Source organism: Ceratotherium simum, chromosome 13 (assembly GCF_057802395.1).
Source record: "Ceratotherium simum simum isolate JZ-2026a chromosome 13, ASM5780239v1, whole genome shotgun sequence".
Lineage (NCBI taxonomy): Eukaryota > Metazoa > Chordata > Mammalia > Perissodactyla > Rhinocerotidae > Ceratotherium > Ceratotherium simum.
In genome coordinates, this window is record NC_141912.1 from 42,962,179 (window position 1) to 43,250,536 (window position 288,358).

A 288,358-nucleotide genomic window follows, 5' to 3' on the forward strand; every position below is an offset into this window, starting at 1 on the left:
AGCTCCCTGGGCCTTAGCGCTGATTGTTCGTGCTGCTTGGACTGCTCTTCCCTCAGGTCTTCACATGGTGTCTCCTTCTCGATGTTCTCCCCTCCTCAGAGAGAACTTTCCCAATCCCACTCAAGTAATTCTGATATTATCCTATTTTATTTGCTTCAGAGTGCTTAACTGAATCTGAAACTATCTTATTTTTTCTCTACTTATTATGTCTTCCCCACTAGAGTCCAAGATCCTTAAGGAGAGAGACTTCGCCATATACACTGCAGAGTTCCCAGTGTTTACAACAGTGCCTGGCACATACAAGGGATTCAAATGCTTGTTGGGTAACTGAGCAAAGTGCTCAGCACACAGTCAGTGCTGAACTAATGTGAGCTATTACTCCGTAATTTTACAAGACCAACTGCTCTTGACTCCTTTGAGAGTGCCTGGGTTAGCAGATATTTGTTGAAATGAAAAGATAATGGGATTCTAGAACTGGAAGAGGCCTTGAAGATCATCTAGCCCAGTGATTTTCATCTTTTCTCCATCTCCTCACATCTGAAGACAACATGTGCCCATCAGCCAACTGTGGCTCTGTACCAACAGCACCTCAACCGGCTTGGTGTGAAGATGGTGTCATCTCTGTCCCTCTCTTCATATTTATCAACGTTTAAGCAACATTGAGGAGTGATTAAAGGATGGTACCTGTGCTCAAGAAACTGTATGAATGAAATATAACTTGACTTAGCCTCTTGCCGAGGAATTTAAAATTCAACTGGCTTTCCATGTGGGTCAGTTGCCCATGACCTGTCCTTAAATACCGCTGAGCTGTTGAGGTATAAATATATCGTTTTAAAGAGGATTAGGACTCCATAGAGAGAAATGATAGCTTGAAGTGAGTAACAATAGTAAGGATTTAAGGAGGGCAGGGTTAGGAATTGAGTGGAGATTTGCAAAGAGAACCCTGGGGATCTCAGGCAGTCAGCCATAAGCCTGGCTCCGGGAGTAAAAAAATGCCTGAGAGCAACAAACCAGGGTCTGCCAAGCCCCAGCTGGGACTGGCCCAAAGCCCTACTGTAAATGGTCTCCATGCCAGTGTCCTTGTGATGCAGTAGGACGCTCCTCGCTGAAGCCTGAACTCTCCTGTTGCCTCTCAGACACTCAGGACCAGTGTCAGCCTCGAGACCACAGGACTCACACTGTGTATTACGCTTCTTGCCTCTATTCATACACATTTACATCTTTTATTCCTTGGATGTTTTCCCCTTAGTCAACTTCTTTACTTCTTAGCTGTAGGGGAAATGAGTGCATTTTGCTAATGCGCAAGGGGAAATAAATCTGGATTTTAGGTTTGAATACTCTGCATTGACTATGTAGACATCTGAGTACCTCCTGGCCTTTGAAAATTAGGCTGCGGGGCTGTCCCTGTCACTAACCTGAACTCAGACAAATCAGTTTCACCTTTTTTGTCTCAGCTTCATCTGTAAACTGAAAGGGTGATTGAGTCATAACTTGGTTTTCTCCCCTGTAGATCAGGAATAACAGTAACTACTTCATCACGTTGTTATAAAGATTAAATAAAATAGTATCTGCAAATGACTGTTTATGTAAAATGCTTGGCATAATGTAGGGTGGGGATTATAATAAGCACGTTACATGTTTTCTCATCTAAATTAAACTTCACAGCCATTCGAAGGTATTATCCTCACCTTGGAGATATCCTGAGGTCCTTTCCAGCTGGTTTTTAAACAGTACAGCACACAAGCATCTGGAGTATCATCGAATTTGTACTGCCATCTAGTAATAGATATTATTTATTGAATGTCTATTATCTGTCTGGTACCACGTGAGGTGCTTTATAAGTTATATAAATTAATACACCAACTGTAATAAGTAGCTACTATACCCTACATTTTACTAATGAGTAAACTGAGGCTCTGATGGGGTTAAATATCTCGCCCAGTTTACTGCAGCTGGTGGTTTTGAACTCTTACCTGACTCAGGCCTGTCTGACTCCAAAGTCCACGTTGTCTCTACTCTGCTGCTCATTAGTGTTGTACTAAAACGAATTTAATAATCTAATGTAGGAAAGGAGGAATGGTAGCTGACAAGTAGAAATGTTAAGAAATTAGACTACTGGTTTAAAATAATTGCTTTAGGGCCGGCCCCGTGGCTTAGCGGTTAAGTGCGCGCGCTCTGCTACTGGCGGCCCGGGTTCGGATCCCGGGCGCGCACCAACGCACCACTTCTCCAGCCATGCTGAGGCCGCGTCCCACATACAGCAACTAGAAGGATGTGCAACTATGACGTACAACTATCTACTGGGGCTTTGGGGAAAAAAATAAAAAATAAAAAAAAAAAATAAAAAATAATTGCTTTATGTACTTTCTGTGGCATGTCTAAGTGGCCAAAGGAACATATAAGTAATTCTCTTTGAAAGCATCGAAACTAGGCACTCAATGAGTTTAATCTATAGAGGTCTACCAATAATTTTAAACAGACCATAACACAATTTTATTTAATATGAAAAGATACTTCAGATCAGAGAAAGCACCAATGAACTCAGGATTATACCTCAATAAAAAAATGATCTCACTTCTTACCTGCCTTCTGGTTCATTCTACCATCAGGTCCACTTTTCTCTCACTACCTCCCATCCCCCCCATGGACAGAAAGTGAGACTTAATTCTAATTTTCAGAATATGCATTTTACTCAATTAAAAAAAACTTTCTCAGCCTATCAGGATAAAAAAACTACCTTGTTTATACCAAGAAGTACACTTCAAATACGCCAAATTCTTTTGTCAAAGTACCACTAGTTTTTGTCATGTGTAGTTTATTTGCATATTTATCTGCAACAAGATTTCAATGTATAATTCGAAGGGCTAAGCTAAGTAATCTGGTTTACAGGGTAGTTTGGTTTGAAAACAGCTGGAAGTGGACGCACACCTTTAAAGGAGCTCACATGGAGAGTCGTTGGAGGTTGAGTATGCATAAATCATCCTAATACAGTGATTCATACCGTCTGTAAAAAAATCAAAGAAAAGCTTAGATGTGGGTCTATATTTATTTTTATTTTTATTTATTTATTTATTTTTTTTGGTGAGGAAGATTACCCCTGAGCTAACATCCAACACCAATCCTCCTCTTTTTGCTGAGGAAGACTGGCCCTGGGCTAATATCCGTGCCCGTGTTCCTCCACTTTATAGGGGATGCTGCCACAGCATGGCTTGACAAGCAGCACGTTGGTGCGCGCCCGGGGTTCTGAACCCCCGAACCCCGTGCTGCAGTAGCAGAGCACGTGCACTTAACCACAGCGCCACCGGGTAGGTCCCTATATTTATTTTTAAAAAATTATTTCTTTTAAAGTAGAAATGGGTCCCAAATTGCTGCTTTGCTAGATATAGTTAAACTCTATCGCTCTTGTTTTATTGACTAGTTCTTAACCCTGAGGCTTATACCTGGGATAAGCATGCTTTAGGCATTCGTGAATGACTGTCAACAACCAAGCTACAAACAGAATGAGGTCATGGGGCACAAGGCTGTAATTCTTCTCGTGTTAATGACAGTACTGGAAGTCTGATACATTCCCAGTATGCATTCAAAACACTGATACCCGATAGTAGGTTGGGAAAAGAGAACCGGGACTCTAGCTTAAGGGGGGAAAAACTGAGAAGTCATAACTACTCCAAAGATGTGAAGGAAACCATAAAAGACACAGACTTGATTCTGCTGTAAAAAAGGAAACGAATCACTCCCTTGGGGTTGATACACTTAACCGTTTCAGCCCATTGGAGTCCTGCCTCTTTCATGGCTTTAACTACTATTTAATGTCGTGGAAAAGGAGATGTCTCCAAACACAGAGTGCCATTTACCAAAAGAAACAGGCTTTCTTAGCAATGTGGAACTTAATAAGGAAAAATATTTATCCGTGCCTTGCACAATTTTCAAAAGCCATTATTTCTATTCAGTTTTTGGTATTTACTATAGTACTAGATACAAAGTTAACAAAATAAAAGCTTGTTGAATGAATCCCAAGATGAATGAAATGATACAGCAGTAATTTCTTGAGAGCTCAAATGCCATTATAGTGACCCTGGGAGGCAGTCCTGTAAGGGTCTGGGCTACAAGAAGAGGGCAGTGCACGGCACAAATGGGCCTGACCTGCTGCAAAGAATGCTCATTTTCAAGAACATGATGCTTAAATGAGGTAAAATTTGGAGGTCACCACCCCAACTAGCAGATGCTAGCCCGCACCAAGGTAAATATCAAAAACTTTCACTGCTCAGTGTTAAATCAACCAAAATAACCACAGGTTCCTTCTGGGTACCTCAAAAGAAAAAAACATGTGTGAGGAATATTTCAAACACTCACTTTCAGATTAATGAAACGATATAAATTAAAATCAGTATCAACTAATAATTGAACAATAGCAGAATAACAAAATATAAACCTGACTCTTCTGGTGTATAGTAGTCAAAATGGTTTGCTCACATTTGTTAAAATCAGAACCGAAACAATGACATGTACAAAAGACTAGATAAAGTGGTCCTGCACTACAGTCCAGTGTATCATTCAAGTTCCATTCCCTGATTTCAACTGATCACGTATGTGGACTCAACAGAGTGTCAGGGGGACTCAAAATCATCTCGCCTGGAAGCACTCGCCATTTCAGCGAACACTTCTGGCCCATCCTCATTTCAAACGCCAGCACAAGTGGTCTCTCTGAGACTTTGGGACTTGCTTTCTTCTTTTTCCTCTGGTATCGTCTCCCAGATTGGCTCCTTGATGTGTTCTGGCAACCGTTCTAATTTTGTCTAAAAAGAGAAAAACAAAACTATAATATAATGTGGACTTAACTGAACCCTTAGGCCACAAATTAGATTTATTAATTTTGATCCCTTGAGTCCTCTTTACTTTTTTTCTGTTACTCCTCTCATCTTTTTGTAGGGTTTTGAACCAGAGAGGACACTTGACGGTATATAAATCAACACTCTCATATGATCTGTTTGATCCTCAATGATCTCAAGGGACTACCAATTAACGTGGTCCCCATGCCTAGACAACTATTAAGAAGGAGGGAGACTTCAGAGGCATCTCAGAAAGGATGTGGGCTATAGTAGCAGGATTCTGTTGAGCTGCCACCACTACATAGGGAGGCGGAGACCCCCAACCACTGTGGCAACTCTGCCTCCAGGCCCCCCACAGGCCCTCCCCTCCGCTCAGCAGGCCAGGCCCAGGCTACAATGTATCAAAACAATAATACAGATCTCTCCCCAACAGAGGAAGAAATTCAAGTCATACCTTTGTAACTTCCATGGCTACTCCTTCAGGTAAGTTTCGCTGAATATATTCCAAGTAGACATCTGCTGTACTTCCAGTTAGACGTTCTAACTAAAATTTCAAACACGAAATTGGTTCATGCTATGCTGTTAAAGCAGAAATTTTAAGTTTTCTTTCATAAAAGTGGTAGGGCCTTTTCTTCCTCTATGAAATCGTACACAGAATCCCAATTTCAAAGGAAAATAGTGTAGATCCTCTGCTTGAACTGGATGAGGAGAGCATGGCCCTGAAGGCCCCTCCTCCCAAATGCCTTAAAGCCAGGATCTGTGGAACCCAGCTGGCAAGCATGGTATCAAAGCAGTACACTTATAAGAGTTTCACAAAACAACGTGAGACAAAAGGGAACAAAAGACTACATTATAAGGCAGAGTTAGTATAAGATTTTTTGTGTGCTACATCACAATGTGTTTCTGTCAGACATGCGTGGATAAAATCTGAGATTTTTCTTTTTTTTTTCTTTTTTTTTTTTTTGTGAGGAAGATCAGCCCTGAGCTAACATCCATGCTAATCCTCCTCTTTTTTTTTTTGCTGAGGAAGACCGGCTCTGAGCTAACATCTATTGCCAATCCTCCTCCTTTTCTCCTCCAAAGCCCCAGTAGATAGCTGTTATGTCATAGTTGCACATCCTTCTAGTTGTTGTATGTGGGACGCGGCCTCAGCATGGCCGGAGAAGCGGTGCGTTGGTGCGCGCCCAGGATCCGAACCTGGGCCGCCAGTAGCGGAGTGCGTGAACTTAACCGTTAAGCCACCGGGCCGGCCCGAGATTTTTCTTTTTAATTTAAGGGTAGGACTATGTCTTAACCATATTTGTACCCTCAATGCCTAGTACAGTGCTTCCCATATAAAAGATGCACAAGCACTTGTTTTAATAACATTTGCCATCATTTACGATGCAATGGAAGTATTCTAAGTGCTTTAGATAAACACCTCATTTAATCCTCAAACTAACCTTATGAGGTGGCCACCCTTTTTATTTCCATTCTCCAGATGAAGGAATTGAGGCATGGGTCACACAGCTTGCAAGTGCCGTACTTGGACTTGGCTATCTGACTCTAGAACCCATGATCTCCTTAACCACATGACTATGCTGACCCTAATGGATGCACAAATGAATAACAGATGAAGGAAAAACCTTAATGCTGCCCATCATGGACGTGGAAAACCCAGTTAGCATGTGAAATGAATTATTAGAACTGTGTGAAAATGTAACTAGAATTTCTGAAATATAAGCAAAATTATTCCAATGCTATCTTATTGTATAAAAACTAGTCAGCATCATCTGTATTACTGAGTTCAAGTATGAAATACTCTAAAGGATGGCTTTACGTCAGTTTAATTTTCCTATCATGTCAGTTCCATAACCACAAAAAGACATTTACCTTCTTTACAACTATCAGGCATGGCTCACTTAAAGGAAGTCAACCCAGTCAGTGTTAAAGGAAAGTTATGATACGCTAGTGTGAAATTTGGGCATTTCAAAAATGCCTGAATGTCTGAAATAAACTCACCTCTAAACATCTATACAGTGTTCTCATCTCATACTGAACTCTGTGCTTCTTGAAAATATGCACTGATTTGAGAAGAGTAAATCGTTCTATTTTCCTTGGAGGTTCATGTCTGAAAAATTAATAGGCAAAACAACATACTTAAGCTAAGCGATGTTAAAACCTGAGTCACTGATATCAAAGTACAATGACACAATCTTGTAGGTCAGGCTCACACTCAATTATAGGCATTAAGTACCATTTATAGACTTCCATTTGTCAAGACTGTCATCTATAACAACTGCTGTCATAAAGCTCAAGCCAAAACAAACACCACAGATAGTAACAGGAACATTTTTCCACGGACCCAAAAATGAGCCTTGGCATGTAAGCGCAGACACGCACACCTCCAGGTTTTACAGGCTTGAAGTCCCTTACTGACCAAATATATGAATGGTGAAGAGTAGCACCAGTGTTGGACAGTTACCTCTCCTGTATGTGTTATTTTAGGAGAATCTACAGAATCATTGATAATCATGAAACTACAGTCTGTTATGGGAAATGTGTGGGTTCCTTTGGTTTTGTTAGAAGAGTGGTAAAGCCCCAAATGGGCCTTGTTCAATAGCAGAAGGAGCAGGTGACAAGACAAAGGAGGTAGATATACTCGACCCCGCAGTGACCTCAAGGCCTCATGCTGTTCGCCTTGCTCATGCATGAAATTACTGGGTGAGAGGTGGTTCTTAACGCAGTTTTGAAACAGTGGATATAATATTAGCCCAGATCATCAAATCCAAAGAGTCTAAAAGGATTGCCTGTTCACCTCATCTACCTCCCTGTCCCATGGAGATCCCAGACACAAGGGCTTCTTGGGTTCCCCTACATCTACGTAATTTCTAAAGTCTTTCCTTCATTTTCCTTGCTCACTCTTTCTTAAAAATTCTAGTGGACAGGAAGGGATGATCCTGTGTAGGATAACATGACAAACCTAAACTCTACCTATCTTGAGTTTCTATCTAATTTTAAGGGGTCAGACCTAGTCAAAATCAGCACCATTGTCCTGGTTGAGTTGTTACAGCAGCTAACAGGTCAGATTAGGAAAGATCATACTCACACTTTAATAGAGATACCAAGTTCTTTAGCAGCAAGCACGACAAAATATTCATAACTGTCCAATACAGCCTTATCATGGCCCTTTACTAAAACTGACAGGCGCTTATATAACGTGTCTGGTTCATCAGAAACGGTTATCTACAATTTTAAAATCAAAAAGAAAAGTTTCAGTTGTGGTTCCTCTAACATTTATAACTGGAAAACTTAACATATTACCGTCAATTGAACAACTTCAGAGTTTACTAGCAGATTGGGAGAAAAATGCTGAGTAACATCCTAATGCTGTTAGCTTAAGTGTCTAGATACTATCACATTCAGATCCCCACAATGACCCTTAGAATCTGTTAAGATACAGTTTGAATCAAAAGGGCTTTCAAGCAACCTACAAAACCACTAATGGAACCTCCTAACTTAATAGTTATTGAGCACCAAAAACACAATGGGAAAGGGTTTTTGGGTCTGTTAACAAAAGTAGCCTGGTCAGAAGACCTGGACTGAGAATTAAACTTCTGGCTGAGTGACAATGGGAAAGTCACATAATCTCACTGCACCGCAGTTTTCTCATATATAAAACAGGATAACACCTATGCCATAGCTCACAGCATTTCTGTAGGGAACAAGAAAACACACATTAAAGTGTTTATAAATTATAAAACATTGTTACACAAAGGTGAGCTAGTGGTATTCATATTCTTTTTTATTTGGTTTTATTCATGTATGTTTTGCCTGCCTTAATAGAAAAATTACCCATTTCTAATTAAAATGTTATGACACTGACTGTACATATAACTTCTACCTCTTCTACCCTAACACTTAAAGATCTTAGAAATAATGGGTTTGACATTTCTGACTTTCTTCCAAGAGATGAATTATCTTCATTTCATTCATCCATTAAACCAGTAATTTCTATTACTAATGCAATGATTCAGGGGTAAATTACTTCACCCTGAAAGCAGGTCTACTTACTAACCAGGAAGCTAGACATTCACTCTCAATTACCCCAAGAGGGTTCTTGGAAGAACAGAATATACTGATATCCCACCTCATAAGTTGGGGGACAAGGGAGGGGGAATATAGCCCTAAGATGTGTTCTGATTAGTCCCTGTAGGGTTTTAGAGATATTATGAATCTGTTACAAATAGGAGTTATTGCATAAAAATTAGGATTTCAGCTTAGCTTGGAAAATTTCGACAATCTGACATCACTAGGGCTGATTTCCCACAAGGCAACAAATGGCTAAAGTAGCAGCTGTCTTGCTTACAAAGGGCACAGCCTGACACTGTGCCCATCCTGTCACCTCTCCTTTCCTGGCCCACACCGGCATCTGAGTTAGAGACCCGAGGTTTATTTGTATTGTTGTGAAAATGTATCTAGTATCTATTAAGTGAAAAAAATGAAACAGCAGTACTTTATGTATAATACGATTCCATTTTGGTGTGCACGTGCATAGATATAATGATTACAGAAAAACGTCTAGAAGGATGCATACCAAACTGTTACAGGGGATTATTTTTGAGGGGTGGAACTGAAAGGATTTGGAATTTGTAAGGATTTTTAAAAATTACAAATAACACAAAAACTGGGTTGACAGAATCATGGCTCTTACTTAAAGGAAACACGGTTACACAGCCACCTCCGGATTTTCTTCACTTGTGGTAATGTTCTTTCTCACTGTGAACAATAAAGCATTGTCCAGGCCCAGGCTCAGTATCTTAAATGAAAACTGACTCAAAGGCTATAAGAAAAAAATTCTTCTATGACATAATATCAAATATTCTGCATCATTAATTATGACAACTCTTCACATCATGCTGAGCTAAAAGCAAGACTGCTCATTCCCACGGTTATTTGGGGTATGTAATTTTTTCCTTTAGAACTTAACTTGATACTCTGAAAATTAACAGGAGCCCCCAGGGCCATGAGATACTACTTTACTCAGGCACGCTGCGCATCTGCCAGTATTCGGGAACAAAATTTTTTTGTTCATAGTGTTTGGGAAACAGCCTCAAGTGAAATAATGAGGAAAATGTATTGCTAATGTAGCTCCTTATGCCAAGAAACAGGGAGTACATACCGTAGGCTTAGTCACATCCTTGGGCACGTCAATGTGTAGGTTTGAAAACTGTACCCACTTCATATTGGTACTGCTACGTGTGGAAACAAAGAGACACCTAAGTAAAACGACACAAGAGCCCATTTTCATATTCACTTTAGCTCATCCAACTATACTTACAGAAGAAAGCCACCACTGTTGGCTGTACTGCTCTTAGGACTGTTTACAGAAAAGTTCCTCGAACCCTTAAAGAAAATAAAGGGGGTACATGCGTTAGATGAAAGTCAATCCATACACCATTCATAGTTTCCACTAAAAATCAAAAGATGCATGATGCTTCAAATAAAGGGCTACCTCATTATTTCAGACGAAGATATTAGGGTAACTAAAATACCAAATTAGATTTCATTCAAAAAAAGAGGACAATGGTAGAGTTGATAGTCAAAAGGACTCTCAAAATACTAGAGATCAAAAATTTTTTTTTTTGCTGAGGAAGAATCACCCTGAGCTAACATCCATTGCCAATCTTCCTCTTTTCTTCCTTTTGTGTGAGCCACCACCACATCATGGCCGCTAATAGATGAGTAGTGTAGGTCTGTGCCCAGGAACTGAAGCCAGGCCACTGAAGCAGAGTGTGCTGAACTTAACCACTAGGCCACCAGAGCTAGCCTGGTTCTATATCTTTTAAAGCTCAGAAGCAAGAACTTTTTTTTTTTTTTTTTTGGTGAGGAAGATTGGCCCTGAGCTAACCTCTGTGCCCATCTTCCTCCACTCTATATGTGGGATGCCTGCCACAGCGTGGCTTGATGAGCACTGTGTAGGTCCGTGCCCAGGATCCAAACCTGTGAACCCCAGGCTGCCAAAGCAGAGCATGCGAACTTAACTACACCACTGGGCTAGCCCCAAGAACTTTTTAATTTTTATTTTTATTTTATTTATTTTTTGTGTGTGAGGAAGATCAGTCCTGAGCTAACATCTGATGCTAATCCTCCTCTTTTTGCTGAGCAAGATTGGCCCTGGGCTAACATCCGTGCCCATCTTCCTCTACTTTACATGGGACGCCGCCACAGCATGGCTTAACAGTGTGTCAGTGCACACCCAGGATCCGAACCTGCAAACCTTTGGCAGCCGAAGCGGAGCGCGCACACTTAACTGCTTCACCACCAGGCCAGCCTCCACAAGAACTTTTTTAAAAAAGCAAGTCTCACATTAAAAGAACAGCTATGAATTAAATATGTGGACATCGAGGAACAAAAAATATATGACTTCATTTTCCCATTATTTTCTACAGATTAAATGTACTTCAATATAATACTTATTTTGCCTGAACAGTTTTGAGCAATAAAAAAATTCGTCTTTATAATTTAATTTAAGAGTTGGAATAAGAATTCTCAAGTACCATTCTTTTGAAACGTCCATACGTCTTTTTCAGCATATGTATTTCTTGGCTTGGCTGGGATAACTAGCTTATACATAAATTGAAATACACACTGGAACTTACACCCATCTTACATCACTACTGCGCTTCATAATACAACCCAGAATTTCCAAATCCTTTATCGTCAGCTCCCCCTGGTGGAATAAAACTTCTAGTTGTAGGAAACCCATGGTACTATATACAATATGTAATTTGCCATCTGTTTTTCACTTAAACTTTCCTGAGGTCTAAAAGTGTAACCTGAGAAAATGGAAGCACAACAGGATCCTTAAAAATACTTTGAAGATGAGAATAGCAGTTTAGTACAAGTGAAACTTAATTAAAACAAGTGAGGGTCACTTAAGTATGTTTAAAAAAAGCTTATTCTTAGCTTATTGTCCTTCTCCCCCTCTTCACCCCGAGGCAAATCAAAACTTTCATACTATCCCTTGGATCAAGGGGGAAAAATAAAAAGAACAAAGGAAATCAGGCACAATACAAGGCAGTAAGAGATCTGTGCCATTCTCCACACATAATCACAGAGAGAACTCCCTCCCCACATTTACGCCAGTGACCCCACAATCCAGTTGTGTTACGCCAGTGACCCCACAATCCAGTTGTGCAAAAGCACCACAGGGCTAAAGAATATGGCACTTCCCAGTCACATTCTCCCAGTATAAATAAACCTCCGCTTTTAAAAGTTGGAGCCTAAAGTGCTGTTACATCCACAAATCAACCTTAAGTAAGAAGTTCTTAAGTTTTCTTTTTTTTGAGGCCCTGGAGTATGGTCTAGGTAAGTGTGTCTTAGAAAATTTCAACCTCTAATACCATCTGACTTAAGATCAGTGGTTCTCAAAGTGCAGTCTAAGCACCTCTGATGGGCCGGAGACACTTTCAGGGGGTCTGGGAGATTAAAACTATTTCCATAATAATAGTAAGACGTTACTTGCAACGTTCCCACTCTCCTTCTCTCACCAGTGTACCGTGCCGTTTTCCAGAGGCTGCGCGAGGTGTGATGTAGCAACAGACTGCAGAAGCAGATATGAGAATCCAGCTGTCTTCTATTAAGCCAGACATTAAAGAGATTTGCAAAAACACAAACTATTGCCACTCTTCTCATTAAATCTGTTTTGGAAAATTTGGTTATTTTCCATAAAAATGTTAATTATGTTAACACCTAATGAGTTTATTAGTGTTATCTTTAAATGAATAAGCATTTTTAAGATTTTCAGTTTTGTTTTCTAATAAGCTAAATATGGATAGCTAAAACCCAAAGCTCTTTGGAGTCCTCATTTTCAGAGCATAAACAGATGCTGAGGCCAAATAATATAAGAACCGCTGCTTACGTTTTTGCTTTTTCTCCAAAGAACCGCGCAGAGGACATCTAACCCGCTCCTCTGACTTCAGCGACTCTCATCCAAACCTCAGAACCCCGGGTATCAGGAAGGTATCTCAATTCGGTTCCGTGGTAAGCGTCTAAGATCTCGTGCCAGCTCAGCCCCCCATTTTCGCGAGGCAACCTTCCTGTCTTCTCTGAGCCTCAGTTTATTTTGCAAATGAGAAAGGAGAGGTATGGAACACCTGATCTTCAATCCAGCCCTGACACTCTACGATTCTTCTTGTTCCTGTTTGTGCCCTGACTCATTATGTTTTATCCCATGGGAGAATTCGACATAAAATCAGCACCAACAGCCAAAGTGCGGAATAAATATCGGGAAGGCTCTCGATGGGCAGAACGACAGGTGGCAGCCGGATTTAGTGGCAACCGTCCCTGCTGGCCCGCCTAGTCCCCCCAGCCCGCCGGGTACCTGCCAAAGACGCCGGCACACAGCTCCAAACGCCACCCGCGCCGCCATCTTGCCGTCTCAGCCTCCAGGATCGCTTCCGGGGTCACAGGGGCATCCTCAGACCATAGAGTTCCGCAATAGGAGAGAGTATATCTCTGTGTTCCGGCACAGGAACAACCATAGAGACGCGACTTCGTGCTTTGAGGAGGCCGTACCGAGGCGACCGCTGGCGTTCGTGGGATCGGCGCCCTGGCTGGCACTGGTGTTGATAAAGTTGCTTCAGCCCGTATCTAGATAGTTACCAGATTCCATCAGTGTTTTCTTCTTTAAATCGTGTTTGTCCTATGTGGTTACTCTTTTGTTGGAGGCAAACATAACAAACACATGCTTGGAAAAAGTATATAACTATATAATGATGGCGGTTATCTCCGGGGTGGATTAAGGATTGATTTCTTTTTTGTTTCTGTATTTTTCAAAATTTTAACAAAATCTGTGTTTCATTTAAAAGAAAAATAGAAGTTTACCACTCCGTTGAGTCCAGGTCCCATCCCTTTACCTCACTAGTAAGTAGCCTTGTAGTTCCTTCCCTGCACTAATTGGCATTTTTATGCTCCAGCCGTCCTGCACACGGCTGTCCTACTGATCTTCCTAAGTCCTCATCTGCTTATGTTACTCTAGTATTTCAGAATTTACAATAGCTGCCTTCACCTAGTACCACAAGCCAAAAAGTATTATAACCAAAAAGGGTCTGGTTATTAATGTCCACCATAATTTAGCTGCAACTAAAAGGCTTATAACTGGGGATTGCTGTAATAAAAATTTCTTGCATTTGTGCAGTTCTCTAAGCTTTATTTCCTCCAAGTGCTTTCACATATGCAATTTAGTATCATGGAAAACTCGAGGCTTATAATCAGGAGATCTGGATTGTAAAGTCAGGTAACACTTAACTGAGTGTTAAGTGGGCAAGTTACTTCCCCACCCTAAGCCTCAATTTTCTCATATATCAACTAGAGATGACAATAATAGTTCCTACTTCAAGCAGTTGCTATGAGGATTAAATGAGATACTAATGTATGATGTACATTAGTACAATGCCTGACACATAATAACGGAAGATAAATCTCATCCACTATTTGTAACACAAAGTTGCTTCTATCTCACCTGTCTCACAAGATTATTGAGAAGATTAAAAATAAAAAGATCAAGTTTATGAGAACATTTTGTAGCATACTGTGCAAATGTAAAGTTTTTTTTTCTCCTCACAAGTAGGTGTTACTTATCCTATTTTGCCGGCAAGAGAACCAAGGAAGGGGTAGAATGATTTACCCAATGTCAAACGAATTGATGAAAGATCTGGGACCAGAAACTAGTTTCCCTGCCCCTCAGACTGGTTTCTGTTCACTAGAACCCAGGCCACATGGAGGTGTGGTAGAGATGCCTTGTGTGGTCCTACAACAGAGTGTGGAAACACCCCACTTCACCTGTGTGCACCTGTGCGGTGCTTGGCTGTGGCCCACCTTGGCAGGCTGCCCAGTCCCCTTTTTGGAACTATGCTCTCTGGATTGTGACACTCTAAGTTGGCTGGTCTCTCTCAGCCAATGGGGTTTTCCAACAACCCTCTGACTCTGTTGCTGCTTCTGAAGTTTGCATCAGTCTGTCTATATGGCATTTCTGTGATGGCTCCTCAGCCTGTCTCTGCCCGCTTTGAGTAGCCTTAGCTGGATGAGGGTTCTGTGGCCACAATGACGGTGACATTACAGCTTGCAAACAACTTTCACCTATGTTACCTAATGTGATCCTCACAAGAAGACACAAGTTTTATCCTAATTTTATAGGCAAGGAAACAGGCTCAGAAATGAAACGACCCATTCAAAGTCATATGGTGGGTGAGGTCGTTACAGCTGAACCAATAACCATCTTCAAAATCCTAGTGTAGTGCCTTTTCCACCTCTGCAGCAGGCTGATGCTGACTCTATGATGAGGTCCAGTTCTATTTACGTCTCTTTTGAATGCAAGGAATAGAGATCCCCACTTCCCTACCCTCCCACAAGAAAAGGAGTTTGTTTTTTATTTTTAAGAACACATGTAGCCTGGACTGCTCCTGCAACTGGAAAAGTGGGCTCAAAGCAGCCTTAGGGACTGGATGCCCTCTCTGGGGCCCAATGTAGTCTCTTTATTGATGGGCTTCCTCTGCTTACAAATAGTTTCTGCTCCCTCAGAACTCTGCCTGGTACATGGCCACAGCTTGCTGCCTTCGGTTCACCAACTTTCTCCATTCATACTCTCAAATGTGGGAATTTGATTTGATCTTGTCATTTTCCTGGGCTAAGCATGTCACATGTCATCAGACAACCTATGGGCCTTGTAGCATGGGGTCAGGTGCCAACCCTGGTCCAATTAGCTGGGGGCAAGGTGGGAGTCATTGTGAGGGGCAAACCCAGGTTTTGCCAACAGTGGGGCTATGGCCAGGGCCCTTTGGTGTGGTGCGTGGTCGTGGACAGTGTTCTGAATCTTGGCCTGTCCATTATGGGTCTCTTCCCCACCACCTAATCTTTCAGACCTCTGACATAACGTAGATGAGCAGGAAATCAAATGATTCTAGATAGTTGATGCAAGTACTCTTTGCTTTAGCCAGCCCTGGTGGTCTAGTGGTTAAGATTTGGCACTCTTACCGCATAGCCGGCGTTCATTTACCAGTCAGGGAACCACACCACTCGTCTGTCGGTTGTCATACTGTGGTAGATGTGTGTTGCTGTGATGCTGAAAGCTATGCCACAGGTATTTCAAATACCAGCAGGGTCACCCATGGTGGACAGGTTTCAGTGGAGCTCCAGACTAAGACAGACTAGGACGAAGGACCTGGCCACCCACTTCTGAAAAAATCTGGACATGAAAACCCTGTGAATAGCAGTAAAGCATTGTCTGATATAGTGTGGGAAGGTGAGAGGATGGTGCAAAAAGACTGGGCAGGGTTCTGCTCTGCTGTACACAGGGTCGCTAGGAATTAGAATCAGCTTGACAGCACTAAAAACACCTTGCTTTATACCCAGGAAAAATGAAAGTAAATGCATCAAATATTTCTAAGTTAAATCATATTTTGATTGCAACAGATGTTCTGTCTTGAAAGACCGCCCTTTTCCCTTGATTGTGATGGTTTCATAGTTATATACTTATCTACAAACGCATCCAGTTGTATACAATAAATGTGTATGGCCTTTTATATGTCAACCATCTCTCAATAAAGTGGTTAAAAAAAAAAAAGAATTGGCAATACTGCCCAAAATAAAATTACACAAGCAGAGGAAGTAATGACCCAAAACAGCTCAAAGTGAGATCAGTGTTGTATGTAACAATGTGTGTTGGGATGCAAAGCAAGCATGTATGGCTGCTCTGGCCTTTACAGAAACATTAATCACTTCCCTTGGGGTGGGTGGGGGTGGGAAGACAGCCCTTTTCAAAAGATTCTCTCTCTTATATAAAGGAAATAATCAGCCCTTTGGCTCTTTTATACAGGAATATCTGTGATCCAAAGATCACTACAGTCCACTAAGGAATATATTATTCAATTTCTTAACATGACTTCCTTATTACGTTTTGCCTAGGTCAACATTAATACTCGTCCTCATTCCTAGAGCACATCTCAGCTGCTGGCTGTGGCTGAGGAAGATAGACTGGGAGTCCATTCAGAATTGACTTTGGGTAAACTCAAAAGAGGTTTTATTTACACACACACATGAATAAGCATATCTGGAAGATCAGAGAGAGAATTAATGTAACAAACAGTTGCTGAGCACCTGTTATAAATTGCTATGTATGTCTGGTTGATGGTGAGGAGGTTCAGAATATCAATGAAGCATGACCTTTGCTCTTCCCACTGGTGGTATTGGATCAGTTCCCAGGGCTCCCTATGTTCTTTCTAGGTATTAAATTCCTAGACAGGAAGGAATGATGTCACAGTCATCTTTATATAGTCAACTCCCCCATGTATAATACAGTGTGGTCTAGTGCCTGATACCTGGGGCTCATGAGTACTGAATGAATGAATATAACAGTAGGAGAAAGTCTTCAGATTGGACACTCAAGCTCCTGGATGCAGAATTTAAATTTACAACACTGGCTAAATGCACACTGCTTCCAGAGGAATAGCTATTTCATTTGATACAGGACTGCCTAAATTTGAGAGCTGGCTAAATTTGAGAGCTAAAATGAAAGCAAAAAAACCCCACAAAGGAACCTAGAAGATCAAGCACTTGAAGAGGTTTGTTTGCCCCATCGAAAGCAAATTCTGTATAAAACCCAGAATTTCTGATTTCTCCTAAAGTTGGTTGTTGACCATTAAAAAGTCAACACACTCTTTAGAATTTGGAAATCCAGATGAGCAATGCATATAAACCAGGAAGGATGGGGCTTTGTGGAGGGTTCACTGTGAGATGCCTGTGTGTAATATTGAGTTTCCCTAAACTGCTGTCTGAGTTCAATGGGTAGAGACCACCAACACTTCAAGGGGCTCGTCCACTTGTCAAGTAGCAGAAATCTATGTCCTGGCCCCCCAGGTGGGGGTGGGGGCACTTTAATGAACATTAAATCTGATCAGCAGACCTCTAAACTACAGGTCTACAGAAACCAACAAACAGGTAAATTAGCATTTATCCAGCATTGAGAAGTCATTTCAGTGGCTAGAAAGAAGGAATGTTTAAGCCAAATGAAACTCAAAAAAGATAACATTTTATTTTCAGAGCAGCTGACGCAATGTTGAATCAGGTTTTCACAAATAAATACGACAGTGTCTATTTGGTTACATCTCTATTTGATGAATGCCTATCTATAGGAACTGTAATAAATTTCCGAGAAGGCTAATGACTGGAACTTTGTAAGTAAAATTCTCCTGGCTTTCTTTCTGAAAAAAAGTACTGTGATAATTTAGAAAAATGCTTATCACTTGGGGGAAAACCAACCTAGAATGCCCCAGTTGTTTTTGTTTTTAAGGAATGCACCTTTTTAGGACAAGTCTATAAAACATCTTTATTTATTTGTTACATATGATGTTTAAATATAACTTTGCTTTCAAGCTTCAAACTTTTTTAAACTCCTGGTAAAATAAGACTTTTGGTTCACCTTAACAAAAACTGACCTAGGAAGAAACATTTTTAGCAAAATGTATTATAAAATTCACTAGAAAATACTGTCTTCTTTTTTTTGCCAAAATGTTACATAAAATCCTTATTAAAAATACACACATTACAAAAGAAAAATTATGAATATGCTATACATAGTGCTTTTGATATGGACCAAGGGACCTGCATTCCGGGGAAAATACAGTTAAGCACACTAGATATTATGAATGTCAACTTATAATAGTGCAAACCTGAATAAATTACATCCTGAAATGGGAAGGCATGCAAGTCATTTGCTGAGAATAGAACATAACGAAGCCAGAACAGGAAGCAATCACAACCACTATTTAAAAATGTTTTCATTTTTATTACATTAATTTTTTTCAAAAATACTTTTCTTTACAATAGAACTCCTAGAAAATATTTACAACCTTCCTCTAATAAAATATAACAGCAGTTAAATATATTTGAAAATAAGATGAGTTTTTCCATAAAATATATCTGTTAACTTTTTATATACAAGCTTTCTTAAAGAGGTCTAAATTCACTAATGAAAAACCATCTATAGTAAACAGTAACCGTGTTGAAGACATTAACCATTAGGAAGAAAAGTTCTTTGGGGTGGGGAGCAGTGGGGGGAAGCTAAAACACATCACATACATGCAGGCAGAATCATTTCAGAAAAAAAATAAGTGCAATATTTTACTATGAAGTCATTCTTTAAGTTGATATTGTCAAGAAATACTAATTCAGGAATTTGAACTGTCTCTTTAAGGAGGAGTTCTTTGGTTATTTCAAGTCAAAAATGCTTAAACACTATACTGCATGGAAAACCAAAATTAAATTGTGCATTATATTTTTGCCTTGGCAACTCAGTTTATTTTTAAGGTTTAAAACTGGAACGGCTGGGCAAATCTCCAAACAGAACTAATACATTTGCTTTATAAACATTTTTCTGGGTGTTTGCTCCTTTGATAGATAAGCTTTCATAGATCCAATAGCAGAAGCATTCCAGAATCACTCTCATACACCCGCGACCGGCAGGAAGTAGTCACGGAGACAGATGCGATCAGCCCATGCTACAGTAGGAATGGTTCTGGAATAGCTCTGCCATAAAGTTGATGCACATGGCCCAGGCGGTTCTGAACTCAAAACACAGGATAGAATGACCCGTCTGAAATGGCAGCAAATAAAACGCTTTTTTTTCCCCTAAAGAAAAGATGAAGGAAATCTCCCCAAGACCTCTTTTCTGAAAACAGAGTGATGGAAATGAAAAGAACCTTTGCATTTATCTTTTGTCCATGGCTTTCCTGAGATTCGGAGAACGTTGCCTGTGTGGGGCCGCTGTGGCCCACGAGTGTGCATGAAATGCTTTTGCAGAGACAAACTTAAAAGATGCTCAAGGCTTGTCCTCACGCTTCCACTGACATTCACATTAATGTCAAGCTGTTCATGTGCCAGCAAACTGGCCTGGCATGACCGCCACACCTCCACGAGCTGGGAAACCAGCCTACCTGGGGTGGGGCAAGGCCTGAAAGCCCCCGTCCTGGAAGTCATGCAGCATTAATGCTAAGGGGGAGCCACCAGAAGCAGCCCGCCTGTGCTGGGGCTGTGTCCCAGTCTGAAGGTGCGCACTCATTTGCCCCAGTGGGATGGGGCAGTCTGACTCAGCTCAAAAGCCTGAGCTAAAAGCCATTTTTGAAGGATTACAGGTTTATTACCTTCAAGTACAAACAGCAACCCTGCTATCGGGACAGGAGGAGGCAGAGCAGAATTATGTGGCTTAGAGAATTCTAGAAGTGCTTTGGTAAATGACTTTAATGAATACATTCATTGTTTGAATGCAAACATTGCAGGTAAAGTGGTATCTGAAACCATTTTTGTTGGCCTTTAATGCTATTTCTCTTCTATTTGCTATCAAATTTGTTAGAAAACGTTTTTTCGCATAGCTAGCTTCAAGGTAAACTTCGGTCCAGCATAGGAGAATTATAGCAAAATCCCGGTGAATGAGGTTTCACAGTACTTGCAAGCGGCACAAAGTAATTACAGAACTCCACTGACCACTAACAGTGTTGCAAAAAGGAATGGGCTCTTCTGATTTGGTTTTTGGGGGAAAAAACCCTTGTTGGCATTCCAGATACTTCAAGGTGTGCCCCTCAACCACCCTCCCGAACAACATTCTTAGCAACTTAATAGTTGAGGTTATTTTCCTCCACAAACATCTCCAGATGGCTCACGCTGAAACACGGTTCTGCCAACCCATGAGTCAGAGCCAACCGGTGCCCCCGGGGAACATGGAAGAGGACGCACTTGCTCTATGAACCAGGTCTTTAGTAACTCACTGCTGGGGAGTGCAAGCCAGAAATTATACAGTACTCAGTTCTGAGAAACAGGCCAATGAGTGACATACAAGGTGGGGAGAAAACTTATTTTCACATTTGGTCAACTTTTCAAATGACGTGTGTGCTAGAGGAAAGCCATGGAACACGAGGGCTTGCTTTTTGCTCTCTGAAAAGCTACCCCCTGGCATAGTCTCCTGGCAAAGATGCCAAGTTCACTGCAAACTACAGAATGAGGTGAGAACAGAACAAAAACAACTCTTGGTGGGAGAGGATGGCCCAAGGTCCCAGCACGAAGAGGGTAGCCTGCTTCACACACACATACCCATACACACACTCACTGCAAGCTTTGGGATAAAAGGCAACCAGGACAGTTGACATCTGAAAGCCAAAGACCACGAATGTCAGGTTCATTCCCTGCCAGGAATGATTTCACGGGAATGTAGCCCAGATGAAACACCTCTTAAACAGAGTTGTGCCAATTATTTATTCCCCCCAACCTCCCACAAAAACAAATTTTTTTTAAATAAAAGAAAAACTGGAATTTTTTTTCTAAACCGCAATAAAACGACCACTTTTTAAACAGGTAGTTTAAAATGGTTACAAAACAAGCAAGCAGTCCAGGTTTCCTGATTAATGAAGATGGAGGCCATGGGTTTTTGCTGTCTCTAAGCGACCAACAGGGCTTTATAGTTCCGTGTCACCCTGAAGCAAAACTGAATCTTGATCATCCAGGAGGAGATCGGCGTCCACAACCTCAGCCTCTTCCATGACGCCTCCTAACTGCTGGACCACGTCGTCGTCGAGGATGTCCACGTCCTTGATGGGTTTGATTAGATTCAGCTGGTCCAGGGGCAGCAGCCCTGGTGCCCCCACTGGCCCCGTAGTCCTCTCGATTGTGGCTGCCATTTCAGCCGCGAAAGCCGCCTTCTGAGCCTTTTGTCTCTGCTGTTCCTCTTGCTGCCTGTGAGTTTTCATGTGGGCATTTCGGCTTTTGATCTTGAAGAAGACTCTAAAAATGAAGAAAAGGCAGCATGTGAAATTTACAAGGAGACCTGAGTTCTTGCAAATCCAGGCATCCTATGGGGAATAAAGGGTGTGTGGTCTGACATCTGGTTTGGGGTGGCTCTGACAGAGTCCCCAGCTCCTTAGCTCTTAGGACCTCCTGCCCCCGTGACCTGTCATCTCTTCTCTCCAAGCATTACAAGGGAAAGCGGATGGGGACAGGAGCACATTTACAGTGTGTCAGGCTTCCTCCCTGTGACAGTGGAGGATGACTCCTCAAAGGCCTTCCTGTCCACCTGTGGTCTGGAGCACATGCCCATCACTCAGTAAGCCCTCTTGACCAACCCGAGAATCCTCTAATCATGCAGCGGAGCTCTGACAGTTCCCACCATAAGACAACCCATCACCTGCCTTTGGCTCCTGTCCCTGCTCTTCCTTCCACAGGCAGAATTCTTGAAGGATCTGCCTGCACACACTTGGCATAGGTCCCCTTCCCAACTGCCCTTCTCAAGGTCACCAGGAACTCAGTGTGGCCAAACCCAGTGGCCCCTCTTCTGTCTCTACGTACTTGGCTTCTGAGCTGCACCCTCTACTCCCGTCACCTAAGACCTCTCCTTCGTGGCCATCATATTATCATAACTTCCTACTGTTTGCTTTCGAATGAAATAGTGATGCTCAGCTGGGGGTGCTTTTGCCTTCCCAGGAACATCTGGCAATGTCTGGAGACATTTTTGATTGTCATAACTGGGGGAGAGGGGACGGTATTTCTGGCATCTAGTGGGTAAAGGCCACAGATGTGGATAAACATTCTACAATGCAGAGGGCAGCCCCTTCACCCCAAGCAAGGAATTATCAGACCCAAATGTCAGTGCTGAGGTTAAGAAACCCTGGGATAAGGGGTCTGCAAACTGTGGTCAGTGGGCCAAATCCAGCCGATTGCCTATTGTTGTAAATCGAGTTTTACCGGATCTGTTTGTTTACGGATCGTCTATTGCTGCTTTTGCGCTACGATGGCAGAGCTGAGCAGCTGTGACTGCTTAGCAAAGCCTAAAATATTTCTATCTGGATCTTTTTCATAAAAAGTTTGCCCAGATATGAGACCGCTTGTTTTTGGAGAGGGAGCAGTGTAAGTACTCTGTTTTCATTCCTGTGCTCATCAAGAAAAAAAATAAACAACCTGATTTCTAAGACCCGAGTCAAACAGAATTGATGAATCACAACTGGACATATTGAAAACTTTTTAATGTAATGAACGCAATTTCAGCAGCTAAAAGAGGCTTTCTGCAAACATTTGCCTAACTATATTCCTAGCCTGGAAAACCACAGAAAATATTTCTATTTTTCCATAAAATCCTAACTGGAGTTATGGTAGAAAAAGGTCCCGAGCAACATAAAAACAAGACAAAAACATTTAATGGATGTCACTGCAAGACAGCCAGAAAGCTCGAAATACTAATTTTTGTTTGTTAAAATGTCCTTTGTCTCCACCTTGTGGAGTAAAGACTAGCAGCCTGTTTGAGCGGAGTGAGTGGAGGGTGCTGGCTCCTCTCAGAGGAAACCGACAAGACCCCAACGTGCCCCCTCTTCTACCCCAAGGCAAACAGGAGGGAGAGAACAGAATCTGCCCTGGGAGGTTCCATTATTTCAAGTACACAAGCCTAATAATCAATCCGGGGGTCATTTCTTCCGTGGCACCATGAAGATGACATGTCTAGGCTCTGAAGGACATCAGAGCATGGAGGAAGGACTGACACCTAAATCCGTCTCCCCCATCTCTGCGCTTTAAGGTGGGAAAGAGAGCCGCTAGTTCCAATTCGCTCTGGCGGGTGCCAGCGCACGAGCCAGGTTTACTTAGCAGCTAAGAGCACGGCCTGGCCAGCCTGCTTGGTTTGAATCCCAACTCAGCTGTGCATCATGACCTTTCTGTGCCTCAGCTTCTCTGCTTGTAAAAAAAAGAAGCTACTAAAAGTACCCACCTTATTGGGCTATTCTAAAGATTAATCAATACATGTAAAAATCCTTTAAAACAGTGCCAGGCAAACAGTGAGCACTCGATAAATGGCAGCTACTATTAAGTTGCCTGAAATATCCTATGAGGATGTGTCTTACAAGCAGAAGTCCCAAGTGGCCTCACTCATACAACTGGGGATGTTTCCTTGGTAGAACGTCAGCAGCTACCTGGTCGGCACCTCTCCAGGTAACATTTCTCTTTATGTTTGAGGCACTGAGATTATGGGAGGAGAAACACTCCTGACAGTGTAACACCCCTCCACGTCAGGCAGACTCCCTGAGAAGTAAACTGGAATTCTATACCAGAGGCTGTGGGAGGGAACCGTGCGCATCTCACCATCAATGGTATCTTCTACCTAAAGTAAATAAACAAGCAAAGCAAACCAGTGGGATGGAGCCTGGTCAGAAGCCCAGGCTCTGCATCTGAATACAGCTGGGTTCAAATCTCAGCTCTGCTCTGACTGCTGGTGTGACCTGGGACAAGCCGTTTTACTCACTTTTAATCCTTATTAGTAAAACAAGGATAAAAACAGTATCTGCATCACCTGGCGTTTCTGCGTGAGGATTAAATGAGCTCATGCACATAAAGGATGCAACAAAGTAAGTGCTCAGTAAATGGCAGCTGTTATTATGACTCCCCACCGTCTTAGTTGTTGTTTTAAATTATACTTAAAACGGCAGGCATGACAAATAGGTTTTATCTCATGAGTGAACTCTGATCAGTTGGTTGTGTCAGCTTGAAGCATTTGATGGAAAGGATTTGAGGTCTTGTTTTAATGCGGTAACAGAGAGTGTAGCAATTGATTAGTGATGTCTGCCCCAGGTGCAGGAATGAGCAACAGTAGTAGGGAAGCCACCTCTGCTACGCAGAGTTCCTGATTAGGTATTTTAGAGCCATTCTGCAATCACTCAGCAGGGATGCGAAGAGAGCAACACTAGTGAGTATGGTTTGGGTGTGAAGAGAAGTGGGAATCAGAGGCCCATCCACTATTTTTGGAAAAGAGTGAACTTTCACAACTAGAGGTTTGCTCACTGAAGATATCCATCCTTATTAGGCTTTCAGACATCAGAATGACCATATTCTGAAGTCAGAGACAGGATCCACCCACCCTGAGGCATCATGCAGACCCCAAAGATGGTGTGAGGGAGAACCTGGAGAGTCTGGGTTCTTTTTCTAGCTGAAGAAACCTCAGACCATCTTGGCATGGGCCCCACAGAGCAATCATCTATCACGAAGTTAGATTCAGTCCCTGGTCCAGTTGCACGTACTTGCCACACTCCTTGCAGGGGAAGATGGTGGTGGGGTCTGTCTCGCCGCTGGTGGTGCTGTGAGAGGGCGAGCTCTTCACCGAGCAGTACCCGCTCTGGGCGCTGCCAGGCTTCTGCTTCCCAGGGGGGACAGCACCCCGAGCTTTGGTCACCTGGTTGGTGCCACCGTGGATGCGGGCGTGGCCGTTCAGTGCCTGTCGGGAGCTGAACACCTGGGGAAGAAAGGGAGTGACATGACATCTACAGTCCTGAAAAGGAAATTAGGGTTATTAGTTACTCAGTGGTAAAACACGTGATACTTGAAACAGTCTAATGACAGGGCGCAGGGGTCTGACATAAGCAACCTTTGGGCGTGTGCCATAGAAAGTAGAGCTCAACACCACGACCACAAATGCTGTGCCAATAAAAACCCCATCGTTGTCATAACCAGAAGACGAGAAGGGATGAGGCACAGCACGAAGGACAAAGCTGCCATCTAGAAGTCAGGAGACTGGGGGGCTAGACACAGCATCTCTATTTCTCCTCTGTACATTTTTTCCATCTGTAAAATGAGGGTGTTGGACCAGCTTTCAAACTTTTTTAAAGCTGGAAACTACTTCCCCCCCTTTTTATTTTCTTTTTTCACTTTTTTTTTTGTTTTTAAACAAATCAGGTCTTATTCAAAAGCTCAAAGTTAAAAGCAGAGGTGCTCTGGCCGAAAAAGACAGCACCCCAGAATTGAGTCTATTTGCCCGGCTCTATCTCCCCCCAGGAAGCCCTAGAGCCCCACAAAACACAGTTTGAAAGACACTGATCAGCTGCTCTGACATATTCTATATTTTAGGTCCAAGCCTCAATCAGTAGCCTATGGGTGAAGCAATGTTTCAGACCCCCCAAATTTACTGCAGGATGATACAAAGGAGGAAGACCTGGACAGTCTTCTGAAGCTTGCCATAAAGCAGGGTTTCCCAGCCTCAGGACTACTGACATTTGGGGCTGGATAGTTCTTGGTTGTGGGGGGCTGTGTCGTGTAGGATGTTTATCAGCATCCCTGGCCTCTACCCACCAGATGCCAGTAGCACCTCCCCAGTCCTGACAAAAATGTCTCCAGACATTGCCAAATGTTCTCGAGGAACAAAATCATTCCCAGTTGAGAACCACTGCTGTAAAGGGATGTAACATGCACCCTTGAATTCCAAGCCCCGACTTCTAGCTTCTTAAATGCATCAGGTGACAGCGGTACCCATCGAGCTGCCCAGGTGTAGGGGGTGCCTCTCTGTTAAGTCCATGAGCTCTGTTTACAGTCTTTCAGGGAAAAAAATCTATCGCTGATGTAGCAATGCAAACCTCTATGGTTCAGCAAGGATTAAAACTAACACACTTTTTTCCCTGTGATTTTTAAAAATCATTAAAAAACATCCATCTTGCTGAGCCTTTCTGATTGGGAAAAGTAAAAGATGACTTCCCACTTGGTAAAGAATTTACTGTACACCAAAACTATGAATTGAGGAAGCATCCAATTTCTAAACAAATTCACCCAGAAATACTGTCATTTAAAGTCACATCTTAATCACCCCGGAACGGAAGCGCTCTATACAGAACGGCAATGATGGAGTGAAGTATCCAGGTCATTAACCATCAAAGACAGAAACAAACTAGCAATTTCTTATGCTCTTCAAAGCTAATGCAAAATGCATATATCTTTTTTTTTTTTGCTTTTTCATTTTTTTCTTAAATGCAAATCAAGTGAATTTCTGCTTTAGGATCTAAATATTTTAAAGATTTTTTCTTTCTTCATCTAAGTGACAGACAAAGCAGCATTCAATACACTACGGAAAACAGTATTGTTCTATATAATTTACAAGCAAAGATAAGCACCAGCTTGAGCAAAACGGGCTTCTTGTGAAAAGAGCAACATTCTCATTTTTTGAGTAATTCTTCTAGAACTTGCCTCTATAGGTGTGCCCGGCTTTAATAAACCTGATTTGGGAAAAGCTCAATAATTCAAACTCATGGGGGACCAGTGGGGGACTGAGAGTCCAAAGTTAACAACTTAAAAAAAATATCCTTTAAAATACACAGGGAGCCGTAGACGAGGCAGTGCAGAGCCTGTAAAGCCTTCCTTTAGTGCTAAGAATGATCAAATGGTGAACTGGTTTTATTTTAGCTAAATGATGTTTTTAACATACTTGAAAAGTACTAGGTTAATTACACAGACTCCCTTTTAGCCCGTTTACATGATTAATTTGCTTAGTAAATCTTTTTTGTTTTCTCCAAAGAGTACAAAGATAAACTTTAGCTAAATCTTTGTAATTATGTTATAAAAGGACAATCCATCTCTGTGGGCTCCTCCAGCACATGTAAATGCATGTTTACAGGGCATGACCTGGTGTGACACACACCCCAGAGGAGTGGAGAGGCACCAAGAAATGTACAGTGTAAGTTCCGGAGGCCAGGGCTCACTGTAGAGCCAAGGGCATTGGCACCGAAGAGCTCTGAATCACACGCTTCCAGAGGGCAGGGACCTACTTTGTGTCCTCCGAGCACACAGCACAGCGCTTGACACAGAAGACACACTCCAGAAATATCTGCTGGCTGAGTGAATAAGTGAATGGAATAAAAGAAAGAAAACCAGGGAAACATGGAATTCCTTCTGCCAAACTTTCACTGCTGAAAGTGCACCCTTTCCAAAATGCATGGTCTCTTAAAGCCGGGCATAGCTGTATGGCCCTCGCTAGTCCCAGATCCTGGAGGACGCAGAGACACTTACAGCCCCGCAGTTGGGCATTTCACAGATGAAGGAGCCCAAGGGCTGGCCGAGGGCCTGCAGGGGCGGCCCCTCTGTGGGAGCCAGGATGGGGCCTGGTGGTGGCTCCGGGGACCTTGCCACTTCGTTCTCCTCTTCTCTTGTGGATTTCCTATCTTCTTCCGGGTCCTCCTCCTCCTCTAACTCCTCTTCTTCTTCACTCGTCTGGTGTTAAGGCAATAAAAGGAAAAAGGGGAAATCCCCAAAGAGCATTTTTAGTGATGATCAGAACCCGCAGGCCAGGAGAGGAGAGAGGGGCTGGATCTGGGGCTGCACTGGTTTCTTTCCACATAAGGAACGGCTGACAGAGCCCAGGGACAAGGTCTCTACAAGGTTGGTCATTGGACGCTTGGAATTTTGAGATCAAGGAAGTCCCTCTGCCCCACTTTGGGTCTCCTCATCACTTATAGAAAAATATGCTAAGGCAGGGAGGAGAGATTTCTGCCTGTAGAGTTTCTCCCCTTTGCTGGAGACCAGCAGACCTGGAACCCGACTAAAACCCAGGCAGGCTGCTCGCAGGTATGCAGCTCTGTCTCCCCGGAGCAGTGAGGAGGGTTCTCAGGCAATAACAATACTGTGGAAACCCTTGGGAGAGAGACTAAAGACCTATCATGATTTGTTTTACAGGCCTTAAAACACACTTCCATGTGAAATGCCCAAGATATCTGATTCGACCCAAGGCCTGTGGAAAGCCTGTGACACACTGTGTTCCGACGTGCTCCTGCTCTGCTCATCAGAAAATAGAATGGAAGAGTGAGCCACAATGCCTTTGAAAAGGAGAGAAAATGGAAGGGAATATTCCCTTTTACTTATAATGCATTTTTTTGTGGGGGGTGGGGGTGGATCTCTGAACATGGGCTTAGAGAAATGCCCTCCAGAGGCATTCTATGAACTAGGATGAGAAAAATATTTTCTATGAGTAATTATCCTCGCTGCTACTGTGTCCCCTCCCCCTACTTCAGAACAGCAACCAGGCAGAGAATTAAACAGAAAGTCCCCACCTTCCTCAAGGCTAACAAAACAGTCTGTTACTAGAGCATCCGGGATTAGGTACCCAGGGGGGCTTGGGATGGAGAGCAGGGATCTAGGAGGCCCTCGTTCTACCTCTTGTTTAAGCACCTTATTCTGCTCTCCCCATCCTCACTGGGGTGGTGGTGGTTGTGAGGGATGCTGCCTCCTCCAGTCCCAGAAAGGACTGAGGACCAGGGAAAGGAAATTCTACGTTACATCAACCTCATTTCAGCTTCCAGCCCTTTACAGTTTACAAAGCACTTTCACATTTACTGTCATTGAATAGGCTGTAAACAGTCCTCCCTCTTTACACACGAGGAAACGAAAGGCACACCCAGCTGCCTCTAACCCCGACAGGTCGTTTGTCTCTGCCAAGCTCTCTCTGCACACCCACTGCTAGAAGCACACAGGCTCCACTTTGATTTAGCCCAGACAGCTCACCTGGGTGAGCCTATGATTCTTACAGCCCCAAAGGGAGAATTTCCAAGAAGAACAAAGATTTCTGAGCGGAGCGGTACCTTGGGATCCAGAAACCACAAGCTTCCTCTCTGCAGTTGGAGGTGGGGGAGAAAGACAATGCCAGAAAATATGGGGCAATTAGCACTCCCCTCACTGGTTCAATATTGTCTGTAGTTAATTTTATATATATATATATCTATATATATATATATAGATATATATATATACATTATTTGAGATGATATTGTACCAGGGTGTATTTAAGAAATGGTCCCAGTTTCCAGTGGGTTAATTAGGATAAATTAGTAATGATTACATTTGCTGAAAGACTTCAATTAATACAGATATAGGCCTAACACATTTTACAGAGAGATTTATGATACTATAAGCTGTAGGTTTCTTGCTAGTATAGAACATGGAGGTTGATTTCACTTAAATGCTCTTATTCTCATATGAAACCACCATCTTCCAATCTTGAAGAGTTTCAGGTAAAACCACATTATGTCCAACTCCAAGGGTTCACTCCATTCTTTACAGAACTGGAACTTGGTGGTCCCAAATATCAGTTTATTAAGCAGACCATGGCCTATAGCTTGGCATTTAAAACAAATCACATAATAACTTTAAGTGACAATGGCATTTGTTTCATGGTATAATTGTTATAATTACAATTTTCTCACAATGCCATTTTTTGGCTTAAAAACTCTTAGAAGAAACATTTTATATAGCTGCAAAATTACAGATTAAGTTATACTTTACTGTGATAATATATGTCTCAGGAATTTAGATAGGTTTTATTTAAACTGGCAATCTATACATATTCACAAAATGATTTATTATCAAGCCACATGGCTCACCAAAGTGACTAAGAGATACAAAGATAGGAGGACAAAAATCCTAACGTGTAGAACTTTGTATCAACAGGTTGGCCATTTTATGATGTATTGTGTAATGAAACATTTAGTAATATTCCAAAACTGGTAGAAGGTGGGACATACAGGGCGGGGAGGTGGTTATATATTTAACACTCAAAACCTTGAGTGTCCAGAGTAAGAGTTTCTTGAGGAGGATGATATTTTTATTTCTCGGGCATGCAAATGGAATTCATATTATGAGAAATTTGCAAGTTAAAATACAAATGCTCAAACTAAATTTACTCAAAGACACAAATTTGAGTGTTACAGTCACTAACAATGATGATGGTGATGACATATGGAATGCCTGCTATGAATCAGGCACCACACACACAAACACACACACCACACACATTTCTAGTGTTCACAACAACCCTGAACAAACAATTTTTCTTTCTTAAACAAATGAGAAAATTGGCCAGAGAACTAATTTTCCCAAGGTCACATAGCTGGTAAAGAGGTTGAACTGAGATTTAAAACCTGGACTATCTGATTCCAAAACCTCAGCCTTCTTCAGCCTGTGGTCCTGCAGCAAATGTCCACAGGCGCAGGTTTGTCCATTTGCACGTGGTTTAGGTTTTCAGCTCAAACACAGAGATCCTAAATCTCTCAAAACCTTTGGAACGAGCTGCCTTTATTTATTTATTTTTTTTAAAGATTTTATTTATTTTATTTTTTCCCCCCAAAGCCCCAGTAGATAGTTGTATGTCATAGCTGCACATCCTTCTAGTTGCTGTATGTGGGACTCGGCCTCAGGATGGACGGAGAAGTGGTGCCTCAATGCGCACCCGGGATCCGAACCCGGGCCACCAGCATTGCAGCGCGCGCACTTAACCACCAAGCCACAGGGCCGGCCCATGGAACGAGCTGCCTTTAAACATCCAAGGGGAAGAGGATCTTTCCTCAGACGCTCATCAATGGACCATGCTATAAGTAACTTAGGTGCTGAGACCACGGGTGAACTTTGCCCTGGGAGCCCTTCCAAAGTCAGTTAACTGCATCAGTTGGTTTCTTGAATTGTGCTGAATTTTGGTCACAGCCAGACCCACAGATTTGCCCTGCGTGGGAGCATGTGCATGGGCAGGGGACAGGAAGGTGTGGTCAGCACACCTTCCTTCCATCTCCTTAACAGAGCCCACCTTGGTCCCCTTCTTCTGCCCTCAAGGGTGGAAGGGCCTGTGACAGTCTCAGGCCAGATGTCAAACTACCCTGCTGAGTGAGCTGTTGTGTTCTGCTGACCTTCTGGCTACCTAAAAAGCAGTCATTCCTCACAAACTCCCCTTTTTTTCCTCTCTCTCCACAAAAGTCCCTGAGCCACCTGAGCATGTTCCATCTGGGGGGAAATGGTCACCTGTCCCTTTAATAAAACACTGAGGACACATGATCAGCAGAGCTATTGCAGGTGTCCCAGGCAGGCCCAGAGGACAAACAGCAGGACCCCTGTCCTAGGACTGTGCCTTCTGCACCTTCCCCAGTCCTAGCATGGTCCCAATTTTCCTCTCCACTTGGCAAACTATCCTCAGAAGGCTGACTGTACCTTCACAATTCTCAAAAAGGAGCTGTGAGCTACCGTGCTGGCCTGAAATCCAGATTTTCTTGTTTTTGTGGGCCTGAGTCATCTCTGCACGTAGCCTTTTGTTCTCCCTAAGCTCAGGTCATGAGGGTGTGGATGCTCCTGACCCAGCCTAATACTGGCTCCTGGGGAATAAACCCAAGAAGGTGTGGCCGGCCCCTTGGGCACCATCTTAATCTTTCCTCCTCAATCTGAGGCTGCATGCTGGCCGGGGCCTTTCTACCCACCTTCAAAGCCCTGTTGGCCCAAGATGGCGCCTCTGCCTTGTGTGGTAACATCTTCCTTAGCAGCACTCCTCTGATCAGAATCCCCTTGTTCCCCTTGTCTCCCTCCAGTGAGTTCATAGGCAGATTGTTGCTATGACCCAGAGTGAATTCCACCTGGGAAAAATGTTCACCCATTCATTCAGCAAGTGTTTATTGAGTGCCTACATCATGCCAGACACTGTCCTAGGCACTTAGCAACATCCAAGCTGAAGAGTCATCAGTTTGCCTTAGAAAACCATATTCTCCAATTTTTCCCTCTTCCAAAACATGCTCCTGACAGAGCCCAGAACATTCCAGAATTAGAAGGGACTTTCCAAATGATCTAAACCATCTGCCCTATTTTATAGGTCAGTAAGCCTGGAGCCAGGTCTGAGGTCTCCAAGGCCAGGATTCTTTGTGTTTCCTTGTTTATGGTCTATTCTCCTCACGTGGAAGGCAATGCTCTGTGTGACCTTAAGCAAACTCCTTCCCCTCTCTGGGCCTCAACCTTTTGCCTGTAGAATGGTGGAGGTGGATGAGAGAGAGTCCCCAAAGCCATACCTAAGACTTTCTGGTTCTCATCTCATACTGCTTTTAAACACTCCTGGGGTTCATGGTAAACTTTCCACTTGTGTATGCCACATCTTCCCAACTAGAATATATGCTTCTGGGGGTGGGGCCAGAGGCCAGTTAACACCTCAGGGTCACCCACTGCACTACATACATATTACTGTTTACACTGTGGGAACTCAATTGCCTTTAGTTGATTGAACCAGAAGAGGCCACATTACCTTTTTAAACATTAGGCCACAAATGAGAAAAAGGCTACACAGATACAAAACATCACTACTTCAATCAGTCAAACAAAAGCCCTGGTCCCAGGAAACCCTGAATGTAGAACACTGCCATCTCTGATTGAAAAAATGGCAATACCATTCTATTCCACAGATGTCTATTTTTCCTGATAGCTGGGTCCAAACATAAACTTATATATGTGTGTATATTTCATAGATAGAATCAATTCTTAGTTAGGAACGTGGGCTTCGGAGCATTAATGAGTCTAAGTGTTCTTACACTTCTCTAAGAGAATTCTGCATTTGACTGCTCTTAAGTATTACACAAGGTAATCAGGCTCAGACAACAGACTCACAACCATCTGACCATGGCTAAGTTATTTAGGCTGTGTGCCTCAGTTTCCCACCTCACACAATTGGTGTGAGGATGAAATGAGTCACTATTTGTAAAGTGCCCAGCACAATGTCTGGCACATAGAAATGCTATATAAGCGTCTGTTAAAGAAAATGATCCACATATGTGCTAACACTTACAACTGGGGCACAACTGGGAATGAAAGTATAATTACAAATATTTACAACATTCATGAATTCCAAACACTTTCCCTGACGGTGAGACTGGAGTTCAGTAACCTGTTGTAAGATGCAATTTTCACAAACACACACACATGGTAGGTGATGTCTTCCACGGTGTGTGATAAGGAGATCTCCCTTGACTATGGATGCAGAGAAGGAAGTTGACCACAAGAACAAAGTGGTAGTAATTAGCAAAGCCACACACAGGGGTTCGGAGGAGATTTCGATCTTGCTATATCTTTAGTATGTACTCACTCTTAATATGCAGACAACTTGGGACTGTCTGCTAATGAAGGAAATCGATGTCAGGGATAAATGGTGATGTAAGGATGAGAACTATCTACACACTGCTAACCAGTTCCTCAATAATCAAGAGTCCCTGCCATGAGCTAGAGGCCAAAGCTCCTCCTGGGACATGCTTTATGGAAGCCACGGTAAAATCCAAGGGCTCCTTCATCTTTCTGAGGCACATTATGTTCTCTGGTCAGTGGCATCTGTGACACGGAAGGATCAGGAAGGGTATCCCAGGGGATCAGGGCACCCGTTACAAACCACCCCAACCACGTCAAGGCTGGGACCACCCTGGTTTAACCACCTTGGCTCCTATCTGTCTTGGAACTTGAGCCAGCCCTCACCTCCTTAACTGAACACTGAGCTACAGGTCACCAGAAGCCGCCTTCCCTCTGCCTATCCATACCAGGAAGTCAGGGCCTGAATCCTGCCCCTCACCCACTCACCGCAGCCAGCCGCCTGGGCAGCAAAGCCAAGCCAAGCACCAGCCACTTACTGACCCGGGTGTGGAGTGGGCAGTGGGGCCAGCGTAAGCAGTGACCGAGCAGCTTCACTCACCACATAGTCATCGATGATTTCCGCGAGGCGTGTCCGGTGCCTCCGCCCCAACCGCATAATTTTTTTCCAGGTGTAGTAGTACTCCACACACTGAGCCACCGTCTTAGACTTCACCTGCCGGGAAAGCGGTCTCAAGATCAGCTCCAGCAGTGGGCAGTGTGCAAAGCAGCAAGCTTTTGTGAAAATTTAATTTTGTAATAGGTAATAGCTTTATGCAGTTCAATAAAAAAAATAATTTATATACGTAGTGAAAAATCTCCTTCCCATGCCTGTTCTCCATCCATCCAGTTCTCACTCCCCACCCCTACAACACAGCTAGCCCCTCTTATTAATTTCTTGGGTACCAGTCCAGAATTTCTTTATGCATATACCAACAAACACGAAAATATATTCCTCCCAACCATTTTTCCTCACAAAGGTAGCACACTATATATACTGTTTCTCAACTTGACTTTTTTCATGATACAGCCTGGAGATGTTTTCTTGTCCGCCCATAGAGAGCTCATTCCTTTTTTTAACCCATAAAGCAGCATGCTTCTTCATTTAATGTGCTTGAATGCATCTGGCACTCTGACTTGTTGACGTTGAAAATCTATTCATGAAAAACGTTCCTTAGTAATCGAACAGGAATATAAGGCAAAGTTGCGATGAAAAGAACCTAGTTTTTGCAGGAAACAAGCCTTGCCCTGTTCTCTCCCAAAGGGGCAAAGGTAAATGTATTTTAAAGAGAAAAAATGCCTTTGTTTAGATCATAATATCTCTAAGCTCAAGGTGGGGTTCAATGATGTGGGTTTTCTGGAGGCAGACAAAAGGCTGGCTGTACCCTTGCAGGTGGGAACACGGCTACCTACGCAGTGAGATGAGACGGGGATCACCGGACGTCCTATCTCCCCAAAGCTGCCCCTTCACATCCACCTGACATCTTGAATTTCTACATTAGAATCTTACAGGGAGTGAGGATAGTGTCCCAGAGAACCCTTGTTTAAAAACTTGCATTGCCTGGCAAGCAGGACACATGAATCCATCATCAGTCAGCAAGGTGTGGGATCTTCAAGGAATAAGGCCTAGGACAGGTCAGTCCTGGGGGAAGGTAACTCCAGGAAGGCCGGAGCATGGGAGCTGCTGGGCATACAGGGCAGCAAAGAACACGGTGGCCTCCAAGGCAGGGGAAGGCAGGAGTGAACACAGATCTGGAAATGGAGGCAAGTCGGAGAAAAAGCCCACCTATTCTGATTCTCGTCCATCACGGCCCTAGATTAAGGACAGGCGACACACACACCCAGGATACTACTGGGGACCATCGGCTCAGCCTAGAGCCAGTGGGCACTGTCACCTATGACCTTGTTCTCTGTGGACCTGAACATCTTAATGACCTTAATAACACAATACAGCGCCATCATTCAACGGTTTGCTAACACGAATCAGTTTTAACTTTTAGCCTAAACCACCTCTCAGCCAATTAAGGCCCATTAAGTTTATTATCTGCTATGTAAAGTGCTATTTCATCTATGTGAAAGAGTTCTATTTTGCCGTGAAAGGCTGTACATGTAAAGGATTATTTTTATTATTACTGTCATTATGGTTAGGGGCCAACACCAGAAACTCTGTTACTGGCTAGGAGGAGGGCACACATGTTCCCTTCTCCAATTTCCCAGAAACACTTCTGTCAGAAACATGATAGATCTGTCAACTATACATGAAATAGATTATATAAATTGTGAACCAGAAGCCCCAGTTTTATTTATTCTGATAGAATGTATAAATTACACATTTTTATTAAGACAAAAATAACTCCCATCACTGCCACGTCCAAATAATTAATCTATGTCCTCCTTCTCCCCGATATCCCCAACAGTAGGGCCATGCCACCTCTATATCAGATACCATTCTTCACCAGTGATGGGGGAAGATATCCTTCTGGTGAGAGCATTAAACCAGTGACTAAATATTTATACGTATCTTTAGGTGTACAATTTCCCAATTCAATTTCAAGTGAGCATGAGAAAAAGCATGCTTACCATCTTCTGTACAAAAATAAAGTCTTTGCTGTAAGTGGCCAGTGCTTTATTAAACAGTTTTCTTTCTAGGGAGGTCCACTTGTCCGAACCTACAACAAAACACAAACCTCGTAAGAACAGCTCACAGTTCTCCCCACTTTTAGTTGCTGGTTCACTTAGTTAAGTTACAAAATACAACTGTTCAACAAATGACATAATACACAGCAAACTTTCGTTTGAACAAAAAGCCACTGTGGTGTAATGGTCAGCAGCCCTGACACCTGGGTTTCCATCTCAGCTATGGCCTTAACCTTGGCAAGTTACTGAACCTAAGACTCAGCTTTGTGACCTACAAATGGGAATAACTCTAATTGTCCCCACCTCTTAGGATGTTTGTGAAGGTGAAAGGAGGTAATGCACAAAATGTGCCTAGGTTAGTAACTGGAAAATTGCGAGTACTCAACGGATTTTAGCTACAGTCTTTATGTAACGACGATGTTCATGCAGCCAGCGCTCCTCAAGATGTGGCGGATTCAGCTGTCTCCACCCTCGAGATGCGTTCAAGGTGATGACTGCAATGATGGAAGGTAGAAGTCTGGCGCCAATGGGGCATAAAGGAGGAACACCACACTCAGGTTAGCACCAGGGGAGCCGGGAAGGCTTCCAGGTAGAGAAAACACCTGAGTTGATTGTTAAAGGACACAGAAGCATGTGAGGCAAGAAGGAGCTGGGAGGGAATTCTGGGGAGAGAAAGTGGCCCGTGCAAAGTCAGAGGCAAGCAGTGAGAGGATGCATTTCATTCATTCATTCATCCATGCAACAGATATTTACCAGGTGTTTACTACATGCAAGATGCTGTGCTAGGAAAAAAACCCTAACGTTTATAAGTGCTTCCTACGTGCCAGGTTCTAAGCACTTCACAGATATTAATCATTTGGTTCCACCAACAACCCTGTAAGATTAGTATTACTGGTATCCATTTTACAGATGAGGAAATGGAGGTGTTCCACAAATGAGCAGTAATCCACCATGGTTCAACTACAGGGTTCCAGCAGAGGGAAAGCAGATGATGCTTGAGAGGCGAGTGGGACCAGCTCCTGACAGATCCGCAGACCAATGAAGAAGATGCCCCGCAGTGCTGGGCTGGTGCATCTGCCTTGCAGACTAAACTTGATATTTGGGTCTCTTTCCTCCATAAAAAAGAAAGCAGGATATGGAGATGATCATAGAGAATGGTACCGGCCTGTAATAAGGCCTATTTCTAAGGGGAGTCCTATTTCTGGGGGCTCCAGGGAAGGCACAATCATTGTGGCTGGTTTCCAGAAAACCTTGCCTCTTTCTTCTGGTTTTTTTCAATTCTCCACATTTCTGATTCTTTGGATGGTACGTGGCTGAATCTTTGACACTCCTCCACTTCTCAGAACTGTAATCCCCCAAACCATAGTATTTTTCCTCCCAGCCAGGACAAGCCCAAGATTTCCATTTTGCTATGGTTGATTGATGGTGCTGAAGTACAGGAAACCTGAATTGCTTCTTCCCTTGGAAGGTTCAGCCAAAATTAGTGAATCAGGTGAAACCACTCCGGGTAGGGAGGGGATTGGAGATCCTAGGATCCTTGAGGGAATACATGACTCAGTGATGTAAATTCAGATTTCTGAAATAAACACCTTCTCTGTATGACTCCTTGATGCGTCCTCAAGCCAAGAACGCTGGCTCCAGACTCAGAATATGCTCTCCACAACTGGGCTGGTTCAAACTCTAAAAATCAGGGCCATCACCCCATTTCTTTGGTTTCCAAGTTTATCTCTTTACTTCTGGAAGGAAAGCAGCTTTCCAATCAATCCTCAGCAGAAGGCAGCGTCTTCCACATGTTCTGGAGGCCGGGACATCTCTGGCTGTGCAAACCACAACAGGGAGAAGAGGGGCTGGGAGTTTGGAGAAGCTTTTCTGGAGTGGACATGAGTAGAGGAGGTCAGTGAGATTTGTTCCATTACCATTCCTCAAATTCTGTCCAACACTCAAGGCCTTGGGGTCCCAGCTCCCATAGCTCCCCTTACCAGGTGAAGAGAAAGACAGAAAGAATTAACCAACGCTTTAGTTGAATGACCAAAGAGCTGTCATGGTTCCTTTTAGGTATCCATCAAAATAGGAAAGAGGTAAGAGGAATCAAAAAGAGAATGATGGAAGAGGATCATAATGGGCACATGTTATATTAGCTGCGTTCCTGGACAAGCTTATAAGGAGGCTGATGTGCTGCCCTGCTGCAGATCCAGAGTCGGTGCAGCTCATATGGCGAGAAAGGGGACATTCTGCCAATGAAAACTCCCAACTAGATCAATGAGAGTCCTTTCCTCCCTCCGCCAGACCATGCATTTCCTGAGTTAAGAGTGCAGCTCTGACATCTGGGGAGACCCTACCAGGGCCACGCAGCCTTCTCAGCTCAGCACCCAGTCTCTACACTGGACATACTTTCTCCCACCCCACACAAGGCTCATCACCTTATTACTGCCCAAGCAGCAGCGTTAGAGTCCCAGGTCGGTCTACTTTTGAGAAGCATGTTCCCAAAAGGCTTGCCAGTTGCAACCCCACAGAAGGTGAAATAGCTTCCTGGACCATCTGTTATGGGGCATTCCCAAGCCTCAAGGGGAAAGGAGACCTTCCCCTTGCCGACTCCTCAGTGGTTTTTAGGGCTGCTACTTTGTGATAGGGTCTTCGGTCTTCCCAATTCCAGGGTGTTCATTCCGCAGCACCAGCCCTGGATTAGAAGTGGCCTGCACTCTCTCACTCTCCTCTCTGAGCCACTCTCCCACTCTGATGGCTGTAGGGGCAGGGAGCATGTGCTCACAGAGGGACAGATGGCCCCTCTATGTAGTCCTAGGGTCCGTGCTTTGGTGCAAATGATAGCACTGCGTGTGTGTCCGTCCAACAAGGGCGTCCATGAAGTGAGAGGCAGGGCCAGACACGCTCACACTAGAGTGGGCTCCAGCTTCACCGCATCCTGATCACAGGATTGCCCACAGGGCTGAGAAACCACCCCCGGGCTCCTGGACTGAATTCCCGGGTCAAAGCCTGGAAACACCTGAATATGTTCTCCCCACATAATAAGGTCACTATGCTGTGATGAAAAGGGGTGACTTCAGTCAGAAGACCATCGGCTGCAAACATGGTTCTACCATTTACTCCTGTGGCCCCAGGTGACTCGACTTAACTTCTCTGAGTCTCAGTTTCCTCTTCTGTGACTGGCAGCGTTTGGTCCTAAGGAGGTGCACAGTGACTGTTTTGGATCTTAATCGGCCACTCGGAGAGCAGATCCCAAATCAGCCCACGGCTCTGGGACACAGGCTGTCCCCTGCTGATGAACGTGCTAGTGGCCTCAAGAAGCCTGCCTGTCCCTGCCAATGTTCTCCGTTCTGTGCATGTATCATCCCACAGTCATACTGTTGGCTGCTTGTAACTTCCAGTCTTCCACTCCTGCCCCTGACATCCTTCTCTAACCCAGTCAAGGAAAGGCTCAGGCGTCTCCCTCTCCTGGTGTCTCTGTCTGATGGGAGCACTTTCCTCATTCTTAGACAAGGTTCAAGCCAGCCCTTCTTGGATTCTGCGTCTTGGACAAAGTCCAGGATAAAATGCAAAACTGAGGCAGGGGACTGCCTCAAACCCTCCCCTTCCCCCTGCCTGCCCCGCCTCTCTAGGATCCCTGCTGTCCACTCCGCACGCACACAGGGTTAGTGGGCCGACATTCCCCCAGCGCTCACTTGTTCTACCTGGGGATTCCCGGCTATCAGGCTATTATCAGCAGGGGCCCCTAACAAGACGATTAAGGCTAATTACAAAGAGCCTAATTAACTGGAGGAAACTGGTGCTGGAACAGTATCCAGAGGAAAAAATGTTCTGAGCTTTGGTTGCTGGGAAACAGGCTCTGGACTGTGGCGAAATGGGGGGCAATCTATAGTGAACCCAGGCAATTAAAAAGAGACGTGGAGGGGTGAGAGAAAGTTTGGGTACAGTATATTTGAAAGAGGGCCTTTCTGTCTTCCTTTCAAGATCTGAAAAACTTTTATTGATGCTGTTGTTATTGTGTTACACAAGAAAGACATGTTCATTGCAGAAAAAGGAAGACTGTTGTTATACCAGATCTTCGTTTCCCTGAAATGTTTTCCATGGTGAGCGAAGGGTGAATAATTTTTTTAGGGGAGCAGGGCCAAGCAGGTGACACCAAAGATCCCTCCAGAGGCAAAAGAACGGGCGGCCTCCATCTAAATCCAGAACTTGAGGTTGTCCACTAACCCTTTTCTTCACAAGTGCTGTGTTAGGCAAAGCAAGAGAGTAAGTATGAACTTAGTTCCTGCCCTTCAGGGAACCACTATCCAGCTAGACACACGGGCTAAGAATGCCTGGAAAATGACATCACAGCTGTGTTTCTTGCAAGTATTCTCCTGAGAAGGTAATTCGGTCTCCTCATCAAACTGGGGCAGCTTCCAAGACAGAGACCAGGCTTCCCCCAACTGAATGGGTATTTCCTCCAGGTCTCCCCCATCTCTGGAGTCAGGTCAGGGTTGGGGACCCAGTGAGCAGTCGGGCTGTGGTGGGAGCCGATAGTAGCCTCTGTTGAACCCTTGCCAAGATGCTCAGGGCCAGTTGTGACACCCCCTCCACTCCGCACCCATCTGCACGAATGGAATGACCAGTTCAACGGAAAATCCAAGGATGCTGCAAGCCATATAATCACAACCAGGTGTCCTCCTCACCCTGAATCCCCCACGCTCCAGCCTTCCCCACCCAATCCAACTGCTAAGTGGGAGCAACTGCAAACAACTGCTACCCACACACAGGTGGAGGGTGCTGAGAGAGGGCTGGACAGGGCACCTCAGTATGGATTACAGAGCGCCGGGAGCCACTGCAACAGCACCTTCCTCTGAGGATCTTAATAGGTCTCCTCTGGCTTTGGCAAGCAGCCCCCTGATCTGGGCGAGCTACCCACCCACACTGGTATCTCTCCTGGGCCCCAGCAGTGGGCACTTCTTCCTTTTCTTACTGAATTGCTCAGGGTGAGATGGGAAAGGGAAGGGCATGAGTAAAGTAAAGAAAGTGATTTTCACAGGCCTGTGTCTCTTTCTCCCCCAAACTTGCAGCCTCCCTCACTGAGCCCAGGCTCTCCGCCTTCCTCTAGGGCACAGACAGGCCTGGGAGATCTGACCTCTCTCTCTCTAGACAACTAGGAGCCTGGAGTGCAATTCCAGGGCCGGAAGTGGGGGTGGGGTGACACTGGCCACAGCTACAGAGCTGGAAGCCAAAGGAGATCCAGAAGATAGCGTTCCAGCAAGGCTGACTTGAGTGGACAGACAGTCCTACTGGACAGCAACCCAATGGGGCTTGGCACAAAGGCCAAGGCAGGATGGGGCCACGGGGATAGTATTCATTGACACTCTGGAACCAAACCAGGGGCTAAGTGGCTGGTAGCTGGGGCATGTAATGGGGGTAGGCTCTGTGACCTCCCCTGTGGCTTGGAAGGGAACTGTTAAGGGGAGGGAGTCAGGTCAGACTTTAGATATCAGTGACTTCTTCCCTTTTTGCTCATAATTCTAGAATATTCTCTAAGGTTCAGTCTGTGATCACTTCCTGGAGAAAGCAAATGACTGGCAGATGGAGGTAAGCACCTGTTTCTTGGGGACACACAGCTAGCAGTTCAACCCTTCACACCTCAGTTCTACCTCTCTTGCTCCTAAGTGTGGAAATAACTCCAGGAAGCAACAGAGCGCTCCTGGTCTGCCTGTGTGGGAAGAGGGTAGGGGATGGGCAAAGAATTAGCTAGGAACCTCCAACTCTAAAAAACCAATTAATTTTAGCAGAGTTTAGGGCCTTTTAACTTCAAAGTTCTTGGCATTATTTCAGTGTTTTTGTTGTTTTGTTTGGGGATGGGGGTGGCTTCTAGTCCATAGCTTTCCAACCTTTTTTATGTCATGACACATAAAAAGATACTACTACTTGCTTGGCACACTGGGAAGAACTGGAGGGGATCTGGGTCCCAGATGAGGTTGCTCACAGCTGGAGCTGACCAGCCCAGAGGCGCCGGGCACCCTGCCACCCCAAGGGCCGAGGGGGGCTGCAGCAGATGGTTGGGAAGCCCCTTCTCGTCAACAAACTGACCCTCTCACTATGCAAAGAAGCTTGAGACAGGCTCGGACAGCTTGTGAGGGTTTAATGGGCAGCAGATGATACTGGGAATTAAGAGAGGATTGAATTGTTTCCCTGGCAGATTAGGGGGAACTCCCACATCTTTCTGCCCACACTTGGGGTGGACACCAAGCAGGAAATGATGGAGACAACATAAGAAACCAGCTCCTTCAGGCCACTGGTTCAATGATGGGTTTCTTATCTCACGTGTCCATTTTGTGCTTGCCTAGTCCCAGCAGTGGCCTGTGTGCTGACAGGGATCCACAGGCAGACATCCTGGGCTTGCTGCATTCACATGAGTGGCTTCTGAGGCCCTTCGACCCTGTGATGACACGCAGGAAGGCTGACTCATGAGAGGAGCAGGTTAACTGGGGGAAACAGTGGTGGGGACAGGGAGCCCACTGAGAACGCTCTGGTATTTGTAGAGCAGCCCTCACCTTACACCATATCTGGCTGCCTAGACAAGGCATTACCAGGTTGCCAAGCCCACTAAAGTATTTAACACCTACCTATGCAGTGTCTGCTCAAGGCGCCAAACAAACCTTCAAATGATTAACAATCAAGGGGCATTAGAGGATGCAGCCCCCTCTGAAATAGAAAATTCTGGCAGGTTCATGGAGACCCTCAGAATAGATCGATTTACCAGTGAATGGAAATAAAAACGGTGACTTCAACTTCATTTGTCACCCCAGGCTCTCCAACCTATTTCCTTCTTTCTTCATGACTCTCACTCTATTCAACTCTCAAAGGTGTTTTCTCCTTCCTCCTTACTGGTGATGTCATTGTTAATCCACACCCTCATAAGACACACTCATATGTAAATGTATATGTAAATATATACGTATATGCAAATATATGTATTGTATGTACATATAGGTCTTTTCCTAGCATTAGTATGATCTGTTGTTTAATAACTGCCTCCTTCTCAGACTCCAAACTGCAAGAGGCAGGACTCTGTCTATGTCTAACACAGTCATTGTTCCATCTTAATGCTTAGCACAGTTTCTTGTACACAGTAAGTGCTCAATAAATAACTGTTCAATAAACGAATAACAATAGCCTCTAGGATGTGCCAGGCATTGGGCTACATATACTATCTCTAATCTTCACAAAAAAGATTAAGGGATATAATCTGTAAGATTAAGGCTGTAAGGGATGGAGTATGAGCCCATTTTACAGAGGAGGAAACCAAGGCTGCAGAAGGCCAAGGGGCAAGATCTGAACCCAGGTCTACTGATTCCAAAGCCAAGCGGCTGACGAGTGTTGCTGCCTCTGTGCTGCACCCTGTGGTACTGTGGCCCTCTCCCCCGATGCACCCGTCTCACTGTCCACTCTCACCCAGCTCTTGGCACACCCACGAGGGGCAGGAGCTCACACAGACTCAACTGCCGCATCAGCTACACCCCAGAGGGCCTTAAGATCACAAGTGGCGATTAGGACAGAACCGGTGATGTCTATTATTAAAACTCGACACAACCCCACAAGCAAACAGCCTGCTCTCAGGTAGCAATGGGGCACAGGGCTCCTGGCCACCTACCAGCATAATGGTAATTTGCTAAAGGATGACATTTTAACCTGACGGGCTTCCGCAGCAGCAGCATTTCCAGAGCAACCTGCAGACCCAGGGGAGAGAAAAGGCGAGAGTCAGTCACGGGTCTGTGTGTCCCAGGAAGGCTCTCTACCTAACGGGGAAAGGGGTCAGCACTGCAGAGCCTGGAGCCGAGGGCACTGGAAGGAAAACCATAGGGAAAACTAGTTGGGGTTTCCTTTCTGGTCAGCACCCAGGAGGGCTCACTGTTCTAGCTCATGAGTGCAGCTCATGAGTGCAGCCAGTTAGTCACGTTAGTCACGTCTGACACCCCACTCCTTCCTTGGTAAGGGCCCCAGCCTCAGAGAGATGGTGGGGCCTCCTCTGAATGGAGGCTGAGTTTCTGGGGAAGGACTCCAAGGAAATGAGTGGGTGATATGTAACTGTTTTTGCAGAAAAGTCATATGTTTCATTATCATTGAACATAAACAGCTGTATTAGTAATAACCGTACTACACATCGTTCTCCCAGAGAGCCTAGCTGAAGAAATCCTTTCAAATCTGCCTCCTTCAGCCTCGCTGACGTTAAAAAAACACCGTAGGTGGGGTCAGCCCCGTGGCATAGCGGTTAAGTGTGCGCGCTCCACTGCTGGCAGCCCGGGTTCGGATCCCGTGCGTGTACTGATGCACAGCTTATCAGGTCATGCTGTGACAGCGTCCCATATAAAGTGGAGGAAGATGCGCACAGATGTTGGCCAAGGGCCAGTCTTCCTCAGCAAAAAGAGGAGGATTGGTATGGATGTTAGCTCAGGGCTGATCTTCCTCACACACACACACACACACACAAAAAAACCAAACACTGTAGGTGGAGTTGAGCAGTGGATGGTTTAGGGGCAGAGCAAGGTTTAGAGTCTTGCTACTCCAGGTGTGGTCCACAAACCAGCAGCACGAGCAACCCCTGGAAGCTGGTTAGAAATGTGGAACCTGGGGCCGGACCTCCAGAACTGCTGAAGAACCCGCATTTTAACAAGAGCCCCCAGGTGACTTGAGTGCATGTTAAAAGTTTGAGAAGTGCTGCCCTGCAACACTAACCTCAAAAGGTTAGAGAGTTGTCGAACATTCTAGAAAATTCATGAAAGGTATCAACAATCTCACGAGAAGGTAGCATTGGGACATGTGTTTACTTTCACATTTTCATAAAATCAAAAAAAGGAGGAAGCCAGATCTGGTACAAGAATCATGTATTTACTACAGGGGAAACAGGTTAGTGACTGAGTAATCTTGTCAGAAGCCCAGGTGGAGCAGCCAAATGGTCGGCTTGGATTCTGAGAAGATGGCACCAAAGTTCTGGTTTGACCAAAGAACCAAGTGTCAAAGGTGGAAAAATGACACCAGTTGGTGCACAGAAAACACTTCATTTTGGTTAACGGAGAAAACCGTTCTATGAACATCCAACTTTGGCTGATTTTTCTAGTAGGGAAGAACAATCAGCAGAGTATGACAGGCTATTTTAGATCAAGACTTCTTTCAGTAAGACCTTCTACCTCCATCAGTGGAGATCAGTTTTATGATATGAAATACAAGAAAAGAAATTCTAATTTCCCGACAGATGTGTCCATAATTATTACCTAGGAACAGATGTGTAAACAGAAGTCCAACTGGAGGTTTTCCTGTAGCCTTTTAAATCCTGACCTACTCATTGAGATAAGGAACAGGGAGGTCTGTTGCTTGGTCATCATCTTATGAATTGGTTGTATGGTACATAGGACAACACAGGAACTTGGGAAAATATTTTCAGAATTCTAACATGAAGACGACGAACTGTGAAGCCTACTTTTCATGGTTCCTTACCATCACATCACCTTTGGCCTCGAAGAGAGAGTGCAAAGCAAATTCAGAATTGGTCCCTCCACCTGGCAACGCACTTGAACAGCACAAATTCAGGAGATTCTCCACTGTTGGGAACAAGGAGAAGCCACTGTATGCGAGAGAGCTCAGTATCATAGAAAAACACACCCATCCTGGAGCCAGAAATCCCAGTGAGAGAATCAAGGCTTCCCCGCCCAGTTGTCCCCATGGGCCAATACCTCTTTGCTGGAGGTCATGGTTTTCCAGCTCTGGCCAGGGCTTCCATACCAGGGTGGCCTTGTGTGTGTCCTGGGCCAGGGCAGAGACATCCTGGAGTTCTGGGATCTCGGCTTGGAATCTCAAGCCAATGTTGATGCGTCTTTAATGACAAGAAGAAAAACAACAGTGTAGTCTTCGATTTGAGGCCAAGGGCAACCGTCAGGAACTCGAAACAGAAGGAAACCAGGTCCTTTCGCAAGAAGAAGGCAGGGCCATTTCCTCACAGTGTGATCCTAAGATTCCAGGCACGGCCTTTTTACTGGGATAAGGAACAGCTTTAAAATTGGGGAGAGATGCTGTAGGGAGCAAGGGAGAAGTCTGCCTGGGGCTTCATAGCTCCCTATAACTGAGAGAGGGAGGGTGCTAATTCCACGGGAACAGCTCCCAGAGCACAGCCGATGGTACCCCCAGGAAAAATGGGACAAATATAAAGTGCTTATTTCATTTTTTATCCCTTTCAGCCCACTTTCACATAAATTATCCCATCTGAACCTCACCAAGACCTGTGCTGTAAGCAAGGCAGTGATAATTATCCCCATTTAATAGACGAGTTACCTAAAGCCTAGAAAGGTTAACTTGATCAAGATAAGTAACAAATGGGGCTGGAACTCAGGTTTTCTGATTCCTGACTCAATCTACTCGCCACTCTACCTACCATCTGGCCTCTTTTCTGTGCTTATCCATGAAAATAACCACCTTTCTCTTCCATTATACCTCCCACCACCCACTCACAATTCAAGTACTCAACAAGCCCATTTGAAGGACTGGCCAAGAATCTTGGGGATGGGGGAAGCAAGCACATTTGGAAGGAGCCTTGTAGAGAACTGGGCACCCTGAGAGAGATGCTGCAATGTTACTGAGAATGTGAAAGCATGTGGCCACAACCAAACTCGTCCACGGAGCCAGAGATGGGGACACTAGGTTCTCAGAATACAGAGCTTCATGCTTTTACTATGCATTTAGTCTTTGGCAAAGCCCTTGAAACACTGGCAGTTGTAGAAAAACAATAGTACTCGAAAAATATGATGATTCTTCAATTTCTACAACTTCTCCATCAGTGGCCACTCTGACCCCAGAAGCACTACGCTTTTCAAAGCTCCTCATCCCTTTCCCCAGCTGAAGCTTCTATTCTGAAGAATAATTGGCTTTTCCTTACGGTTCAACGTCAACCGTCTGCTCTCCAGGCCCTGGGGTGACCGTCACATTGCTGCCATCGATGCTGTCTGAAGCACAAAAACCAGAGATCACTGGTCAAGAGGGAAGGGGTATTGAGGAAACGGAAGCAAATGAGCAGTTGCCAAACAGTCATAATAGGGTCCCCCTCCTACCCAACCCATGTCCGAGTTACCACCACTAGTCTCCAAGGAGCTGGATGGAGTGTGGTGCTAACTGGTTTAGGATTACCCATTCCTCACACGGGGTAAGGAGAAGCCAGCTGCCCCACTCTGGTCGGCTAAGCTGTCTTGTTTCTGTGAAACTATTCTTGCTCCAGAAAGAGATCCTGGCTACAGGCCTCTCCATGCTGATCTTTATACAGCACGCTAAATGTGGAGGCCTGGTGTTACATATAACCCTATCTGTACATCCACTTAGTACTTTTATTTTGGGTGTCTTACACAATTATCCACTGCACAGTCTTATCATTTAGTGTGTGCATACTTCAACTGTTTCCTTATCCCAAAGAGACTGTAATTATCACTTTATGTGTTTGTCTCCTCAGCTAGACTGTGCTTCCCTTGAGGGTAAGTATTCTCTCCTTGTTTTAAGTATTTCTAGCACCCAACTCAGTGCCTGGTACATAGCAGATGTACGCCACAAAAGTTTGTGGCGTCAGAGACAACTACAGAAAGCGAGACCTCGCAGGGCGGACACCGGCCCAGCCGCGGTGAAACCCCCGGGGTGCGGGAGGGGTCGAGGGGTGACTCACTGGAGCGGCAGAGCAGCACGCGCGGCGTGGGCGTCAGGGGCGTGAGGGGCAGCTGCGGGTGGGCGCCGGCGCCATGCCCCGAGATGAGCACGTTGCTGAAGAGCCCCGAGCCCTGGCGCACCGGGCTCAGCATGGGCGGGGGCGTGTAGGGGGGCAGCTCGTGGGCGGGGTCCAGGAGCAGGTGGTCCCCGAGCATGCGCGGGGAGCGCAGCTGGCTCTGGTAGAGGGTGGCGCCCGAGACGGAGGCGGCGGGGCTCGGGTGGTAGGAGGGCGGTGGCGGGATGAAGAGCGGCTCGGGCCGGTGCCGGCGGCACTTTTTCTCCGGCGCGGGCTTCAGGGGCTCCTCAGCTTTGGCCACGCCCGGCTGATGCTTCCTGGGAATTTCCTAAAACGGGGAGAACGTTCCGATTCAAACACCTAGGCTTTCCCCATAGGCGGTTTCCACAGGTTGAGGGGAGGGGAACTTCTGTTGTACTGGGGACCCCCTTCCACTTATCTGATTCCAGCATCCTCAGCATTAAAGAACAGCCACCTCTATTTCAGAGCAGGCGAGTTGTGGTGCCTTGACTGGGGAGAAAACTTTGGTTTTGGAGGAAATCCCTAATGTCTGGAGGGAGATGGGGGTGGTAGGAATAGTGGGTGGGCAAGAAGGAATAAATTCACATTCTTTATTGCTTATCACTGCATTCCCATCTGGTGAGTGGAATCCAGCTGAGTGGGCTCTTTAATTCCCCATCGCTCCCCAGGGACAGACATGAGGGACAGATAACACATGTTCTGAGAAGGGGACAAAATAATCTATTCAGGGAAGCTGGGCAGAGGCTATGGGGCAGGAAGAGGGGGTCAGGCCTAGCCAAGGCTCCCAGGGCCAGTGACCCACACTGGGCTCTCCTTGAGGTAACTTTCTGGCTGAGGGAGAGCCATCTATGATCTTTAAGGCCCGTTTCATGTGCTCCTCTAAAAATGGATCCAGTTAACCTCCCCCCTCACCACCCCTCACTATTGCTCCCAGCACTGGTGGCTCATTTGTAGCAAGCCCCTCTCCTAGGCTGGCTTCCTGTCAGCAGTGTTAGTTTATTTTATGGCAGCGGAACCAAGCATAGTCTGGAAGGAAGATCTGCCACATGGATACATATACACCAATAAGTAAACATATGCGCGTAAATAGATAAGCAGGGCATGCCAAAGCCAAACAGAAACAGACTTGGGTCGTGTGCCAGCATCAGCCCAGGAAGATCAAGAGCTGGGTGTGGCTGGAGAGGCAGCCGTGCGGTTGGGAGAGGCAGCGGGGATACCTGCAGAAAGGTTCTGGGCAGTCTGTGGTACCCTCCCAGGCCCTGCAGGGCAGTGCCAGTCACAACTGCAGTCCCTGGCAATTCCTGTGCCCCAGGGTGGCGCCTGAGTAGGAGGCAGCAAGGGGTGATGGGAAGGGCCGACCACAGTCACGTGACAGCTGCCTCCAGGCCATGTGACCTGCCTCAGTTGCCCCTCAGCTCTGGGCTCCTCTCCCTCTGGGCCCCTGCTGCTGCCTTGAGCACTTCAGGCTGCCCATTCCTGTCTCTCCCTCAGCTTCATTGTCTTCCAGGGCGCTGTTCCAGCCTCTGGGATGGGAGCCTAGTGAAGCAGAGAGGTGGGGAAAGGAAGAGGGCAGAGGACCCTCAGGCTCCCAGCTCACTCCTAGGAGGCTCTCCTTAGGCCAGAGCGCCCCTACCTGCCTCCTCTTCCCACTAGAGAGAGGGCTCCTCACTGCCTGAGCTGAGGCAGAGGGAGGGGGCTGAGGAGAATGGGGAGAGGATGCCTGTGCCCCCCAACGTGGAGAGCTATCCTGACTTTACATCCTGTGCCTGGGTAACTGATGAGGTCATCTGAGCACAGGCAGACCTGGCATGACCTTAACTCTGCACCAGGATCCGGACTTCTTTTTTTTTTTTTTAAAGATTTTATTTATGTATTTTTTTTCCCCCCAAAGCCCCAGTAGATTGTTGTATGTCATAGCTGCACATCCTTCTAGTTGCTGTATGTGGGACACGGCCTCAGCATGGCCGGAGAAGCGGTGCGTCAGTGCGCGCCCGGGATCCGAACCCGGGCCGCCAGCAGCGGAGCGCGCGCACTTAACTGCTAAGCCACGGGGCCGGCCCAGGATCCGGACTTCTGATCACAGGGCCAAAGGTCCCTTTTGGGCTTCCTCTGCTTGAGCCTCTGGACCTGCTACTCTGGCTCTAAAGCTGGATTTTCTGATCCTCTGAGACCCTAGGCCAGAGAAGCCACCCAGAGTGTCAGACCTGGATGTCACTTGAGGGGAAGCATTTACAATGTTCCACCCCTACCAAGCTATTCGGACCCTCTGGGGGCAAGGCCAAGTGCTGAGAGGTTTTAAAAACTCCCCAGAGGGGTGAGAACCACTGATGAGTCCAGTCCCCTCAAGGTCAGGGGAGAAACAGAGGCTCTGAGAGGGGAAGAGTCTCAGCTGTCTTCATCCCAGCCGGCTAGGAGCAGAGCTGGGATGAGAACTCAGGGCTCCTCTCTGCACATTTTAATTTCTTTATATCAAGTGTCAGGACTTTGCTCACATTTACTCAGTCCCACCTACATGCTTCCACTTCGACTTATCTCCCAAATTATGATGTCGCTCTCACTGTTTCCAGAAAGCCAAGTCCATCTCTGCCTTCAAAACCCTGCTCAGAACTCCCCTCATCATGATCTTCTGATTCTGAGCAAACTCATACCAAACTCTGTTGCCCTTCCCAGTCCCCAATTACTTTAGCTACCCAGGTGTTTTCCCTCCAGCCACACCCAGGGCATCACTGTTTCTCTTCTGCCCTGGTCTTCCTCCCACCGTCTTGAATTGGGGTGGGGGGTGCTGCCTGGGGCTCCGATCACTGTGTTACTGGGAACTTTACGGTCTCCAGCTTCAGGCTGAGAGTTTTCCAAAGGAAAAAACAGTGTTTCTCCCACCAAATTAGGAACTTCTCTGGGCAAAGAGGGAGCTTGGCTATGTCATTTCATCTCTTTGCCTGTTGCTGGCCCCCAAGTCCTGCCAGCTTATGAAAATCCTCATCCCCAGAGGTTCTCCATCAGTCTCTCCTCTTCTGAGGCCTTGATATTACATAGAGAACCAAAAAAGCTCTTTCTGGACTTTTCTAGTTCTCTTAATTATCCTCCCTCCTTCTATTCTGGCCCAGCTCCACCCTCACGCCTCCTGGAATCCCAGCAGCCACCTATCCTCTAGGACAAATATGACCCAGCACACCACTTTGTGGGGAGGGGACAAATTTGATGTAGTCAACCACAGAGGTTACAGACTCCCCCGGGGGAGGGAGGGAGGGAGGGAGGGAGACAAATTGAGGGAGAGAGCTCTGTTCCAGAGCCAAGCTAAGCTGCTTGGGTGAAGCACTTGGAATTTGAGAAAGAGAAGGAGAACTTAGTGAGTGAGAAACGCAAATCTCTTTGCTTTCCTGAGATGGGGGGTGGGTGTCTCTCAGAGGAATTATTTTGGGAACCTTAATGAATTAGGTCCTCCAAGGGTAATTTCACAGGTGTGATACTGAAAACATGAAGCATCTGGTAAGGCTGACCATCAGAATGGATGCCAGGGGTATGGCCTGGAGGCCCTGCTGTGCCAGGGGTTACATCTTTGGTTGCTGGATCTGGGGAGGTCTGGAGATCCTGGAGGAGGGGCCAGGGCCCTGGGCAATAGCTATTTACTGTCTGGGACAGTACTTCCGTATTTTAATAAGTGTGATTACCAGCTGAGTTATCATCTCTGTTTTAATCTGGGAACACTTTGGGCCTCTCAGAATCTAACCCAGACCATCAGCCTGATAGAGTAACAGGTGTTTACTGGGTAGAGGGCAGTGTGAACAAGGATGGGATTCCCAGGGCGGCCAGGGGGGCTCAGCCCTGAGTGGCCACGCCACGTCTGAGCTTAGGCCAGTGACCCTGGAAGAGCTGTCCCCATCTCCAAGAAAGCAAAGGCATGTCCCCACCCCAGGCAGGCAGGGCAGAGCAGCAACTCACAGCAGGCGTGCGGGGGGCAGCCCCTTGGGGTGAGTGTGGGGGGGAGAGGGTCATCCTCACGAGCACGGGCATCTCGTCGTCCGACATCGAGCTGGCTGGCTTGTCTCTGGCGGAGGGGGCGGCAACGACGCTGTTGGCGAAGCCCTGAGAGCTGGGCTTGGGCGGGAGAAGCTTGACAGGGACAGACACGGGCATGACCATAGGCGTGAGGCTTTCTGCCTCGGGAGGGAGCTGCGGTGGCGGCGGAGGCGGCAGTGGCGGCTGGGGCTGAGGCGGCGGGGCCTTCTCTCCTTCCTCCTACACAGACAATAAAGGCTTTGATCCTGGGCTGAGAGCAGCTCTCACAAGGGGGGACACACTTTGCTTTTCTTGAAAGGTTCCAGAACATCACGCATGGGTGACAGAGAACCACTCTATGGTGGTTTCCTTCCTGCAACCCTGCGTCCCTTGGCTCAAGCGATGACCGCTGGTAGTGGACAAGGCCATGCACTCTATTTTCTACATTTAAAAGATCTTGACCATGTATCACTTGTCTATTAAAACAAATATTTAAAAAAATATTTTTTTATGCTTGTCATTGCGTTTAAAGAAAAGGATATGGACTTGTAATCAGGCAAAAAAAAAAAAAACCCACATAAGCGCTTCTGTGGGATCTTTTAATTCTATGGGCCTCAGTTTACTCATCTGTCAAATGGAAGACACAGCTCTTTTATCTGGCATGGTCAGGAGATGGAGTGACCTGGGTCATCCAAAGTTTTGGTGAACAGAGCGTTAATCCCATAGACTTAAACTGAGATCAACCAGATTCAAAGAACTGAGAAAATTCTTTGAATTTTAATCTAACTCTAAAACTGCATGGATAGTTCACTACATGGATATCCTACCTGGATAATCCTGAGGGTATTTAAAGATCTTTGGATGCTAGAATCTAACACTAGTGCAGTGATGAATTGAAAATGCTGGCTGAGAACCTGATGGCTGCACCAGCTCTCCCTGGCCAATGACTATTGATCTGGAAGGCCCAAGTGACCCTGGGCTTGGGTGCTTCAAGTAGAAGTTAAAAATAATACTGCAGCTACGTGTTTTCTTTGCTATCTTCTCCATGAGGTGGAGAGGCTGGGATCCCCTAAAAGGATTTCCAGCACCTCTGTTTTTGACCCTTGTTCATGAAGCCAATGGAAGTGGGACTGTTTGACCCGACGGGCTCCAGCATGAAAGTGTAAGTAAGCACATCCTTTAATTAGGGAAGGACTGTGCCTCCCCAGGTGCCCGCATGGGGCTCATACCCTGTCTGATGGCAGCAAAGCAAAGCAAGCAGCACGTGGCCTGGGGAGGACCAGGAACCGGCTCCTGCTAACCTGTTTGAGGCTGGGGGAGGCCCTCATTCCCCCGTGGGACCGCATGTGGCCATTCAGGGCAGGCAGGCTCTTGAACTCCTTCAGGCAGATGGAGCACGTCAGCTTGTTCTTGGCATCAAATTGCTCCCCAAACACTCCTTTTAGTGGGCCACTGCTCAAGGGTAGGGCCAAATGGAGAGGACACGCACATTGAGGAAGGGGAATGGTGATTTATCACACGACCTCATGCCCCATCTTATTCATCCAGTGCTCCCACACCCATGGCCCCACTTGCATCACCCCAATACCCTTCAGAGAACTAAGCCCAATTTACAGACGAAAAACTGAGGCTCAAAAGTGAGAAAGGGCTTGCTCAAAGTCATCCAAGAGTGGAACAAAATGCCCTTCTTCATTCCAGGCCTTCAGGGGCTGGGTTTTCCCACCTATGGCTCATTACCCTTCTAGGGTCAGCTCGGACCGCCTCTTCTAGAAGCTTTCCCTTAGAGACACATGTCTAAATCCTCTGGTTCAGCCTCCAGACCGCATGTGTGAGCAGTTTATCAGGCTCTGGCTAAGTCTTTAATTATTTACCATGCTCATGGAGGAGGAAACAAGTCTGTACTGTTCACTGCTGCATTATCAAAGCTTAGCGTCATGCCCGGCACATAGTAGGTACTCAATAAATGCTCACCGACTGAATGAGGGGACAGTGGACAGAGGGCTGTGGAGTCAGTCCCAGCATTGCTACTTACTTGATGTGCAACTTTAAGCTCTCTGAGCCTCAGTTTTCTCGTGTGAAATAACAGTAATAGCAAATAATAGTTGAGTGTTGACTATGTGCTCGTTACATAGTAATCCTGCCCACCCTCACTGGGTAACTTTATTACACATAATATAGAGTGCCTAGCACACAGTAAGCACTCAAACACAATAGCTGCTATTATTATTCCTATAAACTTCTTTGAGGAATTGACTTTGAATTTGCAAATGAATCATGAGAGACAACCCAGGAAAACCTCCCAGTCCCCCAAAATGCCAACAAGCCTCCTCGCATCCATCCTACCTTGACTCAGGTGATCCTGGCTGGGCTCTGCCATCAGGTAGGTGCATCTAATTTTGAGCCATGCAGGACACCGGAAGAAAGAAGAGAGAGGAAAAAAATGTGTTTCTGATGGGGATGAGTCCTTGAGTGGCGCAAACCCCAGGGCCTGCTCTCTACCTTCGAGGACTTGCCTGCTCTCCACCTCATGCGACCCTGCTCACAGTTGCTCAGGCCCTTGATCTTCCACACCTGAGACTTCTTTCCCTTGACTGCACCCCAAGTCAGGACCATGCCCCACTCTGGGACCTGCTGCCAGCCATAAGCCCACCAGGACCCAATCCCCCACCTCGTTCCTTCTTGTTCTCCCAGTCCACCCACTCTGTGCACAGACAGGCTCCATTCCCACAAGAGACACAGAATGGAGAGCTGGACGACACAGCATCATGCCAAGAGACCTTCTGCTGGAATTCCTTTTCAGGCTTGGCCATGTCATCTTATTCTTATATTCACAAAGGCTCTCAGTTACTACTGGACCTCAGTCCCAAACAAAATAGGGTCAAGGGAAATTCATGTCTGGCCTTCAACCTCCTTCAGAGCCCTCTCTCCATCTATCTTGGTCCTATTCAGGTTTCCCTCCTCCTCTGACCCTGTTGTCACATGAGTGTAGCACTTGGAACATGTCAAGGCATGAACAGTGGCCAGCACATAGCAGGTTGTTTTGTAGTCAAATACATTTGGGAAACAATCAAGGGTTAATAACCATGGCCCACAGGCTGAATGTCATCTGTAGACATGTTTTATTTGGCTAGACTGTTTTTAAAAATCTTGAATAAGAATGCCATTGGATGGGGCATCTGCTCTCCAGGCCACCACAGTCGCCACCACTCCCTATTGTCTCATACCAGGCCACTTTGCTTGTTCACTTTACCTGCCTGGATCCTGTGGGCAGCTAAGGTTTTCATGTCTGCAACTACACAAGGTAGCCCCTTTGGGAGATTCACAGTGCACATTAGCATATTAAAGGCTCTGAGAAGCCCTACAGCACTGCAACCTGCTCCACTTAAAGCAACTCCAAATTCATTTATCCAGAGAACCCATTTTCCGCCCCAGCAATATCCATTTAACATTCTATGGAACTTTTGTTCTGAGTAATACACTTTGAGACATGCTGTCATAATGTGGTCTCCCTCCCAAAGGGGGAACAATTTTACAGGGCATTCCCTGAGGATACAGATCTAAAAGGGACCAGAAACTCCCACTGTGTGGTCCCTGGGCACATGACTCAGGCCTTGATCATTACATGCATCATTCAGGACCTGACATGGTATTTTGGCCATCTCCTTAGAGAGATTATAAGTTCAATAGGCAAAGGACTGAGTCAAAATTGATTTTGTATTCCAAGTGCCCAGCATAGACAGTGTCTGCCACATGTAGGTTAACATTTACGGAATGAATAAACTAAAGGGTCGGAGGAGTTGGAGAGAGGATTGGGCACTGCATAGACTCTGCTCTGGCTGGCCCTGTAGCACACTAAGACACCAAGAGAAACTTCCACCGTGAGAATACCTGGGGCCACATGGCACTGGGAGACAGCTGCTGGTGCGGAGGCCCCATGTTGTTGAGATGGATCCCACTGGGGGACAGGAGTGGCCGATGGGGGAGGGCGCTGCTGACCCGGTTCAGATCCGAGCTTGCTGGGTCTCCCATTCCTGCATCAGGAGGCCCCAGGTCCCCGTGGGAGCTCAGCATGGCCTGGGCCTGCCTCTCGCTGGGGTAAGTCTTGGGCTGACTGTCCTCACGCTGCTGGTGCTGGGGCAGGTGGCTCTGCTGGTAGAGGGGGTGGCTGTAGGACTGCTGGGGCTCCTGGTAGTAGTACTGGGGCATGGAGCCCAGCTGAATCAGCTGGACGGCGTGCGCCTGCTCCGGGGTGTACTGGTGGGGGTCCCTGTGATAAGAAGGGGGCTGCAGGTGCATCTGTGGTTGTTGCTGCTCTTGCAAGTGCTGCATCATGGGTGGGGACTGATAATACTGAGGTATCTGCATTGAACCCTGCCGCTGCTGGAGCTGCAGCTGCTGCTGCTGCTGCTGCTGTTGCTGCTGCTGCTGAGGCTGTGGTGGGCGAATCTGCTGCTGCTGCTGCATTTCTTGCATCGACATACGCTGCTGCCCAGCTTGCTGCTGTTGCTGCTGTGGGTAATACTGGTGCTGCTGCATCTGTTGCATGTGCTGGGACAGCATCTGTGGCGTCTGCAAGGGCTGTCCTCCCTGCACTGGCATCTGAGCCAGTGGCTGCTGGTAGTCATAATACATGTGCCCCTGGCTAGGGTGCTGCCCAACCTGAAGAGCTGGTTTGGACAGCCCGCCAGTGAAACCAGGGTGAGGCTGCTGGGGCACCTGCTGGTAGCGGGAAGGTATAGCCGGTGCTGGGGACTCCACGGGCTTCTGGGACAGCAGCTGGCGAAGGGCACTGTCAGGGGCCCCATCCATCACTGCTGACTGGGTGTGCAGCACCTGGGCCATATTGTTGACCTGAATCCGCAGGTTTTGGTTGGCAAACACCTGGGTGAAAGAGTCTAGTTTGTGCAGGACACCGCTGGTGAGCTTCTGAGTCCGGATCTCACTGGCCTGGGCGTAGGTGTATTGGTAGCCATCAGTGGGGTCAGCCTGGGCCGGTGTCCCCCACATCATGTTTGAGTTGGTCAGGTTGCCACGTAGCTGGACATGGTTTCCAGGCCCTGAATGGCCTCCCCACCCTCCCTGCCTCGAGGTGTCCACTTGGCCAAGGTTTTTGGAGCCAACAGGCAAGCCTAGACCTTCCCGAGTATCTTGAGGGAAGTGGGGGGAGATGGGCGAGGCCTGAGGGGCATCCATGGCAGCCCCTGTGACTGTATTCCCATAGTTGTGGTTCAGCCCACTGTGGACGCCAAGTGCTGGCTGTTGGTAGAAAAGGTTCTCACCACCGTGGGCCACGTGGTTGGTCTTGTACAGCTGCTGATCCCCCATGGTGCCCACCTTGGTCGTGAATGTCCAGCCACAAAACCATAAAAAAAGGTAAATGAAACAAACCCAAAAGGACTGAAACCCTGAGAAGCTGAGAGATAGCGTCCACACTACTCCACGGCTGACATGTCTGTGATCGTGGCTGGAGCCAGGTGTTCCTGTTGGCCTGTACCACTCCTTTGCAGAGCGGGGGGTTTTACATCCTCACTCGGGCTGAGGTACGGACCAAACACCACTGTGGTGAAGAGATGCCGCTCACACCTGCAAGACAAGATGCAAAGGACAGGAAAGGATTTACTTGGATATTCTGTGACGAGCAATTATATCTACCATGACCAGTTATAGAAATAAATACAAAACAGGAGATTCCTCGATTAGAGATAGTCAGTTTCACACACCCCACACCCTTTACTCTGATTCTGCAGATCTTGACTCTCATGTGAGATGTGAACTCTCTTACTTTCAAGCCATTGCCCAATGGCTCATTAGTTCATTGATTGGTTAATTCATTGTTTTGCTCACTGATTAATTCATCCATTCTTCTGGGACCCTGCTATTGAAAGCCCAGCACTATTCTAGGACCTGTGGGGGATATGAAGATGTTTAACACATTCATTAATCAATTTATCTGCGCAACAAATACTTATTAGACACCTACTAAGTGTAAGGCACGATGCTAGGAAATGATTAAGACATAGGCTAGCTCTTGAGGAGCTTATAGTTAGAAAAGATGATAGGTCACATGAATAAGTACAAGATAAGGAGGAAAAAGATGCATGTGATAAAAGATTGAAAAAACAGACATGGAATTCATAGCCTGGAGAACTTATTTCCCGTAGAAGAAAAGAATTGGAGAAAGTCTCAAGGAGGGGTACTGCACGTGTTAGTCTGCCTGTTAGGTCAGCATAGTTACCTGCTTCCTTGTGGTCCCTGTTCAGGAAAACCTCTGTGCACGGGGCTGACCAGAAACCTATGATGTGGCCTGGCACAAGAAAATAGGCTGGGCCAATCAGATTCCCTCTCTTAGAAACAGGAACTAGGAAATTTGGAGAGGCTGGTCTAGTCTGGTTTGAGTCTATACGAGTTCTTTTGTGGGCTTCAAACTGGAGTACGTAAACCCCTGGGAGTATATCAAGACTTTCCAAGCACCACACACACACTCAAAGTTTTAAGAGAATCAATTTCCATTTCCTCAACTTCCATAGAAATTCTCTTCTAGAACTGACGAGTGATCGAGGTACAAGTCGTCCTTTTCTACCTGCTCTTTCACAATAGCCTTCCTCCTTTACGAAAGAAAGGCAAAGCTCTTCCCATCCCATCCCAAATCTTAACTGGGTTACCACCCCAAGGATAACCCCCCACCCTACACAAGAGGACACAGAAAATTGAGGAAGCGAGCAACTCTACTAAATGAGTAGTCAATCTTCTTTACAAGCTGGGTGGTTTCCAATTCTTGCTTTATTAGGGAGAGCTAATAGAAGTAATTAAAATATAATTGTTAGTGATAGATCACTATGTGATTTTTGGTATATAACTCAGAAGCAGATCAAGAACTGAGTGACCAACTCTGCTTTAACAAAACTTTTATTTCTATTTGTTAGTTCATGTGAATGAGGGGTTTTGGTACTTACATCTATATAAATGAAAATCAGAAATACAATCAATGCTGATCCTTGTCTCATACTAGCAATAAATAATAATCTTCCATGGATAAATTAAAAAATTGAAGAATTTTTTTTAGAAGCAATATTCTGTCCCTGGAGCCGGGTGATAACTGCATGGGTGTGCTCACTCTGCAACAACTCAACCTGTACACTCTGACCTGGTCACATACAGGTGTGCATGTTGTATGTCAATAAAAAAATGTATTTAAAAAAGTCATCCAGCATCACCATCTCACTAAGAGATGCATTTCAATATAATTTTAGTTTTTATGTTTATTGATTATTTATCTAAGTTAGTAATATATTTATATCGTTTTGATCAACTGTGTACTATTAATAATTATAATGATAACTCAAACTGGAAGAAAATTTTAATACTTAGAGCTTTATGATTTCAGGAAATTAAAAAAGTTTTAACCTCATATAAAATTGTTACAGAGAAATATAGGGAAACAAATGAAAGAGTTTTAAGCATAAAAATATATTACATAATTAAATTAGGATAAAATTCCATGGGGAAGTGAAACAAATAAAATTTCAAGGAGAAAAAGGAACACTGACTATTAACAAAGAGCTTGTTCATGCATTTTTAAAATGGCTGATGGTGGGTATCAAATTGCTTTGGTGTTTAGATTCCACTGACTAAACAGTGATGTAATAGTTTTACTTAAATATATCAATGTTTACAGTATACTGGAAATTGCATCTTCTGCAATCGTATGATAAAAAATGTAGATGTAAACTTGAAAATGTGTGAGGGGATAAACAGTTTTACAAAATCCTTTTATGGGGGATTTTAAGTAGCAAAGTTTGAAGACCACTGCAGTAGTCCCCCTCCAGCTGGGAGGTAGCCTGAGTTGGTCTCTGTCCTTTACTGAACGACAATAGAAGGAGATGGACAAATTCAGAGTGAGGGATTTGGTTTGATGGAATGCAGCGTGGGTCAAAGGAAGCAGTGGGAGGAAACGAAGGTTGGCCGAAGATGGCTGGAGCTGATTCTCCATGTGAAGTTATGTGTGAGCCATGGATGGCCGCTGAAGGCTTTCTGAGCAGAGGCAGAAGGATGCTGGGTGTGAGGGCGCTGAGCTTCAGGAGCAGGGAGACCAACTCCCCTCGCTGCTCAAAATGTGGTCCGTATCACCTGAGAGCTTGTTAGAAATTCAGATGCTTCAGCCCAGAGCTATTAATCAGAATCTGCATTTTTATCAAGGCTCCCAAGGGATTTGTGTGTAGATTAAAATTTGAGAAGCAATGGGTTAGCAGGTTCTTGCTGCATCCAGGTGAGACATAATTAAGACTGAACTCAGATAACGGTGACCAGGAAGAGGGAGAAATGAGAGAAGCATCCCTTATGCTGCCAGTGGGAAGTGACTCTCCTTTCCCAAAGTGCTCTGCCCTTCGGGGGGGTCATGACCCAGTCTGAGGACACCCCTCCCTTTCTCACACACGCTCTCTCCCTTGACACCTTCACCCACCACACATACCTTGCTGACACCCAATGACTACCCCCAGCTCAGACGGTCTGAGGTCCTCATCAGCTGCCTACTCCACATCACCACTTCCATGTTCAAAGGCAAACTCAACATCATCTCCCCCAAAACGATGCTCCTCCAAAGTCTCTCCCTTGACTCCTCCCTCTCCCTTAGTCAACCACCACAACCTATCAATTCACTCCCTAATATTTTCTTAACTCTATCCATTTTTCTCCAGTTCCACTACTATCACCCTAGTCCAAGACACCATATCTGTCTTCTGGACTATTCCAAGAGCCTTCCAATTGGGCTCCCGCTTTAAGTCTTGTCCATTCTACAAACTGCAACAGCAGAATGAACTTTTCAAAATGTAACTCTGATCTCATCATCCCACTGTTTAAAGCTCTTTGATGGCATCCTAGCGCTCTTAGGTTAAAAATCAAAATCATTAACAAGACCGACAGGGCTCTGGGGAGGTTTGTCCCCAGCCTCACAACATAGCCCTCTTCTCTTTGCTCTTTACCCACTTGCCATCCCCCCAGCCCAGCCATTCTGGTCTCTCAGTTTCCTGAACCTGCCATGCTGCCTCCCACAACACGACCTTTGCACATGCTGGTCCCCTCACTTCGGAGAGCATTTCCCCTACCCCCTCCCTCTTCCTCTAGCCAAGTCCTGGGCATCCTTCAGTCTCAGCTCAAAGTATACGTTCTCAGAAAGTCTACCCTGACCCCAACCCCTAGGTCTACATCAGAGTCCTTTCTCATATGTTCTCATAAAACCATATTCCTTTGCTTTGGACCACTCTTCTCAGGCTATAATTGTACTTCCATTAGTGTGATTATTTAATTAATGGATCTTTCTCTATTAGAGCAGGGACCATGTGTATTTTCATCTATGATTCTATTCCCAAGCCCAGCACATTGGAGCCCCTCCAATGAGGATTTATTGAAGGAGGGGTAATATTTGTTGAATGAATGAATGAAAAAAAATAACATAACAATGATCAAGTATCTCAATGAATTGATATAGGCAGAAAAAGATACTCAGTGTAGGCTGAGCAGATGTTAGGTTTTCAAGGAGAACAGTTACATTTCTCCTGATGGACAAACAGGCTTACAGAGGTAGAGGACAAGAAAGGGTATTTCAGATGAGGGAACAGTGTGCACAAAGGCACAGAGTGAGGCGCAGGGGTCCATGCTGGGGCACTGTGTCCTTGTCAGGAACTCACCAATGATTAGGCTGAATTTGTATGGTCAGAGATAAATTGTGGGGACCCTAAAATGATGTCCAGCAGTGTTATCCCGTGGGCATTAGGCCTAGTGATTTCAGAATGCCCTGCCAGGTTTAAACCTCACCACTTAACCTACCTTGACAGTCTTGTACAAAGTCACCTCCCCTAGGAGGAATTACTTGTTGAAACTCACCAGACTCTGACCGCGATCTGATTTCGTGTCCCTCTACCACGTCCCTGTGGGTGGAATGGAAGCTAGATAATTTTACTTCTGTTGACATGTCTGCTTTGTTCAGTATTCCCAAACTGCTGGGCAAGAGGGATTTCTCTGTGTTTTGAGCTATAGGAACCTAATCTTTATTAGTTGATATTTTCAGAACTGGGAATGTAGTGTATTCACAAGCACAGAACCCCAGAAACTCAGAGGTAGGCTCCCAAACTGTGGTTCCCTGGGGCCAAGAGCATCAGCAGCACGTGAGAATTATTATACATACAAATTCTTGGGCCCCACCCAGACCCACTGTATCAGAAACTTCGGGAGTGGGACCCAGCAGGCTATATTTTAATGAGTCCTCCTGCTGAGTCTGACGCCTTCTCAAGCTGAAGACTACTTTAGAGGTCATCTAATCTCCCCACATTAAAGATGAGGAAACTGAGGCCCAGAGACGTAACTGCTGGGCCAAGACAGTGCCTGGCTCATCGTAGTGGGCAATCAAGGTCACATGTTGAATGAAAGGGAGGGAAAATGACTTCCCTAAGAAGTCATAAGGAGGTAATGGCAAAACCGTGTGCTATTTATTTCACATTAAATTTTTACATGTTTTGAATAAGTACTATATTCACATGGTTCAAAATTCAAAAGGTATAAAAGAGTATACAAAAGAGTGAAAATCATCCCCAATAAATGCTTGAAAATAAAGTGAAAATTAGAGCTAATTTTTTGAAAAGGGTATATGCGAAAAGTCTTCCTCCCACCCCTGTCCCCAGATGCCCAGACAGCTCCTGGGACGATCACTCAGGTTCCTGTGTATTCTAGAGACATTCTATGCTCCTACAAGAATGCTCGTACACACCTTCGCCCCCACCCCCACCCCCACCCCCACCCCTTTTACATAGACCGTAGCACGCCAGGCCCACAGTTCAGCATCTTGTCAAAAGGCTATTTTAAACATATCATTTAAAACCTAGAAACTGTTCTTCTTGGTGAACTAGTCAAGCTCATAGAACTCAGGATTCAAGTCTTTATTTTTCTAATAAGGTAACTGCTTTGCTCACGACGTACAACATTTCCTATTGGGTAACCGGCACCAGGAGGTTTTTCATTTATGAACAAATTAACAGAATTACTACTTTCACATTTCTTTGGTTAATTCCTTCTTTAGAGTGAGACTCCGGGATTCTACGATGGGCTCAACAAATAAATGCCTGCTCAGAACCTAAGGTGCCCTCTATGCTCCTCCTGAAGCACTACAGTCAAAGGACCTGCTTCCTTGCCCATCTCCCCACTGGCTGTCCAGTCATTCTATGGCTGGGCCAGCATCCTATCTGTGTCATGTCACAGTGACTAGGATACAGCAGATGCTCAATAAAAGCTCATTGAACCGAAACGGTGATCAGGCAAATGAGACCCAGAATCGGGCACTTCATCCCAGGTTTCCACGCTTCTGACGTGGACTGAGGGCCAGAACTTACTATTTTCTATTGAAGACACAGTGCCCTAAAGCACCAGATTCATGCAGGGCTGTAGAGAATCATAAGGCTCCACACAGACTCCCTGCACAAGGGTTTTTCTGTACAAGGGCAGCTAGTAAATATTTCCAGCTTTGCTGGCCATACGATCTGTCACAACTCTACAGGTGGAACGTGAAATTGGCCATAAATGACGTATAATGAGTGGGCGAGGTTGTGTTCCAATATAACTTTATTTATGGACACTGAAATTTGAATTTTATGTAATATTCACATGTGAAGAAATAGCATTGCTGTTCTTTTGATTTTTCTTCGTCCATTAAAAAACGTAAAAACCCCTCTTGCCTCACAGGCCGTAGCCAAGAGTAGGCGTGGGCGGAATCTGGCCAGAGCCATAGTTTGCTGACCCCTGTTCCAGGACATCAAAGTCCTTCTCCCGTCCTTCCACACCCCCAGGGGCACCAGGAGACAGAGCACAGTCTGCAAGGAGGATAGCCGTCCGAAAAGACAATCCTTTGAACGAGAGAGAGAGTGAGAGAGAGACAGAGAGAGGGAGGAAGTTGATTTTGGCCAAGGTCTCAACGGGACTTGTTTGCTTACAATTCAGAAGGCGTAACACCCTGCTCCCGCCAGACCACCACTGCTTGTTTGAGGAAGAAACACCAAAAAGATTTTCCTTTTCCCGACACCAGGTCGTCATTCAGAGACTATATACACAATTCCCCAGATGACTTGGCTTAGGTTTCAGTCAAGCCTTCCTCTCACGTCTGTCAAAGGAGCTTAACTCAGATTCCCCTGGGATTCGCACTCCGGCTCTCTCCCAACTTCCAAAAGGAGGCAGGAGCCAAGGGCAGTTCTCCAAGACGTGGCTCATGGTTCGTGGTCTCCTTTATAGCAACGTTGTTGTTCTAAATGCTTTCTGATTAGTCTTCTAAATAAAGCCGGGGGGCATTTTATAATCCAGTAACCCAATTACCAGGGACGAGTTCTGCCAATGATGGCGATGAGCCCCAAAATCTTCCTCCGAGCAGGGACTGGCTCACTCTTGTTCATTCATGGTCCCGGTGCTCCCTGCCGAGTTTCATGCTGACTCTCAGCTGTGGGAGGATTTTCAAGGCTTCCTTTGGGCAGCAAGGAACATTTATTTCTCCATCCTCAGTCTCACCCTGTGGCGTCACCTGCTCCCTCCAAGCCCTAGGAATCAGGAAGAAGCCTGACTCACATGCCAGGAACCTGCAAAATGCAGAGTCTGGACTTTGCTTCTCCACCAGGCCATGGGGATTGGAGCTATTCCACTTTCTGGCGTGCAGGTTCCCGTCTTCACTGTCATTGCTCTCTCCTCTGGGCCAGCAGTAGTTCTCTACCAGGGAATTAACACTGTCTTCCCCGGGTTACTGCCACACGCCACTTCTTCTCTCCCTCCCTAGCTGGCATGGAGTGGTGTGGATGCTGAGGACATGGGGCTACAGCAGTCTAGGGTGGCTTCCTGGAGGAGGCAGCCATGGTCTAAGTGGGCCTTGTGGATATATTCCTGGATACAGTTTTTCAGACCACCCTCCTCCACAAATGGCTAGGACTGGGTAGGGAGATTAGAAATATGGGAATTGAGTCTGAATATGATGTAGTGAGAGGGGTGCTGGAGTAGCAAACAGGAGCCCTGGGCTTTGGTTCCACTGACTCTCTGTGTGACCTTGGGCAAGTCATTTGCCCTCTGTGGACCTCAGCCATGTTTTCATGCATTCAGATAACTGAAGCAAAGTTTTTCTAGAGGGAGCCTGAATAAAACCCATAAAACCCCTGTCTCATTTTTATCAACTTGTAGAGGCTGAAATTCAGGGTTCAGCATCCAATTACTATTCAAAGTGTGGAGCTGACGACTGTTCAGGGGGCAGATGCTCAGAGCGTGGAGCGGCCACGTGGTGTCCATCTCTCCCAGGACACAGAAGTGAGGGAGAGAGAGGCAATGTTGAGTTGATGTGCCAGAGCCTTTCCTGCGTCCTCAGCACCACTGGACATAACTGATCTGGGAGCCTGGAGTGGGACATGCTCAGACACACCCACCTGGGATCACTGTCCCTCACATCAGTACTCATCAAGTCAGTTAGGGTCCCAGGGGGAAAGTGACAGGATGTAAATGCAAAGATAGTATAGGAAACTTACATCCCAAACTTAGGGCACCTTAGAGTCTAAAGAGAGAGATGCAATAGGCTCTGGGGTACATGCCTGGCTCCTCCATGAAGCCTCCTCCCAATCCACAGTTGGCCCTCACCCTGTCTCCTGGTGATGGTGAGGTTGACTGATGACATGGCCAACAGGTCTGCAGAGAGAAGGCAGGGCGGGGGGGAGACCTGAGCAAACCACACATGAATCCCTGAGTGCCCTTGAGTACTGCATAATCACATGTTTCTCCTAAGGAGGAGCTGCCAGGAGAATTTCAGGATAATCAGCAACCATACCAAAAACCTACTTTGTGTCCGGAGATGTGACTAGGTCATGGCCCCTGGCCTCATGAAGCTTACAGCCCAGTGGACTGGGGACCTCACGGCCAGAGATGGTCATCTGTACCCTGTATCTTTTATATTCTTTCATACAAACTGACAACGACCTACTGTGCCGGGACTCTGCTAGGGGAGATAAAACCCCAGAAACCTGTGCCTTTAAGCTCACAGTCTGAGGGGGATGTGGGAGTGGGGCTTTCTAAAGACTCCAGGGAATTTCACAAGAAGGAGGCAGAGAAGGGCCTCTCAGGGGGATGAGGCCACTCCAGCCAGGGCCCAGAAGGCACAGTGGGCAGGCCCTTGTGTGGGGGACTCAGAGAGGGTCTCAGTGGGGTCCCTGGCTGGAGAGGTCTGGGCCTGGACCCACAGGGAGGAGCCTCCACTCCTGCCCCAGGACTTGAGGCGTGGGCCCGGTGAATCAGCACCTGGGACTGCAGCCAGCGAAAGGATCCCTTCCCGCAGCTGTCCTGGGCAGGGCGGGGCAGGGCTGGGAGAATGGGAGATTTCCCTCCAGCCCCTCTGACGACGCCCCAGGGAGCGTGGGGGGTGACGATGGAGGAGAAGGGGTGCTGGTGGGTAGATCTGGCCACTTTGGCCCCACCCCCAGCCTCAGAGTGAATTATAAATCTAAGAAAACACAAGTCAAGCAGCTGAGGGCTCCGTTCCTACCACTCAGCCCCACACCCAGCCCCCTGGGAGCCCAGCTGCCAAGAGCGCCTCCAGCAGGTCGGAGGCCCAGACCAACGTCCTCTGCAGGGGACGATGGGGAGGGGAGCGGTAGCACTGTCACCTGGGATGGCACCAGCCAGCTGACTCTCAAACCCTAGGGCTCCTGGTAGGCTGCCGTGGTTGTGTGGTTATGGATTCGGTTCCCAAATGGAGCAGCTGGCTTGGCTTTGGTCTCTGGCCTTCAAAGACATTCGACTATACAAAAAACAAATGCTCCTGGACACTCAAGGTCCAGAGAAGGGGTGTGTGTCTGGGGGAAATCAACACCCTTATATCTGGAAAACAGCCACAGCTCACTGGGTAACAAAGTCTGGGATGCTTCCTTGTGTGTAAAATAACCGTGCATCAGCGTTCTTGTGCTCGGGGTCTCTTGGTCTCTCCTGACTCTCCCACCTGCGTTTCAGAAGGGAAGTACCCAGGTTACGAGGTCAGGGCATTCTGTGGACAGTGGCAGCAACACAGGCCCCATCCTGGGGCAATTCCACGGCCCCCAGGCTCTTCACTTCTAACATAAGGGGGCTTAGACAAGCAATACCCACAGCACTTTCTGGCTCAGAGTTCTAAGACTTTTGGGGGAATGCTGGGAGTCAAGAAACAAACAGAAGGACCTCTGGTGTCTGGGGCTGAGGCCTTCCCCATGGCACTTCCTGAGTCTCTCCCTCCTCCAAGACCCTGTGGACAGGGTCTGGCCTCCTCCTAGAGATGATCACCATCACCATCACTCACGCCCCCACCTTCCCAGAGGCGTGAACTCCCCGCCTTGCACATCTCTAGGGCCCAGCCTGTGCCTCACACCTGGCACTTTGAGAGTGCTTGCAGGCATTCGCGCAGTGAAGCCAGACAGAGGGCCTCACGGTCCACCTCAAATTTCCTGTAGCCCTGTAGCCCCCCACTGAGGTTTGACTCAGCAGGTTGGCTGCCCCTGGCGATGTGTCCTTTGTCCTCTGTGCCCTGGGAGCCCGGCCTTCTCAATCACATGAGAGGGGCTCCTCGTTCAAGGGCCAGGGAGGAGCCTCACCCCCAGGGCACCTTTAGCAGGCTCCCGGGGCCCATGGGAAGCTGCTGAGGGAGGGGAAGCAAGGAGTGAGCAGACCAAGGGAGCAGACTGGGAAGATGCCCTGCAAGAGACAAGCCAATCGGAGCTGCTGAGACCAATTTTCTCAGGACGGTCTTGTTCCAACTCACAGCATGCCAAGATCAAGAAAAACTGTAAGCTTTAATTTACACATGCTTCTGAGAATTCAAGGAGTACAGAATAAAGTTGGAAGTGAACATTCCCTTCAAGCCCCCTCACTTGACATTCCTGCTGTTAGGAGTTTTGTGTGCGGACGGGCAGGATCACCAAAGTTGGCTTCTGTCTACCACACGGACACTGAGAGGGCTCAGGGAATCAAGAGGGTATATTGCCCTTTGCCGAGTTTGCTCCCTCCTCTGGTAATCCTTTACATCCCCCATGGGAAGCCCCCAAACCTGTCTGGACTTGCTCAAGACAGATATCCTGTTGGTCACTGGCCCCCGTTATCTCGCTGTCCCAATTTCTTGCCAAAACAACTTCCCTTTGCTGCTACGACATCAGAGGGCTCAAGTGACACATCCACCAGGGGCCCCTGAAGCTGGAAGGAGAGGGTAGACATGGGGTTCCGGAGCCTGGGGCCTTAGGGAGAGTGCGAGGACCAGACCCTACCTACAGGTTTTACAGGCCCACACATGCATCCTTCTATTCGTTGGAAACATTACTTCACCAGGCCAGTCACCTTGGGTGCTCTATTTTTCAGCCAATACTAGATTTTAAGTTCTATAGGAGTAGAATTACGTCTTAATACTTCTGTTTTAATGTCTTTCCCTCCTTTTCGCACTGTGCCACGAGCAGTGTCTGGCCCAAAGTGGATTCACTCAATGTTTATGGAACGCAGCAACCAAGTTGGTCAAACATCAACCCTGTGGGCCTGGGGAAAGATTAGGAGGTGAAAGAGTAAATCCCCTTCTCAAAGAGCCAATGTGGTCCAGAGTTAAGCTTAGGACACCAACACGAGAATGTCCCCCAACACTGCTTGGGCATCCTCCAGCCCTGTGTGGAGAAGGACTACAGAGGGATAGACTGCTGTCAGGAAAGCAGTGGGAAAGACGCCCAGTGCTCTGCTGATGAGCTGGACTAAGATGCTGCTGAGCAAACGGGAAGGAGGAATGAGGATGATGGCTAACATATATTGCACGCTAACCTCAGGCCAGGCACGGTGCCCAGTCCTCCATGTGCCCCTCAAATAACCACACCAGGTGGGAACGTGCATCCATCACACTCTACTATCTTGTCAACCTCTCAATGACACCCTGTGATGAACATTCTCAAATGTGTCCCCTTATGAACCTCTGTGAGAATTTCTTTAGGATACACACCCAGGATTTCAGAATTCCCTTTCTAGTAAGTTGGTTACAGCAGAGACTTATAACAAATGACACATACAAATGATCTATAAACAAGTGTATACACTGCAGTATTGTCTGAATAGCCAAAGACTGAAAACATCCCAAATGCCTATCAATAAGAGATTGGTTAAAGAGAATTATGGAATAACCATATGATGGAATACTATGCAGCTGTTAAAAAGAACAAAGAAACTCTATGAACTGATATGAAAAGATCTCTGAAGTTAAAACAGAATGTACATATGTATGTATGTATGTAAACAGTTGATTCTCATTATTAACAGTAGTATGTTTTATAATGTCACCATGAACACTGAATTAGTGAACAATGTACCACTGCTTCTGGGGGAAAATACTAGGTTAGGTTCCCGTGAGCCTCTGGTCACATTTTCATCAACCAATCAATACATAACCTTGTTATTTAAAAAAAAAAATACATTACCTTGTTTTATGTGTGTTTCTGTTTAAAGATATCTTATTTAATATATTGTTGATTCATTAACCTTGAGCTCATGGCCAACAGCTCTATAATTTATGTCTGAACGAAGCTTATCTAACACATGTTTTCTCTGTAAGGCACATCATAGCCTTCTTACACTTAAGGGCGCTTCAGCACTACATGGGGGCCATTTTAAACATGAAATCAACAAAAAGTGCGAAAATGTGGAAAAATGCGGCACTAAATAGACGGTGCAAAGGACACTTGTTTACAGCATGAGAGCCAAAACAAGAAGGCAGAGCATCGCCTCGATCAACCTGAGCTGGGAACGTGCGTTGGGCGACTCAAATTTGTCATAGCTCTGTGCATGTCCGCCAATGACTTTGAAAGCGCCCTGAGTATTGATTTTGGGGTTACACATACATTTTAGAGAGTAGGAGAATTTGCGAATACGAAATCCCTGAATAATGAGGATCAACTGTATTTTCATAGCTGCTTTTTGTCCATAAAGAAAATCTAGAAGGATCCAAGGAACTAGTAATAGTTGTCTGTGGGGAGGCGGTGTCTCTGGGCTGAAAGGGAAGAAGAGTAGGAAAGATACTCTTCATTTTACAGCTTTTTATATTTTTCTAAATTATTGACCCATGGGAAGCTATTAGTTCTTCAAAAAATAAACAGATGTAATAAAACAGTGAAAAAATATGCATGTACACTTAAAAGCAGTGCATTCCTGCCTTAAAACTTTATTTTAACTTAAAACACAAATATCTTACTAATGTTGAGGCAGGGTACAGGCCTTTTCTTTGCTCACAGGTCTGTTGAATAGAGCTCTGCATCTGTCTTTTTGCATAAACCATCCCAAAATGCATAATCTATCATTTTTCATTTTTGTTTCTGTAAAGAGGAGCAGAAGTAGAGGACACGCGTAAAGGAACCGTGGTGCCGAATCCTCCGCCGTGCTCATCTTCTCTCTCCCTCTAGTGCCGGTCTTCAACAACTGTCTTGCTCACACCTAACTTGGCAGCAATTTTCTCGTTGGTGCCCTGCTCTGATATATTCTTTCCAAAGCCTCCAGTTTACTTTTCATAGAGCTGCATTTCTTTCCTTTTTGCATTCATAGGTCATCAGCTTCTATCACATTTAATTAATTTATGCAATCACAATAACAACTACAATGGGCATAAGCAGGTTTCAGAACACAGCTGGCGCTCGCTCAGCCCGGGACGTTTGTAGGAGTGGGGGCTACGTGTGTGGAGTCTGGGGAGCTGTGGGAGAAGAAGTTGGGTAGAAGTTGGTAGAAGTTGGGTCAAGACAGCTTCTCCCGCGTGTGAATATGCCTTGCGAACTTGAATACACCACGAAAACACATGATGTCGCCGAATTATGCCTCCCTGCACTGTTTGTGCGTTTCACGTGTTAGTCATGTGTCTACGGGTCAGGCACAGACTCTCTGGGGGCAGGGAGCTGGGTTCCCCGCAGTGCTGAGAGCAGAGCTGGGGTGGCGCAGGCCCTCAGCAAACATTTTCGGAAGTGAGCGGACCTTTTTTGTCAAAGGCCTTCAAGGTAGGATTTCTGACAAAGCTGACGTTTAGACATCGCATTTTAGGAAAAGGATGAGGAAAGGCAGGTCTGTGAGATCTCTTTAAGCGCCCTATTAACCCCGAGGGGCTGTTTGGCTTTAAATCCCCAGGGTGAGCCCCCAGATGCTCCTGGCTGAGGTGAATCCCCCTAAAAGTTTACGGACGATGTGGCGCCCTCTGCTGAAAAAGGGGGAAGAGGCCCAAGTCCATGACCTAAACCCAAAAGGCCTTGGCCTCAGCAGACGACCCTGACCCGGCTTCACAGAAAGAAGGGAGGCTGCAGGCCTTTACCTGCTCTGCTTCCCGGCCCCCGAACAAACTTTCACCCCTCCACCCCTGCCCTAACTCTGTCCTCTTCACTCATCTTAAACACTGGAGGAACCTGACTCGGAAGCCTGGGACCCCAAGAGCCCACCTCCCCCGACCTCCCTCACTCCCAACAGGCTATCAACTCCTGTCGGCCTCTCCTCCACAGCATTTCCTGGGCCATCTTCTCCTCTCATTCCCACTGCCCTCTCTATGATACAGTCTCTTCATGGCTGGCCTCGCCCCCTCGAGCCCACTTCACACCTAGCAGCCCTGTCTGTGCCACCCTTCTGCTTAAAACCTCCAATGCTCCCTTCACCAGCAGGAGAAGGGTCCAGACAGCTCAGCTTGGCACCTGAGGCCCCTCACAGTTTGGCTTCACCTACCTTTCCAATGATTTACCCAACCATTCACCATACAAACCTCGAGCACTTGACCTACAGAGCTACGGAGTTTCCAGAATGCTGGTCCCTCTGCCTGAAATCTCTTTCTCTCATTATCTTCTCAGCCTACAAGTTCTTGTTCAAAACTTAACATCTTTTATGAAACCTTCCCGAATTCTCAGCCATTCGTTGTAATAAAATATTTACTGAGTGCCCCCTATGTAGCAGGCACCGTGGAGATCACGGAGGTGGTCCATGACATGGTGTCAGCTCTCATACACGGCTTTCAGTCTGCAGGCGGGAGGTCAGACAGACAAATGTAATCCTACGACTACGATGAGTGGCTACAATAAAGGGCTGTGACCTCAGCAGAAAGGTCAGGGAAGGATCCTCTGAGGAAGTCACAGTGATGCTGTGATCTGAAGGATGAGAGGGCTTAAACAAGGAAAATAGGGTGTGGAAGGCTGCGTTCCAGACAGAGTCGAGGACAGTACAGGCAAAGGCCCTGTGGCAGGTGGGAATGTGGTGGACACAAGGAACTAAACGAAGGCCAGAGTGGCTGGAATGGAAGACCAAGGAGGATGAGGGGGGAGGGGCCAGACCACCCAAGGTTCTTAAAGATAAGGAGTTTATCTTTATTTTAAGAGTAATGGAGAACAATTGAAGTATTTTGAGCAGGGTGTGTGTGTGTGTGTGTGTGTGTGTGTCTGTGCAAGACACATGACTGATCAGATTTCCCTCTGGAAAAGGCCACAGTGTAGACCAGAGGCCAACAAACTTTTTCTATAAAGGGCTAGACAGTATATATTCTAAGCTTTGAGGCCAGATGGCAAAACCGAGGCTATGACACAGACTCATACATCACTTACATAAAACTTTGTCTTACATAATAAGACAAAAAGATATTTCTACCAATTTTTTCAGGAAACTCAAAATATAATAATAATTGAGTACAATTCTTTTGTAATACAGATCTACTAATAAGAAGAAAGGAAATATTTTTTGGAGGGATAACATTTTGCTTAATTGGGGCCCAAAGTCAGTGTTCCCATATCATCAAATGTTCATATGTACATGCCATTTTAAGCTCAGGGGCCATATAAATCAGGCAGTGGCTGGATCAGGTAAGTGATCCTTGGCAACTGTAGTTTGTGGACCTCTGGTTCAGACAATGGACTGGAGTAGGGTGAGTGAGGATATGGGGTGACTTAGCTTTGTGATGGTCGAGGCCAGGCAGCTTGGATGCGGGTGGTGATGGAGGGGCATTTTGGCATGAACCTGACAGACGTGGTGACAGGATGGGCATGGGGTGCAGGAGGTGGTCGTGTCAAGATGACGCCTAGATGTCAGGTTGGCACCCGTGAAGACAGGGAGCACTGCCAAAGTTCAGTTTCACTTTGAGACCTAAAACAGGAGCTGTCACCAAGGCAGGGGACCGAGGGCTCCAAGGCTCAGAGAGGTTTGTGAGTCCCCTGACAACAGGCGGTAAGTGACACCAGGGACATGAGGAAGAATGCCAAGAGAGCTCACGAGAACGGGTCCAGTACTCAGTCTGCAATATACACCACCTAGCACACTGTTCCCAACTGCTTAATCTGCCTCCGCCATCAGACTGGGACCTCTTCAACTCTGTCTTCAGGGGTCAGCATAAACAAGGCACCCACTGGGTGCTAAGGACATGAGACAGGAAGGGAGGGAGGGAGGAAGGGGAGACCTTTGGCTTCCACAGGCTAACACAGAGAAGATGCCCTCAATCCACAGTGGAAGCCAACTTCCCTCTCCCCCTCTGAAGGGCCGACCACATCCTGTGGCTAACCTTCCACAGGAGCTGCTCTTGATAAGGGTCACTGGACCCTCCCCAATCACTTTAAATCATCCAAGTGTGCGCTCGCACACACACATTTACACACAAATCTCCTCCCCACCAACCCCTGGCACATGATTTGTGGTGATGGTGTACTGACAACACACCCATCAGCTGTCAGTTCAACATGTCTAAATATTATGTTCCATCACCCAGAACATCATTTTTTTAAATTAAATAAAAAAAGTTGTGGCAATCCCACTCACAGCAAGGAGGGAGAACAGAAAAAAAGCCACAGGTTAAAGAAAATCAAATTTTTTCCTCCTTCTTTTCTTTCTTTCTCTTTCCTTGTTTTGAGCAGAAGAGTAAAAAGCTCATGGCTCCATCTCTCTAACAGCCAGGGGACGAGGAGGTCAATGCTGAGATGTGCAGTGACCTGCCTTGGTGACCAGGGTATGTTTGCCTGATGTCAGTGGAGCTCAGAGCAGGCCAGTCTCCCTGGGCCACGGCCACGAGTCCTCTGGCCCAAGGGGGAGTCTCTGATAGGGACACTGATGAGTTCATGGGAGGGTGTGCATGTCCTCGTGGCCAATAGGAACATTCCGGAAAGCACTGTACATACACTATTTTATTTGGTCCCCACTACCAATCTGTGAGGTCAGAATCGTTTTCTCTGTTTAAAAGAGGAAATTCACATGCAGAGGATGATCTGCCCCACACAATCAGCGACAGGGCTAGACCTCCAACCCTCCAAAGCCAAAGCACGAGGCTTCCTCCGATCTTCTGCAGCATCCCTTGTTCCCCCACGCGGATCTGATTAGCATGAAGCTACTTCCCCCTGGTTGGATTCTTCCAGCTTTCTCCTTGGCTGCTGAGGACTCGAGGAGAGCTAGTTGACGCCATAGTGTAGACACGCCCCGGGAATCCGGCCACTAGCTCCTCGCAACCCTCAACCCTCTAGCACACAGCCATGAACTTGGAAGTATGAAAAAGAAGCTGAACCATTTTACACCCAAAAAGCGTTCTATTTCTAGGCTTAAAGAGCTAAGCTCCAGCGATCTGGAACATTCCTTTACTCATCAGGAACTTCTCACTGGAGAGGAACAAATGGGTTATGTGGAGGCAGTGTCCTCATAGAATTACCAAGAGCAGTGGATTGGGAGTGAACAGTCCAGAGTTCAAATCTTACTCTTCCACTGCTGCCAAGTGAGTGAGTGAGTCACCCGGCAGGCCGAGCTAAACCCCTCCCCCCTTTTTTTAGAGCCTCAGTTTTGACTTCTATAAAAAAGGAATAAGAATGCCTATTGTTCCCGGTTTTTTGGTGAAGATTAAACAGGAGAATGTACAGGACATGCGTGGCACCCAGTGAGGACTCTCGGCATCTTGCCACCCAGGGTGGGGTTTCTGTTGTTTTGTTTTGACTTGGGTACAGTTTAGATCAGGCTCAATGACTCAGTCGTGATTGAATCGGTTTGGTTATCTGTTTCCTGGGCAACCTTCAGCCCTCCCTTTGTTTCAGTTAGCAGACTGGTGCTCAGGGGCAGGAACTGGCAGAAGTGGACACGATCAGGAAGAGAGAAAAACCATCCCCTTTGGTGTAGGGACCAACAGCCTCACTCACCCTGACTCCCCCTGAAAGCACTATTGCACTAGGGTACAGTCACTGTTCTCCATAATGACGACCCAGAGACATCGTGCAAAGGCGAAAGTACATTTACTGTATTGTTCTCTAGGCAGAGAAATGAACCGAAGAATGTAGATGCTCATGTGACCTGCTCGTTCATTGTTGAAGGAAGTTCTCTGGGGCAGCTCAGCCCCTGCAAGAGAGGCCTGCAGTTCTTCATCGGTCAGTGCAACTCAGGAGGTGCCTAAGAGGGACTCAGAGCATGGCCACGGGTCAGGCCGAGGTCTCCAACGTGGTTACTGGTAACGAAGGAGGTGGTCTGCTCTCCGGGGTCCCAGCTCTCAAGCAGTTCAAGACCCCAGGAGAGGAAAAGAGAAGTAATTATTTAGTGGCCATCTACAGCTTAAGAATATCTCTGGTTATCATTAAAGAAAAAAGCTTAAAGGGGTACGTCCCAGTTACCCGGAAAGAGTCATTTCATTCCCTCCGTGATACCAGATAAGGAGATAGTCTACTTCCTTTCCTGTTTCAAGAGGGCCCCCAGCTCTCAGATTCCAGGAAATTGGCAGTAACTCTGTCCATATCTGTACTTTCCTTACTTTTAGTTACAGCCTCTCGGGCTGCTTAAACAACGGCCCTCTCTGAGGAAGTTGGGACACACTGTCTGGCAGGGCTGTCCCAAGGAAGCAGGCCTGGGGTGGCCTTGGTGGCCTCCATCTGCCACCTCGTCTGACGGGCAAACGAGACCTTCCTTGGCGTAAGCTCCTAACTGCCTCAGAGTTCACGCCAAGGTAGACAACGAGAAGAAAAGTGAGGCCAACCTAACCTTCAACATTTTGAGGGCACTCTGACACCCATTATTTTTCTGTGAAGCAGACCCAGCAGGAGCTTGTATTCCTATTTTAAGCTAAGCTAGGGAAGCTCTGAGGGAGGAAGAGATTTCCACAGGATCACACGTGCCGGCAAGAAGCAAACCTGAGGGAGAGGAGAGCCGGAGCCTCTGGTCTCAGGCCAAAGAGCCCCTGAGAGACCACAAAACCACTTTGAGCAAAACGAGACGAGAGCCTCCATGTGACTTGAGTGTTCTCCAAAAATACAAACAAGAAGGCATCATGGAAGCGCAAAGAAACAGTCTCCTATTTATTTCTAGTCCATCGATAAAAATGTCACAGCCGTCTCTGAATAGCTCTCATTCTGTCCTCCTCGTTTTCCCCTCCACTCTGGGTCTTCTGGACCTAGACCAAGTCTCCCCCTCTCCTCCCGATTATGTGCACACAGATTATCTCCCTCTTCACGGGACACTCACAGGAAATTTAAACATTCTCAGACGGGGTTCTTTTAAGCCCACTTCCCCTGCCCTCCAGCCCCAGCCCCAGCCCCCACCGGGTTGCTGCGTATTCAGGAAATGCAAACCCAATATAAAGATAACCCGGACCAAACAGAAAAGGAGACCGGCCCTGTGACCTTGTTGGGCAATGACTTCCCCTCCCTGCACCTCAGACTCAGCTTCCGCAGAATGAGGAGGTTGAACCCCATGGGCTGCAGGGAGGTCCCTCTGGCTCTGACCTGCAAAGGCTCAGCTGGACGAACCTCCCCAGACCCTGCCTGTCCCAGGGACACGCAACAATCCTGAGCCAGGATATTGAGGCAGTAGAGTTTCCCACCACTGACACCGGATCCCTAAGGATCCCAGCCTACCGAGGGGGAAAGAGAGCTGGGAGTCAGGACACCTGGATTTCTGCCATCTTTTAGAAAAAGGAAGAGAGTGAGTGGGGGAGGGTATCAGAGCAGACTTAAGCTCTAGCTATAGTGTTTTAATTTTTAAAAAATAGAATAATCTATATGACTAGTATAATAAAGATCATTAAAATATTTTTAGAAAGGAGAACGCACTGGGTGCAACAGTGGGAAGGACCTGATGGTCAATCTCCAGAGCAGTACTTAAAGATTCAGGTTATAACATGTTTCCATTGGCTTTTATGTGGCACTACAAGCATACGAGTACTTTGCCTGGGGCGCCTCCTGTCTCTATGCCCACGGTAACCTTGGACCCCCAAACTCCTCCGATAGCCCTGGACATGATGTGTCCCGACTTCCTGCTTCAGGAAATGGTCTCCACATCTGCATCTAGGACAACCCCTTGTTTCATTGTGCAGGGCTTGGCTCACAAGGAGAACTCAAGCTGGAGTGTCACCCGATGAAGAATATTTAATCTACCAGTTGAGCTCCCCACGGGCTAGGCCAGTTGGATGGTGTAAGTAATCAGTCTTGGCTCACAGCTCTAAGTAACCAGAATGGAGGAGGGACAGGAAGCATGAATCATTATCAGGAGAGAAGCTGTTAATAGACTTGAGGTTTGCAGGCGGGGTGGGGGATGTTGGGCCTGGCCCCTCAGCTGGGAGAATGTCAACATCGTCTTGGAGAACAAAGCAGCCCCCCCCTAACTCCAGCAACACAGATGCTCAGGCTCCTAGAAACTCTCACCTTTCTAGGTATTTGAGCAACACTTGGAAAAAAAGACAAGTAGTTGACTCCAAACCATTTTTTGGTATTCACAGACTAAATTTTTTAAAGAAAGTTGCCAATCTCTGTTTTACAAAAGTGAGTTGGTGGCCAAGAGTGAACTGAAGCATTTGCTAGAGAGACAAAAAGGCAAACGCAAATCCATTCAAGACCACCATGTTCATTGGCCATGAGTGGTCAAACACTCCTGGGGATCCTGGTGACACACAGTCAAACACTAACTGCAGGACTTCTTAGGGCTTTTTATATGCTAATAGTACGCTGAAGACCTGCCTGCTGGGTCTGCCGGGTGGCTGCCCAGGAGGGGCCAGGCGGCCATCTGTGGGGATAGCAGCACCATGCTGGGTCTCACTGCCTCATGAAGACGCCCGTCTCTATGTCTCAGTTCATACCACTTCTACACCCAGGATGTATGAGTTCCTTTTCCAGCCACCTTACCCTACCTGCTCTACAGAGTCAGCTCCAATCTGCCTCCTCCAGCCTTCCCCAGGAAGCCTTTCCTGACCACTCGAGAGCACAGTGCTATCCCCCTTGGAAACCCACTCTGAATACCTGACACCCAAGCTTATGAAATAGTTTATCCTTTATGCATTTTTGGGTCATAAAGTCTTTTTAAAGTAATAGACTTTATTTTTTAGAGCAGTTTTAGGTCGCAGCAACTCTATGCTGTGCTGTTTTTTTCTACCACTTGCCCACTGTACATAGCCCAGAGTCACTACAAATAGCAGGTGTTGAAAAAAGTTGTTGCCTGATAGATATCAAATCAGGAAGTGATACAAATCTGAGAGTAATATAAAGCCATTTACTAGAAGGGAGTGTGTGATATAAAAAGTGTTATGTCAGCTATAAGAATGGAAGTAAAATGGACAGTGAAGACCACTGGTCGGGCCTCTGCAGGACATGTGTCCAGCAGAGCAGTTGTGCCATCCCTTGGCCTGGGGGCCCCACAAGGGAACACTCCCCAGTGCGTGGTATCACAAGGCTCTAGCCCCCTCATGGCTCCACGACAGAGGGAATGGCTTACAGGGAGAGCCGAGATGCTGGGGTGCCCCATTTTCAGAACCCCTGGTTTATATGCTCTCCAAACATTGGCCAGACCAGTGTGTTCTGTTTTCCCTCAGATTATTTTTAAAAACGCCTCAGTTTGAAGAACATAATAGTGAGGCTGGGCATCTCACACTGACCCTGGATTTCTGCCTCCGTTGTTGTCACATTTCATAAACCAGCTCTGTCATCTTAAGAGCATCACTGAACAAGGGCACAGGCCTGTTCTCAGTCATAACAACACTGACTAGCGTGGACCAAGTGCTGTGATGCCCCAAGCTCGTGGTACAAGCTCCAAGTGCATCGTCTCACTTGGTCCTTGAGCAGCACCATCCATTGACCCCATGTCACAGATGAAGAAACAGCTCAGAGAGACTAAGCTAGTAAGTGGCAGAGCTAGGTTCAAACTCAGCTCTTTCTCCCTGCCCCCCTAAAGCCCAAAATACCTAACCACTGGGCTCTGCAGCCTCCCCTCTGACGAAAGGCACACCACCAGGAGACAGAAAAACCAATAGCAGGAAGGATGCGGGCGGGGGGAGGCACAGGGAAGGGGGGAATGTGAGAAGAAGGAGAGAGTGGCATGAAGAGGAGAGGAAGCTGGGGTCTGGATGAGGCGCACACGGGGTCTGGCTTTGGGTCCAGGAGGCCTTTGAGAAGTGGGATTGAAGCAAGCAAGTTGTTGGTGACCGCTGGAGAAACAAGCCACAAAATATGCAGAAGCCATTTCCTCTCTCAAGGAAGATAAACAATAGATTCATAAACAAATTTTACAAAGCTGCCTAGCTATTTAAAGCATTCTGGTAGGAGCTCATATCCTTTGTGAGTATAAAGCTAATCCTGAAAAAACGGTCAACGGTTATTTTGGGGAGAGGGAAGGTGGGACAAGTGGATAGGAGAGGGACGTACTACTTTCTGGTCTGTGATCCGCTAGCCCTGTGACTGCAGCCAGTTACATGTCCTCTCTGCCCCTCGCTTCACTCTTCCGTCAACAAGGGATAGTCATTCCTGCCCCCCAGGGCTATGGCGGAGAAGAAAGAAGATATACTTTCTGGCAATATGGCAGACCAGATACACGACCTTCCCCACTGAAACAACTAATATGCTGGATAAAATTTAAAATATAAAAATTGTATACACATTGCTGAGCTGGTATAAATGGAAGGATTCTTCGAAGACCAAAACCAAAACCAAAAGCAGGAACCTTGGGAGGTAAGCTAGAAGCAAAGCTGGCTTCTGCCCTAAGGGTTCCTGCTGACCCCCAGAGATTCTAAGTTTCCCATGAGAGCTGCACAGGGTTTAGAAAACAGGAGAAAAAGCCTAGTTCCTCCATAAAGTTGGGACTCCAAAAGGCTCCACCCTCAATGAATGAGAAATAGACCCACAGCACAGAAGGGGACTGCAAGGAAACCTGAGCTTGGGCTGGATAGAATGGGGGTGGGGGGTGGGATGCTCTCCTGAACATTTGTAACCATAAGCTGGACCTCACACAGGTTTGCAGTTTGAATTCATGCTACTTATGTAGCTGGAAAAGCTTTAGGGAGAAAATTAATGTAAAATGATTTTTGGCTGGTAGTGCTCCCAGACAACTAGCAGAAGTTAACGCAAATCTTCTCTGGGAAAATTAGCTTCAGTCCACACCTCAAATAATTCCCAAAGATAAAGTTCCAGGGAAAAGGAGCAGCTCACAGAAAATAACAACAAGAAAACAAGGCCCTGTGAGTACTAGCCAGCAAAAACAACAGATGGCAGAATCAGACCTGCAAAGATTTCGGATTCTGGAATTACCAGACATGAAATTCTACAATGTCTAAACAGCCACTTCAATATATTAAAGAAATAAAAAAAGAAGTTTGCAAACATGAGCAAGAAATAAGGGATCAGAAAATCACCAAGCAGATTTGAAAAATAATGGACCAGAACTTCAAGAAATGATAAATAAAGGAACTGAAAGGAAAAAAATTCAGTGGATGGATTCAACAGCATTTGAGACACAGAATAAATTAGTTAAATGGAAGACAGATTTGAAGAAATTATTCAGGGTTCAGCACAGGGACAAAGAGATGAAAAATACGAAACAGAGATTAAAGAGATACAGAGAAGAGAATGAGAAGGTCTACCATATGTCTACCTCGAGTTCCAGAGGAGATATGAGAGAGAATGGGAAAGAGGCAATATTCAAAGAACTAAAAGGGTGAGAATTTTCCAGCATTGTTGAAAAACAACCATCTTTAGCTGTAGGAATCCCCACAAAACCCAAGCAGAATAAAGACAGAGAAATTTACACCTAGTTACATGACAATGAAGCTGGAGGCGACCAAAGAAAACGATGCTATCTTGAACATAACCAGAGAGAAATGCCAGGTCACTTATAAAGAAACAGCAATTAGATTGATAGCCAGCTTCTCAACAGCCACATTCAGAGCCAGAGGTAGTGGAATAATGGCTTCAATGACCCAAGAGAACATATCCAGTAAAGCTACCTTTCAAAACTGTGAGCAAAACAAAGACATTTTCGAGTCAACAAAAACCAAACCAAACCCAGACAGAAAAAACACGCAAGTTCACCAGCAACAGACTCTCACTACTGGATAACGCTAAAGGATTTATTTTAGGCAGAAAGCAAATGATCTCAGATTCATGAAAGGATGGTGAAAAAAGATATTGATAAGTCTGTGGGTAAATCTGTACACATACTTACTGTATAAAACAATGACGTCTAACGTGGGGAAAAAACAGGATAGAATGAAAACAGAGGAAATTTGTATATAAATTAGGAGAGGCAGTGGTTAGAATTAAACCAGTTTAGGGTTCTTGTATTGTCTGGGAGGAAGGTAAAGACACTGATTACTTTTAGACTTTGTTAAGTATGCCTGTTAAAATCACTGGGGTAACTACTGAAAGAATAGATATGAAGCATATAACTTCCAAATAAGAAGATGGAAAATGGAATGAGGGAGAAAAACAACACTTCAACCAAAAAGAAAGAGTACAAAAAAATTCAAAGTATATAAAGATGGTAGAAATGAATCTCAATTCATCAATAAGATATACCTGTTCTAAATATCTATGCACCAAATAGCATTCCCTTAAAATACATAAAGCAAAAATTTCAGCACCAGAAGGAGAAATGGACAAATCCAGTGGGAGATTTTTTAACACATTTCTCTCAATAATTGATAGATTAATTAGACAAAAACAGAAAAGGACATATTATAGATGATTTGAACAGCACAACGAACTAACTCATTTCAATGATCTTATATAGAAAACTATATCCAAAAATTAGAGAAAACACATTTTTTCAAGCACTCATGGAACAAATAAGAAAAAAGTTGAAAAGAGATGAAATATAAAAAAAGAGCACACAGAAGTGGTTCAATGCTTATTTCAAACTCTCTCTCAAGATCCAAACCTATTTTGTCTTAAAAAAGACAGAGACCCCATCTTTCTTGATCATTGACGTATCTCCAGAGTCTAGCACGGTGACTGTCACGAAGGAGGCTCTTCATATGCACTGAAGAATGAGCAGTGAATGAGGGATTCTCTGTTGAGGATGGCACAGGTTGAGTGAGCAACTGGCAGGGCTGTAATGGATGTAATGAAGTCCTTTCCAACATGGAGGGATAATTTATACAAAAAACAAAAGCAGAGTCATGACGGCCATCTTCAAATCTGAAGAGAGAGTCATGTTGAAGAGTCTTTGACAACCCAGTCTTGATGGTTCCAAACGGCAGAGCAGAGAAGAGCAGACAGAACTTACAAAGAGGCAGAATTTGTCCCAAGATTAGGAAGAATTTTCTAACAATTCACTGTTCAGCGTTGGCTGGGAATTGGCCTGGCTGATCCTCTAAGGCCCCTTACCACCCCGTATGGGACAGGAGTCTCTGTCCGGGATGTCCTGGGAGTCCCAGACCATGGACTGACCATCCTTCAAATTCCATCCTATTCCAGAGATTCCTTTACCCCCAATTCCCTGGATACTCAATCCCTGAAAGGTCCCAAGATTCAGGAGGTGCTGGAGGAATAACAAGAGCTTCAGTCCTCAGCAACTCAATTCAGTGTCCTTCCTGCTCCACCATCAGCCTCTCCACGAACTGAAAAGAGTACATTTGGCCTCCTTAAGCAGACATGCACTTTCCAAGTCTACCCATGCCCCAGTAAACCCCATTTTTCCAGCACGTGATGAGAGATTAAAAAAGCATATAGAATTAGTTAAAATAAAAATTCCTAAACCTTCCAGGAGAAGGAAAGCAAGCTCACCTTGACCTCCGCAGCAGATGGTTGAGTTGGGGGCCTGGCTCTGGGGGCTTCTCCTGCGGCTGGCCAGTCATGCTGCTCTCATGCTGCTGGGCAGGTGGGAAGAGGAGACCTGGTTCTGTGGGAAAAAGAGAAGGAAGGGTCACTTCATCGTTCGCCTCTAGCTCTCCATCACCAGCCTGCAGAGGACACTATCCAGAAGCCCCAGGAGTTCCCGAGGCTGGCCTCACCCACTCTCATGTCATTGGGGCGCAGGCAGGCATGCATGGGACAAATGTTTCCCACGCCCTACAATGTGCCAGGCAGGGCTCTTAGGAATGAGGCCACAAAGATGAATTAGACGCAGTCGCTGCTCTCAAGAAACAGTCTAACGAGAGAGAGAGATGAACACGTGTTTCATTACAGTATAATTGGGTAAGTGCTGTGGTTTCCCAAAATTCACTCAACAACCTACCTGTCCCACAGGGGTGCAAAGGCAGCTTACAAGTGCTACACAGCCAGGGCTGCTCGAACTATCTGTGATGAAGAACCAGTTGTCTCTGTTTTTGTTTCAATTTCCAATCCATCACAGATAATACTTTTAGAAAATATAACAAAAATGAACTGCTAGAAAAATGAAATGAAAAAATATGTATACAAAGGGCAAGCCTATTTTTTCATTATTTGATTCATAGATGACTCTGTCAAATTGGTAAGAAAGTTTCTAAGTGCTTACTCTCCATTTCTGTACTTATCTTGTGGACCACCGGTAAGCAGTTTGCAGACCAGCACCATTCCACCAACCACACTGAGTAAAGTTTATACAGAGTGCAACTTCCCTAAGATGTCTAGCCGATCTCTTGGTTCAGAGAGGGTGGCTAGAAATAAAAATGACACCAAATTCGCCCTCTGGTCTAGAGTTCAGAGAGTGTCTGTCCAGGAAGGAGAGAGCCACAGCAGGGACTTTGGGAAAGTGTGGCTTCGGGGTGTCTGGACAGAAGTGGTGGCACCAACTTGCTGGTTCAGGTAACAGAGAATGAGGCTCATGCAACCTGGTCCAAATTTGTGCCTGGAGCCCTGTCCTGCTCCATCCCGAACTTCCACACCCACTATGGCAACCGCAGGTGAAGCTACCACCCTGAATGGGAAGAACAAAGTGTCACCTATGAAAATGGACTGGGATATTTCAGAAAATAAATCATTTCCAAAATGTCATGAGGGCTGCTGGTGTTCATTCCTACTATTTAATGCTATAAAAGTCATTTTTTTTTTTTAAATTGAGAAATCCTTTGTCTGTGACAGCCAGCTCCAAAAAAAGCCTTTAAATGCCTATTGCCTTAATACTTGAGGGAGAGATTACAAGTCATTTTCACCCATTTGAATGTTTAACAGAAAGTGCTCATTCCTCTAAACTCTCAGCTTTTAAGTAGTTCCTATTTTAAACTTTAGAAGAAGATAACTCTGTTGAAGAAAAACTTCCCTTTCAAAGTCTTTTTTTTTTTTAATGCAAACACACATACACTCTCATTCCTTCCTTCGAATGCTAAATCATCTACAATTTGGGAGTTTGTTGCTCATGAAATTCTAGCGATAAGCACATCATAAACATTCCTATAGCAACAGAATGCTTTTGAAGCCATGTCTGTGATGTTACAAAGATTGTATATCATTATCTCTGAATGTTGGCGAAGAGAAGGTTATGGGAATAACTATTTATGTACAAATAAGTCAATACAGTAACTGGCAACCTAAATAGCAGATCTTATCGAGAAGCCAAACCACGGCATGGGTGGGAGGCAGGAACGTACTTCCCTCTGTTTTCATGAATAAATATTGCCATCCTTACTCTCCACATGGGAAAGTATCTCTCCAAGCTCCCTGCAGCAGCACGAGTCCTTGGAACCAGTTGTCTCACGGGCAAGAGTTAAGCTTACACAACCACATACTCAACTTTGATTGGTCATCTACTACATGTCAGGTGCTGGGCTAGATTCTAGGGTTCTCATGATGGCGTCTTCCTCAAGAGGCCCAAAAGAGACATATAAACAGGTCATTACAATTCTCCTTCCCTGCTAAGAAGAGTATATTGGCTGCAGTTAAAGGAAAGGGAATGAAGTTAGCTAGCTCAATCCATCTGTCCAACCATCCATTTGTCCATCCAGTGTTGACTGAGTGCCAATATGGACCAGGCAAGTGCGAGGCACTGGGCACACAACAGTTGAGACCAATGTGGTCCTTGCCTTCCTCACGGAGCTTATAGTCTAGTGGGGGGAGCCAACAATAACAAATTAGAAATAACTATAATAGTGACGTGCTCTAAAGAAGTATGGCTACCGCGATAATAGCATCTGACAGGGGGTGGATCCAGCATGGAGAAGGGTCAGTGGTGCTTTCCTAAGGAATTAGTCTTTAATCTGAGCCCTAAGAATAAATTAGTGAAGCAAATAGGGAAGGCAGGAGGGGAAAGATAGAAAGAAAAGGTGTTGCCAGCACAATGAATAGTCTGTGCAGAGGTCCCGTGATGAGAAGGAGCAAGGCACGTTCTCGCTGTGAGAGGAGGCTCTTAATGAGGATCAAGTCAGTTGTCAACCTCACACCAAGCTTCAATCACTGTGGTATTCAGGGCAACCATTACAGATGCACAGGTTTTTCAAAAAGTACCCAAGAAGTTACCTAGGGCAAGCCAGGAAAATAAGGTGCCTATCTGCTCGATTCCCCCTCACCCTAAGCTGGCATGAGGCATCCAGAATAGGGGCCACCTTGCCCTCCCTCCCATTTTATAACAAGTTTTAGGACTCTTACCTATTTTCTTTTCAACAGCGGTCACTTGGCTAAATCCAATCTGGCCAGTGGTAAAAATTAGTTGGTCAATGCTGACATAAGACTGACGGTGAGTGTGGGTTTGGGGATGTGGACGAGCATTCTATTAATGAAATTATGGCTGGAAAAGCCTCATGGTGGATGTTACTTTATGGAAGGTCATACAATTTCAGGCACAGAACACGAGCTTTGGGGCCAAGTAGACCTGGGCTCAAATCGGGCCCCGCCCCTCCCTGGCCATTTGGCCTTGTTCTTCTGTAAACAGGGTTAGCTGTGCCCCCTGGCAGGGATCTCAGGAAGATCAGCAAGAATGCAGGTCCCACACTGAGCACATTTGCTGGCTCCCACCAGGCCCCAGATAAGCAGCAGCACGGCTATTACCACATACCGGTGAGGTGGGGACAGCCATGCCCCTCTCTCAACTGGAGAATCAATAGGAATCCATGAAACGATTTCCCAGCCAGTACTAGGGCTGCAGGGCAGCTTTGCAAGAGCACAGGGGTCGGGCATCACTGACCAGTGGTCCTGATGACTCACCATTTCTTGGTGAGTGTCCTCAAGGGTCCCCAGCCAGTATGCTGCGAGCTCCCAACTGGAAGTCCCACTCCAGCCAGGGTGGACCCTCACTGGGTCACACCCCATCAGCCCCAGGCTCAGCCTCCCCAGAGGGATCCACATGCCATCCCAGTGCTTACAGATAGTTCCACCAGGAGCTCCGGCCCTGCAGCCAGCAGACTTGAGTTCTAGTTCTAGCTCCACCACTAATGACTGTGGTTCTCTTGGACAAACAGCCGAGTCCCCGATGGTAGAGGAGATGGAACAACTACTACATCCTGAAGGGCTAATACAGGCTGGGCACGGTGCTGGGCCCTTCTAGACTGAGCCTTTCTAGACCTTTTTACAAATGAGGAAACTGAGGCCTGCTGACTTGTCCAAGACCACAAAACTGAGCCGTGAAGCTGGGGAGCCCTTCCTCTTTACTCCATTACCACACCGCCTTACGGAGATGGAAATCTTACTTATCTCTTTCCCAAACGACCAGGCAGGACACAGCCCTGGAAGGCTGTGTGACTTTCCAAGGACCCACAGCCAGTAAGCCACCAGGCAAGGCCAGAATCTTCCCACCGCCCCACACTGCTGTCTGGGTCTCAGTTTCCCTTCTGCGCACTAGCAGTGACAAATGCTGCCTTACACTCCACACTGCTGTTAGAGTTAAGGGGGGAATGAAGATTTAAGAGTCTCGGGGAGGGAAATAATTAATATATAGAAACGACCACTTTAAGTGGGTATCGAGAGGTTCAAACCAAAGAGGAAGGGTTCTTCTCAGTCGCAAGGCAGTTGAAATGAAAAGAACAGCTCATATCCCACCCAGACGTGGGGAGGTTCAGCCAGGGGAGGGGAGGGACACAGGATATACACCATGGAGCTTCTGAAACCGGAAGCAGGACCAAATGGAGTGTGAAGAATTCCCTCCATGCCGCCCACCATAAATGAGAAATTGGCACAGATTTTAAAAAGAAGGAAAAGGAGGAAGGGGGAGGAGAAGGAAAATGAGGAGGAGGAAGTATTAAATCTGTAGATTTAACCTCAGAACATTTAAGAAAGAGTGCGGAGAGTAATCAATGCACCGAGAAATCTCAGACTCCAGTCACTTGGGGGCCAACCGCTCTGCCAAGTGAGTTCTCCTATGTAGGGATCAGGGTGCCAAGGAGAAGAGCTAATCTCCAAGTGAGACACATCCCCCAACAGCTAGGGGAGTTTCAGAAGCTTCTTAGATGTGGAGAAACTTCCATTCCCTCTCCAAACATCTCTCCTCTTCTTTTGGTGCCTCATTCCCACCCCCACAGAAGTTGAGAAAAGAATAATTTTCACGCACTGGAGGAGGGGGTTCCTGCCCAGACCATTATTAGTTATAGGCAGACCACTTAATCAGGCCTTCATGCACCTGGTTATTCCAGAACACAGACGCTGGGCCATTCACATCAATATCAGAGCAGCTCAAACACTGAGAGCGTATCAGATGGACCCAGCTGGCATGCCACCATCCACTCTCCAACCTCCTTAGGCCTCCCACTCCCTTGCTCATAGCTCCAGCCAGCTTGTCTTTCAGGTCTTCACACACACCAAGCTCTTTCCTACCCCAGGACCTTTGCACATGTTGGTCCCTCTGACTAGGATGCTTTTCTCCTAGCTCCCCACTCATTAATGTCTAGTTAGCTTTCAGGTTATAGCTTCAGTGAGACTTCTCTGACCCCCTAGAAATTTATGTGTGCAGCAGCACTTATCACAGTTGCAATTAATTAATTATGTGATTAACGAGTTGGTCTCCCCAGACTATAAGCCCTACTAGGGCCTGGGCAATGTCTGCTTTTTTCATCATTACGTCCCATGGGCTAGCACTGCAGTTCTCAGTCCTGATTGCACATCAAAACCACCTGGGGAGCTTTAAAAAACACAGCTGTCTGGGTTCCACCACAAACCTATTAAATAAGTATTTAAAGCCTGCCAGGTGGTTGTAATATGTGGCCAAGGCTGAGAAGCGCTGACGTACAGAGGCCATGGGTGCTGGGCTTACGTCCCAGAGCAATCTTGAAGTGGCCCGGGGAGTTACAGTAGGACCTTGCTCCCTTTGCTTGTGTATACAATGTATCCTTTAAATGTTGTTTTCCACCCTCGAGATTAAATTTGAGGAAATTCCGGAAGAGGAAAACAAAGTCCTCATTGTTCGAGAAGAATACTATTCCTTTCACTCAGGGCTCCCCATGGAGCCCCCTCCCCAACACTCCTCTGCCCACTAACCCTGGTTTACCACCTTATCCTCAGAGCCTCAGGATTAACCTGATGCGTTCCTGAAATACACCTAAATATTTGGGGTGAAATCCCTTAATTTTTTTTTATTAAATCAGGCCCAGCTATACTATGCAGTAGAATGCGAAACTTCACATTAAATTTTATTAAAACAGGAGAGTTCAAAGCCAATTAGTGCTGTGACAGGCCCTCCAGGCCAGCCCCGAGCCGCAGGTAGAGGTGCTTTGTAGAAACTCGCCCATGGGGCACTGGGGCGGGGGAGCTCACTCACGGGGGCACGTCACCTGCGCTGATCTGGCCTTTCCAGGGCAAGCGGAGAGCAAGCTGTCCCTGCCCACTCAGTTACCCTTACTAAATGGAGGGAGTAAGAGCTATGGCCTGAATGCTTGTGTTCCCCCAAAAACTCATAGCTGAAATCCATCACCCTGAAGGTGATGGTAATAGGAGGTGGCAGCTTGGAAAGGTCATTAGGTCATAAGGGTGGAACCCTCATAAATGGGATTAGTGCCCTTATAAAAGAGACCCCAGAGAGCTCCTTTGCTCCTTCCACTGTGTGAGGACAAGAGAAGGTGCCAGCTATAAACTAGGAAGAGGACCCTCCCTAGAACGTGACCATGCTGGCACTCTGATCTTGGACTTCCAGCCTCCAGAACTGCGAGAAATAAATTTCTGTTTATAAGCCACTCGGTCTGGGGTATTTTGTTATAGGAGCCCAAACCGACTAAGACAGTAAGGCGTGTGAAAAAAATCCAACCTCTTAAACACACACGAAGTAGCAACTCCAATTCCCTTCACCAGCCCAACAAAAGCACCGTTCAACCGAGTCCCAGGACCCTATGAGAAACAGACTGTCACTTAACCCACTGCAGGGCGAGCTCTCCTTAATGCAGCGGTTCCCCAACTTTAGAATCCATAGGGACACGCGGGGCACTTAAGAATGAAGCTTCCCTTCGCACCCGCTAGGTTGGCCATAACAATGAAAAAAAATAACAAGCGTTGGTGAGGACGTGGAGAAACCGGAACCCTATGCATGGATAGTAGAAAGGGAAAATGGTGCAGCTTCTTTGGAAAACCGTGCGGCAGTTCCTCAAAACCTTAAGCACAGAGTTCCCATATGACCCAGTAATTCTACTCCTGGGTATATACCCAGAAGAACTGAAAACAGGTACTCGAACGCAGACTTGTTCACAAATATTCACAGCAACTGTATTCAGGATAATCACAAAGGTGGAAACCACCCATGTGTCCATCAACTGATGAACAGATAAACAAATGTGGTCTATCTATACAACGGACTATTATTTGGCCACAGAAAGGAATGAAGTACTGACATGCTATAACATGATGACCCGCTTATGTGAAGGGAAAAGAGTCAGACACAAAAGGTCACATATCATACGATTCCTTTTAACTGAAACACCCAGAATAGGTAAGTCTCTAGACAGAAAGCAGATCAGTGGTTGCCATGGGCTGGGGGGAGGGGAGAATGGGGAGTGGCTGCATAATGGGCACGGGGTTTCCTTTTGGGGGGGTGAAAACGCCCTGGAACTAGACGAGGTGATGGTTGCACAACACTGTGAACGCACTAAATGCCGCCGACCTCTACACCTTAAAATGGTTGGTGGTTAATTTTATGTTATGTGAGTTTTACCTCAATTTACAAACAAACAAACAAACAAACGTGAAGCTTCCTGGGCCCCACCATGAGAGACTCTGACTCAGTAGGTCTGGGCTGGGCCCAGGGACCTGCTTTTTGAAAGAACATCTGGGTGACTCTGACACCGGGTCCCTGGCTCGGGCTGATTTGTGTCAATGACGCCGTTACTCCAGATGGCTCAGTAGCAACTGCGGCTCTTCCCTGAGAGCCAAGCATGGGCCCAGCACTGGGCTCGGTGCTTTCAAACATAGCATCTCAGAACCACACCACAAGGCAAGAACGATCGCTGTTCTATTTTATAGATGAGGAGACGGAGGCTCAGAGAGGTTAAGTAAGTCGCCCAGGGCACACAGCTGAACAACAGTGGGTTCAAACCAACAACCATCTGACTCCACAGACCATGTTTTCCCCATCACCCTACACTACACAACTGTCTCCTTTAACAAGCTACTCCAGGTGGCAGAAAGGTCATTTTTGTGTTTATAGGTGCAAAATGCTCTTTATGTTAGAGACTTAGATCGTCTTACTCAAAGCGTGGTCCTCAGTAGCCCAGGGAATTGACTAGAAAGGCAGACTCCTGGTCCTCCCCCCAGCCTTGCTGACTCAGGCTCTGCTATCCCCAGATGACTTGTGTCAAGTGTGAGTAGCACTAGTCTCTCTAGAGCCGTGCTGTGCGATATGGTAGCCACTAGCCACAAGTGGCTATTGAAATTAAAATTAATTACCGTGAAATAAACTTTAAAACTCAGTTCTTAAACCCGGGTAAGGGAACAGAGGTGTGAGGGAGGAGCGGCATCTGAGTGTCCAGGGAAGGTCACTTGAAGAGGTGATGTCTGGCAGAGACCTGAATGAGCTGAGACTGAACCGGGTAATTCGAGGAGGAAAGAGAGTTCCAGGCAGAGGGAACAGTGGTTGCTGAGTCCTTCAGCAAGACGAGCTTGGTGGAGTGGGAGAGTGCTGGCGGGTGAGGTCAGCGAGGCAGGCAGGGGCCAGGTAGCAGGGATAGGAACCCACCAGAGGGCTCCGAGCAGAGGAGAGATGGGGCTTGATTAACTTTTCACATAGAGAACAACCTGTAGGCGGACAAGAGCGGAAAAGGCCAGACCAGTTACGGGGCTACTATCTTCCAGGCAAGAGATGGTAATGGCTTATTATTAATTAATTAATTAAATCATTAATACTAGCTTTCTAGTTGGCCAATGGTATTAACAGTCTTAGATCTATCATGGGTAGACCAAGCATCATGCTCAAGCTACTTCTATGGGAAAATGCATTATGAGTTCCAAACGATCAACCTGAACCCTTTCCATCCACCCTGGTTTTACGTTGGGGACTGCGGGATCTGGCAGAAGACAGCAAGAAAGGGAGTTGGGGGCTGGGCAGATTCGCAGGAGGAAAAAGGGAGTATTCCCCAATTGTCCCCCTTTCTCCAGAGCCATCAGAGAAGAGGAGTCTGAGAAGAGCCTTCCCATCCTAATTCTTCCCAGGGATGTTGGGCAGCAGATGGATGAGACCCAGATATTCCACTATAGACAGAACAGAAGGGGAAGGCCCGGTTCTCCTGGAAGGATGGCACTGCATCTGTGAATGAAGGAGGTGTGGAGTCTTTTGCAAAAGCCGGGGAGCATCTACTTCTGGGTTTCTGAGGTTTCGGGGCAACACAGGGTTAGAGAAATAGCCACGGAGATTTAGGGCGGAATAATCCAGCTGTGCCTCTCACTAACTGCACAACACTGGGCATGCCACCCATGGAAACAACACCCCTGCCTCTCAGAGCAGTTAGGAGGGTCTGTGCCGAGAGCGATGACAACTTCCGGCCCATATGCTGAAGTCTGGGCACGCACATCTTCTGGAGCAGATGCAGAACCCAGCACCCTCCATAGGCACGGGGTACTCATGTCCAAGTAGTTCAGCTTTACACGTGGAAAGGTGCTTCCTTTTCATTAATTCATTTATTCAACCATATGCACTGGGTCTTATGCAGGGCGTGATGTTTGGAAGAAACAGAGGGTAAGATGCAGCCCCTTCTCCCCAAGAACATACAGGCAGAGGGAGTGGCAGGAGGCATGAAAACAGGTTCCTCTAATTCTCCTTTTCTCTTGATTGTTTTCATGCCTTTAGACAAGAGCCACCAGCCTTCTGGGGCCTGCAGCTCCCCTTGTCAGTAGCCTGTGGAGTCAACCTTGGAGGTAGTGCCCTCTGCTCCTCTCCAGACTGGCAGGCAGGCCTAGTCGATTCCTAGTGGAAAAGGATGGGGAGAAAAAGGCAAGGCTGGCTGGGCACAGGGAAACCGGGGAAGCGTCTGCCCTCAGTAAGGCCCTCCTTCCAGCCCCTACTTCCTCCCGTGGACAAGGCTCCAAGAGACAAAGAAGACCAGACAGGTCAGGGGCCAGGACACCCACTCCTGACCCCCAGCTCCCTTAGGGCACAGCATCTCCCGGCCCTTCCCAAGGAACGTCTTCAAGAGAAAGGCCCAGCTCTGAGTCATCTGAAGCAGAGAGAAGACATTGTAAAAATAACTCCAAGTATGAGGCTCCTGCATTCACATTATTCATGACACAAAGAACAAAAAAGCAGGGCAGGAAGCAGAGGAGGAAAGTGTCGTTCACATCAGTTTTCTGCACATGACAAGCAGCCAGGAACTCACTTGCCGAGCCCCGTCGCTCTCTCTCGCCTTGGAGTGGTTACATAAGCTGGAGAGAGGGTCTTCTTTGCAACCTTCTGACTCTCCCACCCACCCCTCTCCCACTGCCCCCTCCAAAGCTGGGCCTTCCCGGTAACCCCTGCCAGGACTCGAGGGACTCAGGCTGTGCCCTCTCCTGGACGTCTGCCCGCAGATAGGGAATTCCCTTGAAGCCCCAAGAGCCTCCGTGAGCACCACGGGTGGGATTTGTGGCACCATGACCCTGAATCTACAGGGGAGGCCGGCAGGGCTGGCCAGATTCCGGGTGGTGCATGTGGTGGGGCTTCCTTGGAAGACCTTGGATTTCAAAATGTTTGGATATCCGGGCTGTGGCCTTGGGAACTCGCCTGGTCATACTCAGGGCTTCCTGGGCTCCAAGACGGGAGGCGACGCTGACTCACTTCCACTCAGCTTTCTGGAAGATGTGGTCTTTAAGGGTCATGGAGGTAAGGATAGGGATTTTGAGACAAGGAAGAGAGCCCAGTAAGAGGAAACGCAAAGGAACAAGAGGGGAGTAGGGAGCAACGAGAAATAAAGGATCCTGGGTGGTGGGGGACAGGCAGAGTTGTGACCATAAAGCTTTTATTTAATACTTATTAAACACAGCTCTTTACAGGCAGCCATCACAGTGGTGGTCCCGACCTCTTGTGGCTTATAATTAAGAACAAACTAATAACTACTTTTAGACAAGTGCATGGACATGTTAGGAAATAAAAACCTCAACCAAGGCCTGGTAAATATAAGTCACAGCTAAAGTCAGAACTCTGCCTAATGCCAGGCAAAGAAGAACTACCAGCAAATTCATCACGTTGTGCTTTGTCAAAACCCCTATTTACACAAGGAAATGCTTTAGAGTATGATTCTACTCGGACTGCAGAGTCTTCATCAACCTATGTCTCTGGCTCACAACAAGAATCCAAGCTCACCCAAGGCTTTCAAATGTCCACAGTGATGTCAGGGCAGAGACCCTAACGAGCCTTGCAAAATTAAGCTCATGCATCCAAAAAGTGTTTGCCGCGTGTCTGTTACGTGCTAGGCATTGTTCGAGTGATGGGACACAATGGTGAGCAAAGAAGACAAACTCCCAGCCCTCATGGGGTTTTCATTTTAATAGGGGGAAACAGAAAATAAAGTAAATAATTAAAATACACAGTATGTTGGATGGTTACAGATGCTATGGGGAAAAACAGAGCATGAAATGGGAAGTAGTCAAAAAAAGGCCTCTCTGAAAAGGTGACATCTGAAAAAAGACCTGAAGGAGGTGAGCGACCATGGGTAGATGTGGGGAAAGGGCATTCCAGGCAGAGGGAACAGCAACAGCAAAGGCCCTGAGGTGGGCCCATGCCTGATGTGACTGAGGAACTAGGAGAAGGATGGTGTGGTTGGAATAGGGAGAATGAGGAGGAAAGTAGGAGGAAATGAGGTCAGAGGAATTCTAAGAATGATTTGAAAACGAATAAGACAGAAAAATATAAATATCATGGAGCAACTGGGTTGTTCACATGGGCACTTAGGAAAGGCCTTGGTAAGGAGGTGACAGCTGAACTGAGAGCTGGATGACCAAGGTGGGAAGATCTGAGAAGAGAACATTCAAAGCAATGGGGACAGCAAAAGCAATGTCCCCAAAGCAGGGATGAGCGTGCACATGGCAGGTGCACGGGGGGTGTGACAGAGGCAGAGGAGGTTCCCATGGTGACAGGGGGGTTCCCATCATGTAGGGTAATGGTTCTCAACCTGGAGCAATTTCGCCTTCCAGAGGACATGTGACAATGTCTGGAGACATATTTGGTTGTCACAAGTCGAGAAGTGCTATTGGCATCTGGTGGGTAGAGGCCAGGGATGCTGCAAACATTTTGGAATGCACAGACAGCCCTTCTCAACACACACTTACATGGCCCCAAATGTCAATAGTGCCGAGGCTGAGAAACCCTGGTGTAGGGCCTTGCAAGGCATGATAAGAAGTCTGTGTGTACACAGAAGCACAAACTGAGGACTAACTAATATCTTATACCTGGCAAAGTGTGATCCTCACACAAGGCGCATCCATCACACCTGGGTCCAGGGTATGTGTGTAGAGATGAAAGAGAAGGGGGCCAGGATCAGCTCTCAGAACACAGGAGCCAGGGTGGAGGCAAAGAAGCTGTGATCAAGTTACTCCAGCCTGATCTGGAGCTAAGAGAGAGCTCCTGGATCAGAGACAAAGGAGGTCGGATGCGGGGAGGCCATGGAGGCTAATTGCAAGCAGACAGGTGCCATTCAGAGCTCTTTTCAAGAAGTTGATGTCCCTGAAGAGTGAAGGCAGGACCCTGGGTGAGGGTAGAGGAGCCACTCTGTCACAGTGGAGGGGCAAAGGGCTGGAGAATGCTACAGGTCTCACGAGCGTGGAGGGCACAGGTTGAGGCCAGTGTATAGACAGCCCAGGACTCAGGAATGAAATTGCCAGGAGAAACAGCCATGGGCTGAAGAGAAGAGACTCAGGTGGGTGTGACATGGGGGGAGGACCACCAAACCCAACCACACGATACCTAGAAGATGCAAATGAGGAACCAAGAGGGGCCCAGAAAATAAGGAGTGTTTCAGTATGATCTGGAATTTGGTTACTACTCCAGAATGGGTTGTTCTCTGCTCCACTAGGGGTGAGGGCACCTGGAAGTCAGGCCAGTTGGCTATCGGTCAACAGAGAAAGTATTTTAGTTCACAAGCTATTTCATTTCTCCCCCAAAGTCAAATAAGTCCACAGGTCCAGGGAAGTGGCCGAGATGATCAATGACTGACATGCAGTTAACCCCAAACATGCCCCTCCTCCTCACCCCACTGATAATCTCAATGATTCATCCAGAGAAACTGGTCCCACCTCAGTGGAAAGAGAATCTAGATGAGGTTCTCATCACTTAGAAATGAGAAAAATTTTTCAGTGTAGAAGGAGGCCAGACCCCTTCCATGATCACTATGTAAAGAAGCCTATCTAATTTGGGGGAAGGTGGGAGGGAGGGGCCATCTCATAGTGACTTTGTTCCAACAGAATTTCTGGGCATTCTCAGGTCCATGTCTGTGTGTACACAAGTAGGTAGACACCCTCATTAACAGTCTCACTCAGCACCAGCTCCCTTCCTCTATAGTTTTGTAAAATATCATTTATTCTTCTCCACCTATAACACATGTTCACTGTAAAAATTGTAGCAAACATATACAAAATAAAAAGAAAAACCATTCATAATCTCATCACTTTGTAAGAATTTTTCTTTCCCTTTTCTTTTTTTTGCTAAACTTTAAGACATTATGATTAAGATCATATTATATATATAATTTTGTATCTTGTTTCTTTTTTTTTTTTTTTAAAGATTTTATTTATTTTATTTTTTCCCTCCAAAGCCCCAGTAGATAGCTGTATGTCATAGCTGCACATCCTTCTAGTTGCTGTATGTGGGACTCGGCCTCAGGATGGACGGAGAAGTGGTGCCTCGATGCGCACCCGGGATCCGAACCCGGGCCACCAGCATTGCAGCGCGCGCACTTAACCACCAAGCCACAGGGCCGGCCCTTGTATCTTGTTTCTAATGTGAGCGTTTTGTCATGTTATTAAAAGCTCTCTGTAGATATTAGCTTTAACCACTGAATAATAATCCATTGAAAATTACGGTATATTCCCTAATGTTATGAGAAGCAGAGGCCCATATCCTCCAAAGACTTATTTCACCCAATGTAGGTACTTTTAAGTGACCCCCCCAAGCACTGAATATAGGAGTTGTCACCATTTTCTGAGCACTTACTACAGTGTGCCGGGTACTCTGCCTCCTACCACGTCAGGTGGCTGTGGGGATTAGATGTGGGGCTGGCTTCATATTACACTGTCACATGCAAGATGTATTCCCTTCCTCCAGCCCTGGGACCTCTACACTTCATTGGTTGTGGGTCATATCCCATCCCACTCTTCTCACAGAAAAACCAGGAACTCACCCTCCTCATTCAGTTGAGGGGAAGCTCCAGGTCCTATTTAGGACTGGGAATGGAGAAAATGTGGCTTAGGTCCTGAGAAGCTGAGGAAATGTGGACAATGGCAAAGCTCCGGAATGGTCATCAGGTGTAGGGATATGCAGGGGTGGTCAACCACAGCCTGCAGGCCAGCAGCCACCTGTTTATGTGACTAGAGCTCTACTGGAACACAGCCACAGTTATTCACTTAAATATTGTCTATGGCTGCCTTTAGCCACAATGAGCAGAGGTGAGGTGTTGTGACAGAGACCATGCGGCCCGCAAGCCTAAAATATTTACTACTTGGCCCCTTAAGACAAAGTTTGCTGACCACTGTGTTTGGAGGCCAACCACCCTCCAAAATCCATGCTCCCCCTTATTTAGCTGAGAGTTGTCACTGAGAAGCAGCTGCCCAGCCAGGAACTACATTTCCCGGCTCCTCCTGCAGCAAGGCGGGAGCCTGTGACTAATTCTCACCAATGAAATGTGGACCAAGGGATGTGTGCCATTTTGGGGCCAGGATGGTTAAGAAGTGGGTGAGCTTTCACCATCTTTTGTCCTTCCACCTGAACACAGGGTGCTCCTAGGCCCTGCAATAGTGTTTCTCAACCTTTTTTCATCATTATTGCCCCTGTAAGGAGCCTTTTTAGACATTTGTTTCCTAGTCGCCTTCCTCCATGTAATTTTAATACCACAGATATACTGTACATCTATTTATGCACCATATGTATATCTGTGATTAATGCATAAAAATGTAAAATTTTTTTGGCCCCCAAGAACTAATTTTTGCCCTCTTGAGTGTGATATTGCCCCTGTTTAGAATGTATCCTCTAGGGTGTAGAAGAATCACAAGATGGAAGGTGTCTGGGTCCCCGAATTACCTTATAGAGGAAAGCCAGGCACACCAGAACACCTGCATGTGATTGTTATGAGAGCAAGAAATGACTTCTATCATGTTAAACCCCTGAAAATTGGGAGAAGATTCTGGCAGCTAACATTACCTTAATAATGTTAATAGAAGATCCAAATTTGATCATTTTTTTAAAAAGTATGGATCGGATAGGCATGTAATATTATAAACAGGGAATCTCTCCTAAATCCTAAAGGAGCTAAATTTAGGAATAAAAGCCCCTACTTTAGATGGGGGAGAGTTAGCCTGTTAGCTCTTGAAATGATACAGGCTAAAATTTTAAACAGACCCAAGAAAAGTTGAGACCAGTTCATGAGAACAACCTATTAAAGATGGACAACAAATTAACCACATTCATTTATATCTTCTCCATCTGGACACATTATCATCAAGATGAGAGTAAAAGAATTTTTTTTTTTTTTAAAAAGATAATTTCAAACAACAAAGGCAACAGATGAGGGCTACTGGGAAAGAGATTGGGACAACTTTGTAGAAAAGAGACCGACTATGGAGGATTAGAAACTGATGATGCAGGCACAGGAAGCCTCTGGGGGTCCATCAGCCTGGCAGAATGGCCAAGAGGCTCATGACTCAGAGATGTCAGGGCAATGGAGGGCAGGAATCAGATGTGAGGCTGAACGGGGGGAATATGCAAAATCTGAAGTCAGAGTCGTCGAGTCCTCCACAGGTAGCTCATGGGGCAGCCAGGTATCTCCTCTCCCAAGCAAAAAAAACGGAATTTCCTTTTCTAAAGAAACTGAAAGGACCTAAAGAAAAGATATGAGACCCAGGAAGCAGCATAATTAACCTAGCACAATAGTATAGAAAAATCCCCGATGACAGTTATGTAGCAGGCCTAGAGAGTAAGAGGGTCAAACTTGAGGGGAATAGAAAATTCTGGGAGGAAGGGAGAATATATAAAATACCCACTGGCTGGAGAGTTTGGGAGGAAAAAAAATGAGGATTTGATAAAAGCAAATGGTTAAAAAAAAAAAAAAAAGCAAGGCAATGACAAATAAATAGCTGGAAACATAAAATAAAATAAAAAGCTGTAGCAACAACAAGAAAGGATTCATAATATTGGCTCCAAAGAGGATAAGAGATCAGGCATCAGGGTCACACATTTAAATGCCTTCAGGGTCAGGCAAAGAAGTAAATGACCAGAGTAGGCTAGGTATTCGAGCACACACATGCACTGTGTGAGTGGCGGGGACTGAGACAAGCTGCAATGGGCATGCCCATGCTAACGCGGGCAGCCTCCAGCAGAGTGCTACCATATGGGAAGTCAGACTATATGCGCCAGATCTTCCAACTTTTCAAACAACACCCCAAACTCTAAATCGTTTATGAAAACTCTCCCTTTTTTAGAATGTTGGCTGAAATTTTTTAAAAAATCACTAGGCAAACCAAACAAGTATGTCTGAGGGTGGACTATCAATGCACGACTTGTCCCTTATACATTTACAGTAACATAAACTCTATCTGCCGATTTTTCGGTCTTGAGGATCTACAGCTAAAGCATAAAAGATTTAACAGCAGTTACAAAATAAAAATGTTATCACCCTCATCAATGTACAAGTAAAAATAGAGATGACAGAAATGGGAAAGTGGAAGGCGGTTGGGGTAAGGACACTAACATCTTCGTCTTCCTGAGTAGGGAATCAAGAGATACTGTTGCTAATGAGCAAGAAACAGGATAGTAAGACGCTTACTTATAAAGCTAACCAAATAGGGGAACTATAAATAACGATACAACTACGTTGTGAGGATGTGGGGAGGGGAGGTAGAAGGTGGTATAAGTGAGCTAAATCGTCATCCATCACAACAGGAAGTAAGCTGATAATTTCTAAAATAGGAGTAAAATAAAAGCACATTATTTTAAAATACCGAGGTAAATGTCAGAAAAAAAAAAATAACTGAAAGAGTTAAGCGGCTGCCCCAAGAGAGTGGGACTGGGTGAGGGAGAGAAGGGGTCGAGAGACTGTTATTTTGACTATAAATCCTCCCGAATGCGTCCCCCCCTCACCCTGGAACAAAAGCCTTTTGCAAGAAAAGGAAACAGATCAATTCATGGGGTTGATTACTGTGCTAAATAACTAAGCCTGCAAGGTTGACTCTCAGTAAGACACTATAGATGGCATTCAAAAGGGTTTAAATGAAAATAATTTAATGAATGGACCAGTGACAGAGGTGTGGGGAAAGTTAAGGGAACCAACAATATATGGTGCAGCATCCAGAGACTAAGAGCAGCAAGAAGCCCTTACCACCCCTAAGTATGAAGGGCAAGGGGAGGGAATGGTGTTACGGGAGCCCAGTGGAGCAGCGGGATTAATACTCCCACTTCTCTTTCCTCCTGTTCTTGAATCTTCTGCTGTTGTCACCTATTGGCCAAACCCAAGGAAACCCACAAAGTGACATAAAGGAGCCCAGTTGATGCAATCCATAAGGGCCAGCCTCCCAGGACACGGGAGGCAGAGAACGGAGCTGGGAGGAGGAAGCAAAGGGAGAAATACCAGGACATATTCTCACATTCTCCATTACCCATCTGAGAGTGAAAATACAGATTAGATACACCACACATCTGCCCCAGACTGGTAATTTTGACCTTCTCTAGTTCAGCAACAGAACTGAGGGATTGCCAGGAAGAGGTGATAAAGGATGTGTAATTTCCCCCGATTTTCATTAGTAAATATAGATGGATGACTTCCATCTGTAGGCTCTGCATTTTGTCACAGATATGTGACAAGATATATGAAACAAGAATGCCATCAACGTGACAAAAGGAGAGTGAGACAGACCCACACAGAAAGATAGCAATACAGTGTGTTGTGATGAGCAGCCAATGAAGAGTGCAGTCATTCATGCCTCCAAGCCCCAAACCAGGAGGAACATGTCTCCCCGGGCTTTCCCATAACAGGGGAGCCTTGGTCGGCCTTTGAAGGGTGAGTGGAATTAGACAAGAGAGGCAGCATGCGAGACATGTTGGGGGGCAGCAAATAGGTCTGTCTGGTCACAGGAGGAATGAGAAACAGGCTGTTATCAGACTAGGGCAGAGTAATGGAGGGATCCAAATGCCAGGCTCAGGAGCTGGAATTTTATTTTTGGAACGTTGCCAAGGTTTTCGGATCAAGGTTTTACCTGAAGCAGTAGGGAAATTACATGGGTGGGACATGAACCAATGTCAAAGACAGAGAAAGTGGGGACATAAGGTGGAAGACTGGCTCCTCGTAGGTGCTCAATATCTACGGAAGGATGAGAGGCAGGGAGGGAGGGAGGATGGATGGATATGGTAAGCACCAAGCTTGTCTTTTAAGACCCAGCTACAAGGTCATCTCCTCTATTAAATTTTTCTGGACCAAACCCTGCCTTTTCTTGGTAGTGGGAATATTAGGCCCCAACTATCCGAGCTTGGAATACTTCACTGAACTCATGTTTCCTGATATAAATGTATGAATCTCTTAAATGCATGGATGGTGACTTACTCATCTTTATATCCCCAGATCCTAGCTCAGGGCCTGGCCCATAACAAGTGCTCAAAAATAAGTGCTCCACTGAATGGATGGACGCATAGATGGTTGCATGCATAGATGGATGGATGGTGTATGGATGGAGTGACAGGGGCCTGCATTAGGGTGGTAACAGTGCTGATGAATGAAACAGCAGAATCAATAGCATCTGGCACCTGAGTGCTTCCCAGAGTGTGCAGGCCTGATGGCTGTCTCTTTCAGAAAGTGGGAGATTATAACATAATTGCTTTATCACTCTGCAAATATTCCCCAGCTTGTGAGGGCATGTTTGGTTATTAACAGATCGTGCAACAAATTAGATACAGGAAACAAACCATGAAAGATAGAAAGGCGGGTGGGGCACAGAGCAGGAACCAGAGACCAAAGTGCCCTCTTACATACTATTTAGAAGGATGGGGTCAGACACGTTGGCTTGCTTTACTTTAAAGGTTTGGTCGTTCCATCTCAAGAGGAAGACAAGAAGCAAGAATCCCTTTCCACAGGGTTGTTCCCCACCACACACCAACATCTCATCTATTACCATGGGGTTGTTTTTAACTATTGGTCTTGGCAAAAACTATAAAAGCAAAACAGTGCTCTTGCATTAGGTTCCAAAACAACACCAGCTGTTGGAATTAAACAGCCAGGCTGGTAGCCTAACGATAAATAAGAACAACTTCCTTCAAAAAGTGCCACCAGTAGACAGACAGGGGACTTTTGGGGCCACAGACAATAAAACTCACCACTTCCAATCAGACGGGACTGTTGCCCTAAATACCATAATCCTTTCAACCAGTTATATAAGCATAGCATCTCTTACATCGTTAGACCCAAAAAGGATTTTGAGAGTCTAGTTAGAATCTTTGAGACATTTAAGAATCCCTTGATACTATAAAATGCCTACAAATAAGGACAGGGGGTATAACCTGGTAAGAACTTAGTGTCACCAAGACAGAGACGAATGGTGGCTAATTTTCTACTTTTCCTTTATCCACGTAAAAAGAGAGAATGTCTGCTGTCTCCTAGTCCCAGAGTGAGGATGCCCAGTGACTCCCTGCACTGCCCTGTACATGTCCCAAAGTGATTTCACCAACAGATCTCCCAAGAACCCAGAGGAGTAGCTGGGGCAAGTTTCTTTACTCCCATTTTACAGAAGGGAAAATTAAAGCACATACATCTGTGTAAGCAACTTGCCCCAAGGTCTCAGAAAAGGGTCACTGACCCAGCCTGGTGCAAGACACTGCTGTCCTGACGACTTGAAAGCAAAGATGGTGACTTACTCATCTTTGTATCCCCGGATCCTGGCACAGAGCCTGGTCCTGGTCCATAATAAGTGCTCAATAAATATTTACTGAATAGAGGACTCTCAGTGCCAGCCTACTATATTAACCTCACTCAGGACTTGATTTCTTTATCTGTAAAATGGGAAGAACAATATTCTTTTCATAGGGTTAATGTGAAGATCAAATGCACTCATGCACGTAAAGCTTTTACAACACTGCCTGGCACATGGTTGGTACTTGTTAATACTAGCCACTACTATTATTGTTGATGTGTAACCGCATGAAGAAAAGAGAATAAGGTAATATGAGAGAGCATGGTAGGATGGGGGTGGAGTGGTACCTTAAGTGGGGTTGCTGGGAAGGCCTTTCTGAGGATGCAACATAAGAGCAAGACCTAAGTGAAGAAAAGGTGTCAGACCCGCCGGATCTGGGGAAGGGCAGGGCAGGCGGGAGGCACAGCGAGGAGAAAGGCTTGGAGGTGGGAATGAACTTGGTGGATCTGGGGAGCAGAAGGAAGTGGCAGTTGTGTAATTATCACAATCCACTTTATGATGTTTTTTACGTCCCAATTCCTCTCCCCAGTTTTTAGGAGGAAATATCCGTCTGACTACCCACCCCATAGGAGGCAGAGTCTTAAAGGCCATGCTGAAGGTTTGGTCCAAGTATCTCAAATATAGCTGAAGGACCACCTTTGCTGAAAGCTTAAAAAAATCCCGTCAGCACTGTTCACACATTTCTCAAACAGGTCTGACTTTCTAGCCCATGGACAACAGTGGGGAAAATGAGGCTCCAAGTCACCTCGATCCTGGAAGTCCCCGGCTTATGCTCAGCAACAGCTGCCGAGAGCAATTTACCAGCATCCACCCCCAGTCGGCCTCCTCCCCACGGGTCTCCCCAGGAGTAAATCTGGTAAATGTGGAGGAAGGAGGCAAGCCAATACAGTAAGCACTGGGGAGAAACACAAATTGGAAGGCAGAGCCACTGCACTGAAACAACACTGTCCTGTGTCACTTGAGGCTGCTCTATGCTATTATCACAGGAAATCTGAGTTGAACCAAGTCATGTGGGCCCTTTAAAGCTGTGGTCCTAAGCCATGGTCTTGTCCTGACTTCCTGTTAGGCTCAATCAGTCAGAAGAGATTTGGACAGGACCAGCCCTTCCTCTTAACCACCGGATCTAGTGGGCAACTCTGCCCCCGAGGCCAGCTGTCAGTGGCAGGAGGGGCTTACTGAGATTAGCAGCCATGCTTGTCCACACCATGTCCTCATGATATTCACCCTCTGCCTCTGGATCACCCCAATGCTAGGGGGGTCCTGGAACACTCTGACCAGCAGCACCCCAAGTCAGTAATGTGGAGTCCTAGGCAGGGGCTGCCTCTTCCTCAGGACCCATCTCTCACTGTCCCACTCCATCATGCCCTCATCGTGGCTAAGCAGCCCCTAGGAGAACCGCCAAGGTGAGCTTGCCCTCCTTCTGAAGGAACTGAGGACCACAACCTGGAACTCACTCTCAGACACATATGCAGCCAGCCCATCGCTCAGGCCCCACCAAATGAAGAAGTAAAGGAAACCCAAGAAGCCCGAGGTCCAGGAAATTCTGGAAGCACACCACAAGGCACAAGACTGATAAATTTTACTGTTTAAAACTTACCAGTTGTATGGATAAACAAACAAAAAAGAGTAAATAAAATTAAATGTCAATAAAATGAAAAAATAATTTGCCATATGTATATTAATAACCTTAATATACAAAGAAAGCTTAAAAATCAATAAGAAAATGATAAACACACAAAGAAAAAAATGGGTTACAAGCAATCCATGAAAGAAGAAATACAAACGGCACAAATACATGAAAAATTGTCAACCTCAGGAGAAATCAATAAAATGCAGATTAAAATAACCTATCAAACTGGAAAAGATTTTTATATCATACTGCAGTGTTGGCAAGAATGTGGAAGAAACAAGCATGCTCATACTCCGACGATGGGAAAGAAACTGGTAAATTGACCACTGTCTACCAAAACTTGAACGTGCAGGCACTCCGACCCAGGAAACTATCCTGCAGAATGTTCAGATCATATACACAAAAATACATGTTTAAAGATCCCCTGTATTGACAAGAGCATGGAGAGGCAGGCACATTCATATACTGCTAATAGGGATGCAAATTACTATCATATATATGAAGAGAAATTTAGCAATATGCACCAGAAACATGTTAAAGTTTTGCATATCCTTTGACCAGAAATTCCACTTACAGCAATTCACCCTCAGGAAATCATAATGAATGCGCCTAAAGATTTAGCTGCAAGGATGCTCATGCGCCGTTTTTAATGGGGAGGCGGTAGGGGGCACGATATAGATGCAAAACGTGAGACTGGGTACATAGAGGGTACCGACAGAACGGAATACTATGAAGCGATTCCAAATTATGCTGCAGACCTTCTGGTTAAAAAAGGTAGATTGAAAACATGTGTTTATCTCCTTTTCTTTCTAAGACTCCACTAAAATGACAGTAAAGGAATTTTTTAATTGTATAAACTTACAAAATTGAACAAGAAAGAGACAATGAGTAACAAATTATAGGAAGGTAGCAGATGGACAGGAGGCATAACTGAGACAGCAGGACAGAGCGCTCAGAAGAGAAAGTGGACAAGAAGGGTGTGATCTGCTCTGTACACTCCAGAGGGGGAGAGAAGCAAGGATACCAGGAGGGGTGAAGGCAGAGAGTGAGACAAGGCTGATAACGTGGACTAGAGGGCGTCAGCAGACAGAAGATTGACACATACAAGTACGCCTGCATGCACCTTGCAGGCAGGTGACTGGAGGCTCCTTCTCCAGATTAACTGAATGACAAACAGGTCACCCTGAGTAGTGGTCACTTCTCCATGGGTCACCCAAAGAAGCTCCCCAGCTGCTACCGATGAAGTCAGAGAGGACAAAGGTACAGACACAGGAGAATGAAGGGCCACTGGGAGCTGCAGATCCCTGAGCAGGGGAGAGAAGGGATTCAGAGCCTGGAGGAGGCTGCGACCTTAGAACGGAGGAGGGCACCTCCATGGGGTGCTGGCTGCCGGGTCTTCCAGCCCTGACATTGTGGGCCAGTCTGTGTCCCGGGTAAAGCTGGACTAGCAATGCCGCCAAGGGCATGTGCACCCTCAGCCCACACGGGCCACGCGGGCAGTCCCTTCTGCCCTCAGCCCCCCACTTCCCTTGAGCTCAGCCAAAAAGTTGGGAATGGAAAATTTGTTTCCAGGGAAGAAAAATATATGTTACGAGCCATTCTTTTCCTAACAAGTCAGGAAATGTTGTCAACTAGGTGTGACATTCTTGCAAAGAAGGGGCCCAGTGAGGGACCAGGTGAGGTGTAGTGTGTGGGGCTGAGGCCAAGAAAGCTTTGCCCACTATGGCTTTTCCTCAGATCTCTAGAGAGAGACAACAATGGCTCGGGAAATGACTATCCATTACAGGATTCCCTTGGACGGTCAAGGCTCTCCCAGAGATGACGCTCACAGCAAAGCCACCTTACCTCCTTGGACTGCAGGCGATACTGTAAGGGAGAGAGACCTCACGCGGCTCGGGGTTGGGGGCAGGAGCATCTCCTCAACCTTTTAGGCAGCAGACAGTCCCAACTCCCCAGTGGATGGGACAGCCCCATCTAAAGGCAAGGAGACAACTCTTGCTCCTTTTCTGGGCCTCCCTCCTCATCACCGTGAACCTGACCTCTGTAAATGTGCCCAAAGGGCTCTCACAATCACTTAGAGCCTGTCTGAGGAAGACTTCTTCCACTGGCTTCTTAAAGACAGTCAATATTTATTTTCCTGTCACTGTGTTTATTCTTTCTAAGATTCCAGAAGGCTGTGCTGTAGCCATTGAGATCTAAAAAGGGAAAATGTTTCCAGTTGGGTAAGATGAGGGTCTTCTACAGAGCAACTGGCTCAGTACTGCCACGGTTTGGTGCTGAGCCGAGAGGAAGGACAGGGAACCAGCCGGCTTTTATGGATCTGGCCTTCTGTCATGTTTCCAGCAAATACATATAGAGAGAGAGAGCACCCATGATGTTCCAGGGACTGCTGGAAGGCAAGAGAACCAATCCTTGCCCCCAGGGAGATCCTAGTAAGTGATGGGGTTGGACGTTAATACAAGAGTCGGGGTGTGAGCCAGCAGAATGAACTGGCCTCCCACAGCCCAGCACAGAAGCACGCACTCATCAGTTAAGGGCTTGTTCCTTAATAACGACAATCCGGTGTTAGCTGGTGTTAACTCAGATGGTTCCCGATTAAAATCATCAGTAAGGGAAAATGTGTCTTAATTTTCAGAAGCTTATTTCACTTCTTGCTTTTATCTTTCTGGGGTTCCACATAAACTGGGGAGCTAGATTTGAGCCACGTTTTGGGGAGCTCACGACTGTAGTCAATGCTTGAGGCCTTAGTCACATGACTAAGTTACCATCCTCCTCGAGAGAAGCGAGTCGGCCGTCCGAGGGGATGTTTTCCGATGGTTCTCTCAGGCACCTGACTCGGTCACTTAAGCTCCTTCCCTGCTATTGCTCACTTTGTCTGACACAAACTGGCGGCAGCCACGTCAGAGCCAGCAGCTTCGCCTCACTCTGGTGGAGGGAAAAGGGTTCTTCTCCCCTGAGAAGAGCTGATCTTGGTCCCTGAACAAGGATGCAGAGTTCCCGTCACCGTTAGGTAAAAGGACCCCCCCGATTCCAACTGGCACAAGAGGCGGAAAATAACCGCAGATCCAAAGGGGGCCCTGTTACCAACTTCAGCCTCCATGGGAGGAAAATATAGGAGCCTCCAAGGGCCACAGGGGCCCCTCCAGTGCTTACTTAACGTGAAGAGGAAATTGCTCCACAGACACCCACCAACGGATGCAGAGACGCCAAGGCCAAGGGCAATGACGAATCCCAACGGCCACATCCGACCACCTCCCAGCCACAAAAAATGGAAAATTTCAAGGATATAGCAAAGATATTTTTCTCTTAGGTTGGTCGTCCTAGGTGGGCTTTCAGCTGGGGCCATTAAAACAAACAAAATATATATACTCAAAGGGTATATATTCAAATATATATATTCAAAATATATACACACACACATATGTGTATGTGTATGTTTTATATACAAGCCAAGAAGCCCTGGAGGGATAAATGTGGAAATCTAAAAATTAAAGGAGGGCCGGCCCCGTGGCTTAGCGGTTAAGTGCGCGCGCTCCGCTGCTGGCGGCCCGGGTTCGGATCCCGGGCGCGCACCGACACACCGCTTCTCTGGCCATGCTGGGGCCGTGTCCCACGTGCAGCAACTGGAGGGATGTGCAACTATGACCTACAGCTATCTACTGGGGCTTTGGGGGGAAAAGTAAATAAATAAATAAAATTATTAAAAATTAAAGGAAACAAAACTTCAGGAAGGCAGTGGAACCCAGTGACTTGAAGGTAGTTGAGTTGTGAGAGGTTATGACAAGGTTAAGAAGGAACCCCAGGATCTGCCTGCAGTAATGACTGACACACTCACTCACTCCTTCCAGAACAGCTGCCCTCTCAGGCGGCTCAGCAACTTCCCCCATTACTACCCTCATTCAAATTTTAAAGTGACTCAAGTCCCAACTCTAATATTCTCAACAATTATATTACCAAACAATATTATACAGGCCAATCTCATGTATCAGATCTCATTACGAGAAAGAATTGTTTGGATGGCCAAGCCACGGTGATGTTTTGATTTGGTTAAAAAAAAAGTCTCTCTGGGAACTAACCCTATACAGCAAATCCTCTACCTAGGCCTATCCATTTAGAGTGGTCCTCTCTGGGCTGAAAACAGCTGGTTCTGAGCCAGCAGCAGGACAGACCTGAGAGAGGGGCCGTGTGGAGCCTGTCATGGCTCTGCTTATGGCCTCAACTCCCTAATGGGAAAGGGAATTAAACCCTGAGCCACCCCCCACCCCCAGGTAATGGCCACCACACAGCACAGGCCGAGGGGCACTAGAACCAAAAAGGTGAAATGGGGTCGGGGGAGATGCTCCCTCTGATGTTTCAAAGCTGTGCGTGATCCACCCAGCCATGGCAGCAGCTGAGTTCCAACACAACCCACGTGCTCCTGAGTGACACATTGCGAGGGACAGGAACGGGCACTGGGGTTCCAGTCTGATGGACAATACTGGCTCACTCAGATTCATCACCAGAGAGATGCTTCCACCTCTAGGGTCCTAACATTCATAATGACGTGAGTCTGACACCTTAGTGTTAGGGCTGACCTTACTGGATTGTTATTAGGCTATATGGCACATGGGCCCCAGAAATGACTACGATTGATGTGACTTCTGCACAGCCAAACCAAGCATTTATGAGGTCAGCTGTGAGGCTTGAAAGCGGGGAAGAAGGAATTGGGCCAGGTGGGGAGGAGGTGCCAGGGAGCCAGAACTCTTGGCTCACCTGACAGTGGGAGCCAAGAGCGCAGAAGCCCTGTTCCCGGTGTCGGGGGTTAGCTCCAGGTACTCTTGATTCTAGAGGCAGCCGGAGGTAGAGCATCCCTCTGCTGACAAGTCAGGGGCACTGGGAACGACAACAATAATAACAACAGCCAACACTTAACAGTGCTTACACATGCCAGGCACTCCTAGGTGCTTCACACATATTAACTCATTCAATCCTCACAACTCTATCATGCACATATTATTTTGCCCATTTTACAGTTGAGGAAACTGAGGCACTAAAAGTTTAAGTAAGCAGATCTGAACCCAGGCAATGTGGATCCAGTCTGTGCTCACTAGGGATAGCCAGGGTCTGTGCTTCCACACAGTTCTGGATTAAACAGTCAACATGAGTGTGCATAGCTCACGCCATTTACTGAATGCCAGCAACACGCTACATCTAGGCACTTTCACGTGCATTAACTCTGGGATTCTTTCTCTTCTATTCTCCTCCCCAACTTCCCCACCAACCTGGTTACCACCTGGTCCCACTCCAACTCAACCATCACTTCCTCAGGGAAACCTCCAGTTCCCCGCAACTGGGTCGGACTCCCATTATTCGCTGACATGGCTCCCTCCACTTCACCTTCCTATTGCTTTCCACGGCTCCACATTATGTGCTTGTCAATTTTCTTAAAAAGCGCTTCTCTCCCTGGCTAGACTCTAAGCCAGTGCCATCCAAAGAACTTTGTGTGACAGTGGAAATACTTTACATTTGCGCTGTCCAGTGTGGTAGCCAGAGCCACATGTGGCTGTTAAGCACTTGAAATCTGGCTACTGTGCCTAGAGGACCAAATTTTAGATTTTATTTAATTTTAATTAATTTAAATTTAAATATCCACATGTGACTCCTGGCTACTATGTTGGACGGTGCAGGCCTAATCCCCATATGGGTCTGTTCTGTGCTGCAATATCCCCAGAGACTGACGGTCAGGACGCATAAACATTTAAGTGAATGAATGAGGGATGAACAAATGAATGAATGCAAAAACACATGAGAGGGACGCTGATGAGGAAGAAAGAAGCAGTATCCAAGCAGGCACCACGTTTTCCTTTCCCATTCTCTCCATGCTGCCCCGTGCCGCCCACCCCCCGCCCCGAACATCACGCCCCACCCCCGGTCTGGAGAGGCTCCTCCGAGTGGCTCCCTGCTCCACCTTCCAAAGCCTCTGAGGTCCTTTAGTCAGGAGACATATGCCTGTTTCTAACCCTCCCCACCTCTGCCAGGAAGTGTCTTCTGCAAGCTTCCCCATTCCACCTACTAGCGATGCGCTGGGGTCAACGAGCCATCACCGGGAAGAAAGGTTATCCCAAAGGAGGGATCATCTCCTTCCTTCCCCACTCTAAGCTCTGCATCTCCTGTGCCCCTTTGGGGGTCCCCCGCGCATCTGCACAGAACTGAGTGAGGCAAGTGAAGACAGTCCTATCAGACTCCCACCCCCAACACTTGACTGAGAAGCATGACCTGAGGGCACAGTGGCTTATGTGGCTCAGGGCAGACTCACAGCACCCCAGACTGGGCAGTCAGCAGCCTGGGGTCAAACTCCAGTCCTGCCGCTAACATACCATGTAGCTTAGAGAAGCCTCATAGGCCTGTCTCAGCAGCTGGTGCTGGATGTTCATTCAGCTCATATTTACTAAGCTCCTATTGTGTCCGGGCTGTGTACGAGGCACTGGGTATGGTGGAGGATGAGGTGGTCATAGTTCCTGTTTGGTGGAGCTCAAGCCCTAGCAAGTGCCAAAAGAAGAAAAATACATGATGGTCTTCTCTTTTTAAGGAGGGCAGCTGGGACAGCGGGGTCCTGGGGGGTGAGGGAGAATGGGCACCCGGATAGGGGAGAGAAATGAGGGAGGCAGGAGGATGCCAGAGAAACCCCAGCTACCAATGCATCCTTTGGGCATCCTGAGCTGCTCAGTGGAAGTGTGAGCACTGAGGAGGCTTGCGACGGGCCCTGCTTTCTGCAGAGGTGCTGCCCAAGGCCCAGAGGGAAGGCAGCGGGTCAGAGAAGGACAATGGGCAGATGGCCAAGAGACCCATCTCAGGGCTGGGCTGGACCAGCTGAGTACAGCCTGAGGGCAGTGGAGCAAGAACTATGATGCCCTCTACCTTCTCCAACGTCTGAAGCATCTCTTTCCACTTGGCCTTTTCCTCTTGGAAAAGTTGGATTCAAGTTCTAATTCTGCTCCTGCTCCTCAGGAGACTCAGGAAAAATTAGCTGCAGCAGGTCTGAGGCCCCTATGGGTTGTCTCTGGGCCCAGGAACAGTCTGATTCACTCCTGTTTATTGAGTCCCACTGGTAGATGAACAGGTGTGGTCCCCATACTCAAGGCTGGCCTAGTCTACTGGGAGAGGCAGCCATGCTCAGATCGCCTGGGCTGTGAGGCAGAACGTGCAAAGACAGGCGCGCGTGATGTGAGAGCCCAGTGGAAAGGGAGAGTGATATCGTGGTGGGGATTGAGAATGGCTTCAAGGAGACACGGCCTCTGAGCTGAACCTTGAAGAACGTAGAGAAGGCTTACAGGTGGAAACGGGAAAGGTGTAAGTAGGAGGATGGCATAAGCAAAGGCACGGAGGTGGGAAAGTCCCAGAGCAGTGCTTCTCAACCTGGCTGCATATTAAAATCACCCTAGGAGCTTTTAAAACGGACTGATCCTCAGGCCCCGCCAACCAGAGATTCTGATGTAACTGACCGGGATGGGGGAGGTCCCAACATTGGTACTTATTAAAAGCTCCCCGTGGTTGAGGGCTGAGACACCTGCTACCTGGACCAACAGCATCACCATCAGAGCTTATTAAAAATGCAGAGTCTCGGGCCCCACTCCAGACCTCCTGAATCAGAATCTGTATGTTCACAAGATCCCTGGCATCTGCGTGCACACATTAGAGTTTGAGAAGCCCTGCTCTAGAGTATTAGAGGAAGAGTGAGGAGTTGCATTTAAATCAGCCGGCTTACTTTCTTTGATCAAAGACCTCTGGCTCACAGCTGTGGGGAAGTGGCAGGACCCAAAATGATAACCAAATGACCAAAAGCAGCAAGAGCCATGTATCAGAGAGCTGGCCTCCACTGAGCACCATGGGGAAAGCAGGGTCACCAGATGCCACAGATACAGGAGAGGAGGAAGAAAGAAACTGGGGGCAGAGTTATCAGTGTTCTGACCAGCCTGGGATTCTGTGAGCAAATGAAAAGAAAAAGTGATCTGGGCCACAGGAACGTGAACAAAGGGTGTGCGTGTGCACGCAAGTGCGCGCGCGCGCACACACACACACACACACACACACACAGAGGCGTGAAATTCAAAATGGCACTAAAGATACATCAGACTTTAAGAGCTACTCCCAAAAGCCAAGTGTCCTAAATTAAATGCATCTGTCCATTCAAATAGAACTTACAAAGAAATTAATAAGTGCTCTACTATTAATTTCTGAAAAGCAGCAGTCTTGCTTCTGAGAATTATGGGCTGGAAACTGGAGCAAAGATAGACCCACAAAGGCACTGCTTTGCCTCCTGCCTCCTGACGCACAGCAGGATTTAAGATGCCTTTCCCTGAACCCAGTCTGCAATCTCACAAGCAGACTGGTAAGTGATCAGCCACATTGCTGGCATGACATCTAAAAGAGGCCCTTCCACACCGTCACACCAGGGTTCCGTGTGGGACTCCATTCACGGCCCACACATAGGAAACTGCCAGGACCATCTGGTTTTTTGTGGTGATGATACAATGAATATTTGTTTTTATTTTTTTTCACAACAGGTCTGTGCCTGACCGTTGGCTGGATAACCCACCAGCCATTCCTAACCCCTCTTGCTGGCCTCCACGACAGAGGCTGGAAAAGCTAAGTAATCCCTTCACCAGCCTTCCTCACAGCTAGGGGTGACCACATCATACTCCCGGAACTGACGAGACAAGAAGCGTGAGGACAAAAAACCAAAACACTAAGCAGGGCAAAGCAGAAAGGCTGGGAAAACTCCCATGCTTGAGCCGCCAGATCAATGCCAGATAACCACTTCCTCCATCCAAACTTCTTGTGTTATGAGAAAATATATTCCTAAGGCCACTATTCGTTTGTTTTTCTGTTACTTATAGCCAAAGGCATGCCTGTGGTCTTTCCCATCCTCAACTCCTCTCCCTCCATTTGCTTCACCTCTTTGCCTATTTATTCTTTCCAACTAGTTTTTGCACCAACCTCCAGACTGCTCCTTTTTTCCTTATTCTTTTCCTATTCACATCCTCGACCCCCAACTCATAACATAACAAACAGCAGGTCAGACACCCAACTTCCATTTCTGAAATGTCAAGTTTTAATGTCCAGTGCTTGGTCCTCAGGCAGCAACCTCTTCTGATCTCTGGAAATTTTCATATAGCTACAAATTTTACCCAAAGCTGTAAGAACAATGAGCAAATTCCAATATTATGTGTCTTTACTTCTTGGATTACCGTTATGAGCTAACAGAAGTATATAAGGATATTTCTCAAGTGCATTTATATTTAACAAATCTTAAATTTTGTCGCAGGTATCAAGACTCAGCCAACTCATCCAGGCTGACACATCAACAAAGACAGAAGGCCTTGAATAAGTAACTGCTCCTGAGAACAGATGTGTGAACAGAAACACAATTTATGAATTAGCCCAGCACTCTTCCCAACATAGACTGATGTAATCTGGACACTACCTGGCCAGGCCCTGGAGCATCTGTCCAGCATTTAATCAGTGATAAGATTAGGAAAAATAAATTTAATCTTGATTAAGTTTAAGATTTCTATCTTTCAGTTTACCACTTAACATATGTTCAAACTGACGTGTTTCCTGCAACTATCGACATGTCTCGGCCTCCTTCAGGTTGTGTAGTGCTCATAGGCAGGAACTGTGTCCAAATGGCACCATGTCCTTCCACACTACACCCACCCCAAGGCCAAGTCTGGTCCCATCCCCAAAACAACAGCAACCAAGTCAAAATTAGAAATTACATGGCGGTTGCCAGTCACAGCTAAACAGCCATTTCTTACCTGTATGTACTACAGAAATTAGTCACATCTTCAGGGCTCCTTCATTTCAAGAATGATTCACAAGTTTTAGTGACTCAGACACACCACCCCATTCCTGCTCTCGCTCATAAGGAGTGTGGAGTGAAAGCTTCCAGGGATGGACAAGCACCCCAAGATTACCCTGGGGGCAGGCAGGCAGACCACAAGAGAGATAGGAGTTCACCAGGACCATCACAGAAGGTGGTGAATGCTCTCTAATTGCAGTGCTCAATTTGCCCAAACAGGAATATTGCTGCCATGCTCAACATCTATTCATCAGCACATGGGCTGATCTATTTATTCTTTTACAAATGGTATTTTTTTCCCTTTCTTAGGGTTGTTTCTTCTTCACACACCACACATGAAGCTTCAAAAGGGTCACCTTTCCCCAACCATGAACATGAGCAAAAAAGAAAACTCTTTTATTAGGTTACATTAAATTAACGTTCTGTAGTTCTCCTGAAATGATCGATTTCTTTCTGGAACCTTCTCTGGCCAGTACCTCACTCCTCCACCACACGCCCAGCTGACTGGTTTTTCAGTAATCTTTCTGCATCTAGCATTTAGCTATGGGTGCCAGGAAATTGTTTGGAACTGGTTACCCCAAGGCCCTGCCAGTTCTAAGATGCTGAGAGCCCATCAGCAGTGACTGGCTCCCGAGCAGTCCCCTGTGTACAGTGGGGAGGCCAGCCTGGTGGCTTCCCCTCACATCCTTCCAGATTTGGGTGCAGAACTTTCATGACCTCAAATCATTTACCAGCAGAGCAGAGGGTGGAAAGAACAAGGGGCTTTATAGACAGAAAGTTCTGGGTTTGAACCTGGCTTGTATGACCCAGGCATATTACTTAACCTCTCCTAACTTTGGTTTTCGCATCTGTAAAATAACACCACAGGGTTGTTTCAAGGATTACAAAGAGTGTGGGAAGTGTCTGGCCCAGAGGGTTTGCTCAGTACTGGTCAATTACCAATGATCATTATCCTTATCACCATGGTGGGAACACTCCAGAAACACACGCACTCACCTTGTGACACTGAATCACTTAAGTACAGCTACTGCCTGGTCTGTGTGTGCCTCCCTTCAGGGTTTTCATTCTGTGGCGAGTCCATGGGTCCGCCTTAGATCCTAAGGCCCCGGAGATGGGAGGGGTGATGGCTAGGCAAGGTTTGGACAATGCAGTGGAGGCAGGCATGTTCCCTTTGAAGATGAGGTGCCTGTTATTTTTCTGGGAAGTCTGGTTTACTATCACAATTCATTGGGTTAGCTAACTGTCTGAATGATGCCGAGGCCCCAGGTCTAACTCTGATGTAGCTCCCTCTTTCAAACCACAGAGCCCACATCCCTTCCACGGCCAGCTGTTTCATGAAGAAAATGATCACCAGTCACAAAGCATGAGTTACCACAACCTACTGGCGCTACCAGAAGAAAAGCAAAAAATCTGTTCCTCATTCCATCTTGGATGCAACAGGGATAAGAGTCTCAACTTTACTTGTAGGAAGGACAGCATTTAAATGTTTAATATCAATTCATATGCCGACACCACCCCACTCCTGCAACTCCAGGCTTTGGCAATTACCAGTGGAGCCATCTGCTCAGCCTAATGAAATGTGCGATCTCCTGTACATATAATTAGCGAAGTCATTTTAATTAATTAAACAAATTAATTAATTGCAAGGATATTGCAACCATTTCCCAGAAACTGCATCTAACTCATTTATTCTGCACGTATCTACTGGGCTCCTACTGAGGGTAGAGCCCCACAGTCGTGCTCTGAAGAGACCAAGATGTTCCTGGCCCACAATGAATACAAACTGAAGCACAATATGCACAGTCGCTGGTGGTCAGCCCTTCTGCTTAGAGTGACCAACTCATCTTGGTTTTCCTGAGATTGTCTTGGTTTTAAAACTGAAAGTCCAGGTCCTGAGAACCCACTGGATCTCTAGTAAACCGGGACAGTTGGTCACTCTACTTCTGCTTGACCTGGGTCAAAGTTCACCACTAGATAATCACCACTGGAAAGGAGATGGCAAATACTGGGCATCCTGCAACCTGGCCCCCTGTCATGGCAGACATTGCTAATCAATCAAGGAGCACTTACTCCCTTAGCCCAGACTGAGCCAGCCCCAAATCCTTCTCCCCTTTGCTCCAGGCAGCCGCTATTAAGCACCCTGAATAGGAGGCCCAGAAAATCATACTTAGTTTCCATCTATGCCCTGGAATCACAGAAGCTCTAGACTAGCAAAGACCTTTGAAGTCTAGTCTAATCACTCATCTAGAGCTTAAATCCCCTCTATAGTATCCTCCACAAGGGGCCAGCCAGCCTCTCCTTGCATAACTCTAATGACAGGGAACTTGCTATCTTTAAAAGCAACTCTTCTTATCTTGAATAGTTTGGGCTATTAAACTCCTTCCTTTAATTACTAAAATGTCTCTTTTAATTGTCTCTTTTGGGGACTACATAATGGTGCTTCAAATAATGAAACACAGTTATTAAATTCCTTTCAAGTCTTCTCTTTTCCAGACCCAACTTCTTCATCTGTTACTCACATGACTTGGTTTAAAGTTGGAGTGCTGTCCCAATCTTATAACAACCCGTCTAAGCCCCTCTTGGGGTATGGTACCCAGGTTTGCCCCCCCACACCAGTTGCCTCGCTCCTGGTGGATTCTCTACTCTGTTAGAACATCTGGCAGCTCCACCACAAACTGACTCATACCAAGATCCTGACGCCGTTTCTCAACGTGCTACTGTTGAGCCACAGCTCCATCCATCTGCCACAGGGCTTCCCAGGAGCATACACTCCATCTGGAGTCGTGGGATACGAGAAACCCCACAAGACCGTAAGGAAATATACTATAAATTACCGACTGCCAATTTCCCAGTTACAAACAACTTGCTCTAAAGGTTTGCTTAAAAGTAATTTCTTTAGAATCCTGACAGTGTGTAGCCACAGAAACCATATTTAAAATGATGGTTAGACTCCCAGGCCAGCCCACAAAAGCCTTCTGAACTTATAATGTACCTGCAGCATAAAACTAACGGTGCTATTTTAACTACACATAGCCACCATTTATATGATGGTTTCCACGGTAACACATGCTCTGCGTTCCATTTCAGAGAACTAGACATAAGGTACACCCAGTGCTGCATTACTCTAGGTTGTCCACATGCATGGGGCGGGGGTGGGGGTGTGTTGACCTCAGAAGAGAAATGACTCTAGACACCAGTCCCCCACTGTGTATTGTCGTATGGGTACAGCCCACATAGACGACGGTCTGTTAGGACCAGGTGAGCTGTAAGGCTGCTCCAGGAGACCTTCTGTAAGCAGGCAGGTGATAATGGTTACAGGGTCTGATTACGTTTGTAGCAGTGGTGTTTTTCAACGATGTACTGCAGACAAAAGGATAGGGGTATTTCTCAAAATCACAAATTGAAAACCAGAAAAGTCACTCACTATCTTGCTCCTGTCTGAGTCCTTAAGAAGATGCGTTGATACCAAATTGATGGCAGTGCGGATGCTGAGCAGAGCTGCCGAGCCTCGGTTCTTCCCTGTGGAAGCTCCGTATCCTTCCTTCTTTCCACCGCAACTGGCCCTGCCACCACCAGCACCACCTTCCCCCGACCCCCTAGGCCTGCTTCTCTTCTGAGGAGTCTACAGAGGAACTGGAAGACATTAAATGGAAATGTGTAACCATGTCTGCTGGGCATCCCGCCTGAAGGGCGGAGCCGTGTCCACCTGGGGGAAGGAGGTGACTGCCTGGACCGAGCTGGGCCTGGGGTCTGCAGCCTGGGGCCTGAGACCTCACTCCAGCCCCCACTAGCACTCAGAGCTTGTTCACTAATGCTGCTCAACTCCAGTCTCAGCTTCCTCATCTCTAAACTGAACATAATGTCCTCCTCGCAGGACGGTTGTGAGTAATAAATGAAAGGCAATAAAAATAACAGGGCAACTTTTTCAGCTCTTACCAGCACTGTTCTATACTCTTGGATGAACTCACTTAAACTGGACAAGAATCCTAATATTTCATAAATGAGGAAACTGAGGCCCAGAAAAGGTGTGTTATTTGCCCAAAATTGTGCAGCTCATAAGCAGCAAGGCCAGGATAATTGATAAAAAGCCGCTTTGGAAACTGTAACATCTTACATAAACGGTGGTCACTATTATTGTCAGTAGGACACAGAACATAGGACAATGCTTGGATGCTCAAGTCTGTGTTGTCTACCACAAGGGATCTGAGCGGCTCCGGCCCGGCGCTCCTCAGGCTCCAGTGGCGCGTCTCCTTCAGCCACAACCACAGACTCAACCCCCACGTCATCTTAGCAGCGCACACTGCTCCCCAAACACCACGGCTCCTGTGCTCGTTCAAAAGCCTCCCCCTCACTGACCACCCTGTTTAAAACTGCAAAATGCACTTCACCCTCCTCACTCGCACTCACCTTCCCTATCTCATTGTTTTCCCATAGAACTTACCACCTTTTAACCTACTACACATTGTATTTATTTGTTATTGCCGGTCTCGCCCCAACTAGACTATAGGTTCCCTGAGGGCAGGAAGTTTTATCTCTTTTGTTCAATGCTGTATCCTCAGCACCCAGAACAGTGCTGGATACGCGGTAGGCATTGAGTAAGTATTTGCTAAACAAATGATAAATTAATCTTTTTTGACATAGAAAAAATGTCCATAATATATTGTTAAGCAAAAGAAAGCAGGCCCCTAAGTTTTATACTAAATGATCTCATCCTGTAAATATATTATTGTGTGTGTGTGTGTGTGTCTGAGCATATGTGCAAGTGCACAGAAACAAAATCTAAAAAAATACGCATGAAAATGTTCATTGAAGTTACTTCTAAAGAGCAGGAGTAAAGACAGTTTTAACTTCCTTCTAAATGTTTTACAAAGACCATGTATTATTCCTCTGAGTTTCCACAGCTATTTACACTTGAAAACAAACACACTTGTGTGCGCACACACACAGCAGAAGCATGCAGGCGGTTACAGAAGACCCAAGCAAGAGGTTAGGGCTGGTGACGGCTCCAAGTGCCCACCTTCCCGATGGTGGGGCAGAGCAGCATCTTCACTCAAGATCAGCGATGCTGAGAGAAATAACAGAATTAGGTCTATAGGGTCTGGAACTCAGCAACACCTCCTTCAGAATTCCTCCAAAAAGGGAGGGAGTCAAAAAAGGAAAACTCGGTAAAAATCAAAACCCACTTTCCTGCTTCTCTAGAGCAGCCTCAGAATTGTTTAATCCTGTGTAATTATTTTAAAATTACATTCGAATGTTCCAGAAAATGTAAAGCAAACCTAATATACAAAGTGAGGTATTTTGCAACTAAAAATTCCCTTCACAGTAAAAAAGACTCATTCTCCCGGGGCCAGTGTTAAAAACGAAGTAGAGATAACTGAATTCCACCCGAGATCCTGGGCCTGGCTTGGGGCAGGGTCTTGACTCCTGCCCTCCTCCCTCTTCCACGCTGCCAACATATGGTGCGTACAGACGCTCACAGGGAACCAACCCAGTGTCACCCACACATCACCAATGCGCCATCAACAACATGTATCAAGTGAGGGCCAGCTGCGGGCCCAGCGCAAGGCCAGGTGGCGCGAGGTGGAAGGAAAGGAAACCCAAGATAAGAGGTCTGCCTTCAAAGAAGGGCTAACCCACGAGAAACGCGGAAGAAAACAATTAGACTCACTTAGCAGAGCAGTACTTACTCTATGTGTAGCAAGAGTTCTGAGAAGAGAGAGGTAAGTGTGGGGGAAGAGGGCAGACTGCAGCCAGCCTTGCTGAGAGCTGGAGGCCACGGTTTGCCCAGAAGAGAGGAGCTGAGGGCCGAGGCCGGCACGAGGGAGGTGGGCCTCAGCGCGGCACATGGTGCTGCCGCTTCCCTGCCCGGCCTGCCAGGCAGAGCGTGCTGCTGTGCCCGCTGACTGAGTGCCATGTGTACGAAGGGCCTCCCCCAGAGAGGGCAGGCTCTCCCTGAAGGCAGATGAGGTCTAACTCTATGCGACAGAAGCTTGCACAGCTCAGGAGCCAAGCAGAGCCAGAGAGGAGGAGAAAGCAGCACCTGCAACTACGTCTAGTTCCAAGAACCCCAGTCAACCCACAGCGATTCAGAACACTGGTCTGGAAGGGCCTCCATGGGCAGAAATGCAGGCAAGGCTCACGGCTTACTTTGAAAAGGCTAGAATTGGAATAGCAGAGACGGCAGAAAGAGAGGGAGAACAAGGCCAAGTCAAGGACTTCGAAAACGGAAAAGGAACTGAGAAAGAGAGCGGCCAGGGCAGGAAGGGAGCGAGTGGTATCTAAAGTGACCAACCGTCCTGGTTTGCCAGGGACTGAGGGGTTTCCCAGGACTCAGAACTTTTAGTACTAAAACTGGGACAGTCCCAGGCAAACTGGGACGAGTTGGTCAGCCCAGTGGTACCATACCACTCAGGGATGCTAAAAGGTTGCTGACCTCTCCTTTCTCCCCTCCTTTGTGGATCTGTCACTGCTCATTAGCACCCTCAGGGCAATGGGAAGGAAGAAGAGGCCAACACAGGGAGGTGACCATGTGCCCTTCCTTCTGGCTTGTGTCCTCTCATCTCAACCATGCAGAAGGGGCTCAGGTAGAAGAAAAAATTCTTTATTGTTGTTGGAAAAAAAAAACCCTAGAGGGGCCAGCCCAGAGATGTAGTGGTTAAGTTCACGTGCTCCACTTCAGCGACCCAGGGTTCACAGGTTCAGATCCTGGGTGCGGACCTATGCACTGCTCATCAAGCCATGCTGTGGCAGCGTCCCATATATAAAGTAGAGGAAGACTGGCACAGATGTTAGCTCAGTGACAGTCTTCCTCAAGCAAAAAGAGGAGGCTTGGCAACACATGTCAGCTCAGGGCCAATCTTCCTCATAAAAAAAAAAAAACAAAAAAAAAAACCTAGAATCACAGCCACTATCCTTTACTCAACTGTTTCTCAGCCCCTGAGCTCACCAGCTGCCCAGCTGGGAGAGGAACCAGCACTCTGCCCTTAGGAAGTAGCTTATCTGTACTCAGAAGTCAGAAGCAGCAAAAGGGGTTGGCATACCCAGCTCTTGAACCCAACCCTATCTAGTCTCCATCAACTTCTTCCCTCTCAGAGCTTCAGTTCCTGTCCATTTCTCCCCCAGGCAGGTCCCAAGAGGGCAGTGATGGCTTCTCCCCACCCACGAAATCCATTCACTCAACAAGAGTTTACTGAGCATTTACCATGTGGCAGACACTATGAAGGACTAAGGAGAATACAAAGAACAGTAAGATGCAGTCTCTGCCTTCAAAGAACTTACAGTTCAGTGGTGGAGGGTGGGGGTGGTGTTGAGAAGGCGAGAATCATTCAATTAGTCAACATATATTTACTGGGCCCTTCATATGTGCCAAGAACTATACAGGAGGAATACAGACAAGTACCCAGACAACTGCAAAACCATATAAGTATAATGATGGTGACACGGGCACGCTCAGGAGGAGCATCTGCCTCAGTCATTGAACCAAATACCAACTGACCACCCAGTTCACTTTAGCATAGAAGTTAAGTGCTAAGGAGGATAAAAAAAAAGTGGTAAGACCAAGCACTGACCTCAGAGAGTTAACCAAACGATCAAGGAGATAAACCCCATACATATGAAACAATTAGTGTATCACAGGATACAGGCGAAGTGCTCACTGTGGAATGCAGACCTTCGGCACAAAGAGAAGCAGCTGGAGAAAGTCCACAAAGCTTCCCAGAGAAAGTGGAAGTAAAACCCAAGACGAAATATTGATGGGGGAGGGTTTCCAGGCAGGAAGAAGACAATAGGTACCTATGGTTTTGCTCAAACATGAAAAGTAAACGTATAGTTATTACTCAATGTTTCTAAATGGCACACTTAGTCACAGGTCTTTGGTTTGAGCCAATGAGGACCTTACCAATCGTGACTTTCACAAATGTAAGTTACATTTAAATGGAAAGACAGACATCAAATCTAATTTCAGCTGTCCACGCTAAGGAGGCAGGGAATTGAAACATACTTAATTCTGCAATGCAGGTCCGTGTGCATGCTCACACACACACACACACCCCTTGGCTCCTTTCTGTACATCTATCCTCAAGCAATGCAAATTCTATCCTTCTGTTAGAAGAACCCCATGATTCGGGGAAAGAGAATTACCAGAGACAATCTACAAATTAATAACTGAGAATCGACCACATCGGTTTTTGCTATAATGATATTCACAAAGTATGAGCAGGAAGGCCACATTTGGTCTGATGGTACACTGGTCAGTCAATAACAAGTTAACAACTATTGACTGACTGTCTATTTAATGAAGAACCCTGTGCTGGTGCTGGGGGATGGGGAAGGAGGGACTGGTGGGAGGGATCAGTAGAAAGAAGGCTGGAATACAGTGAAAAGAAATGGAAGACTCATAAGACACAGAATCTGGTCCTAGCTCCTCCACCACTGACAAGGCCTTGGGTAAGCTGATCCCATGGTGAACCTCACTTCCTCATCCATGAACATGTCCTACCTACCTGTCAGCGTCATTTACAGTTCAAATGAGAGAATGTAAGCCTAAGTGCTTAGAAAAGCAGAAGGCTCTACACCATGCATTGTGGAGGTTTGGAGGTACCTCTCCAGCTTCACTACCTTGTCTACTTTTCCAACAGTCTCCTGAATCTCCCAGACAGTCCCATCCCCTTCACATAGTACTGGTTCAGGGAAGCACAGGATCCAAGTTAAGCCAACCAGGGGCAACTAGACTCAATTCCACACCCTTGGTTGACCCATCAAGGCAGCCATCTTCTTTTCTCCCACCAGATGAGAACAAAGAAACAGGCTAACCCAGGAGCCGTGGGCTGCCATTGCAGGGCTAGAAAGGGAGATGATGCCTGAGAAAGGAACCAACGTTAAAGGAGAAAAACTGGGTCTTGGGCACCTCACTTGAGCCCTGGATAAAGCCTCACCAGATGCCAGGATCTACTCCTGGATTGCTTGGTCACATAAGCCAATACATTTTCTGTTTTCGCTTAAACCAGTTTGGGTTGGTGTTCAGTTAATCTGTCACCTACCTCACATAAAATGAGAGAAAATATGGGTAATGCAATGCTATAAACCTCTCTAGTCCCTCACCAAATCCCTGTGTTTCCATAAACTACCATTTTATACCTAGTGTCCTCCTGAGGGGGTGTAGACATTAAGGGGGTCACTCAAGGAATGAAAAGAAGAAAGGCAATCATAAGCAATAAGATTTATGTGACTACTGGGCCTGCCTGTATTTGTTTCCTGTCTCCCAAGACCCATGAGTGTGGAAGTGATGGAAGGGGGGGAAAAAACCCTAAATGATAAGAGTTTCTATCTCAGCTATACTTCTGCATGTTTCCTCCAGACGTTTACCTACTCTCTTTTATGGTAACCACTGAAGAGCCTAGAGGAACAATACCAGCTTCACAGTGATTTATTTTATATCTTAAAAAATTACTCAGGACCCACAGTACCGAGCTCATGTTCAAATTAAGTTTGCTGGAAATCTAATTTGGGATGAGTAATTTCATTTGGCTACTACAATTAAAAGTGGCGCAGTATTTGTGTTTTAGAGGAAAACCATATTAGATTCATCTAATCTTATTAGGTGAATATCACATTTAGATCACATTATATCTGGAACAGATATATACTGGATTGATTTCTTTCATCAATCACTCAGGAGACCAAAGGGACTGACCTTCTCCCCGCTCCCCACCCACCCACCTGACACAGGTCAGAGGAGGCGGTGAATGTGAAAGAGGCCTCGTGGAGTAGCCCACTGCACAGCCCTGGAATTCACTGCACAATACATTGCCTTCAAAAACCCCTTGAGTTTTGCTGATCAGTGAACTGAGGGCTAGAGTGGACAAGTGACTTGTTCAGGGTCACAGTCAGTGAGTGGCAGAGCTAAGACTACAACTTAGTTCCCCGACCCCTTTTGAGTCCCTGCCACTCGACCACATGTGTTTTTAATAAGATCTAACATGAAAAACAGCCGGAGGGCCTCTGAGACCCCGTGCTACTCACTTAGCTAAAACCATGGAGTCCTCAGATACCATCTATCTATTGGCCTGTCTCCCTGCCGCCCTTAAGTATCCTGGGAAGATGAAGTCGACCTCACTATCTCCATAGGTAACTTAGACCAATTCCCCAAATCCTTCTTGTCAAGTCCATTTTCTTGACGGCTACTTTAAACCCCGTCACTCCCAGATAACTAAAATTCACATTAAGAACATTCAAACCATATGATGGGTCAGAAAAAAGAACCTGCTTTGCTTTTTCAAATGGTATTAATCTCAGGAGTCCTGCTAACCAGGCAGATTCAGTGGGTGTGATATCATCCATTAGGGTTCCAACTGTAGAATTTAATCTAAAAAATTAGGTTATGAAGCAAAATCAAGGGAAGGAGAAGCTAGATAAGAATATTTATAACATATGACAAGTAATACACATACTGCATAAAAATCTCTTATAAATGATTGAAAAAAGATGGAATACTGCAAAATAAAAATGAGAAAGAACCCAAAGAGGCAATTCACAAAAGAAAAAAAAAGATTACTGATGGCCTCATGAAAAAATGTTCAAAGCCATTACTAAGAAAAGCTTGCAAATTGAAACAATGCAATACCGTTTTCAACAATCAAACTGACAAAAACGGAAACAACTATCATGCCCAGGATAGTCAAGGGTGCTCTGAAACAAGAATCCTCAGACACTGCTGATGAGAGTGTAAATTAGTCCACATTTCTAAAGGGTCATCTGGTTATATGTATCACCAGCCTTAACAGTGAGCAAGTTCACTCCCAAGAATTTTCCCTGAGGAAATAATCAGTGGAATACTCAAAGATTTATGCACGAGGACATTTATAGCAGCACTACTCATAATAATAAAAATCTAGAAAAACCTAACTGTACCATAATAGAAAAATGGTTAAATGAATTATGATATATCAATTCAAGGAATAATATGTAGACATTAAATTCATGTTTTTGAATAAGATTTTAAGACCTAGGGAAATGCTCACAAAATGATGCTAAAATTCAAAACTCTTAATAGGATGATTCCATTGTGTAAAGGAAATATATATCATATACACTATAAATATAATAAATGATGGCAGATTCAACTAAATGTCTAACAAATATTCATGCTCCTCTTTCCAGAATGTAAGATTTTCATTGGGAAGCAGCTGCCCAGCCAGGGACTACATTTCCCAGCATCCCTTGTATCTAGGTGGTGCCATGTGACTATTTCCACCAATGGAATAGGCAGAAGTGATGTAAGGCTGAGGTGGTTAGAAAGTGGAGTGTCTTCTCCACCCTCTCTTCCTCCATCTGCCAACTAGATGCAGAGGAGCCCAAAGCCCTAGGGACTGGAAGAGCCATAATATAGCAGGGGCCTGAGCCACTGACTCACTCATTGGAGGGCTGACCACCAATCAGGAGCACCTATGTTGACCTGAGTGAGAAATAAACCTCTACTGTGTTAAGCTATAATTTGGGGTTTTAATTGTTTCTTCAGCTAGTGTTACCCTAACTAATATACACATACAGAAAGATTACTGAAAGGAAAACTGCCAATGCACTGTATGATAGTCAAATTATAGGTAAATTTTAAAAACATAATCTTTTCCACCACAAATATGTCTTATTTGGTAATCAATCAAGTTATTTAAAAAAAAAAAAGCAAAATTTAGAGGGCAATACTATATAATGAAATCTCTTAGTAAAATATTAAATAAGGTTACAAAAAACTAAAATGTAGAAAATTACAAAGGTTCAAAGGAAAAAACAATCTAGATTTACAATCTTTAAAAATCTACTAAAACAATTACAGACAAATGATTATTCAAAAATGACCCAAGGTTAAAAGACAAATAACAAATTAGAGGGAAAAACTGCAATTTATATAATATATGAAATATTAGTATCCTTTAATATGTAAAGAGCCCTTGTGAATCAACAAGTGAGGGATAAATACAATACTTGGGGGAAATGATATAAACACCTATAGTCACAAAATAAGAAATACACTTAAGATTTTTAAATTCACTAGTAATCAAATAAATGCAAATTAAAATAAGATATTCTTTATCCCTCTATCAGATTGGCAAACATTTAAAATATTGTAAATATAGCACCCACTGTTGCTGAGATTATGACGAAATTGGTAATCATATAGGCTAAAGGAGGGAGTTTAAAACGGTATCACATTTCCAACAAGCAGTTTGGCGTGATAGAGAAAAAAGCCTTAAAAACCCTTTGACCTTCTAGACATTTGTCAAAAGAAATACACAAGTATACAGAAGAGTTGTTTGAACAGGAAAAAAATGAAACAACTTAGATACCCATCTGTAAGGGAGGGGTTAGGTAAATAAATGATGGCATATGTGTGTATATTCACATATTAGAATAAAATACAGCCATAATTTTAAATTATGATGAAGATCTAAATGTACTAAAGCACAATAGTACCCACAATATACAGAAGCAGGATACAAAACAATACAGATAGTATAACTTCTTAATTGTTTAAAAGTGTATATGTATAAGAACATATGTTGTAAATGCATAAGGAAAAAGTATAGAAGGATTTTTATCAAAATGTTGAGAGTAGTTATCTCCAGGGGGTGGGATTATGGGTGACTTTCATTTCCTCCTTTATTCTTTTTACTTTTATTTTTTTATCTTTTATTATGAAAAATTCCAAACATACACAAGAGTAGCAAGAATATACGTACCCTCCGCCCAGCTTCAATTATCATACATGGCCGACCTTGTTCCATCTATATACCTCTCTACGCCCCCGTCCCTGGATTATTTTAACATAAACCTTGTATATATCATTCACCCATATATATATATAAAATATAAGGACTTTTTGTATTTAACATACTCAAACTCCCCACTGGATTATTTTAAAGTAAATACTGATATTTTATTTGTCCATAAATACTTTAGCATGTATCCTTAAAACACAACCATAACAACAATTTCACACTTAAAAATTAACAATAATGTCTCAATATCGAAAATCCAGTCAGTGTCCCAATTTCCCCAATTATCTCATAAATGCCTTTTTACAGGTGGTTTGTTTAAATCAGGATCCAAACAAGATTTACATTTGCATTTGACTGATACGTCTCTAGAGTCTTTTTCAATTTATTACACAGTAACCCCCTCCTTTTCCATGCCATTTTATTTATTGAGAAACATACAGGTCAGATGTCCCAAGGACTTCCTGATTGCATCCTAGTGGTTTTTTTTTTTTTTTTTTTTTTTTTGCTGAGGAAGATTCACCCTGAGTTGACACCTGCTGCCAATCTTCCTCTTTTTTTTTTTTTGTTTGAGGAAGATTAGCCCTGAGCTAACATCTGTGTCAGTCTTCCTCTATTTTGCATGTGGGTTGCTGCCATGGCATGGCTGACGAATGGTGTAGGTCCGCACCCGGGATCCAAACCCGAGAACCTGGGCTGCCAAAGTGGAGCTCCAGACCTTAACCACTACACCTTGGGCTGGCCCCTCCCATGGTGTCTTTTAATAGGCTCCTCTATCCCCTGTATTTCCTTTCAACTGAGATTTAGTTCTAGTGTGTAATCAACTTCAGGTTCTATTATTTTTTGCAGGAACATTTCAAATCAATTTTATTATTTTTATAACCAGACAACACAACAAAGCCAAAAAAAATTTAAAAAGGAACTCAAAGAAATGCCAGCCTTTCTAATTCATCCATTTCAGCAATTCATTAAAACTCAGTGTCCAAAAGTTTTTTCAGAATACAGGCTAGATCAATGCTTTCTTACACAAGAGAGATGCTCTGTGACTATTCATGGACTGATTTATTTTTCCAAACACATTGTTTTTTACATTTTAAATCCATCTCCCCATCTGCCTCAGTGGTGAAGTCTATCACCCTCTGAGCAATGGTAACTCCCTCCACTGGCAGCTTATGTCATCCTATAACTGCAGTTGTCTTCAATTCTCCTTTCCTTTCATTCCTTTTTAAAAGATGTAATGTAAGCACATAATTGAACATTTGGAAATGAGAGAAAACAAAAGAATGAAACATCCATAATTTCACCCCTCCAACACAATCACTTTTACCTATATATTGCCTTACCATCTTCATTAGGGATATGCATTTTGTACGTAATTGCCGTAAGTGAATATGGGTTTTTATATTCCTTTAGTTAACATCAAATACATTAAGAAATATTTGTAGCTTATGTTAAGGATATAAAAAAAATAGCAAAAATATATACACGTGTGTCCACAGCCCAGCTTGAGGAAGAGAGCTTTCCCAATCCCCTAGCTAGCCCCCTGTGGGCTCCTCCCTCGTCCCATCCTCTCCGCCCACCACTATGCTGAATTTCTGTCTATCCTCGCCGGGTCTCATAGATCTTGCCACGTGCATATGGATGTCTAAACATTGTATCATTAGTTTTGCATGCATCCAAGCTTTATGTAACTGGAATCACACTGTCGCTATTCTGCAACTTGCTTTTTCACTTAGTTTTTTTACTTAACTTATATTCCTGAGATTCTTCCATGTTGTCATATGCAGCTATGGTTCATTCATTTTAACAGCAAGCTATATAGCTGTATTCCACAGTGAAACTATGCCACAATTCATATTGCAATTTCTGCACATAAAATTATACTGTAAATATCTTGTGACACTGCTACGTATCCTCAAAATAATTATCAACTTTAAGAGAGTATTATGTTGAGAGAAGAACCATTTTATTTTATAGTTACCCAATTGTGGGACATTAATTGTGCGTGCGTGCGTGTGTGTGTTTGTTTTGTAAATAACGCATCAGAGAGCATCTTTGTCTAAACAGCTTATTAAATATTTTGTATTATTTCCTTCATGGGGGGATGTGGGAAAATGGTCCACAGAAGTGGTATTACTGGATCAAAGTGTAGGAATGAATAACATGGCTCTTTAATACATTGTAAAATTGCTTCACAATATTGTAATATTGCCAGAATTGGGGATTATCATTAAAAATGTATTTTTTGGCTAATATGTTAAAACAGTGCTTAACTGTTTTTAATCTACATATCCCTCATTACAAAATTGAACATTTTCCATATATTTGTTTAGTGTTGTATTTAGTTATCTACTCAAGGGTCCTACCAAGGGTTTAGTGCTTTTGTTTTTAATTTGTTTGAGCATTTCACACAATAAAGATATTAATTCTGTCATGTTACTGCAAATCTTTTCCCACTCTATTGTTTCCTTGTTGGTTTTTTAAAAGAAGAAATGTTTCATTTTCCTGTAGTTTGATTGACTATTCTTTTCCTCTTTGAATGTTTTTCTTTGTTTCTAAACAGTATTCAATTCTATAGATTTCCTACGTCTCTACATTTTGCACTTCATTGTTTAATCCATCTGTAATGCATCTTGGTGAAGTCAAAATGATTTTTTCCAAACTGCTAACTAGGCATCAAAATTATTTATTGAATAATTTTCCCTTCCCCATTGATGACTTCTTTATGATTTATTAAATTATTTATGCAAGGGTCTATTTCTGAACTATCCTAGTTCACTTATGTACTTCCTCCTCTTCTGCCAGCACCACAGTGCTTTAATTACAAAGGCTTCAAGATGATTTTAATATCTGGTAGTGCTATATATTGTAATATCCAGTAGAGCTAACTCTCTTCCCCTAAAACCACTTCCAGAACTCCCTTGAGGTTCTCATCTACTTATTTTCCCAAATAGACTTAGAATCATCTTCTAAAATTTTAAAAATCCTCATGGGACTTTGAGAGGGGTGGCATTAGACTCATGAAGTAATTTGGAAATGTCCAAATCCTTAATTTTAATCTCACTACCTAGAAATAGTGTTTTTAGTTAAACTCTTTAAGTCTTTTTGGTCTACAACTAAGCAATCTGTAGTTAATAATAATTTTATCCTTTTCTTTATAATATTCATTCTCGAAGCTACTATTTTATAACTTTCTACATTGGATCTTTTGTTTTGAGCTCAATCATATCCAAAGATGGCTTTATTGGGACCTCAATAAGTATAATGCCAGTGGCCTGTATGAACTTCATCTTCCTTATATTAATGAATGGTCATTTTATATATTCCTTTTTAAGTAGTTTGTAAAAACCAGAAGTTAAATAGATTGAATGCCCTTTTGGAATTAACGAGATTATTACATACTTTTACTTAAACAATTTATGTGAATCATATGAAAATATATGTATATGAAGCCATTCCTGCATTTCAGAAATATAATCCACTTGGGTATGGTGGAACATTCACATGCTCTATTGTTGAAATCTGCTCACTAGAATTTTATCTAAAATTTTTACATTCCTAAACAAGACTGGTATAGAGCCTCCCTTTGGGGGCTTGCCAGATTTGTTATCAGGGTCATGTTTGCTTGAAAGAAGAATCTGGACGTTTTCCATCTTTTTTCTAAATCCTGGAACAGTTTACATAACACAGGAATTATGTATTCCTTGAAAGTTTAAAAGGATTTTCAAAGGCCTTTTTACATTTTAAAATATTCCACCTGGCACAGGCTTTTGCCTGTGTGTGTGCGCGCGCACACGTGCGTCTGTGTCCATGTGGACATTACCATGTTTTTATACATTTAAAGTGACACTCTAAGATACCAATCTCTAATGGAACACGGAACAGTTTTATTATAATTTACTGCCTTTCTTTCCCCCATGAAAAAGGGAGTAAATGCCTAAGATGATGAAGTGCTAAGAAAAACAAACATTTTCCCAGCCTCTGCTTCTAAGAGCCTCCTTTTTAGAGGCCCATAAAGGAGCCCATAGAAGGCGGTCAGGGAATATTGAATGCTGAACCATCCAAATTTCATTGAGGCATAACAAGTTTGGCAACCACAACTTGACCACTGATATATGGAACTAGGAAACCTAAGATCTGAAAGGACAAGATCACCAGTCTACCCCAGATCACCTCTAGTGGTAAAGGTCTTCCAACTTTCTAGTCCACCAAGCCATCTTGTCTAGCTCTAGGACACTGCATCTCTTCCACAGCAATAAAACATATCTCTACGGCTTTCTCCACTTACTGCAGGACTCCTGGACCGATGACCCTGTGAGCACTTCGAGGGGCCCACAAATAAAGATTCAGAATTGTTATGGAATGAATGTTAGTGTCCCCCCAAATTCATATGTTGAATATGAATCACTCATATGTTGAATAGGATCATTCCTGATCCTTTTAGGAGGTGGTGCCTTTGGGAGTCAATTAGGTTAAGATGAGTCATGAGGGTGGAGCCCTCACGATGGGATTAGTGTCCTTATAAGAAGAGGAAGAGACACCAGAGCTTCCTCTCTCCAGAGTGCACGAAGAAGAGGGATGTGAGCACACAGCAAGATGGTGGCCGCCTACAAACCAAGAGAAGAGGTCTCAAAATGAAACCTACCTTGCCAGCACCGTGACCTTGGACTTTCCAGCCTCCAGAACCGTGAGAAATAAATTTCTATTGTTTAAGCCACCCAGTTTGTGGTATTTTGTTACAGCAGCCCAAGCTAAGAAAGGTGGGTTGTGATAACCTCCGTCCAAAAGAACAGCAAGCCAGAGCTACGCAGATCGCCCAGCCTGCTGCAGAGAGAGATGCGCCTCAGGAGAAACAAGTGGTAAGGAGTCAACAAATTAAGCTTGGGTGTCTCCTAGAAAATGCAAGGACTGTGCCATATGAGCAAATGTGAGAATATCAACAGGACCCGAACAGCGACACCGTGCCCAAGAATGAGGCCGTGAACAGGGCAATAATGGCAGATGTGAGTGTGCCACAGAATGGTCTGCTTTTTCTTGAGAAAGACACATCTGGGTTCATGTCCTTGTTCACAGAGAATCCATGAAACATTCGAGATCACTGGAACATTAAGATTAGGTCACCTTTTGTCAGTCAAGGTGATGAGCATTAGGAGAGCTTGGCAGGAAGGCAGGGACCTCAGAACCATCCCATTCAGGATTTCACACAGGTACCCAAGCAGTCTTTCCTCCCCCTCAACAAGAGCAGAGAAGTTGCTTTCACACCAGTCATGGCCTCACACAGAAGCTTAATCCCTGGCTGGAAGGCAAAACATGTTTGTGGCAAAGCCAAGCAGGCATGTGAAGCGAAGCAGAATGAGGAACATTTTATTACCGTTTTGAATGCCAGAGGTGGTTGGGTGTATGTTAGAGGTTCTTTAATGACTCCAACAGGCATCCGAAAAAGTCCTACTCTTTTGGCAGCTCCAAGAAGCAATTGTTGCTACAAGTACTAACACTTACCAGCAACTCACTGATGCACATGCTGATTTTCTCAAAAGAACCCTTTCCTTTCTGGGGTTTTTCAGACCAAACTAAATTTTCTGCGTGTGTTTGTGTGTGCGCTTTCCCACACGCAGAGGCACACTAAACAACCGAAAGCCAAATCAAACTGAGCTGGTTCACCGTTTTTAGGGTTCAACTGTGGAAACGGAAAAACTGTTGACATACCTTTTAATTTGAACTATTTAGGTGTTGCAAGATTTTCTTCCTACTGGTGGAAAATTAACAATTCTAAGTACATGACATGAGAGCAAACAGTTTCTTCTTTATAAAATGAATTGGATTTATCAAGACTTGTGTTCAACTGAATTTCTCCCACCTCTTTAAATTAAAGAAATACATGAGTTTAGAGAATTCCCAGACTCCAAGACAGGCTTCAAAAAACTATGATTTTTTTCCTCTACAGTTGCACATTAAGTAGATAACTCCACATCTCCCCAACACAAGTTATGGAAAGATCAGGGCAGCATCCACCCTTGATGTAGTTTTCAAGTTTATGTCAGAAAAGTAAGAACAGTGAGTAAATTATTCCTAAAGCTGAATGTTTTCAACGTAAAGATTTATGTTTTATTCTTAGATTATCTCCTCCCTACTATTTTGGCATCAAAATGGTCCTTTCTTTTATGAAATTGGGGTGACAGATGTTAGATTTTTAAAAACATCCTTCCTTGGCAAAATAAAAAATTGGTGCCCTAAGCCAATCCCCCAAATCTTTCTTTTTTTCGGCAGTTTCTTGGTCCAGGTGATCTATATTTGAGAACCACTTGTCTACACAACCCTCTGAACCACAGAATTCAGGGTCCATCATCTAGTTATCACTAGTTCTCATCAAGTTATCACAATGGTGACCAGCCTCGGGGGCAACAATCTATAGAAAATTTAAGTGTAATTTTACTCAAAACTCAGGGGAAAGGGAGACGAAACATTTTATGGTCTATAAATTTGCGGTCTATAAGTTCCTGGTTGCTCTGAACTTTTTCCTCTATCCACAGGCTCCTCGCGGCACCCTATCCACCTCATCCACAAAGCTACCTCCTCCTGGTTTGGGAACACAGGTGATAGAGCTAAAGGGCGCTGTGCCAACCCGTGCTCTCCCCACCATTAATCTGGACACCCCAATCTAGACACTTCACTCTCCTGGGATTCTGAGAGGTCAGCCTTATGGCACTAAAGGCTCTAGAGAACCATTCACAGCATTTTGTCAGCTGAAATAAACGCCCAAGACTAGCTTCTTGCTACTGCAGCATCACACCCCAATCCAGAAAAGCCAGACTGCGTGGTTGGTTTGGGAAGCCAATGCCCAGGAGGGTCACTTGCCCCTGCAGAGCCTCTGAATTCAGAAGAAAGGCAAGAAAATCAGCTGGGATAGGTCATGCCAGGCCTTCAAGCATTTAAAAGATTTTTCAAATAAGAATACATAATCATGTTACCATAAACTTAAAAATCCCTATTTTCCATGAATTATACCATTAACCGTATGCTTCCTAAAATTTTCTTTATTTAGGTTTTCCTCAAAACGAATTCTTACAAAAAGCCAGTTTTATTAAAAAAAAATCCATAAACACTAAATATTTTAATCCTTTTATTTACCTCGTCTCTAACAGAGCTAACGAGCAACAGATAATACATTTGTTGTGAAGAGAGTTAATTTCCTAGAGTAAACATGCACATAAACACATAAATGTGCAATATTTTGAGATATAAGAGCTAATAAAGGTAACATTTATTGTGCCAGCCACTGGGCCACTGGACACTTTACTTGGAATACCTCAATTAATCCTTACAACAAACCTATAAAGTAGGTGCTATTCTTATTCCCATTTTATAGATGAGGTTATAAACGAGGAACCTCATTACTGTAATTTAATCTCCACTAACCGAGAATTTGAGTTCAGTGTTTACTCTGGCTATAAAAAGGTTGAATAAGCATATTAGAAATTAAACGGTACTGTGGAAGGCACATTTAACCTACTAGAAGGTCCTGCGTTTTAAGACACACTGAAAAGCAGATGCTAATTGCAACTGTTGGGGAAGATTCTGTCTGAAACTGCTGTGTGAAAACATTTTAAAATTCAGACTTACTAGGTAAGGGCAGGTTTCTTCTCACTATTACCCCCAACAATTAGTCCAAATTAGCATGATTTCTATAACTGATAATAGTATGGCGGATGTCAGCCGCTGCCCTCCCCAGCACCCATTTCACTCCTCCCCCAACAGTACCCAGGGCTCTGGTACTCCTCCCCTCCCCCAGCCCCCGTGCTTCAGAAAAAGCTAACACACTCCACCCGCCCAAGCACAGTGGAGGGATAGGCCAATCAGGAAAATCTCCCGTCCCTGCCAATCAACAGGATTCGCCTGGCCATTGGGATTGGCTAAGGAATGAGCACATAACTCAACTCACACCAATGAAATGCCAGAGTTGGTTTGCTGGGGAGGGACTTCCGGGAAAGACACTTTCTCAATCTTTTAAGAATTACTGGAAGGGATGCTTCTGGCCAGAGGGATGTGCAAAACAATAAACCCAGGAACTTCTGCAGCTCTTCTGCCTCCGTGAGAGAGGCCAGCCTGAGGATGAACTGCCACCGTGGAAGAGCGACAGAGAGACGGAAAGAAACTGGACAGTCGATGACATGTTGAGCTGCTGTTTCACACCCACCCTGCAGTCCACGCCATCCCTGCACTTTGCAGGTACATGAGCCAATGAATGAATCCCATGTGCCATGAGACCCCTTTGAGTTCGGTTTTCTGGTATTCACAACCCCAAAGAATCCAAACTGTTAAAAAGGAAATAAGCACTAATCCACAGCTTTTTTACGGCACTTGCTCACATTTTGCTTTACACTGTTTCTTAACTATTTCAAGTGGTTTTGTGTTGTTTTTCCAGAGAAAATGTAGTGGGCGTTCAAAAAACACTTTTATGAATTAATGAGTGGCCTCAGGCACGTCACTTGACTTCCCTGGGTCGTTTCAACTATAAATAGGATGATGTTTAACTAGAGGGTTTCTGTTGCTCCTTCGAGCTCTCACAGCCAAAGGTTCTATGTAGATGACTTAATAATGCCAAGTTTCACTCAGTCAGACAAACAAAAAACCCTCTTTGGGTTCAGATATTCTCTATTTGCTCCTCCATATCCACCCACCACCCTTCACTCACTCTGCGCCCCTAGAGGTTCCGATCTCTACCGACATCATCAATATGGTTCCCTGCCTTCTGGCTTCTGGCTGAGCAGGCCTAATGGGAGGCACCATCAGGAGCTGGGAGAACTGACAGGGAAGTTCAATGAGGATATTCACTCTCTTGGTTCTTTCTCAGCCATGTTGCTCTAAGTTGACTGCATCCTTCTACCACAGATAGCCTTTCCACACAGCTTCTCTTTCCAGTTCTGATTACCAATCCCTCCCTCTTCCTTTCAGACCTGGGCCTGACAGTGCTAGCCCTGGGATGCTTCAACATCCTGTGCTGGTTTCTCTTAGCCCTGCCTCCGCCATTACAAACAGTCCCTTCAGTAAAGTCTCTTGGATTACTCCATTTGAGTGAACCCGCTGTCTCCTACTGGAACCCCAAGACACAATGGCTTAAAAATTAAATCAAAATCAGGCACAACAAAAAAGAAATGGAAGCAATCAACTCTGAGTCTCACATAAGAGGGATGGAAAGTGTGGCACATGCCAAGAAAAAAAAGCAGCACACAATGAAAGAATCAAAGTAGACACCACCACCCTCCTTCCCCATTGTCACTGAGAATTTGTGGGAAATAGCCATCTCTTGCTAGATCAGAGTTTAAACTTCAAAAAATAAAATTATGTTTATACACAAATTTATTGACCCTTCAGACAGCTTCTGTGTGGGATCTGGCAGAGGAATCATAACCATGTGCCCATTTTCTAGAGGGATAAACTGAGCCTGGAAGAAATCACAAGGCAGAGCTGATAAAACACTAGAAGTGCCTCAGGGCCAGCTCAAAGTTTCCTTGGTCCAGGAATCTGCCTCTGACAGGCTCTGTGGAGTTTCTCAGAGTGGCCTTTTGGACTACAATTCTCCCGAGATGTCTAATTCCCTCCTTACACTTCTAGAGCTACCATCCATGAACATCCTTTGGATCCTTCACTATTCACAACAACTCTGAGAAGTCAAGAGAGAGAAGACAGGATGCCCTCAGCCCCATTCCAGACAATGCTGAACTCCAATACATGGATCCTCAATCACTGACCATTTCCCAGGGAAGTTTTCCAGAAATCTACAGGTGTCCAGGCCCAGAACAGCCCTCCTCCCCTTCTTGGGGCATTTTCCACACCACGGGGGTCAAAGATACGATCTTACGACCTGTTCGTCATAAAGCATTCAGACACCAAGAATCTCAGAGAAGCTACCTGTTGCAGGATTAAGAGGCTTAATCCCTCAGGGCCGTGCTGCTTCCGTGTCTTCCTCCTTCAGCATCCTCCAGAGCCAGGGCCTGTAGGAGTGACCCAGACAGCACATTCAGGATATTTGGCTTCAACGCGGGAACAGATCATATCAACCAGAGAGAGACTCGAGGGGTGGCCCAGGACGGAGCCCTGAAGAACCCAACAGTTGAGTGACCTGCCCGGGAGGACCCTGCAAAGGCTGCTGAGGAAGGAAAGGATTTCAGAGAGAAAGACATCCAACTCCATCCTTCTAGTTACTCAGGCCCCAAACCCAGGAGTTGCTGTGATGCTCCTCTCTCCCTCACACTCTACATCCAATCTACCAGCAGATGATGTCAGCTTTATCTTCAGAATATATCCAAACTCACCACTTCTCACCACCTCCACTGCCACCACTTTGGTCCAAGCAGCAGCTTCTCTCATTAGGTTATTGCAATTATGCAATTATTCAAATACTCATGAATTATGGGTTGAATTGTGTTATGGGCTAAATTGTATCTCCCCCAAAATTTCTATGTTGAAGTTCTAACCCCCAGTACCTCAGAATATGACCTTAGTTGGGAATGGGGTCATTGTTGATATAATTAGCTGTTAAGATGAGGTCAAACTAGAGTAGGGTGGGTCCCTAATCCAATATGACTGGTGTCCTTATATAAAGGGGAAATTTGGACACAGACACGCACACAGGGAGAGCACCATGTGAAGACTGGAGTTATGCTGCCACAAGCCAAGAAACTACCAGAAGCTAGAAGACGGGTCTGGAATACATCATTCCCTAGCAGCTTCAGAGGGAGCATGGCCCTGCTGACACCGTGGTCTCAGACTTCTGGCCTTCAGAACTGTGAGAGAATAAATTCCTGTTGTTTAAGCTGCCCAGTCTGTGGTAGTTTGTTATGGCAGCCCTGGCAAACCAATACACCATGCTCCCCACAGCAGCCTACGTTGTCATTTAAAAACCACTCTTTTGCTCAAAACACTCCTATAGTGTCTCATCTTCCTCAACGTAAAAGATAAAGTCCTTGAAATGACCTACAAGGCCCATGGCCTGGCCCAGCCTCTTCCCTGACCTCTTCTCCTACTCTGCCCTTCTCCAATTTCCTCCAGCCACAGTGGCTTCCTCAAACATCCCAAGCAGGCTCCTGTCTCAGGGCCTTTGCACTTGCTCTTCTAGAGGGAAGAGCAGAGTTTCTCAGTACCTGCAACACTCTGCCCCAGGCATCCTATTTCCTTCAGGTTTCTGCTTGAATGTCACCTTCTCAGTGAGGCCCTCCACCCCCACCCAGCATGCTTTCTATGCCCTTCCCTGTTGTCTTCGTTCTTGTAGCCCTTATCACCGTCTGACATTTGTTTATGTTTTTATCCCTCTTTTCTCCCACTACACTATAAACTTGCCAAGAGCAGGGACATCATATTATGGTATATCCCAGAGCCTGGGATATAGTAGGTGCTCAAGAAATAACTATTGAAAGATTCATTGTGGAATGAAAGAAGCCAAGAGAAAAAAAGAGTTGCAAGAAGGAGGAAGTTGTTCATAGTATCAAAAGTAGCAAAGAGTCCAGAAAGATAAGGACGAAGTGTTCGTTGGTGTGGTAATATGGAGGCCAACGTGACCTTTGACAGGGCAGTGCCTGTGGAAGGCAGGCGTCCTCTGCAGCAAATCCACCACGTCCCTCGCCGTGCCAGACCTCCCACAGGCAGAAGCCAGCCTGAGCGGGCTGTGTCAGCAAAGGAGCAAAACCTGAGGACAGATTCTTTCCAGACGCGTCTGTGAGGGGAGGAAAAAGACAATGGGAAGCAGAGGGAGATGAGGGTTTCAGGAAAGATTTTACTGCTGAATGACTGAAGAGTGAGGACCCAGGAGCGACAGGAGATGGAGGACCCATGTACAGGAGGAAGGTTCTCTCTGGTCAGGAGGAGGGACTGAGTGAAAGGAAAGCATGCAGGGATGAGCTCAGATGCTGATAACCACCCGGAGGGGAGGCAGGAACTTGAGTGGGCCCACTGCTGAGTGACTTGGTCAATGAATAAATGAAGCCAAGTTGTTTCCTGAGCGAAGAAGGGCAGAGAGGGAGAGCGGGCCCGATGGAGGTTGTGATGGTGTGGAACATCCCACCGCAGGGAATCGTGCAAGTGCAGGGTGGGCCCTGAAACCGAGCGCCTCCCTAAATTCTGTGCCCCAGGTGACTCATTCTCCTCACCCAGTGCCGACCCTGATCAGATAGAGAGCTGGCTGCTGTTCAGCACCACGGAGGGCCCAGCGGAAACCAGAGGCCAGGGTTTCCTAGAGGCACAATCCGCATGGCTGTGGGGTTTCTGGGACAGGCCCTCAGCAGCCTGCATTTAGGAGAGTCTTCCTAAAACTGAATTCAGGGACCTCAAACAGCTCCATCCATTTCTGTCAAGGCTGCGGCATTCTCCCAGGCTCCCAGATCCAACTCTTTGAGCCCTCACCCTCCACTCCCCCAATTCCTCCAGCCAATCACAAATCGTGCCCCTTACAATATGAGGGGACTCCCATTTGTTGAGCTCCTACTGCATGCTGGGTGTGACACAACTTGAACCTCACACAACAGTCCTGTGAAGTGTTTTTAGCTTCTATTTACAGACGATGAAACAGGTCCAAGAGATTAAGTGACCTGCTCAAGATTGCACAGGTAGCAGGGGGCAGAGCTGGGATTTGAAACCTCCCATCTCTCTATCTTCTTTTCTACATTCATGCCACCATCCCAGTCCAAGCCCTCAATACTTTATTCCTAAAATTCAACATCATAAATGTCCTCTAACTCACCTCCCAGCATCCCCATTTACAGCGCACACATCCAGATGAACCTTCTTACAGCACTGTTTTTACCAATCCTCGTCCTCTTCAGTTGGCTTCCGTGGCTCCCCAATACAAAAATTTCCAAACCCCACAGCCATCCCTTGGGATCCTTCATAAACAATGCACATCTCCCTCTTCAGTCTTATTTCCACCCCATCCGTACACTCCTCCCCTTGCCACGCCCCCTCAGGGCCCCAGTGCCCGGCACATTCTCCCTCTGCAGCCCCACCCCTCTGACTACCCTGCTCCCTCCTGCAGTCCAGTGAGCAGCACCACCCAGCGTGCTGAGCAATCCCGGGCTCTTCGGAGCTCCCTGCATTTAGCTTCTCTTGGCAAGTGTTCCATTTGCCCGAGTAGACTGCAAACCCCTTCAGGGTAATTAATATGTGTGTTAAAAATGCTTGGAATTGCCCATTGCTCAACACAGGGTCTTGAATGGTAAATGTTACTTGATCTACAGAACAATTCTGATGAAGCTCAGAGGATATACTTCTAGAAGTTTTTCAGAAAATACAAGAGAACTGGGATGGGTAAGGGCAGGGACACAGGGCCTTCTTAATGTTTCTGGAAGCCTACAGTACCTCTTCTTCCTTCGCAGGAGCACCCAGAGTCTGGCACCCTGTAACAGCTCTCCTAAAAAGAAGGAGGGTGGCTGGATTTAGCTCTTCCCTCCTCTTCCCGCTCCTACATATTCAAGGTCTTGGTGTCCTTCCTTAGCTACCCCTTCACCTGACACAGATGTCCTATCTTCTTCCCTCTTCTGGGGAAGAGCTTGAAATGTGAGAAATCCAGCTGAGTGGAGCTCATGGTAAGCAGCAGAATGGTCAGTGCTGGGCGCCCAGAAGTAGGAAAAAGGATACTCCATTTCTGGGAAACTGGGAGTTGGTCCTAACCCATTCCAATCATCAGCCACAACCACACAACAATTCTGGGGTTCCCAGGGCCACAGAGGGAGGATGGTTGGGAAAGGTGCAAGTCAGGAAAGCACTCAAGGGCATCAAATCACACTCCACACAGATAGAGTAGGCAGCACCTGAATAACAAGGGTCTGGGAGAAAACTCTGGAGGTCAAGGTGATGCTGTCTGCCAGGATGCCCAGTAAGAAATCAAGATCTCCCCAAACCAGTGGAACCAAAGGTGCAGTGTGGTCCTCATGACACAGTTGAAATAACAGGATCTCTGGAGTGAGCCCTAGGATCAAATCCTGACCTGTCACCCAGTGGCTGTCCAACCTTGGGCTGGTCACTTAACCTCTCTGAGCCTAGTTCTGCATGAGCTACTGTGAGGCTTAAATAAAACAAGAAATGGATAAAAACATCTAGCACAGAGCTTGGCATTACATAAGGGGTCCAACAAGTGTTGTTCCCTTCCCTCCTTCCAGCCTTCAGATCTCCCAGTCTCAACCTCACTAACAGAAACAAGAACAGAAGCTACAGAGCATTTCCCAGTGAGAAGGTTTGCCAAGGAGGATGGCAAAAGCCAGCAAAAGGGAGGAGAACAAAAGGGCCACCCCATGGCTGATAAGAGAGAAGCACTGGACCTCTGTGAACGCCCGGGTTTCAAAACACACATCGCTTCCAGCCTCGAACCATACCCAAACAGGAAGTTTGTGACAAACTTAGAAAACACACATGCACAACTGCAGGGGGTTACACATCACTCAGAAAAGATGAAAACCAGCACTCCTGGCAGGGTCAGCGTGGAATAAAAGGAGTGTGCCTGGCCACAGAACTCCTTCCAGGCATCAGGGAGCACCCTGCCCTGCGCTCCTCCTCACCCCAAGCACTTGGGCCAAATCCCGTGGAGCTGCTCTGGTTTTCCAAAACCAGGGTCTGTCAGCTCCTCCCCACACTCTGTCCCTCCCCTGTGTCCCCAGGCATGAAGGACAGCGAGCCCTCTGAACAGCTATCAGACTTCGGTCTGTGGGATCCTTTTTCAGCTGGGAGAACGTAGCCCAGATAGAGGAAGTGATGTACAGAGGTCCCAGAGAGCTCCCAGGCCTCCACCTCTACCTGGCTGCCCGGCCAGTGTATGTCTCATCAGACCCCCCAGCACTCCACAACGGGATCCTCAGGCTGCCATTTTTCCTCCTCTGAAATCCTGCCTGGCACTAACATTTTCATTTGTACTGTGCACACGAGTATGGGGGGCTGTAACTTCAGTTCAGTTACTTGTAAGTGCAGGCAAATATGGACAGGCCTCACCCCCATGGTTTGTGTCCCAGCTCCCCAGCTGGAGGGAAAACTAGGAGGCCTCCCTTCCCTTTGCTGACAATCTCCCAGCACCTGTGGACTGAGCCTTGATACCAGGCAACGTGTTTGGTGGATGTGCTCCGGTAAATACTTGATAAATTAATAAACAACATCAATACCACTTCTACCCCTCTACCCCCCACCAGGTTGTGTCCCACTTGTCTTGATTCACCCTCAACAAAGACAGGGCCCTGGCTCCAGCCCTCCTGGGTGAAACTCAATTGTAAACTCGGTCCCCTGAGCGCCAGCCTCCCTGCCCGCCCCCTCCTCGGCACCTCCAGCAGTGGTTTCCCCACCTCCCCAAGTTAGATTCCTTTTTAAAAAAATGACTCATTTAGGAAGAGACAAAACGAAAAACTTCAATGGTAAAGATAAAACGGCCCTGAGGCTTTTTAAACACCTCCTACTCCGAGTAGAATTTAGATCTGATACAGCGTTCCCCAAGCTGGACCTCCTCAAGTATACACCATTTTTCTAGCAAAAACATTTCCAGTAATGTCGTCTCTCTGAATTCTTCAGGGTCTTCATTACAAATGGAGGTGGCCTCAGGCCTCCACTCAGCGGCTTTTTCAAAACGAGGGAATGAGAAATTAAAGTCCATGCTTTCAACTCTTGAGTCAAAAATTAATTATTATTCGATGTTTTACTATGTTTATGATTCTGACTTACTGGACTCAGGACGTTGGCATTATTACATTGGCCTAATGAGAATTATAGGGAGTTTTTCACAAAAAGTAAGACTTCTTTGCACGTAAGAAGTTTACAATATTCTTGCACAGTATTTTAAAGAACAAAATTGTATAATACAATACATAGAATCATAACATTTTGGGCTAAAAGGAGCAATTAGGATGATTCTAATCCAGGGGTTCTCAATGTTGGTTGCATTAAAACAAAAATTCCCAGGCCCCACCTCCAGAGATCTGGACACATCTGAACCTGAGTGGGGCTCTGGCATTGGGTTTTTTTTTTTTAAGTTTCCCAGCAATTTTAACGTGCGTCCAGAGTTAGGAACCACTGATCTACTGCAGATAAGAAAACTGAGATCTAAAGAAATTAAGACACAGTCCAAGATTGCACAGCCAGAGACAAAACCAGAACCAAATCGACACTTACGACTCCCCGTCCACTTCTGCAGTCTCACTCAGATTTTTATTCACAGATTTGTTAAAAACCTTTTTTTTTTTTTAATTTGGAGGACTAACCTAGAGTGGCCGACTTTTTGTTTCGTCATGCAAGGGTATGTTTTATAAATATCTACCAATTACTATCCCCGCTTCCTGACAGGTCTCTTGCTCATTTGCATACCTGCCCCCCTCTCCATCCCAATCCCCACCCAGGAAGTAAGACTTGAAAATATCTGGCCCCTGCCTACAGTCTCTCTCACCTCTACTCACCCTGCTCCTCACCAACATCCAAGTGACAAATCCAAAGACAAGCCAGGCCTCGAAGATTCTCCATCTCCTCCTTTCCCCAACTCCACAAATATCTATTTCTAAAAGTCCCTTCACTAACCACAAACTGCTTCCCAGTCCCTCCAAACCCACCCTTCACCTTCCTCCTGACCGACACGTGACAGCTAATATTTGTACAAGTTACAACAACCAATATTTACAGTTTCTCATTCCACACACATTATCCCTTCTATATTCCTCCCTAATCAAGGATATACTGGAAACCTTTAAAGAGGGCTACCTCTGAGGAGTAGAATTAGGGGGCAGGGGTAGGAGGTAGGGGGGTGGAGGGCAAGGGGAGTTCTCTTTGTATCCTTCAGTTTGAATTTTGGGCAAGCACGTATTTTTTTAAATAGGACAAAAATCACACACACAAAAAATAGGTTACAAAATACATCTACAGTTTGCTTCCACTTCGTAAATACAGAAAATTGTCCGGGAAGTCTCCATACTCAAGTTCTAAATGTAAATGATATCTGGGTGGCGGGATTATGGGTGACATTAATTTCACTTCCCTTTCCTCTTTACTTATCTTTATTATGTTTTATTTATGTAATACAGGAATAATGAAAGTTTAAAACCTGAACCAAAGTTATTATCTGATCTCTGAAATCTGTACAGTAGTGAGAAACAAAGACGCCAGAGCAGGTCCCAGTCTGGCATGTAGAAACATCTCCTTTTCCTAAAATGAAAGATTTCTCCCCGGTCAGGCCTGGCTTCTGCACCCTGCCTAGGGCCAAGTCTACCACTGCAACTGACCCTGAGCCACGCCCAGGCACTGCCAGTCCCCAAGAATAGATGCAGAAGAGATGCCCTAGCAGAGCTGTCAAGTCTCTTCCAGAACCCGTCTGGCCTCAGCTTCATCTCCCCCTGCTCCCTGAGTTTCAGCAACACTGATCAGTTGTTCTCTCCTGAGTGTCTCCTCTGGTCCCTGCCTCTAAGTTTCCACCCAGGCCGTGTCACCCACTCCTAGTTGTTTCCTTCCTGAGTCTCTGCCAAGGCAAGCAGCCACACCTACTCCAAGTAACACTCAAACTCACAACTTGTAGATCAGGAGCTCAGAAAATCTTTAGGTGGAGTGTAAACTGTGGAATTCTCCATAGTCCCCACTGCTCCCTAATGTCTAACAAGGCAATGAAGAAGGGTGACAGATTCTTCCAGGCAGCAAGAACCACGAACTCAAAGGCCTGGAGGTCAGAGAGTGTGTGATATGTTCAGGAAAGGAAAAGGCATTTGGGATGTCTGGAGCATCACCTAGCATGTCCAAGGCCCAGCAGAGAGAAAAACCCAAAGAAACATAACAGCAAAATTTACAAGGGCCTGCAAAGATAGGCCTAAGTGAAGGGTTCTCAACCTTTCATCTGCTACTCATCCTCCCAACTGCTTCCCCACAGTTCACTCCACCCTTCCAGTGTCTAGTTGGGTCCAGGCCAACAGGAGTGGGTGGAAAAATAGGAATAGAGAAAAAAGAAATGAAATTAAGCTACACCACACTGAGGCAGGCTGAGGTCCTCCCAGTGCAACATCAAGTCTCCCTAAGCAGACTTGGGCGATGCTTGGGGCGGCAGGGGGGGGGGGGGGGCGGGGCTTAACCCTCTCCTTGATGTCACTCAAAGGTGAAGGATGTTTGCGAATTATTCAAACTTCCGGAACCCTCAAGACACATTTTTAAAGAACTCTGAAACTTCAAACCTACCGAAACACAGACTAGCCATGCTCCACCCAGATGCCTCCGTGGCCTGTGGGTGACCAACCCTCGTGGGGGCCATTGGACAAACATCACCTTCTATCCTGTAAGAAGGAAGGCTTCAACAATTTTGGCTCCTCAAATGTCCACCTCCATTGGGCTTGACTGCTTGCCTGATAGCACGTCCATCTGTCCAGGGGGAAGTACTGCTCTGTAACAGGGTTGTGCTGTTGTAGGTAGGGGTATGTGCCTGTCTTCTCTCCCCTAAACACTCAACTAGACTGTAAGCTCCCACTGGGCTCAGCCCTAGCTTCTTCTCTTTCCTTTTCAAAATTCCTCCCTGTTGGCTTTCAGCAGGCATTTGCTAACCAAGTAGAAAACCAATCCTCAAATCCGTTAGCTCCTGTCATGTGGCCCCTCTCCCAGGACTGTAGCCCTCGCTGGGCTCCATGACAGATCCCTCTGAAGAAGTTCCTTCAGGCTTTGGAGTGATAAAGGCTTCTCCTCTGCATTGTGGGTCTGTAGGCACCGGACCACCGCTGTTGGTTCCCTTAACCCTATAGCTCTATAAATATTTACTGTATTAAAGTCTTCAATCAAATCTTTTGAGTGAGTGAAGAGTTCAAAGAAAACTCAGGACCTAAGATCTGCACTGAACAAAGTTGGTGCAATCTCCTCTTGGAGATTGAGGAGATGTACACACAGAACAGCCGGATGATACCCTGAGGGTCTGGTGGATAATTACCCGCCATTGACTACTAAATGAGAGGTGGAAAGGGGGTAGGAATGGTTGGAGAAGGTCTCACGGAGGAAGTGAGCTCTGAGTTGGGTCCTGAAAATGAGTTCAATTGGGTCAAGTGGAGAGGAAATGGGAAGACCATCCTGGGCGGGGGGACCAGCACACATGTGGCTGGAACTGTGGGGCCCTACTGTGGAGGAACGAGACCGTGAGGCAGTGAGAGCTTATAAGTACGCATTCAGGAGTCAGAAAGAATTGCTCTGAGCCCCAGGAGTCAGAAAGAATTGCTCTGAGCCCAACTCTGCCTCTTGTTAGCTGTGCGACTGGGCAGCTTACTAACTCTCTCAGGCCCACATTCTTCATCAGTAACATGATGAAGATGAGGATAATACTGGTACCTACCTGCTGGCGTTACTATAAAGATTTAATGAGAGGATGCAAGTAAAATGCTTAGGATGCTGAGTGTCTGCCATCAACGAATGTTATCTGCTATTCTTGCTACAGTCAAAACTACCCAGTGCCCATCCTACTGATGAAGACAGGGTACTTCCTTCTGTATAACAGCCATGATGCTGGGAAGAAGCAAACATTGGCTGACTGGTCACATCCTGAACAACCTAAGAAGTGTAAGAGCCAGCTGAGCATTAGAATGCCCAGGCAGCCAGGGGTGGGTATTCTCAACCTGACACACACACACACAGTTCTCTGCCCTTACTGGACCACTAACTTCATCAACTGGGCTCCCTTGGCTTCTAGTTGGCTTTGGCCAAAGAGATAGCATTTCTTTCCCTCCTCCTCCCACCTCACCACAGTTTGGCAGTGGTTGTGTCCCTTCAGCATCACAGCTGTTGTCAGGGGCCCTTCTCCCCAACTCTGGAGCTCCCTCCTCCTGGCCTAGGGTAGATAACAGCTTCCCACTGTTGCCAGCCCTGGGGTGCCTCACTATCCTTTGGGTTCCCTTACCCGGACCACACTTCTCCAAATACTCCCCTTCATTAAAGTCTCTCCAGTTAAATCCTTTGCATGTGCCAACCATCTCATGCTGGGACCCTGACTGATAGAGCCAGGGCCTACATCCATCCACCAGAGGCACGGGGCTGAAAGTGCAGCCCTGTCCTCCTTCCTCCCCTCAGAAGCAGAACGTGAATGGCAGTGTTTAAGATATAAGCACCAATGGGATTTACCCATGAACAATCCTATGGGAATTTAACATCCCTAGGAATCTGGATAAAACCCAAAAGGCTCAGAGAAAAGCATCTCTCCCAGTCCAGGCAGGGCATATTCAAAGGCCCTGTGCTCCTCCAAATCCATCACAGTGGAGCTCCTCTTGAGCTCCAGCAAAGTCACAGAATCTAGATCAATGCCTGGTACATAGCAGGCTTTCAATAAATATTTGTTCATGCAGGTCCTTCTGGCTAAGGATGGAAGCTTGAAATCCAAGAGATCTTTCAGGAAAGGATACTCCACGGAAGCAGCTACTCCACCAGGAAGCTCCTGAGATGCCCTCTGCTCATCATCCCACATGACATGAAGTTCTGAGATGCCCCCATCTGGATCCAGCAGGCTTTCAGATTTAACTCCCACATATCACAAATGCTATTTCCTCGTCTCCTATCAAGTAATGCCTGAGGCTTATAATTTCCTCGGCATCTCTCTGGCTTATTTCACTGCTCCTCACTCCCTCACAGGGCCAAACACAGCTTTGGTTCAGTGCAATTCAAAAGTATTTATCAAGTACTTACTGTGTACGAGTACCAAGCCAGACATTGGAGATCCAAAGATGATAAAGATCTTGGGATCTAAGAGCCACAACAAATATGCAGGAAGAGGGCTTAATGCTGACTAAAGCGGATTCTCAAAGAGGGAAAGCTTGAACTACACTGGATCTTGAAGGATGGGGCTGTGTCAATGGAGGAGTGGGAAGACAGCAGGAGATGTGAAGAGGGGAGTGGGAGGCGGAGGAACACTGGGCAAGGACAAGTAGGACTGAACTGATAGGGACGAGAGCAGAAAATTGCTGGGCAAGGGGTATGTCTCAAATTGGGATCGCCTGATTCAAGAACCAAGCGCACTAACAGAGCGGAAAAGAAACCAGAAGGATGTTTCCTCCTACCAGCCCCCAAAGTCAAAATGTGTCCCCTCAGGAAAATGTTAAAGGAAGGCTGGCCGGGTCTGGGGCAGAAATGCTTGTCCTGAAGGGCTGTTTCCCAGCCTGCCACTCACCACCAACCTGGCCCTGCCTTGGGGCCAGCCAGATCGGTGTGTGGAAAGGGGACCCAGCCACCCCCTAGTTCCAGAGCCGCTGAGAGCACCCCCACCCCATCAAAAATAAAAACCTTCCACTCACGCTTGCTTTTACTTGGAATTCTAAAATTAAATGTTCATTCCTCTCACCTAAAAGCTTTCTCCCTTTATAAACTAATATGCAAATACCTTCGAAAGTCTAAGTCTTAGCAGCCACATATCCGCTTAGCATGAATGGTTCTAGAAGATTGTTCCTGGAAAACGGGCTTTGCATGAGGGACACTCAAGACATTATCTGTGACTGAGGGTGAGGCAGGAAGAAGAGGGATGGGGTTCATGGAAGGAGAGAAGGCTGCTCCTGCAGTGAACCAACCATACCCACCAAGGGCACAGGGGTAGAAAGTTAAATCCTGAGCCCTCAAAAGACCTTTTTTTCACTAGTTTTTTTTTAATTGAGATATAATTCACAAACCACAAAATTTACCCTTTAAACTGCACAATTCAGTGGTTTTTAGCACACTCATAAGGTTGCACAACAATCACTACTATCTAATTTCAGAATATTTTCATTATCCCCAAAGAAACCTCATACCCATTAGCGGTCACTCCCCATTCCCCTCTTCCCCTGATAACCGCTTTCTAGCTCTATAAACTTGCCCATTCTGGATATTTCATATCAATGGAACCATACAATATGCCGCCTTTTGTGTCTGGCTTCTTTCACTTAACATAATGTTTTCAAGGTTCATCCATGTTGTAGCAAACTTCCAAACTTCATTCCTTTTTATGGCTAAATAATATTCCATTGTATAGATATACCACATTTTGTTTATCCAACAGAAGACGTTTTAAAAGGCAAAACAAATAACGCTCCTGCAGAAAGGAGCCTCCAGTATCCTCGGGGCTGCTTGGGCAATGCAACCATTTGTACACCATCCCTCTCTGCTCCTCCCACCAACCCATGGACACCATCCAAACCCTCCCCACTAGGCTGCAAGATTTTCCAAACACAGTGGCTCAGGCCAGCAGCCCTGAATCACACAGGCCATAACAGAAACAACCCGAATTCCTTCTGAGAGAATTTATAATGACCTTTAAAATGTGTTTTATAAATCTCCATGATCCTGGTAATGGAAGATGGACGAGCAGAGCTGGCTTGACGGGTGCAAGGCCTCTGCAGGCTCACAGGGCCCTGCACTTGGTTGAATGCCCTGCTGTGGCCATTTTGAAAGCCTTAACAATTTTTAAACAAGGGGCCCTGTATTTTCATTTTGCAGTGGGCCCAGCAAATTATGTAGCTGGTCTTGGGCAAGAGGCAAGGGTTTGGGAAGGGGTTAGAACTTGACAATCCCCTGGAAGAGACTGATATATGACAACAGCTCACTGAGTTGGTTGGGGTGCTGGGGAGGGGGCATTGCAGAGAAGTGGGGGAGAGGTGTCAGGTCTATGGCAATGCTGAAAACCCAGCTTCCAAACTGCCCAAGACCACGTCTTTCCACCCTGAGGGCTGAACAGTTGGCTGATAAGGCCGCCCCGGAACAGCCAGACTAGTTGAAAGTAAACGTGTTAAGTCAACGAAATATAGGCTCAGACTGTAAAGCAGCCGGGGACTCAAACTGAAACTTGTTTGATCTTGTAATCGCTTACAGGTTAAGACCAAGAAGAAGAAAGGAAAAAAACCCCACACTTACTAAAGTAACTGGCACTAAAGAAAACTTTTTAAACATTTACTTTTTTTTTTTAACTGTCACCTCTATTTCCAGCATATCAAGGAAGTCATGGTTTCACCAAAAATCTGGTATTCGATCCAAAGAGAGCAATGAATTCAAAATGCAGCCATCTATACTGATGTCAGTACTGAAGGGCCCTTAGGAACAAGCCATCCACGCAGGTCCCCAGGAGCCTTGACCCCCCTCAGGTTTAGTCCAATTCTCATCTTATAGATGAGGAAGCTGGGCTGTGAGAGGGGAAGTAACCGGCCAAGGCCACCCACAAAAAAGGGGCAGGACCAGAACCCGGGAGCTTGCAGCTTCCCCTTCCAACCTCCCAATTTCATGAGTCCAACTAAAATTCATATATTGGGTGTATGCCCCTCACCCCCAATCTTCTCCTGGATCCTCAACTCCAATCTCCTAGTACTTGTGTTTGACTCTCAGAAAAGGGAATCTGGTTGTGCAGATAAACGTAAGGTTTATAAACTCTAAGGAAGAAGATGCAGCTTCCTTCCACCGCTGCAACCTCTATTCTGTCATTTGGGAACAGAAGGGCTAGAGAGTGCCAATGAAGGGTCCAGAGCCTTTCCACATCCAGGGCATTTATAAAATACACTTTTTCTGGGAAGCATGAAGTTTAACCTAGTTTTTTCCAGTTATAGGTACAAGGATCATGCAGGGTGGATGGAACTCAGGGGCAGACAGGAAATGCTGCCAGCCCACCACACCAAAGACATAGGTCCAGACGGCCCCTGGAAGGTGATGGAATCTCTGCCACCCCATCAAGCTCTGTCCCCTTTTTTTTAACTGTAACCAAATCAAACCATCCTTAACACCAAGTGTCTGGGATCCTGTGATTTGTTTGTATTTTATCCTCCCCTCCTTCCCTCCCTCCTTTCCTCTCTCAAACAAATAGACACTGAGCGCTTACGATGTGCCAGGCATGTCCTGGGGGCTGGGGATACAGCAGTGAACAAAATAGACCATGTTCTGCTGTTTATGTTCTAAAGGGAGAAAACAAGGAAGAGTTAATAAATAAATGAGTATATACCATGTAAGATGGTGACAAATGTTCTGGAGAAAAATAAAGCAGGACAAGAGGGATAGAGAATGACAGGGAAGGAGGGCATTTATCTAGGGTGGCCAGGTTAGGGCTCTCTGAAGGAGGTGAAGGAGTGAGCCATACAGACATCTGGGGGAAGATACTCCAGGCAAAAGGGTCAGCAGGTACAAGGGCCCTGAGGTGGGAATGTCCTGGTGCATTCAAGGAACACCCAGAAGTCTAGTGTGGCATGAATGAGGAAGATAGTGGCAGGGTAGGGAGGCAGGAGGGTGGGAGCCAGGTCAGGCTGGCCCTGAAGCCACCATAAGGCCTCTGGTTTTACTCCAAGTGGGATGGGAGCATGCAGGGCTCTGAGCAGCCAAATATCTGTCCTGACACAGGCTTTACCAGGACCTCCTTGACTGCTGTTGTTCCCAGCCCACCTAGGCTAGGGGACCAGATTCAGGGCCAGGCCCTAAGCCCAGCACAGCATCTAGGAAGCAAAAAACACTTCCCTTCTCTGGGCCTCCACATCCTGCTCTGTGAAATGGGAGGATAAGACTGGATGATGTCTAATGTCCTTTCTACAATATTCTTATTTTCTGACCCTAAGGTGGATTGCCCAATGGGTCTAAAAGTCTCACCCTCTGATTGGGAGAAGGCAAGGAACAGCACCCAAGTTTTAGAAGCCCCCAAACATTCCCCATTGCCTCCCCGGCCCCAAACCAAATTCTCACCCTGCAAAAGGCACAGCTCTCTAGGGAGAAAGGTCCAGCCCAGGAAGCAGCCACGTCAGCAACGTCCTCTAAAGATTATGAAGGGTGACCACTAAAGATAGCGCAGCCTCCACACATGTTTCAGGGTGGGGCTCGGCCCGCAGAGGCCGGTGAGAGCGGCTGCCACAGCCAAATCAGAGGGCACCGCTGAATCTGCCTCTGCCCCGGCTGCCAGCCTCTCCTGTCTCCCCCAGTCTATCCTGGAGCGGGAACGAAAGTTATGGGGTTAAGAACTGCTTCATCCCGTCCACTTCCTTGAGGGGTCTGTCTGTGTCACATATCATCAGAGTGGGTCAGAAAGCTAGACTCGGGTCTCCCCCACCAATCAGGCCAGGAGCTCCCCGAGAATATGATCTATCTCACCATCAGACTGTGAATTCATCCTATCCCTCCTCCATCAGACTGGGGGCTCCATGAGGGCTGCGGCTGTATCTCCCGCAACGGATTGGGAGCACCTGATGTCCAGGGCTGTGCCACCCCCACTGGAAGCTCCCTGGGGACAGAGTTTATCTGCCCCTTTCCCTCTATTGCCTCGTTGCATCCCACAAGGCTTCCGTATATCTAGTGATTTCTTTAAACAAGGTATGGATTGAAGCACTCAGATTAAACCACCCACCCAGGCACGAGAGCCTGTGATCCCAGGCCATTAAATGATCCAAAAAACTATCTGAATACGAACCTCCAAGCTGAATGAAAAGAAAACAAAATTAAAAGTTAGCTTCACCCAACAAATTTTTGGTAGACTGCTTATAGGTTCTGGCCAAAGGCTGTTCCCGTTTTATAAATAACCCTTTCCGGTGACTGTGGCTGAGGCCAAGCCAAAATGTACCTTGAGGACCAAGAGAAGGGAGCCCACTAGCCCAGGTGTGATCAAAGCCAAGTCCTACAGGGAGGGCAGCTCACGGCCCAGACACAACCATCCTCTCAGCTTCCAACTTGGGCTTCTCCAAGGCTGTCACACCAAATGATGTGGTGGGAAATGGGAAGTTGGGTATTGGAACTGGATTCAGGAGAATGGAATGAGGAGGAGACCCATCTCAGAGAGGCGAGCCCATGCCCCCCTCAGTGGGATGGAGGAGGTCAGGGGTGGGTGCGTGGAGATGGGGACTGAGAGCACAGGGTGGGCTCAACACAAGCTCCTGCGCCTCCCGGGGGAAAGAGAGCCCACCCTAGACACGGGAGGGACACTTGTGTACACTTGGACTCGGGGAAGCCACCAGAGGCTCCTCTGGAACCTAGTATGCTGGCTCATCTCGGCAAAAGATTTCCACAGAACTGCAGAGGAAGGGCAAGAAGGCTGGAACTTCCAAGGGCTGAAACCAATAAAAATAATAATAGCTAACACTTACAGCACAGTGCTAAGTACTTTCCATATACTAGCTCAACTAATCTTCATAACAAAGTTAACACTACTCCCCTTTTACACACAGGGGACTGCGGCCTCTCCAAAGTTATGCATAGACGAGGAATAAAGACTTCAACTGGTCAGTCTGGCTGGCCACCTCCCCCTCTGAAAACAAACGGGAAAATCCTAGGGTATTTCTGCTGGTTCCTCTGAACCTGTGGGGCTGAAGGCCACCCAGCAACAGGCATCCTGAGGGCCTGGGAGACTGGGGTGCTGGAGACTCAGACAGAGCCCAGCAGGGTCCCAGTGCTGTCTTCCACTGTGCTGAGAGCCTGGATACCCTGAAAATGCCACCCTGCTGGCGTCGACGACCCTCTCCTTTCTGGAGTCTCAGGTTAAAAAAACCCTGCCCTCTCTCGTGTCTGGCGTATCCACAGGGGAAAGAGTGACAGCAGTAGGAGGAGCAGGTGTAGTGACAGGTCCCAGGTCCCACTGGAAGCCCACGGCATGTCCGAAACTCAGGAAATAGGATAGACTTATTTTTAAACATGTGCTAGGTACATTTTCAAATAAAACTCTCAATATGTTTTTCTTCAACCTCCACGCCTTTCCAGGTAAACTTCATCTAAATGTAATAAATCAGTGAGTCCAACTGGGACACTACAGAGGGTCCCAAATGTCTGAAAACTGAAGGAAATAGTGGATCTATTGCACTGTTTTTCCAGATTAACAACTGGACCCCGTTCCTTAATATGAGGGCTTTTCATGTATTGATGCTGTTGGCATTTCGGGCTGAAAATCCTTTGTCATGGGGGCAGCCCTGTGCATGGTAGCATGTTTAGCAGCATCCTTGGCCTCTACCTACTAGATACCAGTGGCATTCTCCTTCCCTCCCAAACCTGACAACCAAAAATGTCTCCGGACATTGCCAAATGCCCCGGGGCAGGGGTGGAGGCAGCACCAAAATCTCTCTTGGTTGAGAACCACTGCTTTATGTTTATAGCTAAACTTAACTGGAAAGGTGTCCGAAGGTTGGAAAAAAAAACCCATATTGAGCATAGTACTGAAAATGTAACTGACATACTACTTAAAAATAAGTGTATCCTATTTTTCCTGACGTCTCGGACACCATGTAGATGAAAATGTTCAGTGTAGCTGTCATGCCTCTTTCCTGTGAATCTGCCTAAATGCAAACGCTCAGTGCTCTGAATCCCCATGCCCCACTCCTCCTCCCAACCTCGGCTTCCCCAGTCACGGTCATGTCGATCCCCCAAATCCATCCATCCTCACACGTTCAACATACCAGGAGGCACTCGCTCTCTGCCTGCGTCAGATTGCTGCCAGCCCTGAAGGACCCTGCCGGGGTGAGGCCAGAAACTGGCAGGCTCAGGGACTCCAGCAGCTTCAGAGGCAGCAATGGCCACACCCAAGAAAAAAGACCCATTTTCATCACCCGCACGGTGGATCCATCCCACTCTCCAAAGCCTCATTTGAATGCACAGTCTGCCTCAGCCCCCAGAAGTGAGCTATGACACATACAGAAATGGGTCAAAGAGATACCGAATCTAAAAGACTGGAGAAGACCAACATCCTGATAGAAAAATGGGCCAAGAATATGAATTGAAAGAAAACGAAATACAAATGGATCTTAAACCCATGAAAAAATGCTCAACCGCACTCATAAAAGAAATGCAAATTAAAACTAACTAACTGAGATACCAATTCTCATCTATCAGATTGGCAAAGATCAAAAAGTTTGATAACTCACTGTGTTGGCGAGGATGTCTCATTCACTGAGGCTGTTGGCATAAATCGCTACAACCTCCTTGAAAGGATACTAGCAATGTCTACCAACATCACAGACACATATATCCTCTTACCAGCAATTCCACTTCTAAGAATTTATTCTGCAGACATGCTCCTCCATATGCAAATTGGTGTGTATACAAGGATGCTCACCGCAGTCTGATTTGTAATGACAAAGGACTGGAAGCAGCCCCAATAGCCACTGTCAGAGGACTGCTTTAATAAATCATGATTCATCCACGGAATGCCATGCAGCTGTAAAAAAACAACGAGGGCATTCTCGATGTCATGATATGGAATAATTTTCCATGTCTACTGTTAGGTAAGCCAAGTAAGGCACACAATGACATGAATAGGATGCCAGCAGTTGTTGAAAAACATATGTGTTCATATATGCATTTACAGGCACAGATCACCTTTGAAAAAAATAACCAAAAGCTAAAACAGTGGTTACCTCTAGAGAGGGGAAGCGGGAGACTAGGGGGCGGGGAGGGGAGGAAGAATTACTATACACCCCTTTAGACTCTGTAACTTCCAACTTTTATACCATGTGCACACTAGTCAATAAAGAAAGAAAGAAAAAGAAAAAGACTGTACGTAACTGATCTAGCTCAACCATCAGTGTCAATGTGTGCACGCAACAGACAGTACAGGTCAGTTTCCATTTCACATTCTCTATTCCTATAAGTATCCATATTTGGCAGTTCAAACGTCCCACGTTTTTTGATCCAAAAGTAGGATGACCACCGCATCCAGAACACACACGAAACTCACCAGCTTCCCTCCTCAACCAAGTTTTGAAAGCATTCATCCTCAAAACTACCCACCCTATCTGAAAAATGTACAGTCGTTGACACTGGGACCACTGCAACCCTGAAGTTCCAAATGCAGACAAGTGGAATCCTTTAGAAGGTGCACTGCAGGATTACCTGCTAGAGACCCAGGGGCACTCACACTTTTAATAGTGCCTCAAAGCACTATCCCCAGCATCACAAAGTGACCTGGACCCCGCTACCTATTGGAAGTGGCAGGAACCCTGAGCAGCCACCAAGAATCCTCCCTGCAGCTCTGCCTGCAGCAATGTTTTAATGGCATATGACACAAAGGTGCCACAGCCATCACTTTTAAACCTACCCCACTACCACTGCCACTTCATCATAAAATAACCCTTATATTTTAAACTGTAAATCAGCATTTGTCAAGTTCTAAATTGGGCTACAGCAATATTTATTCATCAAAGGATAAATCTTCCCTGCACAGTCATAAAACTGCCTAATAATTTAATATGCTATCACTCTTACCTGAAACTTGTCAAAAAGTGGCCTGAAAGAGGCATGTGTTTTACAGTTGACTGGCAGTAAGTCTATAGTTTATTAAATAGTTCCTAATTTTAATTCTCTATATGGGGAGGAATAACACAGGGGACACATCCTATACAGAACAGCAATTTGGAGATTCATTAAACTGTCTTGGAGTAGAGAAAAGCAGATTCGCCAAAGAGGACCAAGGACTCCTCCAATGCAGCCTTAAGATGGGTGGTACAGATAGAACAGCAAGGAAAATTCAAATTGTAGCGTTTTATATGGGGCCAGGGCAAAACGTACAAAGTTAGAGAATTAATGTTGGGGGACAGGTCCAGGGATCAACAAGATAAGATGGAGAACTGCTAGAAGAAAAGGGTGAAAAATGCTGCTAAGCTGCAAAATTATTACATCTGGGCCAAGAAGCCAATTCCTGGGACCCTTTCAGATCTTTGGAGCAATAAGCCTTCCAGACCCGGCGGTTCCACTTCAGTGGAAGTATGTACTTCCCCCAGCCCGGTGCCCAGACACTGCTCTGTTTAAGGATGAATGGACAGCAACCTCAGATTAAGGTGTCTCAACCCTGGCACTATTGACCTCATGTGCTGATAATTCTTTGTTGCGGGTGCTGTCCTGTGCATTGTAGGGTGTCTAGCAGCATCCCAGGCCTCTACCCATCAGTTGCTAGTAACACCCCCCAACCAGTTGTGTGACAACCAAAAATGTCCCCAGAAATTGCCAAATGGGGGCAAAATCGCCCGCAGTTGAGAACCACTGTCCTAGATGAATTAAGTCTAACTCAACAAAGGTGGGCTGTTGGAGATGAAGCCACTCCACTCCAACAAACATAATCTGCTTCCTTTATGCTGCTTTTTCTCTGGTGTCAAAATACAAATCTAAGAAAGTGCAGAAATTAGAACATCAATATCTAGAGTACTTAGCCAGTCTTTGCTGCCCTTTCTCCTTTTTCTATTCTGTAGCCCCCTCCCACATATTCCCCACCCACCAGCCTTCACCTTCCACTACTCACTTAGCCCCCATTTCCTTTATGTTTTTCCACAACCGTGCGGTTTACCCTGGCACAAGAACATGTCTCAGGCTGATGTTCACTGGTGGTTAATGACAAGGTGGGGTTCTAAGCCACAAACACTATTAATTTTAAACTGTTCAAATTCGCTCTCCCTGTTCAGGGGCGAGCGGGGCAGGCAATCCCTCCCCAGTGTTGAACACTGAACTCCTTACAGAACCTAAACAAATAATCAAAGAGAATCATTTTTTAATTTTTAAAAAAAAGCCACATTCATATGTTCACATTCCAGGCCACATTTCCCACAAAAATTTTATAATCAACGGACCAAGATGCTACATTGAACCTGCAAGATTCCACCCAAAGAGCTCTCTAGATCTCAGGGCATTAAAACCAACCGTAAGAAAAGAGAATCTGGGCTGAACTCACATAAATGTTGCTAAAAGATTCAGCTTTGGTTTTGTTGTGGAGTTAAAACAAAAAATAGTTCCCTTTATTAAGGTGGTATTGGAACAGGGTGGGAAATATTAAAATGAAGCTGGACTGGAGGTTTAGGCTGATTTTTCATCTGTTTATACTTGTCTATCAAGCATTTAGGTGGTGCCCAACCCCCAGGCAGAAGAACAGAGAGCCATGAGCTGGGCCCACCTACACGGCCTCAGGCTCAGGGCTGGGTGGCCTCACATCAGGGCACAGCAGCCACTGACCACAGTCAAGTGGTACAGCGCCCCATCATGCAAACCAACCTCTCTGCACGTTTGATTCATAAAAACCTGAAAACCAGACTGTGTGAGATTTGCCTTAAAGCTCTACCTTCCTTCCCCAAGTTTCTTTCACTTGAAAAATGCTAGCTGTTACCACCACCGCTTAGCTCACCTCTAAACAGCTTGATGGCGTCACCAGAGTAACTGACACCTAAGGCTTGGGCTCTTCAGAAGGTGGGGACTCTGTCAGCAAGTTGTTTAGAACTCCCCAAATTAGCCCATGAATGCCAAATTTCCGCCAGAGGCGGTCTTGCTCGGGGTTTTGTGAAAATTGTCTCAGTCCCATGCCCTATTGGCTCCATCTATTGTGAACAAGTTCGCCGAGGCAGCCGACTGGCCAGCTTGTTGCTGCCCTCCACACCCACACTCCAACAAGATTTAAAAACAAACAAAACAGAAATGAAGCCACAAGAAGGTTGGAAGGTGCCCAAGTCACGTGGCCCAAGACTCACAGGTGAAAAGAGCCTCTGCCACAGAATCCTGCCACCAAGGCTTGAACTCAAACACTCAGAGCAGGACCTACATACAATCTGATCATGGCAAAGCCCAAATGCTACGAACTTAAAATAGAACTGGGGAGAGAGGTGGCTTCAAAAAGATTAAAAAACCAAAAAAACCTTAACTTTTCTTTAAAATGGCCTGTGCCCTGGTGCAATTCCAATGGAATACGGGTGACACATAAATCTGCAAGGCTGTGGCAGGTAGCGAGGTGTGCCTGCGTACAGGGGTAAGGCTGTCTATCCATCAGCAAAGCTAATGGAGTCAGAGTCGGGACGTCCCCTGGACCCTCGAGCTTCCCCCCGAGAGACATTCTATTGCCAGGCCACAGACCACACTCTAAACCCAGCCATCTCAGCAACTGGCACCAGTGAACACAGAAGGTGACATGGGAGACACACATTGTGACACAAGTGAACTAAGGGACAGGACATTTCCATCATTTCGGGTCACTGAGCTTATTGTTCCAGGCCTCCAGGGCCCATCTGTACAATGGAGTTCCCTCAGCATTCAACAGGATCATACCTACGACCTAGCACCAGGCCTTTAGACCCAAAGAATGTGCCCAGTAAGTGCTGGCTTACCATTCCCGTTTTCATTATTCATTATTAATATTCTCCAGCCATCAATGATTGAGCACCTATAAAATCTTCCCTTCCAATGTCATAAGCTTATTAGGAGGGTAAATTGCAGAAATGCGGGTAAAGCTTCTACAAACACAGAGCTCTTATCACTGGCACCATTATTATAGTTGGCTCAAACTCCACTGGAAGCCCCATCGTAGCTAATTCAACCTGAGCTAATGGGGCTCCAATATCCAAAGAGGGACCGCCTATCAGTAGCTCAATCCTCAAGATCATACTTGCTCTCCATCTGCCAGCCAGTGACTGTCCCCTATGTGTGAAGTGTGTCCCCGTAGGTGTGAAGTGTGTCCTCCTCGGTGGGGAGGGAGTGACAGTTCTCACAAGGCTTGGTGGGGTCTTGTTAAAGTCAACATACGTGGGCCCTTGAAATACTGGAAACTAATTATTGAGTTTGCTCTCTCTCCTTTTTAAGTCACTGGTAGAAAATGAGAAACTGAGGTAGAGGCAGAGAAAGAAAAAGTGTGGGGACAGAACTGCACTTTCCCCACCGTGTTCAATCAAGTACAAGAAGCGTGAAATCGAGTCCTACAAAGTAAGGTCTAAAAGAGGAGCAATTTAAATAACTTTCCCCAGCCCTTAGTAAAGAAAAGTGGAATGAAAGGATCAAACAGCCCCTGAGAACACTGACGGACATGAATTTGCATACCTTTTGCCAAGCACAGGGGGGAGGGCGGTTTGCATCTTCCCTAAACTTATTTAACACCCACCACACGCTCTCTCCATACGCCACGTAAGAGGCTGAACCATGTAAAACAAAGGTGAACTTCTAACTCAACAATTTAAGAGACCTGTATGATTTTAAAAAGAAAAAAAGAAGATCAACAGCATTCTGAGTACACATCGCAAGCTTTGTTCTGCTCACTTCCCCACTTCCTGTTGCTTCCTCACCTCGTCACATTTTAGTTTTGAAGCATATGTGTTTGCTCTGGTATCACTGTAAGGTTTCAGTGGGAGGCCACGGGAGGGACCAGGATGAGGACTCTACCATTCTGAGACACGAAATCACAACCGCCCCGACCATTAGGAAAGTACACCCAAAATTTCAACCCCTCCCGTCAACAGTGGGTGTGCTAGGAAAACACTTGTGGGCGAGCTTTACTTTGTGGGGAACGTCCTGTGTGGGCAATGGCCACCTAACCACTAGCGTATACCAGGTGGCTTAGAACTAGGAACAAAGGGGGAAATACTCGGTACCCACAGACCAAGAAATACCCTGGAGGAGACACATTCCAGCCCCTAAACCCTCCCCCAAACCCCGCACTCCAAGGAGCAGTCGCCACTTGGCAAAGGAAATGAAAGACTTAATGCTGTGTGAGTGGGACCTTGTCTAATCTCCAGCTTAGAATAAAGGTCAGAGCAACAAGGGACATGAAAACCCATTGGCCAGCCGCCTCCTGTTACAGAGGAGGAAACCGAGACCAAACTTGCATCACAAGGCTAATATATTAACAGCAGAGCAGGTACTGGATATCAGTTCTCGATCTCCCAGGGCAGGGCTTTGCAATGTCTTATCAAATGGACATGGAACAGATGCTCAAAAAATATTGGCTCAGCCACCCTGGGCAGTGGCTGGTTCACAACTCACAGGGAGTGGGGAGGGTGACCCTAAAATACTTTTTGTCTGTAGACACCAGAAGGACTCATCTTCTAGAAGTATGTTTTAGGGGTAGAGTAGCCTGTCCTCATAACCCACTCTGGCTCCTGAAAGCCTGGAGTTAGGGGCTGCTCTTCAGCAGGTCCCTAAACTAGCTTCCTATACCCATCTGCCATTATTCCCCAGCCAGGAATAAAAAAATAAAATCTGGGAGATGGTGGTGTTGCACAAGGCACAGCACTGGGAATGGAAAACTGGTCTCCATCCTGATGAACACAAGAGTGGCCTCGGGGCAGACACCTCGCCCTCCTCCGTGCCTTCCTGTGTGCATGCGTACCATGAGCACATTGACCTCCAAGAAGCCGCTAGCCCTGTGCGTCTCTGATTCTAAACCTGTGTATCCTCTCCCACCCCCTGACCACCACAGAACTCATTCTCCTCCCCCCGCCGTCACAGCTCAGCCTTCCTGCTCCCTCCACCTGCCTAGCACATCTGTGAGCCCTCAGATCGGAGATCCGTACACTGGAGGGTCCTCTGTGCATTTGTCCCTAATCTGAGCTTACCCATGGGCTCTCAATGTGCCTTCCTGAATCATCCCCATGGAGTAAGGCTTTGTTCCCCATCACCCAACCAATAAAAACATGATGAGGGGCTACTGTGCACGCGGTGCTCCCCTAGCTACAGATTGGGCTGTGTTTCAAGGGCAGGGAGACAGACATCCAGGGTTGGAATCTAAACAGCCAAACTCCAGCCCTGCCCCATCAGCCTCTATCTCCTTCCCCTGACTGACAGATACACCCAACATCATAGTGTATGTTTACATGTTTATTTATTATCTGTCTAGCTCACCAGAAGGAATGTTCCATGAGGGCAGGAACTGGTTTTGCTCATCCTGGCAGCCAGAGCAGCACTCAACACATGGCAAGGCTTAGATGTTTGCTGAATGAGTGAATGAATGAATGAGAAGCCAATCCTGGGTCTTCCCCAATCATGACGGAGTTACTTAACGTCTCTAAGTTTCACGTTTTCCTCACTTATAAAACAAGGATAATATTAATGTATTCTTTATGTGACTGGAATGAGGATTAAACAAGAAAATGATTGTAAAAGCATTTAGGATGTACCTGGCACACAGCAAACGATCGATAAATGTTAGCTATTACTTAGCCGTTATTATTATAGTCACTGATGGAAACACAGGGAAATAAAGCCTCTTTATTATACCCTGGGCAGTTTTTAGGCTAAATAAGTAAAATTCTGGGTATGTAAGATCCATCTATAAAGGATCACTAAGAAAGGCCTGGGCCATGAGTCTGTGTAGCTACTATGGATCCCTCAGAGCTTAAGTCTTAGTGTAAAATATTTTCATGTAGGTTAGTCATGAGCTCATTTGTGTAAATGCTGCTTTATGGGTCCCTATCATAGCCATCATCCAAGCAATTAAAGTCTTAAAATAGCTAATTCCTGCCTCAAGAGCTTAAAGTCCAGCTGGGGAAAATGAGACATTAATATACGAAGTACAAACTCAAACTCAAACCGATGTACGTCAAATGTCAAATAAGTGTACGGGAGACTAGGACTGTGAAGTGTTGGTAAATGTGTAACAACCAGCTCTCAAAAAAAAAGTCTTGATTGTATCATTTGTCAATTTCCGTGGCGTAAATACTCTCACTGTGGCCCATCTCAGCTACCGATGTGAGGGCCGGTGGACATGGAGCTAGGAAGAGATGTGCACAATTGACTCTCAAGAGCTGGTGTGAGCCAGCTGCAGCAAACCACTGCAGTAGGTCCTATAATTGTTCCTCAAGGTCAAGGGCCATGGGGCAAGTGGTCAATGCTAATAGCTAACATCTTTATGGTACTTCAGGGTACAAAGCACATCGGAGGCCATCATTACATTTCACCCTCATCATCTGATCAGAAAGGTAGTATTGCCCTCATTTTTCAGATAAGGGAACAGAGTATCAAAAAAATACCAAAAATTTTTCAGGGTCATTCTGCTAGTGAATGACATTCTCAGGGCTTGAACCAGGATCTTCTGGGACAGCTGTGATCTCTCACTGTACCCACTGCTCTGATAACTAGGGCTTCCTAGAGGAGAAGGGTGAGCAGTATGCGGAGTATGGGACGGGAATGCAGGAGGGGTACAGTGCTTATCTAGACAGAGAATTCACTAACAGATCCAAAGATCCAGGGAGTATGTAAGGCATGAAAAAACTTGAAGCTAATGAAACCACTGGTTCAGCATGCTTCACCAGCGAATTGCTTTCCTAAAACAGTGATTCAGTTATTAAAATCTGCATTCCCAAATCCACTGCAGCATGAGGTGAAGGGGCAAAAGAAATGGAAAGCAAGTTAAATAACCAGGGGGCTGGTTAAGTAAGTTATGGAACGTCCACATAAAAGAATGCTGGGCCACCACCCAAAGTCATGTTTTAAAGACCAGTTTACAACTAGGAAATGCTCACAGAATGTTGCTTTAAAAGCATGTTACATAATAATATGCGCAGTATGATTCCAGTTTTGTAAAAATTAACAAGTAGGCAAGCACATCCTATGTATATATGCATAGAAAAACAACTGGAGACAAGGACTTCAAATCCTCACACTGGTTTCTTCCAGGAGGGTGGGAGTATGCATGATTTATATTTTCTTCTCTATGATTTTCTGTATGCTCCAACTTTTCTATAACATGCTGTTTCTATAACCAGAGAAACAATAAATGGACCATATTTTTAAATCTGGATTTTCAAAGGCTGAGAAGACTAATTGCAAAGAATCAGTGAGTAAACCCCAGGAAGACATTCCTCTGGGGCAAAGGTTCAGGTGCTCAGGGCTCTAACACTTTCCTCACATCCCCCAAGGAAACAAGCCAGGTCGCCCCCAAACTCCAGCTCCGCCCCCCCCCCACCACACACACACACCAGCGCATGCCTCTATACCATCCCTTCACCCCCTTCTTCAAGAGGCGATCCTCTCAACCTCATCCCCTGATCCATTCCCAACTTGGCGGGGACAAGGCACGGAAGTCCTAGCAGAGGGTGGACAATCAATAACAATTCATGAGAACCCTCCATGTGCCATGCAGCGTGCCAGGGGCTTCATATGTACGAATTCAGAATGTACAGCAATTCCAAAATGTAGGTATTTGTATCAACATTTTACAAAGGAAGAAAGTGAACTTCAGAAACAATATCCAGGATCACACGGCCAGCGAGTGCCCAGAATTGAGAATGAAAGCCAAGTTTAACCAGAATTGGTCTACAGATGTTTAAGAGGCTTGTCCAACAACTGTACTTGACCATCACAAAATGCAAAATAATAATATTCCAGCTCAACCTACTTCAATTTATACTCAGGCTGAAAGTGAAATGCACCACCAGTCCTGATTTGAGAATATATAGATACTTAATAATTTTAAAAAGAACGAAAAGGAAAGGGGGGAACAAAAACCCTCAGCTCTGTGCTTATCCCTCATTCAGGGAAGTAAAAATAAAAATCGAACCTTCCCCCAACACATTGTGCTTTAATGAAAGCACCAAGCCAATCTTCTTCACTACCACCCACCCCAGCCCACTCCGTTTAAATTTAGGCAACCACCAGGCAAACTGTACCCAACCACATTATCTGAAATGAAGTCATAAAGTCCTCATCTGTAACACCAGCACTTGTTCCAAGGAAAACAGGGCAGGGCAGGTAGGGCCAGCACCCCGGGGGAGTCTGAGGCTATGCCTCCGAAGACCCCTTTGCAAAGAGTGGGTTCTGTGACCTGGCTCCCCGGAAGGAGCTGTGTGACCTTGTAGCAGCCAACTTCCCCTCTCTGGGTCTCAGCCAGCCCTCTACAAAGTCAAGGGTGGACTGACAAAAGGGATCTTGAAGGCCCATCTCAATGGACAGCTCTATGGTTCCTAGGACCCTGATGTGCAGAGGGCAGCCCACTGGGCAAGGCCCGGATGCCCCACCTCCCAAGACCCAGAGAATGAATGAACAGCAACCCAAGATGTGGGTGATCAAGGCTAAAAGAGTTGGGCAGACCTGGAGCTACCGTGGTTCTTAAGCTCTGGCTTTGGAGTATTCCGTTCTCACTAAACGCTTGGCTATAGGACGGGGAGAGGGGTGCTGACCTGCCAGGAAGGCTTCAGCAAGGAGGGCTCTGCAGCTGGCCACCCTCTGGTCCTGTCCAGGCAACACCAGAAGGGATTTTACCCCCTGGGATTCAACAGACTCAGAGTCCCTGATCCCTTCTTCCCAAACTTGACTTTTTAAATAGAATCTGGCTGGAGAAAGGGGAGTTCCTAGCTAATGAAAAACTCTCTCTGGTTTTCTGGGATGAATCTGAGGCTCTGGGGGCCCAGAAGCTAGCTAGATTTTTCTTCCAGCAACCTAGTCCACGGATTTCCTTTCAAGGTTTCCTTCCAGTGTTTCATGAGTGCATCTAAGCCCTTATAGTAGGTCTGTACCCACTCCCCAAGCAGAAGCATGGGGCACCCCGGGAAAGGGGAATAAAATTAATAGTCACAACTCAAGGAGAAGCCTGGCCTTACCAAAAGTAAAACTCGCAGCTCCATATTGGAGATGCCATTAAACCCACTTTGTGCTCGCTGAGACCAGTGGACTGACCACACGGTTTAACCAACCTGGGACTCCAATCTCTGCCCTCAATGGACAGGCAATCCGGATCCGATCAATGGTCTTGCACCCACTCAACTCCAGCCCTCCTCAGGCCCTGCGCCCCGTCACACCTGGAACCTTCCAAGCAGGTTGTTTCCAGTCCCTCATCTGCTGAGCCAAGCTCTATGGATACCATCAGAAATCCAGGAGAAGACCAGCAAGTCAGAGAAAGATTGAGAGAGAGAAGAGGGCAACCAACGGCCTCAGTGCTCTGAAGCTCTCAGATGTGTGACCTTATTATCCAGCTCCAGGAGCCGGGAGGTAAGCCCCCCAGACCTCTCCCCTCACCCTGACTTTGACTTAACCGAGGACCCCGAGCCTGAGCCCCCAACCTTCCCACCTCAGTCAGTCATCAAAGCCCAGAACGCCAGACCATCCAAAAGCAGTACTTTCAAGGTGAATAAAGTGAGATATACATATTACACTACTTTACACAGTGCTAAACTTACCCAGCCCCCCTCCCCAAGTGGGGGAGTTGACAGAACAATAAATATTTTTGATTGTAGGTAAAAGCATGGCTGGTCCATATAGTAGTGAAACTCATGAACTTTAGGATCAGATCTGGATTCAAATCTAGGCCCTTTGCTTATAAGCTGTATGACCTCAAGCAAGTTACTCAACCCCTCTGAGCTTCCTAGTCTGTGAAATGAGTATTATAAAAGAGAATATATATAACTTGGGACTTATTCATTAACCCAGAAGTTGTCTTCCTCAACAGGCTGTGATGAAAGGAGAATTATGAGCCCCCCAAGAATAGAAGAACCCAGACTCCAGAAGCAGAGTAAGAGCAACAGGACCGGCCCATCGCCGCACCACCACTCCCATACACGCACCCTGCGGCAGGAGGTATGGCCCTCACTCACAAACCCCTTGGGCCGCCCTTGCAGACAATGAACACTGCAGAAATGCTCTAGGCATCTGGTTTTCAAACTTTTTTTAGCAGCAGAATTCCAGACCCCAATATAGAGAAAAGAGATAAAAGGCAAGATGCTCTTAGAGAAGCAGATTCTAAGATTAACTGATCTGCAGCCTGGAAGAATCTTGCAAACTAAAACTGCACCATAATGGAGAAGGGGGGAAAAGGAAGGAGAGGAAGGAGGCAGAGGGAGGCAGCAGAGGAGAGTGGCGACAAGAACTTAGCTGTGGAACAGGACTGAGACCTCGTGGGGACGGCACCTCACTCCTGTGACAAAACTGACAGCCTCAGGTACCTTTCTCAGAGAGCATTCGCTACACAAACCCCTTGTGGGGGGGGGGTCAAAATGACAAGACAGAGGCACCATTGAGATAAATTCTAGAATTACACTATTATTTCATTACTGCCAAATATTTATGAAGATTCAAACACCCACCCTACTCCCTGAATGATTATGCACCTGACACATCCCTCATGTCTCAAGACATCCCCTGGGAAAATGAGCCCCAAATTCCCCCAGTGCCCAGTCTGCTGCCTCTGTCCCAAGAAGTGCCACCTCCTACTTAGCCACTGTTCCTCACTCTACTCATGCTCATTGTTTTTCCCTTTAGATTTCATGGAACGGCATTATTTTGTCCAATAAAAACTTCACCCCACCAAACAGAAGGATATCAGGTCAATCCTGCCGGCTCAAAAGCTTGTCCCCATCAACAATGCATTAACAACCCATTCAGGCACAGAATGTGACTGGCAGGGGCAGGTCATAGGTCAGAAGATACCTGCTCATCAGGAAATAATACATATGGCAATTGTCTGGTAAACCAGCCAAACAGCAGCATTACAAAAGAGGGGCCCCACAGAGGTCCTTCAGAAAGCATGACCAAAATGGAAATATTTCTTCTACTAACCACAGACAGTTTGAATGATGTGAGTTAAGACAGCAAAATGTTTTCACAAGTGTTCCCACCAGTCCAACTCTACTTTGCAACCTGAATCCTACTGTGGCGAATGACTGTTTAGCATCAGCGACTTCCCAGGAGAAGGAGATAAGGTAGCAGCATGGGAAGAGCAGGGGCCCTGGAGTCAGAGAGTTCTGAGTTCAAATCCCAACTCCAGCACTCACTAGCTGTGTGCCCTTGATTAGATGATGTATGTCAACTGGACAAATGTAAGTAAAACACTCAATAAATACTAGCCCTCTCCTAATGCCAACCTCCCACCTCCACCCCTAACCCCAAAGTGAAGCAGCTCCAAGCATTTTGCAAAATACCAAGCATTGGGCAAGCACCACTTAAACCCAGGACAAGATCACGCCTGTGTTTGTGCAGTGTGGTATCATGGAATCGAGAATGTGGCCATGGCATGCCCTGGGTCTTTGTTCCTCAAATGCCTTTTCATAGTCTGCCCAGCACCAAAGTTCTATTCATCCTTCAAAAGCCAGCTCCAACGCCATCTTTGCATCTCTCAACAAAAATTAACCCCTCTTTCACTATACCATTTGGCTCATATGCTTATTACAATACTCCCTTTGTTCTGCTTAGTATCACAGGTGTGTTATGGTCAATGCCCCAACTCCAAAGAAAAGATGCTTCAGAAGTGGGACTTTGTCTCTCTCGTCCCTCAAACCTTCTGGGCCTGGCACGTTGCCTTGTGCAGAGCAGGTCAAGAAATATTTCAGATGAATGGATGGGTGGATGGGGAAGGAATCCATTCAAGATAGTCCTGACTCCACATAAAATGCATCATCATTCATTTAAGGAGAGCTCATCTTACATAAGCCAATCAAATTACAAGGATGAAGGACTAAGGGTACACATAGACCAGGAGAACACCAACACTCTGGGGAGAGGCAGGAGTACTGAGCAGTATAGACCTGATTCCAGGCCTACTCCAGTGTGGACTTCTATGGATTCCCATCCCCTCTATGGGCCTTGGTTTCTCCATGTCAGCTGTGCTGACCTGCTACCCCATTAACACACCAAGAGACTCAACCAGATAGAGGGAAGGAAGGCACCATGGAGGGAAAGTGCTGTGTATTCCCCAGGGTCCAGGTTTATTTTCTAAGTGGTTTTGGTTTTTGTAGTATGTTGTTTGTGACTTTTCTAAACGAAAAGTCCAGAGGAAGAGAAATGAAACAGAATGTACAGAATTTTTAAAAATAAAACAAAAATCAAGAGGAAGTGGGTCCCTCTCACAGGTTTCTCATTAAACCAATAGTCAAATTTTAGTAATCGGCTTGTGTTATGGTTTCCATCACAGATGAGAGCATAGTAAACTTAAAACCATCAAAGAGAAAGTACAGACCCCACTGCAACAAGATTCCACCCCCAGAGCTCCCCTGACAGGGAGGCCTTATCTTTCCCAATTACCAACTGGGGGCCCTGCGTTCCTCAGGTCCCCGCCTGCGTGAGAAGAAGGGAGAGGCACTGCTGAAAGGACGCCAGTCCCCAAGTGCCAACACTTAATCAGAAAAGAACCCACGCCTTCTGAGTGGCCCGAGTGCTGGGGGGCCTGGCAGATGCAATCCTGATGTAACTTTATACTAGAAACACTGGACAAGAGAGTTCTTCCAGATTGAAGGCTTTAGAAAAGGAATGTGCATTGCTGTAGACAGTGCCAGGCCCAATGCTAATCTGAAGTAACCAGAAATTGACAGTGGGGAGGGGACAAGTGCTCCAGGGGTCACTGAGCCCAGAACTATGGTGTTCCGAACACGTTCCGTCATAACTGAGGGCTCTGGGAACAGAGGCCAGCTTCTCTGTCCTAACGTCTGATTCCCGTCCCTCACGGTCAGATCCTCTGTAGTGTGGCAGTGAACACAGACAGTCACTTTTGGTGACCACCCCTTATTCACACTCTTCCTGTCCTCCAAGCAGGTCCCACAGGACTCAGGGTGGATTGGAATTCCAGCATTAGAGCATTCCAGTGTTCAGGAGTCAGTGTGGATGCTGCAGAAGGAACAGTATCTTTGAAGTCAGAACCGTGTTAGAATCCTGATTATTACATACAAGGGGCCATGCAACCTCCGGAGCCCATCCAACATTAGGCTTTCTTCCTCCTGCCAGATCCAGTTATCATGAAACAGAGGTCATAGGACTCGCATCTTTTGTGCAGAGAAAAATACTCCTGGTCCCAATCATGGACTGTCCCCCTCACCCCGGCCAGCCACACCCTCAACGCACCATTACTATACTAGGGAGAACCAAGCAAAGGGACCTGTACATCTCAATGTGGTGCAACTCAAACGACAGCTCCACAACCCAGCACACAAACACAAAGGAGAAAAAATAGCAAATTATATAGCAAATTAAAATTGGGGACAGCAATTTCACCCTGTCTGAATTTTTCTCATTGTGAGGGGCTTTCATTTGGCACCTCATTCATTCACTCCCTCTCTCAACACTGGCTTATTGAGGGGATGTCCTGGGGATGCCACCGCAAACAAGTCACAGAGCCCCGCCACTGAGGACCATACCCTTTGGGAGGGCAGTAAACATAGGGTTGGAAGAGGCAACCATCTCACTGTGAGACTGGCAAATTCAAGAAGCTCTGCTCCAGGAAAACAACCTCCACCTCCGAAAGCTGGAGACGGGAGAAGACAGGGACTCGGGAAGACACCAGTAAGAGGAAGGAGGCAGAAGCAATGGACGGCCCCTTTATCCCACAGTCCTCACTGCAGATAATGTCCAGCTATGGCCACCATTATCCTGAACGTCCAGAAGTCCCAATTTCATGCAGTCTACCACCACTGCCTCCATAAACCTTGGCTGTGTCCCAGAAAGCCCCAAGTTTCAGAATCCCAAATAGATGTCCTTGACAGCCTCTTGTTCCCAGAGGAGGTACAAAAATCTCTGGGAGACCTGGGGCCTGCCTGGGGCCTTGGGACCACCTCCGCTGCCTGACTGGCCAGAACATGGTGGAAGGGTGTGAACTAAATTGCAGGGGCTCATGGCCGTCCTCTAAATGCACAAGAAAAGCATGGTCTGGCCAATCATGGGAGAAGCCCAAGAGAAGGGGATGGGCCCAGGAGGATGAGAAAGGGGGTGTTCCACATGGGCCAACAGCAAATCCAAGGTAGAGAAGTAGAAACTAGTCAAGTGAACACAGAGGCTAACTTAAGATACTAAATTAATTACCATCAAAAACCAGGGAGTTGATGACTAACCCAGAAGGAACATCCTAACTCCCCTCTTCTCACCAAAGGGCTCCTTCCACCATGCATGCTCTCAAAATAAAAGATTCACAGCACTTCCAGTAATTACATCTACCACCTTGGTGCCTGTACTAGGTGCTTTAAATATCTCATCAAATCTTTAAAACTGCTCAATTGAGGAAAGCATCAGTATGCCCATTTTACAGATAAGGAAACTGAGGCTGAGAGCTTACATAACTTACCCAAAGCCCCATGGCACAGATACGCACACAGACACGCACAGAAACATTTTATCTCTCCAATCAGATTTTAAATTCCACGAGAGCCCCAGGCCCTGCCACAGAGCCCGCCTGCAGAGAACCTGGTTCTTAGAATGGTGCCAGGCATGTACAGGGCACTCTGTGGGTGACTCTCCAGCCACTCACCGCTCCCCACACCCTGCCCCACCCAGCCCCACCTGCAAGAGGGAACACGCCGCGCCTAGGAGTCTTTTCAGTTCTTCACAACCAAGTTCATCCTCAAAGTCTGAAAGGCCTCAAGCCCCATCGGAGACCAAATGGAATTTCACAGGTTCATCTCTTGAAAGGAAACCGAGAACCATCACCTGCAGGCACAGAGGAGCCAAAGACGTTTCTACTTAAAAGGAAAAAAGGTGTCGGGCTTTGAAGCATTACTCTCAGTGGCCAATAATCAAGAAACAAGAGTAGGTCTCTTAAGAAAAAATTAATATTCCATGCAAAACCAAAACCAGACCCAAGCACAAACTGCTAATTTAAAAGTAAGCAAACACAAATTTGCACAGACTTCTTTATTTGACTTCAAAATATGCCTACCACTGTTTTACAGATCTAAATAAAACTCCAGTAGGAAATTCAGGAAGGAGGAAGCTAAGAAGGCTATCGACCCTCACCCAAGACCTTCCCACTACTTGGGACTACAAAAAGTATTTTCTCTCTCTTTTTAGACACTCACGGTGGGGTTGCCTGACTGCAGAAGACCCTGTTGCCCCTGACTGGCATGTGTCTGCCGGGCATCTGAAAGCTTTACAGTAAACGGTGACTCATCCATTGCAGCCACCATTAGTACCGCTAATGTAATAAGCCAAAGTTTGTTCCATCCACATGAAAGAGCAACGCTGGGTGCAGGGCTGTGAGCCTGACTCAAACTGTGACCCCCGTTCACCGCCACTCGTCAGCATTTAGCTGAAACTCACACTGTAATTACCCAGATCTTGGGGACCGAGGGTAGGAGGAAGGGGGGTTTCTAAAGGAGGGTCATATCCATAAACACAGAATTGTCACTTCTCATCAAGCTAAATCTCCTCATGTGATCACTTATTCAACAGATATTCATGAAGCACCTACTATGTCAGACGCTGGGCCAAGAGCCAGATGCACAAAGGGGAACGAAACAAACATGGCGACCACCCTCATGGAGGTCCTAAGTCCAGCACTAGCTGTTTTATGTACTTTTTCTCACTTAACCTATTAAATGCTCATTTAATAGCTCCATCTTACAGATGGGAAAACTGAGGCTAAGAGGTCAGAGCAGGGTCACATAGTTAATTAAGTGGAAAGCCAGGACTCATATCCACTTCTACAGCATTCTGGAGCTGGGTGATCAACACCAAGTTACCTTGCAGTGGAGGAGACAAGCGAGGTCTGGTCCCTGTCTCAAGGAGCTCGAGCCTAGTGGAGGATTCACACAATGAAGAGAGCTGGGGGGCTCACAGAGGAGAAGCTCACAAGACAGAGACAACAAAGCCCAGCTAAGATAGATTCTGGACATCTTTCCAAAAGGAGGCCATGGTGGGGGGAGCTGAGAATAAGGACAAAAAAGCACGAAGAGGCAAGGCCTCTACTGGGTTGAATTGTGTCCCCCCAAAATTCATGACCACCAGGAACCTCAGAATATGATCTTATTAGGAAATAGGGTCTTTGCAGATGTAGTTAGTTAAGATAAGGTCATATTCATCTTCAGCCCACCGTAATCCAATGACTGGTGCCCTTATAAGAAGAGAAAAAGAAAACACAGACACACACAGGGAGAAGCCCACATGACAACAGAGGCAGAGTTGGGAAGGCTGCATCCACCAGCAAAGGAACGCCAAGGATTGCTGGTAGCACCAGAAGCTAGGAGAAAGCCACAGAACAGTCTCTCCCTCGGAGCCTCTGGAGGGAAGCAACCCTGCCCACATCTTGATTTCGATTTTCTAGCCTCCAGAACCGCGAGAGAATACACTTCTGTTGTTGGAAGTCACCCAGTTTGTGGTACTTTGTTACAGCAGCCCTAGGAGGCTAATACAGGGCCTGTTCCTGACAGGCTTCACACACTGGGTTAAGGAGTTTGGACTCCATCCTGCAGGCTCCAGGGCAGATTTGAAGCAGAGAGTGGGAGTATGTTGTGGGGGAGTGTTTTATAAAAATCACTCTGGGGCTTACGCCCTTCAAATCTGAGGACGTCAGTCCTCTATCTGTTAGTGTCCTCCAGGCTCCACTGTCCCTCTGCTTTTGCCTGCTCACGCTCTGCATGCAGGTCTCGTCCACACCTATGGCTTCGAGTACCAGAATCTGTTTGCAGACGGTGCCCGACTTCAGCCAGGACATTCTTCCGACCAGATGTCTCCACTTTGCCTTCTCACAGGTTTCTCATACACAACATGTCCCAGGGAAAGATCAGGTCCACATCTTTCCCCTCCGCCTTGTTTCTGTTGGGTTCCTCCTACCTTTGTTGGTGGTACCTGGTCATCACCCTAAAGCTGAGGCTCCCCCTGGACTCTCCTGGCCCTCCACAGCCAGGGAGTCACCAACTGTCTGTCCATTCCACTCCCTCTTATTCACCCCTATGCCTGGAGCACGATTCTACCTCCTTTCCCTCTTGAATTCCTCTGTGGATTCATTTTGGGTTTTCATTCCTCTAGAAGGACTCCCCCTTCCCTCTCCACCCTCTACCTCAATCCAGCCATCCCAAATACCAAAGCCAAGCTAACTCAGAGAAGCACAGCTCTCAGAAAACCGGACTCCCGGCCCCACTGCACCCAGCCTGGAGGTCTCTGGCTGACTCACAGGCCTCTACTTAGTCAGGAGCCCCACCCAACCTCATTTCCCTATCCTCCCTGCTCCGAAAGATACTCTTCTCCCTCCTCCTGATCCTACCCTCTAACTGTTCTCTCTGCTAATTCCTCCCTCCTGTCCTAGCTCAGCAACCGCAGAATCACAGGCCCCAAGAAGTCAATATCGTAGGACTGCCTGCTTTCTCTCACTGGGAAACTCGAGCATTGATTTTCTTTGTATTCATCCAAAGTGGAGCTAAATTCACACCTGCAGTGCTCAGGGAACTCCTCTTGCCGGAGGGCACAAACAGAGGTTGGGAGGGTCACTAAAGTATTACATATTTAGTTAAGGTTAATATACCCATTCCCCAGACTAAAGCCAGCAAATAGGTCCCTTTCCCAGGAGATGGATAATGCCTGAGGTTGCAGGTGGGTAATGGCAGCCACCACTTACAGCTGTGCTCAGGAGCTCTGGACATCATCTTATTTAATCCCCATAATAACCCTACCAATTAAGTGCTGTTACTACTGCCACTTTACAGACAGAAGAGTGAGGCGGTGAAGGGTTAAGTACCTTGACTCAAAGTCTTACAATTAGGAAGGGAAAATGTGGCGATAAAGGACCCCCCAGCTGTGTCCCAGTTCACAGATGAGGAAGGGACAGGGAATTGGCTCCCTCAAGCCCTGAGATACCAAGCCCAGCACAAAGCGCCTACTGTGCGTTTGCTCGGGGACTGAGACAGACTTTGAATCCCCTCCTGTGCAACTCTCTAAGTCTCATTTCCTCATCTGAAAAACAAGAACAATTAACCCCATCTCAAAGAGTTATTGGGATTTAAATGAGATACTGTATGCAAAATTACAGAACAAAATGCCTGACACACAGAAGGTGCTTAATAAAGGTTCGTTGCTTTAAATTGAAAATAGAGAAGGTCAGAAAAACAGCGAGAGAGAGAGAGAGAGAGAGAGAGAGAGAGAGAGAGAGAGAGAGGCAGGCAGAGAGAGAGAAGCATCTACGTGCCCATGTGGAGTAAAAACTATTACTGACCCACTAGGCAGCAAAGCCAACGACACAGAAGCGCCATCGTTTCTGGGAGGCACCAATCCTTTGTAATCGCAAAAATAATAATAAGGCAGCTATGGTGTATGGAAGACTTCCTAAGTGCCAGTCACTCTCCATACATAACTCTAAATGGGTTAGTCCTCCACACCCCTAGGAGATAGGTTGGTTATCCCCATTTTACAGAGGAAGGAACTGAGGCTCAGAAAAGTTAATTAACTTGGTCACGGTCACGGAGGCTGGTGGTTGTAAAGCTGGGACTGACCAAGTCCCATATCCTATCACTGCCTCCTGAAAGTAAGTCAAACGCCCTTCATGACCTTCGCCTTTCTTCTCCTCCACCTCAAAATTTGCATGCCCTTCATCCTCTTTTCCTCTACCCCTCTCCTCACTCAGAAGAGGAGAAAGCTGCACTCTTGCCAATGCCCACGACTCACCTTCTTGAGAAGACGAGTGGTACAGATGAAGGAGCACAGGAGAGGAGGTGAGAGGACTCTGTCCTGGGCCCAAGTCAGCCCAGGAAGGAGCTCAGATCCCTTCCATCCCTGCGAAGCTCAGTGCCCTCACCTCACAGGTTGCCAGAAGGCTCAAATGAGGGAACAGACATGGATGTGCTCAGTACATCCTACAGGGCTGCACAAATCCATCTCAGACCTTCTAGAACCTTCCCCCATCAGACACCGCCTCTCTCACGGGCATCCCCACGCTCTGCCTCTTGACTAGTCACTAGCCCCTTGCCATGAATGGCCGAAATTTCCCTTATCCTAAAAACACCATCCCCGCCCTTGCTGCCTTCTCATGACTCACCTTTGCAGGGATTTGTGTAACTGCCCCCTCCGGGCTGTATAAGCTCCCCAGAGGCAGGGACAAGAATTCAGACGGCTCTGGATTCCCTGTGGGATCCAGCATCACACCTTTTTTGGCAGGCATTCAGGGAAAACCTTGACAAATAGTAACTGAAAGCACAGAGAACATTTAAGCACGACATCCTAAGTCGTTCTCACAACCAACGAGGGGGATGGAGAGGTTATCCTCATTCACAACGGGGAAACTGGGAATCGGTTTAAGAAGTTCAAGGTGACTCAGTTCCCAAGTAGAGGAGCTCGACACTAGAGTTTACTGGTTAGGCCCCAAAGTGTCCCAAACCAGATAAGTGGCTGGCCTCCTTCCCTGCGTGCCTTGTCCACAAGTGCATCTTCTAAAAAAGTTCACCTGCCTGGTAAATCTGAATCCGCTCAACAAAATGTTCTCTCTAAGTCTCTGTCTTTTCCTCTTGGGCCATATCTCCCATTCTGGAACAGAAGGGACACATATCTCTGTTTCATGTTTCCCGGGGGCCACAGTGCCTTCTCAGGATTATTTGCCACGGCCCCGTTGGCTGCCTTGTTTTGGAGCGTGTTTGTCTGTCTCCCCCTCTCTGCTGCCACGCTAGAAGTCGATCTGCCGCCGAACTACAGACATTCTGCAGAGATGGGGACAAAACGAGGGAGAGCAGGCAAGGGCCCCCAGCACTCTGCAAAGCTGTTAATGAAAAGAGCGTTTGCTCAGAAGCCAAGAACTCCTGGGATCTAATTTGTGGGTCACCATTACCTCCTTCTGGGGTGGAGACAAGGGAGCTGGAGAAGATAGGCAACTTGCCCAAAACCACATGGCAATGTAGTGACTCAAATCCAGCCATGTGGACGCCTTGCCCAGTGCCGTCTCTCCACCACAACACGCTGCCCACGGTTCCTCTTTTTACTACCAGAATTTTCCCCCTCCTTTCTTCTTTTAAAAACCTGCATTACACATTAACAATTTTACAGGGAACAAAACCTAATTGAAAACACATCAAATAAGCTCTGAGCTCTTCCAGATTCTTACCCATACGTGTGCCGGGATTTTTACCTGGTCGCTATTAGCGCAGGTAAGCAATCCCACGTTCTTCTTCTTCCAGTTAACTTTATTCCACGTATATCTATACATGGGTAAGTATTCCATTGTTGTCACAGAGTTTATTTAACCATCCCCTAATTACCTGTACTTGGATTACTTCCAATTTTTTTCCATCTTTGGACAAGTTGGTTTTTTGCCCTTTGGGATTATTTCTGTGGGACTTATTCCCAGAAGTAAAAATAGTAGTCAAAATGTATAAACAGTGTCACCGCTGTTGTCATCCAAGGTCGCCATGCTCTCCAGAAAAACAGCTCCACTGTTCAGGAACATTAGTGGTACCCTATTTTCTTACCCACGGGCCTCAACAGCAGGTTTTAAAAATTTGATCCATTTGTCACTAATATTATAGGCCAACTGAAGTACCACCTCAGAGCTGTTTTAACTTAAGTATCTTTTGTGTTTAGGAAGCTGAACACTTTTCCACATCTCACCTTATTATCTGGGCTTCAAATGAAATGATCTGTTCCTATGCCTTGGTTATCTTACCAGTACAGTCTGAATACTCGCCTTAAAGATCTTTATCAGTTCCGTGCATACTTTTGACAACAAGCTCTTATCCATCAGTTTATCACAACTGTTTCCCTCTTCTATGACTTTCCCCTTTAGCACAATTTTTATTATTTTTTAAAATCGATTTCACTGAGTCACACCCAGCTGTAAACATGTCACCGTGAGAGCCCCACCCCAAACCCCAGCCCACACAGTCCATGAGGAAACGACTGGGTCCATGGGTATTATTTTTATTTTATAGATTTTATTCCTTTAGAGCTGCAACACATCCCATTTCGTCAATGATCATTTTCATGGAATTTTCACAAACACATCTGCTCTCCACAGCAAGGATAAATATTCCATCTGCTTTCTCTGAGTTTTAAAGAGTTTTTAAAACTAAGTTTTTAATGCATCTAGAATTTATAACACATGATGAAACATAAATCTGAGTTCATTTTCTCCATATTGTTATCTAGTTTTTCCCAAAAGCCATTCTCTTTAAAATAATTCCTTTCACTGTTGTTTGCCTTTCCAAGTTTGCCATATATGAAGGGCTTCCATTTATCTGGATCTATTTTATTGTACTCATCTCCCATTTTTCTGTTCTATTCTAATACTGTACAGTTTTAATAACTACTGCTTACCTGCCTAGTTTGCTTGGAGAAGCCCACTACTGAAAGATTTTCAAAACAAATTTTGGTATGCTTGCCCACCAATTTTTCCTGATTATTATTATCATTTTTCGTGTTTTATCAAGTATTTCATTGGAATTTTAACTGCCAGAGCATGAAATCTAGGCAAAAACCTTGGGAGATTGACCCTTCCATACCCTAAATTCTGATCAGAAGCAGCCATGTAGGATTTTGTAATTTTCTGTGAATAGAAATTGTGTCATTTGCAAACAGCGATATTTTTATCTCTTCCTTCCCTATAGCAATCCCTCTAGTTTCTTTTTGTTCCTATATTGTTATGACAAGCATCTGTTAAACTATGTTAAATAAGAGTAGCGATAAGAGACATTTTGGTTTAGTTCCTGTTTTTCAGAGCGCGCTTCTAGTATTTCTCCACTCGGTATCTGCAGCCCTCATGGAAGGCTTGGTATGTGATTATACACAAGCAGGCTCTTCATCATCTTTAGGGGTAAATTCCCCAACACACCTATTTTTAGTTTTATGATGCTTTACAATGCATATATAATTATTTCCAGTATTTTCCTGCACCTACTGAGACCAAATTCATTCATTCATCAAATGTTTGTTGAGAATCAATTATATTCCAGGCACGGTGCTGAATACTGGATGTTCTGACTTTTATGGTTTATTTCTATTAATATTAGTCTCTTTGTATTGAACCCGACATATATTCCTGAGATGAGCCCTCCTTGGTAATTTTTCAAGACTCATTGTTCACGAGCCTGTTAAGTGACTACAAAACTGATCTGGAAAAATTAAGAGATGAGAATATTGAGATATCAACCTCCAAGAACCAGTTTAAACATCACCTACTCTGTGAAGCCTTCCTAACCCTCACTTTTCTGAAGTAGAGTTCCTAGCTCCTTCCTCTGGGCTCCCACAGTCCTCCCTCCCTCCACAACCACATTTATCGCCGGGACTATAATGCAACTAAATGTCCACATGTCTGCTCCCCCTTCAGGACTCCATCACTGCCCTGAGGACAGAGCATGGGTGCATCACTATGACTAGTGGCTAAGAGTTGCTCAATAAATATTTCTCGAAGTAGTTAGGTCATTCATCTATTTATTCACTTCATTGATGATGATCGCAGCTGTATTTTTAAGTGAAATTGATCTGTCATTTCCTTCTTGGGATCAGCAGGGCATGGACAAGCCGGCCCAATTCAATGCACGTACAGAGGAGCTGTGGTCCACTGGGCAGGCCTCCTGTCCAAAGAGATACTGGAAATCTCCAGCTAGAGGTTGGGCTCACAGTGACTTCGGGGAAGAAGACAGAAAGATGAAGTTATCAATGGTCCCAACAAGTGGGCAAAGCCCTGTGACGGGGAAGCAAGGACAGGTGACTCTCTGCAACAAAGGCATCGGGACATCTGTGAAGGTTACCAAGGCCCCAGCTGGCTAGATGAGGCAAGACTCCAACCCTTAGGAGTGGAACTAGTCATGCCAGTTACTGGTTATCAACACTTACTGTGCACCAGACACCTTACACAATAATCTTTCCAACCACTCCGTGAGGTATATTCTATAGTTCCCATCACACACATAAGCTGAGGCCAGTCAGGTTATGTAGGTAACTGACCCAGAGCCACACGGCCAGTAAGTGGATGAGCTGGGATTCAGACTGTCTTCCCACCACGCTTTGCTCTCTCTAGCAAAGGGCCAGGACAGGGTCTTGGTCCCAGTACAGGGCCTGGATATCAGGCACGTTAACAGAACAGGAACCCACACAGAAGCCTCTTACAAGAACCGAGACTTAGAGAAGGAAATGGGACACAGGAAGAAGGCAGGAGGCCCCGCCATGTCAAAGCCAGATCAGTGTCTGAGTCCAGAATCCTGGCCGGAAAGGATCTGAGCCTTCGCTTCCTCAGGCCAGATGTGACTCTAAGAGCAGAGGGCAGGGCTGAGCTGTAGGAAGTAACCTGCGGCGCTGCCCTCACCCCAGATGATGCAGGCTGGGTGTGCCCCTCTCAGCTTGACAGGCGGTAAGGGGAATCAGCATCTAGCCAAGCAGGCCCTCCACTGCCACAGGCAGCACCACCTGCATTTAGAATGGGAGGCTGTAGAACGTGGAGAATGTGACTTCAAATAAACACCTTAGGTTTTCCTTATCTGTAAAGTGAACAGGGCTGGACCAGGTGGCCTCTGTGGGTACTGTGGATTGTGTTGCTCATCTTGGGATTCTTCACCTTAGCAGCACCATTTAAATAAGGGGTCCTGTGGTCTGTACATAGGCTTCAGGAAAGTGAAAGAAAAATCGGGGGTTTCCATGTGCACGAATGGGGGTAGGCGTATTTCTGGAGAAGAAATCCATAGCTTCCATCATATTCCCAAAGAGGTCCATGAACCACCAAAAAGGTTCAGAATAGCTGATCTGAAGGTACCTAAAAAGTCAGCTAAACAAGTAGAGGCTAGACAGCTGTGCTGAGCCAAGGCAGTCAGCTCAACCAACCAAATACACCCAAGGAAATTCTGTAGCTACAAACTCTCTTCCACCCTCTCAGACCATCTGGAAAATGTGTGGTCACTAATGAAGCCAGAGAAAGGGATTGGGTGGGTCAGGGCATCCCGTCTTCACCACTTGAAAGGAGAACAGTATGAATTTTTTGCAATAGTTAGAAGCATCATCTTCATACAGTTGACGGGTTTGCTGGATGCTGGACACCTGGACACTTAGTGTCCTCAGGTCAGAGGAGGAGCAGGTGCCATTTCCTCTACCTTCTCACTCCTCAGAGGTCGGCCCCACCTGGAGCCCGTTAGAAATGCAGAATCTGGGGCCTCACTGCCAGCCTGCTGGAGCAGAATCTGCATTTACCAAGGGCTCCAGACCCCCGGTAGTGCGTGTGCACCTTCAAGTTTGAGAAGCACTGCTGTACTTGTGTTGGTGGAAATTCATGGAAGCAAAAAATGAAGGAGAAAAGGGAAAACAGAATTCACAAATAAGAATGTGAGCAAGTGTCCAGGAAGAGAACGACATTTTGGCTCCTACAAAAAATAATGAAATTACTAAACCATGGGCCCAATTAATTTCAAAAGAATAAACTGGAAAAGTTGGAAGAGAAACACAAAGACCCAATAAATGAGCCATTAATACACTGGGTAAGGGATTTTATGTGCAATCTTAAGCTAATAACTGAAAAGCAAGGTTAACAAGATGATACTTACAAATTTATAAGATACCCAAATGAAAGCAAAAGGGAAGACACTTCAACTGAGCAGTAACATAAGATGAATTAGAAAAAGGCAAAAACAACCAATAGGTTCCTTGGAAAGTCTTTTCATAATGTGTAAACATTTTTTGATCACTTAAACACTCATACTTTCCTTTTGATAAATTAAAGCAAAACATAAAGCTGAGGCCTCGGGGCCAGCCCGGTGGCGCAAGCGGTTAAGTGCATGCACTCCGTGCGGCGGCCCGGGGTTCGCCGGTTCGGATCCCGGGCATGCACCGACACACCGCTTGTCAGGCCATGCTGTGGCGGCGTCCCATATAAAAGTAGAGGACGATGGGCATGGAGGTTAGCCCAGGGCCAGTCTTCCTCAGCAAAAAAAAGAGAAGGATTGGCAGATGTTAGCTCAGGGCCGATCTTCCTCACACACACACACACACAAAATAATAATAAAGCTGAGGCCTCCCTAAATACCACTCCAGTTCCCAAAGGGCACCTCTGATGTGAGCTGGTACACATCTTTCAGCCTGTTCTGTGTGAATGCATGATTCCACCAAAAATATGATGCTGTCAAAAATACGATAGCGTTTTCTTTTTCAAAAATGGCATCACATTGTACATATCATTCTGCAACCTTCTTTTTTCACTCAACATTACATTTCTGAGATCTATTCTTATCACAAGGTATCAAATCTAATATATTCCTTTTAACTACTCTTGCAGTGTTTTTCCAACTCTTTTGACTGAGTCTCACAGTAAGAAATATATTTCATACTGTGACCCAGTTCACACTTGTGAACATGCAAAAGTGAAACAACAATCTCACCAAATATTTACCCACACTATGTGCAACGCATTCTGTTATTTTCTATTCTTTGTTTCACACTGTGTCACAACCCACTAAGAGATTTATTGATCCACTAATGGCCTGAACAGCTCAAGTTTTATTTAGCCTTTACTAAAATAAATAAATATTTATGTATCCATCCTACTGATGGATATTTACATTGTCGCCTCCAACTTTCCACTATTACAACAACGTTCAATGAACATTGTGCATGTATGTGAATGTTTCTCTAGGGCAGATACTCAGAGTAAAACCACTGGGTCCTAAGATATGGACATTATAATTTAGACAAATATCACAAATTGTCTTCCAAAGTAGTTGTATCCATTTACTCTCACTAGCAATGCACAGAAGTACTTGTTCTTTACACCCTCATCAAGTCAGTATATTATCAAACGTTTTGATCTTTTCCAATCTGATAGTTTAGGAATGCCATTTTACTGTAGCTCTGATTTGCATCTTTTATTATAAGAGAGTTTGTGCATCTTTTCTTTTTAAGAGTCACTTACCCTTCTTTTCCTGTGAATTTCTGATCCTGTCGTTTGCCCATTCTTCAATTAAGTCAATAATCCTTCTTTATTTCCAAGAGCTCTTCACATATTAAGAAAATTGGCTCCTTTTATCATATATATTGTAAATATTTTTTTTCAAATGATCACCTATCTTTTGACCTTGTTTATGGTGTTTTCCTCATGTAGAAGTTCTCATTTTTATGTTGTCAAATATATCAATCTTTTATTTTATGTCTTCTGGCATCTGTCAAACATAGGAAGGTCTTTCTACTCCAAGACTCTAAAAAAATTCTTCTACTACTTTTATATTTTTATTCTTTATTTAAATCTTGATCTATCTTTGATAGACTTATTTTGATCTAAGGCACAAAGTAGGAATCCTGCCTTCCATCCCCCCACCCCCACGATAGCAATCTAGTTGTGAAGATACTATCTTTCCCCATAAATTTGAAATACTGACTTTACCACAAATTACACACACCTGTTAATGTCAGGGCTCTCTGTTCTGTTCTATCACTTATTCAGTTTATTCAGTAACAAATTATTTTAATTATTGTAGCTTTTTTTTTTTTTTAAAGATTTTATTTATTTTATTTTTCCCCCCAAAGCCCCAGTGGATAGTTGTATGTCGTAGCTGCACATCCTTCTAGTTGCTGTATGCGGGACTCGGCCTCAGGATGAACGGAGAAGTGGTGCCTCGATGCGCACCCGGGATCCGAACCCGGGCCACCAGCATCGCAGTGCGTGCACTTAACCACCAAGCCACAGGGCCGGCCCTAATTATTGTAGCTTTAAAAAATGTTTAACATCTGTTAGGGCTAGACTCTCCTCTCTTTTTCTTTTTCATATTTTCATGCACGTTAATTTTTTCATATGAACTTAAAATCAGCTTTTCACAATAAGATAACCCTACTGGTAATCTTATTGTGATCTCATTTTAAATGTATAGAAGTGATATTTTTATAATGCTGACTCTTTTTAGCCAGGGTTATATTATCTTTCTGTTTAAGTCTCTTAAGTCCCTTTGTAGCATTGAAGTTATATATATATATATAATTTTTATTAAGCTTATAACTAGATATTTTATCTGTTTTCTTGCTTATATAGATGGAATTTTTTTCTCCCATCACGTTTTCTAGTTGGATATTGTTTATGTGGGAGAGCTACTGATTTTTGTGCATTAATTATGCACCCAACGACCTTACTGAATTCTCTTACTGTGTTTAGTTTTGCCTCCTCCCTTTTAGTTTTTGTACCTCTTATTTCTTTCCCCTATCTAATTATACCAGCTTATCCCACCAAAACAAGGTTATACAATTACAGTGCTTAATCATAATTTTAATGGGAATGCATCTAATATTCACCATTTCAATACTAAGCAAAATTTGGCTACGGGCTCTACAAACATGTATTTTCTCACAATGAGGAGGTATCTAATTATTCCTACATTATGAGTTTTTATTAGAAACAGATGCTTAATTTTTCATAAACCTTTTCAGCATCTTATTTTCTCCTTAGATCCTTTAATATGGTGAATTTTATTAATAGAAATCCTAAAATTAACCTATCCTTGCATTCCTGTTCTGAAACCCACATGCCCATGGAGTTATTGCAATGGGCTGCTGGATTCTATTTGCTAATTTCCTTATTAGGATTTTGCATCAATATTCAAAACTGAGATCACTTTGTGGTTTCGTGTGTGCGCATACTCTTCTTTGGTCACATTTTGTTACACCAGCTTCATAAAAAGAACTTAAGCTTCCTTCTTTCTTTGCTCTAGAACAATTTAAATAGCATTAGAATCACCTGTACCTTCAGTATTTGAAAAAATTTACCTATGAAACCGTCTGGTCTACAACTATTTTAAGGAGCAGCTCTTTGATAACTTTCTCAATTTCTTCTATGGTAATTGGTCTGTTTAAATTTTATTCTATTCTGGTTTCACTTTTTTTTTTAATTTTTAAAGAACACATACTCTCATATTACATAAACTATTTCTAAACATAGAAAAAGATCCTACCAGCATCACTGTAAGAAGTAAATATAGCCTCCACCCCAAACCAGGACAACGCCCAAATGGCCTGGTTCCTAATTTCTACACCCCTCCTCCTCGTCCCTCCTTAAGGCCTCATCTTTTCTCACCACCAGATTCACGTAAAAAGAGAATGAATAGGTTTGCAATATACCAGAGGCACACTGGCGCTCCTCCTCCACCTCCAGTACCATCAAGAGTAGATGGCTGTACCGTCAGGACTATAGACAAATGGCCCAGTTCCCTCCACCTCCCCTCGGCGGAGCCCCTTCCAATCTCTTCTGGGCTTCTTTTCAGAGCCCTCATCTTTGAAGCCAGCAGCCCACCTCACCCCACTCATGCCAAATCCTCAGCCTCCTGATGGATAACATCAAGGAATCCACAGGTGTTCATTCACCAGCCACCTGCCCAGACGCCAGGAGTGCCCGGCACACGAGGGTCCTGCCCTCTAAAAGTTATCGAGTGAGGGTTAAGACCTGCCCACAAGGAACAATAAGGCCTCAATAAGCAGCCAAGAACAACCAAGTACTAAACAGCAGCAGAGAACAGAGAAATCACTGGATCACCAGGAAGACAGTGGAAAATACACTTCAAGCAAGGGACCCCAAGCCAGGCCAAAGGAGGATCAGCCCAGTGGGCTAACACTGAATGGTGGGCTACTGCCTGGCCAGGGAAGGGGGCAGATCAGCCCCAGCGAGAGGTTTGGACATGACACAGCAGGCAATGAGAGCCACCGTGGGCTCCTGCGAAGGGGAGTAACAGGAAGAAAGTGGTGTTTTGGTCACACCCCTCCACATGATGCCAGACTTGCATTCAAAGAAATGACTAGCTGTGCCAAGAACTCGGTGAGCTGTGGGGGGACTGTAAACCACAACCCTATGCTGATGCCACAAGTGACAATGGACACACACACACACACACACACACACACAAGTCCAGTCTCTAATTAAAGACACTGGGCTAGAATCATCCCGCGGCACTAGGATTTAAATAGTTTATTGCACTATACAATATAAACCACATTGCCACAAATCTCTAACCTCAGGGGGCATCTGTGCCAGCCCAGCACGTCTCAAACTTAAAGTGCACCCAGATCACCTGAGGACCCTGTTAAAAATGCAGATCCTTCACTCATATGTGGAATATAAACCAACACATGGACAGAGAAAACTGTATTGTGGTTACCAGGGGCAAGGGGGGTGGGGGGGGTGGGAACAAGGGGTGAAGGGAGACATATATATGGTGATAGACAAACAAAAATGTACAACCCAAAATTTCACAATGTTAAAAACTATTAAAACATCAATAAAAAAAATGCAGATCTTGATTCTGCAACAGTGGGTTCTGCATTTAAATCTAAGAAGTTCCCCGGGTTATGCCAGATGCCACTGATCCAGGGACCATGCTTTGAGTAGCAAAGGACTAGATGATACTGAGGGCTCCCAGGCAGGAGATTATGGGCATTAACCACAGGCAGAGAGAAAACTGAGAGCTGTCTGGGGTTGACAACAGAGCACCCAAACTAACCAACTCATTTTTTATTTGAAAAATTCACCATGGGAGTTCAGTAAGAGGCAGGGCTCCCTCAGAGCCATCAGTAAAAGAAACCACCCCTGCATTTCACAACTATCATCTAATTACTCTCAAGTAGCCTTTCACAGCAGCCCTAAGCCAGCTCTTTCAAGTGCTGATGCCACTAATCAAGTCATAAAGCCTTAAAGCATCATATTATTAGCCTTGATAACAGAGCATAAAACAAACCCAACAACAGTTGCATTTGCCTTTCCTCCCAGCCAGCTGAGGCCATTACGGGTCAAGGGAAAACGCATTTAACCAGCGAGAATCTCGTACCCAGGATGGGCCACCCTAGAGAAGTTTATCAGCTCTTGTATGATCCATCTGAAAAGATTCTGGAAACCAGTCATGATCTGCCACAATTCCAGCAACTTCTTCACTGTCCCCATCTCCTTGGGTAACTCGGGAGCCTGGGAGACGCTTCTGCTTCTCCCCATCCTTTCTGCTGGGTCCCCCTCCCCTCAGGTCGCCTACTTAGGCACAGAGTGACCCACTTCAAATCAACCCCATCACAAACCACGGATCTCCTCGACACAGCTCGATTCTGAAATCAGACAGCCTGTGTCTCAAGCTACACGCCTGTACCACTTGGAGATAAGGGGGGTGGTCAACCAACAGTGCAACAATCATAGACACTGTTCAAAGGCAGACCTGGACCCCTCCTCCATGTGACCACACAAGCCATCAATTCAATGAGTCAGGTGTCTATAAGGTGTGCAGAACCTCAGCACTCTACTATACACTGTGGGGATTCAGAAAACACGATCCCTGAACTTGAGGAGTTGGTCGAAGAGGAGATATAGCACCTCACGCTCATGCAGCAACCATACTTTAAGCTCCCCAACGTCTGGCATCCACCAATCTGGAGAATTTCCTATACTTGTGACCTAAAGTTCTACAGAACATGTCTAATGACAACTCCTCCGTGAAGATTAGGCCATTGGCTCTGGAAGGAAATAAGCCTGAGGATGTACTCTGCCGGGGATGAGTACCCCTGCCATGGAGTTGATTAAGCAATATGCGAGGAATGAGAATTAGTCTGTCTGCAGTGGTGGGTAAGTGACTCACACAAGACTACACAGTGAGTTTTAGGGCCCCTCAACTCCCAGGCTGAGCTTCTTTCAACTAAATCACATTCCCCTCACCTCTACTTTGGAACTCCCCTATGAAATTAGAATTAAAAGGTTTCCCACTTCTGTGCTCTTTACTCTCCCCACAACCACCCTTCGGAATCCCCTTTCTCTTGGGGAAGCAACATAAGCACTTGAGGGCTGGTCCAGTTCTGTTCTCCATAAGACTGGCTGAAGGCAAAGCAAAGTCACATCCCCTGTTCAGGACTTAGTTTCTTCTTCTCTAAAATGAAGAGGCTAGTCGAGGTGACTTCTAAGATCCTTTCCAGCTTTAAATAGAATTAATGGAAGCTTCACTTTGCAGTTAGGAAGGAAAAGGGGCTCCCGGAAGCCATGGCCCCTGCCTCATCCTACTCTGTGCAGGGAGGATGGGCTGGTCCAGGCAACTGATAAGAACCTGCAGTCCATGAAGAACCTGTCCACCAATCGCCTCCCGCCATCTACATAGAGCTTCTCCAGCCCACATAAGAGGAGGGGCAAACTGCCAGCTATCTTCACAAAGTTGCCAGGAAAAATTCTTAATTCAAGTTTTTGTTGCATTGTGGTATTATTTTCTTTTTAATGACTTTTTTAAATTATAAAATTGATTTGTGTTCATTACAGAAAATCAGAAAACATTCCATTTTTAATAACTTTTTAAATCATAAAATAAATGTACATTCACTACAGAAAAATCAGAAAACTTGTTAAAAGAAAATCCCACCTGTAAACAACTCTAAATCTATTTTTTAATTAAGTCCAATCGAGAATCAAAGAAACTCAAGAGTTGGAATTGACCTTAGAGGTGGCGTCCTGGGCTATGCCATATAAAGTCAGGCGGATGACTATGATCCAGTCCAATCCCCTATCTCCACTGTCCCTGACAGCTGGTCACCCAGCCTCTGTTCAAACAATTCCCATTTGTCCAGCCCTTTTCCAGGCAGCCTGGGCCACCTGGCGGAAGCTCCATCAATGGTTCTTCCTGCAGGAGAGGGTAGCCATTATACGCACAGGCTTGTGAGACCTGGACTTGGGTTCAATTCCAGGCTCAGCCTCTGACATGCTCCACAACTCTGGGAAAGTCACTTAGCCTCTTTGAACTTGAATTCCTTCATCTCTAAGATGGGAATGATAATACTTGCTTGAAAGGGTCATCGAGAGATTTAAATGAGAAAATATGTACAAAGTACTAAGCAAAGTGTCTAGCACAGTGTAAGTGCTCAATAAAGAGTAAATGTTATTATTAAAGAGTAGCTTGTAACAATGGCTTTCAAACTTTTTCCACCTTACCTCTACTAAGAAATTATACTTTATACCATGACTCGGGACACAAAATATCTGTACATCCATATAAGTATAAAAAACTGAACAAATATTTTCAAGAAACAATGCTGACCATCTGATCCAGTTAAGATTTTCTTTCCTATCCTATTCTTTCTTTTCTATTCTATTTCATTTTTTAAATTGCTGGTCTTCTGTCCTCTTTATTCTCTTGATCACTAAGTTGGCCATACAACCCACTAATGGATTATAAACTGCAGTTTGAAAACCACTGACTTATACGAAGACCAAATATCTCTCCCATAGCTTCCACTTTCAATTCTAGCTTTACCTTCTGGAACCACAGCCGGAGGTCAGTCAGCCTGCCATGAGCATTTTTTTGAACCTTCCCACCAGATGCTCTATTCATCCCCAAAGGAACTCATCTTGTTTCTTCCAGTCCATCCCCAACTCCTCTCTGAAGCTGGTTCTTTCACACAAAGATGTTCCCTCTATCTCCTACTTGGTCCTTCCACAAATGAGATGAGGATGCCTCAAGGCCCAGCAAGCAAGAAGAGTGAAAGTGAGGAAGAGTTTCAATATGCATATTTGAGCCCGAATCTACAACCAGAAAGTGCTCCTTTCTTACTCATCTCTGAACTAGATCTGCCTGCTAAACCTGGAACCAAACCGAGAAGGCCTCATCGCCTAGCCACATCTGTCCCTTCATGGTGAAAGCAGCCCCTCGACAAGGAATCTCACACCTGGCTGCAAACTCAACCCTTCAGAGCTGAGATCTCCCAGCACCACCTTGCATGCGCAGGAAACGACAGATATCAGATTCAGCCACAGTTTCCCATACCCTATCTGCATTTGTGGTCATCAAAAAATGCGTTCGTGGTAATAAAATAAATAAAATGCACACACATGCACCTAGTGTCACTACGCTGATGGATAATGTTTTGTAATATGGGTTTAAAAAAAAAAGTTTCCAAAGCAAAAAAAAGTCTACTCTACCTTCAAAACACAAGCTGGCTCCTCCTCCCTCCCATCTCTACTACTGCACTCGGGGATCTTAGCACAAACACATTCAAGAGAGTCTCTCCCTCAGAAGGAAAGTTCATGAACCCACCATCCAACAGTTAGGATTTTATCATACATATCTGCATCCCTAAAAAACTTAAAATTTTTGCTGACTTTAAAATTTGTTCAAAAGGTATCATGCTGCATGGAAAAGTCAGGGTCTTGCTTCTTTACATTCAACCTTAGATCACTAAGATTCACTCATATTGTTGCATAGAGATGCTCTTCATTCATGTTGCTGCTGTGACCACAGTGTATCTTCCCATTCTCCAGTTGATGAGCATTTGAGTTTCCAGTTTTTTGCTATTATCAACAGTGCTACTAGGAACATTCTTAGTACACATCTCCTGGTGCCCATGTGAATGAGTTTCTCGCAATTATTACATACCAAACAGTAGAAATGCCAGGCCACACAATGTGCACAGACAATACCAGACTGTTTTGCAAAGTGGCTGCATCAGTTCACACTCCCACCAGCAGCATATAAGAGGCCACAGCGATCTATATCCTCTCCAAGGCTTGCTATTGCACAGCTTCTAAATGTTTGACAATCAAATGCGGATAAAATGGAATCTCATTGTGATTTGTATTCCCTGATTACTAATGAAACTGTCTCATAAAAAGAGAGAGCGATCTTCCAACCAACGCCCTGTATTTTTCTTTCACAGCTCTTATCATGGTCTGTAATTAAACATTTGTGGGATTATCTGATTAAAGCCCATGGCCATGCCTGTTTTCTTCCCCACTGCACACTCTACACAGGCACGAAGTAGGGCCTCCGTGTGCGTGCTGAATGAATGAGTGCACCAACAGGTGAGTAAATGAGACCATCCAGCTAGTCTTCAGGTGCTGATCTGATTTTATTAAAAGCCTGGGCTCACGAGTCAGGTTCTGACCTCCCCAACTGAGTTATCAAGCGGAGGGGTGTAGCAGTGATGAGGTGGAACCTCTGAACTTGGACTGAAGGGAGGGAAGGAACAGAGCCAAGTCCACTCTTGGTCCGGGGCAATTCATGGTGCCTCCTCAATAACAATAATGGTACAACAACAACTACTATTGTGAATTGCAGGCCTAACATGGGCCACACACTTCACACCAAACAATAACAGCTATCCTTTATATGACGTGCTTACTATACGCCAAGTACTGTGTTACATGCTTACTGGATTATTCATCTGATTCTCACAACATCTCTATGGAATGGATATGACAGCTCCATTTTATAGCAAAGAAAACTGAGGCTCAGAGAGTCTAAGGAAGTGCCCAGTCACAGCACGGAAGGGGAAAACCCAGAGTGAGAGTCAAATTAATGTCAGTCTGGCCCCAGAACCCATGCCCTTTCCCCAAGCCTGCTGCCAACCCTGCCCCCTGGGCTTGCATCTTCTTTGCATGGAGCTCCTTTTCCTCCCCATCTGCCCCCACAAAGCTCCTCGGACTCCAGGTTTTGTTCCAGAGCTCACAAATGCTTTCCCTGCACTTGGGGAGCAGTGCTCGAGTCAAAGGTCACCCTGCTGTCTGTCACTTAAACATGCGCACTGACAACACACTCACCTGGCAGGTCACTGGCTGCCAGATGCTGGGTGTGACCCAGCAGGTTGGCACGAGGACATCACCCATGCCTGGCTCTCCCAGAGTTCTCCCAAGTCAACAGTTCCCACCAGCAGAGGTTCTGCAGAAACCAGCTCCTTTCCAACTTTGAAAGGGTTTTTACTGCAACTGGAAACAAATCCCTAACAAATACCTAATATGCCACGGGCACATGACATGCCTTAACTCAGCAAGAAATACTATGTAGCCACTAAAATTATACAATCCAGGCTAACGCATGGAACTATGCATGTGAAATTATGTTAAGTGAAAAAAAAAAGGAACTCAAAAATAGTGTCTACAGCCCAGTTAAGTACACACAGTACCCCCAGAGACCAATGAATAATATAAATAGAACTTAGTGTCCACTAGAACCTTTCTTCAGTAAAGTTACTTAGGTTTCCAGCGCCCCCCAAAAGCTACTTGTCAACTATTTATAACAGGTATGGTTTCAAAGCAGTGCTACTAACCGTAGCAAAGAATTATTCCCAGCAAGAAAGAAAGCTCCCTGAGGGTCATGATCATGTCTGTTTGGTTTCTGACTGTATCTCTGCTGAAGGGGTTGAAAGGGTCAGACCAGGGGTCAGCAACTGCGGCCTGCTGCTAACTCCCACCGCCTGGTTTTGTAAGTCAAGTTTGACTGGAAAGCCGCTCATCCACTTATGAGTTGTCTACAGTGGCTTTTATGCTACAATGGCAAAGCTGAGCATTCAGGACAGAGACACGGTCCACAAAGCTGAAAATATTTACTCTCTGGCCTTTTACAGAAAGTTTGCCAGTCCTTGATCTAATGCTTAGCCTGGTATCTGCATAAAGCGAAGATTCGATAATATTTATTGAATTAATTATTTCAAATAAGCCCAAATTGAGCTAATATGTAAGAACAAAGACTTTCTATATGCAGGACACATACTAACAGATGCCTAGCAAATGGGAAATACACTCTTTTTTATATTTTTTTTAAAAAAAGGGACTCCTGACATCCTCAGCAGGAGGTATGCCTTGAGCAGTTTCTTCCACAGTGGAGACTGAGTCCATCAAGTCATGTACACGGTGGAGCTACGGTGAGAGACAGCTGGTAAGGGCTTGGCAGGCCATCTGAGGCCAGAAGAAGGAGTCAAGTCTGGGTAACCCGTCAAGATGCTGTAACAATCCCCAAGCGGGGCTTGAAGCAGGATTCTGGCCTCCCTAGCCTTATAGTCTAAACAACCAAGCTACAGGCCCAGAACCACTCGGGTGAAACCATTTCATTTATTTCTCATGTAACTTCTGGTCGGGACAATGCATCAGTAAACAACCGGAGGCTCGATTATTTTCCCCTTAATTTATCAGTACATCTGCATTATAATGCAACTGCATATTTTTAGTTCTGCAGACTTCATGATTCACAGGCTGATCGTTCGGCTGGTGGCTTTTTGAAGCTCATTATGGCCCCCGTACCAGAAGACAGGAGAGAGGAAATGAAAGGAGGCGAAACTCAAATCAGGTGGTGTCGCTACTTTATTAGCAGATGAGATGCCAAGACTGGGATGGAGGGAGTGGTAGGGGGTGAACCCCAGGTCCTGAGAGCCAAGGCTCTCCTCAAGCATCCTTTATCAGATCTCCACATCTTATACCACTGCCCAGCCATAGCCTATCAGTAACTTTGTTATACTGGCCTGTCCCTATAATGGTCCAAGAATATCACTCTCTAAGCTCCCTTCCTTTGTTTATACGGAAAAACCAAAAGTCAAAAGGGGATTCAGAACCGAAGCTCTGAGGCCTGGAACAAACCCTCGGCCTGCTGAAGTCAGAGGACAGGTCTGCCCGGACTCTGAAAAGCCTGAGCATGGATTCAGTTAGAGAAATGTTTTGAAAAGAATGCTGGGAGGAGTCGAAGCCACTTCCTCATCCACCGCTGCGCCTCCTCCCTCCTTTCCACACACATTAATTATTCCCAGCAGGCCTTCCTACTTCCCAGGAACCCACAGATCCAGAAGAAGTTCAACACACTGGCTCTGAGCCACGGAGTTACACCCAAGGTCCCCTGGTAGTGTCCCTCCTGCAGCAGAATGAGTAGTGACTAGAGATCTGACTCCAGTCCAGGCCCACAGATCCTTCAAGCCTGTCTCTACCACAGCGGGCACTTCATAACTACTGTTGGACAAATGAATGAAATCCACTCATTATTTTAAGTGAAAACTAAAAGTCACCCCCATGGAGGACCACACTCATAATTTTTCCCTGTAACGTTATTCTTCCGACTGAACCATATAAAACACACTCCCTTCTCTCTCCTCTCATCTGTCTCCTCTCCTCTCTCCAGCCTGCCTCCTTTTTCCTTCCATCCCGAGTACTGGTGTCTGGAGAAACCCTTTCCTGCAGGAAGGGAGTGTTCTCCTCTGTAGTGACAACAGACTCCTCAGATGGACCCCAGGAGTCTGGGAACCCCGCTCACCTCGACCTATTGGGCTTCAGGCCGTCCTAAGCAAACCAACCGCATGAGAAAACCAAGGAGGGGAATGGAAGAAAGCGCCTGCTGCCACCTCCTCTCACCTTCCCTGGGGCCTTGGCTCTGTCCGATTTTGAAGCATAATGAGTTTTGTTTCATAACAGTCTTAAATGAACTCGAAGGGGGAAAGGGATGACAAAGATAAAAATCTTAATTAAAAAAAAATTCCTACAGGCAAAGAGATTTTTTCCAGATCCTAAGATATGATGAAAGTCTCTTGAGCTGGGGCCCTAAAGAGTCCCCAAGGACTCAGCATTCAACACAACACTTACTGAGGGCCTAGTATGTGCCTGGCATGATTCTGGGTGCTTAGGATGCTGCAGTGAACACACAAAGATCCCTGGCTTCCTGGGGCTCATATTCTAGGAGGGAGGAGACAGGCAATAAAGATAACAAACAAGTAAACTTTATGGAATGTGAAAAGGTTAAAGGGTTCTGGAGACAAAGAAAAAGTAGAGCAGATAAAGGGGATGGGGAATTCAGGCAGAAGGCAGGGTGTGGTGTTAAATACAGAGGTGAGAACTCCTCAATGAGAAAGAGAGAGACATCTGAGTAAAGACCTGAGGAGGAGACAGAGAGCAATGCAGATGGGTATCTAGGTTCTGGAAGAGCAATCCAAGCAGAGAGGACAGCCTGTGCAAAGGCCCTGAGGCAAGAACATGCCAGGTGTGTCCAAGGAATACCCAGGAAGCCAGTGTGACTAGAGCAGAGTGAGCAAGGTAGAGAACAGTAGAAGAGAGTCACAAAAGCAAAGTGGGAGAGGGGGCAGGGTGTCACCAGACCACTGTAAGGACTTTGGCTTTCACTGACTGAGGTGGGGGCCGCTGAAGGGTTGTGAGCAGGGGCAGACAGGTTCCCCTTCAATTCTCTGCCACCTCATCATTCTTCCTGGCGAGCTCCTTTGATACCATTTAATAAATACGGCTCAAAGCCCTCTCTCCTGCAAAGCCCTCTCTCACTAATCATTGCAAGTCGTAAACTCAAAACAACCCTAAGAAAACCATTTACCTCTCCCCAAAATCAATATTAGACCCAAAGAGGAAGGTGGGGTGGAAGATGAAAGAGGGGAATGGGTACCAGGAAAATATGACCACAAACAGAGAAGGACAAGCAGATACCCATGGAAAAGTACAGAAAGCTCCAAGGGGGGGCAGACAGACAAAGGTCAACAGCTTCCTCACTCTTTCTCCACTCCCCGCAGTTTATTGGGTCCAAAGCACGAGCACTTAATCTTTTCAATCCCTGCTGCCCTATGGCTAGCCTAAGACTCCAATCAACGGGCGAGCCCTCTCCTTACACCTCTCTAACCACTCTTCACCCTGATGTTAAGTGGAACCGGAGGAAGAGAGGGGAGAAACAGGTTACTCTTCCTCTCTAAACTGCAAAGGCAGTGGCCCAGCTAACACTAACCAGTCACACCAGAGGTGGAAGCAGAAACTCCACACCAGGGATCCCAGCAGATTCACTACAAGCCACCAGGCTACCTTACCTGGTCAATCTATAAAGTGAGCTGCCATCGCACAGCCCAGTCCCAATGGCAACTTCTGCCCATGGCACCTCCTTCCCCAAACCGTGCCCACATTCACACTCATCCCCCAACAACCACATTGCAGAGGAAAAAAATAATGCCCAATTAAGAAAAGGCCGGGGAAGCCCTGGAATAAGCTAAAATTAGCTCAAGGTGGAATAGTGTAGTAACTAAAAGCACAGGCTCTAGAGCCAGAACACACGGCTCTGCTCTGCCACTGATGAGTGTATGACCTTGGGCAGGTTACCTGTGTGACCTTGGGCAAGATATCTACCCTCTCATGCCTCAGATTCTTCATCTTTAAAACCAGGATCATTATTAATACCTGTGTCCTAGGGCTCTTAGGACAATTAAAGTTTGTATTATAAACCATATTAAAAATTTTCTGGCACACGGTAAGCATTATATGAATATTTTTAAAGAAAGATAAAGACTTTTTTAAAAGGAAAGCTTCTTCCTGAACCATCTGAGAGAGAAAAGTCTCTCTATAGAAAAGTCTATAGTTTTATTTTTGCACATGACATATGCATGAAAACAATCACTACTGATTGATATTTTCAACTCTGGTCATTCCTATTCCATACTTCTAAAATATTAATAAAATGTTTTGGCACAAAGATATTTATGGCAACATTATTTATAAAAATAAATTATGGGAAATGACCTGAGTATCTGACAACAGAAGAATGGTTGGGTAGATTATAAAAGCCACAAGAAGGGTTTTGTGCAGATATTAAAAATCACCTAATGAAGAAATTTTAAAGACACGGAAAATACTTATAGTGTCAAATAATAAAGGATACAAAGTTAGACTTCACTTTCAGCTATTATGATGTAACTGCTATTAAACTAACCTTCCTGTATAGAACAACCATAAAAGGTATATAAAATACAAAAAAATAATAATAATAACTGTTTGCAGGAATGGGAGTACAAGGTAGCTAGGACTTGAGGGACCAAGCTCCTAGAGGAAAAGGAAGCTCAATGAGGTGGATATCGGTAGCTAATGTTTCCCCTCAGGACACTTGCTGATTTGGTAGAAGGAACATTAAGTAAAGCAGAAAGGAGAAAATTAAAGCTTGCAGAGGCTTTCTCCCTGGACTCAAAAGACAAAAACTGAAGTTCAGGGCTATGAAGATTTCCAGGATTTGAAAGGCCAAGATCTCAGAGAAAATGAACCACACATAAGTGAGGCCAATGTTCTACAGCAATTTCCCCTCGAGGCATCTGCCGACACATAAGCCATGTGTGTACAGGGCTAACTCCTGGGAATTCAAGCAGAAAGAAGCTGTTAAAAGGTTAAGCAGAGATTTTGCTTTCACAGTGGCAGGGAAACAAAACTTGGAGATCAGGTCCTACCAAGGAGGAGGGATCCTAATAAACATCCCCCCTACAAGTAAGGGCAACTCAGAAATAGACCAGCCTTACCTGGATCGAGGTGGACAACATCATGCATCTCTACAGTTTTCATTTAAAATGCCCAGCATGCAAATAAAAATGACCAAGTATGCCAGGAAAGAGGTCCAGACCAACAGAAAAAAATCATCATTAAAAACAATCCAAAAAAAATTTTTATTATAAATAAAAATGTACAAATATATAGATTTTTTAATATTTTAAATATATAACTATTATTGCATATTATTTATATATAATAAAAACATATAAATAAAATTTTACAAACAATAAAAACAAATTAAGAATTGACTAGATGGGTTTGACAGCAAATAAGAAACAGGAAAAGAGATGATTGGTGAACTGGAAGATAGGTCAGTAGAAAATCTATTCATATTAAAGCACAGAAAATACAAAAATGAGCTTCAGCGACATGTAGGACATCATGAAAGGGTCTAACATATGTGCAGGAACCTATGGAGAGGAGAGAAATAATGGGGCAAAAGCAATATTGAAGAGAACTGCCCAAGAATTTTTTTTAACCGACCAAAAACAGTCAAGCCATGAATTCTAGAAGCTCTTCAAACTCCATGCGGGATACATACAAAGAGAACCACATTTATGCACATCATAGTAAAAGTGCTAAAAAACAAAGGTAAAGAAAAAAAAAAGTTACTTTCAAAAGAACCACAATAAAACTGACAGATGACTTTTTAACAGAAATGAAGGAAGCTGGAAGACAATGGGACAGCATCCTTAAAAGATTAAAAAAAAGAGAGACAAGCTAGAATTTTATACCCAGTAAAAATATCCTCCAAATATGAAGGTGAAAAAGACATTTTCAGACAAACAAAATCTGAGAGAACTATGACACCAGCAGATATCCACTATACACACACACACACACACACACACACACACACACACACACACAAAACTAAGGGGATTCTTCAGACAGAAGGAAATTGATCTGAGAGAGGAGCATGAGCATGGCTATACAGGAGGAAATGAAGAACACCAAAAAGAGTAAATATGTGGATTAATCTAAATTATTATTGACTTTTTAAAACAATGTCTTGTGGGTTTAATATATTGAGAGAGAATTAAAATCAGGTTTAATATATTGAGAGAGAATTAAAATCACAACAATAGAGCGAGCCCTGATGGCCTAGTGGTTAAAGTTTGGCATGCTCTGCTTCAGCAGCCCGGGTTCGGTTCCCAGGCATGGAACCATACCAATCATCTGTCAGTAGCCATGCTTTGGCGGTGGCTCACAAAGAAAACCTAGCAGGACTTACAGCTAGAATATACAACTATGTACTGGAGCTTTGGGGAGAAAAAAAAAAGAGAGAGAGAGGAAGATTGGCAACAGATGTTAGCTCAGGGTGACTCCTTTCCAGCAAAAAAAAAAAAAAAAATCACAACAAGACCTCAAAAGGCATAAAGGAGGGAAAAGGAGGCTAAGTGTTGTAAGTAGCTTCCACTGTCCAGGAAACAGTTAAAAGTATTAATTTATGGTTGGCTCTAAAAAAAATACAAAATCACACACACAAAGCATCCAACTATGCAAAGATATATATATTGAAAAAATACTAGAAAGAAACACACGATTTTTTAAAACAGAGGCTCTATCCAAATGATGGAACAATGACCAGTTTTCATTTTCTTTATACTTTTCAGCATTTTCAGTAGAACAACTTTTTTTCTCAATATTTGGTTTCATATAAAATTAGTATAGTATTTTCTTATACCTGTGAGAGGTGAAAAAGCAGCCTTCATTTTCTTATAAAGCTTACAAAAGAGCAAATTCCTAGAAAATTGAACAGAGACCCTGTAGCTCTGCAGTCAATTATTAGCAACATTTATTCATATGAGTGAAGAATGCCGTGCCTCTGCCGATGCAAACCAGGTATCTGACACATCCTGTGCCCTGGGCATGGAATGACTGCTCACTCACTCTGTGTTTGATGAGACAGAAGCACTCATAAAGTCTTCTTTCGCTAAGCATGAGGAAATTCTGACTCGGCAGAAAGAACCACTTTTGACAGTAATTCAGGTCATTTGCCCAGTCTCTCCACAACAGAAATCCAAAGAGCTTGCTAAATTAACAAATAACAGTCATCATGCAAGAGACAGCTGTACTTCACCATGTAGCAAGAAAAAATTGAGCCTCAGAGAAGTAATGTATATTGTTTAGAAGGTAATCCACGTTACACAAGAATGATCATTTTTTGAAAAACAATAATATTAGGGCTGGTGAAGTGAGGTGGGTACTCTCACATGCTGGTAGTGAGAATGAAAATTAATTTAAAAAATTTTTCAAGAACAATTAGGAAATATTATCAAGAACCTTAAAAGCATTCACTCTCTTAACATAGCAATTCTCCTTTCCAGGAATTTATCCCAAGAAAATAATTTGACATGTGATCAAAGATTTATTTACAAGGATGTTCATCAAAGCATTATTTATAAAAGTCAAAAATGACAAACAAGATAAATTTCTAATAATAGGGACTAGTTAAATAAATGATAAGACCTAGGGCCTGGTATACAGTAGGTGCTCCATAAATATTCGCTGAATAGAAAATCCATAGGAAAGGATACTAAACAACTGTTTAAGAAAAAAAGTTTCCAAAGAATGTTTAATGAGCAAGATATTAAAGCACATTCAAAATAACCCCAATACTATTTTAAAGCATAATATCATAGTTAACGTTTATTGAGAATTTACTATCTGCCAGGCACAGCCCCAAACGTTTTGCATGAATTATCTCATTTCATCTCACCCAGCCCTACAGGCCACTGTTATTATTTCCAGTGAGTGAAGGATCCTGGCTTCAAACCCAGGCCATCTGACTCCAGAGTTTATAATCTTAATTACCAGACTATACTGCCTAGAAAAAATACTGGAAGGAAATTATTTACATGTTAACAGGAAGAAATTAAAGGCAATTTTAACTTTCTTATTTATACCTATCAATATTTTCCAAATTCTCTGTAATCATCATATACTATGCATAGTCTCTCTCTCCAAAAAAAAAAAAAAAAAAGTTTTATGAATTTTCGCTTACTATTTACATAATTTCAGTGAAAAAGTCTTAGCTCCAATGAAGTTTGAACCTCTTCTCCAGGTCTTAAAAGCAGAACATTGTATAAATCTGAGCCATGACATTCTGACCATGAAATGGGAAGGGCCAAGAGTTTGCTCAAGAGACTCTGGAGTCCATGACTTCCATTCCACAAGTACATGCCACTACCTGGCTTACAAGGTGCTGACTTGTACGTACAACCTTCCCAATGACCCATCTAAGTAGATGTCACCATCTCAGGAAACAGAGGTTTAGGAAAGTGAAGCAACTTTCCCAAGATCTGGCAGGGCACTCCAGCTCTGTCAAAGGTCTGCCCACCATACAGCTCTGCCACTAACTGTTCCCCTAAATCATGTAGACCAATTGGGGTAGACCTAAGAACATGCTCAGGCCCAAGCGCTTCTGGAAGTTAACAATGGAGATTAGTTGTGACCCACACACACTTCATGCCCAAAACCCAGCTACAGCACTGGGAGCCAACCCTCACAGAGCTTTGCCCCTTCAGAAAACAATTTCGTACAAGAGCAAAGAGAATATGGCTTTATATTTCTCAAACAACTTTTGCATCTTTTATCTCCTTTGACTCTCAAAATAAACCTTTTCAGCCAGTAAAGCACAGGTGCCGAGGATGAGGAAAACGAGGCTCTGTGAGTTGGACTGCTGCCTGAGAACACCCTCAGAAGGTCAGTGTGGTGCCCCTTCCACCCTGTTATAATAGCCATATTTCTCAACAAAACACAGGCCACGCTGACTGGTGAGGCTAAACAGGAGGCAGGATAAGGAAGTGGGAAAAACACCTGTTTTTACAGTCACCCAGGTCTGGGGTCCGGGTTGGAACCCTTGCTCTGCAACTGACCCGCCATGAGACCTTCAGCAAGCCTCTTCATCCATTTTCTCGCCTGTACAATGGGGATAATAATGCCTTCCTTGTCCAGTTGCTCTGAGGATGAAATGAGGTTATATATGTAAAATCATGGCATGCGTCTGCACTTAGTAGGCAGCTGTTATATTTTGAAATGTATCCTATCGCCACACACGCACGACGTGAGGTCACCATGACCAGAGCACACTGCCTCATCTTTCTAAAGAAAGCAACCCTCTTAAGCTTCTCGAAATTCCACCCTTCTGGTTTCTCTTTACCTCAAAGAGACTAGATCGAGTTCAGTTATTTCCCAGGCTCCTTTTCAAAACGCTCTACAAGCTTCTTAAATTTAGGCCCCCAAAAGTCTCCTCAGAGAAGACTCTGGCACAGGCTGACGAAAACAGAAGGCTGAAACCCCAGCCCCCAGGATCTCAGCTTCTGATTTGACCATAAGGGTTTAGACCTGGGATGACACAGATGAAGATGTACGCTGAAGGGAAACGCACAGGTGAGCACAGGGTGGGAGTGGAAGGGGAAAGAGGGCAGCTGCCAATGACGTAGGGAGGGGAAGGGAGAGTTACAGAGTACGTGGCCTGGGGCCTCAGCCAGGAAAGAGGTTGAGGGACCCAGAAGAAGTGAGAAGAAATTCTTTCTCAGTTTCCCTTAGAAACTGAAAAGAGCATCCAAAACAGAGAGAAAAATGGTAGGAGGCCCTGACTTGGAAAGATGGGGATGCTACTCTTTCAACATCATTGCCACAGCCTAACAGTCCAGACCCTCAGCCCTCCTGCCCCTGTGTTTCCAACACTTTACTACCTGATCTCTTGGCCTACAGGCTCGGCCCCTCCAGCCTGTCCTCCACACCTCTCAGAGGGATCTTTCTAATACATAAATCTGGCTTGGCCTGATTCCCCCACATACCCCTCCTCACTCCAAACCCTTCAGTGATTCCCCCACCACCCACAGGGTCAAGGCCAAGCTTCATAACATGGCACCCGGTCCTCCTGGCCCAATACCTCTCCAGCCTCATCACCTGCAACTGTCACTGAGAACTTACTATGTGCTGGGCCCTGACTAGGTGCTGGGGACACGATGATAAACAAGACATGGCAGGAGGATGAACAAGACCCAGCTCATGCCCTTAAGAAGCTGAAAGTCCTGTGGGGTAGACACACAGAAAAGGATCGTTGCAATCCAGATGGACAGCGAGATGGAAGCCCAGGCTGGGGTGTTCAGGGAAGGCCTCTGGAGGAAGTGGGAGGGAGCCAGGTGAGGGACAAAGGAGAAAACATTCCAGGCAGAAGAAACCTCAGGGCAAAGTTTGTGAGCAGCGCTATCTAATGGAACTTTTTGCACTAATAGAAATGTTCTACCTCTACGCTCTCCAATATGGTAGCCACTAGCCACAGGTGGCTATCCAGCACTTGACATGTGGCTAGTACAACTGGGGAACTGAATTTTTAATTTTATTTAGTTTTTAATTAACTTAAATTTAAATAGCCATGAGTGGCTAACAGCTACCATATTGGACAGCACAGTGCTAGAGCATTAAACTGACGGTGATGGAAAATGAAGTTAGATGGGTGAGTCTTAAGTGATGTCTCTGCAAGGCCAGACTCTTTGTGGCCTCCTATACTCACCGTGCTATCTGCCATTCCCTCCCTCCTTGTCTACCTGGCCAGTCCCTACTGAACCCACACAATCCCACCCAGGTACCACCTCTCTCTGAAGACTCCCCTGGCTGCTCTACACAATCCCTCCCACTCACTATTTCTGAAATGTCTTTTTCCAGGCAGGCATCACTGTGTATCATATTATACATCCTCCTAACGGTCCTCCACTAGACTCTGAGCTCCCTCTCTTATTTGTCCTGGTACTTCCAGCCACTGACACAATCCTGGCACATGGGAGGCACTCAGTAAATGCTTGATGAACAAGTTGTCAGCAGTGTCACCGTAGCCTGGCAGGGATGGGGAGCAGGTACTCAGCTCTTCTAACAAAGATGTGAGCCCCTAACCTTGATCTTCCTTAGATGACAGCTCTGTCCAGGGGCTCAGGAAAGGTTCTCATGACCATCCTGAGCACTCTACCCATAACTGTCAACAGCAGGCCTCGTGGTGGCTCTATTTTGCCCAGCTTCCTAGAATCTAGAGGTCTGTACAGGGAAAGTGTTTAAAGGCAGTGTTTAAAGGCAGCATAGCCTAATGATCAGGAACCAGTCTTTGGAGGTAGTCCTGGGTCTGGAGACCAGCTTGGCAACTTAGCACCTGCGTGTCCTTAAATAAGGGACAGAAATGCCCCGAGCCTCAGTTTCGTCAAGTGTAAAGTGGCATCAGATCTACCTCATATAACTGCAGTGAGGATGAAACGACTAACACATGTGCACAAGGCCAGGCACACAGCAAGCTCTCCATAAACAGCAGCTACTACTACTAAGCGATTTGGAACCCTGATTTGGATATCCCACAGCATATGAAAATTCCTGAGCCCCTAAACAGGCCCTTCTTGGTGCTCTCTGGGATGCAAGGGATATAATCCAATCTCTGACTCATAATGTGTTGCCAAAAGTCTTCTCGAGTTCCCAAAAGAAAATTTATTTTAATTCTCTCTAACTTTAAAAATTAAACAGTCCTTACAGCATTTTGGAGTGGCAGAGGTGAGGATGGGGACCATGGAATCCAAGAAGCAGCTTTAAAAATGTTACCAACTCATCGGAGAAAGGAGAAGGCAGCTGGAGGGGGCGAGAAGGGAGGATGGAGACAATCCCCTGAGTTTCTGCTATTATTGAATACCCCAACTCGCAAAGCAGCCCGGCCGCCCCCTCCTCCCCGTGGGCTAAGCTCTGTTAATGAGAAAATGGAGCTCTGCCTACATTACCACAATAATGATTTCCCCGTTGCATTTTTACATGCCTGCTGCTTTATCATAGCAGAAGTAGACATATATTTTCAATAAATCCCTTCTCTCCTTCCTCCTCCCCAACTCCAGCTCTCCCAGTAAACCCTGTTCCCTCTACGCCCTCCCCCAACGCAATCCCAACCCTGGAGCACAATGAGTTCCACTAATCAAAACAGAAAGAAAAAGAAAAATGGAAATATCACAGCTGCTGAAAAACAGCATTCGCTACAAGTCAAAGCCCTCCACGTTTTTTCCGCAGGCAGCATTTACTTCTTCAAGGACACACCGCCCCTCCCCTATCAGAAATCTTACGTAGAGTTGCTCAAAGGGGAGGGTGGAGGGGGCGGGGAAGAAATCTAATATTCACTCTCTTTCCTATTTTGACTAAGCCAGCACAGACAGAAATATAGATAAGGCCTTGAATAACTGATTTAACAAAATGTCACTTATTAAAAGGGATGGGGGATGGGGCCACATTTGCATTTGAGAGCTCAGTTAAACCATCCAGCTAAAGGCTGCAAGACAAGGGGGAAGGAAACATTTCTCTAGTCTGGTCTCCTTCAGCGGCTCCAAGAACTGACCCCGGTGGCAGACAGGCTGGATTGCTCCCTCCAAGAACGCATGGGGAGAAACCCAGAAGCAAGACAAAAACAAAAAAGGAGCTGATTCTTAAAGAAGTAAGCATTTATACTGCACAACTAGTGCCAGCCTCTGTGCTAGGTGCTGGGGGTACAAAAATGAGTGATGACCCAGTTCTGCCCTCCCCAGGGCAGTCTACGAGGGGTGAAAGACAACGCCTAGTGGTAAGAATGACAACAGCACCCTATGAGCCAAGGGCTGCAGGAGCCCACGTGCAACCCCCTGCAGCCCACCCCATAGCCCTGGCCCACGACCAGGCACACCGAGCCCTCAACACAGACTTTAGGAATGAGCGTCTGCATGGTGAAATTGTTTGAATTCCATACCGGTTTCTAAAGAACCTCAGACTCTTCAAAAGGAAAGAGGCCTCTACATGTCCTTCCCTACTGCGGCTCCCCATGAAAACCCCTCGGCTCGCATGTGTTCACCCAATTAAAAAAGACAAGTGAACGAGTCCCAATACTTGAGAATCAGCCTCATTACGGGTATCCTTGGGTTGAATTTTAAGGGATTTTGGTATCTCCCATTGTGATGACAACAGAGGGAACTCAAACGAAACTCCTGTTAAAACTTCTTGGGCATCAACTCCATCTTTTTTTCTTTTACTTTTAAAAACCTCTTTCAAAGAACTTAGATTGGAGGTAGTTTCCCAAAGACCAGGAGAGGCCCTCAGAGCAGCCTCTGTTATGACAAAGACCCCTAGGGGCCCTCAGGAAGCTTTCCCAGGTAGCAAAACTGCTCAGGGCCCATTGTGTCCAAAGCCAGAGCCTGGAGACTAAAGGCCACACTAGCTAGAAATGATCATGGATTATCCAGGTTCCTCCACTGCAGGGTCCCACAGAAGGGACAAGGCTGAGAGTAGGAGGCTGATGGAGAACGGCCACTCGACTGGTTAAAATCAAGTTTTGGCTTTAATTATAAGGCAGCCTTAAAGCTGTATACTCTAGAATGAGCCAAAAGATTCAAGTTTTTAAAAAATGTAGCGCCCAAAACATGCTTAAATCCTCTGAGTATTTCCAACTAAGGTCATTGGAGTTCTAAGCCCAAAAGTCCCAGATGATCTTCTTGGTTTCCATGATTCTTTGCATATATTCTGTACCACATTCTTATTTAACACTGTACAGCATTATCTATTTGAGGGTGCACAAAATTTGGAGACCATTCAAATTCAGGCATTAACCCAGGGCTTTGGATGCTGCCTGGACATGTGACTCTGGCTTAATCACTTATTTATATTTTTTTCAATTCTACTTCTTGAGACTCACTTTTCTCAGCTGTACAATGAAAATAATATCTACCTCCTAGGGCTGTTGACACAGATAAATAAGACACGCTAAAGAGGCTTCAGACCTACAAAATGCTAAGTAAACACTAGTTATTTCAATGACGGCATCCATTTCCTCTCTCTCTGATTTTTCGTTGATTATTTTCCCCTCTCTATGAAACCAAATCCATATCAGTTCCACTGATCTCTCAAAACTGACAACTTGTATTTATTATACAAATACAAGAAGTCCCATCTTCCACAGGTGTGCAAAATCTCACTAACTGCTGAATCTAGCTAATGGGTACAAGGGTGTTCTTAATACTAGTCTGTCTGCTTTTGTGTATGTTTAAAGTTTTTTCATCATAAAAACTAATTTGAAAATAAATAAAGCCTCACCCTCTTAGGCAGAGGCCAGGGGTCCTATTAGTGAAAAGCACTGGATTTTTTTAAAGTGGAAATGACTTTCCAGCATACACAGTTAAGACTAAGGGCTAAGGACAGTTTTTTGGTAGACTCAGCTTTATAGAACAGTCCTCATTTGCAAAACAAACGCTGAATGCAAATGAACACTGCTACCACCATCGACCACAGTCGGGTTTCTTGGGTAGGTTTAAGGTTCCCCCGCACCAGGTTCACAAACCAAGTTCGTCTGGCCCTTTGGGTGGGCAGGTCTCAAATTCTATATATGGAGTCAGAGTTTGAACCTGCATTGACTGGCATTCACAACCGGCATTTCTGAGGCTAGCATCCCCGACAGTAAGAGCAGTTTCGATATTAAGAGCAGTTTCGCTAAAAGGATCACAGAGGACTTGAAAACCCCAAATAGAAAGTGGCGACAAGGAGAGAAGAAGAGTGGGAGTGGACAGGGTGAACAGAGTTTTTAGTAGAAGCTTTGGGAAATTAAGGGAGGTGTTTCATTGGTTGTCAGGTTTTACATCTGAAAAGGAGATCTAGATGAAGATCAATTCACCTGGCTGCTGCTGCCTATGCACGATGCCTGACAGTCACACAGCACCTTCCGTACATTATCTGATTCCATCCTCACAACACTAAGAGGAGAGGTGACAGATGATATCACCCTCTTTTTACAGATGCGGAGACAGACTCAGAGGCTGACTGGTCCAGAGCCATACAATGGAGCTGGACCCCAGACCAGGTCTTCTGACTCTCTCCTCACCCACTGACCTCCCCTAGGCTTGGGAGATCCCAGGCTTGGGGGCCACCCAGGCTGGCAGTCTATGGCATATTTTTGTGAAAGGTAGCCTAAAGGAGAGGCAGCTTTTGCCTTTTTTTTGGCAGCTTCTTGCTCAAAACACATAACACGGTACCCACCAATTTTCAAACAGGGCTGAAAATCACAGATGTCTTTTTCCAATCATAGTTTTCAAATAAATCTAATGCGAGGCCCAAATTACTTTCACTGAAGACTCTTTTCCCTAAGCAAAAGAATTCACTCCTTCCTCCGTACTGCTCAATAATGCAGTCAAATGTGCAGAAAAATGCAGTACAATTTTCTGATGCAGTCTTAACTCTTGCAGTCTCTGGTTGGTGTCAAGTCTTGTGCCCAAACCCCTTCCCAAGGACAGTGAGGCCTCAGCCTGAACAGGCAGAGCACCCAGCACAGCTCCCTCACCCGCATCTTCACTCTTGATGGAAGCAGCGTCCCCCAAGCCAGCCAAGGCCAGATCTTCCCCACAGACCTTCTCAAGGGCTTTTGCTCAGCTGACCTAACGCATTGCTCCTGATCAATCATTCCCTTTCCACTGATCTTTCCCATCGGCCCACACATATACCACCAGCACCCCCAAAAAACCCTTCCCTTTATGCACATGTCTTTCCAGCTCCCACTCCATTTCTCTGCCCCCTTTTCACGGTCAAACTTCGCCAAAAAGTTGTCTACGCATGATATTACCAGTTCTTCACCTCCTATTCTCTTCCCGGCCTTCTCCAGTCTTGCTTCTACCCAATCCAGCGCTCCACTGAAACTGTTATTTGCAACACTGCCAATGGCTTCCATTTTGTCAAATCCAAGAGTGACTTTTCTGGCCTTATCAACCACATGAAACGTTTAACACACACTCCCCCCAACACATACACACACACACACACACACACACACACACTGCCTTTTCTTCTCTCTCTACAGGCTCCTTGGGGCATCTCATCCAGTCTCCTGGATTTAAATACCATCCCATGGCTGATGGTTCCCACATTTTTCTCCCTTGCCTGGCCACTCCTCTGGTGCTGGACGCTGTATCAGATTGCCTGCTTACCATCTCCACCCTGAGTCTAACAGGCATCTCAAACTTAGCGGTGCCCAAACTGAAAGAGCTTGATTCTGCTCTCCTCCCTCTTCCCCATCTCAGCAAACAGTACCACCCATCCACCCAACTACTCAAGCCAGAAATCTCAGAGTCATCCTAGATTCCTCCTCCCCACCCCCTACCAAATCCATCAGCAAGCCCGGCCCATTCTACCTCTAACGTGCACCTATCACCCACCTGCTCCCCTCCATTCAGCTCCTGTCACCCCCTCACCTGGCCTGCTCCAACTGCCTCTTTACTGTGCTCCCCAATTCCACACCTGCCCCTCGCCACCAATGCAATCCCCTTTAAAGACGAGTTAGAGGGTGTCATTCCCACTGCAAACTTTCAGTGGCTTCCCACTACACTTCAAATGAAACCCAAACCTTGTCAAGGCCCAGAGTCCTGCAGGATCATCTCATGCTGCCCTCTCTCCCTCCCCCCTTGTCGACCTGTGCCTCTTTTTAGTTCTCCCCAAAGCCAAAGTCCTTCCACACAGGGCCCCCTCTGCCTGGTGCTCTCTGTCTCCCCCAGCCCCAATCCCCAGCGTGGCTTTTCTGGGCTACTGTAGCTAAGTAAGTGTAGGTCACTGCTCCTTGGGGTTTCATCAGAGCATTTATCACATTTTGCAATATATATTTCTTTACATGTCTGCCTCCTCTCTGGACTGCAGGCTGGGGGGAGGGAGGTTGAGGATGGTGTAGAGGGAGATGATTATGTCTGTTTTAATTATCAACACATTCCCAGAGCCTTAACATAGTGCCTAGCAAATAGTAGGTGCTCAATAAGTAGCTACCAAATGTACAAATGAATAAACCAGATCCAACTACAGTATGAAAACAACCGTTACCTTCCACGAGCCCAGAGCTATTCCTACCATTTGGGCACACAGGTTCTTTTTCCCCTTCTTCTCTATCAAAAAAAAAATTTTTAATGTTGCTGAACCAACAGCCCAACAGCTCAGCATATCTCACCCATCCCCAGCTTGGTATCTTCCACACGGAAAAAGCAAAAATCACCCATTTGCTCAGCAAACCCAAATTAACCAGAAAACCCTACAAGCAGCTGCCCCGAGAATTTAAAAATTCTTAGAAAATATCATGGGGGTTTTTGTTGCGCATTTTCTTTAACCCAGAAGAAAAGATTTATTAAGAGAACCACAGGATCAAACTCATGTTACCAGGTCTATAGTAGTCCTTAAAATGCCACAGTGCCCTTGTTGAAAAGCATGCCAATAACTGGAATCCAGCTGCTCTTGTCTCCCTCTCCCCACAAAAGAAATCCACTATGTTTTAGTTTCCCCTTCATTTCATTGGTTCCCCTCCATCACGTAAATTCAGAAATATGATTAAGCCACAAGATTCCAGCTGATTCTAATTCTCCCTAATCACACAGTTTTATGAGGTCAGAAATAAAATGAGCTGAATTCAACTGCCTCAGAGCATTCGGACTGCCTGGGGTCAGAGCCACCTGTCTTGATCCTTACTCTTCATGTCAATGTTCAAAGTCAATAAAAACATCAAGAGCTTTTCCCCAAAAATGCCCATGTGAGATATATGCTAGCCCAGAAGTGACAGTAATACAATAGCATTATTATGAACCCTATCACAAATATTCAACCAAATCCTAATTACCCACATATGAATCCTCCACAGAAAGTGGGTAAAGCCACACCAGGCTTCTGGTCTCCCACTCCTCCCCAAGACTACCTCCTCCTACTGCCTGGGAATAACAGCTCAATTAACCTTAGACTTGACCAAGCATAATTAGACAGGTGAAACAGCTGGCTGGAGGGGAAACTTCCAAGACGAACAAATTATTTTTGGAGCCTGGGATTATGGGCCCCACTCTCTATTGGCACATATAACTGGGAATCAACCTTGCATTTTTTTTCCAAGACAGTGGCAGACTTTCATAAGTATTTCCTTGCGTTTGATGGTCAAGATTACCAAGCCACTCAAGAGTCCTTTTTGGAATGTCAAGGTACAAATCCACTCTCTCCATGAGAAGACAAAAACAGAAGTTAATCAACTCGCCCAAGTCCATGAAGCAATTTGGCGGTTGGCCCAGGAAGAGACTGTCGAGATCTCTTGAGACCTCTCTCCACAAGACGGAGTCACAGAATGTCAGAGACAGACAAACTCATGGATCAAACCATGCATTTTTAAGATAAAAAAAACCTGAAGCCTCAAAACGGCTAGAAATTGGTATTCTTCCCAATATTCTTTTCAGTGACCTTTTCCCCCTGCCTGAAGAATCAAACCACCTTAAAAGTTCTTTGTCACTTTACAAATACTGTAAACTGACCCAACTACTGAACACAAGACAATTTTAACACTTTTTGATTAATCAACTTTATGGAGAATCCTTATACTTTCAAAAAAACCAATGCTTTTGATTATTATGACCAACCCACCCATCAATGGAAGAGAAAAAGAATATTATAAATAAGCTTTGTTTTTGTGACTACACATTTCATTATATAAGCAGCAAAGAACATGACAGTCTCTCTTTTACAATTAAAGCTCCTACCTCTACAAAAACCACAGGCCCAAGTTGGTTAAAGGAGGCAAAACTGAGTACTTTCCACACAGTTCATAGAACAACTGTTTTCACAGCAAGCTCACATAAATGCTATGTGATATTAACACATGCCTGCTATGTGGAAGCCTGCTTACCAAGCTGTGAAAAGACCCATGTTTACTACGGAACTTGCAAAATTAATCTTCTCAATGCCCATAAAGCAGAGGGAAAACACTCTTTTTTGAGCTATCAAGCTGGCTTCTAAACAATCCTTTGGCGAAAATGGACATGCCTAAAAGGGCGGGGCCAGAAGAGGTGTGTCACTCCTGGTATCAATTCCTATAAATCAAATCCTGACAATCACCACAATATTTTTAAAAGAATGAATTATGATTCATGGGCCTTCAAACCTTTATTACCACTAGAACATTCTCAGCAGAAGAGAAAAAAAAAAAGCTACTGTGACTTGATTAATGGCCAAAGCAAGACAATAAAATAAATCTCATAAATATAAGAAAAAAAACCTGAATGACTGCTCTTGGCTTCAAGGGTAGGCATGTAAATAATTCTACTATCCAGGGATAAACACACATAAAGATTTTGTTTACCCTCCCAGCATATACACCAACCAGACTCAGATTTTCAGCAGGGGGGAAAATAATAGCTAATTTGTTTAACTAATGCCTAGTTAGGAACATTTGATAAGTGGCAATAATATTTAATTCCCAACCAACTCAACTCTCAAGCTGCCAAATATCAAATTCTCAATCTGGAAATCTGATGACAGGAAGGCAAGAACAAAAAGCATTGTCCATCAGCAGCATGTAGAGAGATCTTTTTTAAAAAACCCTTTTTTCCCCCCTGCTAGAATTGAGCCTGTCTAAAGAATTGCAGAAAGCTTAACCAACTTTAGGTAACCACATGCCTAGTGTTTACTCCCTGACCCTACTAAACATGTCTGGGTTTGAATCCCTGGTGCTAAAATTATCCTGGCAAAGTTAGAGCTCCCAGCATAATCAAGGTACCTGACCGCCAAGACCTACAACTCATCTGCAGAAACCAGTAGTGGGCTGAAGACCAGGAAAAGAGAGGCAAGGATAAGCAAAGACTGCTGGTTAACTAGCTAAGTACTGAGTACTCCTACTTCTTATCCTTCCAGTGGGCATCAAAACCACATTTACCATCACCAGACTGCTTTCATGAAACAGTAAGTGATGCAGAAAGTGGGTACCAACTGGGACACTAAAACTCCATTCTTAATGCTCTGCTCCACGGCCTGCTAAAAAGTGCACCCGGCCGGCTTTCGGGAGGCATTTTTTAAGGGACTCTGCAGCCATCCCTGGACCCGTCATTCCTAAGCATCACTTCCAAGCCCTCACTTCACAAGACGGCCCAGGCCATGCCGTTAGCAACCGGCTTCAACACGTTCACTTGCCAAAGCCGCGTCTAGTCTGGGGAAGAGTTTCCACGAAGCTGGCTCTAACAGGCCAGTCGAAGACACACAGAGGAACCAGAAGTCATTTTCTTTTAACCTAAGGACGGCAGGCGCACATGCTCCAGCCCAGCGCTGGCCAGAGGCTGCCCGCCAGGTGCTCTAGGCCTCCGCCAGTGAATGGGTGGTTTTGTGTTGTTTTTTAATATCTATTTCTTCAGACCACCAGCAGTAACATCCCACTCTCCCAAAGTGAAGTTGGGGAGTGAAGGGGCAGGTTCACCCCCTTACACATTTCTCCCATCTGGGTGGCCACTTTAACTTCTGGGGTGTACCCAACCCCCAAAGAGCCCGCAGGCGCATATACATACACATAGGCATCATGTCAAAAACCCCACAAGGCACATCCCTAGGGTCCTGCGGTTTCTTGGCTGGAAGAATGAAGGCTTTATAACATCACAACCTTCAATTGCAAGCCCCACCACCACCACCCTTCAAGACGGCGCTGCCAATTATAGCACCCACCTCACCCCTCCCCCTTTGCTGGGATGCCGTGCAGCCCAGAGAGGGACGAGGGAAGAAGGGAAGCAGGGAGAAGGCCCTGCTAACATACTGAAAGTCAAGAAGTGGGGGGAGACTTTTCCTTCTCTGTCCCCCCACTTTTTCCCTTCCCCTCCCCCGTCTTCTCACGGAGCATCCTCCAACTAAATTTTTAAAAATGAAACTTAATAAGCTTCTTGCCTACCTTGGCTGTTTCTGCAACAAGTGCATGGGCAATCCGACAAGACCAGTCTCCGCTTGGGGGGTGGGATGGGGGGCGAGCAGAGCTGATGGAGTAATTTCAATATTAATTTATGTCAGAGCCGCCTTCTCGACGCGCTACTCACTTACAGTACTGCCCACAGCCTGTAAACAAATATCGCTCCGCCAGGAAACATACTCCCCAGATGCAAGCCCCTCTCCCCAGTAGGGAACCTGGCCCTTCGCCCCCCCTCCACCCAATAGCGTGCTCCCCCACGCCCGGTAGGAAGCTCCCGGTTTCCAAAGCACCAACCCACCGCCTCTGCTACCACCCCAGCAAGAAACTTACTCGGTCCGTCTACGCCTCCAACCTCCCTCCAGGAAATCTACTCTCCATATGCATTCAACCTCCCCGCAGGAAATCTGCTCCCCCTCCCCTTCTATATACATGCACCCCTCCCTCTCCTCCTCCCCTCGCGCCCTCCCCGGCCAGAAACTTACTAGCGAGCTAGCGTGCAGGCTCTCCTGATCCTGGAAACTTACTCCCAGAAATAGCGCCCGCCAGCCCCCTTTCCCGGCCCTGCTCCCCTTCCTGCCCTCCGCCGCAAGCAACTCCAAACTCTCCGCATCCAGCCACTCTCCCTCCCCGGTGGAAATTTGCAGCGCGGGGCCGCGCGCGTGCATCCACCCTCCCCTTCAGGAAACTTACTCCCCATCTGCATGCACCGCCTCTCAGCCATCGCTTAGAGGGAAGGGGGTGTGCTAGGGAGACAGAAATACATATGTATCTCTTGCCCCTCCCCCGGCCGTAGCCCACTCGGGGCCGAGCCGCGGTAACCTGGCCTTACCTTTTGCATTGCTCCCCACCCTTGCCCCCTCCCTTAACCCTCCTTATCTGCTCCCCGGCGCCCCCCTTTTTTCACCCATTACCCACCCCTAGCAACCGTTCCCAAGCTCCTCTCGGCCTTTTTTTTTTTTAATCCAGGATGCAAATTCCTCCCCTGTCAGCAAATCGACTGTCAAATTATTTTCTTGCAAAAGGAGAAAGGCGGGGTGGGGGGGGAGCAGAAGCAAAAAGGGGGGAGGCCGGGGAAAGGGAGAGAGAGGGACAGAGGAGGGGAGAGATATCCCTCCGCAGAGCTGGGTCTGGCGGGGAAGCAGGAAGTAAGGTGTCCAGCGCCGCGGCCGGCCGGTCCTCCGCCGCGGCCCCCGCCCGCGCCCCCTGTTCCCCGGGGCGCCGCGCTCCGGCGCAGGCCGCCCTGCGCATTGTTAGCAGCCTTCCCCGCGATGCGCTGCCGACCTTATTTGTGTGCTCTGCAAGTGCGTGAGATTGCACCTTTTGTAGGCTGGCGAGACTCTGTTCAAGGATGGGGTGGGGGGCGCGGACCAAGTTGCAGCCCCGTGTAGGACCTGTCAGCCCCGGGGTGTGGCAGACTCTCCGGGGAGGCCGGAAAATTGAGGCCCCGGAGAAGCGGCTTGGCCGGGAAGCTGCCGTCTTAGACCCGTACCAGTGCAGGATTGCTTCCTGCGTAGCCGTCCCGGTTATTGTAACGCGCTTTGCAATCTAATGACTAGGGTTTGGGGATTTCTTTATTTTTTTAAAGGGGTTGCAAAGAAGCCAAGTTCTAGGGGGGCTGCGGGGAGACGGTCTGCGCCTACCCCCCACTGCACCCCGGCCTCCGTGGGGCTGGGAAGAGGGGCTGAGGCTCCGGGGAAGGAGCTGGAGGTTCGCGGAGCGCGCGGCTCCTTCCCTCCGCCCCGATGGGGGCGGGGAGGGGGTGCTGCATACGGCGCTGGAAATGCCGCTCCCTGGGGAGGGGTCTCCATCTCGGCGGCGCAGCAGGCCGGGGAGGGAGGTTGCCTAGGAGAGGGGCCGGGGCCGGGCGGCGGAGGGGAGGGGAGGGAAGGGGGCGCGGGTGCCGCCGCGGCGCGCGCTCGCCCCTCCTCGCGCGCCATGACTGTGGAACGTGGTGCCGGGGAGGAGGGACGGCCGCCGGGGGCCGCCCGGGGCTGCTCGGCATTGGTGCGGAAACCCGAGCCGGGAGTCGCTCCTCGCGCTGTCTCCTCCTTCTCCTCTGCGGGGGAAACCGCTGCACCCAAACCGAGAGCAGCTGCGAGCAGGGGGCAGGGCGCGGGCTGAAAGGCGAGCCAAGGGTTCAAACCTCGGCGGCGCCAGGGGGGTGAGAGCAGGACAGCCCCCAGGTCCCGCGAAGGCGCAGCCGCCCATCTGTCCAGCCCGGGACCCCACACCTCTTTCCTGGTCCGAGGAAACGTGAACCAAAGATGGTTCGGCTAAACAGACCACCTCCAGCCGGGTTCGAGGCGTCTATCTCATGGAGGGCCCACAAGACAGCGAGGTTTTTTCTCAAAGGAAAGTTAAACCATGCTTTTTCTCAGTGCAGGGAAATCGTTGCGCCCCTTCCTCCAAATCTCGCGCGGGATACATAAGGTGCTTTCGCTATCCGGACCTTCGCCACTGTCCCGCGCCCCACCCCCATTCAGGCGCTGGGTGTGGACAGGGCGGAGGAAGGCTATATGGGAGCTTAAAGCATGAGGTCATGGGCGGGGGAGAATGCTGCCAAAAGCGGCCGAGGTTTTTGTGTATTTTGAGGGGTAACGGTTCTCCATCTTCAGCAGTGGTAAGTTTTCCCGCATAAGCCTCCCAATTCTGGGGCACCTGGACCAGAAGGCCCCCGAAAGAGGAGGGAAGTCTGGGCTATTTCGCTCAATGAGCGTTTGGCCGGTGCCCAGCCCTTTATGGGGCCCTTCCATACGAGCAAAGAAAGTCGAGGGACAGCGCACAGTGTCGCGGGGACCGAGAAAGCCTCAGATGCTCAGTCCCCGCCCCCCACGCCTTCCCTCAGTCCTCGGTCATCTTCCAACCCGACTGCTTTCTGTGATAGCCTCCTGCCTCCCTCGGACCCATTCTTCCCAAGCGGCTAAAGGAGTCTCTCTAAAACTCCTGATTACACTCCTTCCAACCCCTCCCAGTTGCTCTTAGAATAAAGCCAAGCTCTGAAGCCCCCGCGTGATTTCGCCTCTACAGACCTCTCCACTCTCACGGCTCCTCCTATACTGTAAGCCCGATGGTGCTTCTTTGTTCTGTGGCGTGGGGGTGGGGGGAGGCTAAGCCTTCCCTCTTCACCTCTTCTTACTAACTCCTGCTAGACCTTCAGGACTCAACTGTCACTATCTCCAAGAAGCCTTCCTAAAGATACAATCTCATCTCTAACTCCCTCAGAGGAGAAAGACCCACCCTAGACCTCCGGGCAGCCAGGCTGTGGCCGGAGCTGGCCCCAGTGGCGGCCCTGTTCCCAGCAGAGGAGGAATAGCCAAGCTTGAGCGTTGACCTCCTGAGAGGGAGTTGGCTGAGACAGAACCTCAAAACACCCGGTTTCCTCAAGAGACCTGGGAAAAGCAGCGCACCGGCCAGAAACCTCAGCCTCTCCACCTCTCACCCCCAGCACACACCCACACAGGTAATGCAGGGAGAGGTCTTTCATCTGAAGCTCCTCCCTGGGCCAGATAAGGAACCTGAGGCTAAGAGGGAGAAAGTAAATTACCCAGGGCCAATGCGGAAGTTCACACACTGGTCTTTCCTCCTGCTAAACCAGACGTTGCTGAGAAGGAAGGATTTGGGACCCAAGGTATGGCTGCTACACAGCCAAGGACGCTTGTGTCACCTTCAAAGGAACCCTACATACTTGGCCCACTGCCAACAGAGAGGTAGTATTGCCTACTGGTTAGTCTGCAAGCTCTGACCTTGGGCACATTTCTTAACCTCGTTTGGTTCAGTTTCTTTGCCTGTAAAGTCTGAATCATGGTACCTAGAGTGTAGTGTTATTGTGAGTTAATATATGTAAAGGCCTTAGCACAGTGTCTAGGCAAGTTCTTGATTGTTTGTGAGTGGGGTTATGCACCTCCTCCCTTCCTAAGGACTCTGGAAAATCAAGGCCCCAGAGTCTTAAGTGATTTTAGCATCAAAGATGATCTATGGCCTAAAAAACTGGGAAAGCGCCGATACATGCACAGACAGTACATACAAAGACCTTATTTAGCCAATAGATTCAGCCTTCAACAATGCGTATGCTTGAAGACAATCCCCGGGTGAATAATCCCCAATCTGTGAGCGCTGGTTCTGGGCTCTTAGAATGAGTGTCACAGGAAGGATAGCTGAGATTAAAATATTCCCTTGGATCTTTGAAATCAGAGTCAGGCTGAAATAGTCCCAATCCTGGTGCAGAACCTGCCTTGTATAACTGAAGCCCTCCTAGGGCTGCAAAAAGTATAAAGGGATTATTATTATTATTATTATCATTAGATCCTAGTCTTCCCATTCTCAGCACTGACCCCCATGGTAAAAGAGTCTTTTTAATGCAGTTCATTTTTTGGGATATGTTTAATGCATTCACATGGTTCCAAATTTTAAAAAACGTAGAGGGCCGGCCCCGTGGCTTAGCGGTTAAGTGCGCACGCTCCACTGCTGGCGGCCCAGGTTCGGATCCCGGGCGCGCATGCACGCACTGCTTCTCCAGCCATGCTGAGGCCGCGTCCCACATACAGCAACTAGAAGGATGTGCAGCTATGACATACAACTATCTACTGGGGCTTTGGGGGAAAAAATAAATAAAATTACAATAAATAAATAAACGTAGAGAAGTCTCCCTCCCACCCTCTCTGCCACCTACCAGTTTTCCAGCTGAGGCCTGGGGAGAAGCCCTCGGATGCCTATTTAAATCTTTATGTCCAGGACTCCCTTCTCCAATCCAGGCAGAATCACCACCCTACTCCTACCCCTACCCCTGCCCTCCCCACCTCTTCAGCCTGAATCCTAAACAGGTTGTATTAACAATGATGAACCACCATTTCCTGAGCTACCGACAAAAGCAAACAAACCCTTTGTGGTTCGTTCTCCTCCTCTACAGTTATTGAGTGCTTTCTATGGACCAAGCACTGTGCTAAGGACTAGACATGCCTTATCCTATTTAATCAGCCCCAAACCATCCTCATTTTCCTTATTTTACAGATGCAGACAAAAGTGGAGGATCAGAGAGATGACATAACTTGCTCCAATGTGTATCCAGGCCAGCCTGAGCCCAAATCCTCTCTTAACCACTAGCCCTCTTGCCTCCCTGCAACACAGGGAAAATTCTGGTGGCCTGATGGGGAAGAAGTAGAATGGAAATCTTTGGACTTAGGCAGACCTTAACTCTGGGTCTAGACTCCACCAGCAATGAGACCTTGGGGAGGTTTCTTAACTTCTCTGAGCCCCAGCTCACTAACCTGTGAACTGGGACCACACATTCTTCATTGGTTTAATGTGAAGGTCCAGTGCTTATAAATAAGAGCTTTTAAAATGCCTAGTAAACCAAATGCAATATTTAGATCTTGTGTGGCTCTGATTTGAGTAAACCAATTGTTAAAAAGACATTGTTGAGACAATCAGGGAAATAAAATGTGGACTTGATATAGATGTTAAGAAATTATTAATTTTGTTAGATGTGATAATGGCATTGTGGTTATGTTTTTTTCTTAAGTGCTTATCTATTAGAGATGCATAATGAAGAATTTGGGGTGAAAGTATGTCTAGGATTCATCTTCGATTACTCCAGCCACCTCCCCAAAAACTGGGAGATAAATAAAACAAGATTAGCAGAGTGTGGGTATTTGTCGAAGCTGTCCATTTTACTATTCTCCCTACTTCTATTGAATGTTTGAAATGTTTCAAATAAATCCAAAATAAATTTAAAGGTAAAATAATTGTATTTTAAAGCATTCAAATGTAAAATTTCAGGCTTATTCAATTACGATAAATTGTTATCAATAATTATAAATATAAAAAATATAATTAATTTTTTGAATTATTGAAATACAGTCCTGGCTTCTGGTAGGTATGCCAAAATGTTTTGTTACTGTGAGACACTCAAGGCAACACCTGCATCTGGCAGGTAAACCAGGAAGGGGGCAGAGATGAACACTGCAGAGAGCAAGGTGGACAGGTAATTGTTAAGGACCCATTCAACCACACCAAGGACAATGTACAGTAAGGTAAATGACAGGAGGACTGGGTGACAGAGGAACGGGCAAATTAAAATTGGGGGCAGGGGCCGGCCTGGTGGCACAATGGTTAAGTGCGCACGCTCCGCCACTGCGGCCCTGGGTTCTCAGGTTCGGATCCCGGGCGCGCACTGCTTGTCAAGCCATGCTGCGGCGGCATCACATATAAAGTAGAGGAAGATGGGCATGGATGTTAGCCCAGGGCCAATCTTCCTCAGCAAAAAGAGGAGGATTGGCATCGGTTGTTATTTCCCTGAAGATGGGTGTCTCAGCAGAGCCACCTCAAAATTGCATGGATTAGGAATCTGATGCACTGGGCGAAATTCTCAACTGTGTGCTTACCCGTTCTGTCACCCAGTCCAGAATCACGGCTCTGCATTCCCTCATTTGTCCTTAGGGTGCTAGACCTCTCTGGCCCCTTCCAGCTGTCCAGGACTGGAAGTCTAAGGAATGCTGTTGGCTTTTACAAGAGAAGGATCATTTCTGAGGTCACACTGGTTATTTGCCTATCTCAAGAAGAGAACATAGCTGAATGGAAATGGAGATAGAGCCAATTCATAACCAGATGAAATCTTTTAGGCCCACTGAGCATTTGGGTTTTGTTCTAGGAGTAATTTTTCTGTGTTCTGGATTCAAACTGCTGAAATTTATTTATTTATTTATTTATTTATTTATTTATTTATTTATTTATTTACTTACTTACTTACTTATTTATTTTTTGGTGAGGAAGGTTGGCCCTGAGCTAACACCTGTTGCCAATCTTCCTCTTTTTGCTGAGGAAGATTGGCTCTGAGCTAACATCTGTGCTCGTCTTCCTCTATTTTGTATGTGGGACACCACCACAGCATGGCTTGATGAACAGTGCGTTGGTCCACGCCCAGGATTTGAACCTGCAAACCCCGGGCTGCCAAAGCAGAGTGGTGGAACTTAACCGCTGCGTGACCGGAATTATTTTTATGGATGACCCCATTTTGAAATGAAAGTTTGTCCTCTTTGAGAGAAAATTTGCATTTCAGAGAAAAGATGAGACAATATATTTGGTAACTCATCAAAGAAGTGAACTCTTCTGTATAATACTTTCCTTTATATTAAAGGTGGCTCTTCAGAAGAGCTTCTTAAAAGCTTGAAAAACTGGAGGCATTAAGAAATAGGAGGAGAAGAGCATGGAAAGAAAAACATCACCTCTGCTTCCTGCTGTATACAAGGCTGCAGACTAAGGAGCTGAGAGCAACCTGACCAAGTCAAGGGACCCTGAGACAGAACAAGTAGAGTGTGTGCTTTAGAAATGAGTGGTGAATGTAACGGATGCAGTTGTTGAAGAAGGCTCAGTAGTCAAGGGCAAATGAGTCCGTGGCAAGTTAAAGCAATGAAACAATATGGTTGTAGGGTGTTTCTCAAACCCTTATTTCTTTGCCATCCTTGAAGTTGAATGACCAAAGCAATGATAGCAAAAAATCATGGCACAGAAGGGCTTATGGGACTCCTACTTGAAAACCAGTAAGACAGCATAATTTGTTGATTGTCACCTCAACCCCCAAGTCTGTTAAGGATGGTGTTGAGAGAGAGAGCCTTACTCAAGACAGGAGGCCTAACTGGTGTTTGTTTAGTAATACTAAGAGATCGCTATCTCAGGCGAGTTTCCAGCCAGAGAGAAAAAATGGGTTCCAGGCTATGAGAAGGTTCTCAGTTTAAGTCATATCTCCAAGAAAAAAAAAGCTAGGATATTTAGTAGCTTCTGTATCCAGTACAAAAAGCAAAAGGAGACTAACTGTTTGAAATAGTTGCTAAAAATTCCTGCATGTGCCCAGAAGGCCTGCCTGGGAGTCACACATTTCAACTATGGTATTAGTACATGGTGGGTGGTGCTCAAGTGCTGTGGTGGCCCGTGATGGTTCCCAAATGAGTGCCTTTATTAGGTATGAGGGCGAGGAAGAGAGAGATTAAGTGAATTTCCTACTGAGGATGCAAATTTATTAAAAAGCTTTAAAGTGCACAGTGTTTAAATGTAAATATAGAAAAGGACTACTTTTCCAGAACCCCTGATGAAGCCACACCTTTTTTTAAGTGGCAGAGAGAACCCATGAGATCTTGTATTAGAAAGGAACCTGGCAGGGAACATATGGCAGGCTCAACAGGTAACTGAGGAGCATTTAAGGTAAGTACTGTTTACAGTAATGTGCAGGCAGGGCAGGCTTCATGGATGTGCAGCCTCTGCGGTGACACAGGACCCCACACTTAGTTTAATGCTTTGTGGTTGCCATCTTGAAATTCTTAGTAATTTTTGAACAAAGGGTCCTGCATTTTCATTTTGCACTGGGCCCCACAAATTATGCAGCCAGTCCTGTGTGCAGGCTTAAGGGAGACCAGCAAGGGATGGTATAGCACCAAAGGACCAAAAACAGTGTGGAGCCTTTACCACCCCTAAGTCAGAAAGGGCAAGAAAGAGAAAGATCTGGAACAGAGAAAGCTGTTGCTGACGTTGTGGCTGTGGCTGTAGCTGTAGGAGAGGGTCACACGACAGATGCTGTGGGCTTCTGTGGAAGAACACAGCCACAGTCGAGCCCCAGCCTGCAGAGAGGGAGGCAGGTGAATAAATACCCCAATTTCTCTCTGCCCCTGCCCTCTGATCTCCTGCACGTGCCTGCTGTTGGCTGAATGCTACAGGAAGCCAGAGGGTCTGGGAGCCCATTGATGAAATCGATGGAGGTCAGCCTGCCAGGGCGTAGGGTACAGTGGAAAAAGGTAAAAGTGAGTCTGGAAAGGGCAGAGAATATCCAGCTCAGGACTTTTACCTGAAATTTTCAGGATCATGGTTAAGAGTAAATAAAATGGAAATATCACAAACAGTGAATTTTAGGAAGGGACTTTGTGATGATTTTTAAAAGATGGTCATTTGGTATGCATCATGCACAGGTTTTTACATACTTTCAAAGGAAAAACAAGACGATCTAAGAATTCTCAAGAAAAGAGGGTTGGGTGTTTGAAAGAGTCATCATTAGCAAAGAGAGAAGTCTGAGATTTCAAAATTTTTAGAAACATTCCAGGTGCCAAAATCAAATTTTGCAGACAACACCCCACTCCCCTTCACCCTTACTTCTCTCATCCTTAGGCCAATGTCACAACAAAAAGTGACTAATAGGCACAAAGTCCCAAGAATTGCAAGGGCCACTAGCAATAGCAGCTGAATGGAATATATTCCAACAGAGGATTTTGGTCTATTTAAATATTTTTAGATACCTTTTACATATGAGGAGCATTGAAAAGCTTGTACAAAGGGAGATCGTTATGCTGATTTGTAACCGTTCTGACTACTCAATTCCTCTGAACATTTGTAGATTATTCAGATCACTTTCAAAAAAGTACATATGACTGATTAATTTGCATTCCACTCAGAATTCCTAACTATTCAGATATGGGCTAAACTAAATTTATCCTTTATAATTTCCTTGAAAAAACAAAGATTTTGCTACAAATGTGAATAAGATTGCAGGGACACACTTCATCGTTTTTAAAAATTGAGGTAAAAGTCACAGGACACAAAATTAATCATCTTAAAAGTATATAATTCAGTGGCATTTAATACATCCACAATGTTGTATTACCATCACTTCAATCTAGTTCCAAAATGTTTTTATCACCCCAAAGGGAAACCCCATACCCATTAACCAGTCACTTTCCATTCTCCCCTTCCCCTTGCCCCTGGCAACCACTAATCTGCCTTCTGTCTAGATTTACCTATTCTGGATATTTCATATAAATGGAGTCATACAATATGTGACCTTTTCTGTCTGGTTTCTTTTACTTAGCATAATGTTTTCGAGGTTCGTCCATATCATAGCATGCATCAGTACCTCATTCCTTTTTATGGCTGGATAATATTCCATTGTATGGATACACGACATTTTCTTTATCCATTCATCAGTTGATGGACATTTGGGTTGTTTCCGCCTTTTTGCTATTGTGAATCATGCTGCTATGAACATGAGTATATGAACTTATTTGAATACCTGTTTTCAGTTCTTTTGGGTATACACACAGGAGTGGAATTGCTAGGTCATATGGCAATTCTATATTTAACTTTTTGAGGAACTGCAAAATTGTTTACACTTAATCTTTTAAGGGAACTCACTGTTTGAAATCCTTTTAGAAACACTCATTTACAGTCACTTGATCTCATACCTAGAGTAACTCAGCCCATTCTTGCCTACAAAATAAAACACAGTCCAAAAAACTTTCTATGTGAAAGATACTCTAGTTAGCAATTGACTTGAGTTTTTATAATTTATTTAAGTTATTAGTTTATAAGTAATACATGCTTATTAGAGAAATTCTTTTAAAACACTAAGATACAAAGAGAAAATACAGATCACTTGTAACCCACTGTGAACTCTTACACACACACTTTTCGTTTTTACAAAAATAGCCTTAGAGTGCTTATGGATAGATCCAGCCTGAAATAGAAAATGAAATTAAGTCAATGAAGAAAAACAACACAGTAAACCTCTGAATGGTAACAATTTCACATCAAAAAGAACCCCTACCTCATTTTTTCAATTCAGCCTGTTGCTCTAATAATTTGTAGCATGATTGTACAGTTGTGTAGGATAATATTTATCTAGTAGATCCACTCTGACATTGTGTTACTGAGCCTACATATAGAAGGTGTGTTTTGGTTTATTTTTTCTTGCTGTTATTATTTGTTTGACTTAAGAATATTTGTTTTCTCCCTTGGAATTGAGTGAGGAACAGAATTTTGGCAAACTGTATCTTTCAAATGGATTCAGAGCCCCTGCCTAGGTGTAGGCTTTCTTCCCTTTCTTTTTTTAATTAACATATAGTAAAATTGACTTGTGTGTGTGTGTGTGTATACAGTTCTAGATGTAAACATCATCACAATCAGGATACAGACAGTTCTGTTACCCACCCCAAAATCTCTTGTGCTGTCCCTTCAGAGTCACACTCTCCCCTGTTCCCTAACCCCTGGCAACCACTGGTCTGTTCGCCATCACTCTTTTGCTTTGCCTTTCTCCTGAAGGTCATATAAATGGAATCATACAGTATATAGTCTTTTGAAACTGGCTTCTTTCACTCTGCGTAACGCCTTTGAGACACATTCATGTTGCTACATGCAATAATAGTTCGTTCCTTTTTATTGCAAAATAGTATTCATATTATACTCGCAATAGTATTGCTAAATAGTATTTTAGTGCTAAATAGTATGAATGTACCGAGTTTATCCATGCAAGGACCACACTGAGGACATTGAAGGACATTCGGGTTGTCTCCAGTGTTTGGGGATGATTACAAATAAAGCTGATATAAACATTCGCGTGCAGCTGTTTGGGTGAACGTAAGATTCAGTTCTCTAAGGTGAATACTTAGAGGGGATCACTGGATCACATGGTAAGTACGTATGTGTTTAACTTTATAAGAAACAGGCAAATTGTTTCCCTGAGTACTTATATTCCCATCACCAATGCATAAGAGTTCCAGTTCCTCCGCAAACTCGCCATCAGTTGGTACTGTCAGGCTTTTGCGGCGATTGTTTTTTTCCAATCTAATAGGTATGAGTAGTATCTCACTGTGCTTTTGATTTGCATTTTCCTATGGCTAATGATGTTGAGCATCTTTTTATGTGCTTATTTTCCACCTATATATCCACTTTGGTGAAGTGTCCAGACATTTATGTCTTTTGCCCCTTGCCTTTTTAATTTTTTTTTTAACTATCTAACAAACTACTTTGTTTCACCTATTGATTTTACTGATTGTCTGTCTCCCCTATGAAAATATAAGTTCCACGAGGGCAGGGATTTTGGTCTGTGCTGTTCGTGGCTCTAACAGCTATAACCTAAAATGCTTGTAACTTACAATATCCTATCACCTATAATAGTGCTTAATTAGTGAGATATCTACACATAGCAGATACACATAGTAGATATCTCACTAATGTTTGTTGAATTAATGAACTAACATTTATTGAGTACTTAGTATGTGTCAGGCACCATTCTAAAAGCATCAGATTTATTGTTTTTTGTTGTCATTTAATTATTTTATCAGTAATTTTTATTTATTCTTTACAAGTCTTTAATTGTTCAGCAAACACACTGAATGGTTACTATGTGACTGTTACTATGCTAGGGTTTAGGAATAAAGTGAAAGCTACCCTTAAGAGACAGACAGGTTAATACCATAAGATAAGGAACGTGCTGTGATAAAGATACGCACAGGAACCTGGCAAAGCAGGGTGGAGGAACACTGAAATCAGTCCTGAGGGTCAAGGAAATCTTGCTGGAAGAGCTGATCACTTGAATTAAACTGAAATGAAGGGGCCGGCCCTGTGGCGTAGCGGTTAAGTGCTCATGCTCCGCTGCTGGTGGCCCGGGGTTCGGAACCCCCAGGCGTGCACCGAGGCACTGCTTGTCAAGCCATGCTGTGGCGGCATCCCATATAAAGTGGAGGAAGATGGGCACAGATGTTAGCCCAGGGCCAGTCTTCCTCAGCAAAAAGAGGGGGATTGGCATGGATGTTAGCTCAAGGCTGATCTTCCTCACCAAAAAAAAAAAAAAAAAAGCTAGCTATAAACTGAAGTGAATAAAATGCTTAGCTAATACTTTTCCTATAATATTAAAGAGAATTAAATTTTAAGGCTCAATTACTTTTGTTCCCATTTACCGTCACGTAAATTATCCAGGAAGCACTATATTTTAGAAAGGCATTGGAAACAAACAAAACGCATTGGTCATTGTTTCCTATCATGGTAGGTACCTTTCTTTTAAGGATTATAAGAATTAAACTATGACGAGATGTCTTTCTCATTTTTTATTGGGTTGTTTGTTTTCCTACAACTGGGTTTTCAGAGTTTTTCTAGATACAAGTCCTTTGTTGGATATGTGATTTGAAAATATTTTCCCGCAATCTATAGCTTTTCATTCTCCTAGTGTCTTTCACAAAGCAAAAATTTTTCATTTTAGTAAAGTCCAATTTATCAATTTTTTCTTTTATGGGTTGTGCTTTTGTTGTCAAGTCTAAGAAAACTTTCCCTAATCCCAAGTCATGAACATTTCCGCTATATTTTCTTCGAAAAGTTTTATAATTTTATATTTTACTTTTACATCTTTGATCCATTTTTTAGTTAATTTTTGTATAAAGTGTGAGATTGAGGTCAAGATTTTTTGTTTTTAGCTTTTTTATGGGATACTTTTGCATGTGGATATTCAGTTGTTCCAACACCATATGTTGAAAAGACTATCCTTTTTCCATTGAATTGCCTTTGTGTCTTTGTCTGTAATCCAGATTTTGTGAATCAATTGCTGGACATTCTATTCTGATCCATTGATCTATGCCTCTATCCCTCCACCAATATCACACTGTCTTGATTACTGTTGCATTATAGTAAGTCTTGAAATTGAGTAGACTGATTCCTTCCACTTTATCCTTCCTTTTCAAAATTGTTTTGGCTGTTATAGTCCCTTTGCCTTTCCAAATAAATTTTAGAATCAACTTGTCTATATATGCATAAATCCTATTGGAATTCTGATTGAAATTGCATTAAATCTCTAGATTTATTTGGAGAAAAATGACATGTTCAACTAAATTGAATCTTCCAATCCATGAACACAGTATGTCTCTCTGTTTATTTACATTCTTTGATTTCTTTCCTCAGTGTTTGTAGTTATCAGCATACAGATCCTGCCCAAGTTTTGTTAGATTTGTACCTAAGTGTTTCTCTTTTTAAATTTTAAATTGATACTGTTTTTTTAAATTTTGGTTTCCAAATTGTTTATTTAAGTATATAGAAATAGGGTGCATTTTTTGTGAGTTGACCTTATATCCTGTGGTTGTGCTAAAGTCATTTATTAATTTTGGACTTTTTTCTAGATTCCTTGGGACTTTCTCTATAGAAAATCATATAACCCGCAAATAGGCACGGTTTTCTTTCTTTCTAATCTGTACGCCTTTTACTTTCTTTCTCTGCCTATTACATTGACTAGGACTTCAGGTGCTATCTTGAATAGAGTGAGGAGAGAGGACATCCTTGCTTTGTTCTCGATCTTAGGAGAAAGCACTCAGTCTTTCACCATTAAGCATGATATTAGCTGTAGGTATCTTATGGATGCCCTTTATTAAATTAAGGAAATTCCCTTCTATTTCTAGATTGCTGAGATTTTTTTATCATGAATGGATACTAGATGTTTTCAAATGCTTTTTCTGCATTGTTTGATATGCTCTGGTCATTTTTCCTCTTTAGTTTTTTAATGTGGTGAATTACATTTATTTTTTAATTTGGAATTAGCCTTGCATTTCTAGGATAAACCCCACTTGGTCATGGAGTATTATTCTTTTTTTATATATTGCTGGATTTGATTTCCTAATATTTTTTTTGAGGGTTTTTGTGTACTGTTCACGAGGAATACTGGTCTGTAGTTTTCTTCTCTTGCACTGTCTTTGTCTAGTTTTAGTGTCAAGGTAGTTCTAGCCTTATAAAATAAGTTGGGAAGTGTTCTCTTCTATTTTCTGGAAGAGATTGGGTAGAATTGGTACTATTTGTTCTTTAAAAGTTTGATAGAATTTACCAGTGAAACCATCTGGGCCTGGAGGTTTTTTGGTTTTTGTTTTTTTTTTTTTAAGGTTTTTACCTATGGATTCAATTTCTTTAATATATATGTTATCTATTTCCTCTTGGGTCAGTTTTGGAAGTTTGTGGCTTTTAAGGAATTGATCCATTTTATCTAAATTATTAAATTTATGTGCATAAAGTAGTTCAGAGTATTTCCTTCTAATATCTGCAGAGTCTGTAATGATAACACCTCGTCTATTACTGATATTGGTAATTTGTCTTTTCTCTTTTTTTTATTTGTCAGTATGGCTAGAGTTTATTGATTTCATTGATCTTTTCAAAGAACTAGCTTTTGATTTCATTGATTTTCTCTATTGTTTTTCTGTTTTCAATGTCATTGATTTCTGCTCTTTATTATCTTCTTCCTTCTGCTTGTATTGAGTTTATTTTGCTCTTCTTAGTTTCTTAATATGGAAACTTAGTCTGTTGACTTGAGAACTTTCTCCTTTTCTAATATAAGCTAATTTGTAATGCTATAATTTTCCCCTTAAGAGCTGCTTTAACGTCATCCCACAATTTTCATGTGTTGTGTTTCATTTTTGTTCAGTCAAAAATATTTTCTAATATCCTTTGGGACTTTCTCTTTGACCCATAGATTATTTAGATGTGTGTTGTTTAATTTCCGAGGATGTGAAGATTTACCAGTTATCTTTCTGTTATTGATTTCTAGTTCAATTCTATTGTGGTCAGAGAACATACTTTATATGATTTCAGTTCTTTTAAATTTGTTGAAGTTTGCCCAAGATGTGGTCTGTCTTGGTGAAAGTCCCATGTGTATTTGAAAAGAATATGTACTCTGCTCTTATTGGGTAGAATATTTTACAAATGTCTATTAGATCCAGTTGTTTGATAGTGTCGTTCAGCCCTTCCATATCCTTGCTGATTTTCTGTCTAGTTGTTTCATTTATTAATGAGAGAGGAGTATTGAAATCTTCAACTGTAATTGTGAATTTGTCTATAAGTTTTAGCTTCATGTATCTTGAAGCTTAGTGTTTTGGTGCATATACATTTAAGATTATTCTGTCTTCTTGATTAATTGACTCATTTATTATTAATATTTCTCTTTATTCCTGTTAATTTTTCTTGCCTTCAAGTCAACTTTACCTAATATTAATACAGCCAGTCCAAGTTTCTTTTCCTTAGTGTTTGCGTGGTGTATCTTTTTACATTCTTTCATTTATAAATTACTTATGATATTATATTTAAACTTAGTTTCTTGTAGACAGCATATTTTGGGGTCTTTTTTTAAAACAATTCTGACAATCCCTGTCTTTTAATTGTTTTTTTTTTTTTTTTAAAGATTTTATTTATTTTATTTTTTGCCCCCAAAGCCCCAGTAGATAGTGGTATGTCATAGCTGCACACCCTTCTAGTTGCTGTATGTGGGACTCGGCCTCAGGATGGACAGAGAAGTGGTGCCTCGATGCGCACCCGGGATCCAAACCCGGGCCGCCAGCATCGCAGCGCGCGCACTTAACCACCAAGCCACAGGGCCGGCCACCTGTCTTTTAATTGATGTGTTTAGATTATTTGCCTTTCATGTAATTTTTGGTATATTTGGACTTATATTCACCATTTTACTACTTGTTTTCTGGTTTTCATTCCTCTGTTTCCCCTTTCCTGATTTCTTTTGGATTATTTGAATATCTGATGATATGAATGTTAGACCTTTAAGTATCTATCGTTTCATTGATCCCTGAGCTTCTGTTCATTTTTTTCTATCTCTTTTTTCTCTCTATTGTTAAGATTGAATCATTTCTATGGATCGGTCTTCAAGTTCGTAGACTCTTTCCTCTGTCATCTCCATTCTGCTAGTGAACTCATCCAGTGAATTTTTTATTTTAGTTATTGTATTTTTCATTTTTATAATTTCCATTCAATTCTTCTTTATATCTTCTATTTCTTTACTGAGACTTTCTATCTTTCTATTTGTTTCAAGAATGTTCATTTGTACTTCTTTGAGCATGGTTATAATAGCTGTTTAAAAGTCTTTGTCAGGGCTGGCCCGGTAGCATAGCGGTTAAGTGCGTGCGCTCCACTGCTGGCCGCCCGGGTTCAGATCCCGGGTGCTCACTGACGCACCGCTTGTCAGGCCATGCTGTGGCAGTGTCCCACATAAAGTGGAGGAAGATCGGCATGGATGTTAGCCCAGGGCCAGTCTTCCTCAGCAAAAAGAGGAGGATTGGCATGGATGTTAGCTCAGGGCTGATCTTCCTCACAAAAAAAGTAAAATAAATAAATAAAAAAAATAAAAGTCTTTGTCACATAATTACAACATTTGCGTCTTCTCAGGGTTGGTGTCTCTTGATTGTCTTTTCTCTTATTAGTTAAGATTTTCCTGGTTCTTTGTATGCTGATTAATTTTGGATTGTATCCTGGACATTTCTAAGAGTAAAAACAGGAAGCCTCAAAATTCAGGATTTGTTAGTAGGCTTTTCAGGTTTAACTGAGTTTTGTAATATCATTACAAACCAGTGGAATATAAAAGAGGATTGGGCATACTTTCTGAAAAAAACTGCATATGTACGTAAAGGTTCACATTGAACTCTATTGCTTTTTGGCAAATGAATAAGAGTATTGCTCTTTTTTAAGCAATAATATATTGTACTGATATGCTGGTTAAAATACTTGGTAAAATATTAAAATATTTTTGATAGCTGTGGCCCTAGCCCCCTGAGTTTCTTTCCACTAGGTCCCTGTTACCTCAGCTTCTCTTTCAGGAAACCCTAAAACTTCCTTTAATCTAGCAACTAAAGAGTTAATGTCTGGCCCACAGGGAGTCTACTGGATGGACTCTGCTCCTGTGCTGTGGTTGAAGACTATTCTGATCGGTCAAGGCCAGTGCCTAGCAGTCATTAAATATTTAGAATACTGCCTCTGCCAACACCTTATATTTGTAGAGCATTTTATAGTTCACAAAAGATGTTTACATATATTGTCTTAGTTAAGCCTCATGCTTAATTCCGTGATATCAGTAGGAATTATTATTGCCATCAGAACACATTTTAATGATAAAACTAATACATATTAGGGGCCGGCCCAGTGGTATTGTGGTTAAGTTCACGCACTCTGCTTCGGCAGCCCAGGGCTCTTGGGTCCAGATCTCGGGTATGGACATACCTACACCGCTTGTCAAGCCATGCTGTGGTGACGAGCCACATATGAAGTAGAGGAAAATTGGTACAGATGTTAGCTCAGGGACAATCTTCCTCAAGCAAAAAGAGGAAGATGGGGAACGGATATTAGCTCAGGGCCAATCTTCCTCACGAAAAAAAAAAACAGAAAAAGAAAAATTAACACATATTAGTGTGGAGAATGAACTATTATTGGGGAACTCTAGGCTCAGAAAGGTTATCACTTACCCAAGATCACGTGGTTATAGGAGTTGGAGTCTAAATTCCTAATAGCTTCAAGAATGGTACATATCTTAAGTGCTGGGTTTTGGGGAGGAAGATTTCACTCTGGACTGGATCAATCTGGGAAGGCAATTGCAAGAGGAATTTACTGAGCTTGTACTGAAGGACTGGTAGGATCTGGTAGGCAGAGAGGAAGAGCAACAATATTTTACTCAGGAACAGTGTGAAATGTGGCCCAAATGTAGTAAAATATCTTATTTCCATGATCATTTCAAGACGCCGTCTCTGGAGGTGTTGGAACTGAGATTCCCCAACGTTTAGTCACAGAGAGCACCTGAGGCAAAGCTCTGCTCTCCTACATTGCTTGCTCAATTCTGGATTGCTGTTTTTGTTTTTGTTTTTTTTTTTTTAAAGATTTTATTTATTTATTTTTCCCCCAAGGCCCCAGTAGATAGTTGTATGTCGTAGTTGCACATCCATTCTAGTTGCTGTATGTGGGACGCGGCCCCAGCATGGCCGGAGAAGCGGTGTGTCGGTGCTCGCCCAGGATCGGAACCCGGGCCGCCAGCAGCGGAGCGCACGCACTTAACCGCTAAGCCACGGGGCCGACCCTGGATTGCTGTTGAAGGAAGCAGGAAACGAACCTTCAGAGCTGCTAAAGATGAATTGTACTTATTGGACCATTTTTCTCTCTCACACTTCGGTCCCTCCAGGTAGAGCAGTTGATGAGAAAGAAAGTGAGGCAGTCTTAAATATTATTCATAGCTTCTCGGCTGCTTTAACCAAGACCACAAAGGCTTATTCAAGGAGAGAATGATGCTCTAAGTCTAAGCAAGGCAACCAAAGTCCTAAATTTCTTTGGGTGTCTGTGTCCTGTCTGCAATAGCCATGGGAACCTTTTGCTCACATAACATTCTTTTACCTTGTTTAACAGTAGCGTGTGCCTTTCCCTTAGGAGGTGCGAGGCAGCAAGATGGTGGTGCAAATTCCCAAGAAGGGGAAGTTTGTCGCTGATGGCATTTTCAAAGCTAAACTGAATGAGTTTCTCACTCAGGAGCTGGCCAAAGATGGCTACTCTGGAGTTGAGGTCCAACTGACACCAACCAGGACAGAAATCATTATCTTGGCCACCAGCACACAGAAAGTTCTTGGTGAGAAGGGCCATGAGTCTGTGAATTGACTGCTGTGGTTCAGAAGAGGTTTGGCTTCTCTGAGAGCAGTGTAGAGCTTTATGCCGAACAGGTGGCCACAAGAGCCCTGTGTGCCATTGCCCAGGCAGAGTCTCTGTGTTACAAACTCCCAGGAGGGCTTGCTGTGCCGAGGGCCTACTATGGTGTGCTGTGGTTCATCATGGAGAATGGGGCCAAAGGCTGCCAGGTGTGTCTGGGAAACTCTGAGGACAGAGGGCTAAATCCAAGAAGTTTGTGGATGGCCTGATGATCCACAGTGGGGACCCTGTTGACCACTACATTGACACCACCATGTGCCATATGCAGCTCAGACAGGGTGTGCTGGGCATCAAAGTGAAGGTCATGCTGCCCTGGGATCCAAGTGGTAGGACTTGCCCTAAGAAGCCCCTGCCTGACCGTGTGAGCATTGTGGACCCAAAGATAAGATACTGCCCACCCTCCCCATCTTGGAACAGAGGGGTGGGAAGCCAGAGCTGCCTGCCATGCCCCAGCCAGAACCCACAACATAACAGGGTCTCCTTGGCAGCTGGATATGGAGCCTGGATGTTACTCTATAAAGATTTTTTGTATGTGTGTGAGGAAGATCAGCCCTGAGCTAACATCCAATGCCAATCCTCCTCTTTTCTTTTTTTTTTCTTTTTTTGCTGAGGAAGATTGGCCCTGAACTAACATCCGTGCCCATCTTCCTCTACTTTATATGGGATGCCGCCACAGCACGGCTTGACAAACGGTGCGTCGGTGCATGCCCGCCACTGAACCCCAGGCCACCCGCCAAACCCCAGGCCGCCCGCCGTAGCAGAGTGTGCACACTTAACCGCTTGCACCACCGGGCCGGCCCCCTATAAAGACTTTTAATAAAATCTTTAAAAAGAAAAATAAAAGTAGAGTTGTATTCAGATTTCATGGACACCAAATTTTATATAATTTGGGGCCTCTTTTAAAAAAAGAAAACACAACCACATGATTTCACTCATATGTGGAATATAAACTAACACGCGGACAGAGAGAACTGTTTGGTGGTTACCAGGGACAAGGGGGATTGGGGGTGACAAGGGGTGAAGGGAGGCATTTATATGGTGACTGACAAGCAATAATGTACAACTAAAATTACACAATGTTATAAACTATTGACATCAATAAAAAAAGATTAAAATTAAGGTTGCTTCACTGAACAGAAGTTGCCTTTTGTACAGTTCACTAAATATATAAAACATCAATTAACAACTAAAAAAAAAAGGAAAACACAATTACAAATAAAAAATTAGGTACAGGACTTAGAAAAGAACTCTGTTAAAGTAAGGGTCCAGAAGCTTTAACTTCATTAGCTTTACAGTATTTCCACCTGTGCTTAACAGTAATAACAAATCTGATAAAAGGAGGGGAAATTATTCAATTAAATAACATAAAAGTATTTTTCACTGTATATTCACCTCTCCTTAACAGTAATTTTTAAAATCTGCTAAAAGAAAGGGAAATTATTCAATTAACAGCATCAGACTATTTTTTAAAATGGTTCCTGTGCTTCCAGGCTGTTTTTTTCTCCCCAGTACTTTTAGAACAGTTTTATTGAGATATCATTGACATACAATAAACTGCTCATATTTGAAGCACACAATCTGATAAGTTTTGAAATCTGTATACATCTATGAAAGCATCACCACAATCAAGATAATGAATATATCCGTCACCCTCAACAGTTTCCACATGCCCTGTTGTAATTCCTCCATCCAGCCCCTCCCTTTACTCCCCCCAACCTCTCCCCCCATTTTTTCATATATTTTAATCCGCTTTTTTTGTCATTCAAGGCAGAAGGATAAATTTGGTCCCTGCTGTTTTATCTTGTCCAGAAGTAGCCGCCCCCAAGATTTTTTAACACAGAGAAAAATATTAACAATCAAATATGAAGTGAAGAGATGCTCCTTCAGGGCAAGTATAGTTTTGAACAGAGAAACTAGAAGACTGATAATCCACAGAGAATTCCCCGATGTTAAGGACAAAAATGGAGAACACACATAGAGGTATATCCAGTCCGGAGGAGCCTTTCTTTGCAAACTCATAGATGCACTTTTGGGATGTGGTCAGCATTGCAGAAATCATGTAAAAGAAAAAACTGACAGACTTTTCTCCCATACTTGACTTGTTGTAAACCCACAATGAAATTAATTTTGGTTTCTATTTATGTGCCTCGTGGCTGCAGCCTGAGACGGTATGAGCCACCATTGTGCTGAGTATCTACTTGTGCCCAAGTGAAGTTTCTATATGAATTCAATGATTCTTCAGTTCTTCACTTCACTTCATCAACAATGTTCACTAACACCTGCTGTGCTCTGTAACAGAGGCACCCCGGGGGGTTTGCAGAGACCCTTGCATCCTCCCTTGTCTTCTGCCTAGGCTCTGGCAGATGCCAAGCCAGTTTGTCATCCAAGGCTGGGCCCATGTGCCCCTCCTAAGGCCACTCAGCCCAGTCATTTTTTCCTTCCAAATTACTTGCCAACTTCACATTTAATTCTCAATGAATACTGTTTCCTGAAAACCTTGTCTTATTACTAAACATTTTTCCAGTGTATATTCTCTCTTATAAATGAAATCATAAACCCCTTACAGGCGAGTACATATTTGTATTACTTCTTAGCATCTCCCACTTCTTAGCATCTTACTTCTTAGTGTCTCCATCCCCATCACAGGGCCTAACACAATTTGATACACATTGATTTTACTTTAAAGTATAATTTGTCCTTATTATATAATTAACACTTGTTCATAATGAAAATGTTCATTATGTAAGTGTTAGATAATACAGACAAGCAAAAAGAAGGTTTTTAAATTGCCCAAAATCCTATCATCCAAGAATAACCACTGTTAACATTGTGCATGGACTATACACCAAACAGGATATATATTTGCCCCACAGAAGCTAATATTTTAACAGGATGAATTGAAATATACACAGCCACAAATAAGACGGGGTAAGAGGATGGAGTTACATTCTTGAGAAGCCAGGAAATGAGGTGTTTTTTTGTGGCCCCGGGCGGGCAGCACAAGTGTGCTTTTAGAGACTTGGCCAAGCAGGCCATCCAGAAAATAGTTCTCCCATCAGTTCTTGGAATCCTTGCAGCAGGAACAAAGACTGTCCTTCCACAATAGTGTTAAACGACTTAAGGAGAAGTGTGGTCCTCGAACCAGCAACATCAGCATCACCTGGGAACTTGTTAGAAATGCAAATTCTCAGGCCCCATCCTAGACCCACTGAATCAGAAACTTTGGGGGTTGGCTCAGCAGGCTGTGTTTTAACAAGCCCTCCAAGCGATTCTGATGCACAATAAAGTTTGAGAACCGCTGTCTAAAGACTGGGATTGTGTCTGGTTCATTGTTGAGTTCTCTGTCTCAGCACCCGGTGCCCAGAAAGTCAAAAAGAATTTGTTAAATCAAGAATACAAATACCAGGGCTAGCCCCAATGCCTAGTGCTTGAGTTTGGTGTGCTCCGCTTCAGTGACCCAGGTTCACATGTTCGGATCATGGGCATGGACCTACACCACTGGTCAGCCATGCTGTGGTGGCGACCCACATACAAAAAATAGAGGAAGATTGGCACAGATGTTAGCTCAGCGCAAATCCCCCTCAAGCAAAAAGAGGAAGATTGGCACAGATGTTAGCTCAGGGTGAATCTTCTCACACAAAAAGAAAGAATACAAACACCCCTTAGAGATGCATTAATTTTTTAAATTATTTTTACTATGGTATATTGCTCATAGAAATATGTAAAAGATATAATGAACACCTAGTATATCCAGCAATCTCTATAACCAATTAAATCTTAGTTGGCCGCATTTCCTTCAGATATATTTTTAGAGAACAAAAACATTGCAGATACAACTGAGAACTTTCTGTGTATCCTCTTCCCAAGCTCATCTTCTTTCTCCTTCTCCAGAAATAGCCAAGATCGTGAAGCTGGCATTAATCATTCTTGTACGTGTTTTATGCTTTTACTACATATTCATGTATCTATAAACAATATATGGCACCGTTTTGCAGGGTTTTGAACTATTTAAATGGTGTCACACTCTACGTATCCTGCAATTAGCTTTTCTGTGTTGTTTTTAAGATTTATCATTGTCGGACACAAAGCTGCGATTCATCACTGTAATTGCTGTATAATATTCCCTTGCAGGAATAGGAATATACAGTGATATATGAATCTGATCTTCTATTAACGACATTTAAATGTTTCCAGTTGATTTAGTTTTTCACTATTAAAAGTAATGCTGCCACAAATGCACATATCTTCTGGTGCAATAAAATAGTGTCTCTCTAAGGTAAAGACCTAACAGTAGATGTCCTGGGATGTAGGAATGGGAGCATTTCCGATCTTAATAGATGAAATCAAATTGCTCCCCAGAGTGGTAGTACCAATTTCTCCACCTTTTTTTCCAATATGAAATATTGTTGGACTTTCAGATTTTTGTCTATTTGATGAGTGTGAAATAGTATCTCATCATTGTTATAAATTTTTCACTACCTTAATTTCTAGCGAGCTGGAGCATCTTTTTATATGCTAATAGGCCGTTGGATTTGAGTGATATAAAGTTAACACATATTCACAAGATATAAATCCCTGGCATCATCTCCATTTCTGAAAGAGAGTTTTGATAGGGAGAAGGCCTGAGAGGGAGGAGAAAGTGGAAAAAGCCCTGCAGACACGGGAGGAGGTGGGATGAGGAGAAGGTAGAGACATCATTTGCCTTCCTCAAGGTCCTTTCCAGGGCTGGCCCTGGACCATTGTCACATCAGCTCTGTTCCCTTCCCCCGGAGCTGGAGTCCTAAGCCCTGGGAGAGGTTGAGGTACAGTGGAGGTTGTAGTGATCTTTTCCGGTCATGAGATTTTCAGGCCTTTTTGATTAAAGACTAGTTAACCCAGTGATTGTCAATGAGAGATGTACATCCCTCCCAGGGTGTGTTTTGGAAATTTGGGGGGATTTTTTAGTATCACAATGATTAGGGTATTAGCATTACTGGCATTAGTGGGCTGGGATCAGGGGTGCTATACTTCCTTCAATGTATGGGCCAGTCTTACTCAACAAAGAATTTCCATGACCGCTCCACACAACTTTCAAAAGTCCTGCTGGACATTTATATGGGTGAAAAGCCTGTTCATAATGATCTAGCCTGGCCTCCAACTCTGTTTTCTATATAATCACAAAGTGTTTTGTCATGGGTTTACACTGATTTTTCCAAGAATGTAAACTACTATTTAAACTGAGAGAAGATTCTAACTTCGTTTTGTTCAAAACTTTACCAAGGGTGAGTCACCCTTTGCCAGATTTCAAAAAAAAAAATCTGTCACTTGACAATACTGATCATGGTACTTAGGTCACCACTGTAAGCCACACAATGGTATCAGTCTGCAGTTGAAGTTGTCACCTTTACGGTGATTCTACACATAGGTGCGAGCATCTGACAACTTCATTGTATTTTCTATTATAGTTAGGCCTATGCATTTTATATAGTTTTATGACAAACTGCTCTTCTTTTATTTCTCCATTATATTTGGGCATTATAATTATTCTTTAATTTTGTGTGTAGAATGATCATATTACCAATGGATTTCATTTTTGGTTTAGAAAAAGAACATTACAGAATGTTTATTGAGAACCAGTGAACTAATAATTCCTTGATAAGGGAATTTAGGCTAAGAGAGTGAAAAAAACCTCACTTACTCCAAGATGACACAGTTGGTAATTGAGAGTGGAAAGGTTTCCACCCATTGCTGACTGACATCAGCTCTAGACTCTTTCCATCAAGTCACTCTACCTTCCAAAGCAATGGCTTCCATCCAAATAACAACAACAATAACAACAGCTTACACTCACATGGCATTTGCTTGTGTCAGACATGGTTCCTAAGTGTTTTACATTTACTAACAGAAACTTTAACATTACTAACTCTCTGACCCACAATAACCCTCTAAGTTAGGTACTACTGTGATCCTCATTGTACAGATGAGGAAACCCATGCACAGAAGGGTTAAGAGATCTGCCTAAAGGCACACAGCCAACGTGTAGCACAGCTAGGATGATCCCTGGCTATGTGGCTCTTCGTCATTTCACTGTATTATGTCAAAGACCAGGTCAGAAAGCTGGGCAAACCCAATTGAGGCATTTGGGCTGTAGAAACGGAGGGAAATGGACGCACCCAATCAGCACCATTGCTCAAGTATTAGAATGTCCCCAGATGAGCTTCAGGGGTTATGTGGATCCCCTGAAACCACAGACAAATTATGTATCTATGTGTGTGTGTTTGCACATTATTCTAGGGAGCAAGTCCATGGCTCTCATTTGATTCTCAAAAAGGTCCCTGACCACAGAAAAGTTAGAACCCCTGTGTAAAGGAATATCAGCAGGACTTGGTGAGCAGGAGGATGTAGGCACAGAACTTTCCAACCCAACACTGGTTGCAGGCACAGGCTGAGTGCTGGGATAGACACTCCCTTTGCCCTCAAGGTTGCTGAAACCTCTTTACTCTTACTGGCATCTCCATCTAGGAGCAGCCTCTTAATTTCTGTTCCCCCAAAAGCAAACCTTGAGAAAATCAACATGCTGTACAAAGAAGATCCTTTCTGTGTGTTCAATTACGTGCAAAAACTCAGAAGGCACTGATTTAGAGAGTAAAGGGGAAGAAAGAACCACCTTCTAAGAGCATGAGTGGGGTCTAAGGGCCACTCAGTGCACAAATGGCTCTCAAGCTGTCTCTGCCCCAGCATGTCTAGGGAGGTAGAGAGGGTAGAAACCACTGGGACCGTATCAGGATCTGATGTGCGAATAACGGCTTCTGAGGGAGACGTTGTCGATGTCTCATCCACAACCCCTCAGCCCACCCAGCAGACCATCTTCAGCTTTGGTGGAAGTTCCTGTGCACATCAACTGCTTCATATCCTAAAACACTGCTTATACTGCCTCTGAGCCTTCCTGGCCCCAGGACCACATCTGTCCACACACCCAGGAACAATCCTCAATCAACGAGGGCTAGAGTTAGTGAATAAAAACCTCAGCTTCCTCACGCTCAATGGGAAAATTCTGAGGTGTGTTTTACAGTTTTACAGAGGGTCCCCGGTGGGGTTGGGCCCCAGCTGCCCACAGCAGTAGGCTACTCATTGATGTGCACTTCATTGATGAGATTTCCCTTTACCTTGTCTCAATTCCCCAACCCACCTCTGAAATAAACTATTTATATCCAAATCCTTGTCTTAAGGTCTGCTTTTAAGGGAACCCAAGCTAAGACAGTCTCCTGGAGATCACGTGTCAGTTGAGAACTCTGGATATACAGGCAAGGCCTCTGCAGACGTTGGCCCACATCTTGCCAGATGCACCATGAGCGTGGCACTGTTGCGGAGGCAGGGCTCACAAGACCCTTGTAGGATGAATCGAAAGGGCATCCAAAACCAGGGGGAAAAAAGCATCCATCCAAATCCTTAAATGGGAAAATCTATCCTAGAAGGCCTTATAACTAAAAAGACTGCACATAGGGCCGGCCCGGTGGCATAGTGGTTAGGTTCACATGCTCCGCTTCGGCCGCCTAGGGCACACGGGTTCGGATCCCCATCGCGGACCTACACTACTCATCAAGCCATGCTGTGGCAGTGACCCACACACAAAACAGAGGAAGACTGGCACAGATGTTAGCTCAGGGCCAATCGTCCTCACAAAAAAAAAAAGAAAGAAAAGGCTGCATATAGTGAGGCCTTTCCTGGGGTAGACTTAAGGAAAAACATTTCAGAGTCAACTTATAAGTAGGCCTTAAAAGAACAATCTTGTGCCACCAGGACCTCTGCAAAAGGTTGTACAGTTGTGCCCTGGCTGAGGGGGCAAGTGGATTTGAATTCCTGCCTGCATTCTGCTCACTGAGCTGTGTGCCCGTGTGAAGGGTCTACATTTTAAGTAAGTACCTTTTAAGCCAGCCTGGTGGTATAGTGGTTAAGTTTGCATGTTCCACTTCGGCGGCGCAGGGTTCACAGGTTTGGATCTTGTGCACAGACCTACACACAGCTCATCAAGCCATGCTGTGGCGGTGTCCCACATACAAAATAGAGGAAGATTGGCACAGATGTTAGTTCAGCGACAATCTTTCTCAAGCAAAAAGAGGAAGACTGGCAACAGATGTTAGCTCAGGGCCAATATTCCTCACCTCAAAAAAATAAAAGAAAATAATAAAATACTTAGTATTAAAATAAATAAATAAATAAATAATAAAATAAAATGTGCACCATAGGAAGTTATTCACATGTGGCCCCGCGTGCAACCACTGCCATCTCTGCTGCTTCTGTCTAAAAAATCGGCCAGGTTTCATCTTCAGATCCAAACTATCATTGCTAGCAATATATTCTTTATAACAATATTCCACTGATCTAGAACAAAAGCAATTTGAAAGCCCCAGGCTATTTGTTGTAATGGAATTTTCCTCATGTGAAAAAGTAAGCATTGCTGTTGTATTATTAATGGAGTCTTATCCTTTTTTCCACCAAGCTGACAGTTTTAGTATCACGTTGGTACGATTTATTCTACTAAATGATTAGCATGCTTGTTTGTCACATTTCTATCTTCCTTTTCTAAATTGGAAATGTTTGTGTTCTTGCTGCAAAGTCCAACATTAAATGAGATTTGAACTTGTATGCTTTGTATTGAATGGGATTAACCCCCCATCAGTGCCCATGCTCAAGTCTTTGTGTTGGGGAGGCCCCGGTTATGTGGGCAAATGGATGGTTTTTCTCAGCAATAAAAACGAGCAAATAACGTGAAGGCACCCATACCTCAAAAAGCAGAAGAGTGACCTCTGTTTGACCTTGAGGTCTGTGCGCTGAAGAGAAAAGTTCCTTAACAGACAAAACAAGCTTCCAGCCAGAGAGAAAGAGAAGATTGCTTACTTTCTGATTACTTTGTTTAAACCAGCCTCCTCTCTAGTTTATAATCCTTTCTGGGAGCATATTAAGAAGGGGCAGTTTAAGGTCTGTTTAAAACGCAGAAGAATTGTGAAATAAACAATTAATATTTAGGAAAGGGGCCCAGAACCTTCAATTTGTAGGCTCCCCCCCCGCCCCCATTTAATGAATAATAGCCTTGGACTGTGGCCTTAGGCGTCCCATGTATTTGTTTTGATTACTGTTGTCATATATTCACTGGTTACACTCTTTTTGCTATTTTGGACAATCCAAAATTAGGGGAACTCATTGGAGTAAGTAATGCGATCATTTCTGCTGGTGTGAATCGTGTATAGAATATAGGAGTGTCAGTTCCATTAATAGGGAAACAAATTCAGTATTCACATTTTATCCTGGCCAAGTGATCTTGTAACTTTAGCCTTGGGTAATTTTTAAAAATCAGTCAGTATTCCTTCCCTGCAGCCAAAAGCTCCATTACCTCCCAGCTTAACATCTGGTCACTGTTGCTCCTGCCCAAGGCTGAACTGCATTGTCCAGCGTCTAGGCTTCTGCTCAGCTCAGTGCCTCCTGCTGGGATGCCCTCCCCGGTCTTTTGTGCCTATTGAATCCTTCTCATCCTGAAAGGGGAGTTCAAATCCTAGTTCTTCCAAGAAGCTTTCCTAGACTGCCTTGACACCTTCTCTTCCTCCTCCATATATCAACAACCCATTGCTTGGCCCTCACAATATACCGTAATTGTCTTTTCAAGTCTACAGGTTCTTATTTCCCCAGGTAGATTTTAATTTCCTAAGGCTGAAATTGTAAGTTGCCACCCAACATCCATTCTCCCCTGCTTTTTAGTAACAGAGGCCCAGTTATTCAGGGTGGCAATAAACCCACATAAAAATTACCCTCTCCAGCCTCCTTCGCCAAGTATGGTCATGTGACTAAATTCTGATCAGTGAGATATAAGGAGAGATGTTTTCTGGAACCTACAGGAAGACTGCTTAAGGAGAATAGATTCAGGTGGAAGGCTGGACTTTTTGTCCTTTCCTCCTTCCACCTTCCTAGGCTTGAGGTGAAGAGGGAAGAGCTAGAGCTAAGAAAGCCATCTCAGGTGACCTTCAGGATGGAAGCCACCAGCCAAGGATAATGGAGTAGAAAGATAGAAGGAGCCCAGTGTCCAATGACTTTGTGGAACCACTATTCCATCCCTGGATTATCTCCCCTAGACTTCTTTTTTGGAAAAGAATAAACCCTTTCATGTTTAAGCCATGGTTGTTCCATACAGTCAAATCCACTTCATCTCTAGTCCAGCTTCTTAAGTGCAGATCAATTTTTTAATCATTGTATTGCCAGCAGTGCGTGATAAATTCTAAACAGCTATTTGTTAAAGCTTGAAAATATTTTCCTTCTGACCCATAACAGTTCACATCTTCATTAATAATAGAATTGCTCTCTTTAAAATCATGCCCATTAATCTTATGCTCCAATTTCAAAAGTTGATATTGTTTCCACTACGTAAAGTTTTTATCCTTACATATGAAGTCATTATTTAAGAAATGGAAGAGATAGCAGGGAAAAAAAGGAGAAGGCCATTATTAGGTCACAGGTTGAATGAGGAAAGTTTACTCTATGACCCAGAGGCGCCCGTATGCAAGGTGTCTTGGGTGGGTTTAATTTTGCTCCATTTCAGGTAAAGGAGAAACCAGGCATTTGTATACCTGTACAATTCTCTGTAGCAGCATCTTCTTTCATTTATTGACCTTCTAATACTGATCTCCCTGGATTAGCATCTGTATCCTATGATATGGACCCCATTCATCTAGCAGGAAGGAGTGTACAGTAGATTTTGAACCACGTGATCCAACATATCAGTGAAAGTTTAGTCAAGAAATCAGAAGTCATTCACATATTTCAAGAAAGAAAGGGTATTGTTTTCAGAGTGTGGGGTTATGGTGACTTTTTTCCGTCTTCGTATTATCTTATATTTTCCAAATTTTCCACAATGATCGTGTACTACTTTCATAATCTGAGAAGGTAAAATAAATTATCTTTTAAAGAAAGTGTTTGTTCCAAAGTCTTAAGACATTGTTCCGATACTCTTGGAAGAGAAACATATTAATCCACTGTCAGTGATTAACATATAAGAAAATGATCATCAAACTGTTCCTAGGGATCTGTAAGTTGACCTTTGGCAAAGCATCTAACTTCCCTTTGCAGCCCTTTGGTTGTCTATAACATTGTCACACGTATGTGCCAGTTCTCCCACACAAATGTGGCTTGGATTATTGAGGTCACCATTTCTAAAGATTCTTCAAGGTCCTCCCATGGAAAAGCACTTTGCAGGCAGAACAAATGATTATTGCCCCATCGTTATTTCCTAGAACCTCAATGCTGCCAACCTTGAATAAAATCTTATTTAGAAAGAAACATTCTTCCCTATGCCTTTCTCCTAAATATAATAATTCTTAGGAATAAATGGAGAAAGAATTCTGTTCCAAAGTTGTGTAGAATATGTGGCAAATCATAAGCTTTGTCATTTTAAGGAAAAATAAATTTAAATTCAAGTTTATATTTTTTTCTTTCCATTGACTAATTCTATGCTCTATGTCAAACTTATGTACTTTGGGGGCAAAATGAAATGGGAAGCTTAAAATTTATTTGTGCTCCTAAATTTTAAATATGTAAAAACTCAGAACTAGAAAAGGATCTTGAAAGGGTATCTGATTCTGCACTCTTCTCTCAGGTAGATGAACAGCTAAACTATTAAGGACAAGTTTTAGTCCATTCCACTCATATAGGTCACTAGGAATCAGGAAGTCCATTGCTTTCCCAGATAGTCTTGTACATTTTAAAATTCTCTTTCATATTTGACCAGAATGACCACATCTTAAGCCCCACAACTGCCCTAGAAAGATAGTTCTCCTAGAAGAACATCGCCAATACCTGGAATCGTGTCTTAGAAGCCTAATTACATGTGATGAAATGGCAGGCATTGTGGAAGGAAAATTCCACAGGTCCAGTCTCTGACTTGCTATCATTTTTGATTGAATATAAACAGGCACACCCACACACAGGACACACAAATGGTAGAGTTTTTTAAAAACTCAATAGCTAAGTGTACAAGGACATATTCATATCTTAAATAGGGAGCCTTCCCTCCACTGGCCAGGTCATGGATTCTGTCCTGGAAACTCATTTATAGAGGGAAGTGACTTTTCTGTAGAATAAGGGAACATTTTTCCTGGGAAAATATTCCTCAAAAGAGAGAAGAGTTGATGAGAAATTGGATCTCAATCCAATCTACTTGAAACCCATATAGAAAACCATGTCATTCATCCGTTATGACTCAATCTCCTGGCAGACTACTTGCTGTAAATTACCACATACATCCCCCCAATGTGTTTGAGAAGCTCCTTTTCTGTCCACACCTCATCGTTCACCATTCTCCTGGACACAATTCTCTTCTGCTAACTGATACTTCTAACCATCTCCGCCCAAGGATTAGGGGTTTCACTGCTCCTTCTAACTCTTTGCCCCATGCCTGTGTGCCAACTCTTTCCTAATTTCCCCCAGCAGCATTGAGACTGAGATGCAACTTTAATAACACCTACTGGAGGTTGGGAGTAATAGGCAGGGTGTACCACTCAAGAACAACTTTCAACTACTTCCTAAGCCCAGGTAAAGTCCCTGGCAGTTCTCCTGGCCTCCCTCCAGGCAGCTCACTTTCTACCATGGAAGTGGTCTAAATCTTTTCTTACTATGAAGAATGGATGTTCCCACCATCAATCATCCTGAAAATAGGTTCATTTTCAGTCAGAATATAAAAATGTAAGAAGACCCTTAGATGAGAAAGGGAAAGGGAAAATTTTATTTTCCTTCTGGGGACTGGAGATCCCCCAATATGATTTTTCCACGACTTGGAAATGTGGAAATATCTAGAATGCCAACCATCTTGATACCAACCTGAGAATAAAGCCAACCCATAATAAGTTCAGGGCCAAGAGAAGTACAGGGAAGTACTGGATTGTACAGAGAAGTACAGCTGGAGATACTGGATTGGATCAATCTTAAACTTGCCCTACCTCTGCAAGTTTAGTGATGAGAGCCAATACATTTCCTTATAATCCAAGCCAAATGGAATTAGAGTTATTTCTGTTATTGGAAAAAAGACATCCTAACTGATATACTTCCGTATTCCAAAATATGCTTCTACTGCCATTTCTTGGTTTATCAATATTAAACATTATCTAATTAATCTGTCATATGATAGATGAAAAAATCAGCTCATTTTTCAACACCTCCTGTACCTTCTCTTTTAGTTCTTCTACTGGTTACCTTCATAAAAATAAATAACGTCCTAACACCTCTATTTTTTATTCTATCAACTATCTGTTAATGCTTTTTATAAAATTAAGATATTAGCTCCCCAACCAGTCTACTCAGCAATTTTATACCTCACTTTGCACCTTCTGTCATCCGTACTTGACTTTTGTATTATCAAGATTGATAACATTTACATTATAACTAAGTCTTCTAAGCTTTATCTATAGGTTGGCTATGAACAACTAAAAATCAGTTAAAACTCTTTACATTATTGTGACTGTGAAAATATTGTTCATTGCAGAAGCTATGATCATTCGAGTTACATTTCCTTTCTTACTGCTCTTTGTTTTTCCTGGAGTTTCTATATTCATTTATTTTTATTCTGTACTATTTATAAATTTTTATAAATAATGTAGGAAACTTTCTCACATCACTGTATTTTTTCATGGTTATCTTTTCCAAAACTTTCTCTGCCCATTTGTGTACGTGTGTGTGTAAAAAGAGTCTTGTTTTGCGGTTTGATTTTATATAAATATCATAACATTGTACATATAGCTCTTTGACTTGCTTTTTCTCATTTAACAATATATCTTGGAGATCTTTCCATGTCAAAAAAATATAGATCAAGTTAATTATTTTATTTTAACTTCACCTAAGTATTGGTATGGTAGCATCACAGTTTTGTTTATTTTTTGTTTTTCAAATTGTGCTAGACCTCAGTTGTACAAATGGATTGACATAATTTGATTATTCATACTCCTCAGTTATAGCCAATTTGGGGTTTTATTCCTTTATACCCACTCTTCCTCCTTCAACATAGGCATCTACTCCTATACAGTTAGTGTGTATCTTTCCAATTCACCTGCCATATTTTTCTCACATAACATACGTCATTATTTTGTGAGCTTAAAAATTTTTACAAAAATGATATCATGCTGTATGTGTCTACAACTTACGTAAATTATGTTTGCGATTCATCCACACTGATACATATGTTTGTGTATTTCTTTTAACTGCTGTATAGTAATCTATCATATGACTAGACCACACTTTATCTATCCATTCTCTTAGGCTTGTCATTTAGGTTGTTTTGGCTATTTGCTATTACAAACAGTGATGCAATAAACATTATTGTACATGTCTCCTTGTGTACATGTATAATCCATATATTATTTAACTACTTCACCATTGATGTACAGTTTTAAAATTTTGATTATTATAGATCTCTTTATCATATGTGCATATGTTCTTCTAGTGTATGCTGTATAAGTAGCATCTTACATAAAAGGTAATTCAGTTTTGGATTTTTAGAATTTTGGTATCACTAGATTATCTTCCAAAAATATTATATCAATATAAATTCCCAAGAACTGAATATAGGATATCAATTTTCCATATTTGCCTGAACTTGACATAATCAATATAAAATTCTAGTTTACATCACAGTTAAGAAATAGTATTTCATTGTTGTTAAGATTTGCATGTCCCTGATTAATCCTAAGAGATAGATATCTTTTAATATCTTTATTGGACCTTTGTTTTGCCTCTTTATAGCCTTTGACAATTTTTCTATTGAATTACTTTTTTTTCTTGTTGACTGTCTAACATATTTGTGATATTAAGTTTTTATTACTATGTATATAATGCAAATCTTTTCTTCTGGCCTCTTGCTTTTTCTTTCACTTTGGTTTTGGTGTCTTTTATAAGAATAAAGTTTTTGTTTTGAGGTAATCAAATTTATCAATCTTACCTGTAAAGCTTTTTGTGTGTTTGGATATGAGTGTGTCTTGCCTTAGAGAATTTTCCAAACCCCATGGGTTATAAGTATTTGCCTATATTTTCCTGCATGATTATGTGTATGTGTGTGTGCGTGCTTGTGTGTATGTGTGTTTGACTTAGAGGATCTTTCCTTCTCAGTAGTTATATGTATTTGTCTGTATTTTCATCTAATACATTCATAGCTTTGGGTTTTTTTTTTAAGTTTAGCCCTTTAATCTATCTGGAATTTAATTTTGAGAATGGTATATGGTAGGGGTGCAGCTTTGTTTTTCTCCCCAATTATCCCAACACTATTGAATTTGAAATGACACTAATATTACATACTAAGTTTTCATATATAGACAGATTTATTTCTATAGTCTCCATTCTGCCCCGTTAATATATTTATCTATTTCTATGCAAAACCACACAATTTAAATTGCTGTAGTATTATAAAATATTTTGATATTTGCTACGGCAAGTCCTAATATCTGCTTCTGGCAGTATAGTAGACCAGATACTCTGAACGGCTTCTTGCTGCAAGACAAGTAAAAATGCTGGACAAAATAGATTTGTTTTCAATTTTAAAAAATAAGCTAGCAAAGAAGTTATAAAAAGTTACATGGGCCAAATAAGTGAAAGGAGAAATCCAAGCAGAATGCCACGTGCCTTATAGTCATTTTTTATGATCTTAAGTTTGCATTTTGATACCTTCACAAGGTCTAGAGCATGGAAGTCCTTCCAAAGTGGGTGAGATGGATAGAAGACTCATGCACAAAGCTAAAATACCAAAAAACAAGTTAGAAAATTTCAGCCCACTAGAAAAGCACAGCAAGAAAACTTGCCTGCTTCAATCTCAGTGGTGGGCAGGAGGGAAAATAAAAATATCCTCTGAAAATACAGAACCACAAGCTACCCTTCACACTGGTGTGTGGCCTAAATTTACGTGGCCCATGTTTTCTGAGAAACCTCAATTTCAGATCATTTATTTTTAAAGGGTTCCAGAGCAAATATAACATTGATACCAAAACCTGACAAAGATTGCACAAAGAAAGAAAACTGCAGACCAATCTCACTTGTAAGTATCAAAGTAAAAACATCAAATAAAATATTAACAGGCAGAATCAAGGAGTACATTTAAAATAATAATCAAGTGACATTTATTCCATGAGCGAAAAGACGATTCAATATTAGGAATCTATCTCTATTAATATGTCTGAGGAAATTATATAGTCATCTCAACTGACGCTAATAAGGATTTGGAAAAAAGTAAAACCCCATTCTTGATTTTAAAAACACACCACAAAATATAAATAGATGATTACTTCCCTAACATGATTTATTAGTCCAGAAACTAGAATCAAACTCAATGGAGAACATTGAAAGAACACATGTTAAAGTAAAAAACAGGACACTCTCACCACTGCTATTTAATATTGTCCTGAAGATATTAACAAATGCAATTAGACAAGTATAAGAATTGTAAAAGAGATGGTAAAACTGTCACTATTTTTAAATGATATGGTTTTATATTACGATAATTAACTGAAAAATTACTACTAATACTAAGAAAATCCAGTAAATTGCAGGGTATAAAATTAATATACAGCAATGAATAACTTTCTTATACAAAAAAAAAATGCCAGTTAAAAAATATGATGGAAAAGAAGACCACATCTGCAATACCAAAAACAACAACAAATAGATAAATTACTTAAGAATAAACAGGAAATATACATCTTTATGAGGAAAATTTCAAAACACTACTGTGAGATACAAAAGAAGAACTGAGCAACGAAAATATATACCATGTTTTTTGGTAGAAAAATTCAACATGACAAAAAGTGTGTTCTCTCTGTGTCAATTTATAAATTTAACCTGATCTTAATAAAATTACCAATAGATTTTTTCCAGGAAATAGATAAGTTGTTTCTAAATTCATTCAAAAAAATAATTAAGCAAGAGTAACCAGAAATACGCTGAAAATGAAGAACAATGTGGTAGAACTATTCCCAAGAGATACTAAAATGTCGCAATAATTAAAACAGTATGATCATGGTGCTTGACTAGACAGGCTAAAGGAGAATATAAAGTACAGAAATAGAGCCAAAGAAATCCAAAAATTTAGTAAATGAAAAAGTGGCAACTCAAATCAGAGTGGCAAGAAAGAATTTTAAATAAACATTGTTGAGACAACTGGCTAACCACCTGGAAAAAATAATTGATTTGATACCTCTCATCATGTACCAGGAAAAAGGCAAATATCTTTAAAATCTTGATATTAACAAATGAAACTATAAAACTACCGAAGAAAGGGTGTGAATTTCTTTATGAGCTAACAAATGACTCGAAATACAGAAGACAGACACACACAGAGTAGTAATTTTGACTATATAAAAAAATGTTTAATTGTATGGAAAAATATACCATAATTAATGCTGAAAAACAAATGACAAACTGGGAAAATATATCTGCAACTTACATCATAGACAAAGCACTAATTATCCAAATATATAAAGAATTACAATAAATCAACACAAAAAACCCCAATAAAGATCCATACCTGTAAAAAAACTGAGCAAAGTACATGACCACGAAGTTCACAGAAAAAGATACACAAATGGCCCTTATGCATACAAAAAGAAAGTAAACTTCCTTTAACTCATAATAAGAAAAATGCAAATTGAAACTAAACTGAGATAACTATTAAATTAGGAAAAACCCAAAAGTTGAACAGTGGTTTCTGTTAGCAAGGCTATGGGGAATCAGGTAATCTCATACACTGCCAGTGGGAGTGAAAAAAACACAACTATAGTAGAAGGCAACTGGCAATAGTTTCCAAATTTACAATGCATTTGCCCTTTGACCTGACATTTCCACTTCTGGAGATTTTATATGTTCCCCTGCACACTGACAAAATGATGTATGTATAGGGTAATTCATCACTGCATCATTACCTGCTATCTAGAAAAAGATCAGAAACAACCAAGCGCCCATTAACAAGGAACTGGTTACATAAACTATGCTCTATTCACACAATAGAACACAATACAGCTGTAAAAAAAATTAGGAAGCTTTTTATGTACTGATACGGAAAGATCTTCAGAATCTATTTTAAGTAACAAAAGGAAGGTACAGAATAGTAATATATAATTTTCTGCCTTTTATGCAAGAAAGAGGGTAAAATAATATATATTATTTGCTTGTATCCGCATAAAGAAATATTGCAAGTATTCAAAAGAAACTAATAAAAGTGAATCACTAAAGAGGGGAGGAAGTGTGGTAGCATATCAGTAGGAAAGGGAGTGACTGGATTTGTTGTTTAGGAGGAGGATAAAGATGTTAATTAACTGTAAGTTCTGTTAATTGAGTCAGGATAGGCTTGGTTATATTGCGGTAATAAGCACAGCAAAATCTCGGTAGGCTAATCACCAAGATGTTCTTTCTTTCTCCCACTAAATGTCCATCCTGGGCAGACTGGGAGCTCTCTTCTGTAGACCTGGGGTGGGCATATGACCTAGTTCTGACCAATGAGATGTGACGAAATATCCTCGTGTGCTTTCCAGAAACATTTCCTCGCTCTTGAAGAGACAAATAGGAATAAACATCACTTTTCATCACGCGTTTACATAGGATGCTTAGTAGTATGGGAGCCATCTTGTTGCCTGGAGAGGGGCAAGCTTGACAGACTTGCAAATCTGACCTCCTGGGTATGGTAGAGTTAAAAATAGAAGGGACCTGCGTTCTTAATGATGTCAGTAAGCCACTGAATTAACCAACTCTGGAGACTTCCTACCTCGGGATTTCTTATTATGTGAGACAATAAAATTTATTTATTGTATAAGCTATTTCAAATTAGATTTTCTGCTATTTGTTGATGAAAACATCCTCATTTATAGGTTTCTTATTCATTATTCTTGTGTTATTACATTGACTAGATCTCCCAGTTTAATGTTGCATTGTGGCATAAAAGCAGGTATCCTTATCTTATTCCTGATTGGATAGGATTACCTCTAAAATCACCTCTAAGTATTATGATAGCTGAAAGTTTTTGGTAGTTCCTTTTATTAAGATAAGAAATTTCCTTTCTGTAGCTAGCTGCTTAGAGTTTTTCTTAAAATCATTCATAGATGTTAGATTTTATCAATTATCTTTCATCATTTATTGATAGAATCAGATACTTTAATCTGTAAATGTAGTGATTATATAAACTTCCTAAATTAAAATTAGACTCTTGGACTTCTGTAATTAACCTCCCTTTGTCGTGATATATTCCCTTGATATACTATTGTATTTGATTTGCTGAAATTTAAATAGGATTTTTGCATCTGTGTTCCAAGTGAGGTTGATCTTGTTCGGCTTTGGCATCAGTGCTGTATTGGTCTTACAAAACAAGTTGGATACCTTTCCAACACTAGAATAATATATATAACGGAAATTACCTCTGTTTGGAAAGTTTAGTAGTACTCACCCATAAAATTTGTTAGGCTTAGTGTCTTTTGTCTTAACTTTTAAAAAATTTATGAAAACATAGAAAATAATATTATCAACCCTCATTTACTAACTCATAGCCAAAAATGATCAACTCATAGCAATGATCACTTTGAAGCAAATCCTTGACATCATATTTCATCTATAAATATTTCCGCACCTATCTTTAAGATGTAAGAACTCTTTTTTAAACATTACCACAGTAATATCATTAAATATCCAGTCAGTACTCAAATTTCCCTGCATGTCTTGTAAATATTTGAACAGTGTATTTGTTTGTATCAAGTTCCAGTTAAAGCCCAAACATGCACTTGGATAATATGTCTTTTAGGTCTCTTTTAATCTATAGGTCCCCCCCACATACACACATTTCTTTTTTTCTTGGAGTTTATTTATTGAAGGAACTGAATCACTTGTTCTGTAGAATTTCCTAGTCTGGATCTTGCTGATTAGATCTCTATGGTGGTGTTTAATGTGTTTTTCTGTCCCCCGTTTCTTGTAGAAAGCGGCCAATAAGGATTTTTAAAAATTATCTCATACTCATAAACTAATATATTTGAAGTGTTTCAATCCAGTGCAGTTATTATTTTTATTAATGCAAAATTGTCACATCTTTTGCCAGTAGAAGCCTCTTCAACCTGGTTCCTAAGAGGTTTTGACACTCTCTGTGGTCTTGCTTTCTTGCCTCTGATTTGACAACTTGCTCCAGGTTCATCTTGTACCTTTCCTACCCCTGGAATCAGCCCTTTCTCAAGTGAACCCTGATTCCTTTTAGTGGGAAATGATGTTTACAGACCACTATTTAGCTACCAGGTGTGTCACTACTACTGGGTGGATCCATTTTCTAGGCCTTTCTTGAATTCTATTTACTTGCAATATAATCACATACAGTTTCCTTTTATTCATTTTTTCTTTGAATGTCTTTTTCCATCACTTTATTTTCAACCTTCATAGATGATTTTATTTTACGTGTCTCTTGTGATAGCTAGATTTTTAAAAATCTAATATAAGATTTTCTTTTCACCCATGTACTTAACCCAATCCCATTCAATGTGTTATTGATACATCTGAACTCCCACCTTTTTTGCTTTTTCTATTTATCCTGGATTTTTGTTGTTTCCTTTTGTCTTTTGTAAGATTGATTGAATTTTCTTTGTCCTATTTTATCCTTCTTAAAATTTGGAATTTGTATCTGCTATTTCTTCCAGAGGTTACCTTAATTTATATGGATTTTACAATAAGTTTCACTGATTTCTTTAATAAGAAAGATACTTAATATATCTCTCTGGGATTACTTTTTTCTTTTTTCATTTTCTAGGTAAGTACATCCTCTATTAATTTTTTGTGGATAGTAAATTTTCTAAATCCTTAAATATCTGTAAATGTATTTGTTTTGCACTCACAATTGAATAATAGCTGAGTTATACTATGAATTCTATGAATTCTAGATTTGTAACCATTTTTCTCTCGAAAGTTGAAGATATATTTCTGTTGTCTTCTTGTATCCAACATGTTTCCATTAAGAATTCTAATATCAGTCTTTGTAGAAGTGTTTTAAAAAATCTTTGGATGCTTTTAGAAATTCTCTTTATCTCTATTGTTCTAAAATTTCACTCTGTGTATCTAGGCGCAGTCATTTCTTCCTTCCTTCCTTCCTTCCTTCCTTTTCTCTCTCTTTCTTTCTGTCTCTCTGTCTCTGTGTCGCTCTCTCTCTTTCCTTCTTTTTAGGTGTAGTTGTTTCTTATTCATCCTACTCAGTTTACAGCCTGAAGACTTGTATCTTTATTCAACTCTGGAAATTTTTCTTTTATTATATTTTGAATTTTTTTCCGTTTCATCTTTTCTGTTTTTTATTTTCTTCTAGAACATGTGTAAATAGGTTTGGGAGCCTCTGCTTCTGTTTTCCATGTTTCTAAACATTTTTTTCATATTTTTTCTGTCGTCTTGTACTACATTCTGGGAAAATCCCTCAGCTATTGTTTCCAGCTCACTGAATAGCTCTTCAGCTGTATTCATTCTACCATTTCCCCTTCTTCTGTATACTTTTCTTTTCCAGGAGCTCTACTTGGTTCTTTTTCATGACTTCCTTTTTGTCTCATAGATTCAGTTATCGCTCTTATTCCTGTGAAGATTTTAATTATATTTCCCTTAAAATCAACTTCCATGAGTTCTATTAACTGTAACTTAGTTATTAGTCATGTGTTGCATTTTGTGCTTCTGTTTTATGACATGTTAGTAATTCTTGGCTCTGTGTACATCTTTTGCTTTGAGATTCTCTGTTATCCTGACTATGGGAGCTGTTTATTGAAACCTGCTTCCAGCAACTGTTGGGAAAGAAGATGGGGATGGGCCTGTATCTGGCCTTCTAAGCGTGGGAGGCTCTCTGTTTCTGGGTATCAGCAGCCTCCCAAGATGCTGCTTTGCCTCTTGTGTGCAAGGGTCTCCCCTCACTGTTTAGGGGCAGATCTCTCTGCTAACCATTGCATGATTAAAGTGGGAAAGCAGTGAGGGGCAGAACTATCAGCCTTCTCCTACCCAAGTGTACTGGGTTGCATAGTGTGACCCAAAGATTCGTGTTCACCCAAACCTGTGAATATGACTTTATTTGGAAATAAGGTCTTTGCAGATGTAGTCAAGATAAGATAAGGCCATACTGAATTAGGGTGGGGCCTAAATCCAATATCACTGGTGTCCTTATAAGAAGACGGAAATTTAGGGGCCGGCCCCGAGGCGTAGCAGTTAAGTGCGCGCGCTCTACTGCTGGCAGCCTGGGTTCAGATCCCGGCCGCGCACCGAGGCACTGTTTGTCAGACCATGATGTGGCGGCGTCCCATATAAAGTGGAGGAAGATGGGCACAGATGTTAGCCCAGCGCCAGTCTTCCTCAGCAAAAAGAGGAGGATTGGCATGGATATTAGCTCAGGGCTGATCTTCCTCACAAAAAAAAAAAAAAGAAGAGGGAAATTTGGATACAAAGACACAAACACACAGAGAAGTCCATGTGAAAAGATTAGAGTGATGTATCTACAAACCCAGGAATGCCAAAGATTGCCAGCAACCACCAGAAACTAGAAGAGGCAAGGAAAGATTCTTCCGCTAGAGCCTTCAGAGGGAGTATGGCCCTGCCACACCTTGATTTCGGAGTTCTAGCCTCCAAAACTGTGGGAGAGTAAATTTCTGTTGTTTTAAGCCACCCAGTTTGTGATAATTTGCTGCAGCAGCCCTAGGAAATTAATGCACCACATAACCCTACCAATAACACTTGATCCCATCTCCAACCCATTTTCCATTTTTCCCATCTTTAACCGGAAGATTGTCAGTTGTAATATGATAAGCCATGATATAAGCCCTCTCCATCTTCCTTGTAGATACAACAGTAAGTTGACTGCTCCCCGCCCCTTCAGCCAAGAGAAAGAAATTTACCACATAAGACAATGTTTCCTGCTTGGTGCCCCTGCAGTTGAAACTCAATATGCCCTTCTAGATATCAGGTCATAATGGTTCAACTCTTCAAGTCTCAGATTATTCATCTAGAAAATAGGAATGATAATACCTCCTGCTCTACAGAGTTATTATGAAGATCAAAAAAGATAAGGTTGGTACAAGAGGCTGTATGAGTTGGGACATTATATAAGTGCTCCACAGATAAGATTAGCCATGATGACGCATATCAAAAGTAGTACATGGCATCATAACATTTGGACCAATAACCCTAATTCTGTGTCTATACCGCAAGAGAATAACAAACTACAGAACTACATTTATGCTTGAAAAATGTTCATCATAGTAATCCTTATAAAAGCAAGACATTGGCAGTAACCCAAGTAGCCAACTATGGGGGAATCATTACATAAATCTGCCTGTCCCTGTATATGTATATACAGATATAGATTTTTTTTACTATGCAAGTCTCCTTTGTCAACTCACATATAATCTCATAAAATTTATAGTATTTTTTAAAATAAATTTGTAATTTTTGCATTATTTTTATTTAACAAACACATATAATGCTTAATATGTGCTAGACATTGTTCTGAGCACTTCAAAAATATTAAAAATATTGCATTTATAAATATTAGCTCATTGATATATGTTTTTAAATTTTTTTGTAAAACATTTTATTTTTCACAAAATAATATTACAATTGTATGATAAAGATTATTTTAATACAACTTTCATTAATATCCATGTTATTAAGACAAAATTTAACTCCCTTTTAACATGTGACACATACTTTAAAATAATTACATAAAAAAGCATAATTTGTGATATACATTTTTAAATGAGATTGTTTATTACATTTAGTTTAGGGACAAAATCTATATTTAATATAGATTGAAAGAAACTATATGCTATGGCATTAAAATGGGCAAAAATTGTTTTCATTGCCTAATGTTTAGAATTTTTGCATTTTGACTTAAAATATCAACTGTTTTATTTTTATAATTTTTATATTTTGTTTCCAAATGAAGAGATGAAAGAGATTTCAGACTCTCATTTGCAAACACTTCTCTACAAATCCATTCAGGAATGGAATTTGGGTGTGGATAATCATTATTTCCAGTAAATGAATTGCTCCTCCCCACTTTTAAAAAAGATTTTCAAGTATCAGACGTGTTGTGATGTTTGAATTCATGTTATCAGAATTATAAAATAAATACAACTTAACATATCTGTTAGGGACTATCTCAAGGAAAAATTTCAAAATTATAATTTTTGATTGTGGTACAATACACATAACATAAATTTACCACTAATGACACTTAGTACATTCACTATGTTGTGCAACCATCACCATTATCTAGTTCCAGAACATTTTCATCACCCCAAAAGGAAACCCCATAACCATGAAGCAGCCACTCTCCATTCCCCCCTCTCCCAGCCCCTTGTAACCTCTAAATCTGCTTTCTGTCTCTATGGATTTGCCTATTCTGAATATCTCATATAAATGGAATCATATAATATGTGACTTTTTGTGCCTGACCTCTTTCATTAATATCATATTTTCAAGTTTCACCTATGTTGTAGTATGTATCAGTACAGAATTATAATTTTAATGCTTCTCATTAACATATTATATTTTAATAACAATATTACTATAGTGTAGACTGAATAATGCAATAGGGAATAAAGACAATTTATAACTGTCAGATAGGTTTCTTGGGTATTGGCGCCTCTGGGCTTGAGTAGGGTAAGGGAGGGACTGGTTCATGATCTCCACACTGTGCACACTCACTTGACATGCATCCAAAGGTTCTCTCGCTACTCAGCTTTAAAGGAGAAATATTTTAAATAAATAATTGAGCTACTTTTTACTTCTTGAAATTCAAACGAATGCCTTTGCTATCTTTGAATGTGGAATAACGTTTCACATTCCCTGAAATAATGTTCCGTAATTCCCTGGATCTTGCAGAAAACCACAGATACTTTATGGGACCCTCATGAGGTGGAATGTTTTGCAACCATTAAACATGATCCTCATGAAGACAATGCATTACATAAAAAATATTTATGATATAATGCCACAGGAGAAAGCAGGATTCAACGTTGTAATTATGCTACAGAAATGAGAGGAAGACCACTTAAAACTATGGAAGAACACTTCTAGAAAAAAGACAGAAAAGAAATCTGCAAAATAATAATAACATCATGGATGATAGAATCGTGGGCATATTTTTTATTTCCTAAACCTTCTAAAGATCTATAATGTGGTTATATTACTTTCATAATTTAAACAGTTATACTTGAAGAAAGGTAATAGCTCACGATCATCGACCTTCAGCAGCTTTCTGCTCAAGTCAACCTTGCTTCAGGCCATCAAAAAAGGAAGACCCACATGTACTCTACAGGTAGAAACCTTGAAGTTAAATGATTGGAAAATTACACAGGAACTCCTTCCTAATGTTCACTTTGGAAAGATAACTGCCATTGGCTTCCCTGTTAGAGGACAACTCCTTTTAATGAGGTCCTTTTTGTACTTCATTAATCCCCCTTGGATGGCCTTTAATTAGACCAAATTCTGCTTACTAAATACTTCTTAAAACAAAAGCACAGCACATTCAATAACGTACCATGCCACCTATTGTAATGTGGTGGGAAGGACATTGGCTTTGGTGTTAGGAGGCCTGAATTGGAGCCTTAGCTGTGCGGCCTCGGGCAAGTCAACTCTGTCTCTGAACTTTCTCTTCCTCATCTGCACAATGGGAATGGAAGTCCTGACTTCTGTGGAGCTCTAGGTGAGAAGGAAATTCTCAGCTATTTAAATGACCTCTGATTTCTCCTAAATACGGACGCTCAGAAAGGTGTCTGACTCCTAATAAGCAGAAACAGCTGGAGAGCAGGAAAGGGAAGCGTGATCAGGAAGAGGACATTAGAAAATAAGCAAGAGAGAGAGCCCTGGAGGGCAAATCTCAGGAGACCTGAACTCTAGTCTCAGCTCCGCGACTGGCTAAGGGTGTGACCCCGAGTTAGTCACTGCCCTGCTGTAGGGCCACGCTTCTTCCTCTGTGAAATGAGGTGACAGGTCTAAGGCCCCTTCTGTTACAAATTCTATTAATATGTGATTCTGTATCACAGAGTGAAGGGTGTCTGTTGTATCCTCACTTGGTTCTTACAGGGCCTCTTTGTTATTCAAGGGGCTCAGCACAATGTTGACTTTTTAATCTCTTAATTCATTCTCCTGTCATCCATGAAGTAAATCAGAAGAGAAAATCCAGATGAACATTCTCATTTAAGCCAATTTCTTGAGGCTGATATTTTAACAAACAATAAACTGATGAATCATGAGATGGCCTTGGAAAATATTAGACACTTAAATCTTCTCAACATTTTTCAGGAAATAGGCTGTAAATGGGGGAAGAAAAAATGTAAATGTGTTCAAGATGGGGAACTGTCTTAAATAAAAATAACTACATTTTACTTTTAAATTAAAAAAACAAAATCTTCTCCTGAAAGAGTACTTGGGATGGGTACAAACACAGTGTCAGGGATTTTTCTTTAGATCCCGCAACCAACTCTTTACCGGCTAAACAGAGCATTTTGGAAAATTTGCATCATGAATGCAGACCCGGGCAACGTGGTTTAGATGGGTGACTTCTCCAGCCACTTTCTCTGTTACTTGGTTTTCCTGATGGTCACAGTCTGCCCTAAAATCAAACCCATCATCATCAGGGGAAGCTGTGGGGTAACAGTGTGAGCTTGCCAAAATTAACCTTCTGGCTCAGCATCTGGTTCTCCTCATCAGTGACAACTCCTCTCCAAAGGTACCTTGCATACCTGTAGTCTTCCTTCTTCCCTCCCTTCCTCCCTCCATCCCTCCCTCCCTCCTTCCTTTCTCCCTCCCTCCTCCCTCTCTCTCTCTCCCTCCTTCCCTCTCTCCCTTCCTTCGTTTCTTTTTGCTCTCACACATCCAAAATCTTTTACCAGGAGAAATCTTCTAGATTTATTGTTCTGAGCCATGGTTGGTTGAGAATATCCTACAATGGGTTGTGTATTCCCAGGCTTGGTAAGCCTTTATAGGATTCAAAGACTCAAAAAATGGAGTACATTTTCCAGCTAGAGTTATAGCCACCAGCCTTGGTTGAGGGAATGTGGGAGTATGAGAGGAAGGGGCATTTACAGGGTATATCAGCTAGAGTCCATCTGCAAATAACAGAAACCACTTTGGCTAGTTTAAATGACCCTTTAATAAGGGAACTGGATGCTTACAAAGTTGTTTGAAGGGTTGTAGGGAAAGTCCTAGGATGAGCTTCCAAGAATGACTCCCCAGAACAAGATGGTAGAAGTGGCCCACGAAGGTAGCTATTACTTCTGTCAATACTAGTAAGCTGGGGACTCAGGAATCTCTAGGACCACCTTGCTCCTGACACCCACAAAGCCGAGAACCAGACACTGGGACTCCTGTCACTGCTGTCACAGAAGAACCCAACCCATCTCTACTTGCATGCATGCCAGCAGAAATGACAGAAAACAGCAGAAGCGTGGCCTCCAGCTTACTTTTGCCTTCTAAATCCCCAGGTGTGTTTCCTTGATAGACTCAGGACTCCAGCTGTTAAAGAGTCTAGGAAATATGTAGTCTTTCTCTTTTTATCTGAAGCATTTAGCAAGGCATATTACAAGGGAGTTGGAATGGAGCTGAGTGAGCCTATCTGTAATACTTGACACGGGAGGAGGGAGGGGAAACAACTTCATTTTTCCCGAGGCCCCTGGAAGTTCACACTCCTACACCAAGGCCAGCCAAGAACATCATGTGTACCAGAAGAAGCCACGCGGGGCATAAGGCCCTCTGGTGGGGGAGGACTCAGAGTATGGAGTGTAAACCACTCCTGGCTTCCTGGAGCTTACAGTGTCTCATCTGAGAAACAGAAACACAGCCTCACAGACTGGCAGGCCAATTTTATGTATACATATAATATATATATTATAATATATAATAATTTATATATATTATATATTAATATACATTATACAGTATACATTTATAATAATTTATATATAAATAATAAATATATACATATGACAACCTTTGAAAACAAATGCATTCGGGAATTATAATTTGCATTTAAGGAAAAATCGACCCTAGATGCTATCAGTATATAGAAGTTAGAGCTAAGTCCAATTCACAACATCTATCTGTTGTGAGCCCACCAAGCGCCAAGGAATACTTTCATATGTGCTTTCTCATTTCATCTTCATAACACATGAATTCAGAATTCCTGAGGAATGAGATACATTATATATATAAAACAGTTATTGGGCTTCCCTGAGGGTATAAAATCGGTATGTGCGGAGATGATTCATTTATCTTTACTGGAGGAAGTGTGAGTTGAAAGACAGGTGCAACTATTTAGAGAAGATGTCAGATTTCCAAAATCAGAATGTGAGGAAATTTCAATACATGTCTAACCCACGCGACCTTGGACTGCTGAAGTAAACCCGACTTTAATTGAATAGGGTTGCAGAAGAAGTGCTATGACCTTGGTGTTTCTGCCTAATTGGGAAGTGTGTGTGTGTGTATATGCGTTGGCCGTGGAGGAGTTCTGCTTCAGAAGACACCAGAGAGAAAGTTTTTCTTCCACTGAAGGGGGAACAGAAAGCCACCAACCCAACGAGGTTGGGCACAACAAGTCATAAAACACAGGATGGAGAGGTAGCTGGTCAGAGCTCTCAAATTAAGAGGTGCATTTGCTACCAGCAGCAGCCATGGCCCGGGTGGAGTAACTAGAGGAAGGCATTTTGCAGAACTCTATTGAGGAAATCAAAGGCTTTTTGGCAATAAAACGGGTAAGGGTTCCACACTCATAGGCAGAATATGTTGAAAATGGAGGGAGGAGGACTTCCTGGTTTTAGGAGGTAGATCTTGGCACCAAAAGGCACCCATCAATTTCTTTCTTGTCCTTTTTATTTTCTTAATTTTCTATATTGATAATAATGATAGTTGTATCTATTGAGTTCTCATATGTCTTTTGTGTCTGTTAATAGGCACATTTAATAGGCATGTCTTATTATTATTCCCATTTTATAGATAGGAGATGGAGGCTTAGAGAGCTCACCAAAGTCATACAAAAAATAAGCACAGACTCTGAGACTTAAAGGCAGATCTGACCCCAGACAACCATTGACGTCCTAGCGTCAGGACTGAGTGAGCTGAGCTAACGCGGAAGTGGGCCAATTCTATCACAAATACATAGAAGATGTTGAATAAAATACAAGCCAAATATATATTTAAGTAAGTAACTAAGCTTGAAAAAAGTAAAGGTCCAAATGCTGGCAACGAACAGAATCATCCAAGGCAGAGCAGCTAGGTGAGCTGATGTCATAGCAGCCCACAAGACTTTGGATCTGGAATTAGGGCCAGGGGCTAATGCTCACTAGAGCCAAGAAAAAGGCAGTGAGCCATGAGTGTACTCTACATAAAATCTAAGGCCTTGAAAAACTATTACCTCTGAAATGGGGATAGAAAAACTGCACACAGGTCCTGGGAGTTGACCAGGAAGCTCTCCATTTGTCTAAGCACTTAGATACAGAGTGAAATGTCACCCACGAGACATCTAAACCCAAGGCCTATGCCATGTGCAGGAGTGAGAGTCTAAATTAAGCTACCTGCGGGGTGCAAATTCCAAGATGAAAATTTGACATAAAAACTGCCCTAGGGCCCTTGAGACACTTAGCATTCCGCAGAAGCAAAAGTGAATCTGCTTAACTGATAATGTCACTATCCAGAGCTTCAGGGACTCCCACAGAAAGAGATGACCCCTGCTGAAGATAAGTTCACAATCAAAAACTACAAACACCCTGCATGCTGGTAGGAGAGGAAAATCCCGTCTGGGATTTAAAGAGTGAAAATTGGCTTGGAGTGGGGAAAAAAAAAAAGTGGCCCTGCCAAATCAGGCTGGGAGGACAGACGCTAAAAAGCCAGCTGCAAAGTTAACAGGGAACACAGCTTCACCCAAGGTCAAGCAGCAGGTGTAAAATGCCATAATGACCCCTTTTTTGAGTGACTACTGCTTTCCTACCAACCCCCAGATCACTTTGCTGTACCCTTCTATTGCTGGGGTCCCCTATTGCTAAGCCACTTTCATCTCGGGACAGCACCCAAACCCTAGTTAATCCCCACTTCTGCTAATATCCCCTCAGTAACAGCAACCAATCCAGAATTGATACCTGCTTCCCTTAGAAACCTCGGAATCCTTCAGTGGGACCTGAATCTTACAAAAGATGCTCCCCTCCTCCCTCTTGTGGACATTCCACATTTCCCCCCAGTGCCCTCCCTTGCTGCATTGAGTCAATAACCCTGATTTGTTCAGACTGCGGACTTGCTCCTGGTGGTCTGTGGCTGATTAGGCCTTATCAGTAGAGAGTTGCATACGCAACTTTGGCATCTCCTCAAAAGTCAGAATCTGAAAGGTACTATAAATAAGAAGTAGATTTTAAATGATGAAGATAATAATAAAGATAGCTAACACATAACACTCTTCAAAGGGCTTCACATGATATTAATTCACTGCATCTTCACAAAATCCCTGTGGAGTAGGTACTATTCCTTTCTCTGTTTTACAGATGAGATGTTAGGAAACTTGCCCATTGTCACACAGCTGTTAGAGTAGCAGAGCTGGGATTTGAACCCAAGCAACCTAGTTCCAGAATGCATGTTACTCATTACCAAAAATTAAAAGCAACAGGACACTGTTACATAAGAATAGGCAGATTTGAAGAGAGAACCAAATCAAATTTCTAGAAATAAAAAATAGAGTCACTCGGGGCCGGCCCAGTGGTTAAGTGGTTAAGTTGGTGTGCTCCACTTCCTAGGCTTGGGGGATCGCCGGTTCTGATCCGATCCGGGCACAGACCAACACACTGCTTGTCAAGCCATGCTGTGGCAGCGTCCCATATAAAGTAGAGGAAGATGGATATGGATATTAGCCCAGGGTCAATCTTCCTCAGCAAAAAAGGAGGATTGGCAACAGATGTTAGCTTAGGGCTGATCTTCCTCACACACACACACACACACACAAAAAATAGAGTCACTCATTCTTTCATTCGCCAAATATTTATTGAGCCCATATTGTGTACTAGACACAGTTGAAGGCTCTAGGGATATTGTAGTGAATAAAATAGACCAAAAGCCTTGTCCTAATGGTGTTTACATTTTAATTATGAAGATAGATAATAAATATACTATACAGCATAGGAGTAGGGATAAGTGCTAAGGGGAAAAAATAGAGTAGGGAAGAGGGATATGAAACATCATGAGGAAGAGGTTGAAATTTTAGATAAGGTATCTGGGAAAGACTGAATGAGAAAGTGATTTTTATTCAAGTCCTGAAGAAGTGAGAGAGCAAGCCATATGGATGTGTGGAGAAGAAATTTCCAGGCAGAGGAAACAGCCAGAGCAAAGGTCCTGAGGGGGAAACCCACCTGGTGTTTTTAAGTAACAGCGAAGAGCCCAATATGGGTGGGAGTGGAGAGGGAGAGGAGTGAGCATGAGGGGGGTGAGGGTGGTGTGAGTCCAGGAGGTAACAGGGGGCTAGATCTTGGAACTTGATCTAGAACTTGGAACTTGAACTAGATCTTGGAACTTCCTAGGCAGGAACTTGCAGATCGCAGTAAGGACTTTGGTTTTACTCCAAGTGACAAGAGAGTCACTGGTGGGTTCTGAGCAGAGGGAGGTAAGGATCTGAATAACATTATTTTTTTTGTTTGTTTGTTTTTTTTGGTGAGGAAGCTTGGCCATGAGCTAACATCCATTGCCAATCTTCCTCTTTTTGCTGAGGAAGATTGGCCCTGAGCTAACATCTGTGCCCATCCTGAGTAACATTTTAACAGGATCACTCTGGCTGCCATGTTGAGAATAGGCTGTAGGCAGACCCGTCGGGGTGCTATTGCAATAATCCAGGCAAGAAATGATGGTTTCTTGGACCAGGGGAGCAGTAGTGAGGACTGTAAAAAGCGGTAAAATTCTGGATCCATTTTTAGGTAAAATCCATAGGATTTGCAGTGTTTGCAGTGTGAGACAAAGGGAGGAGATAAAGATGACTCCAAAGATTTTAGCCTGAACATCTACAATAACAGTTACCATTATCTGAGCTAAGAAAAACTGCAGGGTTTGGGAATGAAGATTAGGAGCTTGGTTTTTAAACTTCCAAGTGGAGATGTCTCATAGCCAGCTGGACATATGGGTCAGGAGTTTAGGGGAGACATCTGTGCTGGAGATGTAAATTTGAAAGTTATCAGCACATCTATGATATTTGAAGTCACAAGACTGATGACTTCATCTGGAAAGTGGTTTAGATTGTGAAAAAGAGAAGAGGTTCAAGAACTGAGCCCCGGGGACTTTATCATTTAGAAGTAAGGACGATGAAGAGGAACCAGCAAACAAGACTGAAACAGAGCAACCAGAAATACAGGAAGAGAACCAGATGAGTATGTGTCTTCGAAGCCAAATGAAGGAAGTTATTAAGGAGTAAAAGTCAATAGATGGGTTAAACAGCAAATTAGAGCCACATGAAGATGAAATTAGCAAATTCAAGGAAAGAGATAGAAATATGGAAAATAAAAAAGAGTGATTAAGAGAAATGCAGGATAGAATGAAGAGATTCAACGTGCATTTAGTGGATGTCCCTAAAGAATAGAATAGACAATGTGAAAAGGCAATATTTAAAGAGAAAATATCTAAGAATTTTCTATATTTAAATTTAGAAAGACATCAGTGTTGCAGTTTGGGTTCCCTGGTTCCCTGGGAAGTAGATTGAGACAGAGATTACTGTTACAAGAAGCTTATTATGGAGTGCTCTTGGAATAGATATCAGCGGAAGGGAAGGAAGCAAGACCAGGCAGAGGGAGAAGGTGAGCTGTGATGTAATCTTAACAAAGACTTCAGCCAACTTCATGGGAGGATGACCAATTGTCCTAGCTTGCCCAGGATTGAGGGATTTCCCAGGATACAAAATTGAGGGGTTTCAGAGACACGAGTCCCTGGCAAACCTGGGTGAGTTGATCATCCTACCATGGGGAGCTCTGAAGCCACGACGGACCTTTAGAACTGTCCCATGCTGAGACAAGAGGGCTGGCTCTTTGTACCCTTGCATCAACCAATCATTGGATGCAGGCTGCCCTCAGGAAGGGGTGTGATCTTGTGAGCAAAGCAGCACTATTTATTTAGCTGAAGGTAATTCCCGGAGAGGGCTGACATTGAGTTGGAGCATTGTCTGCTGGAAGCACCCCCAGTTCCTAGAATCTGGGGAATTAGGTCCTTCAGTCCCGAAAAGGAGTCCAGGTGGTGTAGGACAGTGTCAAACATAATGAGTCTTTCTAATTGAAGCAGCAAATTGAGACTTCAACAGAAAAAATAAATACAAATCCACACCTAGACACATCATCACACCTGCAGAACAATACAGACAAAAAAGAGATAAATCCAATTAAATTGGAAAGACATATTGTCTACAAAAGAACAATCGTTACCGAGAACAGACTTCTCATCAGCGATAGCAAATGCTGGAAGAAAATGAAACAACATCTTCAGTGTATTGAGGGAAAGTCATTGTTAACCTGGAATTCTACGTTCAGCTAAATCACGTTTCTGGACTGAGCACAGAATAAAATAAAGACTTTTTCAGACAAAGAAATAACTGAAAGGATTCACTTCTCACTGACCCACAATGAACGAACTCCTGAAGGACATTCTCCAGGGAGGTGGTGGTCGAAGGAGTAGATGCAAGAAGCTGTGGTGAGCAAACAGGTAGGCTGGTCATCCAAACCCTAAGAAACATTGACTACTAAAAATGACCAATCTGTGTGGGGATGCTTAAAAACAAGATGGAAATACACTTTAGGCAACAGTAATGCAGAATGTGGGAGAAGGAAGAAAGGAACCAAACAGTTATAAGACTTTGTATTTTTTTAGGAAAGTAGTGATACCAACTAATTTTGCACTTTATTTTGTCAAGAATGCATATCAAAATTCTAAGTGTAATTCCTAAAAGAATAAAAATAGAATCCATAACTGCCAAACCTGTAGAAATAAAAAGGGAGAGCATATGAAAAACTTCATTAATACATCAGAAAGCGATAAAAGAGAAAAGAAGAAGTGTGATAAAGGAAAAGCATAAAAAGAAATAGAAATAAATCCAAGTAGATTATTAACCCCAATAAGTTTAAAAGATTAAACCTACTTGTTAAAAGACAAAAATTCTCAGACTAGGAGATAAAATCCAACCATTATGTTCTTTTTAAAGAGACGAACCTGAGACATAATGATACAAGAAGGTTCAAAGTAAAGAGAAGGAAGTATGTACACCAGGCAAATAGTAAGGAAGGAAAGCTGATGTGGTAGTATCAACATCAGACAAAAACAGATACTAAGGCAAAATTTCTACCAGAAATAAAATAGACTTTCAGCTTCCAGCCAAGATAGAGTAACAAGGAGCGGATTTGCTCTGTCACCTGAAACAGCTAAAAAACTGGACAGAATATTTGAAATAATGGTTTTCCACACTTTGGAGATCAGGCAGCACAGTGATCACTGAGAGATGAAGCAAGTGAGGTAAGTCCTGTGATTGTTCCAGCTTAGTGCCTGGAGAGTTTCCAAGCCATAGTGCAGGGAGACCTGTGATCTCCCTGAGTTGAAGAGAGAGATCTGGGAGTCTGAGGGAGTCAAAAGTGCTAGAGTTTGCAGGCACAGTACTGGAGAGGAGAGAGTTGCTCTCAGAGAAAGATAGCTCAGAGATCTGCACAGGCTCTCCCTCAAGGCTTCAACTGGGTTCTCATCAGTCCATGAGTGTGAGGAACCTACCCAAAGCCAGAGGAGGAACAACCCAAAAGGAGCAGAGGGAGCAATCCAGGGAGATGACAGAGGGCTAAGAATAGTTGGGCTCCCATCAGACAGAGTGGAAAACCTTGTAATTTGTGGGACATTGAGTAATCAGAAAAATCAGCCCTAGACTAAAGACTTCTTGGCTTCCATCTAACAAAGCTTAAAAAAAAATCTGTAAAAGGATCAAACTGTTTCCAAGTAATTTAACTATATTCCAAAACAAAGCTCAAGAATATTTACAGGAATACAAAGCATCCAACATTTAACAAGGTAAAATACAGAACGTCTGGCAACCCATCTAAACTTACCAGGAACGCAAAGAAGCAGGAAATTACGACACATGAGGAGAAAAATCAAGCGGTAGAAACACATCCAGAACAGCCCAGATGATGGAATTAGGAGATAAGAACATTAACAGTTGTTGTAACTGCATTCCACGAGTTCAAGAAGGTCAGGGAAAGATTGAGCATGTGAAGTAGAGACATGGAAGATACAAAAAAAGGCGCAAATTGAACCTCTAGAGATGAAAACTACAATGTCTGGGGTAAAGTTTCACTGGATGGTGTGAACAGCAGATTAGACACTGCAGGAGGTAAAAGAGAGAAGTAATCAGGAAGTTATAAAAATTCTGAACTTGTGTACCTAACAATGGAGCCTCAAAGTATACTAAGCAAAAAATGACAGATCTGAAGAAGGATATGATGACTTCACGACCATAGTGGGAGATTTTAACATTGCTTTATAAAAAACGATAGATAAAAAAGCAAAGCCTTAAATTTAAAAAATATACATATAAATTAAAAATACACATACAAGAGGCCGGCACGGTGGCACAAGCGGTTGGGTGCTCACACTCCGCTGCAGTGGCCCGGGGTTCGCGGGTTCGGATCCCAGGCGCACACCGATGCACCGCTTGTCAGGCCACGCTGTGGCAGGTGTTCCGTATAAAGTGGATGTAACTCTGTCAGCCTGTTTCCTCATCCGTACGATGGGGATAATAATATTGCCTATATTTAAGGTGTGGATTCTGCAGCTGAACCAGAAGGCATACAAATGTTCCAGCCTCGGAACTAGGGGGCTTCATTTATGGGATCATGGACTCCTCTGAGAATCTAATGAGAGCTTGGATCCTCCACATTCCCCCAACCCGTGTACCTATAATGAAAATATTGCTACGAGTTCATGGAGTTCACAAACCCCCAGCTGCCCATCTGTGGTCCTCCTAGAGAGTTACAAACCCTGGCTTGAACTCAACACAAAAGCAAGAAGCCCACAAAGAAAAGGCAGTGACTCCCCGCCTCATGAAAATCGTAGCAGCCCTGAAGGCAAACATGAGTTTTGTCTTTCGAGAGTCTTGATCTATCTCTGAGGTCTGGAAGTGTAATCTTCTGAGACTGAGCTGGTTCTACAGAAATTTTCCATATTTTGTGATTTTAAGAAATATCTTGGGAGGAATAAAACTGAATAAGCAACACATGACTACCTTAAACATTTTATTCATCTTTCTGTAATCTAAAATTTTTATTTTTTTGAGAAGTTGTCTGAGGAAAACCTAATTTTATTTTTTCCAGAATATTCCATGTATCTCTACACTCGTTCTCCCACACAGAGACTATAAGGCATGAATAGATTGAGAAGCTGATCTTGGAGGCCAAGCCTGTGATTAAAAAGGAGGAAAGGGAAATTTGCTCAATTTGAGTATCTCATTCAAGCCCTGCCCTGGAGTCTTACCTAGGCGTTTACAAACCCTACGAACATTTGATGCTGTAGCAGTTGGAAAACTCTGAGTGCCCACTGGGTAAGAATACCTAGTCCTATGGCAGACGAGGAGAGACATCAGATTAATCCATCTCAGGACTAGAGTTACTCTTCTAAGTCTATATCTTCCTAGAGGTGGGCTAGTAGTGTCTCTTCATAGATGAAGAGATGTTATGATATCTTTTGACCATACTATTGTCGTTAATTATTGATTTTTATCAAAAACAAATGGATAACATCTCTTGTGCTTGAATAGGAGTTTTTGTGTGCCTTACATTGTTGTACACATCTCCTCTTAGGTTGTTTTAAGCCAGAGCTTAATTTTTAATAATTTGGTAATGAATCTTGTTTAATCTCTCTTAATCCTCTTGCCTAATTCTCTTTTACATTAAGGGATTAAACACAGAAAAGAAGATGAGGCCAAACGGTGACTCACTCCTCGTTCAGCGCTGATTCCCGAAGGCAGATAGACGAGAAGAAATGTCCCAGAAGTGAATGAAACACGCAAGTCCAAACTAAGAAATAAATCATCTGAGTCTCAGTCCATTTACTCTAACTTCCCCTTTCTTTCATGACACAAAAATTAGTCTTACAAGGTTTGCAAACGCTATTCACTGCGGCACCTTCCACAAAATATTCTCTGATGAAGCTGACATTACTAAGTCACTGTCACAGACTATTTGCTTTGAGCTGTTTCTCTAATAGAGGGGATGGGCCACATTGAGTCATCCGCACTCTCGCCCAGTCCCCTAAGGACCCAGGAGATTCATTTACTTGACAATTGGCCAAGATTAGTAATGTAGGGACTGTGTCTGTGGAGTGGGGCCCGGGGCAGGTGGACTGTAGACATCTTGGGCTCAGGGCAGTATTAGACTGAGGAGGCGGAAAGGAGAGGCTGTGTCTCAGAGTGGTTGGATGGAGCCTGATGAGGTCAACTTACTCTACTGAACCCAGAAATGGTGCCCTGGTCATGTTCACCGGGCTCTGTGTTGCCCTCACCTACTTCCTGTTTCTGCCCAAGCTGGTGAAGTGTATCGTGATGGGGTGGGGCTGGAAGAGTTCCTGCTCTGGGGCCACCTGTGTTTTGCTCCTTCTGAATTAAGTCTGGAAATTTCCCCCTTTTCTACCACATTCTACAATCATCAGCCTTGTGTGTGGGAGAATAAAGTAGGAGCTTGTATAGGCCATGGTTTAGGTTTGCCAGATAAATCCCCACTCCTTGAGGAGACCTGCCACAGGGCTTAACATTCCTCCAGGAGACCCTCCTTTGAGGCAAGGCTCTGAAAGTGGCTGCTACAAAGCTAACGAGGTTTGGGTGTTCTAACATATAAACCTATTCACTGCTATTAACACCTTATCAAATTGGTTTATCAGATTTGCCCATTGGGACATGTGAACTCTGAAAACAGCACCCTGGACTGGTTATTTTTACTGCAACCTGGGGCCCAAATTTTCAAATGCGGATTCCTGCATAATTCTGCCAATGATAATTCCAGCCATCACATTGGGACTTTGTATAGAAAGTATCAAAATATGATGATACCGAACAGGAAACAGTCCACGCTTTTCAGCCCACATTCCTCAGCTGATTCAGAAGCTGCATTCTTCATATTGCACAAAGCAAAAGCCAAGATCCGGGGAAAAGGTTTAAATACTATGACCTCAATGATCTGAACCTGGAGAGGAAAGTGAGAAAGATTATAAAGTAGCAGATTATCCAATATAGAAGTTCATTTCTTTGTACATCTCGCCTCTTGCCTTCACCCTGGCAAGACTGGCTTTCTGAATTCACTTTTGCTTGGGCCAGTGGTTGGCAACCTTGTCTGTGGAGCGCAGCTGTGTTCTGGTCTGTTCCCCCAGCCATGCCGTAAGCCAGACAGGGCCCTCTCTATCCCAGGGGCATTTTGGAGGGTAAGATCAAAACAGGAGAATATTAGCAAGCCCATTTGACTTCACAAGCATACCACATCCTCCAGTCTAGCTTTGAAATGAAGCTGACACTTTCATCCCCAAAAATATTTTTTGAAATAAAGTAAAAGTAATATCTAAAAAGAATCCTAAGAATCCAAAAGGGAGAAGAGATACACTCTTCTGTGTTGCCCCACCCTGCGTCTACAGCGGCTTTCGGTTCCATCTACCACTTTTCAGGAGTGCATTGCCAGGGGTTCAGGGCAGGATGGGGTGTTCACTAGGGTATTTCTGACTCAGCCTTTACCGACAGCCTCGCCCGGGCTGTGAGTCTACTCATGTGTGTATGCACGTGGGCTGGGTCCACCACTTTTCCATAGTCTCAAGGAAGAGTGCCCTCCACACCTCCCAGAACAGCGAATATATGAAGTTTTGACAACTACAAAACAAATGCTTCTGTGTTAGATACCAAGAAGGACACCGAGGTTACAAAAACGAAAGAAAATCCACGAATTCTTTGGACAATCTCACAAACAAGTCTTGTCAATGACTGTTACACCATATGCTGGAATGGAGGTACTCACGAGGGATGGTAGGCACATAGAGGAGGGGACATTTAACTCTATCGGGGGAAGGGGGGGCTTCAAAGAGAATATATATAATTTTTGGCTGCAAGTAATAGAATAGCCAACTATAATGACCTAAGTAGTAAAGATATTTATTAACGAATATAACAAGGAGTAGGGAGGCGGGAAGTTCAGATTTGGTCCGGATGCCGTTAAGAACCAGGCTCCTTTCATCGTGGGCATGAGGAGGGAGGCCTTCATTTTACTTTAAATCTTCTCCATGGATTTAATACAAATACTCCATGCTTGTGTTCATCATTTCTGATCCATCACTTCTGGATTTCTCCAGTGAATAAAATATATTACAAGTTCTTTTTAAATTTTAATAACTCATTCAGGCCAAACATGTTTCCTTTATTCATGCTGCATGCATGAAGCGCTATCTTTCAGTTCTGCAGTGGTGACTATATACGCCCCGATTGTCTCAAGTGTTGGTGATTGAGCCTTTATAACAATTGTTCTAGAGTACAGGGATAATTTCTTCCCCATACTAATAAAACTAGGTCACTTTCAGTTGTCTTTGATACATTTTAGGAAGAAAAAGCAAGGTTGCAATTTTTAAAACTGTATTTATTTGTTTGATTATGCAAGAGTAATACATGTGCATCTTAGAAGCTGTGGGCAATAAAGGAGGTTGTACACGCTGGCGATGTAAAGAGAGACAAACAGGGGCTCCTGGAGCTGTGCAGTGCACAACCTATGAGACTGTATGTGGCAACCTTATTCTGAACACAGAGCACAGAGATGAAAAAATTCCCCGTGATTCTACCTCCTAGCAACAACATTAACATTCTGCTAAGTTTCCTTCCAGTCTTTCTTCTGGGTATATTGTATTTTTAAATGATTTTATAACGTACACCTGCTTTAAACCTCTTTCACTTAACAATTAATTATGAATATTTTAAGTATTTGGTTAAATATTCTTGAAAACATTCTCAATGGTACCATATTTTATTATTTCACTTAACACTTACGTATATTTTTTATGTGCCAGCCACTATCCTCAACTTGTTAAAAATACTAACTCGTGTAATCCTGCACAGACATCTTTGTTTGCCTCTCCCCACACCTCTACCCTCTTTCACCCTGCTCTGTGTCCCTGAACAGCAACCCATAGAGACTGCATCAAGCTTCTGTGCCCTCTCACTTCCCTTGGGTTTGGCCAATGACGAGTCGTGGTAGATTGGATTATCATCCCTGACTTGACTCTCTCCTCTCCCCTGTGTTGGGATTTGCCTGTGAGTTTGCCTTCTAGCAGAGTATGTGGAATATAAATATCTCTGCTCTATTTATTTTAGGCTCAGTCATGTGACACTCTTTGGCCAATGGAATGTTTGCAGACTTGGCACGAGCAGAGGCCTGAAATGGACTTGCCTGTTTGATTTGGCCTCTTGGCTGCTGGTCCCAAAATAAGAGGCCCATGGAACTGACCCGAACCCAACCAATCCAAAGCCTGAAGCAGAGTCACCCCAGTCAACCTGGGGGTGAGATAAACTAATGTTTGCAGTTGGCAGCCACTGAGATTTGGTTGTTTGTATGCATCATTCTTGCAACGGTGGCAGACTAATCACAGATGTCTCAGAAGGAGCCTGCAGAGTGAGGTCAGGGTATTTATGAAGGGTCACTGGGCTTTCATCAAAGGGCGCAGCTCCTCCTAGGATCTACCTTTCTCCAGTTCCAATAACTGCCCAACCGTTCCCTATGACTTCCTATTGTTACTAGCCCAGAGTACAGCACTGTCTTTGGTGGTTTCCCTACACCTCTGTAAAAAGTCCTTTCATTAAACTCTGCTCAAATTACCCAATTTGAGTGTGTCATCTGTTTCCTGCATGTACTCTGACTTAAAAATCCTCATACCCATCCTATGATGTAGGTACTACTGTTATCCCTATTTTACTAATGAGGAAATGGAAACTCAGAGAGGTTAAGTCACTTGTACAAGGTCACACAGCAAATAAGAGGCAGAGCAGAGTTTGAATCCAGGCAGGCTGGATTCATGCTGACTTCACTATGCTGCTGTAGGTTCATCTTATGGGCCTGTTGTAATTTATTTATCTAGCTCCGCATTGTTAGACATTTAGATGGTGTTGATATATTTGTTATCAGGTTTTTTTGTTTGTTTTTTCTGTTATAAATACTGCTGAATGAGCAATCTTTGTATAAATATTTGCTCATATTCAGGGTTAAGAACATTTCTAAACGAAAATTGTTGGATTAAAGAGTATGAACTTCTCTGTTCCCAAATGCTTTCTTTCTTTTTAAAAGTTGTTTTCTGGGGCTGGCCCCATGGCTTAGCTGTTAAGTGCGCACGCTCTGCTACTGGCGGCCCGGGTTCGGATCCCGGGCGCGCACCGTCGCACTGCTTCTCCGGCCATGCTGAGGCCGCGTCCCGCATACAGCAACTAGAAGGATGTGCAGCTATGACATACAGCTATCTACTGGGGCTTTGGGGAGAAAAGGGGGGGGAGTTGTTTTCTTTTGACTATAAATATGATTAGATTCGGGGCGGCCCCATGGCCTAGCGGTTAAGTGTGCGCGCTCACTGCTAGCGGCCCGGGTTCCGATCCTGTGCGCCACTGAGACACCGCTTGTCAGGCCATGCTGTGGTGGCATCCCATATAAAGTAGAGGAAGATGGGCACTGATGTTAGCCCAGGGCCAGTCTTCCTCAGCAAAAAGAGGAGGATTGGCATGGATGTGAGCTCAGGGCTGATCTTCCTCACACACTCACAAAAAAATTAGATTCAATAAAAAAAATTCAAGCCTTACAGAAAATACACAGCTAGGACATGACCATCCCTGAAATTCCACATCCTCAGAAAGCCATTGTCCCAGCATCTAAGTTCTCTTTAATAACAATTAATAGTAATTATTCCTTTTTCTTATTAGAAGATCAATAAATGCGTACTGTAGAAATGCAGAAAAGTAAAAAAGAAAAAGAAAAAATCATTTGTAATGCATAAGTCATGCTCTGTGTGCATGTGTGTGTATGTGCATGTGTAAACAAACATAGGATCATACTATGAATACAGCCTGGTAACATGCTTTTTTCACTTAGCAATATACATTGGCATGACGTTTGTTTGTTTTGTCTGTGTGTGAGGAAGATCAGCCCTGTGCTAACATCTGCCAATCCTCTTCTTTTTTTGCTGAGGAAGACTGGCCCTGGGCTAACATCCGTGCCCATCTGCCTCCACTTTATATGGGACGCCACCATAGCATGGCTTGCCAAGCGGTGCATCTGTGTGCGCCTGGGATCCGAACCAGCGAACCCCGGGCTGCCGGCTGCAGCAGAGCACGCCCACTTAACCGCTTGCGCCACCGGGCCGGCCCCTTGGTGTGACATTTTTCATGTCATTAAATATTCTCCTTCAACACTAACTGCACAACATATTTCTATAACTGCCGCATATTCTACTGAAGCAATGTACTGTCATTTATGCAACCAATATTCTAGAACTAGACATTTGTTTCTTCCTTTTAACTACAATAAATAAAATTCCCATGCACATAATTGTAAAAAAAAAAGTGCACATATTTCTGACTATTACTTTAAAATACATGTAAATGTGGAATTTTGGGGTCAAAATGAATGCACGTTGATAAGGCTTTTGATTCCTACTACAACTGACCTCCCAGGAAGGCTGCCAATTTATTCTCCCACTGGCAAAGGATGTGAATGTTTAAATTTTTTTTGCCAATATCATTAAGCAAAAAAGAAGAAAAGAATATCATTATGAAAGAAAAGAAGAAGAAGAAGAGATCTTTTTGGTTTTTATTTACTTTCATTTGCTTACTAAGGAGATAGAGTTTTTCATAATTTTGTTGTCCTTTGTACTTCTGTGGCAAATTGTGTACTTGGCCATTTTTCTTTTAGTATGTTTGTCTTTTTCTTAATAATTTGTAAGAACTCTTTTAAATTGTTATACATGCAGCAAAGGTTTTTCCCACATTGTCATTTCTATTGTACTTTTTTTTTAATGGGTTTATCATGTAGTCAAATTTAATCCATTTCTACCCTTATGGTGTCTCTGCCTTTCGTGTTACATTTAGAAAGGTTTACTCCACTTGAGATCACATAAACATTCACCGATTCTTCTTCTGATCCTTTTGTAGCTTTATATTTTTACTTTAAAAGTTGTAAGCCCATCTGAACTTTATTCTGGTATTTTGGGAGAGATAGGGACCTAATTTTGTTTGCATTTAAATGATCAGTCTATTTGCCCAACATCCTTTACTAAATAAACCATAATTCCCCAATTGACATGAACCACCTTTATCATATACCAAATTTCTTATATACTGAGGGTTCTCTTTCTGGACTTTTTATTTTGTTCCATTGATCGATCAATTCTGTGCCAACACCTCACTTCTTAAAGTACATTACTGTGATTTAGTAACTTTTAATACCTAGTCGTACAATTCTTCCCATTCACAATTGTTCTTTTTCAAAAATTTCTTGAACTTTTCCTCGTGGATATTCTAGTGGATGAACTCGGAATCATTTTGTCACTTCTTGAGAAAAATCTTGTTGGAATTTTTGTCAAAGCTGCATTCAATTTATTAACTAATTTTGGGGAAATTATCTTTACAATATTGAATTGTTTCACTTAGAAATGTGATATTCCATGTTCCATTTATGCAAGCTCTTTAGATCTCAAAGTACAATTTGTGTTTTTCTTTACAAAAGTCTTGTGGAATTACTTAAAATGATGGAAGACACGAGTTGAAGGTCCGTGGTGGATATTTTCGAATTCCAGAGAGCCCTGATTAGGAATCAAAAGACCTAGCTCGTAGTTTTGGCTAGTCACTTAATTCCTGGAAAAATTCACAAAACTCTTCTCAGCCTCAGTTTTCTCAACTGGTCTAATAACCTCTACCTTTTCCTACTTTCAGAGTTCACCTGAGGTCTACATCACAGTAGAAAGAGCCATGTTAATACAAGAGATTATTATTTTGCCAATATATAGCTAAAAATGGGAATGTGCCCAGTAGGGATTTTATCATGTAATAAATCCAACCAATCAAGTCATAATTAGTGAGTACCCTTAAAGTGCTCAGGCAACTTGCCAGGACTAAGTGGTTTTTCCCAACGTGGAAATTTCAGTGTTACAACAGGGGAAGTCCCAGGCAAACCAGGATTCACTGATCACCCTAGCTGTCAGGCACTCCCTTCAACTCTAAAATGCTGTAATTCCAGGGTTCTACACGTAAGACAGAACAGGCCCATGTGCACAGGGTGTTTCCAGTCCATTAGTGGAGACATAGTGAATGCTTATAAACTGATGAGGGAATGTGTAGGTACTGAATTATTCCATGAGGAGTGATGGTGCAATAGGCCTCTCAAAGGGGGAAGATTGGCTTGGACTGGAGACTCTGGTGGAGGTGCTTAAACTAGACTTAAGAACTAGAAGCATTTGTATGGGATGGGATTCTAGATGGGGGAGGAGCAGGAGGTACGACTCAGAATACTGTTGCAAGGAAGATATGGTTTAGCACTTGGCTCCCAGCCTGGCACACAGGAAGCTGTCAATGAACACGAGCTTAATTGAGTTCAATGCACTTGGTAACACACAATTGGGATAAGTGTGGAGCATCTATTTAGGGTCGCACACTCTGAAGTTCACAAGAGTAAACAACTAGAAATGCAGAAAACCACCGAAGAGGCTCTCTTGTAAAACACTAAATGAAATCATATGAAATTTGTACAACCAATATGTTTCTCTCTTCTCTTTCGCTGCCAGAGTTTTGGTGCTAAATTTAGTGGCCAGGACAACCTCAAGAACTAGTTCCCATTTACTCCTTCCACTTCCTTTAATCAGGCATTGTTCTTTCATATCCTGAAATATCTTAGTTTGCATTGCCTTAAAAAAATTACTATCTGTATGGAAAATAAGAATATAAAGAAAAATGTAAAGGTGAAAGTTAAAATTCCTGATATTTCCTATAAATATAGCTACTGTTAATGTTTTAGTGTTCCCTCACACACACACACCTGCTGACTTTTTTTTGTAGATATCGTGCTGAATGTGTTTTCTAACTTGCTTTTTTAACTTAATAATACTTCATGAAGCTTTTTCCATTCAATAAATTACTTCTATATCAGCACTCTTAGCTGTTATTTTATGGTGCTATACTAATTTATTTAACTAGTCTCCTACAAGAATAGAAGCGTTGAGATTTTTTCTAGGTCTAGTTTTGTTCCGAATTACGCAATTGTCTGATCATTTCCTTGAGTAAAGTCCTAGAACTAAAATCATTGGGTGAAGTCTAAGTATATTTTATATGATATCATTTGGAGGTTAAGAGGCAAGTTCTAGGGACGGACTGCTTGGGTTCAAATCCTCTATTTTCCAGCTCTCTGACCACAGGGCTGTTCTTTAATCCCTCCAGCCCTTGTGTTTCATCTGAAATTAAGGTAAGGATTGCCCCTGCTGCATAGGATTGTTGTGAGGATTAAACGAGATAATGTCTCTGAAGCTCTCAGCACAGTGTCTGACAGGCAATGAGCCCTCAATAAATATTTTCTAGAATTACATTGCTAAGGTGAACTCCAGAAAGATTGTATCCATTTTCATTGATACAAGGGTCAAGTCCTCTGAGGGACCTTATAGGACTTAATTCAAATAAAAGTTAAAATGTAGCAATACGTGTTGGTCCTTTGCCCACCAGGATGACAGTGCCAATTTGCCTCCACTGTGAGCAGTTTCTGCACCAACATATCCTAGTCTTCCACAAGTGTTTTAATCCAGTCCCCCTAGTGGCCAAGAAACTGAATTTTCAAGATAACTAACCCTGTTCTGTCAAGGTTAATTCACAAAAGGGAAATAAAGCAATCTCAATTTTTTTAAAAAAGAAAATTTATAGTGACCCAAGTAATACCCCTCAAGATCATCTTAGGTCTCTGCTTTCTAAAAATTGCTATCCTACTGTCCCAGAGAGCTGTAGTTTGTTCCTGGAGAAGAAGGATTAAAAATTTGGGTAAAGCAGTGGTTCTCAATCTTGGCTGAATCTCGATATCCTGAAAAATAGAGATCCCCGAGAGATGCTGATTTAATCAGACAGCAGTGTGGCTGAGCAGCAGAATGTTAAAATGCTCTCCAGGAAATTCTAGTGTTCAGCTGAGGCTGAGAACCACTGGGCTAAAGAAGGTTGGCAGGGATGCCCTCAAACTCATTTTAACCTTTTCCCCATCCAATCCTCAATCAAACAGGCTAGGGAGAAGTTGCTTCCTCTCTCACCTCTTCCTCTGCTCTTAAGAGGGTTCCAGAATAATCCTCTTGGGTCTAACGTCTAGTTGCCTCTGCCTGGCTGGAAGTGAAGCCAACCACAAAGGTGAGCCACATAAGTAATTTAAAAATTTCTAGTAGACATATTTGAAGAAGGAGAGAGAAATAGGTGAAATAAATTTTAATAATATATTTTATTTATCCCAAATACATCGAAAATAATATCACTTCAATCTGTAATTAATATGAAACATTATTAATGAGCTATCCTACATTCTTTCTTTATACTAAGTCTGAAATCTGGTGTGTATTTTACACTCACAGCACATATCAATTCGGACTAGTCACATTTCAAGCACTCAACAGCTGTATGTGGCTAGTGGCTACCATATTGGACAGCACAGGGCTAGGGACCAGAAGTGGGAAACCAATGTAAGGTCAGCCAGTGAGTGTCCCAGCCAACAGTCTACAAGGGGCGCTGCTATGCAAACACCTGCTCATCAGACAGGAGGCAGTACCATGAGGCAGTAGAAGCCAGAGGCCCAGAACTCTTGACAAGCAGAAGCCATGAAGCAGAGAAAAGAAGAGTGAGAGATGGGTTGGTAGCAACAGGAGTGTGAGAAGCAGAGGCAGAACGGAGCTGTGTCACTGACATGCTGAGGAGTGGGCAATCTCCTGCCAAGGTGGACAAGTCACCGTTCTTAGAGCTCTGGGTCCTGGACCCCCTTCTGGTTTCTGAGCTGTGTTCTCCTTCCAATGAAGCCCAGATGGGAAGCCAGTCTGGGTGCCTGCAGAGCCCTGATTCCCACAGTTACCATGTGGACTCTTCACAATACTAATTGTGTACTCCACCCTCCCAGTGGGGGAAGGGAATTACTTGAGGTAAACTGAGGAAGACTCTGTTTATTAGAAGCAAAAAGGCCCACCACACACTCCCAGTAATTTGATTCATTTATTAAATTTTGTAAATAAAAGATATAAAATCTGACTTTAATGGGAAAAAGAGTGGAAACATAGGATAATTCAAGGAGGTGGAGACTGGGGGATCCCTGGGGAAGTGAGAGAGAGGGAAGACATTGCAAAGAGGGTAGAGTCGGGGTAAAAGAGAACAAACTTCTTCATCAGTAGCCAGTCTAGGCTATTCCTGGGAACCTGGACTTACCAGTGAGAAAAAGGACCTGACTGGTGGCTGGAGTCAGAGAGAAGGGAAGCTGAGCTGCATAGTGTTGTCCAGAGGGTGTTGAGAGGGTGGCGTGATGACCAGGGAAGGCTCAGACGATGCAGGGAGCAGGTGACTCCCGCAACGTGGCCTTTGCTCTGTTGATGACCAACCAGAAGTAGCAACAAGATTTGCCCACCTGGAGTCCAGTCTCTCCATCCAGAAGCAGAATAAAGATTCTGGTCTACTTTCAGAGCACACTACTTAGCCATCCAAAAAGTTCCCATTTTCCCTAAGACAAAAGACACGGAAGCAAGAACTGGAGAGTCAGAGGTCAGCATCTTCCTGTTGACCATTTGGCTGACTGGTTTATACAAGTCCTCAGCTACCATGTAACTCCCAGATATGTCTGGATTTTACCAGTATCTCTCCAAAAACTGCTATTAGTGACATAAGTATCAGTCTGAGAAGGCTTATAGAATAATATTAACAACAATAACAATAGCTAAGTTATAATCAGTCCTTAATGTGGGCCAGACATCATGTCAGAAGCCTTATACCCAATATCTCATTTCATTTTCACATCAGCCTTATGAAGTGGGTACTATGACTGTCCCCACTTTAGAGATAAGTTGACACTCAGAGAGGCTCGTTAATTTGACCGATGTCATATAGCTCATTAGAGCAGAAATGGGAATCACACTGTATCTGTCTGAATCCAGAGTCTATGCTCTCAGTCACTTGAGCTATACTGACTCTCTCATCAAATATGACAGTTAAAAAGGAGTGTAGAGATGATCTAAGTTCAAAGCCCCATTTAAAATATGAAGACATTGTCAAAACCTCCCTGTTTCAGAGAATTGTGGACTTGGAGAATTATGAGTCACCCAGTCACCCCATTCAGCCACTGATGGTGAAGTCAAGCCTGTAGAAGCAGACACTTCCACTTGCAAACATAGCCAGAAGTTTCTGATTTATAACATACTGAACACTTTCCAGAACCTTCCACCTCGGCGTTTCTCCAGGTGGTAGATAAACTCTGAAAAGTCATCAGGTGTTGAATTAGACAGCCAAATCAAGCAGGTATGATGAATGAAACACCATTTTTCATCAGAGAAAGTGATGAGCAACTTGTTAAACCAACACAGGGCTTTGTTGTTTGTTAGCAAGTGGCAACCCCCGACCTTGTTCCAGTGGTACAGAGAGGGCCTCACACATTTCCTCTGGGGAAATTTCTACAAAGGTGATTGGGGAGACCACAGAATGGTGGGGCCAAGTCTAAGGACTGTGGAGAAAGGAGTAGTAGAAATTCTTTTTACTTTGTCCTATTTTATCAGGCCTGCTGAAGAGAAACATAGTCTGTTGAACTAAATTCTTGTCCAAACAATACAATTAACTTCCTCCTCCTCCTTTTCCTTTTCCTTCTCCTCCTTTTCCGGCTCCCTGAAGCTTCCAGAAAGTAAATTTTACATCTTTCATTCAGTATTACCTCTGTGCCTGCTGAAACCACAGCTAACAATGTGCGTCTGCTTAGAGGTAGGTGTCATGCTACCAACTGTGATTTGATTTGAAGGATGGTGGAAGGCCAATCGGTCCAAGTACTGGATGCTACAATTTTTAAAATTTACTCACCAGATAGCTCCAATGCTGTTAAAACGTTCAAAAGCATAAGCGAGAAAGCAAGTTTTCAGACTCTTTTTTTACAAAACCAGTATTATATTGATACTAAAACCTGAAAAATACAGCAGCCAAAAGAAAAGTACAGACAAATTTTACTCATGAACATAGATTTAAAAATCTGAAAGATTCAACATTATTTCTGATAAAATCTCTTAATAAAAAAGAGGAATATTTCCTTAATGTAACAAATGTACGCAGTCGAGCCAAAACCAGCATCATGATGAATGGTGAAATACTAAAAGGACACCAGGTAAATCTAAGAAAAAGACACAGATGACCACATCACCACTACTATTTCATGTGGTACTGAAGGTACAAGCTGATGCAATTAGAGAAGGGAAAAAAGAGGAAGTATAAAAATTAGTAAGGGAAAGGAAATTTTCATTATTTGCAGATGTTATGATTGTATACTTTGAAAACTTAAGAAAATGCACTACAGTGTCTAACTGAAAAATAAATATACAAAAATGAACAGCTGTCCTGTAAGTAAATGACTCAGACCTGAGAAAATAGAATTCTAAGGTGGCAGTGGGAAAGATAAGAATCAAACCAATTTACACTACAGAATCCCCCAAAGGCTCGGGAATTGGTGAAACCGGTTACCTTTGGAAGTGAAGGAGGAATAAAGCAAAGAGAAGTGATTGAAACATTGTTTAAGAAGCAGTGAAAGCTCTAAATACCCTCCTAACTCCCTGCCCCGCCACAGCAAAAGACTGGAGGCTTCTTCTCTGGAAGGAGAAAACCAGGCCCAGGGTGGTCTCTGATCTGGAGGACACTAGGCACACTGGAGGGCAGGAGGACCAGACCGAAAACAGGATCAGGTATGAGTACTGGGTACTGAAACTTCTGCCCTCTTCCGCCTCTGCTCCTAGAAGATGGCAGCCTGGCTTTCACCCTTCCAGAGGAGATTGGAAAAGCCTTATTGGGGAATTTGACCAGCTCACAAGGAAAAACATAAAGATATAGACATCAAGCATTCCTCCAAGGAGGCCATCCAGCCAAAACACCCTACTAATTCTTCCCTACACCGTCAAAGCTTCCAATCAGCTTAAATAGGAGCAGATGACCAAAGGTCACGGCATCTGAGGAAAACTTCTAACATGAAGCATAGAAACCAAAACATGCAAACAAAAAAAGGGACTTGGAGGAAATGGGTTACGCAGTTATGCAAGGAGAAGGAAACGAAAACAAACAAAATGAAAATGGTCATTAATATCTTTAGAAAATTGAAAAGCTATTGTGATATTGCATCCATAAAATAAGAATATAATGCTATAAAGAAAAACATGCAGAGAAAAAAGAGTGAGAGAGAGCTTTTGGAATTTAAAGACAGATATCAGAGATCTGTTTCTAATCTACAGAAAGTTTGAAAAATGATGTTGAGAAAATCTCCCGGAGTGTAGAGCACAAAGACAAAGATTTGGAAAATGGGAGAGAAAACATAAGAAAATTAGCAGCCTGGTCCAGGAGGTCCAATGTCCAAACAACAGGAGTTCCAGAGAGAATAAAGAGTGGACATAAAAGGGAGGGTATCATTAAAGAAATAAGTCAAGAACATTTCCCAGAATTGGAGAGCACAACTTTCCAAATTAAGGGCATTCAGCATGAAGAATTAAAATAGACCTGTACTAAGGCATATCATTGTGACATTTCAGAGCAATGGGGACAAAGGAAAAAAATCCTCCAAATTTCTAGAGAGGAAAATAAAAGACCCATATAAAAGATCAGGGATAAAAATGGCTTCTGACTTCTTCTACAACAGGAAGCTAGAAAGCAAAAGAACAATGTCTTCAAAATTCTAGAGTAAAGTGGTTTTCAACCTAGAGGCACCACACCTAGCAAGACCACTATTCAAATATGGGAGTAAAATAAAGACATTTTTAGATGTGAAAAAATTTACCTCCAAATCACCCTTTCTTATGAAGCTATTGAAGGATATGCTTTACCAAAACATAGTACACCAAGAAAAAGGAAGATCTAATGTCCAAAAACGAGCTCTATCACAGGGGACAGGCTAAGGCAATCCCCAGGACAAGTGACAGAGGGAGACAAATGTGCACCAGGCATAGGGAGCAACAAGTCCAGATTTTTTTCAGGGAGATAAAACTGATAAAATAATCAATCTTGAGAAGTGATTTATAAACCAGCAAAGAATCTGAAGTGGAATTAATGATAAAGACATTAAGAAAAACAACTAAGCAAATGGGGAAAAAAGGAACAAGTATTAACTCCAGGGAAAACAAATACTGAATACTAAAACACATTACAAATCTACCTTATTTGAAACAATTTGGTGCTGGTTCAGGAATACATTAACAATTACAGAGATTAAAGAGTTCAGGAAAAGTCCCATATTCAGGTAAGAATTTAAAATATGATATGGTTGTGGTGATGGATTGTAATTTGTATTTGGGTGGTGAACATGATGTAATCAATGCAGAAACAGAAGTGTGATAATGTATGCCTGAAGTTTATACACTGTTACAAACCCATGTTCCTGCAATAAAAAAATAAATTAATAAAAAATATGATATGGGTGGCATCTCCAATCAGTGGGGGAAAAGATAGTTTCTCAATAAATCATATTGACTAGCCATTTAGGGAAAATAAAAGGTAGATGTGACTCTTACTCTCTATTCCCAAGTAAATCCTAGATGGATTTAAATAGAAGAAATAAAGTCGTAATAGGTACTAGAAGAAAATATAGGTAAATAGCATATAAATTTATTGTGAGAAAGAACTTTTGAATAAAATACAAAATCCAGTACCATAAAGGAAAAAACTAATAACTTTGACTACACATAAATGTAAATCATTCCTTGAGATGAAAAAAATCATTTAAAAGTCAAAAGACAGAGACAGAGCCAGCCTGGATGCCCTAGTGGTTAAAGTTCAGCGTGCTCCGCTTCAGTTGCCAGGGTTCAGTTCCCAGGCGTGGAACCACACCACCCATCTGTCAGTAGTCATGCTGCGGCGGCAGCTCACATAGAAGAACTAGAAGGACTTACAACTAGAATATACAACTATGTACTGGGGCTTTGGGGAAGAAAAAAAAAAGAGAAAGAGAGGAAGATTAACAACAGATGTTAGCTCAGGGCGAATCTTTCCCAGCAAAAAAAAAAAAAAAAGTCAAAAGACAACCAAAAACCAGGGATAACGGTTGCAATACGTATAACAACCAGAGAGCTCTTTTCCTTAACATATAAAGAATATTAACAAATCATTAAGAAAAAGACCAACAATCCACTTGAAAAATAGGACTAAGGAATTTACTTGTAGAAGAACACACTAATGCTTTATAAAAACATAAAAGATAAAAAGTGCTTAGTTTTTTTTTCACAGAAATAGAACAAAGAATCCTAAAATTTATATGGAACAACAAAAGACCCCGAATAGCTAAAGGAATCCTGAGAAAAAAGAACAAAGCTGGAGGTATCACACTCCCTGATTTCAAAATATACTACAAAGCTATAGTAACCAAAACAGCATGGTACTGGCACAAAAACAGACACACAGATCAATGGAATAGAATCGAAAGCCCAGAAATAAACCCACACATCTATGGACAGCTAACCTTTGACAAAGGAGCCAAGAACATACAATGGGGAAAAGAAAGTCTCTTCAACAAATGGTGTTGGGAAAACTGGACAGCCACATGCAAAAAAATGAAAGTAGACCCTTACCTTACACCATGCACAAAAATTAACTCCAAATGGATTAAAGACTTGAATGTAAGACCTGAAACTATGAAACTTCTAGAAGAAAACATAGGCAGTACGCTCTTTGACATCGGTCTTAGCAACATCTTTTCAAACACCACGTCTGACCGGGCAAGAGAAACAATAGAAAAAATAAACAAATGGGACTACATCAAACTAAAAAGCTTCTGCACAGCAAAGGAAACCATCAACAAAACGAAAAGACAACCTAACAATTGGGAGAAGATATTTGCAAACCATACATCTGATAAGGGCTTAATCTCCAAAATATATAAAGAACTCATGCATCTCAACAACAAAAAACTACCAACCCAATTAAAAATGGGCAAAAGACCTGAACAGACATTTCTCCAAAGAAGATATACAGATGGCCAACAGACACATGAAAAGATGTTCAAAATCACTATCAGGAAATGCAAATCAAAACTACAATGAGATATCACCTCACGCCCGTCAGAATGGCTATAATTAACAAGACAGGAAACAACATGTGTTGGAGAGGATGTGGAGAGAAGGGAACTCTCATACACTGCTGGTGGGAGTGCAAACTGGTGCAGCCACTATGGAAAACAGTATGGAGATTCCTCAAAAAATCAAGGATAGAACTACCATATGATCCAGCTATTCCACTGTTGGGTATTTATCCAAAGAACTTGAAAACACCAATTTGCAAAGGTACATGCACCCCTGTGTTCATTGCAGCGTTATTCACAATAGCCAAGACTTGGAAGCAACCTAAGTGCCCATCAAGGGACGAATGGATAAAGAAGCTGTGGTATATATACACAATGGAATACTACTCAGCCATAAGAAACGACGAAATCCAGCCATTTGTGACAACATGGATGGACATTGAGGGTATAATGCAAAGTGAAATAAGTCAGAGGGAGAAGGTCAAATACCGTATGATTTCCTTCATTAAGTAGTAGATAATAACAACAATAAAGAAACACATAGGGACAGAGATTGGATTGGTGGTTACCAGAGGGGAAGTGGGGAGGGAGGAGGGTGAAAGGGATAATTCAGTACATGTGTGGTGATGGGTTGTAATTGGTATTTTGGTGGTGAACATGATGTAGTCCATGCAGAAATTGAAGTACAATGATGTACACCTGAAATTTTTACAATGTTATAAACCAATGTTACTGCAATAAACAAAAAATTTATATTAAAAAAAATAAAAAAATAAAATAAATAAAAAATAAAAAAGAAAGGAAAAAAAGTGCTTAGTTTTGCTCATAATTAAGACATATAAATTAAAACAAAAGTAAAATACTATCTTATCTGTCAGATTGGCAAAGATTAAAAAGTGCCATAATCCTCAATGTCGTCAAGGATATGGGAAACAGTTATTCTCATATACTTTTAGTGGGAGTGTAAATTAATATCTTATCTTAGGAGAGAAAATTGACCGTATTATCTAAAACTTGTAGTGTACATACCATTTGGGCCAGCAATTCTACTTCTAGAAATTTATACTATGGGTATATTCTTACATGTTTATAAAACCGTATATACAAGATTTGTCATGTTGAACAGATCCCTTCAGGATTGACTCCTGTTGTATAACAGGATTCAAGATAAATTCCACAAGTCATATGGTGTGGGTTAAAGAATAGACTTGAATGAGGAGAGGTCAGAGTGCATAAGAGAAGGCTCATGATCGCCATCAATCCATTTGCCCCTGGAGAGGTTGCTAGGACCAGGCAGTCTATTGTGTATGCAATGTGGGTTTGTGTTCCATGGGAGGGACCTCTATGCCCTGAGGGGCTCCCTTCCTTTAGGGCAAGCATGAGAACCACCTTATCACTGAAGCCCAAGCTTGGACATTGTGCCATCCGGATATGGTGCCAGCTAGAGTGAAGACACAGGGTGAGGCAAATGAGGCGCTCACCTCTGGTGTAAAATTTAAAAGAGCACCAAAAACTCAGTAATCAAGATAAATTATATTTTAAGAAAATATTTTAAAATAAAAATTAATGTATAATCCAATGTGACTTGGCATGGCACTGTTACTGATCCTTATTTAAAATTTAACGTCCTGGATTTTTTTGCATTAATATTGATTTTCTTTAAATATTTCATTAAATAATATTTTTCTTAATTACTGAGATTTGAGTGCCCTCTTAAATTTTGCCTCCAAGCACCCTAGTCTCAGCCCTTTTGCCATCGTTTACTGTGTTGTCTGGGAAAGCCAGCTGCCAGCACCTGGATGATGGAGCCCCCAGGTCCCCCAGCACTGAGTTCAGTCACAGCCCTGCCAGCTGGGAGAAGCAGAGTGGAGGGAAGCACCAAGTTCTACTGGTTCATCGTCTAGACTACCCAGAGGAAGCACTTTCAGGCAATCATTGCACCACAAAGATGTTCACTGAAGCAGTAATCAGATAGAAAAGGGTTGAAAATAACCTAAATGATCGTCAATAGAAACTAACTAATTTTTTTAAAAGGAATTCTACGCATCTGTGAAAAAGAATAAGCAAGATATAAAAGGTGAATAAAAGCAAGGTATAGAACAATTCATATAGTATGTCTCCACTTGAATTTTTAAGACATAATATGTAATATCAATGAGGATAATTATCATTATTGATAATGGATAATCATTCAGTGTCTTCTATGTGCCAGACTCATTGAACCTCCACTAGCATTCTATAAGGCAGATACTATTATTATCCCCATTTTACAAATAAGGAAACTAAGATCCATAGAAATTAAGCAACCCTTCCGAGGTCACCCAGCTAGCAACAGAAGGAGCCAGAATTTGGACACACAGATAAATATTTGTGTATATTCATGAATAGTTTATGGAAAGATGTAACCAAAACCCTTAATGGTGGTTATCTCTGCGCAATGAGATTGAGTCTAATGTCTTTTAGATTGTTTGAACTTACTTTTTACAGTTAGGGTTACCAGATGAAATACAGGACACCCACTTATATTTGAATTTCAGAGAGAGAAGATTTATGTAAGTACCTCCTCTGCAACATTTGGGACTTACTTATACAATAAAATTATTTGTTGTGTCTCTGAAATTCAAATTTAACTGGGTGTCCCGTATTTGTATTTGCTAAATCTGACAACCTACTTATGATGAGCCTTCATTTGGCAAGGCTGGCAATTCCCTTGGTCCAGCCACAGTGAGAGATCAATTCTCCAGTAATGTGCCATAATCTGATGAGGCAAGATTTCAACAGGTGGCCTAATTCAGATATTGAAGTTACTCGACATTATGACATATTAATTAGGGATGATTCAGAAACAACTGTGCCTGAAGCTCTTGTCTTCCCTTGATTTTTTGACTGAAGAGGGATGAGTTATCAACCTCGAGAAAATTCAGGGGCCCTCCATGACACAGCTTGGCTTTCTGTCTGGCCCCTAGAGGAATTCACCCTGGACCAGGCAGAGGCTTTTGTTCTTCAAGCCCGCTGCCACTAAAAAGCAAGAGTAGATATTAATGGGTATGCTGGGTCCTGGAGACAGCAACTCCACATCTAGGAATTGTATCAGAATTTGTACAGGGTCTGAACCTCACGCTCCCTCGGACGCCTTACATGCCGCCCTTCCTTGGTCCATATTACAGATCAGAACAGGAGGTGTATCTCCTTGACCGATGGAGGCTGGATCCTCTTCCGGATTCCTGACAGAGGGGAAAGAGTTGACCTCAGGCTTCCGGTCCTGAGGATGCCGAACACCACGCTCCCTTTGAATGTCAGTTACCAGCCGCTCACTGAATCCAAAACAACAAAGGGACATCAAGTACTTCTGTGTCCCAAGCTGTGCAACGGGGATCGGTCACGTTCAAACAAATGCAAGCTCCATTGTTAAAGAAGAGGAACCCCACGGATAGGAAAGCCCAGCCCCACCGAGGTTCGTCCCTCCTCCCGGCACTGCAGAGGCCAGCCCTGAGCAAGAGCGCCCCCTGCAGACACCCAGCAACATTGCCGCGGAAGCGCTGTCTTCCTGCTCAGAGCCACTGCTAGGTGTGTGGATGGCTCCGCCAGCCTCACTTCTAAAACTGCCTTGGTTGGCAGTCATCTTACACCTAGCCTGGCGGGCTACTTTGAAAGGAGAATGCGAGGTCTCACCCTAGTGGGCAGATTAAAGGCAGTACCCATGACATGTACCTGGGTACTAGACATAAAACAGGATGTTCTCTCATGCTTTCAAATTCCTGGGCTGTGGTTAACGTTTAGACCATTAGCTTGGCTGACTCATTTGACGGGCAATTCTGACAAAATTAAGTTCCTGGTTCCTCATGTGGATGCCACCAAATCCCCGGTGAGGAATCCTGCTGGAACAAAGCCGTAGATGTTCTGACAAGATGAGGGAGGCAGGCAAGTGGACACATGAACAGAGTGCTCACAGAGGAGGGACGCTGCCTTGGCAAGGGCAAGGGGCCAAGGTGTTTAACAACCAACGTGCTACTTTCAACAGCTTCCCCTACTGCTGTGCCT

General features: G+C 44.2%; 2 protein-coding genes and 1 pseudogene across 14 annotated transcripts; 1 reads left to right on the forward strand and 2 right to left on the reverse strand.

The window, feature by feature from the left end:
• Nucleotides 1-2,427: 2,427 nt before the first annotated feature.
• MRPS10 (mitochondrial ribosomal protein S10) lies at nucleotides 2,428-13,274 on the reverse strand. Of its 3 annotated transcripts, none has more exons than XM_004424448.3 (7): nucleotides 13,195-13,274; nucleotides 10,150-10,214; nucleotides 9,991-10,063; nucleotides 7,918-8,054; nucleotides 6,831-6,939; nucleotides 5,284-5,373; nucleotides 2,428-4,796 (listed from the first exon to the last, which is right to left on the reverse strand). In XM_004424448.3, exons 1-7 carry the CDS (start codon nucleotides 13,240-13,242, stop codon nucleotides 4,680-4,682), a joined length of 639 nt encoding a protein of 212 aa, XP_004424505.1. In that variant the 5' UTR covers nucleotides 13,243-13,274; the 3' UTR covers nucleotides 2,428-4,679. The 3 variants fall into 3 exon arrangements, with proteins under 3 accessions (XP_004424505.1, XP_087294718.1, XP_087294717.1); XM_087438592.1 differs by lacking the exon at nucleotides 13,195-13,274 and adding an exon at nucleotides 12,733-12,755; XM_087438591.1 differs by lacking the exon at nucleotides 13,195-13,274 and having other exon boundaries at nucleotides 2,428-3,004; nucleotides 4,647-4,796.
• Nucleotides 13,275-21,094: 7,820 nt separating this feature from the next.
• On the reverse strand, nucleotides 21,095-214,943 carry TRERF1 (transcriptional regulating factor 1). 11 transcript variants are annotated; one of them, XM_087438593.1, is made up of 19 exons: nucleotides 212,309-212,499; nucleotides 211,812-211,893; nucleotides 138,400-138,553; nucleotides 136,753-136,835; nucleotides 82,935-83,049; nucleotides 55,831-57,525; nucleotides 54,286-54,332; nucleotides 53,244-53,394; nucleotides 51,886-52,182; nucleotides 47,869-48,253; nucleotides 47,098-47,164; nucleotides 45,902-46,041; nucleotides 45,666-45,769; nucleotides 43,825-43,900; nucleotides 36,135-36,223; nucleotides 34,117-34,230; nucleotides 27,660-27,860; nucleotides 24,911-25,158; nucleotides 21,095-21,638 (listed from the first exon to the last, which is right to left on the reverse strand). In XM_087438593.1, exons 6-19 carry the CDS (start codon nucleotides 57,265-57,267, stop codon nucleotides 21,314-21,316), a joined length of 3,681 nt encoding a protein of 1,226 aa, XP_087294719.1. In that variant the 5' UTR covers nucleotides 57,268-57,525; nucleotides 82,935-83,049; nucleotides 136,753-136,835; nucleotides 138,400-138,553; nucleotides 211,812-211,893; nucleotides 212,309-212,499; the 3' UTR covers nucleotides 21,095-21,313. The 11 variants fall into 11 exon arrangements, with proteins under 11 accessions (XP_087294719.1, XP_014638196.1, XP_004424205.1 ...); XM_014782710.2 differs by lacking the exons at nucleotides 138,400-138,553; nucleotides 212,309-212,499 and adding an exon at nucleotides 212,517-212,603; XM_004424148.3 differs by lacking the exon at nucleotides 138,400-138,553 and having other exon boundaries at nucleotides 24,911-25,122; nucleotides 51,946-52,182.
• Nucleotides 214,944-230,804: 15,861 nt separating this feature from the next.
• Nucleotides 230,805-231,536, forward strand: LOC101400596 (small ribosomal subunit protein uS3 pseudogene; annotated as a pseudogene).
• Nucleotides 231,537-288,358: the final 56,822 nt, after the last annotated feature.

Bases quoted from the DNA above. Each gene is read 5' to 3' on its own strand.
- MRPS10 (XM_004424448.3), bottom strand. From the start codon at position 13,242: ATGGCGGCGCGGGTGGCGTTTGGAGCTGTGTGCCGGCGTCTTTGGCAG. The intron at 10,215-13,194 runs GTACCCGGCGGG...ATTTTCTTTAAG, and splicing joins TGTGCCGGCGTCTTTGGCAG to GGTTCGAGGAACTTTTCTGT. The intron at 4,797-5,283 runs GTATGACTTGAA...TTCTCTTTTTAG, and splicing joins TAGCCATGGAAGTTACAAAG to ACAAAATTAGAACGGTTGCC.
- TRERF1 (XM_087438598.1), bottom strand. From the start codon at position 57,267: ATGGGGGATCAGCAGCTGTACAAGACCAACCACGTGGCCCACGGTGGT. The intron at 36,224-43,824 runs GTAGGTGGCCAG...GTTTTGTTGTAG, and splicing joins AGCAAATTACCATTATGCTG to GTTCGGACAAGTGGACCTCC. The intron at 25,159-27,659 runs GTAAGTGTCTCT...TTTCCTTTTCAG, and splicing joins AAATGCCCAACTGCGGGGCT to GACTGTAGATGTCATGTCAC.